At 33.7% G+C, this 254,444-nt stretch overlaps 14 protein-coding genes, 2 long non-coding RNA genes and 2 pseudogenes across 21 annotated transcripts; 11 read left to right on the top strand and 7 right to left on the bottom strand.

Moving 5' to 3' along the window:
* Window positions 1-5,818: 5,818 nt before the first annotated feature.
* On the bottom strand, window positions 5,819-7,798 carry LOC148615852 (uncharacterized). Its single transcript, XM_088581535.1, has 2 exons — window positions 7,630-7,798; window positions 5,819-7,004 (listed from the first exon to the last, which is right to left on the bottom strand). The coding sequence occupies exons 1-2, from the start codon at window positions 7,691-7,693 to the stop codon at window positions 6,034-6,036; spliced, it is 1,035 nt and encodes a 344-aa protein (XP_088437661.1). The 5' UTR covers window positions 7,694-7,798; the 3' UTR covers window positions 5,819-6,033.
* LOC148615851 (apolipoprotein D-like) lies at window positions 7,790-12,961 on the top strand. The gene is made up of 4 exons (XM_088581548.1): window positions 7,790-8,550; window positions 11,036-11,163; window positions 11,940-12,025; window positions 12,723-12,961. The coding sequence occupies exons 1-4, from the start codon at window positions 8,434-8,436 to the stop codon at window positions 12,959-12,961; spliced, it is 570 nt and encodes a 189-aa protein (XP_088437674.1). The 5' UTR covers window positions 7,790-8,433.
* Window positions 12,962-18,851: 5,890 nt separating this feature from the next.
* On the top strand, window positions 18,852-47,247 carry LOC148615850 (junctophilin-1-like). Of its 2 annotated transcripts, XM_088581502.1 has the most exons (6): window positions 18,852-20,048; window positions 30,909-30,944; window positions 33,672-34,473; window positions 43,883-44,001; window positions 44,938-45,926; window positions 46,254-47,247. In XM_088581502.1, the coding sequence occupies exons 1-6, from the start codon at window positions 19,664-19,666 to the stop codon at window positions 46,338-46,340; spliced, it is 2,418 nt and encodes an 805-aa protein (XP_088437628.1). In that variant the 5' UTR covers window positions 18,852-19,663; the 3' UTR covers window positions 46,341-47,247. The 2 variants fall into 2 exon arrangements, with proteins under 2 accessions (XP_088437628.1, XP_088437629.1); XM_088581503.1 differs by lacking the exon at window positions 30,909-30,944 and having other exon boundaries at window positions 18,855-20,048.
* Window positions 47,248-54,060: 6,813 nt separating this feature from the next.
* On the bottom strand, window positions 54,061-67,891 carry LOC148615848 (uncharacterized). Its single transcript, XM_088581544.1, has 3 exons — window positions 67,607-67,891; window positions 55,541-57,859; window positions 54,061-55,263 (listed from the first exon to the last, which is right to left on the bottom strand). Exon 2 carries the CDS (start codon window positions 56,395-56,397, stop codon window positions 55,546-55,548), a length of 852 nt encoding a protein of 283 aa, XP_088437670.1. The 5' UTR covers window positions 56,398-57,859; window positions 67,607-67,891; the 3' UTR covers window positions 54,061-55,263; window positions 55,541-55,545.
* LOC148615847 (uncharacterized) lies at window positions 62,247-68,633 on the bottom strand (annotated as a pseudogene).
* Window positions 62,955-65,292, bottom strand: LOC148615849 (uncharacterized; annotated as a pseudogene).
* A 1,101-nt stretch (window positions 68,634-69,734) lies between the features above and the next one.
* Window positions 69,735-76,178, top strand: LOC148615846 (cathepsin Z-like). The gene is made up of 7 exons (XM_088581542.1): window positions 69,735-69,892; window positions 71,233-71,351; window positions 71,901-72,125; window positions 72,599-72,749; window positions 73,385-73,460; window positions 74,549-74,635; window positions 75,162-76,178. Exons 1-7 carry the CDS (start codon window positions 69,777-69,779, stop codon window positions 75,282-75,284), a joined length of 897 nt encoding a protein of 298 aa, XP_088437668.1. The 5' UTR covers window positions 69,735-69,776; the 3' UTR covers window positions 75,285-76,178.
* Window positions 76,179-76,676: 498 nt separating this feature from the next.
* LOC148615845 (uncharacterized) lies at window positions 76,677-83,161 on the top strand. Of its 3 annotated transcripts, XM_088581552.1 has the most exons (5): window positions 76,677-78,696; window positions 79,072-79,174; window positions 79,512-79,627; window positions 79,973-80,065; window positions 81,461-83,161. In XM_088581552.1, the coding sequence occupies exons 1-4, from the start codon at window positions 78,654-78,656 to the stop codon at window positions 80,029-80,031; spliced, it is 321 nt and encodes a 106-aa protein (XP_088437678.1). In that variant the 5' UTR covers window positions 76,677-78,653; the 3' UTR covers window positions 80,032-80,065; window positions 81,461-83,161. The 3 variants fall into 3 exon arrangements, 2 of the variants coding, with proteins under 2 accessions (XP_088437678.1, XP_088437677.1); XM_088581551.1 differs by having other exon boundaries at window positions 76,681-78,696; window positions 79,973-83,161; XR_015921882.1 differs by lacking the exons at window positions 76,677-78,696; window positions 79,072-79,174 and adding an exon at window positions 79,231-79,313 and having other exon boundaries at window positions 79,973-83,161.
* LOC148615844 (uncharacterized) lies at window positions 80,690-108,583 on the bottom strand. Its single transcript, XM_088581487.1, has 14 exons — window positions 108,549-108,583; window positions 106,074-106,236; window positions 98,946-99,039; window positions 98,490-98,666; window positions 97,596-97,790; window positions 95,896-96,038; window positions 95,324-95,555; window positions 92,956-94,404; window positions 90,463-90,671; window positions 89,699-89,830; window positions 87,540-87,638; window positions 86,341-86,490; window positions 85,043-85,138; window positions 80,690-83,955 (listed from the first exon to the last, which is right to left on the bottom strand). The coding sequence occupies exons 2-14, from the start codon at window positions 106,140-106,142 to the stop codon at window positions 83,776-83,778; spliced, it is 3,225 nt and encodes a 1,074-aa protein (XP_088437613.1). The 5' UTR covers window positions 106,143-106,236; window positions 108,549-108,583; the 3' UTR covers window positions 80,690-83,775.
* Window positions 108,584-119,619: 11,036 nt separating this feature from the next.
* On the top strand, window positions 119,620-123,558 carry LOC148615843 (uncharacterized). The gene is made up of 3 exons (XR_015921883.1): window positions 119,620-119,759; window positions 120,592-120,912; window positions 123,100-123,558. It is a non-coding gene; the product is annotated as an uncharacterized LOC148615843 (long non-coding RNA).
* A 1,857-nt stretch (window positions 123,559-125,415) lies between these two features.
* LOC148615842 (uncharacterized) lies at window positions 125,416-159,693 on the top strand. The gene is made up of 11 exons (XM_088581705.1): window positions 125,416-125,532; window positions 127,965-128,044; window positions 130,802-130,873; window positions 131,163-131,388; window positions 143,815-143,909; window positions 146,466-146,540; window positions 146,854-146,944; window positions 154,660-154,761; window positions 155,658-155,782; window positions 158,947-159,046; window positions 159,445-159,693. The coding sequence occupies exons 1-11, from the start codon at window positions 125,451-125,453 to the stop codon at window positions 159,654-159,656; spliced, it is 1,260 nt and encodes a 419-aa protein (XP_088437831.1). The 5' UTR covers window positions 125,416-125,450; the 3' UTR covers window positions 159,657-159,693.
* A 375-nt stretch (window positions 159,694-160,068) lies between these two features.
* Window positions 160,069-162,836, bottom strand: LOC148615841 (phospholipase A2 SSD387-like). The gene is made up of 5 exons (XM_088581549.1): window positions 162,687-162,836; window positions 162,069-162,140; window positions 161,533-161,683; window positions 161,017-161,123; window positions 160,069-160,311 (listed from the first exon to the last, which is right to left on the bottom strand). The coding sequence occupies exons 2-5, from the start codon at window positions 162,136-162,138 to the stop codon at window positions 160,124-160,126; spliced, it is 516 nt and encodes a 171-aa protein (XP_088437675.1). The 5' UTR covers window positions 162,139-162,140; window positions 162,687-162,836; the 3' UTR covers window positions 160,069-160,123.
* A 1,116-nt stretch (window positions 162,837-163,952) lies between these two features.
* Window positions 163,953-174,385, top strand: LOC148615840 (polyadenylate-binding protein 2-like). Of its 2 annotated transcripts, none has more exons than XM_088581463.1 (8): window positions 163,953-164,007; window positions 167,827-167,996; window positions 168,645-168,765; window positions 170,022-170,083; window positions 170,502-170,608; window positions 171,018-171,105; window positions 172,142-172,275; window positions 173,610-174,385. In XM_088581463.1, the coding sequence occupies exons 2-8, from the start codon at window positions 167,829-167,831 to the stop codon at window positions 173,644-173,646; spliced, it is 717 nt and encodes a 238-aa protein (XP_088437589.1). In that variant the 5' UTR covers window positions 163,953-164,007; window positions 167,827-167,828; the 3' UTR covers window positions 173,647-174,385. The 2 variants fall into 2 exon arrangements, with proteins under 2 accessions (XP_088437589.1, XP_088437588.1); XM_088581462.1 differs by having other exon boundaries at window positions 163,994-164,250.
* A 2,371-nt stretch (window positions 174,386-176,756) lies between these two features.
* LOC148615839 (uncharacterized) lies at window positions 176,757-178,512 on the bottom strand. The gene has a single exon (XM_088581564.1). It carries the CDS (start codon window positions 178,393-178,395, stop codon window positions 177,847-177,849), a length of 549 nt encoding a protein of 182 aa, XP_088437690.1. The 5' UTR covers window positions 178,396-178,512; the 3' UTR covers window positions 176,757-177,846.
* A 6,688-nt stretch (window positions 178,513-185,200) lies between these two features.
* LOC148615838 (shiftless antiviral inhibitor of ribosomal frameshifting protein homolog) lies at window positions 185,201-203,114 on the top strand. The gene is made up of 7 exons (XM_088582494.1): window positions 185,201-185,289; window positions 189,168-189,279; window positions 189,852-189,898; window positions 195,048-195,179; window positions 199,351-199,454; window positions 199,749-199,909; window positions 202,889-203,114. The coding sequence occupies exons 1-7, from the start codon at window positions 185,263-185,265 to the stop codon at window positions 203,071-203,073; spliced, it is 768 nt and encodes a 255-aa protein (XP_088438620.1). The 5' UTR covers window positions 185,201-185,262; the 3' UTR covers window positions 203,074-203,114.
* Window positions 203,115-206,371: 3,257 nt separating this feature from the next.
* Window positions 206,372-223,275, top strand: LOC148615837 (monocarboxylate transporter 9-like). Of its 2 annotated transcripts, none has more exons than XM_088582492.1 (4): window positions 206,372-206,583; window positions 221,313-221,456; window positions 221,915-222,058; window positions 222,590-223,275. In XM_088582492.1, the coding sequence occupies exons 1-4, from the start codon at window positions 206,535-206,537 to the stop codon at window positions 223,258-223,260; spliced, it is 1,008 nt and encodes a 335-aa protein (XP_088438618.1). In that variant the 5' UTR covers window positions 206,372-206,534; the 3' UTR covers window positions 223,261-223,275. The 2 variants fall into 2 exon arrangements, with proteins under 2 accessions (XP_088438618.1, XP_088438619.1); XM_088582493.1 differs by lacking the exon at window positions 206,372-206,583 and adding an exon at window positions 220,545-221,068.
* A 10,586-nt stretch (window positions 223,276-233,861) lies between these two features.
* Window positions 233,862-235,532, top strand: LOC148615836 (uncharacterized). Its single transcript, XR_015922072.1, has 2 exons — window positions 233,862-234,088; window positions 234,421-235,532. It is a non-coding gene; the product is annotated as an uncharacterized LOC148615836 (long non-coding RNA).
* A 3,399-nt stretch (window positions 235,533-238,931) lies between these two features.
* On the top strand, window positions 238,932-250,630 carry LOC148615835 (large ribosomal subunit protein mL38-like). The gene is made up of 8 exons (XM_088582491.1): window positions 238,932-239,132; window positions 242,099-242,257; window positions 242,980-243,188; window positions 243,557-243,675; window positions 244,307-244,465; window positions 246,674-246,810; window positions 247,881-247,968; window positions 250,369-250,630. Exons 1-8 carry the CDS (start codon window positions 238,988-238,990, stop codon window positions 250,595-250,597), a joined length of 1,245 nt encoding a protein of 414 aa, XP_088438617.1. The 5' UTR covers window positions 238,932-238,987; the 3' UTR covers window positions 250,598-250,630.
* Window positions 250,631-254,444: the final 3,814 nt, after the last annotated feature.

Raw genomic sequence — 254,444 nt, 5'->3', positions numbered from 1 at the left:
TTGCTCAGTTTGTTAGTAGAAAATTACGCGTGCTTAAGAAGCTTAAATATGTGTTGAGTAAAAATAATCTGGCTCTTATATATTTGATGTTTATTTGACCTATAATGGAGTATGCGTGTGAGGTTTAGGATTGTTGTACAGAGCTAGAATCTGATATTTTAGAAAAATTACAGTTAGAAGCTGGCAAGATAGTAACAAATTTGCCTCTGTTTGCTAGCAGGGAATCCATCTACTTTGAAACCGGTTGGGAACGGTTAGTTGATAGGTGAAAACATTGACGCCTCAACCTTTTCTATTCTTTTCATACTGCCCTAGGATATCATATTGATTTAATACCCCCATTAGTATGTGAATTATATAACCTGCGTAACAATGATGACTACCGTTTTGCTAGTTTTAGTAAATCATTCTTTTTTAGCACAATCAGAGATTGGAACTTACTCAATTCTGACGTAAGACATTCCAGAAGTTTAGGCATTTTCAAAGAGCAAATCAAACAAGTTATTTCAAAACCTCCCATTTATTATAATTATGGGATGAGAAAGATAAATATAATTCATATGAGACTTAAAAATAACTGTAGTTCATTAAATGCTGATCTTCACCGAGTCAATATAATGAACGGTCCGTCTTGTAGCTGTTGCCACCCTGCTGAAGATTCTATTCATTTCTTTATGGAATGCGAAAATTACACAATTCGTAGACAACCCTTTTTTGCCCAGATTAATCAATATGACATTTCGATTGAATTGATATCAGGTGGTGATGAAAATTTAATGTAAATCAAAATGTTTTTTCTCATGTATTTATAAAAATACGAACCGGTTTACATGATAAAAAAAAAAAACAAAACTTCTCCCTCTCCAATCGCCTTGAAAATATTGTATGTCTATTATGGTCACGGAATGATCTGATTTTTGTTGTAGTTTATATATATATATATATAGGTCTGAAAAATTCCCAACGATGTTAGAACTGTCAAATTGGCGATGCAAATTTTTGGTTGTTCCCTCCGCGGGACTCGAACTCGTACTGCTGTGACATCTATAGCAACACCGTTTGCACAAAGTCCAGCGCCCTAAACCACTCGGCCAGCTAGGCTATATTAAAATATAGCTTTCGCTGGCCGGGTCATTCCTACTCGTAGGATTAATCTAGGGCTGTAACTTAGTACACGATGTATGGTGGTACGGGACAGTTCATTTAGATGTTAATATGTAGGATAGAGGATCAAATTAATGATGCATGTCACAACAAATCAATATTATACAACGTCTCAGAATGCATATATCGATACCCGCTAAATATGAATGAGTGATGTCAGGGGTTTTGAGGGAGCGAGGGTGAACTCAAAACCCTGACTTGGGAGGATATAACAGGAAAAATGCATTAAAGAATAGATGAATATGTATGAAAGTAGAAAAAAGTTTCTTTGTCTCGCTTTTTTATGCTTACGAAGATAGTTTCTTTTTATACGGTTCGGGCATTATTTAGCAGATTTCATTTTTTTTTCAATAAAGTACAAACAGCTTCACTATCAGATCCAAAAAAAAATTTGAAAAAAATTTTGAAAATTTTGAATAGGTACACTGGTATCAACAAATCAGATTCGTCCGATATTTAGTTGGCTGAATTTTACGAATTTTATAAGACAAAAAAATGCAGGGGATCCTGATAATATTGACAATGAAGAGATCGCTAACTTTGAAATATCTCAGAATGTTTTAGAAAAAAAACTTGACCAACATACAACAGAAACGGATTTCAGAAAAGTTGTAAAACACTTGCTTAACAATTAAGCCAGTGGATTTAACAAAATTTTAAATGAAAATATAAAATCCACATTAGAACACTGTATTGGTATGTATGTTAAGTTGTTTAATCTTGTTCTAGATTCTGGGTGTATTCTAGAAAACTGGACTGTTGGTATTATTAAACCAATTTTTAAAAACAAAGCCGAACCTAGCAGGCCAGAAAATTATCGACCAATTACGCTTATTATTTTTTTAGAAAAAGTTTTTACAGCTATTTCAAATTATAGATTATCAAACATTTCTGAGGAATTTCAAATTTTAAATGAGAACCAATCATGTTTTCGCAAAGGACATTTAACTTGTGATAACATGTTTATCCTTCATTGTTTAATTACTTTGTACTTTGCATCTGGTAGAAAACTCTTTTGTTGTTTTATTGATTTTAGTAGGGCATTTGACACCGTATGGAGAGCCGGCTTGTGGCAAAAATTACTTAAATCAGTTTTACGTGGAAAGTGTTTTACTGTAATAAAAAAATATATATGACAAAATTAAGCCATGTGTAGTTTATAACAATATATTTTCTGATTTTTTTTGCATGTGAAGTTGGTGACAGACAGGGTGAAAATTTATCTCCCCTCTTGTTTTCTTTTTGTCTTAATGATTTGGTTTTTTTTTTCGAAAATCAAGAAATTGATAGTCTTGATCTGGTAAATTAGCTAAGTATTGAGTACCTTGATTTTTACGTCAGATTATTTATTTTGTTATATGCAGATGATGCAGTATTATTATCTGACACTTGTGAAGGGTTACAAAATACTATAAATGCCTTTAGCAGTTATTGTGATGAATGGAAACTTAATGTAAATATTCAGAAAACTAAAATTGTTATATTTTCTAAACGAAAAGTAGGAACAAATTTCACTTTTAAATTCAAAAGTGAAAATGCTGTTTTTAGTTAGGAAAATATGAAATCTTCCACCTTCAAATGATCTACAATTGAAATTGTCTGATAGTCTTGTTCTACCGATACTGACATATTCTTGTGAAGTATGGGGTTTTGAAAATGTTTCGGATATTGAAAGGGTTCATTTGGGTTTTTGTAAAAAAAAGTGAAAATTAGAGGTAGCACACCTAATTACATGGTTTATGGCGAATTGGGCCGTTTTCCTCTAAGTGTTCATATCGATGTCAGAATGATCGGATTTTTGCTCAATAAGTTATCTAGTAAAGTATTTAGAATTTTGTTGAATCTGAAAAATAGTAAAAATGATTTTTTCTTTAGGTGGTTAAACCACATGGAAGACCTTTGCAATTCAACTGTTAAACACAGATGAACTCAACTTAAGTTCGGAATTTATAAAGATTAAACTGAAGAAAACATGGCAAGATCAATTTATTCAATCTTGGTACTCTGACATTAGGTGACTTTTACGGAATTTTTTAAACAGAATTTAAACTTGAGCCATATTTGTTAAGATTAAATTATTCTGCAAGGATTTGGCTGTGTAAACTAAGAACAAACAATATTAATATACCCATTGAAACTGGAAGGTGGGCTAATGTAATAAAGGAGACTAGATTTTGTAAATTATGTTTTGATGGTATTGGGGATGAATTTCACTATTTAATTTGATGTCGAGATACTAATGTTAAACTTTTGAGGGGAAAATATATTCATTTTTACTACCAACGATTTCCCTCAACACAAAATGAAAGGTTTGCTCTCCCTTGGTCATACTAAACTTTTATTAATATTTCTCACTTTGTAAAAAGGGTATGCAAATTGTTGTAATTTTAATATCTGTATGTTTATATATGTATACTTAGTCTAGTTAATTAATTTTATTCTTTGTTTATTTATGTAACAGAATTTTAATGATTGTATATATTATGTCTCATGTTGCATATTTATGTGTCTGATGACTTATGTAATAAAATATTCGTGTTCGTATTCCTACAAACCGACTCTGTGACGTCAACTCATCTATTGTAAACTGTCGTCATAACAAATCCCCCACTTGAGAAAGAAGGAATAATGAATAACCCTGAAATTAACCAAAGTGTTAGCATTTTATTAGACCACCAATACCTAGGAACACCAGGTGATGTTACACAAGGAAGTAATAGCAATGAACGTCCCGATGACCCTACCGAGGACAAAACAGATTCTTGCGAAGTACCGGATGAGAGCAGTTTGAATGCCAGTTCTATTCAATAGTGTTTCCAAAACATGTTAAACATGACCGCGCTTTCGGACTTAGATTCTAGAAAACTACCAGTCTCTACAGACCGTGGCGAGTGTAAAATTTTACGTCTTGAACTGAGATTTGGGAATTTTAGTTTGAATCCTGGGACTCAACTAAGAAATGCCCAGCCTACGGCAAAGACTCAACCGATGCTAAAATCTCAACCAACAGAAAAGTCTCAAACAACACCAAAACTGACAAGCGTATCTAGTACCAACTCCGTTCCAAAATATCAAAGTAGAACAAAAACTTTGAAAGACATTAAAGATGATAAAGAAAAAACGGAAAGGCAGAAAGTTGAAGGTAAGGTACAAGACGAAAGAAATGACAAAACGGCTGATATTGCTGAGAACTGTAAGAAGGAGTGGCAAAGATTCAATCGCGAATTTCAGGAGGAAGTGCGCTTTAATGCTTTGCTTCAATTCACAATGAATTTACTTACTAAACGTTGGGCAGAATACTTGTCCTTTACACAGGAGCAAATGTTCCAGTTCGAAATGGAGAATGCATGTAGGTCTGAATTGACTGACGAAGTAATTGAAGTGTTGGGGGACCATGATCTTCATGTTTGGCAAATACTGGACACTGTTGGTGAAAATTGAATAATTATCAGCTATGATGATTACAGGAGGAAATAAAGTGCAACTATTCAAGTACATACGGTAATTCACGATCTTCATTGCTTAAAACCAACACTTTCAGCAGTGACGGAGGGATTAAATACAATACAATATCCAGTTGATCATTGATATAGAAATAACTAAATTACATGCAATTCATACATGAAAAAAAAAATCGAAATTGTGTTTTGTAATAAATCATCACAAACGATTGTTGCTTTTCTTTTGTTTCATATACAGGGTAGATGGTGTTATGCCTCAAACACAGGATTGAGAAGATTGGGTTCAAGAAAAGTTTTAGACAATTTGTTTTCTTTAATATGATTCCATTTTTGGACATCATGTTTGTGGTTTTGTTTTGCGGTCTTTCAAAACCTTATCCCGCCTACTGTTTTAATCAGTAAAGAATTTCTTCTATAATACCACTTTGCTATGCCATTATGTCTAGGTCTCGAGAAATTCTGTTGTTTTGTTTTTTGTATAAAATGTTCATGCATTAATTTATTACAGTTTTTCATCTCTGGACTGTTCACTTTTATATCGGTGTAACCACAGTTGCCGTTTTGATTGATTTGCGTTTAGTAATAATTTTATGTGCAAAAAATATATAAATGCTGACCCTGAACATACCAACATGGAAATCAATAGGAATTTTATTTTGGAGTCAACTTTTTTTCACATCTATTATTAAAATGGTGGAAATTAATAATTGCATGATTTTTGGCCCCTGACCTTTTTTCATACACACCCATCGCAAGCCGGAGAAATGGTCGCGAACAGATCGATAACATATAAAAATTATTACAACTATGCCATGAACACAAAATTTGACAATTTTTACAGACAGTTTCAGCAAAACTGCAAACTGCAAAAAAATTACAGACAAATCAAAGATGTCTGTCATAATGATTACCATTTGCAAAAGTTTAAAGTAATGCGCCTTTTATTTCAATACAATATTTTTTCAGGACTTTTTCAAATTTGAAATCAAAGGTCCTTTTGAGGGAAATGAAAGGTCCATGAAGTGATATTAATTAATCTGCTCACGACTGACAGTGTGACGGGGTCTAAATCAAAATGTTCCCTCGTAGTCTAAATGGATATAACATTATAGTACTGAAGAGTGAACAGACCAAAGTGGAACTATCCATCACCTTCCTGCTTCCGTAAAAGGCAGGAACAAAGCAGAAATAAATTTAAAAATCATTTTTATCATGGTGCAGACGTTTGGCGAAGTGACAATGAATGAAACTTGCAATGTACAGTGTGAGACGAAACCCTTAAGTTAATATACCTTTACAGTGAAAAATTATTATAAATTACTATTTATGACATCAAATACATAGAGTTTATAATATCAGAGATACAGGTATACAATCTATCAAAAATGAAATAATTCAACATATTATTTTACAACAAGCGACAAACTTCAAGCATATGTTTGTGCAAATATCGTTTTTGTGCAAATGCACGACCACATTTTCCGCATGAAAAGTTTTTAGAGGTGACACTGTGAATCAGCATATGTGAACGAAGGTTTGATTTATCAGCAAAAGCTTTGTCACAACCTAATTCGGGACAAGGAAATGGACGTTCGCCTGTATGTGTCCGCATATGACCTTTTAACAGCCACGATCGGGTAAAAATCTTCCCGCAAATCCCACATCTATTACGTTGTTTTGAGTGCGATTGAACGTGAGCTTGGTACGCTGAATACAACGTGAAACCTCGGTTGCATTCTTCACATCTGAAAGGGAAATTGTTTTCAGAATTCACCTGGAAAACGACTGGGTTTCGTATTCCATAGCCTGACCCATTAGGTTGTTCTTCTCCATTAGCAAAAGAAACACCCAAGTATCTAGGTGCTAGGTTGACATTGTCTTTGTGCTGAATTTCAGTTGAATTCTGATTAAAGTCGTCTAACCGAATCCCACTTACACTACCACAAAGGGAGTCATTTTCCTCCTGTGAACTACAACTTTCTTCATCACAACTGTAAAACAATCGGTTGTCATGGACACTCTCAAACACTTCCCCTTCATCTGAATCTGATATATCATCTTCAAATGATTCGCTAGTAGACGAGTTCTCGGATCTGCTAAAGTAGCCATTTTCTCCCAGGAACTGGAACGCTTCCTTTGGGTTAACACCGGCAAGCTCTAAATCCGGAACCCGCAAAGCGATGATAAACCTCGTCACAAAAGACATATAGCTCAGTGATTTATATTTTATCACAGGGTATTTTTTTGTAGAGCCATGTTCTTTCTTGGGTCTTTCTGCTGGTGAATTAGTTTTTTTAATACACAACCCTAAGCCACGAGGAGTAGAAATCTTCCGGATTGACAATCCAGATCGTGTTGTCATCACATGAGGATCATGCTCTGCAAAAAAGGAAATAAAGTTAATGCCGTATAATAGAAATATCTTCTACAATTGAGTACGAGCATCGATACATGTAGCTTTACGGTACGATAATTCAACATTGCTAGCGACTGATGGAAATCTACTTTTCCATTCCGTGTAAAATACTTTGGTTGTGGACATATGGCTGTATGTAAATTCAAGTAACCAAACCAACATTATAATTAGGTTTTATTTGCTTTGGTTTTAGTACGAGAACGATACCTAAATTTTGATTTCACAGATTCGGTGAATGTTGAAGGTTACAGCAATTACCAATTTGGGTATTTCAATCAGAGAAACTAAGTAATATACTGCTAACTAATGTGCGAGCACTGTGTACTAAAGCAAATGGCAAGGGCACCTGCTTGTCGCATCGACTTGTGGAAATTTCAAAAACATTTACGAGTGAAAAAAAATGTTTATTTGTTACAATCATCGAATAAAATCTCTATCAGCGACGCAATAATAAAGATTTGTTAGAGGGCTGCTGTTTAGTGACGGGCATTGTTCAGAGGACAGTTGTTGTTCGTGGACCTTCTGACAGCGTCATTTGAAGTGGCAAGGCCGTTAGACTGGAAATCAATAAAATTCGTTAACTCCTACCAGAACTTGACTTGTATTTTCCTGTCCGGTAACCTCGGATGGCATTCAAGTAACATTTTGGCATCTTTAAAGCCAGATATTAGGTTGTGGTGATTGAATATACACCTCAGCAACCGGATGTCATATGTTGTTTACACTGGCGACGTCTGCAAAATCCACAACTTGGCGCGTGAGTGACGTCAGTTGCTAAGTAACGACGGGTAATATGACAATGTTCATCGCGCACCTTGCAGACATGAGTTAAGAAGCCTAAAAATAGGGGAAATGTTTTTACATGGAAGCTTTAATACTAAATGGTCTATTTTCAAAAGTTTTCCAATTGTTGCTTAAGAAATAACCGTTTTGGGTCTTTTTGGAGGGCGAGAAACTGGCTAGATACTTTTTTCTCTCGTTTTAACGGTCCAGCAATTATCCCTATAAACCTCGAACTCGTCCATAAATGTGCTTTCCAAATTTTACAGTTCTAACATCGTTGGAAAGTTTTTTTTCGACCTTGATATGCATTATTTATCTTTCCATCATTATGCTATGAAAAACAGCAGTACCGGGTATATACTTGGCGATTGGATGGGTCACATTCTGAGACGTACATTTTTCATACTCGATGTTTCTACTTTGATTTAAAATCGCGTGTACACAGAAACAGTTTGTTTTGTAACACTATCTTATGTAAATTACTAATGTTATGACTTCAGGGAAGTAACCAGCTAGTTGACGATAAGAACTAACTTCACGTGTTGTGCCAACGCACTAATTTTTCTCTATAAATAAAACCGCGTTTATCGTCATCGTAAATTGAACAAAATGTTACCCCTTACCTGTGCCGCTGTTCTTTCAGTATTCGGGTATTCATTTGCCCAGGTATTTGGATCCGGAAAATGTCCAAAAATAACGACACAACCAGACTTTGACATTGACAAGGTAAGCGGAGCTGTATAAAAACTTATTCGAAAAAATAACGCATTCAAAATTAATTTTTAAATAACCAGACAAATTGTTATTGTTAGTATATTCGATATTTTTTGTTCAAGTACACATTTACATAATTATAATCATACACTTCCGAGGAACATGAAACTGGACGGAAGTCTGAAAGCACAATTGTCATATGACATTCAATTCATAAAAATAAGCAAACAACTGAGAAATGAGAAAAAAGCTCAACTTAATCGTTGTACATATGCACTTGCAAACATGTATTCAATTCTTTTTATGATTATTTCTCCATCAATAAGTTTATTACTGATTGTCAGTGGTTTTAGACCAAAGCACTCATGTGAAACTGTTTTAAATTGTCTTAATTGATCGTTGTTTAAAACATATAGACCGAGGGAAGTTAACAGGTATTTTATTTGTAGATCTGAGTACAGCCTTTGACACAGTTAATCATGTTGTATTAAAGCTGTATTAGCTGTCATTTTCGTAAATTCTTGTTTCTGTTGAAATATACCTTAACTTTGAATTATTTCTACTAAATTGTACTTTTCCTGTATAATTTCATTCGATATCCACAAATAAAATGTGTTAAATACATGAAATATGTATCTATATATTTCTTGTCTTGCAAGACAAAAATTCGACCTAGATAAAACCGTATGCATGTGACTTCTCGTTACCTTAATCCACCCATGTGCTGTAAGGGTCTCTTTTTTAAAAACAAAACTGATTGCAAAGCGAAAGTGGTAATCAGTGGCAAGGAAGACCGTCGGATTCAAGCCGTAAAATACACAAGTTCGAATATAATGCAGGGATCCTTTTAAAAGTTATGTATCGTGATATAATGTGGCACAAATATGGTCAGTAACTGTCATTATTTATTTGAAAACAATAAAGAAATCGATGAAATGAAATGTAAACAAGACACGTGCTTAACTGTGTATCTGTTATTGTTATTTTTTTTACCAAGGTTAAATATTAACTCAGGTAAATGTCCTGTCGGCAATCTTCGGAAGTAATGGCGAAAAATAATTAGATCTGAGCTATCGATCTTCTTTTATTAAAAAACGTTGTTTTTACAATATTCTGAAGGTATTACCGACATTTATTGCTTCAATTGCATTATTACAAAACTTATTTCATTGTATCAGCAAAATTCGGTAGAATCGAAACTGAACAAATTTGGCAGCTAATGCAGCTTTGATAAATAAACTTAAAATGTTTGGTGTTTGTGAAAATAGTTTAAAATGGTTCAAATCTTATTTGTTATTTAGACAACAATGTGTTGGTTGGAATAGTTCTTTATGCAAACCAAGGGATATTGCTATAGGTGTACCTCAAGGATTTATCTTGGGGCCTTTATTTTTCATTCTATTTGTTAACGATTATCCTGATTGTTTGGTTCATTCTCATGCAACTATATATGCTGACGATACATTTCAAGATGTTGCCGATAAATTTATTGATGTTATTAAAAATAACTCAAAGAAGATTTTGTAAAGTCAATTAAATGGATGCAACGTAATAAACTTACAATGAACCTTAAAAAGACTCAATACATGTTTATTGGTACTCAACAGAAATTAGCAAAATGCCGCAAAATTTATATTAATATAGACAAAATTGTATTAGAAACTGTTGAGCATTCCAAACTTTTAGGTAATAATATTGATTGTTATTTATCTTGGTCTTATTATATTGATTTTTTTACCAGAATGATATCTAAGAAAATGGGTGTTTTAAAACGTTTAAAAAGCTTTATGTCACCTGAAGAGCTTTTAAAGTATAAAACTCTGTCATTTTCCCTCATTTTAATTATTGTTGCACTGTATGGTCTAATTCCAAAAATGTGGCAAATATAGATAAGATTTTTAAACTACAGAAAAAAGCTGCACGTATAATTTTGAATGTGCATAATATTATGACACTATCTTGTGTATTATTAAACAGATTGAGGTGGATGCCAATGCCTGATTATTTTATATACAGAAAAGCTATTTTAGTGTTCAAATCACTTCATCAGTTAACACCTGAATATCTTTATGTTTTTAAATATGTACATGAGGTGAGCTCTAGAAACACCAGACAGAGCGAAAGAAATTTATTATATATACCAAAAGCTCTAACAGAATATTTTAAAAATCCTTTATTATGTCAGGTAGCCTGTTCTGGAATAATTTACAATCGAGCATAAGAAACTGTTCTACAATTGAATGTTTTAAAAAGACATACTTAGATAATTACTTTAATATGTCAACCAATAACTAGACATTATGTAGTGAATTCCTATCATATACATGTAAAATTATCTATTTAAAATTGTTATTTCATTTAATGTGTATTTTATACTTTATGTTGTAAATTATGTATATAATGCAGGACCACACTGTATACTAGTCTTCGGACTAAATATGTAGTTCTGTTGAAATGAAGGACTTTATTATTATTAACACGATGTTCTCTTCTTTAGTATCTTGGGGACTGGTACGAAATTTATAAATTCAAAGCTGGGTTTGAGAATGACCAAGTGTGCAACAAAGCAAATTACAGATTCAAAGAAAATGGTCATATTAGAATCTTTAACTCTGGATTTGGTCCGTATGTATAGACAGTTGCTTTATTTTTATGTATATATATATATATATATGCTCATTTGTTGTATCAATTATTCATTTGTTGAAACAACTTATTAATTTGTTATAATTAATCAAATAAATTATCAGCATCCGTACGATGGAGATAATTCCATCGCGGAAATTAAGTAAAACGTCATTCATTTGAATTTTACCTGAACAGTCATATATAAAGCTTTTTTTATTTTGAAATGCTTGAGCATTAATTTATAAAACATAATGATGTACTACTGCAACTTTTCTGCTCATGTCTAATTAAATATATTTCAAATAAAAATTAGTATCCACAGTTTTAGTTCATTTATTTACTTAGAAGAAAACATAGTTTCACGGATTTGTTTGATATTTTCGCTAGGATATTCCAGTTTGCTAATGTTTTCGATGTTGATAAAGTTTGAACAAAAATACCAGAAATATAGTGCTTCAAAGAGTCAAAGAGTCTTGATATTCTTCCAGATGATTCTGTTGGAAATAATTAAGACACTTATATTGATAGTTCTGATAAGTGACCATAAGTGACTATATGAAACTTCTTTAGATATTTACTTGTGTAAAACTACCATCCTGATCATTCTGTCTCGTTTTATTGATATTTGGTTTATTGAATTGTTCATTATTACTGAATCATGAAATAAACAGATTACATTGCATTGTCCATACTGTCCGTACTGAGAGAGATACGGAAAATGTTATATTACAAAATGCTATTTTTGCGATGATGCATGATTTTGGTGTTTTAAGAGATGGTAAACAGACGTCGGCAGAGGGAGACGCATATATTCCAGATAAAAAAGATGCTGCGAGATTAAAACTTCGCTTTGCAAGTGGTTAGTTATATATTCTAATATGATGTGCTACAAAGGTCTTTGAAACTCAGTCATAGTAAAAAAGTTATATGCACATGACCAACATTCCGTGCAACACATAGGCTGCGTCTGTTCACAATTATGAAGAATCTAGTCTTATCAGAATCGAAATAAATCTCAGACACTCCATTTTATCATCGTTTTACCTCGGTTTGGCCATTTATGTCGTTATTTAATCTCTCGCTCTCGCTCGGGGTAAAACAATGCGACATAAATGGACATCCCCGCGGTAAACAATGATAAAATGGAGTTTCCGTAATTTATTTCATGAGTAAATAATACACAAAGGCGTATCCATGCAACCCGTCCGTTTTTTTTTTTTTTTTTGGGGGGGGGGGATGTTGATATTGACGTTCCGCACCCCTCTTTGGTAAATCAGCTCACCCCCCCCCCCCTCGGTCATCGGCAAAAGAAAATATATAGGTCTATGCATCTATGAACAAACACAGAACAATGAAACCAAAAACTGATTGACTGATTCATATTAATTACGTTTTTGTGAACAGTTTCTTATTAGAATTGGTAATTCTAACTGTAATGTACATACATTTCAAAAGACAGCATGCACAATCGATCTGGACCATTGCTTGCTATATATTACATTTTGATACTTGATACCTTTAATGGCTAACGTATAGTGCATGTTTATTTTTTTCAGCTGCACCCTATGGTGACTATTGGGTGCTAGATACCGATTATTTGACGTATACCCTGATTTACTCATGCACAGAGTTGATCTTCGGAGCAACTCATTTCGAGTTCGCATGGATTTTAGCTCGAGAAAAAACTATCAGCGAAGAGATTAAGAACAAACTGTATGATAAAATGAACAAGTTCAATATCAAAACTCAACATTTCATGAAATCAAATCAAACCTCTGTATATTGTACAAATTAAAATGTAACAAATTAAGTTATGTGTTTAAACCTTAGTATTTATGCTGACAGAAATTTATTTAAACAGTGTTAATCAATCAATCAATCAATCTCCATGCAGACACGATGTCTAAAAGTATTTTTTTATCTTTCTGGACCAAACTATAGAACGGCTGGGCTAACTTAAAGCATGTATAGTACCACTTGATTCAAACGTCTAGCCTATTGAGCTCATTTTCATAGACCAAGAAAAAAATCATTTTCGCGTAATAACGCGATATTTTCTTTATTGATTCTTTCGCGAATTGACCGGAAATATTCTACATATACAGATTCATGATTATAAGAACTATATACAAAAGGGATGGAGACCAGTAGTTTATTACTATTTGAGAAATGATAGCAGTTAGAAGACTCTCCTAAGAACTGGTCCTCTCACTACCAAAGCTATACTTGTCATCTACCGTATATATACTGGATTCCTAAACTTCACAAGAATCAATACACAAAACTTTGCATAGCTGGATCTGCAAAATGTACCACCAAACCTCTTTTAAATTTTTCAATTTCTGTACCCACAGCTGGCTATCAAAGAGGGTCTCCAGTCCTATACTACGACACCGGTTACTCCTGTAGTGTAATTTAATGTGGATCCTGAAAAATTTGAGAGATCTTCTGGAAATCCTCAATTCACGATTATTATCAGAATACACTAGCCTTAAAACCTATGATTTTCAACTCCTTATATCATACCTCTATTCCCCATACTTAGTTATATTCCCGACTCAAAAACACTATACATCCTTGTTACTAAAGCAAAAACGGTACACCTAGATACAAATATGTAAATCTTGGTAGAGATTTCTCATACTCTTTAAAAACAATTCTAAGTCATCTTCCAAATATAACGAGGAAGATGTTTTCGAAAAGCTTGAATTTCTTATCGATAAAATATTTGTTCAGTGTGGTAGACGCGTTTTTCAACAAACGATCGACATTCCAATGGGAACAAATTGTGCTCCTCTACTTGGTGACCTATTCCTTCACTCTTATGAGGCTTACATTGTAGCTGATCTGATCCAAAAGAGAAGCATCATTTAATCTAAGTTTCCGCTATATAGATGACGTATTATCGTTAAACAATCCTGTAGATTCGGGAATTTTATACATCGCATATACCCCCAAAGAACTTGAGAAAAGGATATTACAGACACTGTGAAGTAAGCTTCATATCTTGACTTACACTTAGAGATCGATGGTAAAGGAAAACTATTGACCAAACTATACGACAAACGCGATGACTTTTCATTCCGAATTGTCAACTTTCCTTTCAGCTGAGGTAACATCCCTTCAGCATCTGCGTAAGGAGTTTTCATATCACAACTAATACGTTATACCAGAGCTTGTCGTAACTACGCAGACTACTTGTATCGCGCTAGACTTCTTACAAATAGGCTGCTGGAATAAGTTATGTTGCTACAAGATTTTAAGTCATCACTACAGAAGTTTTATGGTCATTATCATGAACTCGTGGATCGTCACGATGAATACGCCCATCTGCACCATGACAACTAATTTGTTCAATGTGTCATTGTTTTCCTTTCCTTTTTCGTCTATCCTGGACTTAACCTCTTATGAACAACTCGGTGGGTGTTTTTAGATAAATAGAGGACGCTTATCCTACCGGCGCACCTAGTCCATGCTCCCAGTTTTTAGTGGAGTACAAGTTGCTCATTTACTTTTTTTTACTTTGTATGTATTGTTTTAATTATTTTGTGTTCTTTGTTTGTGTCTCTGCTTTCTATGTCTAGTCTTTATCCCTGGATTACATTCTTTTAATTTCCGCTAGAATCTTGGTTCCCTTTATTACTCTTTAATTAATTTCAACTACATTCCTCGTTGTCGTGATAGTGCTATGTAAACTTGTTCCTGAATTCAAAGTGAAAGTGTTTGGAATCGATAACTGGCAAGAGCCTTTCTAGCGGCCGCAATTTACTTGTATGAAAGTTTTATGTTGATCTCTGCATAATTACGATGTGGCCCATGAATCTTATACATAATCTATTACGTAACGCCAATCGCCTTACTTTCCAAATTCGTATACTTTATATTTCTAGTAGTTTTTGTTGCTTTCTTTGCGTCTTTTTTTCGTTAAAGCTGTAGATATTGTTTCAGCAATTACTTCATTTGAACTAGCAAAAATATATACTACTTGTATAATATTAGGAAAAAAAAATACGGATAAACAAGTTGTTTATAACTTTTTTTCTTCTAATTCCCCTTAAAATACTGTTGTATTAAAGTATGATACCACAATGCTTTCCCCTACACTTTTGATAATGCATCTGTCCGCTAATGAAGTTGGAAATTTTCATTTGAATACGACAAAACTGGGTGGAAATTTTCTTTCTTTTTCAATTCATAATACTGCACATATTTCCATTTCCATTTTTTCGTAAAAATATGCGCTCTAATACTATGCTTAAGCTAATTTATGAATGCAATAAATTCCTTATATTACAGAAAAGATTTTGCACCAGCTAGGGGTATCTATATTACTTCTAAAAAAACATTTACTAAGTTTTTTTATTTTTTTTTCACCGTTACAAAACTTTGATGCAATTGCAGGTTCTTAATTAAAAATGGTGTTGTTAACCCAGATTTTTACTGAAATATAATTTATAAAGCACATTCTTTCAAACAAAATTCGATGGGTTTATTGACCTTAATGTAATAGATTTATTGGTAAAGGATACAATTTAAAATTATTGTCTATCTGAGTTTTCCAGAGCTTTCTTACAGGTGTGTTCACTCTTATTGAAGACATTTTTGGTGATCTCTGAAAGTAGTATTTTGTATTTAGGCTATACGGCGGTGCATTTGTTACATTTCACCATATCCGTTCTTTTGTTCCTATTATACTAGCAATCTATCAAAGATTGACAAAAAGATATTTTTATTCTGATCAGTAGAAATAAAATAAAATGTGTAAAAAATCTTCAGTTTTTTTAAGATACTCTTTAATAATAGGTATATATGTCACGCGACGATTTTGTTGTACCTGAAGGTTATAGTTTTATTATTCGTTTACTGGACTAAAGACGAAGTTGCAGTTTTATCTATTTTTATCACTCTGGCTAGTAATATTTTTGACAGTCATTGACTCTGTTATTTAGAATTTAAGATAAGTGCTGTTTTTATAAATATATTTAGTATTCTTGTTCGTTTGACTATACATCAACTGCACGACATAAAACCAGTTTAAAATATTTTTGCGTCGTTTTTTTGAATGAGAAAAAAATAAGTAAAAGAGTGAAGTTAGAGAAACATAGCAGTCTAAACACTGATAAGTTTTCTTTATATCTGAAAAAAAAAAAGATTTTCTATAACCATAACATGTCCAGCAATGAAATTGTGTACCAATGCGATAAAAAGAAGGATAACTCATGACCATTAATTTTCCTTTAAAAATGTTCATTTAATGCCTCAAAAGCGAGATCGCTTCTAACGTTGTATCACTAGTTCGACTGCTTCTTTTATAGTGGGAGCAAGCCCCTGTGGTTGTAGATTACATTTTCCTTTATAGTAGGAGCAAGCCCCTGTGGTTGTAAGATTACATTTTCCTTTATAGTAGGAGCAAGCCCCTGTGGTTGTAGATTACATTTTCCTTTATAGTAGGAGCAAGCCCCTGTGGTTGTAAGATTACATTTTCCTTTATAGTTGGAGCAAGCCTATCTGGTTGTAGATTACATTTTCCTTTATAGTGGGAGCAAGCCCCTGTGGTTGTAGATTACATTTTCCTTTATAGTGGGAGCAGGCCCCTGTGGTTGTAAAATTACATTTTCCTTTATAGTGGGAGCAAGCCCCTGTGGCTGTAGATTAAATTTTCCTTTATTGTTTCGGCTTGATGTAATCTGTGTAATCTGTAACTCAAAAAAGAAAAAAAGTATTTAACCAATGTTATTCAAACTTTGCACAGTGTTCAATACACATTGTAGATGTGCACCTCCTGTTATAAAAAATGATTAATTCTTTCCTTCATTTTTTTTGCCATCTTGAACTTATTTTTGTCTATTTATGTTGTGGACTGTACCTACTTCGTGTGACCTATAATATTCAAGACTTGCACAGCATCTGTACACATTTGAGGATGTGTACCTTCTGTTATGGGCAATTATGGTTAATTGTTTCCTATATTTTAAGCATGCAGTATATACCAACATTAGTACAGTTACTTTAAGAAATTTATAACCTATACTGTAGTTTTTTTCTAACTTGCTTGAACCACAGATTCTGACAAAATGTGAAAACAATATTTGATATCAATAAAAGTTAAATACTGTCCCACTTTAAATAAATAATTCTTATCACAGAAATTAAAAAAAAAAAAGATCTAGCAGTCACCGCTATGAGGGGACACAAATGAGGACATTACAGCAAAGCAAAAAGAAAGCACAACAGGTATTTTCCGTGCTCAAGCCTGATTGGAGAGTCTCGATTTAAAAACTGGCACTAAGTTCAAAAATCTTTAATCTGTTCTCCTGTATGGATCAGAAACCTAAAATGAAACAGCAGTATCTGTCATTTATGGAAAAGGACCGAACAGCAACCAATTACCCAAATAATAAGATCTAGAAAATGGAAATGAGTTTAGCATAGAACGACAAAAGGGGCACCGAAAAAGGGGATGCCAAAACAAACCTGGTATTGGCGACTTGTGAATGAACTTAACAGAATTTATAAGATCTGGGAACGTGGAAAACTAACAAGCAATAGAAGGTAAACGATGGATACAAACTGTAGTCGCCTGATGTCCCCCATGGGACGAAGTGGACTAAGTCAACGTAAGTCAGTAACCGCAAATTCACCATTCGTTCCTTTAGTTTTCCTTCCACACTCTTGTTTACAGTTTCTAGAGTACGACACGATAGTTTATGATAATTGAAGCCGATATATATGTGTAAACAAAGTATATTGGAATAAGCAAACAGAACCACATGTCAGGTATTAGTAAAACCTGACTGGTCATCACGCTGTATAAACTTATTAACGCAAAATATGTATTTAATCATCTCTGAACATCGGGCGTTATACAAAAAAAAACTTGTCGGGAATAGCAAGCTTAAGTAATGACGAAAATTAAAATTTATCACTTTAGTTAACCAAGCAAAAGGGAAACCAACAGCTGCGCTCAAGTCCATCGCCTGAAACAAAACAAAAGACAACAAACCAGTAAAAGGTATATATGTCCGTGGTAGTCTATATAAAAAGAGGATGGGAACATTATTAAGAGGCAAACAAGATCTGTCTTCGTGTTACAGTAAAAAAGAAACAATAACAACAAGCAACAAGAAGCAACCATGAGCGCTTTTACTGATTTGACCGATTCTAACGTTCATCCAGTTGTAAGGGGTCAATTAATGTTACTTAAACAGTTTCAAGATGCCTATTGTTAGAAATCAATTTTAAACCTAATACTTCCTTTAAAATGACCACACTAAAAAACGAAAAAGAAAAAAAATCAGTTACACCACTTACGGAAAATCTAATTGCTTTTCTATCAGGTGTATTTTTAACTTTTATATTTTTTATCAACAGAAAAAATTAATTGTATGTATTCCCATAAAAAAAACTATTTTATTGTTTATATGTGCCACTGTTTCACGGACATAAACTCGGTTTTATTTCCCCATCTGTAGCTTTTACAAGGTTAATGTTATCAAATCAATTGAATTGTTTGTTTAAAGGGCACTAAGTTAGTACTACAGTTCTATCGGAAGCTGTTGATCATAATCTGATCATTTGATCTGGTTTAAATAATCGATTATCAATCGGTTAAACGCAGGCAGCTCTTTTTACTTGAGAATCGTGATCAATAGACTGACAACCTGCGAGTTGTCTAAATACCTGCGATCAATAAGTAACGATCGTTTGTGTGTACATTAATTATTTATTTGTCACTGTGTTCGTTCAGGAATAAGTTTCAAACGAAAATTGCCCGATCTCTGTATCTTATCTACGGGAACATGTGGTGCTCATTCTACTAAGCTGCTATCAAACGGGAGTGTTGGCCAATAGCATCGTCCGACCTTATTTGGAATCCAATCCCATGGAGTAAGATAGCTGTGTTATGTCCGACATTTTCGCATAATTTATTCACCCTGTCGATGAGAATTTCGTATCATCTTATTGTATCTTTCAATGATGAATATGTTATAATTCATTGTAATTTTCGATAATGCAATAATGAAGGTTTATCAAAATGGCTACGCCTGCGTGACGGCTATGATATGAAGGTGTAATGGCATAAGTAATCTGCTTACGATACAACGCCATCTTTTCTTGAAACAGATACTGAATCAAGTGAGTGTTTATAAAAAATCTTCATCTGACGTGTGTCTTATGTAACAATAATGTGAAATAATCAAAAATAATATCAGCTTCAAGGATATCATTGTAACACGGCATGCCGGAACGATCAATGACGGAACAAAATTGTTCAATACTTATTCTTCACCTGACTTTTTCTTAATTAACCTTAATTTACACCATTCCATTGATTTCTGTTTCTGACGAGTCTCGGTGGATTATGTCAGCCATTTTGGATAGAGAATGCCGGTGAATTATTTTCTTGGAGGATATATGTGGATAATGTTATTTGTTTCTGTGAAAATACATATCTAGCTTTGAGTTTGACACCTCCCTCCATGCGGTTAGCATCTAAATGACAACTGGAGGAGGTCGTTTCGATTTTGATGATGGGGGCACGTATAGTGGAGGATGGGAGGATGGTAAAGCTCATGGACATGGAGTATGTACAGGCCCCAAGGGCATGGGCGAATATTCTGGAGCATGGCAGTACGGTTTCGAAATATCGGGAGTTTATACGTGGCCAAGTGGAAATTCTTTCAAAGGCCAGTGGTTTCAGGGAAAACGACATGGATTAGGTATAGAAACAAAGGGCAGATGGGTGTACAAAGGAGAATGGACACAGGGATTTAAGGGTCGATACGGCGTCCGACTATCGACGTCGTCAGGTGCCCGCTATGAGGGAACATGGACCACTGGACTGCAAGATGGATATGGTTGCGAGACCTATGCAGACGGGGGTAAGCTTCTGCACATGTCCCTTTAGATGTTACCCTATTATGCATGTCCCTTTTCTGTTGCTAATCTTCTAACTATCAAAATACGTGTATGTAATATTCACACGTGTAAAATTCCAATACTAAAACTTTTGTGAGTTGTTTGTGGTTCATTCAATTCAAATGGAAATAAGGCATGATTTCAGGATGCTTTAACTATCTCTGAAATTGCTCCGAAGTAATTATGAAGAGTAGTAAACATGACTATTAATGACGGATTAGAGAGGATGGTGTCACCATTAGTGATTATTTCAATCAATGAACGAACCATTATTAACACAAAAAATCGTCAATAAGCAAATCAAATCAGTGCAATTTTCTGGAATTCACCTCTTTTATTTCGGTTAAAGTGTGCAAAATGGAACGTATTAACATCATTTTAAATGTAAATCGGTATTGGTTAAAAATCATTGTTGGTAAATTACCAACAAGCCTTAAAATAAAACAGATCAGCATAACCGTAACGATTGCAAAAACAAACAAAAAAATTACTCAGATATATTAGACTATAATCTGAGGTTATTGACATGAAGGTCATTTAAAAAAATACGTGAATTCCACCTCATTAGTATAAAATCTCAAGTACACTTGACGTTAAAAGTTAATAACTTTACTATGGTTGGAAAAACATGAAGGATATTTTCTTTAAATGGAAAAGCTTCTGAGGAATAGAGACATAGCGTCTGTCTGGCTGTAGTTAACATTGTAAGATGTGTGTGGATGGTTTACTTATAAATTGCAGAAACTTAATAAAATGGTTTGATGTGCTTTCAAACTGAACAAAAACCCATTGATTTCAAGGAAATAAGTCTGCACAGGTCCAATTGTCAATACTACTTTAATTTACTCGGGCTTCTATTTTACAACATGAAGTTAAACCTTTTCAAAACTTTGCCTTAATATCGTAATTAGAAATTTGAATTTCTTGAACTGCTTATATTACACGTATAAAACAGGACCACTAAGGCGAACCTACATGAAGGCTTTGATGTACAACATCGCGAAATATTGTAAAATATCACCGAGCTTTTCAAATATTCCTTTTTAAAGCATAACATAGGGATGTTATAGACAGATCAGTTAGAGTGTACAAAAGGAAACAGAACACTAGAGGTCTAAGTATTAATTGACGAATCGCAAATTGAAGTAACGCACGCCATTTGTAACAGATGAACTGGTTATGAATTGATTATAGTCCAGAGAGTCGGGTCGATGTCACAAATGTTACAGATTTGCCACAAGAATCATTATTATCAGATCAATCAAGCGAACCATTTTTTTTTTTGTCTATTATAAAAAGTACTTATTCAGTTCAGAAAGCCCAGATTAATTAACATATCAACTAAAACGTTGTTTAAAGACTTGGTTACACATACTTTGTACTTGATTCCATTTTTATGCTGTACATTTTTGAGGATGTAAAAACGCAATCTAGGTTTGTGACGATTGGCTTGATTTATTTCCGATGTGATTTTTCCCGGTGTACACCAATCACAATTATTTTAATTTAACCATTGCGTATGATGCCTAAGAACTTCCCAAGGCAAGTATTACCTTAAGTATGACCTCAAGTTTACGAAATTATAAAAGACAGTATGACAAAATAAGTCGGCTTGAATATATATGTAAACAACACATGTCGACAGCGAATGGAAGACTGATAATTTGATGATACTATCGATAGTGACCTGAATACTGCAAACTAATAAAACAAAATCAAAACAGCAACATCTTCTGTATGTGAAGGAACAAGGCAAATAATGAAAGGATAGTTAACTTTGGCAATAGATGTAGAGTGCGAACATGTTATGTAGTATTAGCGTCGGACGCAATAAGATTTGCGACTATAGTTGACTTTTGTTTATCACAAAACTTTCATATAATCACAGCTGTTTACTAGTACATGTATATACCAGGTAAATCTAAATGGTAACTTCGCTTTCTAAGGGAGTAAATAGCAGGTATAACGAACTAGTGGAGTTCTTATATACCACATAATAATTTTTTTTTCTGTTGTTTAAAGTTTAGGTTACATTTAACTTATTTAGCTTCAATTTCACAGAACGAAAATAGGTTATATGCGAACATAAATTTATTGCGTGGGGTGATTGTAATTCTAATTAACCGCCTGCTTGTGGTATGACCGAGGGAAGTTGGGGGAATGGGGGCTCTGTTGGACTACAGATCAAGTCTAATCTATACAGCGACAATTCTAATGTCGATGTTGAACACGTGAACTGTTCAAGTATAAATATTTCGTGTTCCATAGTGGAGAAATCCACAAAGTTAGTCGTATATTTCGCTTTTATTGTATTTGCGCTTTCTAAATGACGGTTCTATATTTACGTTTTTTATGCAAATATTTAACCAAGAGATAGGAAAATGTGCCAAGGTTAAAGTCTTATTGGATTATTCTGCCTCGCAATCAATACTTTGTTTGATATTCAACATTGATTTTAATGTATTATAACAACAATTAATGAGCAGCCTTTGTGTATATGAAAGAATGTTATTCAGTAACTAGACAAACTTGTAGATTCTTGCATGACACAATCTCAACATATATGAGAGCAATGACAATCACAGGCTACACAGTCAATTTTTTTCAATAGAAAAAAAAATGCAACTGTACCAGACAGAGCCATAACAATCACAATATATAAATACCACTTAAGATGTTTTTGAAGTTGTCTGGACCTCCTGATAATTGTATCAATGCAAAAATAACGGATATGGTGAACCGCAACAAACGCACCTATATTCAAAATAGTAAATACTTCTAGAGATCGGTCGAACATAGTAAGACATCAATATTGAACTTAACTTCGAAGGTGAAAGTGAAATCGTCCGATAGACCTTGGTGAGTGTGATTAACAGCACGGTTGAGGGATGGTGTCGTTAAGAGTAAGGGTATATCCGGTTTATACCGCTGTTCGTTCGTGTGATCAACTAATACTTTGGAATCGAAATTGAAGCATTTAAAACGATATTTATGAAGACTTATATTTGTAAATTATTTCATAATTATCTAATAACATTCCGTCTCTTTTAAACTTTCTATTATGAAGATGAGCGTATTCCTAAATCCCAATATAAAAAGGCACATACTAATTTTACAATGCACGGTCTATAAATGCAGTGATATATAGGTGCACGCAATGTACAATGTGTGCTTTCTTGTAACTATGGAAACCTACTTGGCGTTAGACAAACTATTTTTTGTTTCTCATTTGTTTTCAATTATTATCACAAGGATTAGTTATCTTACATAATGGATAATGTTTACCATAGTAACTGTTGCTTTAACAAACTGCAGAAATGTTCGTACTGAAAGGTCACGTTATCTCTCACCTTTAGACGCCCTGCAGATAGCGATTAACTCCATGCTGATACATCGAAATACGCTGTTCTGAAGATCCGGTGTTTTTTTTCTATTAATGAAATAAATTTACTGGTTTAAAAATATCAATCGGGCTGCATGGAAGTTGTCCTCGTGAGAATCATGCTAGTTTGAACAAAATAATTTAAAAATAGATCAAATATTTAAGTAGCTTGAGCCATGGACCTCAAAAATCTTCGAGGTGAATGTTGTATTAAAATTTGTTGAAGAAATGAGCACTGTCTCCCTTAAAAACTATTTTTCTACTGCTTGAAGAAAAGTAAGTGTGACAATTGTCGAATTTCTACGGAAGCCTTTTAAAGCCACTCAGTGTACTTTTTATAATTTGTTATAACAAATTTTTAGTTTGTTATAATAGATTATTAATTTTTGATAACAGATTATTTAATTTGATATAACAAATTAATCATTATATAAAGACAAGTGACATATGTTGTATCGCTTGAATCGCCACAAGACGAATAATGTAAGAAACTGTCGATGTGTGGTGACCAAAATTTTAACGCCATACTATAAAGTAACTACTCAAAGGTAATGTATGACTTAAATGTGAGTTGTACAAGAAAATCGAACTGTTACATTGTCCCTAAAGATGGGCACCATCATATCCCCATTTACCCACATGATTACTAGATAGTTAACGTACCGACCCGCAAACTTGACAATAGAATTTGCAACAAACTTGTTGAAGCCCCCCCCCCCCCTCTTTTCAGCGTACGGTTTTATACGATATCAATCCTGAAAATTAAATTCTAAACAAAAATATAATTTTATGACGAAAGTTTAGATTTTTATTGCCTATAATTGGTAGAAATTATAGATACATACGCATGTATTATTTAAGTCAGACTGTATTACCAAAATCTGCACTATTATGCACGTCTTAACTTACTTTATAAAAGTACTTTGTTATATCAAGTTAATAATTTGTAATATCAAATTATCAATTATTAATAAATATTAAAAGTCTATAAACTTTGTTCATAAAATGATATTTAAAAAAAAAATTATCGGCAATCGATATCTTATAAAACCGGACTCTAAGAGGTATTTAAATAAATGGGATCTTCCGACCTATAAATCGCCCGAGATTCTTAGGTTGACGGCTACATTAAGAAGTAGAAAAGGCGTAATTTTTTTTCAATGCGATCTTCTGACCATCCGTAAAATCATCCATGCATGTGCTACATGAAATGGAGCGTTTTACACATGTTTCAGGTTGATTTAAAACAAAGCATCTTTACTTCAGTTACTGTAATTATAAGGTACCCGTAGTTTTACCTTGTTACAACGATAAGGCTCATTTCATTTTTTTCAATGATGTCCTTCTATGATATTATTTTCATTTCATAATTTCTACTGCAATTAAACTCTCAAAAAGGAGAGATAGTGGAAAACAATGAATCTATACTATTCTCTTTTGGTCTCTCTATTAAAGATGATGATTGATCTATCGTCTATGTTCTGGATTCCTAAACTCCACAATAATCCATGCAAACAACGCTACATATATGGATCTGCAAAATGTTCCCCCAAACCTCTTTCAAAACTTTTAACTTCTATACTCACAACTGGCTATCAAAGAGGGTCTCCAGTTATACTTCGACACATGTTACTCCCGCAGTAGTATTAATTCAATAAGGATCCTGAAAAATTCGAAAGATCTTCTGGAAATCCTCAATTCAAGATTATTATCAGAATACAATAGTATTTAGCTCTATTATTTTTCAACTCTTGATACCTCTATTTCCCCATACTCAGTTGAAATTCCAACTCAAAAACATTATACATCCCTGTTACTAAAAAAAGACGTTATACACCTAGATACAAATATGTAGTTCTTGGTAGAGATTCCTTGTAAATTGTAAAAAATTATTCCAAATCATTTTCCAAATATACAGAAGAAGATGTTTACAAATGCTGGAATTTTTGATCGACAACATATTTGTTCAGTGTGGTGGACGCGGTTTTTTTTTTAAAAAACGGTCGGCATTCCAATTGGAACAAGTTGTGCTACTCTACTTTGCTAACCTATCCCTTCACTTTTATGAGGCTGACTTTATAGCTGATCTGATACAAAATAAGGAACATCGTTTAGCTAGACCCTTTTATTGTATTGTCCTTAAACAATCCTAGATTCAGGATTTTACACATCATCTACCCCAAAGAACTTGAGATAAAGGATATTACAGACATTGTGAAGTCAGCCTCATATCTTGATTTACTCTTAGAAATCGACGGTAAAAGAAAACTGTTGAGTTGACTAAACTATACAACAGACGCGATGACTTTTCATTCTGAATTGTCAACTTTCCTTTCAGCTGTGACAACATCCCTTCAGCACCTGCGTATGGAGCTTTCATATCACAACTCAAACGTTATGCCGTAGCCACCGTACTTTTTGTATCGCGCTAGACTTCTTACAATTAGGGTTCTGGAACAGGGTCATGTTGCTACAATATTAAAATCATTACTACTGGAGTTTTATGATCGTCATCATTAACTCGTGGATCGTCACGATGAATCCATCTGCAACATGAAAACTAATTTATTCAACGTGTCATAGTTTTCCTTTCGCCTTTCGTCTACCCCGGACTTGACTTTTTATGAGCAACTCGGCGGGTGTTTCTAGAAAAGCAGAGGACGCTTACCCTACCGGTGCACCTGGTCCATGCTCCCAGTTTTTAGTGGAGTCCGAGTTGCTCATTTGCTTTTGTTACTTTCTATGTATGATTTTAGTTACTTTATGTTCTTTGTTGTGTATGTCTGTTTTCCATGTCTGGTCTTTGTCCCTGGATTACATTCTTTTGATTACCGCTATAACCTTGGTTCCCTTGATTACTCTTTCAATGTGTCATTGTTTTCTTTTACTCTTTCGTCTACCCTGGACTTGATATTTTATGAGCAACTCGGTGGGTGTTTCTAGAAAGGAGAGGACGCTTACCCTGGAGCAACTGGTCCATGCTTCCGGTTTTTAGTGGAGTCCGAGTTGCTCATTTACGTTTGTTGCTTTGTATTCTTTGGATTTCCGATAGAATCTTGGTTCCCTTGTTTATTCTTTCTAATTATAATACTCGTTTCTCGTGGACCACTGGAGCTTTCCCCAACAACCAATATGCAGCCCCACAAGTTGAGGTGTTAATGTTATTTTCTATAATGGATGGGTATTTTATATAAAATGGATACATAAATGTATATATGGAGAAGTTAGTGTTGTTCTTAAATGAAATTCATTACATTCCCAAAAGAATAACAAAAAATATATTTATTGTTTTCTTTTCTAAATTCGAAGTTTCATTATACGATAATTATAAGACTGTACTCCTAAATACCTTGAACATATTTGACAAATTCTTTCCGTTATCTATTCATATCTTGCAGTTGGCTTAATATCAAGAATAAAGAATGGAGCAGTATTGTGTGCATCTGTTTCAGTAGAATATGGAGCATTGCATGCAATTAACCTCAACTCAACCTTGAAATCATGCGTTAAGTAAAATCATTAAAAATCGCCGTAGTTAGTATTTGTAATGGATATCAAGTATTGGCATTCTATGAAACACAGACGAACCACTGCTATTGATTCAATCATTTCAGAGCTATAGACATATTAATGAGAATAATCAACGTGAACAAAATATAAAAAAAACAAATGTATTTCTGTAGTATATGTTCTCTTTGCATGACAATATACAGAGACTAACAGAAATTACTGTTCAACAAGAAAACAATCATATGAAAGATTTTTGTCACTATGGTAACCAGTCTGATGCTAGAACTATTGATTTCATTTAACCTACATTTAGGTCTTTGCGACAATACTCACTTCTAACCACACCATATTTTCCTTCCTATTATTCTTGCAGCTTTCAGTGACAAAATGTTGGTAATTACATTAATAATAGAAGTAACTGATGCCATTGTCAACACAATGTATGATTAGATATGGTGGGTTTTATGCTCGCGTCATTAATCTACGATGGATCTTATATCGTTTGTGTATAGTGATCTTGAATGAATATTTATTTCTGTTCTGTGGTCTAAGGCTATTGGATATCACAACAAATAAATATTTAAATATGCGAAGTATATGTAGACCTTGTTTAAATGTTTAAGGGAGTTTGGAATTGATATGCTAAGAATTAAAACTAGATAGAAAGTGTCTTTAAGTAAGTTTCTTTAAACATGTTAAAAGAAGTAAATTTGTCGTTTGCTTTATAATTAAGACAGCTACGTTACTGGACCTCATTGTCGAACCATTTCCTAAATGTCACAATCGGGCCCAAAACTGACAAGTGTCGGGGTACTCCAGCAGTGCTAGAGGTTGTCTCTTGCAAGCTATTTCCTGACATGGTGCCATCCTAACGTTGGGGTATGGAGGAACGGAATTCCAACCTCTTACGTTGTAGGAGTAGTGTCACGGTGAAGTTTCACGAGAAAAAAAAATGGAAATAAAATTGCGATTTCTATCGGACAAGGAATTAAAATAGAATTTAGATTATATAAAATCGTTGATTATGTTTTTGTCAATATTTTACTTCAGGAACAAATTGAGAAAATGTTTTATGAAACCATGCCCCGTGAATAATGACGTCGAATTTCTAGACATTTCCTTGATAGAATGATATTCAGGAATGTGAACTATTCTTATTTCCGCTCATAACTGCTCTAATGTATTGCACATATAAGCATGTGTTACGGAACTTATATGTTTGCTTTAAACTAAACAGAAACTGTATACAGATTTACATCTGTGTTTATATGACTGAGCATATGTTTATAACGACTTAGAATCAAGACGAGCTATAGACGAAAGCAGGTGTTGTTGGTGATACAGACTGTTATACGAGGGGTGAAATGACCGGAAAATACTTTGAACATCTGTTTTGATTCACCAACTGATGACAAATCGTATAATTCATAGATGTGAGGAAATAACAAAAATAAAGATAGCCTTAAATTTTTATATCTATTGAAAATCGAACAACCTTAATCCGAAACGAAACAAAAAACATACAAAACTTAGTATTTACAGAAGAAAAGGGAACTAAAGAAATTTAAATTCTAATTTTCATATTTACTCAGCCTTTACCTTGAACTCCAATGAATTTTTTTTTATCATTATCGAAAACCTGTTAAACTGTTTGACACATTTTCGAACGATTGTGCATTGAATAACAGGATCAGTGTTCTTCGATAACTGTGTCCTAATTCATCTTCTCGGTGATAATGATTCAGACCTTTCGGGCGATAACTATAATTGAGTTTGGTCTGTAAGGTACCCGGTCTCGTGCAGGTCCGGGTGTTAAAAGAATAGACCTGAAGCAGCGCTAAGCTTGTCGTAAAAGGCGACTAAATAGTGTCCCGTCCCTTTTTCATTTCATCATTTCATGTTCATCGTCTGAATATAGTGAAATATTGCTGCTCGGACGTTAAACCCCAACAAACAAACAAACAAACAAACTGTAAGGTACCCGTAGTTTTACCCTGTTTTACAAATTAACCAATGATTTAATCAGCCATTATGAGTATTACACGTAGTTACAATATCATAATGCATACCGGATGAAATGGTTTTTGGTTATGTTGCATACTGGATTTAAGAAACCTAGATGCAATTAATTATGATTCACACAGACAAAATGTCAGTTCCTCAGAGAAACCACAACTTAACGTTTATCAGACAACACATGCAGACTCACAATCACGTTAAGTATGTAGCATTATCTTTACCAGAACATTTCTTTCGTTTTAATCATTCTCTTGTTAATTAGTCACCTAATGTGTGATATACGTGCTAGTTGAACTTGATAGAATTCGGCCATCATGGCACAAGTTGATAACGGTTTGATCGGACACAATTGAAGACGTCATAATCAAAAAGGTATAGAATAGTCATTAAGTCAGACATGATAAAAAAAAATCAAACCAAAGCAAGAAAGGTAAAACCATAGAATGAGACGGAAAGCTGTTTCCTCTTGTTTCTTCATTATATTGACTGCTGAAAAGTTTTATAAAGAATTTGATTTTTTGATATTAGGAATTGCGTGCATGGTAAATTTTCCGGACGCGATGTGCTAAACAATAAACAACATGATCATGTAATTTTCGGAAGAAAGGTTGATCCGGGGATATTTTTAAAGTGATCAATTCGCACAGAAATACATATTGCTGATAAAAATGTTCAAACTGTACCTCGAGTATAAAGAAACTGGACAACAGACCTGTACGTCTTCATGTACAGCTATGTCTCTTCTTTCTGGCTTAATCGGTTTGAGTTTGTCTATGCAAAAAAACAACTCAGTGTTTTACAGTAACAAGGCTGAACTTAAAACAATAAAATATTATTCATTATTCAGTATTCTAAACCTCAAATATATCCTTTTGCTATAAATGTTGATATACATGTATTATATATTGGTTACACTTGAACTCCCAAAAACATACCGAGCCATATTATACTAGTGGTTTAAATACCTAAAACAGACCTATATATGAAGATCCTCGGGGATAGGAAGCCTTTGACAATATCTGATATAACTACCTAATAAGCACTCAAAATCATGACAGGAATAATTACGCAGATAAAACTTATGACCCAGCTAAGTCAGTCTGCAGTAGCATTCACAAAGCTCTTATAACCAAGATTCATCTAATTGTGATGCGAGTTCTATGTATTTTTTCAAACACCCAAGAAAATGGTTTTCAGATGTTACTTATTGGCTTTATAAATTATTATTTTGTTCGCGCAGTTCATCATTATATGCGCTCATTTATGTATTTTGTTAGTACAACTAACAATGTGTATGCAAGGCACCAAAAAGCTGTACTTTTAATCATGATTTGACAATTCAATGCTTTTAACCTGATAAAAGGTAAGAATACATGCACTATGACGTCATGTAGTGCCAAATACATTCCAGAGACAAATGAATCTAAAACCAGTAGCATCTGGTATGATTTCTAGATTGGGGTAAATTTTAGATTGTCAGACTATTATGTTTACTACTGCCTGAAGCAAAAACCTTCATTGTCAATATATACATTTTAATTTGCATGATTTTAGACACTTACAGAAAATGAATGATTTGTAAGGAAAATGAACTTTTCCTCTACTGCAATACTGGTCATGTTCATTCCCCCTCAGAAGCAAAGCCTTATATAAAGCCTTGACTCGGCTATATTTTAGCCAGATTTATGTGAAATTGAACTTTAAATGTTTCGTAGTATTGTACTAGTATTTACTATCAAAAATTCGGATTGGAATTGAGTATTGCCAATCTTGAGTCGTATCTTGAAAGAATATTAAATTGGTGGAAAAGGAGGGGTAAATTAAATAAAATTTCATTGCGAGAATTGAAATAGATGAAGCATTTTGTAAATTATCAAAGTAACAAAAGATTCCTTATATTTCATGCTGGCAGGACTACACACAAATAATGGCAAAGTGTTTGTATCGGGTGAGTCAGGGACGAATGCTATTTTTATCCATATTTTTCTCCTTTCTACATGTCGTTTCACACCTTAATTTTAATTTAAAGAAAGTCAATTTTTATGTTGTTACATTGGTATTTCTTTTAAACATGTGTAAAAAATCGATGAAATTCTGGTATTTACTCTACTGAATAACTGCATTCCATTCTGAGCCAGATGTCTCGTTTTTTATCGACCAGTCAGTAAGCCCTAACAGAGAAGTCTTTTGCTTATCATGGTGGTTAAAGTGACCTTGCCATTTTACAGATTTATTTTGGTTTAGTTTCGAAGTTTCTCTAGAATTGTATTGTACTTAATTAGTACAGAATATATAAAGCACGGTTGTCGTAAGAGATTCCTTTTTGTCTAATGCTACAAATGTATGTGTTGTCTTCATCTGTTTTCATCCGTGTTGTGCTTTAAGAATTTACGGTACTCATTGTTGCATGTATTCAAATGCTTAAGGTATATTGCTTTAATGCTTTCACTTTTATAAATGTTGTCATCACATATGCATTTTCTGAAACCGTATGCAAATGATCGATTCGAAAGGGGTGGTTGATTAGAAGGATTCCTTCTTTTAAATTGCGAATTGCCCCTGAAAAGCTACAAAAGCTGACTTGAGTAAATATCAAAAGTTTTTCGTACGCACATCATTACTGGTCGAGTTAATGATACACAGAGACCACTAGCATATTTTTTCAGGTAAGATTAAAGAACTATAAAATAAAATTTCTCTCCTTAAAATGTTTGAAGTTGATTTTTAATTTAACATGTGTGATAATAAAGAGTCTTGTTTCTTTTTCTGTAGCTATTCGCTGCAGAATATTGTGTATATTCTCTCTACTTACTGAGTACATATAATTTCTTTTAACATTTTCACTATCGTACCAGATTATTAAAAGTCAATTAGATATATGTTATAAAGCCCTTATTCAGTTTCTGATACTCAAATGGCGTTACCCTTTTAAAGAAGAAAAAGTTAGTTTGAATTATTTATTCCGTAATTGGTGCTCCACATCACCTCTCTTTCCGACGCGTATAAGAAAGAAGTACAAACATTGGACATCGGCGAAAGTCGAATAATCAAGTTTCTTGGAAAATATTTTGAGTTTCGAAGTAAGGATTTCAAAAGGAATACACAAGGATGCCAGGAAAAAGTTGTACTCGGCACGTGTGTCAATCAGCATGACTTACCGATTGCGCACGATCTTGGCATGCTTCCCGTACATCTTGGCATGCCTGTATAATATGTTATTATATTTATCTGTCATTAGAGCGATGGAAAAACCTCTGTTTGCACTACGATCAAGACCGCAGATGGTTCTAGTTCAGTACCGGTGTTGGTTCAGCTTTTACATATTACACAAATGCAAAGAGATGTGCAATCTCGGGAGCATTGGTTTATTGAACTAATGAACCGATCTGCATAACCCATCAAGAATATATAGCAGAAATATCTAAACATTATTACTATGGTCGTGTTTTGTCCATAATTTTGGAGTTACGGGCTAATGTAATATTTCTCTAAGAAAATGCGATGTTGAAACTTGTCTAGAATTGGTTTCAAAGGAACCAACAATTTATCGAAAAGGTCTTCATTAAAAAAAGGAATTCATAATTCCATAATAGAAGAGTGTATAGTAGTGTAATTGGAGACGTTAAAATTGATGAATTAAAGTACCCTGCAGTTCCCTTAAAAAATCAGCAAATAACGAAAAATGCTGGAAGCCGAATATTTTTTTTCTATTTTTTTTAAACAGTCTTAAATCTCACATTCAGGTTTATAACGCCAGTGAGTGTATTTTAAGATTTTAGATGTGAAAGATTGAACAATTTCCGCAATTCTTTTCACTAATTATCTACTTTCCCAGCCTCTTTCATAGATTTGATGGGTTCAAACCACAAATAGATAAATTCACACTGAAGAAAGTTGACAAAAATATTGACTTATCATCATTTGCATGACTTTTAGATGAAATTGTAGTTCTAGCATATAATACAAATGTTCCTGGACTGCTGGAAAAAAATTAAATATGAAAGATGTTATGTTTGTCTATTTACTGTAAGTACCGGCTTTTCACTACTGTAAAGCAAAACCAAACTTTTGTCTCGCACATTATGTAAGAAGAATACTAATGACTGTGATAAATTTTCAAAAATGCCCATTCCTGTGTTTTGTATTGCTCTTAAATTGATTTAACATACCACAAAGCATGATACTGGTCGCTGCTCTTTGTGCAAAATTTGCTCATTGTATAATGATTGATTTCGACTCGTTAGAAGCTCTTGGGAATGCTTTTTCTACGCAGTATCAATTGTACGTGTTAGTACTAATGTTTCTCCTATTGTCTTACTTGTTGCAGTTGGGATTTCCGTTCATCATCTGATGTTTACATCTGAGTGACAATATAATTGAAGATTTTCAAAACCAATCAATACCATAACTATTTTTACTTTGTAGATAATTGATCGATTTTCAAGAATTAAGGCTAAATTATTCAAAACTTTTCGGCCTAATTCACAATTCATTCACAGTAATACATCAAAACACATCAAGTTTTTTTCCCTCGAATTCAGCACTTACATAACCAAGCATCACAAGCATGATTAAATTCATATAGCCTTCTTAAACAATCGTACTGAAAAATAGATTTGAAGTGTTTTACAATGAATCCTTGTACTAATGTCTGTCTTATTTTTCCATTATTCAGGAACATATCAGGGACAATGGTCGAGGGGAATGCGACACGGCTATGGCGTTCGACAGAGTGTTCCATATGGTATGGCCTCCCATTACCGCCCTAAAGCATTACGTTCGTCACTTACTTCTCTACGTAGTGAAAATGAGGATGAAATGGTCGTTAAAAGTCGCGATAAAAAACTCGATGAAAGTAGAGGAGGATTTGTACTCAAAGCCAAAAGTGATGAAACTCCTCCGACTCGACGAAAGTCTATATTTGACAAACAGGGACGCAGCAGCTTACGAAAAACACTCATGTCCGGACTAAAACTGAAAAAGCAAAAGAGCACAGGTGACATAAATGATTCACCAAAACGTCAGACTGGTTCAGTTCGTAGTACAATAAGTAGCATTAGTCATGTCAGTGCTGATTCGACACAATCTGGTATGACCAACACATCTATGTACACAGATAGTAATCTTTCATTTGTTAGTCAAGATGACATCACAGACGTTAACGTTACGGAAACGTACATGGGCGAATGGAAAAGTGATAAACGTTCAGGATTTGGGGTGAGTGAACGATCAGACGGATTGCGATACGAAGGAGAGTGGTATAATAATAAAAAATACGGATACGGAGTGACTACATTTAAAGATGGCACACGAGAGGAAGGAAAATATAAAAACAATGTGTTGATATCATCAGGAAAGAAAAATAAATTGTTTCTTATACGGACTTCAAAACTTCGAGAACGGGTAGACAATGCAGTAATATCAGCTCAAAGATTAGCACAAGTTGCACTACAAAAAGCAGACGTAGCTATTACAAGGTAGGTACTGTTCTACATGTAGCCATGAGTGAAAATTTTGTGAAAGATCCCTCTGAAGAAAGTGTATTAGAATTTCCGTTGGTAGAGTGTGGATGTCCATTCCTTTCTACAACACACAAATCGTGTTAACAAACATTTACCGTTTCTACACTACAGAAAATGTTAAACAATTCCGTTTATATTTTGGAAATAATTAGTAATACAAAGTAAAATATCAAAACATTAAAAATTACATTCTTAAAACGCCAAATATACCAATAGCATGCGGAACTAATGTCTTTTCACATGTTCACACAATATTGCTCTTTGTAACAGAAACAAGGATGCTCAGCGATATTTGTGCAGTACTCAATCAAGCTGCAAAACATATCAACCATGAAATCTCAAATGTATAAAATACATACCATTTCATAAATAAGTGATAGGAAGAACAAAATCCTGCATTAATCTCATTTACATATTATTCAAATAATAAATGCACTGAGCACAATGCATTTCTTACCCCACCCCATTGAACCCTCATCAACTTGCCGTTCAGAAATACATATAACTATTAGTAGCCAGTCCACTTTTAAGAATTTGTGGACTGATTTCTCTTATGTTCATCAGTAAAAATAAGAAACCGGCTCCAAGAGCTGTTCATCTGACAGAATGGGATTGTGATTGCTTCGAAGTCACGCCATACAAGACAATTAATTATCCGTCTCCATCCACAGCAATAAGCTGATATTATATAGCCTTGAGTTCCCTAATATAAATATAATATTGGTAACTAACGTTTCACAGAAATAGTCACCAGACCTTGCTGTAATATAGCACTCTGTGTACACCAGAACATGCTTTGCCATTAATTCTGTTGATGTATCGTTATCGCTTGTACGACCGGAGTAGATTTAAAAGACCTTGAAAATGACAATTTATCAATTCAAAATCGTAGGTCAATTTTTCTTTGGAAACATATACTGTGAAACATGACGGAAACTTACAACTAATCGGAAACGAACATCAAATACCCTGTAAAATGCTATTCAGCTTGTAAACTTTAAGTCAAGTTCCGATTTGGCTAGCTGGAGTTGTGACCGTAAACGGCCGTCTTTATCCCCAATGACAACAACTAATATAATAAATAATGAAGAATGTAGAATTAAGAACCGATGATGAAATACAGACATTTCTTTTGATAAAGGTTAGACATTAAATCGGTTGGACGCAGATTCGGTCGTAGATATAGATCGAAGACGAGAATATATAGACATGTTAATAGACAATACTATCCTTCGAATGGAGTTCATAATCAATGCACTAGCTTGTCGTAACTACGCAGACTTTTTGTACCGCGCTAGACTTCTTACAATTAGATTTCAGGAATAGGGTTATGTTGCTACAAGATTGAAGTCATTACTACAGAAGTTTTATTGTCGTGAACTCATGAACTCGTGGATCGTTACTGTGTATCCATTGTACCATAAGAACCGATTTGTTCAACGTGTCATAGTTCGTATACCCCGGACTTTACTTTTCATGAGCAACTCGGTGGATGTTTCCAGAAAAGAAGAGGACGCTTACCCTACCGATGCATCTGGTCCAAGCTCCAAATTATTAGTGGAGTCTAAGTTGCACATTTTCTTTTGTTTCTTTTTACGCATTATTTTTGCTATTTTATGTTCTTTGTTGTGTTTGTCTGTTTTTCATGTCTGGTCTTTGTCCATGGATTGCGTTATTTGGATTTCGGCTAGAATCTTGGTTCTCTTATTTACTCTTTCCTTAAATTCCTTAAATATTTTAATAATTTGCGCTTTTTATACTACCGCAAAAAATTTGTCATATTATGGTATTGTCATGCTGTTGTCGTCGTCCCCGTAGATAATATGTTTAATATAAGTGCGTGCATCTACATATAATCATACTACAGATAAGGTGTAATACCACGAAAGGAAACCTGCATTGATTTTGGGGTTTAATACTGCCCGGAAAATAGCTTGACTATAAGTGAATGGATCTCTTTTAAATTATAACACAAGGTGCCATACCACAAAAGGAGGACTGATTTTAAGCATAGTGACTGAAACCATGGAGAAATCAGGGACCGGAAAGGAGCCACTTCGATTCTGATAAAATTCTTATCATGAGTGAATCATGAATCATAGCTGCATCAGGCTTGAATTTTAATGGTATGTCCATACTTGTCCTAACTGTTTAATGTTCGATCTCTGCGGTCATATCCAGCTGCCTCTTTGAGCAATCATTATTTAATTATTGGAACTCGAATTTTTAGTTTTAATAATACGTACGGGGCGCCGAAAGGGACTTGTGAGACAAAATTCAATTCTGTATCACAAAATTCAATTTTGTGTCACAAGTGTCAATATTGTATGTAAATTAGTTTACCGAATCCTTTGGATATGCAAATGAATTCAAAATGTACAGCACCATGTACACGTGTATTGCAAACTTAAAGCATTCACTGCAATACAGTGCATGGTTATAATAAAGCACATAAGTGAAAGAAATATCGGATATCGTAATCGTATAACCCACTGTGTCACTTATTCTTGAATTTAAAGATAGATCATTTGAGCATTTGTAAACAAAAGGGAAACGAAAGTTAGACACGTACTATGTCGGTTTTTCATCTCGCCCGACCTGTTCCGCTCAACCGAATTTCTTGTGTCATACACCAATAGAATTGGAATGAAATAAGGAATCTATCTGTATTTGGCAAAAAATCGTGAGAGATAGTGGAACAAAATAATCTTTAGCCGACTTTGACAGATTAACAAATTTCACCGCACAACATATTTCTAATATGATTTTCTTGGCTAATCTGACGATTCATTTCTTTTTCCAACAAAATTTGGTACAAATACATTAATACAAATTATTTTATAAAATTTTAACACATTCGGTTGTGATTAATCAGGAAATGATCACGTGATTCACCAGGGAAAATCCTAATAAATCGAAAGTAGAAAAATCGCGTATTTTAAAACCTGTTTTATCAAACAAATCTCATAGAAAACGTATAACAGCAATTTTAGTCTTTGCAAAATAGTTTTACTGTAGACTGCAACTTTAAAGATTTTTTTTAAAAATTTCACTCAAAACGGCCTTAACCGTCCTGCGTTGCTCGAAATAATCGGAAACCTGCGGTTACTATATCCAATGAGAAACATTCTTACAAAATCGTGATGGGAGAAATCATTTGCATATTCAAAGGATTCTGTAAACTAATTTCACCCTCGCTCCTTCAAACCCCTGACTCATTCATATTTAGCGGGTATCGTCCAGCCAATTCCGATTGGTTGCTTCTCCGGATGTGAAGCACCAATGAAAATTGATTTAACATAAAATGTCTGTGGAAAGGTGAACAATAATACGAAGTAATGGACAATCCGATAAAGTAACTGAAAGTTGTATGATGTCACAAATGATGCAATATAAGCAAAAATGATAACTGTAGATTCTGTTTAGAGTCTTTACTGAAAAAAATGACGAAATGTGTAACAATTTTGTAAGTTATATCGAAGAGTTTCTGTTACGGGTGATTTGATTGGATTTTGGATCGGGGTTAAATTTAAGTAACTCACTAGATGGCGCTGGACGATACCCGCTAAATATGAATGAGTGATGTCAGGGGTTTGAGGGAGCGAAGGTGGACTCAAAACCCTGACTTGGGAGGATGCTTTGCACAAAAATTGACTTTTGACACAAAATTGACTTTTGTCTGACAAAACTGATTTTTGCGACACAAAATTGAATTTTGTGCTACAGAATTGACTTTTGTGACACAAAATTGAAAATGTGTAGTATGTTATAAATTTTGTTGATTTAAGTTCATTTTTGTTCAATAAAATTCACTTTTGTCTGTACAAAATTGAATTTTGAGTACAAAACCACAAGAGTCCCATTCGGCGCCCCGTAATACGACCACAACAACACTTTTCGTTCGTATAATGTCGCCGTTAACTTTGGTTCATTCATGATAACTTGAGTAAAACTTATTTGGTCTCTTTGAAATAAATTTTAACACATTGTTTCTAGGGAAATGGCGATTTTGGAGTTTATTCCACCTTTTGGAAATAAGGGAAAAAATGTGTGTTATATTTATAGGAAAAGTTTATTGTTGATTGTTTTTATACTGATATCAATTTGATCCTTTTCAAATTATGTTTTAATTTGTTTACAGGGTAGGCTTATTTTTAACCGTCTTGGAGTTAAAGGGGTACAAAAATCTTTTTTTTTTATTTCTGGTACGACTTTGATTTTTTTTTGTATTTGATTACTGATAAAATCCCTGCCTGCATTACTCACTCAGATTTCAAATATGTCTTATGGTTTTTTATACGACTACAAAAAATGCGGTCATATGTTGGTATGGTGCTTTCGACGTCGTCATCTGTGGCGTCGCCGGCGTCGTTGTCGAAGTCGAAGTCGTCCGTAGATACTTGGTTTGTTTTCGTGCCATGGCTTGAGTAATAGTCGGTTGATCTTTATAACATTTTATAAAAAGGTTACCAACCACAAAAGGAAGGTTAGTATTGAATTTGAAGGTTATAGCCTCCACCGCTTTAGAATTAGAGACCAAAAAGCATTTCATGGAATTCAACTATAACTCAAGTAAAAGCTTAGGAATGTCTATTATATTGTTCCACAATATTATATACAACAATGATTAGACTTGAATTGATTATGTGGGTAAGGACTTGAACTTTAGAAATTAGGAGCCAAATCTTGAAGAGGGAGCAGAAATATGCATTTTCCTGATGTCCAGACGACAAGTTGACTATTGTTTATTTTTGTTCCTATTTCCAATTGTTTTATTGGATACCTTTTGAAAATCCGTGCTTGCGTTTATCAGTTAGATTTCTTACTGTTATTATTTTACCAAATTATAAGGGGTCAAAGGGGACACATCCCTAAAAATCAACAAATTTATTTTTGGTCCAATTTGTGATATTTTTTTTATTGGATTGAAAATCCCTGCCTGCATTTTTCATTGAAATTACAGATATCTTTAAGGTTTTTGAGTTATAAGGTGTCAAAGGGCCACAACCCCCTAAAAACGACTTTTTGGGAGTCTGATTATGAAATTTTAATTAAAAGTAAAGTTTGTGCTATATTGTGTCCATGATGAATTGGAAGTTCTTATTCTTAAGTGTGTCAAAAACTAATATTGTGTCTACACTTGCACCAACTGTTTAGGGTCGTATTATGCTGCACTCCGAGAAGCTTTTATTCAGTTATAAGGCGCCAAAGGACCCACACACCAAACATGTAACAAAAGCCTTTTAATTGAATTTCAAATTTTGTGCTATATATATTTTGTCAAAACCAATTGTTATGCTGTAATGAACTGTAAGTTTCTATGTGGAGTCAAAAACTACTAGTATTGTGCCCACTCTTGGTCCATATGAACCGAGTTCGACATGCTGCAGTCGTATCTTGCTGCGCTCCACGAAGCTCTTTATTTTCGTTCATTTTTCTGGCAATGACCAGTCTCCTGTTTGCACAAATGTCAAGGGAGTTAATAAAAAGTTTATAGAATTGATTTGATACTAGAATTATGTATCCTTCATTTTTCAAGTACAAAATGGCGATACCAAATAGTTTCTTTCTATAATAGAAAAATGGCTTAATATTTAAATGCACATTTTAAAACAATATAAACGATATTCCTGATCAAAATTCCAGGTCTCTCCGAGAGCTTGGGTTGCTCACCTAGTTTGAGTTTTATGGACATTTTCATGCGTTGATTTTATATTTCTTTTAATGGAATCATGCTGTCTTCATCATCCATGTAGGTATACTTTATGTCCAGACAATAACTTGAGTATAAGAGTATAGATCTTAATGAAATTATACCACAAGGTGCCATACCACAAAAGAAAAGCATTTTCATGATGTCTGGACAATAACTTTAGTAAAAGTGAATGAATATCTTTGTAATTGTACCGTAAGGTGCCATACAGAATAGATTTGGATATTTGGGGTTGTGCTTATTGAGGAATAAGAGGACAAAAAGGGACCACTTTGATTCAGAACAAATTCTGTTCCTTTGTCAAATATTTAATCACAATCAAAATTAAAAACTGCATCAAGAATAAGTGTATTGTGTCCATACTTACCCCAACTTTTCAGGGTTAGACCTCATTGATTGTACTAATCTGCGCCCCGCGAAGCATTTTATTCTTCTTATTGAAATTATCGCACATTTGCTTTGTTATTCAACTGAAAGAGCTTATCTTTAAATCGTTTTTTTTTTCATAATTTAGTGTTACATACTCCATCCATTAAATACAACATCATTACATGTATTTGATAAACAAGGGGCGTAGCGGCTGGTGCTGCAGATATGGTAGGTGCCGAAAAAAAGACATACCTAAAGTTTGCAATAAAAATATACAATATTAATTCGAGTGCTATGGCTCTGTAAACTAATTTCGATAGAGGAAACATCACACTTTAGGCAAACGTACTCCACATGATAATAAAACGAAAAGCCATATAGATTATGGTGTAGATTTAATTGAAACCAACCTCACTTAGGTTTGCCAATCTAATAACATACACAAATCTTATGATGTATATAAAACACCTCAGATAAAATCTTGGACGCTCTTACATACGTCTCTAGTATCAGTTATTCTCATCACTAATTACTCATTATGTACTTATCATCTATGTATATATAGAAAGTATGATAACGAAAGAGCTTATTATCAGCGTGAATTGTGAATATGTATGCTGAGAACCCAAGGTCAGCATATTCTACCAGTAAAATTGTGTAGATAACAAAGGGGAAGTAGGATAAGTACCGTATGATCAGCATATCATTTTAGTTAGGATCATGTTATTATGTACGAAGAATGGTTTATAATTGTAGCTGGATCTGCCAATTGTACCACTGAAAATCTTTCCAAATAATTATCACTAAAATACTTGGAAATGTTCAAACGATTCTGTAGAGATGAGAGCTCTAATTCCCCTATCAAAAGTTCCATAAGAGAAGATTGCCTAACATGTTTTTTTTTACTATTATGAGTGTGATTTCATGACAGAACAAGTTCAAAAGAATACAAACCCAATATTGTGCAATTTTCTTTGGTCTTTTTCAATTATATAGGTGAGAAGTTGTCCTAAAATAATCATCTATTTGGTAATACAAAAAGTATTTTTATTGAATATTCATAAAACCTTTATTTGAGGGACACCGCACAACTCTGTCAGCTTTGTTTGATGACCAATTACCAAGTAATAGATATCGACGAATGAGGAATAATTTATATTCGTTTATATGTTAAATCATATGTTCTTTATTCTGGAGTCTCCATTAACAGGTCTATTTTTTTTTTATTTCACCATAAGAATTTTATCAAGATAAACAGGACAAAACAAATGCGACCCCTTTGGTATGTCTCCGGGGTAAGTCAGATTAGTTTACCTATTTAAACGACCGATAGATTTCCATAGGTCATGTCCTCACTTCTTCGAGTAAATCATCAACTTCTCGATTAACTCTATCACTCTATCAAACAGAGAAACTTAATAAGTAAAATAAATTGTAACCTGTTTTGTTTAATTGACTTTTGGGTCAAGAAAACACTTCAAGTTGATATGAACATTTGTCATCAAACAAAAATACAATTGTTAAGAAATTGATTGTTACAATGATATAAAACAAAAGTTAGTTCAGCGATTGTAACCATACATAAAGCATGTAGAGTCCGTGTTTTGTATTGAGCGATTGTAAGGTTTCTCCATTGTGGTAATACCGATTTCCCCAGTTTAAATCATTCCAATTCTAATGCTGGTAGTATTGTCATTATTAAATATGTTAATCATGAGCTAGCTTCAGTAACTGTGAGCGTTCTTTAATGGGATATCTCATTTTGTCTGTATGGTGTTTCTTTAGGACCACATGGAGAGAATTTATTGAGTGATATTTATGGTGTGTTTGTTGTTTAAGTTCATTTTGACCTTACATTTAAAGGGTGACGGTTAAGGACTTATGAAACTAGTTTAATCCAACTGCAGACATGCGCCTGTCCGCAGTCAGGAAATGTTGGTCATTAATGTGTCTTTGTCTTTTAGTCAATTTTGAAGAAGTGTCGTCGTTTTGTTACCGTTGATTTCATTACTTTTATGTATTTATGTTATACGCTGATAAATTTGTTGCGTTTATCATATCCGATCCTTTTCAATATGATCCGATATTTGACTTTTTATTCAAACGCAATTTAATTATAATCAAACCACAACTATTTCATACCTGTCTGTCGATTTCGAGTTTAAGCTCATTTTTATCCATCTCAACAAATATTCAGGTTAAGAAATTATACTTGGACAATTGTTTTTCTATTGTTGTAAAACAGCAGTTATAACCACCTTTTTTTTCGTCACAAAGTGTTCAAGTTAAAATCTTAATCGAATCTGAGGGGATTTTTACGCACCTATTTAGAAAGTCAATACTTATATCAATGCGATATCGATAAATATGACGTGCAAATGTAGGTTGGTATTGTCTGGTGATAAGCTTATTGGTATTTGTGAATTAGAACACTTAAATGTAAGTGTTTGTAGGAATCGGGCAAAATGGGAAAAATCAGAAACATGCATGTAAAAATCCCGCCGATCTGACAATATAATATCACTCAAGGATACATTCGCTATTTGAAAAGACCATTATCTGATCTCTGCATCGCTGGTATTAAGCAAAATTTTTCAATAGAATCTTAGACAAATGAGGTTTTTTACAGAGTTATCTGCCCTTGAAATGTTCATTTTCCCTGCATTTCAATGAAATTGTAACACAATGGTCCAGCATGATATGGAAAATCTTGCCTGTTTTCCTTGATTCTGATGGTGCAAATAGTCAAATTATTCTATCAAAATGATCGTTTTTTTTTTCATATCATGTTTCAGCCACTGCTTGATTTTTACAGAGACTGACACTTAAAACTTCAGATCCATGAACGTACAAAAGATTTTTTTGTGAAAATTGTCCTTTATTAACACATCTGTACATTAAAAAAACAACCGAGTACACTTTCCACATTGTATAATGAAAAACAGTTGGAAATCATGAGCAGTGACGAATACGAATTCTCTCGTTTTTTTCGAATTTTGTTAATGAATTTGAAAATTTGAAGGGTGTTACTGTGTATCATAGATTAAAATTACTGGTGGTGCGTCAAATCAAGAGTAACGTCCACCTTACATCTCTACTCTAATACAACATTCGTCAGAATTGAATACATATATTTGAAATTGCAATTAAAACATTAAAATTAACGCTTGTGAATATTAGATTAGATGCACTGAAATTTAAGATGTAGTCAATGACATGACAATGTTTGCTGCATTATAGAAGAAGCTTTGATTAAATATTTCATTTGTTTAAATTTTACAGAATGTCAAATGCACGTGGTAAAGCCGAGCAGGCTGAACAGGCAGCGATGAAAGCAGACCAGGATTCAGACATTGCCAGAATAAAGGCCAAAGAATATGCACCTGAATTTCATCAACCAGGTAATCAATAAAAACAACTAGACACTAAGACTAAATAATGCAACAACAGTCATTCGCTTTAAATAAATGTAACAATGAAGAGATATAATTCATTACTAAGAACTTAACAAAAATATGACACGATTAAAGCTGTTTCCCAGTATTGCATAAAAAAGGTTGAAAATGAGACTATAACCTGCTAGGTAAATGGACTGAGAATATCAATTAAGTATAAAAAATGCAGCTATTCCCGAAAACGTGCAACAATAACTAGGTGCCAAAAGAATGACGCGGAAAATAGTAATGAACTTTAATTTTTATTAAGCTCAATAAGTTCGCATTAATTTTAATCTTTGGTCGATTTATCTGCTGATAATTATGTAAAAAATGCCTTGATTTTGATTTTTGTTTTAATTTTTAACCATATTAATTGTGAAATAAAAGTTAAAAAATACCTTACCTATGTGGACGCGGCAAAAAAAAAAGAAACTAAACCAAAGTAGGTTTTCAAGACCTTTTACCATTTTCTAACATTTTGATGCATTAGTAGATATCCAAAACACGTATGAAGTTCATCTGAATTAATCGTTCACAGTTGAATATAATTTGGTGGAAACAATGTTCTGACTTAGCAATAAGGCACCATGAAAACTTATAAAATAAAATCAAAGTAAAACAATAACAAATACAGAAATCAGAAAAGACAATATAACTTAAATAAGAAACTTGGCATATCGTTGAATTTTCAACTTGGAATGTAAAAAGTCTCAGAAAACGCACCACAAAACGAAAACTTATCGGTACTTATAAATCATGACAACTTTAAAACCTGTAACTGGTACAAGATACTTCATTTTCTAATTCAATACTAGCAAAGTTGGATTGTAATAAGAAACGAACAATAGTTTTAGCGGCTCTTAGATAAACTGTATTTGCACTAAAACTTTTTTTTTCTAGGAACAGATATAATTAAAAAGAAAATGGAAGAGAACGGGGAAGGTGGAATGGATGAGTACGATTTTAGCCATCTAAAAGGAATGACAAATCACAATCCTGGACGTTCACAGTCTTTGTTCGTCAAGAAAGGTCCGATTGACGAGGATCATATGGAATCTACGTTAGTTGGGGGCATAATGTCCTCACCAGAAGATAGCCCTGTTCGCCATCCACATTCTGAACAAAATCATTTCAATCCACTAAGCCTTCTCTCGCCTAATCCATTATCCAGCACTAGTAAAGATAACGTTAGTTTACCCAATCATTCACCGAGAAATCGTAGTCCATCATTGAAAATTAGAAGATATAGCTTTCTTGCCGGATCCCGTCGTGGTCGGGGAATTAGTGAAATATTTAATTCCACTATTTTGAATGATCACTTTGATCAGTATTCTGCTCAAAGAGACGATGAATATGGTCGGGATTTATTAACAGGTGAAGATAAATTCCGAGCAAACCATATTGGAGATCCTTCTCCGGATTCAGGCGTTTCTGAATCCATGGACGAAGATGCTAAAAATAAGTCTCTACAAAGGAGACGAACTATGCCTTGTATCGTAAAAGAAGACGATGATGCCAAACAAACTGTTCGGGAAAATCCCACTGCAATCAGTAGTGAAAACATTGCCACTAAAAATCCAGAAACATATGTGATAGAAAATGGCATTCGCAAAAGGATAAAAGGTATTCAAAACAAGATAAATCCAAGTGCATCCCGAGGAAATCTTAAGAATGCGTTCCGAATTGAAAGTGAGAGACAGCTAAGAACTGGTCAACATGGTAGTCTTCCTGACATCCACACTGTTCAAACAACAGATAAAATCAAACCTATGTCTAGGGAAGAGGCTTACCAGCTCGGCTCTGCACGTCGTGAGGAACTTCGTCGTCTTCAAGAACTGGCTGAAAGACGAAGACAGGGTGATGTAGGAGTTATTCTAGGAGATCTTAAGGTACGTATTAGACATAGTGACCTTTTTTCTTTCATTTTAGATATTTTTATTCTTACTAAAACTATTAACCATGTCTAGCAAAAATAAAATGATTTTAATTGTTCCAGTATATCAAAATAAAAATAAAAATGTTTGTGTCTTAAATGGATTTTATTTTAGTACACAGTATAGTTTATTTTATCAACCGACATTATAGAAAGATACGTATAATCATGTTTACACACGTATTTTCTTCAAATAATCAAGCTTAAAAATGGCGAAAAAGAGATATAGTAACTGAATTTAACTACCGTTTTAAATCCATACATTATAACCGTTTTATTTCAGGATTTCGTGCAGCACCGCCAGTTGTTGGTCTTAGTCATCGCTATCAATTTAAGTTTAGCAACCATGTTTTTTAACATCATGTCTTGATGACCATATAACATAGCTACCATGGGAACCAACTTCTGCCATGATCTTGCGGACATGACGTGACAGCAGGAACTGTTTGAAGACGCGGATGTGACCAATGGATTCGTAAAGCTATGGCATCCCACTGGCGCATGTCGACGGCTGTTTTTGAAGATGGGACATAATGTCTTTGAGAGTTTTTGTTAATCATCTGAAAAAAAATGCCAATACCAGTCTACCTTTACACATTTTTTGGTTTGATGTCTGGTATTTATCCAGGTCAATCATTTTGTTCACATCTCCTTGTATCATTCCCCTTCAGATGGAGCCAAATATGGTATCTCCAGTGTTAAATCAATGATCATGTTTTTTTTTCATTCCTAGGGGATTCATTCAACTGTGGTGTAAATGATTGATGCGTGCTTGCGTCCGAGTTTGTACTTATTAATTAGTCTATTTATTTTAGAAAAAGTGCCAGTTTAATGTAATTTGTTTATCCACATTAATGTGGTTGTTTCGTGTTCACAATTTTGATTTTTTTTGTTTTAAGATATAGTGATATTTATAACATTTATTTATAAAATTGTTGAGAAGTCAGATATTTAAAAAAGTAGATATGAATGAAGTTATGAAAGATTTGACGGATATTTGATCAAAATCTATCAGTCATGTGACTTGTTAATTGGAAGGAACTTTAAGCAGTTTGTTTCATTTTTTGTTACGTTGAACGTTTGAACGTCATAAAATCACATGACCACTTACCATGACGTCATTAAAAAAAAGGGAACTGACCAACTTGTTAGAAGGATTCTGTGTGAAGTCCGTTAAAGTCTTTCAGCTCCGTTGACCTTTGACCTGCGGTTGTAGAGGAATGTTGTGTATAATACCATTATTTATGAAAATAAATACATTACCTATTTCCAAATCAGTATTTTGTTTGCTTTTGTTTTACAAAATATTACACAAATGTATAAATTGTCAAAGGGTATATACTGTATGAAACAACATTTTCATCTAAATGGAACTGTTGCTATGATTTTATTACAATCAAAGTGAAACAACAAAGATAATGTCAGAAAGTTACTGAACTTAAGATGATAAAAGACAACAAATATATTCTACTAGATTCGTATTTGTTAGTTTAAAACATGAACTGTGTGTAAACATTAAAATCTTGCGTGGAAGCCAACCCAAATCACACTTAAGCGTCAAAAGAGAAAAATAGAAAAAAATCGTCACATTTCTGTAACTAGATTTTCAAATGCACATTATTTGTATATATATATATATTTTTTTTTCAATATTGAAGCATATTAAAGAGAGTAATGGATGCGAGAAAAGGTCAGGGAAAGAAATGTTATTTATAGAACACAGAATCATCATTCAAGTCGAAGTCGGTTCTACATGAAAAAATACATGCAAGAAAAATCTATCGGGTCAATTTTGATTATATTGCACCAGAAATTGTCTCTTTCTATGAGAAGCGCATCGCAAGTTGTCACATTATGTAACGTAATATCAGCATAAAACCGACCACACTTATCGCCAAAACAGTTTGGTTCATCGTATGGTTGTACGAATGTACATAGAGTTACGATTCATACAGTTACCATGAATACGTCCTGGATATTAACGCGCGAAAGTCCAGACAGGATGCTTACCATCTGATATTGTGTAAACTCGTACAAAGAAATTAAATTCACAATATAAAGCAGCGGTTCCTTCAAACAAAAGAGATAGTTCTATGCTACTAGTGACTAGTATTTAATCTTCTTTGCGACGTCTATTTATACGCGAATTGTAAAATCTTCATGATCATTCAAGCAAAATATAACCTTTTCGGTTCTTCGGAATGAAAAATATCTCCCTGTAAACTCCATTTTTTAAAAAGTAATTGGTACTGACACCCGTAAAGATATCTTGAAATCGTTATAAAAATCTGTGTCTACCTTTGTGGGATGCTCTTCTCAGGAAAGGAATTATATAAACAAGAAAGTGCAATATCTGATCTACAAGTTATTACAAAATAAACAGACTGAGAATTAAAGTAACGCAAAATTAGCGGATTCAATAGTTAGTTATAAAAAGTGGGAAAATTTTCCAGTAATTTGAACAATCATTTAAAAAAAACCAGAACATCGATTTCCTTGGAAAAATATACACAGGAGAAAGTATTTTTTTAATATGAGCAACACATCGGATGTGTTTGGAAAAATACTTGGTCCATGCTTCGTCTGGTCCGGATTGATTTCGTTTATATGTTCTTAGTTTGGTGTCTGACGGAAAATGTTCTTTTTGATTACCGTTCGAATCCTGGTTTCTCTGAATTCCCCTAAAAAAAATTCATTTGATATAGAAACAAGGGAAACGAACCAGAGGTTATGCTGATGTTGAACTAAAATTTAAAACAGAAAATTGAACAACTGCACGAATTTCGACAAGAGTCAATGAGTATACAATTCCACGAAGGATAACTCTATTTCATCACAAGCACAGAAGATCTCAAAGGGAGCTAACACAATTACAATTATGAAACAACCACAGATACCAGTATAGCACAACTAATCAACAGAATGTATGTTTAATATAAGGAAAATGGATATAGTAAATAAGTAAAAGAAACAACAACCCCACTGAGATGAAAATGTCAGCTCAAGGCAACCCATGGGTCTTCAATGAACGACGAGGAAACCCTCACACCACTGGGCAGGCTGCGACTGGCCCCAAAACAACATTATACACAGGTTGAAACAGTTTAAACCTACTAAAAGTTATGCCCTCATAGTATGTCGCATCAATCACAATTCTTCCTATGCGGGGTTGAGAACCACGGTACATCATAAGTCATACAGTACAGATATTAAAATATATTACAATGCAGTACTTGTTTTCAAAGCTTGTTGTCCACACAATTTCTAGCACTCATACAATATTGAAGTTTTGAATTAAGCACTAAACCTTGGGCATCGGTATTAAAAGTTTCTGCTTACTTTTAGAACAAAAATGGCTTTAGTGTTAACCAGCAGGCCATCATCATCATCATGACAACACGGCTAATATAAAATTTAAATAATAGTATATGTAAACAATATTAAACAACAGAAAAATAACACGAAAATTCCTAGTAGGCCATTAGCTAGATATCGATTGTTTTTTTGTTTGTTTGTTGATGTTCAACGCCCGAGCAGCAATATTTCAGCTATATTCAGGCGATGAACATTAAGTGGATGATAAAATGAACATGAAATGATGATGAAACGAAAAATGGGATGGGACACAAGGATAATGGGGGTCGAGAAATGTTTGATTGCCACTTGAAATAGGGAGAGGTGGGTAGGGTCGGGCAATTTAGCCTCCTGTGGCGGAGCCCTATGGTTCCTACTCCGGGAGAATACCACAGGGGGGTTCTTTAACGTGCGAGGAACGTGGCATCTTTCCCAACACGGTGCACCACTATGGTTTGCGGTCAGGTTTTCCGTATAATAGCCTGACAACCCCAGCATGTAACACGCCAGGGGTACCCCATTCCACCACCTGGGGCACACAACCCAGTTGCTCTGTGGGCAGAGCGCTCTAGCCCCCGGCTAGGGTTCTGAGCACTATTAAGTCGCCTTTTACGACAAGTTTAGCGCTGCTGCAGGCCTATTCTTTTGACACCCGGACCTGCACGGGTCGCTATATACCGACCAATTCCATGTAGGCCATTGCCTAGATATCGACCAACTCCATGTAGGCCATTGGCTAGATATCGATCAACTGTAAGTAGGCCATTGGCTAGATATCCTCCAACTATATAGGGAGTTTTGTATCCTGAAGAAGTAAACTGATTCTCAGAAAAATATGTTGGGTATGATCGAACATATTTAAGAAAGCTATTCAAGATTATTTTGTTAACTCATCAACTTAAAACATTCTAATTTTTATCCATTTAAAAAATATATATTTATATAAATATTAGTTTTTTTCATCTTGGATGCGCCAGGAGAAATGGCAGTGAATTTGAAAATATGAAAAAAAATTGCTATAAATGTTTTTTTTTAAGTTGGATTAACGTAAATTTCATGATAAAAAAGGATGGATTTGATTAGCGCTATAAACTGTTATAAGTGATGTCAAGAAGGAAAAGGAAACATCCACAGCGTTTATGGAAATATCAATATATAAATCCACGTCAAGTTTATGTGACAAACGTCTATGTGTAAACAAATTAGACAGTAAAGAGGTACGTTTAAATACTACAGTTAGTAATAACAGTTCAAACCATCAAAACAACACTATGAGTAATTAAAATCAACATAATCTTCAATACACAAGTCCGCCAAACATTGGTTATCAGCCATTTCAACCATTCATGCAGCCTCCTCTTACACTTCTTAAACGTTCCACCCCAATACGTCAGGAATATAGAACTGTCATTGTCAACGATTGGCAGGCGTTGAAACTAAATTGAGTACTCTCGATAAAATTGAACCTCGACTAGACAAAATGGATGCAAGATTCAATAAATTGTATGGTGATTTTTTTCAGTTGTAAGGATGGAATATTTCATATTGAGCAAAATGCACAATTTCTTTCGGATATATATGATGAACATAGACAGCTAAAAGTTAAAATGAATTCAATCGCAAACATCATAGAATCCGAAAGGTCTGAAAACAAATATATGCGGGGAAAAATACTGACATTGAAGCCCATAATAGACTTATTGTTCTTCGAGATAGAAGAAAATACTGAAACCGGTGCAGATGGGTGTGAGACGGGAAACGTAGAAGAAACGGGGCAAAAGAAGGAAAGCGAAATTTGTGTAGAAGCTATATCAGATTTTGTGAAAAAGTTTTGAAGATTGATGATGCAACAACAACGATAAAGATCAAGCGTGTATATCGATTAGGAAAAGGAAATAAGGACGCACAGAAGCCGAGGCCGATAGTAGCAACATTTTGTGATTTTTCTGACAGGGAAAAGGTGCGCAGTGTATCTAATCGACTCAAAGGTAGTCAATTTTGAATTAGTCCACACTTTTCACAAAATGTTCTGAAAAAAAAAACGTAAAAAGCTCATTCCAATTATAATTAGAGCGCAAAAGTTAAAATAACGCCTACGTAGCGGGAGACAAATATATGTAAACGGGCAACTGTGGAAACCATAGGTATTTGAGGAGTTGTGATAAGAACATCCCGACAGATAGTGTTAATACCTTAAAATTATGTTCATAGAATATATCCAAAGGTTTAGTGAGGAAATTATCTGGTAGTAAATTCCTTGAGTTAGCTAATGATTATGATATTTTGTGTTTGAATGACTGTTGGATAAAATGCCCAGAAGATTTTGAATTGACCGGTTATGATAAGAAGTTTCTAGCTAAGGAAAAGTGTAACGGAGGAGGGATTGTTGTGTTTTACAAAAAATGGCTTACAAAATTTATAGAAATAACAAGATGTTGTGTTGATTGTATGATATGATTTAAAATAGATAAGATAAGAGTATTTTGTTGAATGGAAAAGATTTATATGTTTGCTCCAAATATATGCCTCTTGATAAAAACATTTTTTACAGGAAATATGCATATGATATTTTTGAAGAACTACTCACAATTGTGATAATGATATTGATAACTGTGTCAGTGACTTGAATAATATATTATATGATATTTTTGGAGAATATACGAAATCGGAGATAAAATTTTCTGAATTTTGCGATAAATGTGTTGGTAAAAGTAAACGTTCAACCACGAAGATTGATAAACCTTGGTTTTCTGAAGATTGTAAAGACTTATATAAACAAAAGGCGTTGAACTATAAAAAAAATGCCGTTCGAATGAGAATCGACTTATTTGAACCTATCGAAGTAGGTTATACGTATTTAGAAAACAAATTGAAGAGACAGTATGAGAATCAACGTGGAGATATGCTATCTTCTATAAGGACAAATTCTAAACGTTTTTTTTTTTCAGAAAAATTTAAAAAGAGAAAAACTTTTGTTAGAAGTGACATCTCGCTTGAACAATTTAAAGAACATTTTGAAAAACTTAACGAGAGTTGAAGGAATACAAGGAGAAGTCCATGTGACTGACGAAGCTATGTTTCATGAATTGGATTTACCATTTACAGAGGATGAGGAAGATTCATATATAGTGACAATGTTATGAACGAGTATATTTTGACAATTAACTATTTGATAAAGCCGGTACTTTGCAAATTGTTTAAGTTAATCTTTCAGTCTCGTGACTTTCCAGAAATTTGAGTGCAGAGTATAATAATTCCAGTATTTAAGAAAGGAAACATGAACAATCCTGGAAACTACAGAGGCATTCCGTTGGTGTCACATGTTGGTTAACTTATCACCACAATTTTGAATAAAAAATTAACAAAGTGGAGTGATAACCATATTATATTGACTGATGCACAATTTGGATTCAGACCGGGATATGGTACTACTGACGCCATCTACGCCCTTAATTATTTTATTTCAAGGTCCTTAAAAAGCAATGTAGCACATAGAAATAAATATCAAACAATACATATTTTGGATGGAACAGGTGGGTTAAATATTATCAGTCTCTGCTTATTATATTATATATTATATTATGTGTAATGCTAAAAACGTATGATCACGTATGTATATAAATATGTATTGTTTGATATTTATTTTGTATATGATATATTGCTTTTGAATAAAGAAATTAAATTGTGAACTCGTGGATCGTTATGATGTATCCATCTGCACCATGAAAACTGATTTATTCAACGGGTCATAGTTTTCTTTTCCTCGTTTGTCTACCCCGGACTTGACTTTGTAAGAACAACTCGGCGGCTGCTCATTTGCTTTTGTTACTTTGTATGTATGATTTTAGTTACTTTGTGTTCTGTGTTGTGTACGTCTGTTTTCCCTGTCTGTTTTTTGTCCCTGGATTACATTCTTTTGATTACCGCTATAACCTTGGTTCCCTTGATTACTCTTATAAAAGAAATCATCTTCCCTACATATAATTTGAGCATTAACATCAAATGCTAATTAAGATAATGCTATATATAGCCCTAAATGTTTACAATATGTCTAATATAGTTATTGACATTCTGTTAGTTGTAAAAGGAAACGTTTTGTCTTATCCTTTTGTCATGCTTTTTGACAATGAAATAAAAATTATAGTATGTAATAACAGGAAGTGTAACATAAGTCCTTAGTACTATATGACATTTTTATATAAATATTCATAATCCGTGACACAGCAAGTGAATATAACTTAATGTGATATGTTGAGTGATATTGCTATGTTCTCATATTTCCTTTTTTGTGGAGATATTTTTTCACTTTGAGCTGGTCCTTTTTTTAATATGTGGTCATACTTTTTCATTTTCACTGTGTGGTGTAAACTTTTTACTTCGTAGTGTTTTCTTACTTTGTGACCCGCGTGGGTCCGTGTGTCAAAGAATAGGCTCACAGCATGGTTATAAGCTTCTCGTAAAAAGCGGCTGAAAAGCGCTCAGAACCTTGGCTGGGGGTTATAGCGCTCTGCCCACAGAGCAACTGGGTTGTGTGTCCAAGGTGGTTGAATGGGATACCCCCGGTATCCTACATGCTTGAGTCCTCGGGCCATAATATTGAAAACCTGACCGCAGACCATAGTGGTGCACAGACGTTACGCACGCTATAGCGGCACATTCGGTAACGTCAGAATTCGTCGTTTGTCGACACTTTTCGTTTCTTGCTTGGCTTGCTTGCTTATTGAAACACGGGTATATAAATATTCAATAATTTTTTATTGGTAGCAATTGAAACATCTTGAACATTTCTTAGAAAAAACTAACAGAATAATTAATTTTATTGTTAGTACTACCGGTAAATTAAATTTGCACATGCATGTGCACCGCAGCGAGGAATGCAACCGCAACATATATGCATACTTTGTCTGTCTAGAGCGGGAACATTTCAACTTTCTCCTGCGATAAATTAAAATGTACATTTTGATATACATGTATGATTTTATGTTACATGTACCAATAGCAGAATTTGGACCTATCACAACTTAGTATTTCGATTGATAGAGCTTTCTAATCTTCAGAAAATCGGGCTTCCATGAACATCCATTAGATAGCCGCTCATTGATGAAGATTTTCATTTCATTGCTCATTGCGTTTTCCGAAATAAAAAATGTTTATGACTCCCTTTTCTACATACGTTTTATCTATTAGCATTCTGCTTTTCTATACCTTTTTAAAGTTCTGTCAACTTTATTTTGCGTTTCAGTCATTCCACTCCTATCGAATTCCTATAAACTATAAGAAATTATTCTATTTTTTTTTTTGGGTTTATTATTTCGTTTGTTAATAACACAAAATAAAGATACTTTTAGTCTTTTTGAATCCCATTGATTTCGATTTTTTGTCTCTTTCAGTTGCATGTTCTATACTTGTAATTGCAGAGACGAGTATGTGTCTGGTTCTTGTTATCTAAAGCAGAAATTATTTCCGTTTTATTTCCCAATTTCCCGATCGACAGAAAACGTTCCAAACGTTCAAAAAGTGAAAATTCGACAAATCGCTAGACATTTGTTGTGTTCGAATTTTCTCCATTTTTAACGGTTTAAATCATAAAAAATGAACTATGTGTATTCCTAAGTATATGTACAATTACAAAGTATCATTATATCATGGAAGAAATTGCCAATTGATTGTAAAATTAATTTTAATGCTTTGGAGCATGAACTTTTCTCAACGAATCCTGAAAAGACGTAACTTTTTTGTTTGTACTGAATTTTTTTCCGGATATTACCGTTGTTATCTCTATCAGTTCGGAGTCTGGCTTCACATCCTTTTGTTGTACAACGCCAAGAAATATACTCCGTTTTCAGCATCAACTATATATTTGTATCCATCATATTGCAAAGATGTTTTCCCTTTGTTGGTTTCATTTACCAAAAGCTGCCCATGGTATTTCCTATTAACTTTTATTGTACACCAATTAGATATACATACGGTACGTATAAATAATCAACGGCATTATATAAAGAAAGCAGAAAAAATCATGAAGCACACGACGTTTCATTAAGTCTAACGAGAATATGTCCATTCTGCATTTATTTGATGTAAAATTATGCGCTTTCGTAATGCACGTTAATTTGTAAATTCACATTATGTAATGCGCCAAAGATACCACATACTTAAAAATTAACTTAAAATTTGTTGTGTATTGTTTTATTTTCCAATATTCCATTGACTTACTTGACTTATTTCCGTCTCTCCTTGTGGAGAAACGGGCCGTTAACAAGTCCTCTCCATCTGTCTTCTTCGTTTGCCACCCTAGTTGCTTCGGTCCATGACTGAAATCCTAGGTCTTGTCTTTCTTTTTCGATGGTTCTTCTCCAGGTTTCCTTTGGTCTGCCTCTCTTTCTTTTACCATCTAGTGTCCATGAGATGGTTATCTTTGCGTGCCTGGTGTTATCCATCCGTAGTACATGTCCCAGCCATTTCCATCTTCTTCGCTTGATGGTAACATTTATCTTTTCCATGTCAGCTTTTCTTCTCACCTCATCGTTTGTTACCTTCTGTAGCCAGTAGGTCTTTAAGATTCTCCTAAGGCTTTTTTGGAGAAAGGTCACCAACTTTTCATCGTTTTTGGTCATTTTCAACGTTTCGCTTCCGTAATGAAGGACAGATAAGATGTTTGGCTTGAAAAGACGGAATTTAGGTCTTTTTGAGATTTGACTGTTGTTCCAAATTGGAGATAATTTGCTGTAGGTTGACCTTGCTAGGCCAATTCTTCGTCTGATATCTTCGTTGGCGCCTCCTGAGTTGGTTAAAATGATTCCTAGGTATGTGAAAGTATTGACATCTGTCACCGTTTCGTTGGTGCTAGTGATAGTCTGGTTTGTACTGGCATTAAACCGCATCACTTGTTTTTCCTGCATTGATCTTTGGCCAGTGGAGTGGGCAAATTTGCTTACGTTATCAAATTTTCTCTGTAGTTGTTCTTTTGTACTTGATAGTACAGCAATGTCATCTGCATGATCTAACTCGTCTAATTTGGTGGTAAAATTCCATCGCATTCCGGTGTTATTTTCTGATGTTGATTTCCTCATTACCCAATCTATAACTTAGAGGAACAGGAATCCGGACATGTTACAGCCTTGTTTGACTCAGATTTGATTTTAAACCGCTGAATGTTACTACAGCACATTCATTGTTATTGTACATGCATTTCACTAGTTTGCATGGAATGCCATAGTGTCTCATAATTGTCCAGAGTGTGTCTTGATGTACACTGTCGAACGCTTTCTCAAAACCAATAAAGCAAATGTATAAGTTGGAATTCTATTCAATAGTTTGTTCGACTTTGTTCCTCAGGATAAAGATTTGTTCTGTTGTCCCCCGTACTTCCCTAAATCCAGCTTGTTCTTCCCATAGATATTTGTTTACTTCCTCAGCTATTCTTTTTGATGATTATTTTTCCGACAATTTTAGAACTTGTTGGTATTAGTGTTATACCTCTCCATTTTCCACAGCAAGTGATGTTCCCTTTCTTTGGCAATTTGATTATTAAACCTTCCTTCCAGTCATTTGGTATTACTTCATCGTTCCATATTTTTGTCAGAAGCTTGTGGATTTGTTTTACAGATGTTTCGGTGTCTGCTCTTATCAATTCACTTGTGATGTCATATCCAGGTGCCTTCCCATTTTTTAGCTCTTTAATGACAGACCTAATTTCATCTGCTACTATATCAGCTGTAGTTGGTGGTTCTGGTCTATTGAGAACTTCACTGAAATGCTAACTCCGTCTTGACTTTACTTCACTTACTTTAGTTAGGTCCCATTTTTGTCTTTTATGTGTTCAATTTGTGTTGCCTTACTTTTGGCAAGTTTTTTGGTGATATCATAAACTGCCTTCATGTTTCCTTTACTCGCTGCTGTTTCAGCTTCAGTTGCAAGGTTTTCGAACCATTGTCTCTTGTCTTTCTTCATATTCTTTTTCCCTTCTTTGTCTTTATTGCTATATTGCTGTTGTAGCTTCTCTTTGACCCTCTCCGATCTTGTTCCATCTATCTTGTTTTTAAATGCCTTTCTTTCCTCCACAAGTTTCCAACTCTCTGCACTTATCCACTCCTGCTTTAATTTCTTTCTTGGACCGATGATCTTTTGTGCTGTTTCGTTGTAGATGCTCTTAAATTCTGCCCAGTGAATCTCTACATCATGTTCATCAGTTAGGGCACTGAATCAGTTTCTCAATTCTATGGTAAATCTTCCTTTAATTTCAGGTATCTTTAGCTTGCATGATTCGTGTCTTTTAGATGCTATTGGTTTTCCTTGAATTTTGTGCAGTTTCAGTCTGATCCATTCCTTCTTGTATATTCCTAGACTCCTCCGAGACTTTGTGATTTAGCCTGGGGCCGCAAGGTGCCCAGTTACCATCTGCCACCTCGTGGAGGATCCCATATCCGGGCCACATAGGTCTTACTGTATGATAGGCTATAATTGGAAGGGAGGACTGACAAATTGCTCACTTTTCACAGCAAGCTGCTATCCAATGAACATATTGTCTCTTGCCTTGAAAATAAGTATATAGGTTATAAGTAATAAAGCAGAATAATCAATGCATCAGAAATTTTTGTTCACATTGAGCCAAGATATAGTATATGACCACAAAGCACAAAGTGAAGAAATATTATCAGAGTGAAAAAATAAGACAACAAAGTGAAAAAAAAGTATTTCACCAAAGTGAATCTCCATTCAGAATGAAATATGACCACAAACTGAAAAAAATATCATAACAAATTGAAAAAAGTATCACAACAAAGTAAGAATGATCATAAAGTGAAGAGTGAAAAAGTATCACAACAAAGTCAGTATGAATGACCACAACGCGAGAATTATTTCCACAAAATGAAAAAAGTATCACCACAAAGTGAAACTCACTGAGTATCACCACAAGGTTAACAATAGTAATACCACAAAGTAAATATCCACTTCACGATAAAATATGGTCACAAAGTAAAAAAGTATCACCACAGAGTAAAAAGTCATTGGTATGATCACAAATAAACTAGAGGCTCTAACTAAAGAGCCTGAATTGCTCGCCTAGCTCAATAAGCAACATTCTTTTTTTGTAAAAGCGGCCATGTTATTTCTTGGATAAAAATTCCTAACACTTATACCTAAGGAACAATCATATCAATTATCATTAATTCTGTTCAGCAGTTTTTGAGGGGAATTTTTTTTTTTAAAAGTAATAACAAAAAAGATGTCGAATAGGGCAATAACTCCAACATGGACAAGCAGATTTACATGAAAATTTCACCACATATAGATCCCATCATGCTGAACACTTAATTTCACTCATGTCAAAATTTGACTAAACCTAACGGTTTTGGAAATATATGCGAACAACTTCTGTTTAACTCTATATTGTATTTTCGTAACGACAGTCATGCTTTTAGACGGATGAAAAAAAAAAACAAACTACATCAGTTCTATGCAGAACACCATAAGGAACATTCATACCAAATTTGGTTCTTATTGGTGTCGTAGTGTCAGAACAGAATTTTTTGAAAGAAATAAAATTAAAAACGTCGAAAAGGGGCAATAACTCCAACATGGCTTATTATAAATTCGATAATGTTACGATCAAAAACATTCATACCAAGTTTGGTTCTAATTGGTCATGTAGTGTCAGAAGAGGAGAGTTTTGAAAAAAAAATTAAAAATTTTGTTAACAACAGACGCCAAGTGAAGGCAATCTTTGTGCAAGGTGAGCAAAAAAATGTATGACCACAAAGCAGGGACATATAATAGTACATTTATATCTCTGCCACAGTGAAAAATTATTACAAAAAAATGTGAAAAAGAATGACCACGAAGTGAATCTCCAAAAATATGACCATAAAATTAAAAAGGAAGACAACAAAGGGAAAAATATGTAATAATATGTAAATAAGTAAAACATGTCTGTATCTGTATTTGTATGAGTACGTCAGATTCCGTGCTAGGCTACTTAGTGACGGGGTGGTCTGCGCGGTCTAGTCGCGCTGGCTGAGAACTGGTGTTCTGTCGTGGGGTACAACTAGTATTGAATGCTTTGGAGAAGGCTAGGACCGCAATTTAGACTTGATTCCCATTATCGTAGGCATATCATGGACTAAAGCAAGCTATGGGTTTCGCATGAATGAATATCCCGATCTATATTCGTGGTTAAGGGATGTTAAGACGTTATTGTGTTCTTGATGTTAAAGCACGTGTCAGCAGATGATATGTTCAAAGAGTTTACATGGTACTGATGTTTAAGATACCGGTCTATAGTTTTCTCCAGCGTACCTATCTCCTTTCTTAAATATGCTTGATATATTGGCATTTCTACAGTCTTCAGGTATTTATCCATTGTTTGGTGATAGTTGGTATTTGCCTAAGGCATTGATGGTGCTGTACTTAAGGTAAATACAGATGCAAATTGTTTTAATAGTTTTTTTTGTTTTTGTTTGTTTTGCTTTCTTCTTGCTGTCGTTTATAAGGTGACCACTTTATTGTCCTGTTTTCTTGACTTTACATTCATGAATTTCCAGAATGGTTTAGAATTGTTCTTGTTCATTCCATCGATTATTGTGTTGTTTATGAAGTTCCATTCTGCTTTACGGATTTCTCTTTTGTCGTTTTTTAAATAGTGTCGATAGTTACTATGATTTTGCTTCTTTTTGCCTGGATATAACGTTTTTGTTTTTTCTTAAGCATTTTCCCAATTTTGTGTTAGGCACCTACCATTTTTATATTGAAGGTGGGGTGGGATATTATTGAAAACAATATATTAATTTCACTTTGAAGAAAAATAAAAGAAATATATTTCTTTGGTTGCGAGAAAAAAAATAAATAAAGTTCCACAATGGTAAAAAAAGTAAATATTGTTGTATTCTTCTTTTTTCATTCAAAAAAAAAATACGCCGAAAAAGAAAAAAGTGAAAAGGAAAGGAATATATTATAAAATGTCATTCAACTTGTTAAATTATATGTATGCAATATATGTCTTCAATATAAGGAATGGATTTAACATTTTACGATTTACAATCTCAACATTCATGATGTTATAATGAGCAACGATCTAGAGATTTTGTTTTATATTAATCCAGAATTTTAAGGATTCAGTCACGTACTACAGTAATTAAGGCGACTGAAAATGTCTTCTTGGAAATGAAAGAAGAAGACTTTTCTTACTTCTGATATAAGAATTAATTCTTAATACTAATGAATTTGTTCAACTTAATTTTATCCTATGTATAGGATGTGCATGAGAAATATGCGACATACGAGTGTATGAACTTATTAACAAGTACAACATAATTATGCATCGAAAGTTCAGATCGGGAAAATGGCTTTACTGTCTTTAATGTGTCTTTTGGTCAGTTTCAAATGATATCTTACTTTGTTAATAAAGAACATGAACTACTCAGATTTACTTATACGTTCTCTTAGTCCTCTGTAAAATACTTACAGATTGAATAATTTACAAGGGCGGAAGGTTTGAATCAACCTACCAGATACAAAATCCTACATAATGGAAACTGAAAGTTTCAATACCTGCATAGAAAAAGTGCAAATCCAAATGGAACCTTTAAAGGTCTCATTAAGGGTGAAACCTTACGACACTTAAGACTTAATAGTAGTCCAATGTGCCTAACGCATTATCTCAATGTAGTTTTAACATTTGTAACAAAATATCCAAAATATTGCACACAGTCTCGCATTTGTTACGGAAACACTGGTCTCATATAATCAATGACCCTGAATACTCTCAACTATTTAAACGACCACCCATCGTAGCTTTTAAACGAGAAAATAAAGCAGACTGTGATCAAACATCTATCATGAATAATTAAGTGCCATTCTGTGTACCGAGGCTATGACAAGCCGTTGTAGAATTTTTTACCTATTTATTAATATCAATAATCATTCATTGTTATCAATAAATGAATTATTGATAGTAAGGATAAATTATTGATATCAATAAATTGTTATTCATTGATATCAATAACTATAACATATTTATTCACACTTTAATAAATAAATTGTATGATTTATCAACACATTAATAAATATTTATTAACGTGTTGATGAGGTGGTTTAATCGTGGTCAGAAAAGTGTTTGTAATTGCTTATTTTATTAGATATAGCCCAGCATGCATAATCTGGAATAAGATTTAATAACACGTAAACTTTTGTTTATTAACATGTTAATAATTCGGTCAATTTATTGATATCAATAAATGATTTAAAAACATGTTAATAAAAATTTATCAACATGTTACTAATTCATCTATTTATTGATATCAATAAATCACTTATGCACATGTTGATAAATATTTATTAATATGTTATTAAATATTTATTATTCAAGATACCCCGTGCAGGTCCGGGTGTCAAAAGAATAGGCCTGCAGCAGCGCTAAGCTTTCGTAAAAGGCGACTAAATAGTGCTCAGAAACCTAGCCGGGGGCTAGGCGCTCTGCCCACAGAGCAACTGGGATGTGTGCCCCAGGTGGTGGAATGGGGTACCCCTGGCATGTTACATGCTTAGGTTGTCAGGCTATAATACGGAAAACCTGACCGCAAACCATAGTGGCGCACCGTGTTGGGAAAGATGCCACGTTCCTCGCACGTTAAAGAACCCTGCTGTGGTATTCGATAGGAGTAGGAACCTTTGCGCTCCGCCACATGAGGCTAAATTGCCCGACCTTACCCATCCCCCCTTTTTCTAGTGGCAATCAAAATTTGTCGACCCTATTATCCTTGTGACCCATCCTTTTTTTATCATTTCATGTTCATTTTACCATCCATTTCATGTTCATTGTCTGAATATAGCTGAAATATTGCTGCTCGGACGTTAAACTCCAACAAACAAAATAAACAAAATTATTCAAGATGGCTGGTAAAACTTAAGATTGATTGGCAGTATTGGCCACAGCTTTATTATCATCATAATTGAAATCAAATTAGATAATATACACAGATAATAGATTTGTTCAACTTTAACTAACACGTATACAGATAACTATACTATTATATTGAAATAAATGTCAACTCTAGATAATTAACTCATTTTTTGGTTACCTCATCGCTATGGCAACCTACAGATGCTAACTAGATAAAGATAGATATATATGATCCTGGGATACAGCGATCTATGAACTTTACTGATGGATCCTGGGATACAGCGATCCATAAAATGTACTTTATCAATAAAACTAAAGATGAACTGTAACTATAAATTATCAAACGCAGCGAAGTTGCGATATTGATCCAGCATAGATCAAATCTAATGTTAAGTATGGTGGAAATCAACCGCCACTAAAGTGGGGGGGGGGGGTGAAGCTGCGAGTACACTGCGAACCAATTACTATCATGGGGAACGGGGAGTAAATCAATGCCTCTGCACATTAGTCCTTGTATCCGGGTATGTAGACATATTTAAAGAAATGAACGTTTCTAGAGCACATTGCATAGTATTAAGAAATATATCATCACCAAGATCCGTCAAATGAACACCGTCATCCTTTAGAAAAACATCCGAAGGTAATCTGGATATTTTATACAGCGCCCCCCGCTTTTATAACAAATGCCGAAATAGCGCTGTTAATACGATCTTTGCATTTCAACATGGACTTACAGCTATCCGAGTACCGCCAAGTTTTTCTAGGTAAAATCTGGGACCACACTATTATAGTGCTCGGTAAATAGGTTTGTATTTCACACCATCCGTTCTACTTCTGGCATGCACAAAAACATTTCGTACCAACAACGAACCTACTATCCATATTGAAAAACCTTTCCCTGAAAGTTCAACCATTTAGGCATTTACAATATTATAAAATTAACAGCGCAAGGTCAACTTAATCATTACCCGAATATTTAAATAAGTAGTACGGAAAATACAAATAAGGAATTCAAAACTGGGGGATTCTAATGTAACCATTGAAAGCATCTGATTTCCAACGTCCCTTTTCTTTAATTTGTTCCTCCGAATAACCAAGCATTGCTGCAAACGTTGCCCCTCTAATACGAAAGGAATGTGTTCCGTAAACTGATTGATCAATGCCAATATAGCAAAGAGCTTTTTTAGTACCCTCGAAAACTGATATCTTGTTACTGGTGAACCATCAAAGTGACAAAATAACAGCTCACTTAACGGGGAGCGATTCTTTAAATATTTTCTCAAAAGTTTAACAGGACAAACATGGTCATTTGCTTGTTTATTGACCACGATAGATACCCCTTTTTCAACTGATCACTCTTTGAAGAAGCTAGATATATACCGATATCAAGATCCGAAATATCAATATTCTCAAATTCTATAGCATGATTACCTTCACTGGGCCCTATCTTTTTTTGACGCAAGAGTCATCTCACCAACACGCAAAAATGCAAAAAAAAAATCCAAGACAAAATGCACTAGAAAATAAACATGCTTCATAATCTGATACCCACAAAGACGGCAAAATCTTTGTAACTTTTACCAACAGCTCATAGGTAATTGGGAATCTACTATCTGATGATTTTACTTTTGACTTCATCATCCCCATAAGCATCTTTCTCACAAAATATTGAGAAAAATCTTCAAAATTATTTATCTTATGATAAAAACTTATAGCCGAAAGGTAACATTTCACCGTAGATGGCGCCATGCTCATACAAGATAAATACGCAATGAACTGTATAATGTGGCTCAAAGGATATGGAAAATTTTGTTCTAAACCAAATTTATGCCTAAATTCACTAAATACACTCATTGCCTGATTATACGTTTGTACTGTGCTCGGAATAAGTGAACAGTTAATTAATCTATATTGTAACGGTTTAGACCTCTTTCAGTCCGAGTGGCTTATTTGTATTGATTAAAAAAAAAGGCCAAACCGAAACATTCATTTGCATGAATCCCTTTGATTTGGTATTTGGTTGATTCAATACAAAGTCAGGATAGGTTCATAACCTTTATATGAATAAATAATCTTCTTTTCAATACAACAATAACATGACAAAATCAGTAGCCTATTCCTCTAAAACCCAATTTGGTCCTAGTATCCTATCAGTACCTGATGTTGGTTTTGAAAATAATTTAAGCCTACAGAAGGTTTTATACAACTCATAGAAGGTTATCTGGTGAGTATACATCTACTAGAAGTTTATTTGGAACTTTGAATCAAATTCTCCCTACGGTATATAATTTCAACCAAGTTGACGGCTAACAGGGAAAACCCCAAAGGAGGATGACTCATCCAAGCATATGGCTAATTTGCGTATGTGAGTAGGTATCATACCATGCCTATCTCAGATTTTCTCTGGTGGATATCACTCATAGTGATACCAAGTCAAGATTGGTATGGTTCTGTTTTTGGCTTCGGAAGTGACTGCTCAAGCAGCTATTGAGATTCAGAATCTGCATGAAGCCGAAAGTAGGCCTCTTTTTATATGCTGATGACATCACCACTGACCAATCAGAATACTTCTTACAAACACGTGCAATGTCCCGGTAAAATGTAAACAGGAATGGCGCAAGTTATGTTTTCTCCAGAAAGGAAAATGCAATATTTGCTAATAAAAATAATACAAATCATACATATAACGATCTTAACATCTGGTAAGGATACTTTCCTAAGGAACCATAATCATAAATAGCGTCAACTAACCGTATCATTTCAACAGGACGTAAAATTAAGCTTTACGACTTGTAAATCTCAATGTAAACAGACCGAAATAGATCGATAAATATTATTAATCAAGTCAAAATTAAGGTAATATCACTTTCCATGACTAATATGACAATCGTAATCGTAATAAATGCATGAGGGGGTTACCAATTTGTAACAATATGTTTCAAGTTCGATAACAACGCTACAAACTCCTCCGGATTCTCTTCTGGAAGCAATCTGGCTTCTGGATCCAGTTCTCTGAATCTGTGCAATTGAAATCGAGAAATCGAATCTGCAATTAATTTTTTACACCATCGATATGTTTTGCATTGAATTGTATATTATGCTGTATTGTTAAAAGCACAAGGGGACGGATAAGCGCCATTACACGTTTGACTTGGTGGTTCTTTTATTAATAATATTAACAATGACAAATTATCAATACGGAATAAAATTTTCTTGTTTTCAAATTCAGACGCCCAAATACAAATAGCCAGTAAAATTGGCACTAATTCCAAAAACGTTATGTCCCTCATGACCGGCATCTCAGACCATGCTTCCGGCCACCTAAATTGTGCCCATTTCCCATTATAATAAGCACCGCAGCCCAATTCTGAGTTACCACAGCTGTCTGTATATAAATGTAATGTTTCATTTGTTATCCAGTAATTATCTGACAAATAACAGCTGCCATTGAAATGTTTCAGAAAGACAAGCCAAACTTTTACATTCTCTCTGAATCATTATTAATTCTGATTGAGTAATATGGCTTTTTATTCTTTACAGACCCAAGTACATCATAAAATCTGCGTAGAAAAGCTCTCGACGATGTAATTGCCCTGGAACAAAACGCCATGAGGCCAACGACTGACTCTAGATCTCTATACTTTATTCTATTTTTGATCAAAATCGGCTCAAGTAATGACTTAAGCTTCGTTAACTTGTCCATGGGTATTTTTACTACCATTTCAACAGGTCATTTCTAACCCCAAGAATTTCAATGTTGTCACGGGTCCAACTGATTTTTCTGAAGCAATAGGCACCCCCAACTCCGTACAAATTTCCGAAAATGTATCTAAAAGCATTTTACAAACCGGAGACTTATCAGGACCTGCAAACAAGAAATCGTCTAAATAATGAGAATCTATTCCACTGCGCTTTACTACCATCCAATGTAAAAAAAACCGAAAATTTAGTAAACAAACTACATGAAATTGCACATCCAATTGGGAGATTTTTGTCCACATAAAATTGATAATCAAAGTATATTCCTAATAAGTCAAAGTCAGACGGGTGAACTGGGAGCAAACGAAAAGCGGACTTCACGTCCTGGACTTCGAGAAATGCCCTTTTCCGAGTGAACTTATAATTTGTGTAACCTCATCAAACGATGCGTACTGAACGGAACAATCGTCCGGGAAACTATTTACCCCTCCCCCTTGTGGATATGACAAATGACATATTAATCTTAATCCATGCTCTTTCGGCACAAGACCAATTGGGGAAGTGCGCAGTGTAGAAATCGGCTTGTCAGAAAATGGTCCAGCCATCATACCGGCTTGCACCTCCTTGTTTAATTTACTCAATGTTTCGCTTTTATTACTAATGGCAGATAATAATTTGTTTGAAATAAATGAAATTCTTGGACCTGAATATTTTAAATGAAAACCACAAGAAAACCCTTCAATTAACTCATTTGCCACAGCACCGTCTGGGTACCCTTCAAGCATATTTTTCAAAAGAGGAATTTTAATAGGACTTTTGCCGAGCTGCCATAGTTCTGACATCTGGTCGCGGTCTGGCTTGAGTGTATTGTCCAATATTTCCTTGGGAAAATCAAATTCTTGTTTCAGGTTGCCGTTGGCGAAACCCAATTTGGGACCCTGGTGCGTATTGTTCTCTGAGGGTCCGAAACTGAAACTGAGGCACTGTACTATGATTAAAATAACCAAAACTAGGCCTTTGGATTGCAAATTATCTACTACAACTTATAATTAGATGCAATCCGTTGCATCTCAAACATGAATGGCTGTAAAAACAAGAAAATCCATCACATATGCCTTCATAATTATAACTAGCATTTCATTAACCCAATGTACTATTGCTACATGTCGGTACATTCATTGGACAAGTGGGTACAGTTTGAATAGGTTGCATGTAAATTACTCGAAGTTCAGTGTCCATCTTACTCCATGAACTTGATGGATCTAGAGATTTTTTCAGCCTGAACTGTTCATCATAGTGCTTCCAGCCCAACCCTTGATTTCTTTTTGCCCCAAGGCGTATTGTGTGCATGTACTTTAATAGCTCTAAAAATGGTGCATATGCACCGAGCAGTAAATATGCATAAACGTGATATAAGCATCTGTCCATGTTCCTATATTGGATTTTTTTACTGTTGTGATACGGTTGTAACATTAATTTCCCTTGTTCCCATGTTAATTTTTGTTTCCTATGGTTTGTATTTACTGAATTGTGAAGTAATACTGCCAAGTCAATAAATTCCCCTTTCACTATTTTTTCTTTTACTGAATGGGATACATTTATTCCCAAATTCTCAGACTCGGTGACACTCATTACTTTGTCGGGAATAAATAAATTATCATTTACTGCTGATGATACAGTACCTGTATGTGTAACACTGAAGGCAGCAGGAGATGCTGTGTACTGTATTCCGGTAGCTTGAGGGGGTGCTATGTGCTGTATTCCGGCAGCCTGCAGGGGTGCTGTCACTGCTGTGTACTGGATTCCGGTAGCCTGAGGTGCTGTGTACTGTATCCCGGCAGCCTGGGTTGTATTGTACTGTATTCCGGTAGTACTTGATGTCCCTGCTGCCAAACCTCCTAAGTCGTACTTTGTTCAAAATGCCCAGAAAGTGACATGTCAGGGATGCGGACTACATTGTTTTCAGTTGAACTGTAAGTGTGGCGAAAATGTCACTGTTGAGGTAGCTGTAAACACATTCAGCGTTCTAAGTTCTGAAATCTGAGCTGGCCCTGAAACCCTAAAGCATGTCCTGGCCACAGACGTTCCCTGTGATGTAACCGGGGTCCTGCTGACGCCCGTCCTGACTGAAGCCGTCCTTTTCCTAGTACTTCTTCTCAACATACTGGCTGAAACTCAATGATAATAATAATAATGTACAATTATATTTATGATAATTTTATCATTCTACACATAAAACAGTTTTACACCATGTAACAAAAAAAATGTAATATTCATACTGCTGAATGAAACTTGAAGCTGTGACCGTTTAATTGTACGTTATTTTTTTTTAGTGAACCATCGTGTGTGTTTGTGTGTGTGTGTCTGTGTATTTGAATTTCAGAGAATAAAAACATTTATATTATACCTCCATTTCAACCACGTGCAGACCATGCGATTTCCAAGCTCACAATACTTTGGTCTACTTTGCCTGTAGAATGCTGAATATCAAATCGAAATTATCAATACCCAATGAATTACTTTACCTATACTCTCATATAAACCAATTTAACATCAAATCTACTGCAAAGATGTTCGTTCTTTTCATTAAAACTTCTCTAACAATTTTTCCGTCTTTTCTGTCCCAAGTTGAACGCTGAAAGAACGCTCACGTCGAATTGACGTCACAATTCTATAGGCAATCTTATTACCATATGCATGATAATTAATCTGAAGCACAACTACGGACGGATGAAGTATTCCCCTTGAATAACCGAATTTATGTAGAATTACATAAATTCCATTAATATCAATAAATGGGGAATAAATTCCACAACGGCTTGCCATACGAGGTCGACCTATATAGTCTTGTAACTAGTCCCTGTGCCTGAATACCGGAAACTGGGTAATGTTCAATGCTAATTAACTAATCATTTCATGTAAACTTCCCGTTCTCATAAAAGCAAGAAACACACGTAGAACACACTTGTATGATTTTTAAGATGTACACTTTAATCTCGTATGAAGCTAGAGCTATGACGCTATGGTGGTAAATGCAGCACATATCTACAGCATTATGGAGTATAAATATATAATTATGCAAATCATACGCGAATATAAAGTACCGAAATTACGAGTGCAAGAAGTCGCTAACAATAGGAGAGTTCTTCGTGATGTCATCACTTACCTGTGATTTGGTTTTGGTTTGGCAAAAAACCCATTGAGTGGCATGGGGCATCAACTTTAAATCATCATAACTTTTTCATTTATTAAGATAATTGAAAAATTCTTTTGGTTCCCTAAACTGCCAATCAAACTCTTTTTATCCATGGCAATTTTTAAATCAATATTCAGCAGTTAGACAATATGAGCATAAAATTTTAATTATAATTTTATATGAAAATAGAGGTTTACATATAAATATCGTTTCAATTTATTCTTCAAGTAAAACAGTTATAAATTCACATTTAAAATATGAATTCTTTTACTTAAATGAAACATTTTACAGAACCAAAATTGGATGTAAAATAACAAAGCTATAATGTTTTGAAAATTGGTATTCTAATCATCAAATTGTTCATTGATTATTTAGTTGTTATTTGCCAACCAATTTGACACTTAATGATATGCAAATTAGTGAATATGACATCACTAATGAGATTGGCGAACTCTCCTATATTAGCAACCTAAAAATATCCCCACAGAGTAAAAAATTATGACAACAAAGTGTGAAAGTATGACCACAATGAGAAAAATTAACACAAATTAAGAACAAAGTGAAATGTTAATCAGTCAACACGAGGCAGCTATGGCGTTCCATAATATAATGTTACCTGTACGAATCGTCATCATGTGATTGTAACAAAGCCGAATATGTTGAACGTAGGTTGTCTCTGCTTACTATTTTCTGTTGCTGTTTTGGGACGAGAATTCAGGAAAAATGGAAACTGTTTTAATCCAAAATTTGGTGAAGGCATTAACTTTGTCAAGTAAGTGGTATACTGAAAATCGCTGTTCAACTTGTCCTGTTTGTATTTGCTGTTTGAGTGTTTCTGTCAATACTTGACACCTGCCGTTGATATATCAATATCCAAAAAAAAAAAAGAGAGGAGGATTGCGGGGTCAAAAGAAATTCGAACTACTGCCGTTGACAGAAGCAACTGCCTGTGGTAGACTCGTGTCATTTTCTTCGAATTGTGTTGACAAATCTCTTATCTTCTTTTCTTCATATTTCCTCCTGGCACGTTTTATTTATTTTTAGTTCTTAATGTGGCTAATTTTTATTTGTTTATTATTTAACTAAACCATGCCACAACTTTTATTATGTTATATACATATTTAAAAAAAATCCTTGCTTTTTAGGGTGAACGTAAAATGTATATCAGTTACTGAGTTAGCGATATAACCCAATTTATGAAATGCTTACAGATGTACGTTGTATTGTACTTCTAGCGAAACAGAAAGTGTCAACCTTCCTGGTGCACATGGTCCAAATAATTCTGCTGTCTTGGAAGGCTAACTTTTATTTTGCTTGGTTACCTTTACAAACGTTCTGATTATCTGGACTAACATAGTCAATCATCCTGTAATTACATTTACATGTACTCTGCTGTAGTGTGCATATAATGAAATATCTAAGGAGGCTAAATTCCCTGACCCTACCCATCTCTCCCTATTTCCAGTGGCAATCAAAATTTGTCGACCCCATTGTCCTTGTGTCCCATCCCTTTTTCATTTCGTCATCATTTCATGTTCATTTTATCACCAATTTCATGTTCGTCGTCTGAATATAGCCGAAATATTGCTGCTCGGACGTTAAACCCCAACAAACAATCATAGAAAATTTGCTGCAGTCATAACTTTTATACACTGGTAGAACTTACAAAATGAAGCATTCAATTCTTTTAAGTGTTTTGTAGAGGCCATTAGAAATTACCAACTTCTTATATGTATACTGTGAATTGTTATTTTATATTCTTTTGTTAAAGTGTTGTAAAAAATGCCTTTATTAAAGCTATATTATTGGGTCAAACTATATGGTTTTAATTACACTGTAAATTATTCAGTATGTGTTACAATAACCATAAAGGGTCTGTTTGTTTAGTCAGTGTGTCTTGAAAGAAGTAAATTAATGTATATGACTGTGTAGGGAATAAGCACATTAAGTCTTGCATACATGTATATGTACACATGTAGTACTTTCTAGTTGTGTGAAATTTAACTGCATACATGTATGTACATTGTATTTGGAACTACAAATTTAAGTCTTATGTTTCAATACTAGTGCATGTAAAATGTAGGTGTACATTTCTGTTTTCTGTTGTTGTAGGACATACAAAAGACCACATGAAACACTGGACTTGAAGGCCCTTCCACAGAACTGGGATTGGAGGAATGTCAATGGAACTAATTACTTAAGTACTACCAGAAATCAGCATATACCACAATGTGAGTTATATAAGTCAACTGTTTATTGGGTATGCACGAACCTCTTTGAAACATTTCATCAATAAATGGTACTCTGTACTTATAAATACTATGGTATAGATCTGTTATGGAAGAATGAAACATTTCATCATTTATCACTCATTTTGTACATCCTTAGTTCCTTATCATTCTTATTTCTAGTTGTTTTTGTTTTACAAATTGTCAAATCTGCTATAACATAAATGTACCTGTCTAGAGAAAAGTTTTAATATAGATATTCAATATAAAGATATTCCATTGGTATTGACTTAATTTTTTAAATCTCCTTTTCATATGTAGGTTTTTCAATTTTGTTATCCCGCTTTCCTTTTAATCTAGTGTCAATCTTTCAGTGGTATGCATTCTCTAATCTTGTGTAACATAAGAAACTTAAGTAGTAGACTAGGTACATGTAGAACACTTTTCTAGATAACTAAATATACATGTATTTCACACAAGTCTGACCCCTTTACACTGAACCTCTCTTTGGTTCTGTTGTTACCACAGAGATTAATTTTGTTTTGTTTTCAGATTGTGGATCATGTTGGGCAATGGGATCAACAAGTGCTATGGCTGACAGAATAAATATTATGCGTAAAGGGGCATGGCCATCAGCATATTTATCAGTACAGAATGTAATTGACTGTGGTGGTGCTGGAAGCTGTGAGGGTGGGGATGATACGGGGGTGTGGCAGTATGCTCATAAACATGGAATTCCTGATGAAACGTGCAATAACTACCAAGCAAAAGATCAAAGTAAGTATCACTGTTGAAAGACAAATGTATTACATAAATGTACTATGAATGTACATTGTACAAATGTACATGTATGATTGTTCATGTAGTACCAATTGCAATTTTCATTTTAAACATCAAATCTAGATTTTCCACAAAATGTGAAATTTTCATAGAATGTATAAGACGCTGTTGTAAAATCTATGAATTTAAAACTCCCAATAACAACTTATAAAAAACATGGAAAGTATATGTACATTGTGAAAGAAAATAGTTTAGCCATTTGATTTGTTTAAAAAATGTGATTTCTGTCATTTTTGTGCATTATTATTATTTTTACAATAAAAACAAAATGTTTTAAGTATGTCAATACCGGTAATATCCAACTGGATATAGTAATGCTTCCAATACTGTACTATAACATTAGACAGAATGTACTTGCACAAAGAATAAGATGCATATTATTTTAATTAGTTTTATGCTTACTCTTCCAGAATGTGAAGTGTTCAATCAGTGTGGTACATGCACTACCTTTGGACAATGTGAGCAACTTAAAAACTATACTTTATGGAAAGTTGGTGATTATGGAACAGTTAAAGGGAGAGACCAGATGATGGCAGAACTCTATAAAAATGGCCCTATAAGGTATGGTAAAGGAAAATCTTTGTGTAAAATACAGATTACTAGAAAATTTGCTGCTATTGCAACATATATTTTATATATTTTGGAAAAATAATTGGAAAACGTGTATGTCATATGCTTTCTTATACTTTGATCAGACTTTTGGACCACTGTGAAAAACATATGGTTAGGACTAACAACTTACTTAGTGAAAACAAGTAAATAAAAATCATATGATAATTATATGTCTTCCATTGGACATTTCATATGGAAAGTGCAAATTTTGTTATAACTGGAAGTCATATGTTCTATGTATTTATACACAAGTATGAGTCATCAACATCTGCTGCAATTTTCCTGTGAAATATAGACTTAAGATTGAAGACAATTTCTGTTTACTGCTTTAATACAGCTGAGAGAGTATCATACTAATATTTCAAATAGAAACATGTAAATAGATAAGTCAACAAGATTTTGCTAAAATCAGCAATGAAGTATCTTGATCAGAAACTAGGTACTAGGTAGTTTACTCCACACTAATGATAATTAACATGGAAAGGTATGAACAGACTTAAATTTAACCATGTAAAATGCATGTTAAAAGAAGGTTCAAACTTCTTATATAGTGAATATTATCCTTTGAACTTTGTTTTTTACAGCTGTGGTATTATGGCAACAGACAAATTAGAGGCCTATACTGGAGGCATTTATGAAGAAGAACATTTATTTCCAAGCGTATGTTATTGGAACAAAAATATGCAATATGCAACCATCCAATTTTTTTTATAACTTCTAAGTGCTGATAGATAATTTATGTCCAGTGCTTTCATTTTCAAAAAAACAAGGCATACTAAGGAATCATTTAATATCAGGCCTTGTTGGAGTGGTGAATCCCAAGAAATATTTAATATCAGGCCTTGTTGGAGTGGTGAATCCCAAGAGATATTTAATATCAGGCCTTGTTAGAGTGGTGAATCCCAAGAAATATTTAATATCAGGCCTTGTTGGAGTGGTGAATCCCAAGAGATATTTAATATCAGGCCTTGTTGGAGTGGTGAATCCCAAGAAATATTTAATATCAGGCCTTGTTGGAGTGGTGAATCCCAAGAGATATTTAATATCAGGCCTTGTTGGAGTGGTGAATCCCAAGAGATATTTAATATCAGGCCTTGTTAGAGTGGTGAATCCCAAGAGATATTTAATACCAGGCTTTGTCTGGAGTGGTGAATCCCAGTAATATTTAATGCCAGGCTTAGTCTGGAGTGGTGAATCCCAGGAAATATTTAATCTCAGCCCCTGTCTGAAGTGGTGAATCTCAGAAAATAATCTAAAATTTAATCTCAGGATATGTATGGTGTGGTGAATAAGGAAAACTTTTAATTTTAGGCTTTGTATGGCATGGTGATGTGTTTTAAAATTGTGTTGTTATAGTTTATCACCCATCTTTATGAACTGGTTTTACCATAAACATTGAGTTATCTACCTTGATAAAAGTTTGCATTTGTTTTATCATTGAAATCAGAAGTTTTTGCATGGGGTTTTTAAATGTTTACATATATGTATACTTGACCTCTGTCACTATTTTAGGTATATGGTTATATATATGAAAACATGTTTCTTTTCTGTGTTTTTTGTATCACTTCATTAGTTCAAAAACTCCAAGTGAGTAGTAAATATTGCATTGAAAAGGTGGGTAGTCAAAGGAGTCCACATGTCATAAATGTTCAAAGAATTTGGAAAACTATGGAATTGTTTCCATGAACAAGGTTCTTTATCATTTTTTTATGATAGTGTTTTGAATATATTTGTCATTTTATTTTCAGGTGAACCATATAGTATCAGTTGTAGGCTGGGGAGTGGACTCTGGTACAGAATACTGGATTGTTAGGAACTCCTGGGGAGAACCCTGGGTAAGTATTAAATAAGATGATTTCTCCAAAGAACCCCCTAACCCCATTCATACTATCCAATAGTATAGTTTACTTCAAGTAGTTTTCACAGTCAGTTGATATTTTGAGAGAAGCTTTATTCTAGGATTTGATTTCAGACTGAAACAACAACTTCCTGTTGATATTTTTGTTTATATTTTACCCACATAGTATCTGGGATGTGGATCATGCTTTATGTAGTTCACTTGAAAAATGAAATACTTCATTATCTGTGGACACAAGATAAGCTTTTTATATTTCATTTTACATTACAACTGTTTCCTTTGGTTTTTAGATATTTCCCCCCCCCCCCAAAAAAAAAAAATTAAGTATCATTTGCTACATGCTCTACAGAGGCCAGCTACCATCATAGCAGTATCCTATTTAGCTAACTAACTTTACTTTTTTTTACTTAAGGCACCTTTAACATTAGGTGATTTGCTCATGTAGGTCTCTTATTCCTAAGACAGATGATGGTCCTTTCATGTCTGGTTTCTCTCTGTTGTAGGGTGAACATGGATTTTTCCGTATAGTAACCAGTAAATATAAGAATGGAAGAGGAGACAGATACAATCTGGCTATCGAATCCAGATGTGCTTATGGAGATGTAATTGTACCACCAGGATATTAAGCCAGCGTCCAACTGTGTACTGTCTTTATATGCATACTGCTATCTTCCTGCTTCAAAATAATAATGATAATTCATACATGTATTAACACATTATTTAAAGTCATTAATGTTTAAAAAATTTATTCTTTTTTTAATGGGCACAAATGTATGATACAGTATTCAGCAGATAGCAGAAAGAATTAAAGCTGACTTGCCCGTACAAAAATTATGATCCTCTTTACTTTATGAAAAAAAAGACTGTAGGGCATACGCATGTTTTCCTTCCAGGAATTATGTAAATTTAAAAATATATACAATGTTGAAACGTAAGGGTTTCATATAATATATTCTGATTGTGTATTTCACTACGATGGGTAATTCAGAGGTCAAAGTTGTATCTTTAAAAGTTCAAAGTAACTTGTCAACTTTTTTTATGTTTGCTAAAGATGGGTTACTTTTAAGAACTTAACTACTATTGAGAGCTGAGAATCCTGTACTGAAAACACAGATCTAGAATTAAAATTGATAATCATTTACATGAATTCTTCTATATAAAAATATTTAAATTGTTTATTTTAAGCAGAGTGGTTTTTTTTTCACCGAACAAAAGTGTGTCGGTAGCCATGTGCCACATCGATTTGTTCATTGATGCTTTTATCATTTGCAATTTTGATAATTGTACAAGCAAATAACAACTTCATTAGTTGAAAATCAGAGGAAGTGAAATAAGTATAACATTTCTTATTGAATATGGAGCAATTATTTAAATCTGGACCTGATTGGTAGTATGATGCAGGATTTGTATGAATATATGAAGTGTTGTTAAATGATGTGAGTCACTTACAGAATAAAATACTTCATTCTTTACTTTTGTATTTTGTTACATATTATTTATTAATAAAGTTAGAAATAATAGGTTTTATTAACTTCATTCTTTACTGTTTGCCCTAGCTACAAAAATGTATTATAATGGTATGTGATATAATCTACTACGATATGATTAAGAATTCAATTTTCTTGCACTGGTTTTAGATCCAGTTGAATTTATATACTCACCAGAACCAAAGGCCTATTTTATCTTATAAATTCGTCTGATGGTGTGTCATGTGTTTGATGACATATGTATATTTCATGTTGTGTGTATATATATATATATATATATATATATATATAAACAAAACAAAATAAATAAAATTTTCAATCATCTGACAATCAAATAATATATGTGTTATAAAAATCAAAAATGTTCCACTCATCATTGAACTTTGTGATTTTGTTTGTTTTTAGCAGCAACAGATATTTCTAGAAAATAAAAATCTTTCAATATTTTTTCACAGCCCAGATTCTAAGTAGCTTTTTAAAATATCTCGTATTATAATATACCGTTTCAAGCATAGAAAAATTAAAATTGTAGCTTATCCTTTAAAAATCTTCGATACATCACTATCAAGAAAAATCTTATTAAACAACAGGCTTATACCATTTGATAAAAAACATGAGTCGATAAAACAAACCTTCAATAAAACTTTGTACAATTTCAAAATTCAAATGTTCTATTCTGTGCCATCACCACAAAATGTACAGACTGGGCTGTCTAAAATGTTAATCTTGCGTAGAAATATATTTGTTGCTATAGTTCTATAGTTAATTCTAAATTGTAACCACTGTAATATTGTATTTTTGTAGCTGAAAGGGGGAGTTAAAAAAAAAATCTTTCCTTAAGCAATATTCTTCATCGTAAAGAGGTAGTTTCCAAAATTCTACCACATTTCAAAAATCAATCTGCCCCTATTATCTCAAACAGCTACACTAAGACGATGAGTAGTAAAATTTCAACCATAAAAAGACATGACATAATCTAAATATTGAGGAATACTTAAAGTTCCCCCTGACAACTAATTTGTAAACTGTGTAAACTAATTTGCATACAAAATTGACTTTTGTGTTAAATGTTCACTTCTGTCTCTACAAAGATTAATTTTAATTACAAAATCACAGGATACTAACTAATTTAATCAACATTTTGCATACGATTTCAATTTTGTGTCACAAAATTCACTTTTGTTGTTTCATTTCCATATCAAGTAACGAAAGTAAATTTTCTATGCAAATAAGTTAATATTTGCATACCAATTTGACAAATGACTTTTGTCTACAAAAATGATTTTTTTCATTACAAAATTGAAGTGATCATGAAACAAATCTGTATAACATAGATTTGTACGACAAAAATGATTTTGTTCTGACAGAATTCAATTTTGTGTCAAGACGGTTTCACTTTGATTTTAGGCAAAATCTTTCTTTCATCGCAATCAAAATTGAGAGCTGTATTAAGCTTAGATGGGTCCATAATTGTACCATCTGTTCAAGGTTCGACCCCTGCTTCGTATCCAACTGTGGCATGCGGCGCATTACATTATATTATTGTTTTTACTTTCTTTTTGGCCGTGGCGGATTGTTTTTACATCTACTTTTCTTTATGTAAATAAATATTAACCGCCCACGCATGCAACAGCATTGTAATCAACGATTACCGATTTAAAGAACTTCCTGAGAATCGCAATCGATTTAATACCCTGTCTCGCAATCGATTTAATACCCTTTCCTTTAGTTTATAACGAATAATAATTTGCAAATGTCACGGCTTTTCCGTATTTGTTGGACAACCCTACTACTCTATATCTTTAGCATATCACTCTTTAAGCACACTGGTTCGGTATGACTACTTCTATGGCATTTCCAGAATTGTTTGGTTTTAGTGCTTCAGTACCCAAAAGGCCTATCACGTGGAGGATCCCATAGTCACCGAGTTCCTTAGTATGATGTTTATTATGCTTCTGAGAAGTTTTTTTTATACGCGTAGTTACTCAATTTCGTTTTTGCAATAGAAAAATGGTCTATCCGTACTACACACAGGCTTATTAAGTCAGACTAACATTGCTCATAATATATAGAGTGAAATGTGCTGGAAAATATCATTTTTATATAAAAGAAAGAAATATATTTTAAAAGTGGTTATTAAAAGATCGACGAGTTCGATGATTTACAATCAGAGTGAATTTAAATGATTAATGAGGAAGATTAGTCCGCGCGAGTAGGCCTCAAAGCCTTCGACTGCTCAACGGGATATATAGCTTATATTTCGGTAATATCATCTTTTGATACCCATCTCACCTTAAGCCGAATGTAATATAATAAAGTTTCATCAAGACAGTTTACTTTTGTCAATAATATGTTTATAATATAATAGTTTAATTTAAATTTTTATTACTTATTTGTAAAGAAGTTAAATAGCTGAGCGTCATTTATTGTGTGTCTTGGTACTAGACAAATATTTCATTGGAAGGAGAATGATAAAAGCTAACCTCTATCACTTACTGTAGCTAAGATATGATTCTGTTGTCGTGCTTGCTCCTTTCTCTGTCAAGAAAAGGTTTGTTTTATTTTATGTTTCTGTTACACATTATATAGTAAGTTGAGAACATTAAAAGCGTTTTGTAATCAAAATAAAAAAAATTTGTTTACAATTGTTAACAATATTTGTTACTACAAATGCAGTATAGAATTCGACCCATCAATTATTTTAAATTTAAGCGATTTATAGGATATGAAAAATAAACGTGAAGAAGCTATGCTGTATATTTTTGACATGCAAGAACGAACTGCACTCTCATAACATTTTTGATTTTTATAAAAACACGCTATCTGGTAATCATAGATACATTTCCATTTTCCGGAAGGAGGAGTAAGTAATAAAGGCTATGCGTTTTGATCTTTGGTCCAAAATGCTGTTTTAATAAAATTTCAGTTTTTGGTGCTACATGTCAGTTTTACGAAGGATCGACTTCAATCCTTCAGACCTGTAGTTCAGGATGTTGTGAAACAGCTTGCTGTACTGATGATTATAAAACGTAAGTACCAATTATATTCACATTAACCGCTGTTTTCGTTGTTGGTTATTTTTATTCTATTACATCATATCATGACCAATTCTGAAGTAGCATGTGGTAGAATTTATTGAAATGTCACCGTTTTAATTTACCATGACAAGTACATGTTTTTTTTTAGTATCTTTCTGAGTAATTAATTTTAGACTTTTTTGTCAATATGCTTTATATGTGCTTAGGTCAATGACCTCATCACAAGTCCATAAGCGAATAGTAATAGATTCTCTCACGTAACAAATGCATACAAACAATTAAACAGTTTATTAGTGTAATTGGAAAATTTTATGCCTTTTGTATACAGATTAGCTACGATCATTGGAGTTGTGTTCGGATGTCTCTTGTTCATCATAATTATAACGATCATAGTTGTTTGTCTGACCAGACATCGTTGGTCAAAGAAAGTAAGACCAGATAAAGGTAAGGTCATTAGTTCTCTACTTTAACATCACAAAAAACACACTTAACTACAGTCCTTAACTGTCGACGATTAATATACTTTAAAATAAATAAAAAATATTTGAAAATTGTTTTGATGGAATCAGCCAAAATTGAAATGGAAAACCTGAGCCTTAAGGAACATCCACGAAACACACAATGTTAGTTAGTGGGATAAACTTATGAATGGAAAGCACTGGTCCTCGATGAATGAATGTGTATATTTTATTTTGTTATTTCAATCCTAACTGCCGAATTCGTATTTTTATAGAAGAAAAGATTTGTGTTCAATTTTAATGTCACCTTAGATTTGCCGTGTCTTTTCAGAGAAAGAAAGGAAGAGAAATGGAATACGAATGCAGAGAGTCTCGAAAATAGACAAATAGTTTCAACAATATGTGAACAAATCGTCTAAGAAACGTATACGTATTCAATATTTAAAATGTGCAGGCATTTTTGTTTTGTTTTACAGACTGTGATATTAAGAATCATGTTTGGTCTCTTTTAATCATGATGGACTATAGTCGTTATTATATTGATATTTCATTGTTAAATATGTTGCATATGACCTGAGAAAAAAAGGCTATCATGTACACATTGTAGATTTCTGTTTTCACACTATGGCCTTGCAGTTTGGAAAGAATAGTTAAGCAAAAAGATGCCAGCTGAAAAATTAATTTCCTATTCCTGAATCTGATTGATTGTAGTCTAAATGGTTGAAAACAATAATGGGGTTAAATTGGTCTTTAATTATTCTTATAGCTTCATGTATTGAAATAGATCAGTGTATTCTTCACTAGTACTTTTTTGGTGAATACTTACTTACCTCATACTTCTAAGTCACATTTTAAATTAGTAATACTGATTTGGGACAATTGCCATTTGAAAATTTGCACTTTTTTATTGTTCTTCCAAAACCACTCTCTAATAGAGACCTCTGTCAGATCCTTTATACTTATGAGTTATTTTTCCCCTGTTCGTTGGCATTCCCGTTCTCATTTCCTAAACAATTTCAGAGTTCCAATGAAATCATCTATAGAAGAACTAGGTTTTTATCTATTTATTTTACCATTTGGTTTGTTCACAAGTACAATAGATTTACATAAGTTCCTATAACAAATAGTCACATGATTTAGAACACTAAAATGTAGATAAGTCACATGACAAGATTCATAATTAAAGGAGAAGATATTCAAAACAGGAAATAAAATGGTTATTGCAAATAATCTACAGGTAATAATGCCTGAATGTTAGAACTACAGGTAATATTTCCTGAATATTAAAACTACTGGTAATATTTCCTGAATGTTATTATGAAAACTGAAACAGATCAGAGGATAATAATTACTTTGTTAGCTGAGATATTCTTAATGTACCTCCTTTAAAGAAAATTCAAAGTTTATGATCAATAAACAGAAAAAATATATTAAAGGCATCATGTCTGACAAAGATTTAAAGAAAATGTTTTGATTTTCAACAGCATGTAATTCCTTAACTAATGACCTTCTTTAATGGAGAGTAATTGAAATTTTTCCTGAATAATCTATGAAGAAAGAACAGTCAAAATCTCCATCTCACCACAAAAAAAAAAAAAATAAAAAAAAAAAAATACTTCAGTAGAAAAATAAATCAAACAAAAACAAGAGTAAGAAAATTGAAGTAGGCATACCTACATTGAATATAACTTTGATATGGAATATTAAAAATATTTTGTCCTATAAAATAACAGAATTTGATAAGCAATATGATATTGAAAATGTTAAAGAGTTACACACACACACACAAAAATTTAACCTGTAAAATGTTTATTTTCAGGTGAAGCAAGAAGTTGACAAGAAACGGAGAGAAAAACTCTACTTTTTTATTTAAAAATAAAAAAATGCTATCTATTTAAATAAACAAAAAACAAAACAGAAAAATAATTAGAAGGGAAGGGAATTTAAAAAAAAAAATTCTTGACTTAAATAAAACTTAAATTGTAACTTTTTACAATGAAAACATGTAGGTACATATCTTGTGTTGGTAACTCTAAAACTTAATGCTTCTTCATAAACTGCTGATTATGCAAATGCATTTTGATACTTTTAATAGTGTCAGGTTCTAAGTAAGGCCCTGTACAAAGCATTATTACTTTTTACCAAAAAACATCCTTTAGATGCCAGATATTCATATATGATACATTTTTATCATACATAAGGGAGACAATGGACTTCAAGTTATAACAATAAGAAAAAGAGAATGGTATGATAAGGAACTCTAAAATCTAATGCTTCCAAATGTGCAACATCTAAAAGCAGGGTGATTTGTGACTATTTATATAACTGATGCAATATGATAAGGTGAACATTTACATGTATGCAAGCTTACTATATATACAATATAACCATGGCCCATACATTTATGAGAAATGGCCTAGAACTTTTAACTTTTACAAGATAGGTGACCTTTGGCCAAAAGTTAAAGTTCATACAACACAGTAGCATAGTTATTTACATACAAGATATATGTACAACAAGAAAACTTCACTGCTTTAAAATGATTTTGTGAAGAATATTGTCTTTTTGTAATGATTTCATGAGTAATGGGATGGGCCACAGATTGTCTGTCTATCTGAACAATACTCAACTTGTCCAATGTTTTACCATGTAATAAATACAAAAATAGCTTGCCATTTGATACAAAAGTATCCTTAGGAACACTTACATGTTTTCCAAGATAAAAATTCTATAGTATTTTGAAACCTATATACCTTAACCAAGGAAACAGAGAAAAATACCAGACAACAAAAATGTGCTCGACAAAAAAAAAAAAAAAAAAAAAAAAAAATCCAACAAGTCTTTAAAAATACAACCTAAGAAAATTTTGTTTTTTTTTTGTAAAATTATAAAGGAATGTTCTACTAAACAAATACAAAACAATAATACACTGTCATCATTACTACATGTAGTACATAAATAACAAAGAACAATAACAATATTGTTATCAGAACCAAGGAATTATCTTGTTTAAACCCCAAGTGGCTCTGTGACCTTCCCTTTCAACTTTCAAGATTTATATAATATAAACACACTTTTTAAGTGCGTTCAATAAAAATGTATAAATTGGTCAAAAGAAAATAAAAATCAATGGAATAACCCAACCCGTTAAATCTACAGCCCACCATGTTTCACTGCTAGTGTAATGTGATTTAGATCATTCTTCGGTCTAAGAAATAAACTCACAAGTCATAACAGTATTTTGTATATCCACTTTTATACATAAATCCCCTTTTATACTAAAAGCCATTAAATTGAAAGAAAGACTTTTAAAATGCCCTCATTACACCTTTAAGTTATATAGAAAAATTCAAAACATGGGTATAATGAAATTAAAACAATTCACAAATAAGAATAAGCCATTGTAAACAACAGAAGTAAGATGGATACTCAATTAAACCTCAGTAATAGACAGTTTTTATAATGTTATAACCTTAAACTAGTCACCGTATTTGGTAATAACTTGGATAAAAAAAAAGAACAGTGGTTACTTGTCAGAATAACCAAGCACTGCTAAAATGATTGTAGAAAAAAAAATCAATCAATCTGTCTTCGGTTCAGCTTTCAGAATCTGATATATGACAGGTATTATAAGGTCTTTCCTGGACTCTAATTCCTAACAAAAATACTTCAACTTAGATACTAAGTCAAGTAAAACAGTGCAACCTTGCTGAACAAAAAGACCTAACAACAATTGTCAGTAACACAGACATTATATAGAAAAGCTCAGGGAGTTAAATGATACATTCTACTTTAATCTTGTGCTATAATAGTACAGTATAACTTTATGAGAAGGAACAAAATCAATATTTATGCAGAACATGTAAATAAATAAGACATAAAAATCTACAAGATGAAATAGCACTTTGAAGCACTGATAGGATAGATGTAAGCATAGGATGGAGGTCATTAGTGAACACTCAGTGAAGGCAAGGCCTTTCATCATTGTAAGCTAGAATTTCTTAGAAATTACTGTATATTTATAATTAATATAAAAAAAAAGAATAAATAACTTCTAAATTAAAATCTAAAAACAACTGATGTCATCAACTTCACCGAGTGTTCCAGAATGAATATAATAATTGAAGCCGTATACTACGACGGCAATAATTCAAAATCATCGTTAACTTGTACCATAGGTACATGAAGATCATCCACTTCTGGTATAGTTTTCTTATCACAAAGTCCACATTCCTTAAGTTTCCACTCCCAGTCCATTTTCTGTACAGCATATAAAGACTCAGCCTCATTGTGATGCCTCAAAAGTAGAGCAGACTGAAATGTTTCAATAAATATTCATCAAATATAAAAATAAAATTCCTGACATAGAAAGCAGCTTGAAATGACTGAGTGTATCTCAAACACTTGGGTCAAGTATGACAACATGTTCAAGCTTGATACCAGTCTCAAGTTTGATTGTGATGACATGTTTGAATCAGGACAAGTATCTGACAAAGAATAGAATGTGATTTTAGAGTTTTTTTTCAATTGGAATAGATTTAGCATATAACAATTGAAATCAAACAATAATTTGGATCTTTCAGACCTACAGTTTGACAAATTTGAAAACAACCCCATATATTCAAAATTTAAATTCAACAAATCAAAGAACCCAATGAAATAAAATTTTATAATTAGACCCTTTAGACGTCTTAGTGGACCCTTTAGACATCTTTGTGGACCAATTTGAAAGTAGTACCATCATCAGTACCCTTGTTCAAACAATTAGGAATCATAAAAGTAGATAAATATCACAAATACCTATTAATCTATAAATCTCTCCATGGGGAAGCACCAAGTTACATATCAGAAAAGTTTAAATATGTTTCAGGAAAAACCTTATTCACTATGAAATGCTGAACAAGGAAACTTGATAATCCCAAAAATTAAAACTGAACTTTTCAGAGATTCATTCATATATTCTGGCACTGTCTTGTGGAATAAGTTACCCAAATATTTATGTAATCAAGCCACTGAAAACTCATTCAAAATCAATATAAAGATATACCTTAAGACTTCTGAATAAAGTATCATCAAAGAGAAAATTATTGCTGTTTACACTATTTTTAATGTTCTATATTGTATTATCTTGTCATATCAACTTTCGTCTTTTTTTTTAGTAGTTATAGTTTTGTGTATGAAGATTAGCTTGTAATCTAACTGTGTAACCCTCTTGAAATAAAGATTTTATTATTATCATTATCATTATTATATGGTAGTATTTATCAGATCAATGGACCACAATAATTTAGGACTTAAAATTATTCCCCATTGAAATTTGACAGCACATAAGCAATTCAATTAATGGTTGAAATGTACAAAGCATTGTGTATGACCAGAAAATAAAATGTTTGATTTATACCTTTATTTTCTCAAACTTATCTTCAACATCCTTAATCCAGGACAAAAACTGTCGTCCGTTATATCTCGATCGTGATGACTTCTCCTTTTCATCTCCCTGGAATCAACATACAAACATATATAAAAGCTAATTGAAGCAAGATGAACACAAGTCAAATATACAAGTTAACTGACTGCAGCTTACCACACACAGGCAGATACTTCATTGTTTGATGAATAGAAACAATCCTTGGCAATATTGCTAGCTGCCATTACGTATCAACTTCTTTTATACCCCATTCTTTGTAACTGTCCTGATATAGGTATTATTTCTACATTTATAAAAGATTCCAGATCTGTTTTAGTAACTTAATTCGATGTTGAAATGAGTACAAATTGTCATTATACTCCATTCACTCCAATATCAGTGTATTTCTAGTATAGAATGAAAATCACATTTTATTTTCAGTAGCCAAATATTATTACCCTTATGAATTTAATGAATGAATTAGGATATATGATTAAATGATGGATGAAGACCTTTAGATAACATACAAAAATACAATGGGTTGGACTATGACTATGATTTAAAAATATGCTAGTTCTTGGAAGAAACAGCCTAGAAAAGGCATTCAACCCTCTCTGACACATTATTCTGACTCATCATAACTTTTATCTTCTTTAAATTAAGCTGTCTTTTCCTGAGATCAACGCCAAATTCTCTACCTCTGATGACAAACCAACTACTACCATCACAATTGGAGATGTTGTGTAATTGACAATACATGTATTGATTGATTGTAATTTTTCACTCCTATGGCAAATATTTCATGCCCTTCAAAACCAAAAAATATCATCAATTGAAAAGACCCTGATTTGTAACAGTCTACATGATTTGCTGGATTCTTAATATGTTCAATCACAGACACTAAAGCCAGCAGTAGGGTGTTAACTCAATCTCCTATAGGCCACATGCTTGGTGGTAAAGCAGTGATGACCCATTCAAAATGTTGCCAAATCAGAGAAGGATCAACCTACAACCTCTAGCATCCAAAACAAGCTGTTAACTACAGGACCAACGAGGCAGTTGGCAGGTCTTGAAGCCTTGAACATATATACTGAAACCAACTTCCATGTATCAATGTAGCATCAGGTGCCATGGTTTAGACTATTTACAGGGGAGCAAAGTATTCTGCTATTTACTTTTTTTAAGGTTATATGCTGGTGCATTTTTTTGCTTTTTCTACTGACCACACCCATATTATCATCCTTGTATAGGTGAAAATCCTAGCTCTCTCTCTTTTTATACATGTGACATACCTGATCAAGGTGAAAATCATTACCATTACAGATCTCATCATACTTCATCAATGTACACACACTGAGGGGTAAATTCTGGTTACTGGATGCTCGTGCTGCACGTCCATGCTCTCGTATTTTTTCTTGTTCTAAGGATAATCTAAGTTTCTCCTGTAAAGAGGATTGTGCTATATGAAGTACTTAGATGTTGAATTTCTCATATTAAAAATATATGTAAGCTAATTGCACCTATGCAATTGGTCAAATTTTTTTGTAGTGACAGGGTTTATTTTCTTCATTTTTCTGACTACCATACATGATTGTGTATAATCCACACATTTTAACCCCAAATGCAATTGAGAAGACTGTTCAGTGCATACTTTCTGTCTTTGCTCTTGTGCAGATTTTTACCCCAAGGTATATTAACCCTTGTTGTGCTGAGCATTTCTGAACGAAAGTCTAGATTTCGGTATTTTGCAAACTTATGCAAATATGCAAATTAGTTGTATAATGGTACTGATGCTGATTGTTATATATATAAATTAAAGATGTGTGATCACAGGGTGGGGTGGATGGGGAGAGGAGGTGTTGGGAGGGTATGTTGGCCAACGTGGAAAAATGGGTCTGTCACTTGAAAATGGTCATTTTTGTCCATTTCTGGTCATTTTTTGTGGGGTTCAACAAGAGCAAAACAGGAACCAAAGCACATTCATCCTACAGCCTGTACACCGTGAAGGCTACTGAAGCCAAATAAAGTGTGTTACAGTCATGAGTGGGGGGGGGGGGGGTCAGGAGTCCTATGACAGGTCACTCATGTGATAAAATGGGGATTTTTTCCAATTATTGGCCTCTGTTTGGCTTTAAACAGTAGTCAATACAAGGGGTTGATATCACAATGGTGGTGACAGAAATCATGCTTATTTAGTTTCCAGGCGAAATAGAGTACTACATATTAATTCAGCGAAAACTTGTGACCTCTTCTTTCAGCTTTCAAGTCATTATTTTTTAACAAACTCTATATCAGATAGCCTCATTTTAAAGCACAGTCACGCTGCTTGCAGATGGACACAAATTGCACTTTCCTAAACTAAGATTAACATTGGCAGAACCAATAAAGCGGAACCAGGTCCAATCCTGAACAGGTTCAGGTGTAGTGCGACAAGGGTTAATCCAAATAAGCACAGAAAATTGTCACACGTTATGACAATGTTCATACTTACCTTTTCCGTAAGATGCTGAAGCCTTAATTTATACCGGGCTTTTTCCTGTTCTATAAATAGATCTCTCATCTTCTCTGTAACTGAATTTGGTGGAGATAACTGAAAGTTAACAAAAATGTTAGATTGACCAGTAAAACACATTTAACCCTTAAACAAGAGGCTCCCAGGAGCCTGAATTGCTCACCTGGTTCAATTTTGCCTTTCCAGGGCAATAAATTAAACAAGAAGTTGTCCAACAATTTTGACTCAAGAAAACTTTGATAGGACTTATCATAAGGATCGTTTCAGTAAATGAAAGTCTAAATCTATCATAGTTTTAAAGACATTGGCTGAAAACTGTTAAAAAAAACAAAACAAAACAAAACAAAACTCCTTTTCCCTGTGAAGGGCAATAAAAAGGCATATGACAAATTTTATGCCTGAAGACTTTTGTAGTCCTAAAAGTAAGAATCATTTCGGCTTTTGAAAAAATTTGGCTAAACCTAATGGTTTTGAAGATATATGCGAAAAACTACTGTCTGACCACTATGTTCTATTTTTAGTAACAGTGGCCATGTTTTTTCCACAGATCAAAAAACCCCACTTCCATTCTATGCAGGATACCCCAAGGAACACTTATACCCAGTTTTGTTACAATTGGTAATATAGTGTCAGAGGAGATTTTTGAAAGAAATAACATAAAAAATAGCAAAAAACTTTGAAAAAGGGCAATAACTCCAACTTGGCTTAGGTCTCACTAACCACTTCCGGGTCAAATGGCCACCCCCCTATGTAGTACCAAAAACACACTGAACCTAGACATATGCATTGTAAGTGCATTATTTGTGTGTATTATGATTAAAAGTAGTCAAAATGAAGCTGAGAGTGTACTTTAAAATCATATATGTAATTAACTACAAAAGTGCATGAATATTGTTTACATGTGTGAGTAATTTGCCTCCATGCTGTCAGTTAGCGGAACAGGTAAAAATGTGGATTTTCAGTATTATTTATTCAAGTAAATTTTGTGAAGAATTTCTACTATCATCGTACCATTAGCATAATGATTTTGGAAGTCTTATTTTCCAAGCTTTGCAACGGTATGCAACTTTAAGATGTCATTTGTCCTGGGAATTCACAATGAGACTTTGAAAATTACTTTTTTAACAAGTAAAGTAATAGAAACGTTAGAAGTGGTTAGTGAGACCTTAATAGATTAAAATGAAAATTTGACCACAGAAAGATCTCATCATGCTGAACATTTTTACGCCATGTCAGAATTGGCTACACCTAACTGTTTTGGAGATACATGCGAAAAACTACTGTCTGACCACTATGTTCCATTTTTAGTAATGACGGCCATGTTTTTCGACAGATCAAAAATGCCCACATCAGTTCTATGCAGAATACCCCAACGAACATTCATACCAAGTTTGGTTCCAATTGGTTAAGCAGTGTCAGAGGAGAGGATTTTTGAAAGAAGTAACATAAAAAATAGCAAAAAACGTTGAAAAAGGGCAAAAACTCCATCATGGCTTAATAGATTAAAATGAAAATTTGACCGCAGATAGAACTCATCATGCTGAATTTGGCTAAACCTAACCGTTTAGAAGATATATGCAAAAAACTACTGTCTGACCCCTATGTTCTATTTTTAGTAACAACGGCCATGTTTTTTTCCATGGATCAAATATCCCCTCATCAGTTCTGTGCAAGAAATCCCAAGGAACATTTATACCAAGTTCGGTTCCAAATGGTCAAGTAGTTTCAGAGGAGAACAGATTTGAAAAATTGTTAACAACGATGATGGACGATGGACGCCAAGTGATGGCAATAGCTCACATGGCCTTTGGCCAGGTAAGCTAAAAATGAAGGATATTTTATAATGTGTATTTTAAAAGATAAGTATATAACTTCATTTATTCTTTATTTCCAAATTAAATATCTCATCGTTTTTATATTATTTTCATATATTTTTTTCACTATGCTAGTATGCTAAGACAATATCAGTTTGTTTTGAAAATAGTTACCAAGGGAAGTTTAAATAAAACTTTGTTGATCAATACATTTCAACACTTGCACAACTAATCCTCATCACATCTGACTTAATGTGTGCATGCCTTTATTATCAAACTTTCTTCAAACTTATAATTAAATGCTGGAATTATAGAACAACATACCATAGGCACAGAGAGAGTACTGGCTGAGTTCCCTTGAAGGACATAACTACAATTTACTAACAGGTAGTCTTTAAATCCTTGTGGAGGTTTAGGTTGCACAACTGATAAACTCTTTTGCTGGAAAGATTGTTTCTGAAAATGATACATTTCACCAAAATCATTACTGATTCAATTCTATAATGTATAAATTACAACAAAAAGTATTAATGCAGTCTACAGATGTGAATTAACATATTATTTTCAAGGTACAGATTCGTGATCACTACCGAGATTGGGATATATAGCAATAACTAAGATATTGATGAAATATTTGTTAGCATAAAATTATTCAGGCACAGAAATTGATGCCCCTAACAGAAAGAATGCTAAGGTGGACAAATAAATGCAGTCCTACAATCTACTCCCGTGTATGCCAATTTATCATATTTATCTTGGGCAGAGTATTCATTTTGCAAAGAATTCATATTAAAGATAAATGGCTTATCAAACACATGTTAAGTTAACTTGTGTGCTACAGCAGTTTTTTTTTAAAACAAATTTGACAGTGCATAGCCTCCAAAGGTGATACATGTATGTAGTAGGCAAAATCTGAGGATCAAGGACTTAGAGCTTGGGTCCCTGAGGATCATGGTTGGCCAGGAGAAATGACAAAATCATGTTTCATTAAGTTCTATACATATACTTCTTCCTTGTCAGCACTTTTTACACACAACTCCCTTAATAGTGAAGTTAGGACAAAAAATAGCTTTTAGCTTGGGCAATACCTGTCTTCTGATGGCTAGGTATGTTTCATATGGATTTGGTGGTTTTTCATACGACACAGGCGGCAATGTAGGAGGAGCTGGTGGCTCCTGAGGTTCTTGTTTTGGACGATTACGTTTCCGAAGTTGAACTGATGACAATGTTTCATCCTCATCTTTTGTTGCCTTTGAGGAAACAGAAACATCATCTCGCATTGACTGCTCCATATTAGCTGTAAAATTTACAAATCACGAGTGAAGTTAATTCTTATATCAGGCATTAGGCTGAATGATAAATATGTTCTGTTGCATTGTCCCTTGATGCATCATGTTGATTTGATTCTGTACCTTAAGCACAATGATCAGTACACATCAGAGAAAATTAGGCCAAGAAAAAAAAATAAGTCTGTTTAAGGTTACACTTTAATGTACCTATCCTATTTTATTCTGCCTACCCAAGCACATTTCAGTGGTATTTTTTTTTTAATGAAATGCCATAAAACTATCATTTTTTTCTTTGAACACTATTTAAGTCAAGAATCCTCTTATACTTTCTACAAGGATATTTAAAAAAAATAAATTATTATACCTACATTTGTACTTACATGTATCTACCCTGTTTTTTCATCCCATGTAACCTTAAACAACAATTTTTTTTTCTTGACCTAACTGTCTCAGGGATGTACTGACCATTCTGCTTAAGGTAAAAAGCAGGAAGACTGAGTAAATATCATAAATATAATGTGTCTTAAAGGCACTTTGTCTATTGTTTCCCTCAGCAGTTGGAAACTTGGACAATACATGTTGAACTTGATATTTTCATATGACCCCAAGTCACCTAAGTAACCTGATGCCTTGTTTTATTCTATAAATTAATACTGATTACCAATGTTGTTAGATAAAATTTGTGAAATTGATATCTTTGGCCAATGAGGCTTTGATTTATGAATAAAACATCTTATGGTTATTAAAGTAATGAAAGTTACAGGAAATGATATGGAATTTGTTTCTCTTTTATAGAGTACCAGTACATGTATATTGATAACTTTTTTTTTACTTCAACTGAAAATCTGAAGAAATTGCTTTTTTCAATTGTATATACATATACATGTAGTGTTTTCTTTTAGATTAGCTTTTAATGTACCACTTTTTTCTTATCTACATGTACATGTATTAGGAAAAATACCAAAAATTTGTTTTTTGGCCTTATATTATCTTCTATCTTTGAGGTGGATAAAATATTTTGTTCATGCTTCTGATACATTTGTACTGAACATGTATTAAAGAAAAAATTAAAACATTGGCAACAATTAAAGTCCGTGAAAGGTCACAAGTTGGAAATATATTTGAGCTAAAATGAAAATCATATAAAAAAATCACAACCGAAGAAAAATTCCTCTCTAATACACATGTTTACCGTGATGTTTTTTTTTTTTTTTTAATTAACACCTACATACCATATTCAAAGCTTGTAAGAGTTTTAATGTTCTAATCTTTAAGCTGACAATGATGTACATTGTATTATTATAACTTAAAAGGTGAAGACACTTTACATATACATTAGTTTAGGCACAGAGTCTAGACACCCTACTACCCTGTACCAAAATTTGTTTCAAGCATGTTCTGTAACCAGGAGAACTATTTTAATAAAAAAAAAATAAAACATACAATAACAAACATCAAGATCAATGAAGTTATTGTAATAAGTGCAGCTTTCAAGGAACATTGATGCACATGAGCTGGTATGTACATGGAATAGGAAATTTAAGACTTCTTTATGGGCTAATACATTGTACATATCTGTACCATAAAATGCATGTAAATGGTTTAAGCATACATGAGTATACTCTTTAAATGATTAGATATAAATGTGATATTTTATGAGGTGATAATGTGGCATCTATTATAAAATTGTAAAAATAATTTTTGAAGGTCAAGACAGATATAATCACCAGTACCACAGCAAGTCCAATATACATGTAATGTTGATACTTCCTGTTAAGAACTACAAATTTAGCAATATTCTTTTATGAGTGTGTTGTAAAGTGATGGTTTGAAATTAATGAATGTTTATAAATTTGTGAAATAACCCGATAATAAATAATCAGTACAAAAATAAAGTCATGAAATCACTCATAAACCATGATACATGTACATGTATGCATATAAACTAAGTTTGCATAGCTAATTAAAACTTGCTTGATTTTCATTCCTTGTCCTGTCTTAGAAAGTTATCTTATCCCATTCTTTATTTATTTCACTTAAAGGATTGTTTTGTGTCAATCAATGTACATGATTATGGAAAAGAAACTACACATTTTATCCCTGAATAAATTTGTAGTTATAATTTACTGGTACATAATTCTACATGTACATGTACAATGCATTTAATGATGAGTTTTGACATTCTACAAATCAAACATGAAGCTTCATCATAGGAAAACAACCCAAAATACATGGGAAAAAAAACAAACTTGTCCACTGATATATGTAGGCTGTTTTTGCCATCATTCATACCTTGCTTTTCTTTCTCTCTTTCCTTTGTTTCTTTCTCTTTACTTTCTTTCTCCTTTGGTTTTTCCTGTAATTTTTGTTGTTCTTTTGTATGAGAACGTAAAGTTCGTGTCGACTTTTGACTTGTTCCTTCTTTCTTATCGTCATCTTTTGACTTTCCTATATCTTTCTCTTGTTCTGCAGAATCTCCACTTGTTTTAACAGATGATTCTGACATTTTATTATCTTCAGTTTGTTTTTTATCACTGTCTTTTGTTGTTGAGGCTGTGTTACTTCCCCTCGATGACGGCCGAGATGAGGCAGGGCTTGAGGGTCGAATTGTTTCCTGTGCAAGGAGAGAAGAGACCGGGGTAGCTGCAGCAGTTACTGTTGTTACAGGAGTTACCTCTCCTTTGTTTACTACATATGGCAGTGCTGCCTTAGAAACATGAATTTTTAATGATTCAGAATCACTTGAAGATGAGGATGAACTTTTCTGAGGGAGAATGATTTTTAATGGAGGAACTTTCGGTGAGCAAGATCTACTATCTTTCTCCTTGTCACTACGTGGAGAATTTCTTGAGTCTTTATCTAATCTTCCAGGGGAGGCTACTCTGTCTGAATCAGATTTACAAGAGAGATTGCCATCATCCTCAACACGTGGGGAAGAAGCAGAACGCAGGTCCCACTTCAAACCACTTGTCGTCACTAAAGATTCTGAGCCATTGTCACCTGAATTTGAACCTAGGTTAGAAGAGACAACATTACTAGACATATTCCGTGATAAGTTTGGGAAATTATTACTTGTACACGTCCTTTCTGATGATATTGATGTTACACTATTAACTGTAGAACCCGTCACTAAATGAGAAACTGATGAAGACACTGATCTATGATTTGATGAATTCTGACTGTGAAATTTATCATCATTTGTCCATGAATGAGATGGTTCTACACTTGGAATGTAATCCCTTTTATCACTATATTTCACTTCAGATTCACTTGTTTTGTCTTTTAAACTGGATTCTTGTTTTGGCGTTTCAGATGAATCCAATCCTTGACTGTCTGGCTCTAAATTATCAAATCTCTCAAAATTCTGAAATTCCATATTAGAATTAATCACAGATGATGTCTCATTACATTTTGAAAGTAAGTTTGAAGAGGATATATCACTTTCTCCTCCTGGTTTATTCCTCTGTTCAAGTTGAGGGTCATAAAGGTCACTATCAACACTTGACACATTGCTATCAGCAGGTGAAAATGCTCCTTTTTCACTCATTCCTAGCATTACACTATATGAAGTCACATCCTTCTGCTTGTCACTCACTTCATCCCCAGTTTCTCTATGAAATTTTAAAAACAATCTTGGAGATTCCTGTGTTTTAGGAATAAGCACTCTTCGGCTGCTTGGTCCCTGGGAACTACTGTAATTATATGTTCCATCCGCTTTCGCCAGTCTTGATGTAATACCATCTGCAGCAAAAAAAAATAAAAGTAATCTATAATCTTGAAAAATGTTTTCATTTTTGCTAACTTATGAAAATGACCTCAAAACAGGATTTAAAAATTGTTGTAAATTTCTTATTAAATACTGTACATTAAAGGAGGTTTACTTCGCCAGCATTTTCATCATTATCTTACAGTAAAAACTGTGAACAAACGAATCTTTAAAGTGCTAAGGAAAAAAATCAATATTTTGCTAATAGAAGATAAAATCATAATTATATCCATCTGCACCATGAAAACTGATTTGTTCAATGTGTCATAGTTTTTCTTTCCTCTTTCTTCTACCCGGACGACTTTTCATGAGCAACTTGGGAGTGTTTACAGAAAAGCAGAAGATGCTTACCCTACTATTGCACCTGGTCCATGCTCCCAGCTTTTAATGGAGCCCAAATTGTTCATTTACTTTTATGACTTTGTATGTATTATTTTTGTTATTTCACGTTCTTTGTTGTGTTTTCCTGTTTTCCATGTCTAGTCTTTGTCCCTGGATTATATTCTTTTGATTTCCGCTAGAAACTTGTTTCCTTGATTACTCATTGAAATCAGATTTGAAAAAGTGGAATTTCGCTTTAAAAGGAAGAAAATCATGTCTGGGTGTTATTTCTGAGATCATATTTATATGAAGGTAGATTTTCTTTCATAGCATATTCTGTACACATAAAATACTATATAAACAATACCTAACATCAACATTTTACAATATCTCTGAAATGAATAAGGAATAGCCATGACAAATATTGTTATAAAAGTGAAGTAGGCAATAAGAACTAAGAGTACAACATGTGCACAAAAAATACAAAACCAACATTATAGGCATTAAAAGCATGATACGAAATAGAACCAATAAGCAAAGAATAGTATTTTACAATTAACTATTTGTACTTACCTCTTTCCTCATTGTCAGAATTTCTAAAATCTTCCTCTTTGAGAGATGCATTACTTTCGGGAGAGGTAGGAGATCTTACATCATCAAGGCTAGAACTGTCACTGCTTGAAGTAATAATCTCCTTCCGTAATAATTTGACCATGTCTGTTGAGGCTGCTAGATCTAAAGGGGTCTTACCCTTACTGTTAGGTTGCTGAGGGTTAGCTCCATGCTTTAGTAGTAATTCTACAAGCTATAAAAGAGAGCAAAAAGTTATGTACCAGTTATATCTTGAAAATATCAGTAATTTGATAACCTACTAATGCAGTTGTTTAACCTATTTTGTATCAAACAAAATAATTTCACTACTATTAAATGTATGTATTTTTAGTAGTTCAAGAATCTTAACACCACAAAAAACACCAAATATTTTCTTGTCTGATAATATTATTCACCTAATAGAGATATAGCCATATGGAATCTACACAAACATAAAGTGTACTTATAGATATGTCAGCTTGTCTGTACTATGTTACCTGTACACTCACATATACCAGATTAATATAAGCCAAAATTATATACATGTAGCTTACTTTATTGTGAGCATTAATAACAGCATCATGAAGAGGGGTATCATTCTCCAGTCCCTGAACATTGACATTGGCACCGGCTTTCAGTAACTGTCTGGCAACTTGTACCCATCCTCTGTTACATGCTTCATGTAAAGGAGTCCAACCTGAAAAATACCCAGACCAGTATAGTGTGTATGGAAGTGTAATTAAAGCTGATTCAAAACATCAAAAATAAATGAAAATTCAGTTGTTTATTCAATAAGGTCTTGGAAAGGACAAACACATAGATGTAAAATAAAATTACATTTTAATTCAAGTTATCAACTTCATTACCATTACTGGATTACTGAAGAACATTTGACTAATTCTGAAACAAGATTGACTTGTAGAATTTGAAATCAGTTGACCAATATCTCACAATAACATGTAAATATGTAACAGTACAAATACAAATAATAATTGTAATTTTGCACAGCTTTAAGTTATATTCTAATAGCAATAGGGGGGGGTGGGTATAAAGAGAGGTGATATCAAATTATGTCTAGATAATCAATACAATATAGTGTAAAACAAGTGACAACTGAGAATTATGTTAAAATACTATAGATGCTCTCTTTAAAAAAAATTCTGTCTACAGAACAAATAAAATACTTTGCAGGGCACAGCTTGATACAATTGCAGAGTTCGAACACTGGTAAATTCGGATAATTATGGACAAAGGGATCCATTCACAACAGTTCAATTCACACCCCCAAAATCAATCCCATCCTTCCATTTTATAGTATGGCACCTTATGACAGTATTAAGAGATTTCTGGCCCATTGAAATTTTGCAAGGGCCCAATCTTTTTTTTCAAATGCCCAATTGAAATCCTGAATATTTCCATAGGCTTCTATATAAAATGGGCCCTTGGCCCATCGTAAGCGCCCATAATAGTCAAAAGCCAGGAAAACCTCTGTAATTGTTTGCATATGAAGTGCCTATGGATGGTAATGATCATGACATTGACGAAGAGGAAGCCACGATACCATTTTGTAACTGAAATTTTCTTGCGGTGGTATAATCAATAGATAAAAACTGCATGGACTAAAAATTCTAAATCATTTTAAATCATAGTTTTTCAATGGATACATTACCATCTTCAAAAATAAAAAAAAAACTTATAAGGCACAGCTTCAGAAAGATGTCTTAGTATCTACAAAAATTTAACCTACATGTTACTTTACCCATTACTAAGTTAATTATGGACAACAAAAATTCATCTTAAACATAGCAATTTAATAAAATGCTTTAGAGTGCAGCTTGATACCACTGCAGAGGTTGAATCCTGAACAGTTGGGGTAAGTACAGACACACCATTCAAGCTTGATAAAGCTCTGAGTTTAGATACAAATCATATAGTTAACACAGGATAAGAACTTGACTTGAATCAAAGTGGCTTAAACGGTTCAAGTCACAAACTCTTAATTCAATGCAAGCCTTTTTTTGAAAGTTTTTTGAAGTAGGGTGGGGGTAACTTTTGCACATTCACTATAGTGATCCAACACTGAAAAATCATATTAATCAAAGTTACTTGAGATTCCTGTCGTAATACAGGAGGAATTGTAGTCAGCTTTATGTTGGACAGGCTGAAACCTATTTCCCCTCAAAGTTTGTTTTCTCCTTGTATATCAAGAAAAAACATTCTAAACCCATCAAAACCATGGTTTTTTTTTTCACACCTGCAAAATCAGCAACATTAACATCTGCTCCTGCCTTGATTAACTTTTTAATCTGTTTAACATCTCCTTTGATTGCAGCAAGATGTAGAGGTGTTTCTCCTCTCTCATTTCTTTTATGAACTTTCTTGTCTATTGGTGTCCTTTTAGGTGCTAGGACATTTGGTTGAGGTGATGCTGGTTTATTGGTTGTTGAATCTACAAAACAAATTTAATTTGAATGATGATTAAGGTAAAACAAGGGTATTCCAGAACTAAATTTAGCCTGAACTACCGAAATATTGGAGTTAAATATACTCATTACTGTAAAAAAAGATCTCTATAAGAAAAATAAGATGACTTCAACCATCTTATGAGAGTTTTTAGCCTTACAGGAGGGATAAAACACATATCAAACAGCTTTATTACTACCTTACGTTTTCAGAATGCAATACTGGCATGAAAATTAAGCTGAAAAGCAGGATGCAGAAAATTTTGAATCTGTATGAACAATAATTGAATTTTATTTTTGTTTGGGCTCTGTTCTCTTACTTAGATGTTATGGTGATTGAAAATAGTACACCAAGGTGACACAAGGTGACCCTAACTAGTGCAGAGATAGGCAAAAACAACTTTTTCTTTTTTTTTTTTTTTTGGCATTGACGATTTCATTTTTGTTCAAAATGTGTTTTTTTTTTGTTCTGGGGAAAATTATGTGTACGCCTGGGCTTTCTTGCTATCTGACTAGTTGAAGACACCACAAATCTGTATATGCCAAACATTTGTTTTAAAATGTAACAGGTCTTTTATTTACAAATGGAAACTATAATCTCCTGGTAATCAAATGAAAACAATCTGTTATTTAAGTGGGTATGAATTGTAGTTACTAAGAAAAATATGAATTGTATAAAAGTTAACCTTGTGAATTTTCATCTGTCATTCGCATTAGAATTAACATCTGTTGTCTCTCTGACAGGGGACCAGTCCTTGGGGATGTTATTCCACTAGTTGGTGTCTTTGGTAAAGGAACATTTCCTTGAGGTGGGGATATCTCAGAAGTTAATGCCTTCTTTCTCTTTGGTGTCACTTTTTTATCTGAAAAAAAAAAAAAAAAAAAAAAAATTGTACTTTATCCTCTCAAGTACAAGTTACAATAGTAACATTTTTGAAAGAATACAACAAAACATGAAGTATTTTGAAGTTTTGGAATGTTTACTACATAACCTAATAATAGGTAAATCATCCATTAGAAACACCATAACCACTTCTTAATACCATGAAATAACTTCATACTTAGATAGTGAACTCTCCTGTACTAAAGTCACACACACACACACACACATATGTGGAGTAAAAACAGAGTAAGTAACATACCATCGTCATCATGAGGGGGTGACTCTGATGACAAGATCTTTCTCTTCAGTGACTTGTTTTCTGATTGCGGTGTCCGTACAAAAAGAGGCTTCTCCTTCAAAACAAAATTAGAAAATTTCATGAACATATTCTGCCTTAAATGATTATATCATTTTGATTCATCTCCATATTATTGTACAATTCAAATAATAAGTAAAGTGTAAATAGCAGAAGATACAAACTTCCTGGCATTTCTCACTTTATATCTAGAATTAGCACTTCTCAAATGTCAATATGATAAGTCATGAAATGACATATAAGGATTTCTGACCAACAATAAATCCTATTGATTACCAGTACCAACAATTACACCTTCCGAACCTAGTGGTAATTGTAAGACATGTTTTTACATGTAGTAGTTTTTATCTGTCTTTTTATTTGAACTTACAAGAAGTATGTTTTGGTGAGATACACATTAATATGGTTTTTTTTCAATTTTAGTGGTATAAGAGCAAGCATGGATCTGTCAGAACTTTTCTGACACTACATGTATCAACATATCCATGAGTGTTTTAGGATTTTTCAAAATTTAGGTTTCCACAGGAAAAATTTAAATGAAGGTTAACTTTCCCACACTCTTAGTTTACTTTTCAAACTTAACCAATTTTATAAAAATTCAAGCTTTCTACTTGGAAAATGGAAAGTTGAGCAGATTAAACAACTTTTCAAAACCAAAATTCAATGCAAAACCAGTTTCGAAGTTACACTCCTTGTGAATACACCTTAAGAAATCAGTAACCAGAGTCAGTTTCATGTTCTCTATGCCAAGTTTCATAATTCAAGTTATCATTCCCAATTTAAAAACAAGAGGCTCCCAGGAACCTGAATCACTCACCTGGTTAAATTTTGCCTTTCAAGGACAATAAATTTAACAAGATGTTGTCCAACAATTTTGACTCAAGACTTTGGTAGTACTTGTCATATGTATTATTTTAGCAATTGAAAATTTCTTTCTTCCTATCACAGTTTTCAATATATTGGCTGAAAACTGTAAAAAAACCATTTTTAACCCTTACAAGGAGTCGTCTGACAACTTTGATCCCTGAAGACTTTTGCAAGCCTTATAGTAAGGATCATTTCGGCCATTGAAAGAAGTTAGCTAAACTTAACAGTTTTGGAGATGTATGCAAAAACACTACTGTCTGACCCCTATGTTCTATTTTTAGTAACAGTGGCCATGTTTTTCAGCTGATCAAAAATCCCAACATCAGTTATATGAAGGATACCCCAAGGAACATTCATACCAATTTTGGTTCTAATTGGTTATGTAGTGTCACAGAAGTAAATTTTTGAAAGAAATAACATAAAAAATAGCAACAAAAAAAAAAAAAAAAATGTTGAAGAAGGGCAAGAACTCCAACATGGCTTAACAGATTAAAACAATAATCTATCCACAGACAGATCTCATCATGCTGAACACTTTTACTAGCAGTAAGAATTTGGCTAAACCTAAGGTTTTGGAGATATATGGGAAAAACTACTGTCTGACCCCTATGTTCTATTTTTAATAATGGTGGCCATGTTTTTCAAAATTCATGTGGATCAAAAATCCCCACATCAGTTCTATGCAGGATACCCCAAGGAACATTCATACGAAGTTTGGTTCCAAATGGTCAAGAAGTTTAAGAGGAGAAGAGTTTTGAAATATTGTTAACAACAATGATGAACACAGACAACGGCAGAGGCATACTGATGACTTTAGCTCACATGGCCTTTGGCCAGGCGACCTAAAAATTAGCGGGAAAATGGCTGCTCAGAACAATCTTTGGTCATCACCATTCAACTTTAAACACCTAGTTTCCTAAAGCAAGAATCTGAGCAACAGGTAAAAATGGTCATAAAATAGCAGCCATTTTGAAAATGGTCCCTAAAAAAAAAATTCAATACTGCCAGACAACTCAGAATATCATGTTTATCTTATGGGTTATAATTTTCATTATTCTTCTATGGTCTCACTAACGACTTCCGGGTCAAATGGCCACCCCCTATGTAGTACCAACTAGAGGCTCAAGAGAGTCTGAACCGCTCACCTGGTTAACCATTTGCTTATTTGAAAAATTTGAGGAATGAGACAGGCTAAGTTAAAATCAACTAAATTGTCAAATGCAGGAAATGCTTTTCATAGCATTTTCATGACCTGAACCAGAACTTTGCTAAAGGCAACAATTTTTGAATTTTTTTTCAAAAACCTGTCTTATGACCCCTAAGTTCCATTTTTAGTATAGGCAGCCATCTCTATTCATGGATTAAAAATCACAAGAGTCATTTTGAGCACAATACACTAAAGAATTATTATGCTTATTTTCATTCAATGATCTTAAATGGTTTTAGAGAAGAAGATTTTCAAAGTACATGTGAAAAAAAAAACAACAAAAAAACTGTTTCAGGGGTAGTGACTCCTACATTAGTCAATGAATGGTTTTGAAAATTTCGGCATAGGTCCTTCTCATGATGCTGAACAATTTTACCCATGCCAGCAATTTGCTAAAGGCAATGGTTTTTGAGTTATTTGCAAAAAACTGCAATGTGACCCCTATGTTCTATTTTTAGTAACAGCGGCCATGTTTTTTCATGGATCAAAAATCCCAATGGTCATTTTGTGCAGAACACCCTAAAGAAACAATCATGCCAAGTTGAAAACCTGTCAGTCCAGTAGTTTCAGAGGAGAAGATTTTTTAAAATTTGTCCACGACGACGACGGACGCCAAGTGATGGCATAAGCTCACTTGGCCTTTGGTCAGGTGAGCTAGAAACACACTGAACCTAGACCTTTGCATTGTAAGTGCATTATTTGTGTGTATTCTGATTAAAAGTAATCAAAATAAAGCTGAACATGTATACTTTAAAACCATACATGTAATTTACTACAAAAGTGTATGAATATTGTTTACATGTGTGAGTTATTTGCCTCCATGCTGTCAGTTAGTAGAAAAGGTAAAAAAGCGGATTTTCAGTATTATTCATTCAAGTAAATTTTGTGAAGAATTTCTAGAATCATCGTACCATTAGCATAATGATTCTGAAAGCCTTATTTTCCCAGCTTCGCGATGGTATGCAACTTTAAGGTGTCATTTGTCCTGGGAATTCACAGTGAAACTTTGAAAATTACTTTTTTAACATGTAATGAAAACGTGGAAGTGGTTAGTGAGACCTTTATTTTAGGGAAAAAATAGCAAAAAAAGCATTTTGACCCTCTTTGTTCTATTTTTAGTAACGATGGCCATGTTTTTTGACTGATGAAAAATTTTAAATGATCAGCTTGTGGAGGGAACCCTAAAAAATAATGCCAACTTTTATTCAATTTTGTTTCAATTGGTTTCAGAGAGTTGTACACATAAAAATGACAAAAAAAATTTGTTTCAGGGGCCATAAATCCTATTACAAGCAAAGGTCTGTCTTAAGATGGTGAACAATATTACACTTTTACCCCTTGTCAAAATTCGGTTAAACCAAACGGTTTTGGGGATATATGCAAAAAACTGCTGCCTGACACGTTCTATTTTTAGTGACAACAGCCATTTTTTAAACAGATAAAAAATCCAAACAATCATTTTGTGCAGGATACTCTAAGCAATGATCATTATAAGTTTCATCCAAAGCCATTCAGTAGTTTCAGAGGAGATGATGTTTGAAGTAGTTAACCATGATGACGATGGATGTCAAGTGATGGCAATAGCCCAATTTGATATATCTACATGTGCAAAAATATGATCATGTCCTACCTTCACTGATGCAAGTAGTTTCCAAAGGATTAAAAATCATTATGAGACTTATATTTCTATGATACAAGAAATTCGGCTACATGTTTAGGATGTTATAGTAGAAAATGATATGATTGAGTAATCATTATTTATCAACTTAACTAAGGTATGTTTCAAGGGTTACAAAGTATTTTGCCAAAAGCTATTTTAGACATGTTCATGTAAAACTTGATCTTGATCTTCATATGACAGTGAAAAATGACATATTTGAAAATTCATGTAGTCTTTGGAACATTTCATATGAAATATGCCTTTTGTACACACACACTTAAATTGGCATGATAACTTCAACCTAAAGAAAGGATAAAAGATTATTTTGCTCAACAGTGCATAATAGGTCAAAATAATATGCTTTGGCAGTATAAGATGGTGTGTAACATTTACATTGATAAACATTCTAACATGCTAGACTGATTAACACCTTTTCACAAACTTACATAAACTGCTACTGCTCCTTCAAAATGTTTGTGTACTATTGATAATCATGATTTATTGGCCTAACTATAAACTGCATTTTGGATTTTGCTGAAAATTGTTCTTAACCTGTATTTTATGGTACTTAACAACTGTGAAAAGTTTTTTAAAAAATAATTGATCTGTTCTCAAGTCATCATCTGGAAACTGTTGGTTGGGAGGGGGGACAGACTGACGGACACACATATAATCGAATACCTCACCACTTCATACCAGAGAATCATCAATTTTAGTTTTTGGCCAACTAACATATTGCTTCTAATAGAAAATATCTTGTAATTAGGTGTATATTGACATTTAAGTTTTAGAACTTAGGACAAAGGAACAGAATTTAACATGATTCATCATATCACAGTGGCAACAAAATATTGTTGTTCATTCACAAAATACTGAAATTTAATAAATAGTAATAAATATTTCAGTGTTAATTACAATAGAAAAGCCTGAGAAAATAACTGTATTACACAATAGAAATATAATCTAATCATTTTTGGAAAAGATAGAATTGCATTGTTGTCAAGAGTCAATACAAAGTGGTGGATGCTGATCATTATTTTAAAATGCACCTTATTTGTTGTTAAAACTGTTACATGTACAAAAAAAGAGATGAAAATAATACAAACTAACAGTAATTTCAGGATAAATGGCTTGATGGACACAAAGTCTGAAGTGAGATGTATACTGAACTAGTTCAATATAAAATAAATTTGTAAAAAAATACAAATGTTTATACATGTATATACACATTTATAATGATGTACAATGTGCTAGATTTCCACATCACCCCAGGCAAGTGTAATTTTGATGTGAGGAGTAGAGTATTATACCACACTTTCCCTTTGGCATATGGAAAGCTCAATTTTTAAAAGAATTTGTTAAGTTTGGGAAAGTTAATCTTCATTTAGAATTTCCCAATGGAAACCTAAATTTTTTGAAAAATCCAAGAACATAGATGCATGAAATATTTATTACTATATAGCTAGAGGCTTATGAAATGTTTTTTTTTACTTTAAAACTAAAGGCTCTAAGGAGCCTGAATCACTCACCTGGAGAATTGAAATAATTTTAAAGTAGTATCATAATGACATTTGGAATCAAAAAAATGATTCTTGCTTCCAGCTGAGCCAATTGAACAACACAAAAAATGGATCATTTGTAAAAAGCATTGATGTCAGCATCCGTATAAAATTTCAAAACATTGCCTTTTGTGGTTTTAGAGGAGCTGATCTTAAATAAAAAGAATTGCAGAGCGCAGCATGATATGATCGCAGCCAGTTGAATTCTGTTCACTTGGGGCAAATGTGGACACAATACTAGTTTCTGACACTTTAACAAAGGGACTACCAGTTCATTGGGAACACAACAACAGGTTTGGATACAATATCGAACAATATTTTGGAAATTCAATTTCCTGGTAAGAAAGAATTTCTGCTTTCAGATGAAATATTAAAAAAAACATGATGGTTTTAGCTCCTTTGACCCCAATGTTACTCAAAAACAGTGAGAAATATTCAAAACCTGATTGAAAACTGCAAGAATGGACTTCCAGAAGGAATCTTACAAAATTGTTGGACAACTCCTTGTTAAATTCATTTCCCTTGAAAGGCAAAATTCAACCACGTGAGCGATTCACGCTCCTAGGAGCCTCTTGTTAGTAATGACAGTCATGTTTGTCAACAGATCAAAAATATTCACCATAATCCATGGACAAATTTCATCCTGCTGAACACTTTTATCTACACCAGATTTTGTCAAAACCTAATGGTTTTAAAGATACATTTGTATTTGCAAAAAAAAAATTATTTTCCAACCCCTTCAATTTTTTTTTATAGAAAATTTCAGTGAATTTAAAGTTTTCCTCACTTTTTTTGTAATGCTTTTACCAATTGATTTTATCTATGTTCTATGACCTTCTGAACTAATTTTCAGGTGTGTTTCATAGTGTTATGTTTCTTTCCACAATGGCCAGATTTAAAAAGGGGAGGCTTATGATCAACTCATCTCATTTTTTGTTCCAGTCCAAAGTCAGGAATTTCTGGCCTCTGTATGTATCGTTCCATTTTCACTATCAGATTACCTTTAAGTTGCTGGAGTATATGGGGCCAACTATTTTGCTATACCTGTGTATAATGTTGTTGCCAAAGATAGAAGTCTGTTTTGAATTTAGTGTGAATTTCTTCTTTCATAATTTAGACATTGGTAGGCCTGATTGTTAGAGTCTGCTGAAAGGTGTTACTTTCTATTATGGTTTTCAATCTTTCAGTGAAAATTGCAAAATTTTCAAACTTGACATTTTTATTTAAGGAGTTGCCATAGGACAACCAGTGATATATTGGAAGAACTTATAGTAACAATTCTAATGTATTGGACAAAGGTCAAATAAGCTACAATAATCAGGTGAAGACCTAAAATGAATTTTTTGCATAGAATATTCTTTTTAAGAATTAGCATGCCATTATAAGACCCTGCACATTACATTTTATATATGTACATATTTTCATAATTACTAAAGGAATAGTTTAAATTTTTTGCCAAGTTATTGGATATCACCAATTTTAGGACAGTTTATACAAAATGGTTCATGAACAGCCCTAATTTGTCAAACAAATGGTTATGTAAGCATATTGTATTACAAAATTTAAAACATTTTGAATATTATTTCTTTTCCATTCCAGTCCAAATTATCATTTGATTCTTCATCAAAATGTTTTTCAATCTGACTAGGGACCAAGCCATGTGAGGGGAGGCCAGGGGTTTTATAAATCCTTATACATTTATAAAGCAATAAGAGGCACAGTCTAATAATAGCACAGTATCTTGTTTTTTGGTATATTAAAGTTAAATTGCATAATACCTTTCTTGGAGGCGATTTCTTGTCAGACATATCCAGAAGTGGTAACACTGAGTATTGTAGAGACGGCATGCAGATTTCTTATTTTGCTTGATTAAGTTTTTCTACATTTAAACTGCATTTGTTGTTGATGACTGAGTAACTTGGAAAATATGACACTGCACATCTGAAAAAAAAAGGACAAATGCAGAAAGATTTGCTGTTTAGAAGGTAGCTGCATATTTCAAAAATAAAATACACATTTTAAGATATTTTACAAACATTTTTCTTTGCCACTTCTAACATACTGCAATTTTTTAAATAAACTTTGGTAAAGTTTAATGAACAAGCATGAGACGACACACCAATTATAGTATTTTGTAACAAAAATAAGTGTGACTGTCAGCTGAACACACACATTTGGAAAGTCATTTCTCCTCTCATCAAATACTACCAATTCACCAGCAGTAACATCTTCTTCAAATACAACTACAACTGTACATGTAGTACAATCATGGCCATGAAAGACTGTTGATTGACAATAACAGAGAGTTTTTATCAGATTCACGATAGTGAAGCTAACTTAAAGAGCAATTAAACTATTACAACAAGTAATAAAGAAAATTAACAAATATACATGATTAAAATTGGAGTTATGTAAGATATACATAATCCTCTTTTCACTATAGAATGCTGTATCCAAATTCAAATAGTCATTAACATATAAGATGTGATATGAATGTGCAATTGCAGGCTCTGAAGGGATTTTACCAGGATTGTTTAAAGACAAAATGTCATACAATATATATAGTGGAAACTGAGAATTTAAAGGATTTGGCTAAACAATGTTTCTTCTTTAGGGTAAGATCAGCTACATGTATAAAGCTTCATAAGACTGAAGGAATATGTAAGCCAGTAGTGGATTAGAATTGGTATGGACAAATATGTTATTGAATTATTATTCCAGCATTTTGACATATTTAGAAGTCTCTGCCAAGTACTATGAAGATGTATCTAAATGTAGGTGTTTCATCTGTGTTAGAGTAAGAAGGATGTATAATGCTTTTGAGTCAGGATTTCAACTGATTGTTGGAATGGTAGTATAAAGAGTAATAAAATCATATGCATATAGGTCTTGTTTCTATTATATTCCAATAATAAAATAGTCAGAGTTTCCAGAAGACCTTTCAAATTTTTCAGAACCCACAATGAACTGATAAAACTACAAGTGTAATAATAAGACCAGAGGCCTTCTGTGTTTCTCCCTCCATAGGTAAAGAAGTTAACAGTTTCTAAATGGCAGTGATTTTCCTTCTGTTCCCTGGGTGAAAGCAATTAGGAAAAAGAGCATGAAAATGCAACTTGAAGTCCATGAAGTGACCTCTTGATGACAAATTTGATACAGTACAACATTTTTAGAACAGAAAGGAAATTTTGTATATCTTACAAATTTCCATTTAATTATGATCAAATCTTAAGATGTTTCCAGTCACAAGTAGGAATTTCACTGCTGATATTTGAGAAATTAGAAGTATAGGAATATGAAATACTTGGTATGGATCTGCATTGAAAAACACAGGATGTTTTAATTATTTGACCACTTTTGTGAATGAGAATGTTAGCCAAACTTATTACATTAATGCCTTTGTTGACAAAAGAAGTGGTAGAAACGAACATTTCTCCACATCTTACTCTTAAGACAACTGACTGAAAAAGTCGGTGATGACCAATATAAAAAATAATGGCCACAAGTCTACAATGTACATTTATAAACAAATGTAATAGCAACTACAAAAATAAAGCCTTAAAGGTGTCAAGACTTGCTTTGTAAAGACAGTGTAGTAAAAAGAGAGGTTACATATAAAGTAAAGTTCAGTGCGAATCTGATGAAATCCAAAAGATATTTGTATGAAAGAAAGAAGACCATATATAGAGACATCATTCATCTTTGGACATGTATGGTAGCAATGGCCATGACATAGTTTAGGAGTTTTTAATACACAAATGTAAGAGTTGTTGTGCTCATGCGAACACATGTATCATACAAATTTTATAAGGATGAGCCTGGCACCAACAGCAGCGACCATATACTGTACTTTTTGGGCATTAAAATGAGCATAACCCATCCTCTATACACTAAACATTTCAGCAGACAGGTTAATAGGTCATGAAGCTTCATAGTACAAAGGATTTCTGACATAAAGACTTAGACCACAATTTAAACATGGTCACATCAGCATCAAAATTACGAAAATCGTTTATCAGCCTTGTAAATTTTATTAGAAATGTACGATTAAGTGGAACAAAAGGGAGAAGCGTGGGATGGCTGTTCTAAATTTCGTGATTTTCTGGGGTCATTTTCTGGATTTACTTATTCAAAATCGTAAAACCATGGATGACCCTATCAATGAAATTTATCGTAGATTACGAAAATATAGGTTATTTTAGTGTGAGGTGAACCGTTTCCCCTATAATTAAGAATTTTTAGGGGATACTCACCTTTGGAGGTCGTGTGGCTTTGATTCTACGCGGGCAAAAGCTTCTTTGTGATTGGTTAATTTTGTCTCCGGCCGAAAGCCAACATATAACGCCAATTTTCATTGGTTTAATTTGATTATCACGCTATTGCGAGACTGAATAATGATGTATTGTTATGATTCTTTTTTAGTCACAAGTTTTTACCAAATATTTTTAGAGAGAAAAATGACCAAACACCTCATCTACTGTATATATTTGTAAAATAAATGATGGTCATGGAATTCCTAACGCAAACAAAATGGCTGCCAGATTTTAGGTCACAAAGTTCTTCCGTTCAATTCTGGTTTTCTTGTCAAATGTTCGCATAAAGAACTGGTAGAGTAACGACATTTGGTATAACAAATCATCTTGTATGACTCATTGACACTTGAGATTTAGTTGGACAGCCATATCATGTAAAAAAAGATGTGAAGTTGATTTGTTTACTAGGTTACTCCCCTTTGTTTACGTTTTGCCATTCGTTCCTAGTCCAATCGAAATTATTACTCAGTTGAGTTTTATCGTTTGGCTAAGTGATTTGTCCTCAATCGACTGAACTTTTCTCATATCATACTGTGAAATTTTGGTCAATTTTTACTATAATTAACCTTTTTGAATAAAAAGGCATCAGTCATTGCCAGTGCCCTACAAATCGGCACCAGAAGTTGAAGAAATAAGATTGTTAAATTGGCACCACCGTGGACACCGTCACGGTAGCTCGAAAGACCAAAATACGCGTTGTTAATCAAAATACACTTTGAATGGCACCTTAAAAAATAATTATAATGAATGTTGTTATGAACAAAAAAGTGACTTTTAATAATGTTTTATAGACAAACTAGACAATTTTATTTGCACAAACATATTTACAGTAAATGGTTATAGCATGAACAAAAACAGAACAATGTAATATACATTACATATAAACTAAATTTATGACCAGTGGTGTAAATCTGATCAAAACAGATTAATCTTTAGTTTTAACGTTATATATTAATATAATTTCTGTTAAATTAAATTGACCTTCAATTCCAACATTCACTCGTGAATTTGATAGTTATTTTTGGTATTTCTACAGAGCTACTGTTTAATATGTATGCTATGTCTCTTGGTGTGAGGTGAAGTTTTGATGAAATTAAATTACGGTTGTCCAATTTCATTCTGTATTGATTTCTTTGCGGTGTGTAGTGGGTGCACACCGAGAAGAAATGATATTCATCCTCTATGTTCCCACTATCACATGATTTACAAATACATTTTTTTCTTTCTGTGTTTTTGTACCGACCCCTTTCTATTTCTAGTGCATGTGCACTCAAACGAAATTTACTGATGATAGATCTTTCTATTTTAGATTTACCTAAATCAATATATGGAGGTCTTTTAGACGGAATAAATATTTTACAGAAAAAATGACAGTTTTTCACTCATAGCTATTAAGCCTACTAAATTTTGCTTAAACTGATCGTGTAGTCTGTTCGATTCTTTTGATATAAAATTAAAGGTTATTAAGTTGTAAGTTAAGAAGTCTAATTTATTTAGTATATTTTTTACATGGGGCATCCACAAGTTGTTGTTTTTAACTTCTCTGAACATTTCATAGACTAGTGTATCAGGGGAGTTCAGGATATGGTTTAAAAATTTAATTGTACTCAATTGAACTTTTAGATGTAGAGATGTTCTGTTCAGTTCTGCTAAGCATGCAATGTTTGTAGTTTTACTATTTACTCCAAGGATTTCTTTTATGAATTTCAAATGTAAGTGTTCATAAGGGTCAGAGTCATTGAAAGTTTTTCCAGCTCCCCAGACCTCACTTCCATAAAAAATAACAGGTATTACCAAAGTGTCAAATAACTTTTCAAGTAAATTACAAGGAACATCTATAGATATGACTTTTTTTATTTTAAACCAAGCCTTTCTTCCCTTCTCCATTAGGTTATTTTTGATAAATTCAAATTACCATTGTAGTTAAATATGATGCCCAGGTAGCATTAAGATTTTTTTTTTTGTTTTGTAATTTTTGAATTGCCAATTAATATTGGTTCAGTGTTTCCAATTTTAAGCTGATCAAGGATACCATTTATAAACAGATTAAAAAAGGGTTGGACTGAGCACATCACCTTGTTTAACTCCACAACTGGGGGGAAAATATTGACTTAAACCATTTGGGGATTTAGTTTGGCACTTTGTGTTTTGATACGTAGAATAAATGATATTAAAAATTTTATTCGGGACTTTATGTTTTGATAATATATAGAAGAGGCCCTCTCGCCAAACCGTATCAAACGCTTTTTAAAGTCTATAAGGCGACGAAGACTTTCTTTTTCTTTCTTTTGTAGTTATCTATTATTGATTTTAAGGTAAAAATATGATCAGTAGTTCGTGATTTCATTTTGAATCCAATTTGATTTTTATCAATCAGTTCATTGGATTCAATAAATTGATACAATCTTTCATGAATAATTTTATTTAAAAGTTTACCTAGATTAGAGGTAATTGATATCCCTCTATAGTTTGATGGGTCTAATTTATTTCCTTTTTTAAATATTAAAGAAATGTAGCTCTCGTTCCATATTTTAGGGAATGATCCTGTATTGAATATTAGGTTAAATAGTTTACATAGTGGTTTCAGTAAGACTTGAGTACTACACTTGATCATTTCATTTGAAATTAAACCAGCTCCTGCTGATTTGCCATTTTTTAGTGTCTTTATTGCTTTTAATATTTCATTTGAGTCTATTCTGTTGTTGAGAGTGTGTTCATTATTGAGATTATTTTCTGCAAGATTATTCTTAAGGTTTGAAATCATCATTTTATGAAAATTGTTATTTTTTGAATGACCAGAATTCATGTCCTTAAAAAAAATTTATAAATTCTTCTTCATAAAACTTTTCATCTTTATTGCCTTCTGATAACTTGTTTAGTTTATTTATAAGGTTCCAAAAAGATTTAGGATCTTTATTGAAGTTGTTCGATATCTTATCATAGATTTGTGCTTTGTATTTTTTCTCTTCTTCTTTACACCGCCTGCTATATTTAGAACGGAGAGAGTGAAAGGTTTTCCTGTACTCACTATTATTGGGATTTTTATTTACAAGTGAACAATATTTGTGTACAGTTACACGAAGGTCAAGGCAAGATTCTGTGAACCATGGTTTTGGGGAATTTCTTTTATTTTTATTTTTTGGGAAGCTTTTAATAAGTTTAGTAGAGTTTAAGGCAGTATCATATAAAATTGTATCTATGTTTTCAACGGATGTTTCACAGTCAGTGTGTAAAGTTTTCATGAAATCATTTAACTTTTGTTTTACATGAGGGCTTTGAATATTATTTGAGTATTTAACCAGTGTTTCTTCATTCCATATGAACTTGCCCGTAAGGGGTTCAAGGTTACCTTTTTGTCAAATTTTAAGTTATTAAAGCAAGTGAACAGTGAGCAACTAGTTGCGCAATGATCTGAAATAGTTGTAAAATCATGAACATTAAAAGTTCCAATATTATTGAAGAGGTCATGAGATGCTATTGAATAATCAACAACACTACATCCCTTATATGTAATACATGTGTAATTACCAAGTAAATCACCTGGTTTTCTTCCATTTAGTATTCTTATACCTCCTTCTCTACATAAATCTAACAAGAGTTTACCACATTCATTTGTTTTTTTATCTATATGAACAAACAACATTGTGCTTCCATCCGTTACAAAGTTGTTTTGTTATAGGATGGACTTCTTTAGATATCATAATCCAAGAATCCAGGTTGTTTTGCCATGGAACCTGTTCGCCAAACAGAGTTGTTTTGCTTACTTTCTTGTGCACCTCAGGTTGTTTCGGCCCCATGCAGGTGTCAAAAGAATAGGCCTGCAGCAGCACTAAGCTTGTTGTAAAAGGCAACTTAGTAGTGCTCAGAACCCTAGCCAGGGGCTAGGGCACTCTGCCCACAGAGCAACTGGGTCGTGTGCCCCAGGTGGTGGAATGGAAAGATGCCACGTTCCTCGCACATTAAAGAACCCTACTGTGGTATTCTCCCGGAGTAGGAACCATAGAGCTCCGCCACAGGAGGCTAAATTGCCCGACCCTACCCACCCACTGAAATATTGCTGCTCGCGCGTTAAACCCCAACAGTCAATCAATCAGGTTGTTTCGCCTATATACTACTTTTTTTTTTTTTTTTATGTCTACATTTCCATTGTCATATGCAATTCATTATTTACAATTGGAATGATATTTTAGTTACCAGATATACTCAATACGGAAAGTGAAATCAAAGACTCAAGTCTTCAAAATCTGGGAAAAGTAAACTTCCCTACCCCTTTGTTCCATCATTTACGTAAACTATTAAAAATCAAAAACTGAAGTCTTCAAAATCACTTATCGTCAAATATTCTATGGCCCTGTATTTGGTTTACTTTCAATAACCGAAATGGCATGAATGTGACATGCTAAAAAATCAGGTGACTTCTTCTAGAATCTTGGGTCCTTTCTCATGACTACTTTATCATAACCGTGATGACCTGAATGCTTTTCAATAAAAAACAACTGGTTACCAGGAAGTTTGGGTAATGTTTTCGTTCCACAAGTTGCTCTCAAATTTTAATTAGTTTAACAAATGTTAATTTTATTATAATTTTGAATTTTTAATTGTTGTTAAATAACCATTTTCTTTATGCATATGCATGGATAAAAAAATCAGTATTGAAATTCATATAGTAAACCATACTTCATACCAGTTATTTTTTTTCCTTTATTATATATTTTATATATACCCCCATATACAGAAATCTTCACTATTTAACACATATTTCATATCCACGTGAAACAACCCAAAGCGAATGGGAATGAAGGCAAAATGGATCATTACCATGATTCAACATGAAGACTATGACAGCAAAAGGGGAACCTTAAAGACAGATAACATATCTCCTTTTAATTTATATAAAGTTTTTAATTAAATAAATGAAAGCTTAAATATAAATTTAATTAAGAAGGATTTATCATATCAAAGCACTTATATTTCTCTTATGACCATTCTTTTTTTCTTCATTATTTACTCGATATAATTATGCCAATCATCTATACTTTGACTTATCAATGAAGTTATTTTTACTGAAACGTTATCTTAACCTCTTTATTTTTCGGTTTTTGATCTTTCGGGATCAAAAAACCTTGTGTCGCCGGTCCATCACTGGAACTATTTCTGGACTGCACAAAAGTATAGTCCAAATGTAATTCCTTTTTGTATCATTCATTACCTCTTTTATAACCAGTAAATATGGTTTCTTGCAATTATTCAACTCAATAATATTCTATTATTTCTGCAAATAAAATTAAGATCTGTTTCTGAAGATTTGAGGGACTCCTTTTTTTGCCTTGAAAGATATTTAGTAATAAATTTGCATTTAGGGAATTTAGTTTTTGCAGTAATGGGTCAGGGAGCATAATATGTATTAAGCATGATCCATTTAACACACTTATTAGACAAATTATCCACCCTATCATTAATATTTTTCCATTAATTATAAGGAAGTGATGAGCAGTGATTTGAACCAAGTAAAATTGGCTTGAAAATTCAAATTGATAAAAGTGTCTTTTTTGAAATCATGTGTTTATTAATGAAATTGTTTTCTTAGCTAAAATTGGTTTTATTTGAGTATAATTGAAGTGTAGGATGAATACTCTTTTAAATAATTTTTTAACGTAAATGCACATGAACTTTTGGACAGGTTTAAGAATTTTGGGAAAAGGTGAAATGGAACAAAATTTGTAAATGTGTGTGTGAAGTTGGATCAGTAGTATGGATTGACATTCAGTTTATACATATTAGGAAAAAAACAGTATTAATAATATGTTGCATGCAAATGTATGATCACAGTTTTGTTGTACCAGGGTTCTCACTGGTGAGTTCTGGGACTCATCATTTTTAGCTCACCTGGCCAAAGGCCATGTGAGCTATTGCCAACACTTGGCGTTCGTCTTCATCGTTAGCAATTTTTCAAAATTCTCCTCTGAAACTACGTGACCAATTGGAACCAAACTTGGTATGAATGTTCCTTGGGGTATCCTGCATAGAACTGATGTGGGGATTTTTTATCCATCGAAAAAAACATGGCCGCCGTTACTAAAAATAGAACATAGGGGTCAGACAGTAGTTTTTCGCATATATATCTCCGATCTGGTCAAATTTTCATGGTAATCTAGGTCTCACTAACCACTTTCGGGTCAAATGGCCACCCCCCTATGTAGTACCAAAAACACACTGAACCTAGACATATGCATTGTAAGTGCATTATTTGTGTGTATTATGATTAAAAGTAGTCAAAATGAAGCTGAGAATGTGTACTTTAAAATCATACATGTAATTAACTACAAAAGTGTATGAATATTGTTTACATGTGTGAGTAATTTGCCTCCATGCTGTCAGTTAGCAGAACAGGTAAAAATGTGGATTTTCAGTATTATTTATTCAAGTAAATTTTGTGAAGAATTTCTACTATCATCGTACCATTAGCATAATGATTTTGGAAGCCATATTTTCCAAGCTTCGCAACAGTATGCAACTTCAAGATGTCATTTGTCCTGGGAATTCACAGTGAGACTTTGAAAATTACTTTTTTAACATGTAAAGTAATGGAAACATTAGAAGTGGTTAGTGAGACCCTATTACGCCATGTTGGAGTTACTGCCCTTTTTCGACATTTTTTTGCTATTTTTAGTGTTATTTCTTTCAAAAATCTTCTCCTCTGACACTACTTGACCAGTTGGAACCAAACTTGTTATGAATATTCCTTGGTGGATCCTGCATAGAATTGAAGTGAGGTTTTTTGATCCGTCGAAAAACATTGCCACTGTAATAGAACATAGGGGTCAGACAGTATCTTTTGCATATATCTCCAAAACTGTTAGGTTTAGCCAAATTCTTTCAAATAGCTGAAATGATCCTTATTTTTAGGACAACAAAAGTCTTCGGGCATAAAATTTGTCAGACGCTTATAAGAGTTATTGCCCTTGACAGGGGAAAATGACAGGTTTTTTTTGTTTTTTTTTAGTTTTCAGCCAATGTCTTGAAAACTATGATAGATTTAGACTTTCATTTACTGAAATGATCCTTATGATAAGTCCTATCAAAGTTTTCTTGAGTCGAAATCGTTGGACAACTTCTTGTTTGATTTATTGCCCTTGAAAGGCAAAATTCAACCAGGTGAGCAAATCAGGCTCTTGGGAGCCTCTTGTTTGGGAAGGTTAATCCCAGATGAACTTCGTGAGTCCCACCCTTTTTCCTGGTTGAATTCAAGTTTGAATGCTACATTCATTTCTTCAGTGTCTACAGTACTACACATGTATTTATCATTTCCCATGTCACACAAAACCATGTCTTCTTGCAATTTTGCATGTCATAATTTTTAATGTGTTGTATAGTGTGTACTGGCTTCATGCCATAATTACTCATGATACTCATTTTGTGACAAGTGTAGAAAAAAAACTGAACCAACAATGCCAGGGGACATAACCCAAACAAGACAAATAAAAAAGCAACAAGACTGGCAAACAAATAGACAAGGAGAGAGACATACAATCAAAGAGCAATGATTGAACAAATATTTTAAAAATAATACAAGCAAGCACTATGAAATTAAAGTAAAAACTGATGAAAAGATGATAAATATACATATACATTTGTAACAAGATCATTTTAACTAGAATATTGAAAGCACATTATTGTCATATTTAAACTAGAATATTGAAAGCACAATTTGGTCACACATATAAGAATGTTCATACAGTATTCATTGTCACTTTACTTTCTTCTCTTCTTCTTTGAAGGGAGATGTCGACAGTGGGTCCTGGTTGATAGTGAATGCTGAACCGTCTTGTTGTACTCTTATTAACTTGGTGACAGTCTCTAGTAGTAGTCTGGACCTCAGCTTTGTCTTCATTCTGTTTTGGCAGGAAAACCCCCTCTCACTTGCTACACTGATTACAGGTGCAATCAAAAGTAACTGGTACAGGATTCTGAAGTCTGGTAATTCTTCTGAGTAGTGGTCTAAGATGTGGGTACCTATCTGCTGAAGGCTGAGTGTCTTCTGCTGTCTTATCAGTAATTTGAGGTCTAAATAATGGGTAAATGCTCTGTTTGTGTTGATGGTTAGGTGGCCTTGGAAGTGGATGAGTAACTGCTTAAGTCTGTCTTCACCATAATCAATGATAGAGTTGTCTGCTGGCATGTGTTTTGGGTTCAGTAGTAGGTTCAGTTCTTCCAAGGTAGTGAGGCAGCATCGATGCGGTCTTGTAGATTGCTGCAGGTGTTAATTGTGTACTGAGTACTTAAGATACTTCTTATACTCCAGTACATATAATTAAAAGTAAGACAAAATAATGCAACTTTCATTTCCTCAAATAATATGAAATTGGACATAAAACATTAGTTTTAACATTTTTTTTTGTTTGGATAAACCTTTAGCTAGTATCTCTTAAAACTGTTATAATATTTTAATAGAATCTGACTTGAATGGATGATAACTGAAAGCTGATGGATTTTTCCATGGTAAAATTTACAATTATTTTCTTTTAAAACCTAAAGTTGAATTGAAATTGCTGATAACTACTGTATACACATCTATCACCAATAGACTGACCCCCACGCTGTGGCAAGATTCATTCCTATGCATTATTCACATTTAAACGTTAAAGAAACAACTAACCCCCAATTTAAATGAATCGTAATTAATTATAATTCGTGTATAAACAAACATCTGCCACCTAGACTGACCCCAATGCCAATCGTGTAGTAAAACTGCAACATTTAAAACGTTTAAATAAAAAAATGTATCCTGCACATTTGACTTCACAAATTATTATTATTTTTTCATGTTGGAACCCCTCTAAATATTAAAATTTCAAATGATCTTTAATTCTCATTTCAGTTACGCAACCGATCATGCGAGGTTGGCGTGTCATATGTATATATATGCATTATTAAAATATGGATGAGCTCAAAGCCAATACTAAACAAGTACTATCTTTGAAAAAAAGATAGCCGTCGCGGTAACATTTCATTCTTTTTACTTATAATTATCCACATCTCATACAGGAAATAAAACGTGGAACATAATTTTCGATACATTTTTTTTAACGCCGCTACGTTATCAGTATTTGGCCAATCAGGAAACAGAATCGGGATCATGTGACTTGCGTTTCCATAGAAGAGAATCTTTAAGGTCAAATGGTAAAAAGCGAAACTATACCAACTGTGTCAGAAAAAAGTGACCATTGATACATGTACTTTAAAATTTAACAAAAGAATTTCAGGATTCAGATTTTGCAGAGCAACAGAAAGATTGATTGATTGTTGGGGTTTAACGCCAGAGCAGCATTAGTTCAGCTGTATTCAGGCAATGAACATGAAGTGGATGATAAAATGAACATGAAATGATGATGAAATGAAAAATGGGATGGGACACAAGGATAATAGGGTCGACAAATTTTGATTAACACTGGAAATATGGAGAGGTGGGTAGGGTCGGGCAATTTAGTCTCCTGTGGCGGAGCCCTATGGTTCCTACTCCGGGAGAATACCACAGTAAGGTTCTTTAACGTGCGAGGAACGTGGCATCTTTCCCAACAAGGTGCACCTCAATGGTTTGCGGTCAGGTTTTCCGTATTATAGCCCGACAACCCCAGCATGTAACACGCCAGGGGTACCCCATTCCACCACCCGGGGCACACAACCCAGTTGCTCTGTGGGCAGAGCACCCTAGCCCCCGGCTAGGGTTCTGAGCACTATTTAGTTGCCTTTTACGACAAGCTTAGCACTGCTGCAGGCCTATTCTTTTGACATCCAGACCTGCACGGGGCTCAACAGAAAGAAAATGTAACTTAAAAAGTATAATTATTATCGTAACTAAGAGTAAGTGGTTTTTTTGGGAGGGGTCAATCGTGTGAGATAAGGTGTCACTCCCAGAGATTAGTTGTTTCAGTTACTGTAGGTTATTATTACTGTTACCTTTTGCTGGATATCCCGGGTCTTTTCAGGCACACACTAATTTTTTTTTATGTTGTGTGTTAATTGACTAGTGTCATACAATAATAAATTAGGTAAGATTAAATTAACATCAGAATAGCAAACTTATTAAACTTACAGGTCTATATAAATGTGTATTTTTTAATTGTCAAAGGAACTGAATTTCTGAAGCTGGGGACCATCATGTAATTTTAGCTTATTTGGCAAAGAGGTATACTTAATAAAGATGGGAGTAAGTATGCAGAATCATTTTGACAGTTCTGCAGTTAAGGCTCCCATTAAAGTTGAATATAAACAAAAACTGAATAAAAGCCATTAACTTAGAAATTTATGCAAATCTGAAATAATGTGTAAAATGAACAGTCTTGTTTCTAAACTAGTAGTTCGTTATTTGTTATTGTAATCATTATTTTTCCCAAAATGTGTTAACATGTACACAAGTACTTAAATTTGATCAATTACTCTTCAAAATACCTTGTAAATCATGATTACTTTTTGATAACATTCTGGTTACCATTGAAATAAATTTGAAATTGTTTTTTTTACAAAATATTATGTAAAAAAAGTTATTTTCAGGTTCAAGTGTAAAAGCGTGCTTCTTGAAACATGTGTTAACAGTGTCCTGTTTTTTCTCAATTTCATAATGAATCAAAAAGTATGAATACATGCAAACAAAAAATATTTTGTTGAAAGTGTTAGTGAGAACTAAAACCCTATACTGATATATATATATATATATATATATATATATATATATTTGAAATACAAACAACATTCATTGTAATCAGATGTAATCATGATTGCTTTATCGATGTATTCATTAATTTAATCAATTATTAAAAGAAATGCTGTTATCATAAATTCAATTTAATTGTACATTTGGCAAAGTAATTGTATTTTAATCAATCACAATGAAAGATTTTTTTGTACCTTCCATATCCTCCTGTTACTGTTTCAGAAATAGCAGATATGGTAATTTGACTATGCATTACCTTTGTTTATATATTATGTGTGTTTATTGTTTTTTTCTAGAGATAATTTTTGCTGCATATAATTTAATCAAGTATCAAAGGCACGGTGCTTCAATAATGATTAGAGAACCACAAGGATGAAAAGTAAAGAAAGTTGCCTTAGTAAAAGACAAATTAGGAAAAGAAATTCAAAAGGCTCAGAAATGTATGAATGTGAACATTGTGATAAAACTTTTTTGACAAGGAAAGTTTTTAATAAGCATTTGAAAACGCACACCAAACCATATAGATGTGACATTTGTGACAAGTCATTTGGTTATAAGTATGTTTTAGATCGTCATATAGTAACTCACAATGAAGATAGAACTCACTTATGTGCTGAATGTGGCAAGTCATTCTTTGAGAAAGGAGCACTTATCAAGCATGGGCGAATGCATAGTGGTGATAAACCTTATAGTTGTGAAACATGCAATAAAACATTCAGTCAAAGAAGTAATTTGCTAACTCACATGAAAATACATACTGGTATTAAGCCATTCCGATGTGAAACTTGTGGTAAAATGTTTAATAAAAGTGGCAATTTGAAAGTTCATGCACAGATACATACAGGGGAAAAAAATTATGAATGCTCAGTGTGCTTAAGGCGATTCACTCAACGAGTACAGATGGTGAAGCATACTATGACTGTTCACAGTAAACTAAGCTTAAAAAAAACAGAAGAAATGTAGATGATTTGACTTGTAAACAATAGTCTGAATAGATGCATTGGTCACCATTTACAGCAAAAAGAAGTGCATATACAAACATATAGGTTTGTAAACGGGCTAACTGTGTTAAAATATCAGTGATAAAAGAAAAAAATAGGTTAAAAAAATATCGAATATAAATTCATTGTTTTTCTGATCCTAACCAAGCGTTTTTTAAATTTTGATTTTATTCAACAATATGATGCACTTACTATTATTGAAGTGGTGTTGTGTGATTGAGAGAAACTGAATTCCATTCACAACTTTATAAGGGATTATTTTCTTTTTCAGTCATGGGCGTGGTATTAACAGATCATATCAAAAAGGAAGATGGAAAATGTAAAAAATGATGAAATTGACATTAATGAAACATTTAGGGATAAAAACATTATTACATGGGAAATTAAAATTTATTATTACAGTTTACATCATATAATCCTTGAAATTGTACTGTGTATGCTACTATTTTCACAAGAATCAAAAACCTCTAGTGCTAACAACACCTTGTATTTAACTTGCATTATTGAAAATACTTGTGTGCTGACAAGTACATGTATATAATGTGACGCAGGTTCAGGCAGGTATGGCTCTTGTTTGCTGATCGAGTTAGGGGTGAGTTTCTGGTGAAATCGAGATGTTATTTTGAGTCATTATAGAGTTACAACTAAGATTCGAGTTGAAAATCGTGTTTGTATGAATGATGTTGATTGACATGATTTTTGGTATATAAGTTAACGATGATAAGTTACAGGTCAAGTTTAACATTCGTTCCACTCGTATCATTATACGGCCGCACATTGTGTGCGGGGAGGGATGGGGCGCTTGGATGGAAATATAAGAACAATCAGCGACCCTGCCTTTTTATTCATCCCCAATGCATCTTCTTCCTATTTCAAGATTGGCACCCTGTCTTCTTTTTTTTTAATTTTAATTTCACACATGCCCCCTCACAAAACCTGTCCCAGTTCACCCCAAGCTAACCAAACCATGCGTGATATAAACAGTGCGCAAGTTTTTTTTTAATGCAGTTTGTGAGAGAGGGAAGTAGTAAAAACGTTTTTAAGGCGATTAACAAACTTGAATTATTTTGTTCGCCTCTGTACGTTACTAATTCGTTCATCCATTTCCTTCGACGATTAGAAAGACACGTATTTCAAAATGATGAGCGCTAGCTAAATCATGATTTCAGACGTACAGTATACATTTAATATGTACAGGATATAGAAAATGAATGAATATCGGTCATCACCTCTCTGAAAATCGAATGATCTGTGTCTAATACATGGGACATACATCTACCCAACATGGCGAGTTACAGAAGTTCAAAAATGAAGTGATTACAGTACGAAGGATGTTTTTACACTATAAGAACAATATATATAAAAATATTTAAAAAAAAAAAATACCCACAGTGGTCTAATCCTTGATCATAGTGCCAACTACACAACTGTACATTTCTCTGACAAACCGAAGAGGACAAAAAGTCGTATTAAAACCTATGATTTTTTTCAACCCTCTATTCTTTTATTTCCCTTACTCAGTAAAAAACACGACTCAAAAAACATAGCACATCGTTGTTACTCAAGAAAAGACGATACACTACCGATACATTGTACTTCGTAGAGATTCCCCATACTTTGTTAATACGACTCCAAATCATTGAAATACACAGAGGACTTGTTTTCAAAATTCCGGATTATTTTATCGATAACATATTTGTCCAATGTGGTGGACGCGTTTCAATGGGAACAAATTATGTTCTTCTACTGGCTAACCTATTCATTCACTCTAATAAGTATGACTTTATACAGCTGATCTGATTCTAAGGAAAGAACAGCATTAAGCTAGATGGTTGATCCTTGTTTCTACTGTATAGATGATGAATTTCATACATCAATTCTATCCCAAAGAACTAGAGATAAAGGATATTAAAGACGCTGTGAAGTCAGTCTCATATATTGATATACATTTAGAGATCGGTGGAAAAGGAGAACTATTGACCAAACTTACGACAAACGCGATGACTTTTCATTCCGTATTGTCAACTTTCCTTTCATCTGTGGCACCATCCCTTCAGCACGTATGAAGGTTTCATATCACAATTCATATGTTTTGCCATAGCTTGCCGTAACTATACAGCATTTTTGTACATCGCCCGAATTCTTATATGAGCCTTTGAGTAGGGTTATGTGATACAATATTGAAGTCATCACTACAGAAGTTTTATGGTCATCTTGAACTCGTGGATCGATACGGTGTATCCATCTGCACCATGAGAACCGTTTTGTTCAACGTGTCATAATTTTCCCTCCCATTTTTCTGAATCCGGACTTTACTTTTTATGAATTCAGCGGGTGTTTCTAGACAAGCAAACGACGATTACCTTACCGGTGACCTGTTCCTTGCTCCCAGGTTTTAGTGGAGTCCGAGTTGCTCATTTACTTTTGATTCTTTGTACGTATTATTTTGGTTATTTTACGTATCTTGTTGTGTGTGTCTGTTTTCCCTATCTGGTCATTGTCTCCGGATTACGTTTTTTTTTTATCTCCCCTGGAATCTTGGTTCCCTTGATTACTCTTTTATACGATCGCAAAAAAAATGCGGTAGTATAATGGTATCATGCTGTCACATATTTTTAGGTCTTACTCCATATAGTTGTATATGAACTTTTTTGAACATGTTTATCCTTTGAGTTGCAGTGAGGAAAGTACACTGTAACAATCTACATTATTATTGTTGAATAATTATATAATTATCGTGTACTGTGTGCTGAGAAATTTAAGGGTTTTTTTTTGGCAGAGTGAAACGTGAAATGGAAAGGAGTAAAAATAACCATGAAATTGACAGTCAAACACTATTTAATGACTTGTTTCTTCGGACTGTTGATCACGTGGTGAAAATTTTTTACCGTCACCGGCCATCTCATGCATATGAATATCTCGCATGACCTTAGAAGAAAAGTTTCTGAAGCCGAAGGAGACGCCAAACGGGAAATAGTTTGATTAAATAAGGTGGGTTCTGACGCAGTTATTTCCAGAATGAAATGTAGAAAATTATAAGTATAAAAGGACAAATTTTACTGCGTTGGCTATCTCTTTTGGAAAGATAAGACTTGATTACAATGTGTTACTTGTAAACAGTACAAAAACCTAGTTTCAGTTGATGTATTCATATCATTGTTTATCATCTTAATGCATATACACATATTTACAAGTAACAACACATATTGAAAACTGTGGGACGTACTTGTTTTTGTCTAAGTTTATAATAGATAGTAAAAATGTTATGTACCAAAAGTTTTAAGTTTCTGTTTATTTAGAATATTTTGACATCATTGCATTTAATAGGGATGAGACTTACTAGTTATCTGAATCAGCCATTAAACACATATATGGGGTCCATTAGTACTGAAAGATACAAGTTGTTTGAATGACATGAAAATACAGATTGTTTTGAATACCCTTTTTGCGTCTCTCAGGACTGCTGCATTTTATTACTGTTAGTAACTCTCTTTAGTAGAGGTGAAAGAATCTTGGTTCTGGGTGAACCTCTATGTTGATGCTTTGGTCTGATTGGGAAAAAAAATGGAAGTGGAATAGCAAATTGACATGTATATTTTTAAATGTGTATCGTCAAATCGGTGTGTGTGAAAAGTAAGAAAAGGTTGTGGGTCATTTTCCCCCATTCGTCTTGTCAACTCAAGAAGACATGGCTGCTCAGCTAATGAACGGTCTTTGAAAAAAAATTTCTTCCAAAAGAAAGAATGGTAAAAATATTACTTTTCCTAGTTTAAAATATTACAATCCTTTTTTTATGATTAGAAATGTGATTGTGCAGTAGGAAACTATGAAGGCTTCATTGACTCAGTACTTCTTACTAGATTAATTCTGCTTCATTCCATGGGGGACATAAGGCGACTACAGTTTCTTTCCATCTTTTCCTGTCCATTGCTGTTAGTTCTGCTACTTTTCAGGTCTTATCAATTTTATTCAGTTCATTTGTGAGTTCTCTACGTCAGGTGTCTTTTTTCCTCCCCTATTTCGGTGTCCCTGTGGGTTCCAGTCCCGAACTTGTTTGGTGATGTTTGTTGTCTTTCTTTCTTAGTTTGTGTCCAATCCATTTCCATTTTCTAGATCTTATAAGATATAGCGTTGTTCCGAACTTCTCTTTTACGCATTTGGATGTATATTTATTGACAGGAATTGGGGGTTTTCGACAAGTTTTTGAACGAAAGTCTATGAACTTGACATAAAAGTTAACATTAATATAAAGAATGATAAATATATTTGAATGTAGACCGCACTCGTTTATATGCCCGGTAACGCTACAACGACGGTGCAATAAGGGTCAAGAGATTAGAATATTTATTGACGTACACGTAGTGCCTTATCTCTTGGTCAGGTTGGTCATTATGACGGACATTTCTTTATGTGAGTAGAATCTTAATCGGAACTGAACAATGCTCTCAGTTTTTCATCACATTTACAACAAAAACTACAGTGCTTGCATTTTTTTAACAATCATATTTCGCATTTTTCTCGACATTAACTCTTACATGTAATAGTAGATACATTTTTGCAGATATGGGTCGTATGTTGATGGTAACGGTTTTCTGTAATTCATTCGGATTATAATGAAATTATGAACACATAAACAAAATGGTACATAAAATTGCCAAAATTGTACTAAAGTGTTATTTTGTAAAACATTTTTTTACAGTCGTACACTAAAAACCTACGTGCATGGATGGGATAATGAAATATTCGTTAAATTTTGTCAATTTTATGTATATAACCCCTATAATCCCAGTGTACAATCGAAATCATGAAGCGGATGCGATTGGCTTTTTAAACTCTTTTCAAGTTCAAAACATCAAAGACTACGAACTCCAATATTGACTTCCTTTCATGTAAACTGAGTACTAAATCATTAGGCATGTGTGGAGTTTGTCCAATAATGATTAGGACTATAAAACCATCTTCGGATGTGGTTATGAGGAAATGGTAATAATGTGTCTGTGTCATCTGCGAAACTTTTTAAATTTTTAAATTAACATTTATACTTACACTTAATCTAGCTTTCTCTCCAACTATTGACCAGAAAGTACTTGGGTTAAGTTTTATTTGGGCTCACATGTATTACAGAATACCATGAGTAAAAGTAATCTTGATACACTTTCAGATATCTTAGTTCTTTTCAAGATGTTTCTCGTTACCACCACAGAAGTTTACGGTAGGTTTGCAACTGGATTTATATTTATTTATCACCTGTAATTGATGGTTGATTTGTATTCTAGATATGTAAATGACAATAAAATTTTAAAAGCTATCCCTATGTGTATAAATCCATTCAATAACCCAGTATCTAATAAATGATATGCCCCCAATTTCCTTCTATTTCACGACATTTATGCCTCGTGCCTCCCTATCGCTTCTGATTTAACGATCATGAGGCACTTTAATGCCTTTCCTCACTACATGAGAAATATTATCGTCCTTGCGGACAAAGCTTCAAATAACATTGTATGTCTTTGTAAAGCCCATTACCTCAATTGCCTTATTAAGGAGTTGGGCATTGATAGTAACATCCCAGGTAATGCCACATACAAACATGCTACTTTTGACAAAGATGAAATCCTTAACAACCATAAGTTCTTCATGTCTTCGCTCAACATCGAAACAAAATGTGAGAACTTACCTTGCTTGTATTGGATACCCAAGCTTCATCAGAAGCCATACAAAGAAAGGTATATAGGTGGATCTTCATCTTGCTCCACGAAGAAGATATCAATTTACCTTACAAAGATATTGTCCGCAGTGAAGGATGGACAACAAGCTAGTTGTTATACCACCTATTCTCGTCAGTGGCATTAATGACATGTGGATACTTAAAATTTCTAAAGATTTACTTTAAAGCCTAAAATCCGGCAGCTTTTTGGAAACTAGTTCTCTCCAAACTTATGACTTCTGAACTATTTACACTACGTTGCCACATGATAAATTTGAATCTCGTTTGAAAGGACTTAATTGTAAATCTTTTGCTGATTCGAAAAATTATGTTGTTCTTGTTTACAAATCCATATATTTTTTCTAAAGTATCGCAGAATTGTAAAGTGTGCCACACAGAAAACAGGTATTTGACATGCTTGATTTTCTCATTGATAACATATATGTCACATTTGAAAGAGTTATTTTCCAACAATTTGGCATTCCAATGGGCAATAACTGTGCTCCTCTCCTAGCCGATTTTTGTTTATATTCATACGAGAATGAATTTCTTTGGAATCTCGTAAAGGACAAAATATAAAAGATGCTTAATCCTTTAACTTTACATACAGATATATTGATGATGTATTGTCCATTAACAACCCATCATTGCCTTGAACATATCCACCAGAGCTCCAGATTAAGGAGGCTACAGAAACAGCTTGTTCTGTACCTTTTTTTGGACATACATCGCGAATTTGACAACAGTGGTCATCTCAGCACGAAGATTTATGATAAAAGAGACGACTTCAATTTTAATATCATAAATTTTTCTTACCTCTGCAGCAATATACCTTCATCTTCTGCGTATGGTGTTTATATTTCACAATTGTTTTGTTACGCTAGAGCAAATACTAACTAGTAGTACTCTGTTTTCCTTGAACGCCATAAATATCTGCGTAACAGACTCCTGAATCAGGGGTATGAGGAAATGCACCTCAAAAGGTCTCTTAACAAATTCTTTTTCAGACATTAGTCCTTTGTCGAAAAATACTCAGTTTCTACTAAAAAGAATTAGTAATGATTATTTTTTTTTGTAAATTGTTCTTTGTGTTGATGTGACCGCTGTTTTACCGATTATGACGCAATAGCATGCACATGCTTTTTTTTTTATAAAAAAATCACTACCAGTATATTCATGCCGCAATGGTAGAGGGAGGTTTAGCGCACTGTAAAACCTAGATCTAACCTACCATTTTGTTTGAAGTATCTGTACCAAGTCAGGACCATTGCGGTGCTAGCTGCCCCGGTTGTGTAATATCTATTTTGCCAGATTTGTTTTGGACTTGACTTGAGTATGGCTCGGATTAGTGTTCGGTTATTTTGTTGTTACCCTTATTTCCGGATGTTTTTCACGTTTTCTTTGATATACGGTTCTACGTATCTCTGTAATTCCTCATTTGAGAATCATTTGTCCATATCTTCTGTACGTTCATGACCAAACCAAGTGCTTTCTATCATCTGACGCAATTCATTATTTATGCTCGGTTTAATACGTGGTTACCTGGTTTTCTACAAAATTCAAGTATTTTAAGTATGACCACAGGTACTTAGTAGTAGTAAACTTTAGGTATGATATTTTACAGAGAATATTTAGGAAGCGACAATATACCTGGTATAAAAAAATCACTGACCCAGCTGTTTTGTTGGATATTCATTCACTCGGACACGATCTTTTATGTAAATAGTATATACTGATAATGGTAATTTTCAGCTGTTTGAAGAATAGTCCACTTTCTTTTGCTATATTTATTCATGGTATATTGGTATTTTCCGTCGCGCGAAACTTTGTCAGAAAGGCTGTTTTACTCTTTAAAAATAAAGTGTGTGTGTGTGTGTTTTATAAACTATATCATGACTTCGAGTTCGAGGTTTATATATATTCATTTTACGTTTTAGGAGCCCCAATATGTTTGCAATGCATTGGAGTATCCCAACCTACAATGTGCACAAACGTTGTTCAATGCGGGGCTAGTGAGGTACTATAGTAAACTTCATCACGAATAAGTTGAATTTTGTTGAGGATAACCAATTACGTATGTCGCCAATAATGGTTTTACTCTACTTTCATGAGTCATATGTAATGTGGAGATTTTATTGTTTTTGGGAATTATGGAGAAAATTCGATTTTTTTGTCAAAATTATTACACAGTTCTTTGACAGATATCACTTGGGCTTGATTTACAGTTCTCATTTTAAAGCTGGTTTATTTATTTAATTATGTAAATCATTCCTATCAATCAACTGTGTTCTTTGATCAAAGAGGCCTCTAGGGGGAATCTAATTGTTGTTATCTACATTTCAAATGGTAACTGAACTTCTTTTATCAATAGTCACTTTTGTTAAGAAATCTAATATGAATTATTTCGACTTCTTAAAATATATAAATAAAGAGGGGGCTCAACTGAATGCAATAATTTTTTTAAAGACAATCTTTTTAAGAATTATTTGTTACTGCTCATTAGATTATGGGATATAAACGACTTTTTTGTTTGTTAAATAAAATCGTTAAGCGGCGTAAACCAACCCAAAGTTTATCCTATAAGGTAACCAGCAATTGAAAACAAAAATAAAACCACAATTACTATTGTTTTTATAATGTGAAATCAACATTTTTTTTAACGGGGATCAAAACTGTCAACTGCCAATCGAGGTGTTATCCTGGTTTGCCCACTTTTAATTACTTGTATAAATAAACATAAGGGGTTATGTTGTTTTAATAATTAAAGTCTGTTTCTGAATTGTAGTATATATTTACCTGTATTTTACCTGTAAAATCTTGTAAAAAATCCTATAATTTACTATTGAATGAAGTGAAATATAAACATTTTAATAATAAATCTTTTGCAGACTCTTTAGAAATATGCTCAATTTTAATTTGTAAAATTTATACAATTTTGATGAAATACCTTAAAAATCCTAAAGTAAGTTATGATTTTGATGAAATATTTTTGAATATGTTCTTGTTTTATTATGATCTATATAGTAGTGCTTCATATATTTTGTTTTTAACATATGTATCTTTAATTTTGTTTCCATAATATAAATATGCATCATATGTGCTATTATATGTCTGATATGCAATATATTAGTAAAGATTACTTTCAATGTTGTTGCAGTCAAAATCAATTGTTAAAATTAATTGTAATTGACTTCAAATGAATTAAATATTAAAGTATATAAAGATGTGTTATTCATCTTTTTTTTTTTTATATTTATACATTAAAAATAAACTATACAGTTAAACAAAAAATCCTCTATATACATATACAAAGAAACATACATATAGAACACCTTTCTATTTAGAACACACTATAATATTTTATGGTGAGTAAACCCTTTGTCTTTTTTGTTTATTTAACTAATTGGTAATTGGTATAATTAAATGTGGGCAAACCAGGATTAAACCCCAATCGATTGCGCCAATGTACTAGTAATTCAGTGTATTGGGATTCCCCATTGAAGTAGTTCCGTGGTTGATGGGCGTGGCTAAAATACCAAGTTATAGGTGATGCGAAGAAGAATTTTACAAAAAATCAAAGTATTTGAAAATGAATGGATTTGAAAAATGACATAGTACTTAAAAAACGTTCACTATGACAAAATCTTTCTGTATTCCAATTTTGAACAATTTTTTAAAATTCTTTTCAGAATTATATTGCTCTCTGAAGTTTCTTATAAGATTGTTCGCAGTTTTCAGCTTGCATCTCCCAATCAGTTTAAAAAAAAAATAAAATGTTCCTAAGAGTTTATCACTTCGGTAATTTTGTTATAACCTTTTTTAATATTGAAAAGTCCGATAAGCATCAACAAATTATGCGGTGCCGAAATCACCTTCCAAATGAAATGATATGTCAATACTTATGCACGTACTTGCTCTAGTTGTTCAAGCTCCGATATTTGTATAACGGAGCATCGTGTGTAGCTAAACATTCTCATTGACGCATTATTATTTTTTTAATTATGTGATTTCTGAGATCATATACAAGATACATGTTAGCCATAGAGTCAGGGGTTAATTATATGTATAACTTATATAAAAAATGTTCTCGTTATGTGCATGTCGAACGGGGGAGCCCGTTAGTATAATTTGTAGATTTTTTTTTTAAAACTGGTTTTAAAACACCAGTTAACTTGTTATAACAATTTAGCTTACCTGCTTTTTTTACACGAATAGATTTTGTTTTTGTTTTCTGATTGACCTAAAATACATTCAGCTCATGGTAAGCAGGGGCGTAGCTGCCTATACGCAAATACGCAGTTGCGTACTTTCGGAAAAAGTAACAAAAATAAAACACACACATTTTAAAGATGAAATAAAGGTTATTTATCACATATGCATACCATGAACGTAGTATAGGCTCTGAAAAACTGGCTCCAAAATCGTTAAAATTCAGGAGTTTCCCTCTGGGCTTTGCCTTGCCGGACTCACTGGGGGCCTTGATCGACCCCCCAAAAAGACCCTTCGCCGTAATTTTGCGTACAACTAAAACAGGCCTAGCTACGCCCCTGGTAAGCAATGACAGTAATTAAAATTAGCTGAAAAATATATATTTTAAATGTCTGCTTGCATGGTTAACATACCAATAGCGATCATGCGGAATTTATCGGCGTTTGGTTTTAACTTTTTAAAGTAATAAATTGTGTAATATCAACTAGGGTAACTTAGTTAACTTATAATAACACTGCCATATTACTTCGTATACAACTGCTAATTTTTTTTTGTCCCGTTGTAGATTTGCAGTATAAGATCCTATAGGACAGATGATGGCCACTTGTTGTATGACCTAGATTGTGCACAACCACAGGTATATCAATTTTGTGCTGAAATAGCTTAATTAGTATTCAACTCATAAATTCATTTTTTAATAATATTTATTAAAAGATGTTTCAGAAGTAATTAATATAAACCACGAAATATAAACCTTACCATGCCATCGTCATTTTTTTGTTTTGTTTTTGTGTTTTGTTCATTATTTTCAGACAGCCACAAAATATTTCATGGGACAGTAAGAGATTTTGGATAATTCATTCAATTTACGTTACTACATTTGATATTATTTAATAAAAATAAGAAAATTTTGGTTTTTGTAATAGACGATGGAATGCACTGCTGTTCACCCGTCCATATTTGGAAGGAGAGAAATGAAGACTAGGCACTTGAACATGACATCATCAATCGGCCAGACCAGATCGGTGATGGGACAAGATGTTTGTAGACAATGTTGTAATACTAACATTTGCAATGCGGGGTCAATGTGTGGTTCACCAAGTATGTATCTATGTTTGACGATTGAATGGTGGGGTCGTTGTTTTACTGGAAGTAGTTAAGTATTAATACAATTTCTTTTAAGCGATATATACAAGGAATATGAATACTAAATATAAAAAAAACGACACCCACTCTTTGTCACCAAATAATAAATCAAGCGGACAGCAAACCAAAATGGAAAGCGTCAAACAAAGCCCGCCAGTCAATCAAAAGAGTTATAGACCTCCAAGGATAAACACTAATATACATATTCATATATACTTGCATGTAAATATAATTATTGAACACTTATTGAAAGAAGGAGACAAAAAAAGATTCTAAAGAATAAAACTGAAGCTTGTGAAGAATGAACTACTAATTCTAAAAGCATGTGATACTCGGGAACAATCAAGAGATAAAGTACTTTCCTGTAAGAGTTGACTGTCGCAATCATGCTCCAAGAGATGATCTGCTTTCTTAAAAGCCCGAGCTCTCCTAAAAGATCTTCATTCGATAAGAGCAAAATAAATTTCAAAGGATGAATTACTCCTTTACAGAAATACAAGAAAATAAATCTAGAACAAGAAAGTATAACAACAATTATGATATTAATAATGTATTAAGTACACAAAAAAAACTTCTACATGCATGTTAATCTAAAATTACCTGTACAATACATTTTGTCAAATGGGAACGTATGGGCTCCCCGTGCTTCAAAAACCTTTTATAAGATTATGTAAGCCCAATATCAAATTTGCAACACAACTTACGTAATTTAAGTTAATATCTATACAGGTATCCCTGGAAAATACAAATCTACTGGTCTGGAAAGAACTGAAGAAAACAAAGTGCTATGTCCGTTATACTGGCGCCACTATTAGAAAAAAAATGAAAGATTCTCCACTTCATCTTTGTACTTAGGCATACAGCCGAAATTAGTACGTCATGGGATTATGAAATCAAAATTTAACAGAATCAGCGAAATTCTTTCGCTACAAAAATTTTGTCTTCTAAAGTAAAGTCTAAATGAACACGATATGCATCGCTCGCAAAGTATCTATGTACTTTATTGAGATTGAAAACTTAATGTCGCACCAGTCGTCGCAATTGCGCCCTTTGCGAGAAATCAAAATTTTAAATGCACGCTGAAGTATTGAGTAAGAAATTGGTAGTAAAACACGATGAGACAAATATACAAAAGTGGGAGCATCTTCGGGAGCTCGCATCGATCAACACATATTTTCAAAAGCAGACACTGGGCATAAATCTGAACATCTGTGTCTCACCATCGGAATTTCGAGTAAACGTTGACCAAACTGTTAAAAAACAAATTAGAAAAAATATAGTTTTCGATCACTTAAATATGACTATGATTAAGTTTACGGAAAAAAAAACAAAGCAAAAAAAAAAAAAAAGAAGAAAAAAATAGAAACAAGCACCAAATGGCAACATCGAGTTGACTCTCAAAATCTAGATATTGGTTGAATCTATGTAAAAGGATGAGCACGTGGCGGTAAATGTACTACTAGCAAAGACTGATAAATTGACTTTTTTTGTGTCTCTTTTTAAACAAAACAACTGCAACTCTGCAAAGGCAAATAAATAAAAAAATGTAATATTATAATATTTACAGAAATAAAGTAGTGATACAACTACCTACAAACTGAAGTAATAACAACAATGTAAATGTATAAAAATGTCATACACCAAGATAAGCATGCAGATTTGAATGAATTACCAATCATGCTTGAACTGAAGTACGAGTCTGAAAAATTGTACTCTAACAATTTGATCCTTAACTAGCATATAAAACAAAACTGCATGATTTGATCCTTATTGTCATCTAGATAAAGTGTCTGCAATTCTATAATTATTATTAGTGTACGTCACTTATCTCAAAATCATTAAAAGCGGCGAAGAATCAAATTTCTCATAAGCAACTCTGCAAAACTTTGTCTCTTGGTCTTCTTGTATTCAAGACTTGACTTCTGGTCACGTCGTTACAGGAGATTTAACCATTATCGAAAACGAATCTCTGCGTAATATCCTTTCTAAAGGTCCCAAGTACCGTGAACCACGCTCCATAAATTGGAATTATAACTTTTAAAGTTCTTATGGATGCCGTCGAGGACTATGCAAGAAAATGGATAAAACGAGAACAAGAAGATATTGATTCTCTGTCAGAGTAGTTAAAGGCCGTGAGGTCTTTAATTTTGAAACGAATGAAAGTTTTAAGTAGGTCAATGAGTGCCAAGGCTACATCAGTTTTCAAAGACCCCGATGTAGCAAAAACATTGTCTACTATACATGACAAATATGTTGTCGTACCAGCAGACAAAGCCCAAACAACATTGTTTTTGTCTGCAAAACGTTTTACATTCAATGTTTACTATCAGAGGTAGACGTAGAAAATAATAGCAGTGATAAGACGTATGCTGCTACCACTCTCTCCAAAGAAGAGATTGTTGAAAACCATAGATCTGTACTATCCTCTTTTGGTCTTTCTACCATGGACGATGATTGTGATTTACCGTCTATGTACTGGATTTCTAAACTCCACAAGAATCCATACAAACAACGTTTCATAGCTGGATCTGCAAAATGTACCACCAAACCTCTTCCAAAACTTTTAACTTCTATACTCACAACTGTCAAAGAGGGTCTGCAGTCCTACCACAACACTTGTTACTCCCGTAGTGGTATTAATTCAACGTGGATCCTGAAAAATTCGAAAGATCTTTTGGAGACAATCAATTCAAGACTATTATCTGAATATAATAGCATTAAAACCGATGATTTTTCAACACTGTATACTTCTATTCCCCATACTCATTTAAAATCCCGACTTAAAAACATTATACATCGTTGTTTTTCCAAACGAAGATGGTACACCTAGATACAAATATATAGTTCTTGGTAGAGATTCCTCATACTTTGTAAGAAATAATTCCCAATCATCTTCCAAATATACAGAGGAAGATATTTACAAAATGCTGGAATTTTTAATCGACAACATATTTGTCCAGTGTGGTGGACGTGTTTTTCAACAAATGGTCGGCATTCCAATGGGAACAAATTGTGCTCCTTTACTTGCTGACCTATTCCTTCACTTTTATGAGGCTGACTTTATAGCTGATCTGATCAGAAAGAAAGAATATCGTTTGGCTAGATCCTTCAATCTCAGTTTCCGCTATATAGATGACGTATGATCTTTAAACAATCCTAATTTCGGGGATTTGATACATCGCATCTACCCAAAAGAACTTGAGATAAAGGATACTACAGACACTGTGAAGTCATCCCCATATCTTGACCTACACTTAGAAATCGATGGTAAAGGAAAACTATTGACCAAACTTTACGACAAACGTGATGACTTTTCATTCAGAATTGTCAACTTTCCTTTCATCTGTGGCAACATCCCTTCAGCACCTGCGTATGGAATGTTTTATCACAACTCATACGTTATACCAGAGCTTGCCGAAACTACGCAGACTTTTTGTATCGCGCTAGAACTCCAACAAATAGGCTTCTGGAACAGGGTTATGTTGCTACAAGATTGAAGTCATCACTACAGAAGTTTTATGGTCGTCATCATGAACTCGTGGATCGTTATGGTGTATCCATCTGCACTATGAAAACTGATTTATATAAGGGGTTATAGTTTTCCTTTCCTCGTTTGTCTACCCCGGACTTGACTTTTTATGAGCAACTCGGCGGGTGTTTCTAGAAAAGCAGATGACGCTTACCCTACCGGTGCACCTGGTCCATGCTCCAAGTTTTTAGTGGAGTCCGAGTTGCTCATTTGCTTTTGTTACTTTGTATGTATGATTTTAGTTACGTAATGTTCTTTGTTGTGTATATCTGTTTTCCATGTCTGGTGTTTATCCCTGGATTAAATTCTTTTGAATACCGCTGTAACCTTGGTTCCCGTGATTACTCTTTGAACCGACACTTGATTGTCACAAAGTGCTTTTAACCATTTGCGTTTCAAATCTGCACCCCGAAGTTTAAGATAGATGAAGATAGCTAAAAGTTCTAAGGCGTTAATATTCAATGACTGCTTTTAAATAAACTCGGGGAAATAGTTTATGAAAAAAAACTTTCCTTTAAACCCACATCCGCTCACACAGGCATCTGACGACAATATGATATCTGGCTTAGACCACTCTTCCAAACCCATCACTGAAACACCGTTATGGAACGGTAAGAAAATGAATAATCATATTATATTTTTCTCGACTTCCAATGAAATTTTGATACAAGACTTTTTTTCAAATACCTCCCTAAGACAATTCAAAATTCTCGACATAATGTTTTTCTGGTCGCATACAACCCTCAAGAAAGTTCAATTTACCTACTTAAGATTGCATATCTCGAACTTGAGCTTTTTTCTACAGAATCAACTGAATTTCCTCCCTGACTGCTCAATCAAGAATGACTTGACGCTCTATTGAATCTTTCTTTGGAACCAAGTTCAAAGGATATACTATTATTACAATATCATGATGAAAAAGATTCCTATGAAACGGACCCAGAACCGCGCCTTTTTGTATCTCCTTCAACAAATATTTTCCTCGGGAAATTCTACTGCTCCTTTGTGGTTTTGATAACAAAGGTCATGAGAAAAATTCTCGTCAAAATCATATATTCTGAATAAAAATCAACCGTGTCTGGATTCAACTTACTATATTCGTATTTAAAGGAATACAAAACCAACCTCCACTTTTGGAAGGCCTTAACTGCCTTAACAAACGTTTGACTCTTTAAACTCTTAGCCCCCTTTGATCTGGATTAATATATTGGCACCTCAATGCAAGTTGAATCAACTGACTGACCACTGTTTTTGCCTCAGCTTAATCTTTCCTAACCATGCAACGTTAAATACTTGCAAACCTTTCCAGCTATATATATTCGGGTAATACACAATCTTTTTAACAATTGCAACCTGCCTTTACGCTCACACTCTGTAATGCCGTTGCTAGTAATAATTTATAATGCCCGGTGAAGGTCTGGGTGTCAAAAGAATAGGCCCGCAGCAGAGCTAAGCTCGTCGTAAAAGGCGACTAAATAGTGCTCAGAACCCTGGCCAGGAGTTAGGGCGCTAAGCCCACAGAGCAACTGGGTTGTATGCCCCAGGCGGTGGAATGGGGTACCCCTGGCATGTTACATGCTGGGGTCGTCAGGCCATAATACGGAAAACCTGACCGCAAACCATAGTGGTGCAACGTGTTGGGAAAGATGCTACGTTCGTCGCACGTTAAAGAACACTTCTGTGGTATTTTCCCGGAGTAGGAACCATAGGGCTCCGCCACAAGAAGCTAAATTGCCCGACCCTACTTACCTCTTCCTATTTCCAGTGGCAATCCAAATTTGACGACCCCTATTTGATACATAGCAGACACAGAATGGTAAGAAAATACCAATTGAAGTTCCGACCATCGCAGCTCCGCTACAAAACTGAATCAATTTAGAAGCCGCCAAATTACCGTATTTGACTAGTTAGCCCATCCAGTACAATATATGACAATTTGAGATAACTACGTTAACCGGTTCCGTTTATTATTGGGACATTGTCGAAGACAAAATAATTCGTCGGTCATGTCCAACCGTCGTGAAATCAATGTTAGGGTATTTGCTATCCGGACTAAAGAATAGATTAACAGGGCAATTAAGATGAGCTTGTATGCACAACGTTCTATTACACCACAAAACAGAGGAAATTTTGACATGCTTTTGGAAAGTAGTCGATCGGAGTAGAAACAGGTGAGCTACCAAGGTCAAACAAGGAGTTTTTCGAAACTTATGAGTCATAGAACATAAAACTGAAGGACAACCTATACGTAGTAAAACTTCCTTGGAAAGAAGATTTTCCTGAACTACCCACCAAATACAATGCTATTAAGCGTTGGACAGAAAACATGATAAACAAATTAAGCAAGGAATCTGACATGTTACGAGTCTATGGCGAGATCATCAAAGAACAAGAGAAAAGAGGATTTGTTGAAAAAGTTACATTATATACCGCACCATGCAGAAAAAAGGGACACTCAAACCACTCCTGCACGAATTTGGTTGGTATTAGAAACGAAAAGTCAGATAAACCAAGTTTGAATGACTGTCTAATGTTTGTCTTACCATTCACTAACAAGATTTGTAGGAAATGAGTATGCAACAACTGATATCAAGAAGGCTTTACTGTACAGATAGAGTTAGACGAAAAGACCGAAATGTAATGCGCTTCTTTTGGCTTAGCAACCAAGATGATCCAGCTAGTGAATTAATGAACTATTGCTTTAGAGCACTATTGTTCGGAACTACTTGTTTCCACTTCATTTTAAGTGCAACACTGATGAAACATCTGAGAACTAACCCATCTTACAAGACGGAGATGCTGAAACATGGCTTATATGTTGACAATGTTTTATCAAGTTTTCAAAGCGATGAAAAACTCTGTGTTATTCTGCAAATAATCAAGAAATTTATTATCTTAGAGAAGATTTAATTTGAGATATTGAAAGAGTAATCAAGGGAACCAAGGTTATAGCGGTAATCAAAAGAATGTAATACAGGGACAAAGACCCGACATGGAAAACAGATATACACAACAAAGAACATAAAGTAACTAAAATAATACATACAAAGTAACAAAAGTAAATGAGCAACTCGGACTCCACTAAAAACTGGGAGCATGGACCATGTGCACCGGTAGGGTAAGCGTCATCTGCTTTTCTAGAAACACCCGCCGAGTTGCTCATAAAAAGTCAAGTCCGGGGTAGACAAACGAGGAAAGGAAAACTATGACCCCTTGAATAAATCAGTTTTCATGGTGCAGATGGATCAACCATAACGATCCACGAGTTCATGAAGACGACCATTGAACTTCTGTAGTGATGACTTCAATCTTGTAGCAACATAACCCTGTTCCAGAAGCCTATTTGTTAGAGTTCTAGTGCGATACAAAAACTTTCGGCAGGCTCTGGTATAACGTATGAGTTGTGATATGAGCACTCCATACGCAGGTGCTGAAGGGATGTTGCCACAGATGAAAGGAAAGTTGACAATTCTGAATGAAAAGTCATCACGTTTGTCGTAAAGTTTGGTCAGTAGTTTTCCTTTACCATCGATTTCTAAGTGTAGGTATGATATGAGGCTGCCTTCACAGTGTCTGTAGTATCGTTTACCTCAAGTTCTTTTGGGTAGATGCGATGTATCAAATCCCCGAAATTAGGATTGTTTAAAGATCATACGTCATCTATATAGCGGAAACTAAGATTGAAGGATCTAGCCAAACGATATTCTTTCTTTCTGATCAGATCAGCTATAAAGTCAGCCTCATAAGAGTGAAGGAATAGGTCAGCAAGTAAAGGAGCACAATTTGTTCTCATTGGAATGCCGACCGTTTGTTGAAAAACACACCCACCACACTGGACAAATATGTTGTCGATTAAAAATTCTAGCATTTTGTAAACATCTTCCTCTGTATATTTGGAAGATGATTGGGAATTATTTCTTACAAAGTATGAGGAATCTCTACCAAGAACTATATATTTGTATCTAGGTGTACCATCTTCTTTTGGTACAATAACGATGTATAATGTTTTTAAGTCGGGATTTTAAATGAGTATGGGAAATAGAAGTATACAGTGTTGAAAAATCATCGGTTTTAATGCTATTATATTCAGATAGTAGTCTTGAACTAATTGTTTCCAAAAGATCTTTCGAATTTTTCAGGATCCACATTGAATTAATACCACTACGGGAGTAACAAGTGTTGTGGTAGGACTGCAGACCCTCTTTGACAGTTGTGAGTATAGAAGTTAAAAGTTTTGAAAGAGGTTTGGTGGTACATTTAGCAGATCCAGCTATGAAACGTTGTTTGTATGAATTCTTGTGGAGTTTAGGAATCCAGTACATAGAAGGTAACATATAGAATGCCAAATTACACGAACGTGTCGAATCGGAGAATACATTTGACAAGAGTAAACGTCAAGAAGGACATATTATCATAATATCATTTCAAGATAAATGCGACATATACGGGAAATACTGCATCAATCTTCTTGATTATTTGATCCGTTAGGAGTCCAAGAGTGTTAATATTTTGATGCAGGAAGTATGGGGCAGAAAGTATGACTGGGGTAAACCATTACCTCAAGTTCTACAAAAAAAATGGATAAGTTTAGGTCAGGATTTGAAACAATCATGAACAGGAAAGTACGATGCAGGCACGACACAAATTCACATATTCACTGGTGCCAGTAAATGTGCGTATTAAACAAGTCGGGACGGGAACCAGTCAATACTGGTTATGGCTATAACAGAGTAGCTCCATTGAAATAAATATCTCTTCGGAGATCAGAACGTATGGGAGCCATACTTTGAGCCAAACTCGCAAGACACCTATTTGAAACTATTGGAGACATGGACATGTATTTTTGTTGTGATAACCAGATTGTTTTAAGTTGGATTGATTCTACAAACCGCTATAGATGTTCATCTGTAACCGAGTAAAGGACGTCAATAACCAAAAATGGAGTTATTGCCCTACAGAAGACAATCCAGCCGATCTTCTTACAAGAATAACAGCCGACAAAACAAATTTTGGATACATGGACCGAAACGGATCACAAACAAAAATACATGCTTACGTGGAATGGACTAAGTAGCTAATACTTCATTCGTGGATAATTAGGATACCGAGACCAAATAATCACACTCACTTGTCGTTCCAACACAGACGACGTAGGCACATACCGTATTATTCAATTGGATCGTTTTACTTTTTAGTTTGAAAAGACTGCTTTGGGTCACTGCATATGTTTATAGATTCATTATACTCAGCGTCACATAAATAAGATACTGTTCAAATTTGAATAAAAATATTTTCCACGACTTTATTGACACCTACCGTCGTTTAAATTGTCTTAAATGACTTGCTCATTCTTTTAGCCAAACGGCTTCTCCCCAAACATTGAATTGTTAAATTCCGGAGAGATTATAAATCTCGGTCCCAATATTTACATTGTCAATAGTCGGCCATGTTTACAGTGATCGGGTTGCTAGGAGATGTTGTTTACGTTTAAATGGTTTGTCCAAAAACCGAAGAACCCAGAATGCATTTCGGAGCTAATTCAAATATCTCGGATCTATTCTACGGGACCATCGTACAACACCGAGAAGTTGATCAAGCAGACGATTGTCACCGGAGTTCGACGGGAACTTACGATTTTTTTTTTGAATTTGTAAACAAATCGTCCCGTAGAAAACCAATATGGCGGATATTAGTATAGGATTTTCCCGTAAGAATTTCTTACGCACGATTTCAGCCAATAAACAACTCATTGGAACTATCACGTCATGCATATATGCGAACTATCCTCAGATTCAATAAAAGAGAGACAACTCTAGCGGTAAGTCCCGACAGTTTAAATAAATAGAGCTTCAAATCAAAAATGTGCTGTATGTGACGTCGAGTATAGTATGTGCATATTGTATGGAGAACAATCAAAACCAAATATATTCATACCTGACAGCAGAATGAACTCCGTCGATCATCAGAAATATGAATCAAATACTCAGAGAACAACATCGGATTTTAAGTCATCTATTGAGACACAACTGATATTATTCAAGGACGAGGATGGCAATTTCAAATGAAAAGGAAGAATCGGCAACCTATCTTTAAGTGATGACACTAAGTTTCCATACTTACTCTCAACAAAACACAAATTTACAAATCTAGTCGTTTTGAATGCTCACGTTAATTAGCTACATTCAATAGTATCTCAAACAGTGACTCAAATTCGCCAAAACTACTGGATACCAAGAATACTAAGAGCACTGTTGCAATAATGTGTTGGATGCCGAAAGGAAGCAGGAAAGGCTTACCTCAAACATTACTTTCTTCTTTTCCGACCATCCAATACCATTCAGCGTTTTGCGTGACCACTCTATGTAAGAGACAATAATACAAATGAAGGTGTATATCTGTTTGTTCACATGTGCCTCTCTTGAAATCATTACAAATTTTCTTCCAGATTTTGAAGGTTTGCTAGTCGTTCATCTTTGCCGAGAATCATGATTTTGGACATTGTACCGAATTTTGTAGCAGCAAACAAGGAAATAAAGCAGCCAGTCAATTCACGATCTTTAAAACAAATATTAAACGATTAGGGAACATAATGTCCGTCAATCCGTGTAAAGCACCATAGAACGGAAGGTTCCTGAAACGTATGATAGGACTCACCAAAACAACACTAAAGAAAGTATGAGGATCTAACCGTATACAACTAAAACACTTTAAACTATCATCACGGAGATTGAAGCTATAATAAACGACCAACCTATCATGTACATTTGGACCGATACAAATGATCCAATATCGCTTAAACCTTCCAACGTTCTTTGTGACCGGAGAATCACTCGTTTGCCGTATGTGACAGATAGACAAGAAAATATAGGTAGTAGTACAGTATCTAACTGTGCGTTATTGCAATTACGTGCACAGAGACAACAAGAACTCATGAGACGATTTCTAGTTCGTTGGAAGCATGAATATTCAACAACTTTAAGAGAATATCACCGAGTTGGACAAAACAAGCATTCAATCGATGTTGGACAGGCAAAGATGAACTAACACGGTCAGTGATGGTTCCAACAAAAATGTATTAAGTAGTCATTCAGTGAGTAAGTTGTATCCGCTAGAAGTTTCTGATGATTCAATATCAGTCAAGACGAAGGACTCGAAAAGCAAAAACAAAGATCCGTGAATGATCACTTTCAAAGTGAAATTCAAGGTTACACTATACAAATGGGATTTAGGTGCACTGTTTCGGTCTAATTTTGTAAAACTTAAAAATGAAAGATGAAACTTGGTGGAAATATTGATTGTGGGTAATAGAGCAATCGTACATAAATAGATGCAATACTTGTGAAAGTAAAGAGGTGTCAAATGCATGCTTTAAGCTATCCGGAAATATTCAGGTCCTCACCGGATTGGATTATCTTTCCTGCACCAACTGGCTTTTTTTTTCAAAAAAAAGCAAGAAACATTAAGAATTAAAATCATGAACAATTAAGCAGAAAAAGGTACACTTTTTAATTGTTTTTTTTACAATAATACCATGCCAACTTACATTTTAGGCAGTTTTTAAGTGCCTGATATTTTAGAAAACCTGTTTTTTGACAATTAATTTTGGGAAGGCACCCAATATTTGTTATAAAAACTGCTGTATATTTTTATTTTGTTACCATTGCTACAGACTTTCATAACAAAATAGAAAAGAATGTCTTTTTTTATGAATCTCCATAATGTAAGGTTTTGAAAAATATATACTTCTTACAAGGAAAAATGTTGGATTTGCTTGATTCCTTGGTTCCCTTGATTACTCTTTCAGTGTCTCAATATAGCTTTATTTCCACAAATTGTCATAAAGTTATCTTCAGTGACCTATCTATATAGTGGAACCCAATTCCCTCTAATGAGACAATTTAAAAGTGAAAACTAATTGTTTAAATCATTTATTTACACTTCTACTTTTATAGTTTTAAATTTTCACTTCTCGGTACCCCAGTGTCAAGGAATAATATGAACTTTATTATAAACGTGACTTGACGTTGTTTTGCAGTCTAGGAATACAAGTTGAACCAAACAAAATGTTTTTCATTATACCACAGCTAAGTACTACCTAATTGAAACTTCAAATTTTATACTTGGAATATTATTTTGACCTTAAACCAAATCTCTTCAAAATCGTAGCATTTCGAAGTTTTGGCGGGAGAATCAGTCGCCATGGCAACCGGGATTTTCAAATGGTCGAAATTAAAATACGGCATATAATTTTCATCTCAAAACAAAGGTCATACAATGCATCGTTGTACCACATTACAAGATCCTAACCATCGAGGTTTCCAAGATATTGCGATGTCCTATATCTTGACCCTTGTTTTTCCTTATTAGGCAGCCATTTAAAAATGAGTGCCTTTTCCAGAGTTTACTTAAGTTTTGTAAGAATCCTCCGTGTGGTTTCTAAGAATTCGTCTTGAAAGGTTTATTGATGGTAAGACGAATCACGAAATAATAATAATAAACAGAAAAAGAGCGAAAAGTCACCTGGTGGGCGACTTCATGATAATGATAAAAACAATAAAAAATAATAAACGGATTAAAAACAACCAATCACTACCATGTGGTCGGTGAGTAAAAAGTAGGGTGCCAAGCATCGGATGCAGTGCGTTCACGTGGTTGCATTTTTATCAGAATCTCTTATAATTTTGGATATGTTAGGTTAAATAATAGCAGTATCGAAATGGTCAAAAAAGCAATGGTAACAATAAATCAGGGTAAAAATCGAAACATTTTGATAGGTCATTTAGGAATCCCAAGTGGTTTCAGCAAGAAATGAAATAAGAAGAAATATAATGACGGGCTCAATAGCTAACATTGGGTTTTGGGTCAGCTGAACTAGTAAGTTAACATTCAAAATTTCATTGTAGGATTTAATCACCTTGGACAACGAGTTTGTTTTTCCTGCTCTGCAATGTCCAGTCCTGAGCAGTGTAATACAATAACGCTCTGTGATAAGGACGAGGTATTTATATGCTTACTTGGATATTTTACTGAGTTATTTCATGGCCTGAAACATCTACTATCATTTGATACAATCCATCCGTATCAAGTCAGTAATCTTTTTGAACCAGGTTTGAAAGTTTCCTTGATTCAATGATGATGACTGTAGGGTACATACGATCGCTACTTAGTAGTTCCAAAGCTTCTTTGCACGGACATTATACACTATACAAAATATTATAGGAATTCGCACCAGAACAAACATCCTTTTTGGGTACTTCCTGCCAGCATCTGTTAAACTTGGGAACAATATTCTGTAGATAATTAGGAATTCGAACTCCAATAAAATTTGCACGTTTGAACATTTCTCTTATTTGTAAATTTTTCATGAGAATGGGTTTAACAGACGCAAAGTTTATTCAAAGCACGTGTCAAAGAGTTCTTTGTTCTTGAAGTATCTATTGACGCATCGTACTTTCAAATTCATCGTGAATGATTCTCTCAGTAAGGTCCTTTCTGATGGTCGTAAGAACCACACTCCATAAACTGGAACTATAACTTTAAAGTTCTTATGGATGCCGTGGAGGACTATGAGAGAAAATGGATAAAACGAGAACAAGAAGACACTGATTCACTTTCAGAGTGGATAAAGAATGTGAGGTCTTTAATTTTGAAACGTATGAAAATTTTAAGTAGGTCAATGAGTGTCAGTGCTACATCAGTTTTCAAAGACCTTGATCAAGTAAAATCATTGTTTATTATACATGACAAATATGTTGTTGTAAAAGCAGACAAAGCTCAAATCAACATTGTTTTTGTCTGCAAAACACATAACATTCAATGTTTGTTATCATTGTACACGTAGAAAATACTCGCAGTAACAAGACATATACTGCTACCACACAAAAACCATAAATCTACACTATCCTCTTTCGGTCTCTCTTCCAAAGACGATGATTGTGATCTACCGTCTATGTACTGGATTCCTAAACTCCACAAGAATCCATACAAACATAGCTGGATCTGCATAATTTGCCACCAAACCGCTTTCAAAACTTTTAACTGCTGTAAAAGATGGTCTCCAATCCTCCCACGACACTTGTAACTACCGTAGTTTTGAAAAGTCAATGTGGATCCTGAAAAAATTTCGAAAGATCTTCTGGAAACCGTCAATGCAAGATTATAATCAGAAAACAATAGCATTAAAACCTATGATTTTTTTTAACTCTTTATACTTCTATTCCCCATATTCAGTTAAAATCCCGAATCAAAAACATTATGCATCGTTGTTGCTCCAAATAAGACGGTACACCTAGATACAGATATATAGTACTTGGTAGAGATTTTTCATACTTTGTAAAAAACGATTCCAAATTATCTTCCAAATACTTAGTACACCAAATATGTTTTTAAAATGCTGGAATTTTTTATCGACAACATATTTGTTCATATCACAACCGGTGTGGTGGTCGAATTTTTAACAAACGGCCGGAATTCTAATGGAAAGAAATATATTCCTTCACTCTTATGAAGCTGACTTTTTAGCTGATCCAATTCAAATGAAGGAATATCTTTTAGCCAGATACTTTGATCTCAGTTTCCGCTATGTAGATGACGTACTATCATTAACCATTCCTAATTTCAGGGATTTTATTCATCACATCTTCCCCAAAGAACTTGAGATAAAATATACTACAGTCTCTGTGAAGTCAGCATCATATCTTGACCTACACTTAGAGATCGGTGGTAACGGAAAACTATTGATTAAACTATATGATAAACACGATGACTTTTCATTCCGTATTGTCAACTTTTCTTTCAGCATCCTTTCAGCATCTGCGTATGGAGTTTTCATATTACAACTTGCTGTAACTAAGCAAACTTTTTGTACCTCGCCAGATTTCTTACAATTATGCTTCTGGAACAGGGATTTGTTGCTACAAGATTGAGTACGAATGGAGTGTTATTTTTATAAATGCAAAATACCAAATTATGTAAAAATTGAGGGTTTTGATATGCTGTACACGTGTTTCAAGGAGTAATCTCTCATCAGCAGTATCGCTACAGAAGTCTTAAGTCGTCATCATGAACTCGTGGCTAGTTACGGTGTATCCATCTGCACCATAAGACCCGACTAGTTCAACGTGTCATAGTTTTCTTTTTCTCTTTCGTCTACCCTGGATTTCACTTTTTATGAGCAAGCAAAGTGTTTCTAGAAAAGCATAGGGCGCTAACCCTACTTGTACACCTGGTCCATGATTCCAGTGTTTAGTTTAGTCCGAGTTGCCCATTTTCTTTTGTTGCTTTGTACGCATTATTTTGGTTATTTTATGGTCTTTGCTGTGTGTGTCTTCCATTTCTGATCTTTGTCTTTGGATTACGTACTTTTTGATTTCTTGGTTCCCTTGATTACCCTTTTTAAGATAAAATCGATACATCATGGTAATCTGGAAAATAAAATGTGGAGTATCATTTGATTTGAAGAGACAAACTTTATACAATGAAGGTATCAAAAAAGTCAATAATGCTTTAGCCTTTGTGGCCAGTATTTTCAATCGCAAACACATTTTACTTGCAGGAATGTTTTGTTCAGGAGACAACAATAGGACTTGGTACAATAGGATGGACTTCTAGCTGTCACCGAAGAGATATGGTATAGACATTACTACCTTCTGTTAGTAAACTTTAGGTGTAATCAATATGATTCTGGAAACCTCAAGAAACAACAGCCATAAAAATCACACAAAAATAAAGTCAAAAACAAAAACTACTATTTTTTTCGCGCTTGGCATAATTCTGAAAAGGTTTTTTTCCATTCCATTCAGCAACTTTTCGTCTTAACTATATTATTAATCAACCCAATTTTTTTTAATTGTCGAGCTAATATCAAGATCAAAACATCTATCTATTAATCAATACATGTATATAGTTCTAACATTTTTTCCATTGATTGCATTTTATTTCAGTGTCGAATGTTACAATCCCTTAATTTGAACACTAGTCCATGTAAAATATCTTGCTGTGATTCTGACCTTTGCAACATGCGATGTGGCCGTAGTGAGTATTATGTTTGTGAACTTGTTTAAGTAATCTGAAAATTTCATGCATATGGTACTTGGTTTGCGTGGACTGAGAAACCCCCATGCCTCCCCATTCATTAACCCTAATATGGTTTTAGCTGCCCTTATACCCTCATTCACGAGCCAATTGTTCGCTACAAAATAAACTGTAGCATTTAAATATTTTAGGCACTATTTAGAGCTTCTTGAAGCAAAAATCCAAAATTTATGGTTTTTTTTGTTTTTGTTTTTTTGTTTGTTTAATCTTTTAACTTCTACTTGTTACAAAAGAAAGTAAATTGATATAAATCCATCCTCAAATTTCTCAGCTTTCAAATGGTACCACAGTGGCGGATCCGGAGAGATGCAGGGGGTTGGAACCCCCTTTTTTTAAAATTTGTCATTTTCATGTGTAAAATTGACAAATACTGACACATTATGGAACAAAGTGTCTGTATCCGGTCCTCTACGAAGAAATTTGAGGTAAAACATAAGGGTTTTGAGTTCAATACAAAATAAGAACCCCTGCGCCCGATGTCAAATCCCCTTGAGTACTTGTACTTTATATCATCTTTTGTCCTATTACAATAAATGGGGTTCTTTTGAGGACTTGTGAGGATTTTCATAGTCAGAATTTAATTTGAGTTAGGCACAGCCTACAACCGAGCGTCACACGTATACAGTATTCTTGCGTTTGTCATTAAAAAGGGGGTTATAGATGAAAGGAACTAGATGGGATAGCTAAAACAGTTGTCCATATAAGGTGTAATAATTAAGCATATCGTATCAAGATAAACTTAAAATAATTACTTTTATTTTTTTTTAATTTCATATCTTAATTTTACATCAATTCAAAGGCTACTCTGAATTTGAATGCACTTGCCTGAAACTATTCTGTGGATCTGTCTGATACCTATTCCAGTTTGGCTAAACGTCTATTGTCAGCCTTGCATGAGGTGCTCGGTATAAAAATATTGCTAAAAAAAGATTTCGTTTTTCCATGAAAAGTCGCATAAACAGAATCACTCAAGTTACTGCTCGATCAAAACACGTCTCAAATTTGGTACCCTTCGATAGATTAATTAATTTACTACATAGTGATACCTACAAAAATATTTTCTTCTACGAATTAACCCGGAAATTGAACATATTACCCATATCCCCATGAACAGGTCTCGATATGTAACTTAATGCCTTTTATCAACATATACTAACAAATTAAAACAATTTGTGAATTTATTATGTCCAACATTTCCGTTCAATTCAGACCTGTTGTTAATAATTTTGGGTTGCAATTATTATATAAACATAAAAGGGGAATTTTCATGAGTTCAGATTTTCTTCTGTTTCATCCATTATTGTATATTTTTCAAAATACCGTAGTTCAAAACTTTTTTTATCGTACAGTACATTTATATAGTATCTTAGCTTTCAAATGATCCCAAGTGATAAATATTTGATCTATTTCGAGTCCAATTTAGTTGCCACCCCATACGCCCAAAAAATACCTCAACATAAAACAATGCTTATATTTAGCATATAAACGATGTAAAAACAGACATGTTGGGCACTTCTGTATTCGTTGTATTAATGTATCTCCTCATTCCATTCGCTTAATTCAGAGTTTCAAGGCAACAATAATGATCTAAGTTTAAAAATAGAATTTTCGGAATTTTATACTTTCTTCCATTTCACCTGTAATTTGCATTTTTATCAGATATTTTACTCAAAACAAGCTTTTATACAATAAAATATTTTTATAGAAATCGTAGCTTTCTACTCAGTAATGAATAATTGAACTTATTCAAGGTCATTTATGCGGAAGAACAACACCCCTGCCCCGTTAAAATTTGCCTCAGTCTGAACGAAAATAATCTAGGGCTGTAACTTAGTACACGATGTATGGTAGTACGGGACAGTTCATCTAGGTGTTATTATGTAGGATAGAGGATCAAATTAATGATGCATGTCACAACAAATCAATATTATACAACGTCTTAGAATGTGACGTGTACTAAGTTATAGGCCTAGATTCATCCTACGAGGAGGAATCATCCGGCCAGCGAAAGCTTTATTTTAATATAGCCTAGCTGGCCGAGTGATCTAGGGCGCTGGATTTAGTGGAGGCGGTGTTGCCATAGATGTCACAGCGGCACGAGTTTGAGTCCCGCGGAGGGAACGACAAAAATTTGCTTCGCAAATTTGACAGTTCTAATATCGTTGGGAATTTTTCAGACCCTTCTATATATATATATATATGTACTACTGAAAAAATTGCTAAGTTCAACATGCTGAAATGTAAGCAAAAAGTAATCAAAATGGGAGGTACACATCTTCAATATGTATATAATCACTGTACAAAGTTGAAGTTATGTTGTTTCAATACTTTTTGAGTTACAGATTACACAAAGTAGGTACAAAATGGGTTAGTTCAGCATAAAATAATCAAATTTCTGCGTAATTGAAGTGCATAATTATCTTCATTGTGTATATAATCATTTTGAATGGGTTCTAAACTAAATTTGAAAATTCAATGAAAAGAATCTTTTCTATAAGAATTGCAAAACAAGTTTGATATTCCTCTTCAGGCAGTCAATTTCTTTTTTTTTCTTTCGTGCAGTCTTTTTTGTCCAACTCGAGCATCTTCACAGATGAAATATGCGAATACTTGATAAATATTTCGCATCACAACATCAAACTTGTTCTTGGATGCCTGGAACAATTTGGGTTTTTATATTACATTCATGTTATCTCTGTATGTTGTTTTATTTTAATTTGTTCTAATTCTGACATCCCGGTCTAAGTGGATGCTGTCATCCCAATTTTATTTTGATGCTGGCATTCCAGTACTGGCTAGATCTTCATGCTGGCATCCCAATCTAATTTAGATGCTTATATCTTGGGTGTTTATTATTGATATTTCGTTCAATTAATGCTTTGTTGTAACCTGCATAAAGGAACACTGTTTACCTGGAAAGGATTGAAAAAACTTGTTTGGGAAGTAGATGAAAACAAATTCAATAACTTCATTTCAATATTCCAACTAACGAGGTTGAAATTAAGAGCCAAAATTTGTGTCTGGTTATAATGTTTTTTTCTACTATGCATCAGAATTAAGATCAATTAAGGTTATATTTAATATGGAAGGAGAGTTTATTGTTATCATTTTATTATGTTATTATCAATTATTAAATGCTTCACAATACCCACTTGATATTACAACATAAAGTGAAAAAAAATTGCTATGTTCAACATGTAAAAATTGTAGGAAGAAATTATTCAATTTCTCCATAATTGAGGTGCTGATTGTCAGTATGTATAAAATCACTGTGAAAAGTTTGGATATTAGTTCAGTACTTAATTACAAATTACACAAAGTAGATACCCCTGAACGTGACGGACGCACGGAGTTGAGCGGCTACTAGACCTGCTGTCACCGTTGGTGACGCAGATAAAAACTGCAAATAAAACAAATGTACCACCTTGTAAATTTATGATGAAGATATCTACAGCTTATTTTCCAGGACAGATGCTAAAATCTCAGCTATAATAAAATAATGAAAAGGGCAATTTTCAGGATTTCAATATTTTAACCATTTTGTCACTGATTTGTGATTTATTTTCTGATATTATTGTTTAAACATGATTTTATGTACTAAGATTCATATTGATAGTCTCTTAGGTTCAAGTTAGCACATTTGATGAAGGATTGACATACATATGTCATCTAGGCTGAGAAATGTTACTATGAAAGTGTATTTTGTTGATTCAATCTATCAAAAAAGCTCATGTCAAATAAATAATTCTTACAATTGTAAGACATCTACGTTATTGTTTTAAAAGGTCACTGGACATGCATTTTGGAACTTCTAAAACTTGGTTATAAAAAAGAAAGATATAAAAAGTTAAGGAACTAAAAATTCTAAAAAAAATCCTAATTAAAAATGTTATTCTTTTTTTCAATTAAAAGACTAATCTCATGGTTATAAAAACATTTTTATTACTAAAATTTTTAAAACTAAAATTTTTCTATCAAATTAAATAGCTAAAAGCTGGGTTTTTTATTAATTGAATGAAAAAAATATTTACAATTCCCTTAATAATCCAATAAAATACAACTTAATGGTAAAACGAGGGATAATCTGTACCTCCGAAATTTCCACTTTTTTAAAACTTTTATGTCGTACTGTGGATATCTAAGCAGAAAAATTAAGCATTTATGCTAGAATATATGAATGATACATAAATATCTATTATGAATGGCAAAATGACATTGTGTACGGTTTAATTATGATATAAACGATCATTTTCGTTCACACGGAGACATTTTTAGAGGAGTAGGGGTACCGTTTCTTACTTCTAAATGACCTTGAATAAATTTCAATTATTTACCATTTTAGCTCATTAGTTAGTTCAGATAGCATAAAATGTTTTTGAATGTACAAAAGCTTGTTTGAAGTACGGTTTAAAGAAAAAAATGCCAATTAAAGGTGAAATGGAAGAAAATCTGAAATTCCGAAAATTTTCCTTTTTAAAAAGATAAGGTCATAACTGTCCCCTAAATATGAGGATCAAGAGCTTAAAAGCGGCAGACATGTTGGATACATCGATATTTAAAATGATAGTGCCCAACATGTTTTTTTTACATTTTCGTATACTAATTATAGCTTTGGTTCAGGAATATGGGGTGGATTTTTTCACCTTAATGGACATGAAATAGTTCAAATATTTATTTCTTGAGCTGATTTGAAAACTAAGATACTGTATAAATTTCAGATATAATGAGCTACGGTATATTGAAAAATTGACAATAACGAGTGAAATAAAAGAAAATCTGAATTTCTTTAAATTCCTTTTTTTACGATATTATAATAATTGTTACCCTTAAACAAAACAAGTACCAGAATTAATCAGATATATTAAATACATCGTTATTTCAATTATGAAATATGAGTTTTACAGCATCGGTTTGTACAAATGAATAAACACTATAGTCATCACTTATGCGGTTATTAAACTAAGTACTAATCTCATGCGAATGACTCGCAGAATGCTGGCAGTGGGTTTGAAATAAACAAATTGATTAAGCCGTTGTCAGATGACATATCTATATTCAATCAGCGAATTTGTATTTGAAATCTCAGTTGCACCTTTAGACTTGAATACACTATACTGGTGTGAAAACCACAAATCTAAAGGAAAGGAGTGGCGGATCCGGGGAGAGGATGGGACAATGTACCTGTTGATAAGTTATTTGACCACACATGTCGAACCATAATGTATGCATTATTTATCAATAATAGGCTTTGCTTGCTTCATGGTGTTATGGTTATTGTATAAATACGATAAAAGTTGCTTTTGTTTGTTTGTGTGTATGTGTGTGTATTCGTAAAGAAACTGTCATGTTACATACGATAATGCTATAAGATAACGTTACGCGCAACGTCGTTAAAATTAACAGTACAATTTCTGCCTGTTACATATTTATTTTGAGGTTACGTTCAGTGGTACCAACAACTGCACGACATCACGGTCAGCAACTTCTTTGGTATCATTTGAAAGCGATATCTATATTCATTTAGTTTTTTAAATGTGATGTCCAAGGATGACTTACAGACGTTGGAGCAATTGAGTCACGAAAATAATTGCTTTTAGATCCAGTAGAGTACAAATATAGGTTTATACTGAAAAAAGAATCGGAGACTACTTGCGGTGATAATTGATTCGTTGATGGAAGGTATTAAGGGAACCAAGGTTATAGCGGTAATCAAAAGAATGTAATCCAAGAACAAAGACCAGACATGGAAAACAGACATACACAACAAAGAACATAAAGTAACTAAAATCATACATACAAAGTAACAAAAGCAAATGAGCAACTCGGACTCCACTAAAAACTCAGAGCATGGACCAGGTGCACCGGTAGGGTAAGTGTCCTCTGTTTTTCTAGAAACACCCGTCGAGTTGCTCATAAAAAGTCCGGGGTAGACGAAAAAGGAAAGGAAAACTATGACACGTTGAACAAATCAGTTTTCAAGGCATACATCACGCAGCGGCAGACGTTCGTTTCTTCTCTTTCTTACCGCTGCAGAAAGGCCTTTCGAAATTCTCTAGCGTTATTCAAATCGTACGTCGTTTGACAATCGGATTACGCTGTGTAAATGCATTTACTTATTACCGACTTTGCAAGATTCTTGCATTTTCTGAGAGGGCTGACTGCAGCGTCAAGAGTGATTTTTCAACGTCAGACGCTGTTTTATGAGTTTGGTTTTAATGTACCTGAAAATCAAGAAGTTGGTGACTTGGGGAGGGTGCATGACGGACCCTCCCTTTCCATGGAATGTTTATATATACTTTGGATTAACAATACCTGCCGCGTTCCTTCAAAGAATTAGAAAAGTTTAACTGCAAAAAAACGCTGCATTTTTTATCTTTTTATAGTGAAAAAGAGGGTTAATAAACTTAATTTTAGAGAAGATTTAAGATACACACTAAAAGAGCTCCTTTGTTTTAATTTCAGCACCAATCAACTGTGAGTATAGAATTGAATGTAACTGTAAAATTATATTGACTTACAAACTACGAAACATGACTGAATTGCTCCTAGCACTTTTTAAATTCCTAAAATAAATCAATACCCTGCACACATGGTATATTTAAGAAATAAATCATGGAAACTCCATTTTATCATTGTTTTACCACGGGTTGGCCATTTATGTCGCATTAAATAACGACATAAATGGCCAGCCCGTGTGGTAAAACAATGATGTAATGAAGTTTCCGTGATTTATTTCGATTCTAATATGACTAGTTTCTTCATATTTTCGAGTAGACGCAGCCTATGTGTTGCACGAAATGTTGGTCATGTGTTCATCAAATGTTTACCATGGCTGTGATCGAAAGAGCTTTGGAGCACGTCATATTAGAATTGTACACCTCTGCCACATTCTGCTTTTATTAAAGTTCACCCTTTTATACAAATTAGTACAGAACACAAGAAACAGCTTCGCATAATTGTAATGAGTGGTGCTCATGCCCTTTTGATTTTCACAACCTGTATAGCATAGTCTATAAACTGGCGGACTGATGCATAGTTAATCAGGAAGCGGTTATAGGTCTGCGGAGGAGATGGAAAATAAATGGCCGGGAAATAATTTCAGTAGGCTAGGTCGGATGTTGGTATTTTCCAGGGGTCAAATAATCCTAATAATTCCTGAATATTGGGTTATATATAACATGAGGCAGATTTATCCTGAAAGAGGACGTAGTTGAATATTTTGATATTTAAATAATCATGCCTTTACATCTGGAACTGTAAAAAGGAATGTAGCTCCAAGTTGCTCCTCAATAGAATGAATTAAACAGCGATCCGGCTAATCTTGTGATAGAAGGGCAGAGGACACATAAGCGCGCTATTTTAAAACCGAAATTATTAAGGCACAGTTCGTGTTTTACCTCTTTAATTTTAATCAAATTATGAATAGGTACCACATTAATTTGAATTGTATTTAAATAAGCAACTCAGTGTCAGGGGGACGACCATTTGATATTGAATAGGGTATTTGGAAAATTGCTTCGGGTCAAAAGAGTAAAGGTTAAAATACTGATTTTACTCATAGATACATCGAACATGTGTTTTGTGTTCCTTTTGAAGGGCACAGAGAGAGGACTGATAAAATGATGCCAAATCAGACATTTCACAATACATTTCAGACTGTTCTCAGAATCCATGTTTACATGGTAGATGTTTTAATAGCGTTAATGGGTACGTGTGCCAGTGTTACCATGGATACACGGGAGTAAGATGTGAATCATGTGGGTATAGGTTTTCAAAGATATGTTATTTACTAAGCATTTAAACGAAATTGATGAAAGGAAATAAAATATCACAACGAGTACATAAAGTAAACAACAATAATGTACAAAACAAAAAGAAAGTTTTCTTATTTAAAAAACCAAAACTTCAAGAGTGAAAGACGAAATGCCATCTTGATTTAAAAATATTAGAAATTATATTTATTCAGAAATCTCCTTAAAATATAAATATTTTTAAGATTTTTTAAATTCAGTGGCTTTTTGTGGTGATATTATTAACTTTTATAGTGTTTTGAAGTATACCCAATACCAATATTATAGATTACCAGTATATACATATTTCTCTGTCACATTAATTATGATTCTATGTAAGTGTCAAACATGCTCTGTTAAAGGATCCTTTGGTTGGAGTAAGATATATTCAATAATATAAAACTGCACATACTATGTTTATCCTTCATGTTTTCATCGGATATCTTCATTTCTGATCATGATCAGAAAGCTTGCATTTCTTACTATAAACACTAAATGAAAACGATGAAAACGTGAAAGATAAACATAAATTGGTATTTTACTTCATTTATTTTGGAACCTTTCACAGCTTGCTTTATGGTATGGATTTTGCCCATCATTAAAGACCGTGTGGTGACCTGTAGAAGTTTAGTTGTTCGTTGTTTGGCTTTTGGTTGATGACTGTCTCATTGGCAATCCTACCTGTGACATCCCCTACTGTATATGCTTGGTTTTATGTTATAGAACTAAGGCGAGGTCGGATAGGCGAACGAACTGCTTATCATATTTTATTATATATGAAAAATATCTTAACCTTTTTTTCAAACAATTATGATTTGTGTACTTTTTTTAAAAACCGTGTCTCCACCTTTGTATTCTTGCAGTAGTTGTTGTTTATACCCCTAAGCCAGCGACTCCTTCTGTAACTGGATGCTATCGTAATTGGATACCATTTCATGGTCACTGTTACTTCTTCAGTTCATTTACGCGCGACTGGGATGGCGCCAATGTATGCACTGGTATTCACAAAATATCGCAGATTGCCTACATATTTTTATTTTTGATCTTTTGTTTGAATTGCTATAGTAAACAGAAATTAATATTCGGTTTGTCATATAACCCCTGTTCTTACTACGGGGCGCGGAATGGGGCTCTTGTGGTTTTGTACTCAAAATTCAATTTTGTACAGACAAAAGTGAATTTTGTTCAACAAAAATTAGTTCAGATTAACAAAATTTATAACATACTACAAATTTTCAATTTTGTGTCACAAAAGTCAATTCTGTGGCACAAAATTCAATTTTGTGTCACAAAAATCAATTTTGTGAGACAAAACTCAATTTTGTCACAAAATTCAATTTTGTGAGACAAAATTGAATTTTGTCACAAGAGTCAATTTTGTATGCAAATTAGTTTATAGAATCCTTTGAATATACAAATGAATTCTCTCTTCACGATTTTGTAAGAAGGTTGCTCATTGGATAGAGTAACCGCAGGTTCCAGATTACTTCGAGCAACGCAGGATGGTTAAGGCCGTATTAAGTGAAATTTAAAAAAAATCTTTTTTTAAGTTGCATTCTACAGAAAAACTGCTTTGAAATAAATAAAATTACTATTATACGTTTTCTATGAAATTTGTTTTATAAAACAGGTTTTAAGATACGCGATTTTTCTACTTTCTATTTATTGGGATTTCTCCTGGTAAATCACGTGATTATTTCTTGACATCTTTCAACTCAGCTATAAAATGCTTTGCCCGACCTGTTAATCGCAACCAAATTTGTTAAAATTTTACAAGATAATTTGTATTAATGTATTTGTCCCAAATTTTGCTGGAAAAAGAAGTGAAATGTCAGACTAGCCAAGAAAATCATATTAGAGAGTAATCAAGGGAACCAAGGTTATAGCGGTAATCAAAAGAATGCAATCCAGGGACAAAGACGAGACATGGAAAACAGGCAGACACAACAAAGAACATAAATAACTAAAATCTTACATACAAAGTAACAAAAGTAAATGAGCAACTCGGACTCCACTAAAAACTGGGAGCATGGACCAGGTGCACCGGTTGGGTAAGGGTCCTCTGTTTTTCTAGAAACACCCACCGAGTTGCTCATAAAAAGTCAAGTCCGGGGTAGACAAACGAGGAAAGGAAAACTATTACCCGTTGAATAAATCAGTTTGCATGGTGCAGATGCATACACCATAACGATCCACGAGTTCATGATGACGACCATAGACCATAGTGATGACTTCAATCTTGTAGCAACATAACCCTGTTCCAGAAGCCTATTTGTTAGAGTTCTAGCGCGATACAAAAAGTCTGCGTACTTTCGGCAAGTTCTGGCATAACGTATGAGTTGTGATATGAACACTCCATACGCAGGTGCTGAAGGGATGTTGCCACAGATGAAAGGAAAGTTGACAATTCTGAATGAAAAGTCATCACGTTTGTCGTAAAGTTTGGTCAATAGTTTTCATTTACCATCGATTTCTAAGTGTAGGTCAAGATATGAGGCTGACCTTACAGTGTCTGTAGTATCCTTTATCTCAAGTTCTTTTGGGTAGATACGATGTATCAAATCCCCGCAATTAGGATTGTTTAAAGATGATACGTCATCTATATAGCGGAAACTAAGATTAAAGAAATGTGTTGTGCGGTGAAATTTGTTAATCTGTCAAAGTCGGCGAAAGATTTTTTTTGTTCCACTATCCCTCACGATTTTTTTGCTAGATACAGGTACATTCCTTATTTCATTACGATTCTATTGGTGTATGACACAAGAAATTCGGTTGAGCGGAACAGGTCGGGCGAGGTGAAAGCCGACATGGAACGTGTCTTAACTTTCGTTTCCCTTTTGTTTACAACCTCAAATGATCTATCTTTAGATTAAAGATTAAGTGACACAGTGGGTTATACGATTACGATGTCCGATATTTCTTTCACTTATGTGCTTTATTATAACCGTGCACATTCGTACCTTATCCACTGTATTGCAGTGAATGCTTTAAGTTTGTAATACACGTGTACATGATGCTGCACATTTTGAATTCATTTGCATATCCAAATGATTCTGTAAACTAATTTGCATACAAAATTGACTTTTGTGACACAATATTGAATTTTGTCTCACAAAAATAAATTTTGTGACACAGATTTGAATTTTGTCTCACAAAATTGGATTTTATCTCACAAAATTGAATTTTGTGACACAAAATAGACTTTTGTCTCACAAAATTGATTTTTCTGACACAAAATTGAATTCCATCATAACAAAGTCATATTTGTCGTACAAAACTATGTTGCACAGACTTGTTTATGATCACTTCATTTTGTACTGACGAAACTCCTTTTTTTAGACAAAATTGAATTTTGTGACACAAAATTGAAAATTTGTAGTATGTTATAAATTTTATTAAACTGAATCCATTTTTGTTGAAGAAAATTCACTTTTGTCTGTACAAAATTGAATTTTGAGTACAAACCCACAAGAGTCTCATTCTTCTTGGGAGATAAGAATTATATGGAATGCACTGTAGATTTAAAAAATAAGGGAGATAACTCTGTAAATGACACTCAAATACAAAAGAATCTATTGGATTTTCAATGTTCATTATCTTCTAAGAGCAGACAGATTGGAATGAATAATTACACATTTTATAATATAGACCCATAAAACAACTTAATTACAAAAGTAAAATATGTAGCCATTTTTGGGGTGTATCACATTTTTTTTCAGATTTTGCATGATTCTTATAAAGACAGCGACTTAAAAGGGATTGATTACTTGATGTCAGGGCTAATTGGTTTTGGAGCGCATTACGTGTGCACAGCTATCCTATTTGAATTTTGACTTTTGATCAGTTTAAACATAAATACCAATATGGGCTGCACAACTCTTTAAACATTAGATTACAATGAGTTAATGGAAATTCTTAATATGATTTTTTACCATGACTGCAGCGGTTACCGTTGAGAGTGTCAATCAAAAGATTCTACAGTTTACAAAGCTTAACATATGTTGCGATTTATACAATCAGAACTGCTTCTTAATTCTGTTCTTAACTTTGTACGCGGGAGGGAGGGTCTCAATATGAGACAATTAAAGATTTTTTTTAGAAACTCTAGCCAGATATACAAGATTCCCTAACAAATGGCACTTCAATATTTAGTTATGGTGTCGACAGAACGGTGCATCGTTAGTTATTATTGAGAGTTACATGGAAACCCGATTTCTGGCTCAAAAATGCGAGAGAGATCACACTTCGCATGGTTTGTGTATTATAACTATTATTTTAAATTTTGATTAACCTTATTTATAGCGGTGATCATTGCTGAATGATACACGATTTTTGTGAAAAAATGAATTAACTACAAACATTATGTTTTCGTCTAGTACCCATGTTTTGTATGATAACAAATGACTTTTTTTCTTTTATGTTGATGTACTTCTAGTCATAGGCGATCCGATTCTGCTGATTAAATCTATTTATTTTCTATATATAAATCTTTATATTCATGTACAATTTGAAGCTTAAAATACATCACCATGCAGGCACTTATTTCTATCAATGTTCGGTTACTATCAAGTATCACTATATTCATATCAGTTTGATATAGTAACCCGGTGAAAGAAACAAGTCATGTGTATAATGCTAATTGTGTTTCAGGTTACTGGGTAGGTGCTACAGACCGTTACAAAGAAGGACACTTTACGTGGCTAAATGGATTGTCTGTAACACATTATATCGACAACTGGGATGATGGCGAACCAAATAGTAGATACCACGATGAGGACTGTATGGAGCTATATCAAAAAGTCGGTTGGAAATGGAACGATGAAACATGTAGTACCCATCACCTGTTTATTTGCGAAAAGTAAAATACTTGCATAAATAAAACGCAGAAGTTCCTTTCTTTAATTCCGCTAATCGACAGTAGACATCTATTGAAATGTTGACCACTGTGGTCAGATACGCCCTATCACTTTATACAGACACTGACATGATCATATGTTACAATGGCCAATAGTTTTTCATAACAAAACAAAGTTCGTTTCTTAAATAAATAAAAAGAAGAAATTTATCAATTTATCGAATATCAGATCTGACAAAATATTTGGTAATCAATAATGCTCACATTATATTAGGTAAAATTATTTATAGTGTGTGTTCATACAGTTGCAACGTCATACTAAAGTATTACATCATAAAAATAAATAACAGTTAGTGTATATATAATAATATGCAGAAAAAAAGTCCCGACTTTTCCGTTTACAAAAGTCTTGTTTACGATTTCTTCCATTCTATGAGTTCGGAATTTGTATTTATGTTTAACCAATTACGAAGTTTAAGCGAAAGGTGACAGATGAAGGAAGCTGAGTACTGGCTCCAAGATGTGGGATAGATGATAAGCAATACTGTGAACAGTTCTTGTCAAACTTGGCTGGTAAAACTGTATGTTTTCTGCGAAACATTCTGATATGGCCTTGTCACATTCACACAGATGTCTGTCACAGAAATCTTCTCCTGGATCCACTATAAAAGGATAACGTTCATCGTGCACATGTGATTTTTTTAAAACTCCACGAGTACAAAAGACCATCCTGCATGCTTTAAGATTATAGTTCTTTACGCTGGCAAGACAAAGTTGCAATTTTTCAAAACAGAATTCTGTGATTTCCGCAGTTTTTATAATTGAAAAAGACTAAACCTCAGGCACTCATACAACCTAGGGTGGGTTACGTTTACAAAATTTCAAAACGCCATGATTTCAACCCATGTGTTTGACATAACATAATTGACATTAAAATACGTCTAATATATGATAAACAAAATATGAAATCGTATTTTTTTTATTCAACAATCCCTCAAACCGTATTACCAAAATAAATAAATGGGATTGCACTACCATACAACGTCTATTCCTCCTGACTCGAATTGAACCTAGCTTTAGAAACAATCCTAGAAAATAATTAGTCCCTTGTTTATCCCATGTTGATCAGGGGCGGATCCAGGATTTTAGGTCAGGCATAGAATTAAAATAGAATTCACAGAGCGAAGCGAGTCAAGAAAATTTTTTGAGGTAGAATTTGTAAAAAGTGAATTTTTCTGGGTCCGCCCATAAGAATCCGCGCCTATGGATGAAACAATTTTTACAAAACTGTAGGCTTGGCCCAAGATCGGGCATTTCCTATCATTAATTTTGTGTGTGTGTGTGTTTATTTAGAAGTCAGTACTTACAACACGTTAAACCTACTGGTGTCATGGCCCATGAATATTTTGGGACGAAAATTCCACAGTGTGCAAACTTTTGTTCAGCATAGCAATCATCGTGCTGCTTACAGCACCTTAATTGTTTTAATAAAAAAAGAAACTGTTTTATTGTATAATAATATTGGTATAGATATGAAAAAGATAACTACGCCATTCCTATGGATTATGTTAAGAATCCTATCGACACGTTTTGTTTTCGGAGCCATTTATAGTCAAGCAAGGTCATGTTCCTCTTTTTCCCGGATTGGCACAAGTTAACTGTACGGTAATTTATTGAAAATATATACAACAATGAAATTTAAGACTGATATAAGCAGAAAATGATGTAAACTGTCATACATCAACTCTATAAATAAATGTATTCACGCGCGCACGCGTCGTTTTCTATTCAATATGATCTCAAAACTTGTATCAGAATATATGATCGTTAAATACATAATGTGTGATTTTTTTTACATCGTGGCACTTTGGTCCATTACTTACAGGTCTATTTGATCTAATACAGCTCCATGTCCTCCAAGACCACAGTAGTTTCCGTATCCATAAAAATCTACGGGATCCCGTCTTGTTGCTACCCTTACCATTTCATGAAACTCTAATACGTTCCGTTTTACTCTGCGACATTCTACTACATCTTTATGATAAAACATTATTTCAGTTCTAGTATCATCAAAATCGTAGGCATAATTGAGTAATGTAATTAAATATTATTTTTTCTGGATACTTTAAAAAAAAAAAAGGTGCTTCATGACCCTCTTTATGAATTAAATTCATTTTTAAAGATTTCATGATGACAAGCAAATCGTGTTTATTTTAACTAAACTGAAAAATGCGCAATATGTATTTGCAATTAAATGGCGTCTTGCACGTTTTTTTTTACTTTGAAAAAAAATTGTGTTTTTTACATTTTGTTTTATAGTACATTTCCATTAAATATTAGCACTTCAACTTTTGCTTAATTAAACTGCACTATAACAAGACGAATGAATTTTTTTTTCACAATGAAGGATCGATCTTACCTACTAGACTTGCTAGCACCGATGTTAAAGCAATGATGGTGAAAGAGAAATTCACAGGACTACGGCTCATTCCTGCAATAAAACTAGTAAGTTTCAGTGAGAAAGTTCACTTTGTACACGACGGTGACTGTCAAATATAAACAAGAAATTTATCTTTGGCAGTTTAACGGCACTAGACACTTAAACATTAAATGTAATGGAAAAGAAGAAATAAATCTCAAAATTTTTGCCCATGGTGTCAATAGTGTAAATAGAAGAAAAGTACTATACCTCTTTTAATTAGAGTTTAATGTTGTTTACATTTCTTACACAAGTACCGTATGTGGCAGATAGGACACATGTAATATTACGATGTGACGTTTTGACCAGGACGTGATTATTTCCCAAGGGTGAAATTGACCTTGTTCTAATTCCAAAGTTTGACAAGTAAGATAAAAACAAACGAAAAAACGTTGTTTAAATAGAAAAAAAAAACATATTTGAATATGAATTAAGCAGTAAAAATACACAAAAAATCTAAATAATATCACTTATTAAAGTAATCACTTTAAAAGGTCAATATCATGTGAACTATATGTACTACGGTTTTCTAGATATTGGCTAAAAACTCATCTTCACCTTCCAAGGACCATTACTTTCATAAGGACTTGTCTCTATCCAAAGGAAAATCGAAGGAACCAGGATACTAAAGAAAAAAAACATAATGTAGTGATAACGACAAGCAGACAAGGACAATAAACACGCAACAAGGGATATGAAATAGCCGAAATGATACCTACACGGAATCAAAAGTAAAGAACAACCTGGACTCAACGAAACCGGATGTATGGCCCAGGTAGGTGCACCGGTAGGGTAAGCGTCCATTTTTTTAGAAATACGGTGTATAAATCGGTTCTCATGGTACAAATGGATGCACAATAATGATCAATGAGTTCATGGTGGCGACCGTAAATTATTTGTAGTGATGAACCACATTGGACAAATATGATGTCGATAAAAAAATTTCAGCATTTTGACGTCTTCTACGATCTATTGAAAAAAATATTAGAAATTGTTTTTAGTGTTTGAAGAATCTATGTCAAGTACTACGTATTTGTACCTATGGGTAACAACGATGTATAATGCTTTTGAGACGGGCTTTCAAATGAGCATCTTTTAACCTTTTCATCAAGGTTCGTTTAATTAAATGAAAGTTTCTATTTTTCTTATATGTTTTTCAAAATTTAACTGAAACTGCCAAAAAAACCGGCATTTTTGCCTTTTAATTTAAAAGTGCCTGTGTAATATCGACCCAAGATTTTTGTAGACTTAACGAAAAAATAAGTTCAAAATTGTTTTTTTTTAACATTTAACTAGCATGATTCAGTTCTTGAATTGGTCGAAATGTCTCTGGGTTTCATGCTAATTAATTTATGGAACCTTTAACTCGATAGCAGCCTTTTTGTAGTTTTATAAACTTTTTTCTTAATACCTAGTGCTGTAATTAACTATGTAGTTTTGTGTGACGCGTCTATTTCTGTGTTTGTAAATGCTTGCATTTATGGGTTTTATGTAATATTTTATGCGTGTGTATTCGGTTAAAAGCCTGTTAGCGTTATCTAGTGCTTGTTTTAATAGACTATAAAAATCATGATATACCGAATCAAAAATAAGTTTTCTTATTAAATCATATCATATCATTAAGTGTAAATAAGAAAGTAAGTAGTTTTTATTTAAAGTCGGGTTAATGAGTACATATAACAAATAACATAAGCGGACGGACTACGGACGCCAAGTTATGGCATAAGCTCACTAAAGACACTACCCTTCGTGTCTGGCGACATAATAAAGTAATTTGTATCCGGAAGGCTAGGTTTAAAGTACGTCGTACATACTTTATATTTCAAATCTAAAATGGTTCTTAGTTGTATCCATACCTCTTACACGTAGAGGTAAAAAAGTACGTAGACTAAAAATTTCGATTTGTAAACAAATAAGCCTCAAAGAACAAATCTATCACCATCCTGTAGTACAGAAAGATATAACTAAGTGCATATGAAGTTGATGTTAAGATTGAAACATTAGTAGTTTAATTTTGCGGATGAATTAACCATTTCTCCGTAGATACTGACTAAATTTCCACTTCCTAACCGTTCGCGTCTCCCAGAAAACCCGAATTAGATACGTGACACAGATAAGTCTGGTAAGACCTCGAACTTGGAATTTATTGTAGTTATGGCGAAATGTTTTTTTTTAAATTAAATGAACGCACACGCACCATGATGGTCCTTTTGTGATTAGACTTAAGTACTCATTACTAAGAAATCTGGTTGATGGTCAGTGATATTTTGTTAGCTTTTTTAAATAATATCACAACCTTTTTATTGGGAAAATATGGAACATTTTTGGTTTGTTAATTTGGGATACAGGTAGAAAACCTTGAAATTGTTGTTAAAATCATTAATTGTAAAAATGATAACAAGAATGCTGCAAGCAAGAAACAAGAAAAACACAAGTTGTGAACTATTCATGGATGTCAATAGAAGCCATAATTTCTTAGTATGCATAAGTCAAATATAAACCTTATTGGTTTAAGTTTACATAGTGTAAAGACTTGGGAGGCAAAGTTAATATAGTCCCTGTAAATTAAGTTGGGTGGGGGGTATAGTCCAAAATTACTCTGACCCTTTAACTCTCCTTTTTTTTGTTTGGATATTGATTCATGTATGTCGGGTTGAGGTAAGAACATTGTGCCCAGGGTAGGAAACACGTAGAAAATATCTACCAGGCCACAGGGCCGGCTACATCAAAAAGTAACCTGTCGTGATTAAAATTTACCAGCTCTGAAAATTTATGCAATAAAATGCTGTTCAATTTTCCTTTTCAGATTCTAATGTATTTTGATGTTTAAAATGTTGGCATGACAAAAAAGAATAATTTGATAAACCTGAAGATGTTCAGTAACATGTATGACTTACGATTTGTCACTTGATGAAAACACACTGCAAGAAGTGCATATGTAATTGAGACACTACTGGTGACTTTAAAGAGCATTTCATTTTTAGAGGGTTGATTTTTGGTCTACAATGTACATATAATTCGGTATGCAATCTGAAAAGTTCTGCTTTAAGTAAATTAAAATTAAATTTTGGTTTCATTTATTGTTACTTTACTTTTAAACAAATTGAAAAACTCAGTCACTGTCAATAATTATCCTCAAACTCATCTCCAGACAGCTGAATGGCATAGTTGACAATACAACTTTCCATGTGAGTCGTCGCAAATTAACCATTCGAAACTCCGTTTTAAAGCTTGGAACAATTGAATGTTTTGGCTTAGATTGATCGTACAATTTATTATTTTCCTTGGAATCAAGATCTCTTTTTTATGGGGGAGGAAAGTCCAAATATTGTCATAAAGACACAACTTTTACAAATACATTTTTCCCTTGCCGTCAATATTTTTGTTTGATAAGCGTGATTGCTATTGGTTGATTTAATGAAAATCAGCCAGTGGGATTTAATTTGACATGTACAAGGGTTTACCACGCTCCACATAGAGATCGAGTCAAAATATGAGATAATGTAGCTTTACTTGATCGGTTTGATTCTTAAGTTCCATTATGAATGAGGTTATACCAAGAACTAGTTACGAACATAGAAAAGAGTAATCCCAATAACCTGTTAAAATAGCATGACTATCGGGCTGTTAAAATTTCATATTTATCCGCCCAATCGTAAAACAGGCTGTCTCGGGCAGTTGGGCGGCTATAATTTCCATCTCTGATGTGCTATACAAAAAGTTGAAGATTCTGGGGTACCGAGAAGTACCGCCCTTCAAGCACATATTTAAGTAGAACCATGAAAAACAAACTATATTGTGTATAAATGAATATTTCTACTCATGTATAGTATGTGTTGCTATTTTCAAGGTAACTTTGGTGTGTGATATTATTGTTAAATTGCACGCACAGGTGAGCTTTGAGATGAGTTGTAAACAAATTTAAACATGATTTTTATTAAATGAATACATTAGTTTATTATTGACATTTCTCATGAACCAAGGGCATCAGTGGTAATATATTTTTTTTGTGAAACTGGCAAATGCCCTGTTTTAGTCAAAATTTATTTTACTTCGATAGTGGACTAATTCTGGGAAATCCAACAATTTTTTATGTAAAGGTTCCACCCAGTGATTTGGCAAGTACATGTAGAAAGCTTGAATTTTTGAAAGGATGTGTTAAGTTTGGAAACTTTAAGTGTGGGAAAGTTAATCCTGATTTAGAGTTTTCTTATGGAAACCTAAATTTGGAAAAATCCTATAGAATACTGGGTGGTTATTGGCAATTTTGTTTTTTTGTTTTGTTTTTTTTTTATTCAATGGATGGATCAGTTCAAAATAAGGTGTGTGGCTCAAGGTGTGGCTTCATTTTGATGGGCATACAATATAAGTGCCTTTGGGTGCTGTCTGATATCAAGGGCCATTCCCATTTTTTATACGCTGATCATTTAAGATGGGACATATTATGGTACATGTATACATGTACCTGTGTCTGTCTGTCCATCCATTCGCCTCACACAAAAACTCAAAAATGCTGCCACAAATTTTTGAATCTCTCGTGTATTGTTTCCGTGATCATTGTGAGCTCCCTTTCAATAAAAATAATCATTAAATTAATTATAAATTACTTGAACCTCCACATGACAAGGATTAGAAAAATAGGTACTTTTTTATGACAAAACATCTGAAATTTCTGTGCTGACTGCCTCAAAACATCTTTATTTCGAAAAAATTGCAAATTTTTCATTTTTGAGTTGTGTGATTTTCTGCTCTCTGTTCATGAGTTTTTGATCCTTGAGGATGTCGCTGATCCATCAATTGAACTTCCCTACTACCGGTATTTCTGAACACTAGACAAGAATAATGTCCAAATGTAATTTCTTTTATATCATTTAGTACATGTACCTCTTTTATAACCAGTAAATATGTTTCTTGCATTTATTCAGCTCAATAGTATTGTATTATTTCTGCAAATAAAATTAAGCTCCAGTCTTTTTATCAACTAAAGATTTGAGGGGCTCTTTTTGGCCTTGAAAGATACATGTATTTAGTATTAAATTTGCATTCAAGGAATTTAGTTGTTGCAGTAATATGTCAAGAAGTGTGGAATTTGGTAAGAATGTTCCATTTAATACACTTATCAGTCAAATTCTCCTTCCTATCATTAATATTTTACTATTTATAAACAGGAAGTGAAGAGCAGTGATTTTAACCAAGTACATGTAAAATTGTCAGGAAAATTCAAACAGATAAAAGTGTTTAGTTTTTGGTAATATTCTCTTCATCAAGGAAATAATTTTCTTCAGCTGAAATTGGTTTTATTTGAGAATAAATACAGTGTAGGATAAATACTCTGTTAATATATTTTTAATCTAAATATACACTAATTTATGGACAGGTTTAAAAAGTAAGGGAAAAGGGGGAATTGGAACAAAATTTGTAAATGTGTGTGAGGTTGGATCAGTAGTATTGATTGACATTCAGTTCATACATATTAGGGGAAAAAAGCAGTTCTTGATAATATGTAAAATGCAAATGTATGATCACAGTTTTATTTTACATCAGGTAATCTTTGAAATTTTGTTCATGCTACAATTTCACAAGAAGCAAAAACCTCCAGTGCTAATAGCACTTTGATTATGCATTTTAAGTTGCAGAGGAACTGCACATATATGAAAAAGATTCATGTATAACTATTTTTTTAACTTTCCTTGTCTAGAAATGGCAGACAATCAAGAAAATGGTGATGTTAATGATGTTACAGAAGATGCTCTTCTTCAAGGAGATCCTGAAGAGGTTGGATTGACTGATCTGGATGCTGATAACCAGTTTGAAGGTGGAGATGGTGATGCTACCACAACTCAAGAGGAGAATGCAGTTGAAGATCCTGTATGTTTTGTACATTTTGAATTGAAAGATCTAAAAAAAACTATTTTTTTGAATTAATTATTATGATTTCACATGATCTGCAGCTGCTTTTTTGTTGTGAAAAACAACTCTAGGATAATATTTAGACATTTCTTTTTTTTTGTTTGAATTTTTATCCAACAATTGTTGGAGCAGTTACATTTGGTATTTTTATATTGAGATTTATTTATAGGTTTGAAACAAAACATTTGCACCAGATAATAAATTCAACATTTGCACTTGTTTTAGTAAAACATGTTTACATATATCATGTTGCCATTTTGACACCTCTGGTTACTGTCTTCCTAAAAGACCAAATGAAAGTGAATATTATTAATTATTCTCAAATATTTTATATATACAATAAGCTAGCATATAAATCAAACTTGTACCTTCATTGAATCCCTACAATAGAGCTGGCCTCTTTATTAACCACATAATCTGTAAAATTGTAGTGACATTGACATACTTCAAGTCATTTGTATGTACAATTTTTAAGGCTAAAATAATTCTTATAATGAAGTGCCAGATTTAAAATGCAATAATTAGTTACCATACATACATTTTGCACATGTATGCAGGTATACATGTAAAATGAATGTACTCAGTATGGTTTGTTTATAATTTAAGGAGCTAGAAGCTATAAAGGCTAGAGTAAAAGAAATGGAAGAGGAGGCGGAAAAATTAAAACAAATGCAGAAATCTGTTGATGAAGAAATGCAGATGACTTCTCCCACATTAAGTCAACCAGGTTAGACAAAAGCTCTTCAGCTTTTAATTCACATATGTTAGTGTATGACTTATCAATGATGGGGATATTTTTATTGCACAAATGGCACAGGGGCTCGCTGCCACTGCCCATTAAACCCAAATTGTTAAGTTATGTCAAGGTCACAGTAGTTTCACTTTGAATCTAAGCAATTGTAGAAATATAGTCTCTCTATATTGATTTAAGTTAGAAGTATTTGATCATGATACTTGTGTTTATTCATTAGATTCATCATTTGTCAAGTAGTTTTTAAGGGTAATAAGTAGCAAGATGTTTGATTTTATTTGAACAAAAATTGAGTTGAAGTGAGGTACTTCCAAATCTTAATCACCCTTTTCATATTGATATACTAGTTGAGCTGCATATTAGATAGTGAGAGCAGGAGTAGGAAATAGTCTATGAAGGGCTCAATAGTTGGAGAACATTTCTGTTATATGTTTAGTACATCATACTTACATAAAACCAAAGGAAAAATTCAGATAACTTACAAATGATGAACATGAAGTGCTCTAAGTAGCAACATAAAAAGATAAAAAGATATGGTTATCAATGTACATCACATGTAGTCTGTTCTACTTATCTGCTCAATTATAAATATATTTGTACAGTATAGTAAAAAGAATTTTTTGGTTTTATCTGTTCATATTAGTTACTTGTTACTGTGGAATAAAACATATTTGAATTTTTAGCTCACCTGGCGTCCGTTGTCATGTAAATTTGTTAAGCTATGTTCAAGTTTTTGCCCATGTATGACATTTCGTTTGGCTATTTTTAATGGTATTACTTTAAAAAAATCTTCCCCTCTGACACCTCTAGACCAATTAGAATTGAACTTGGTATGAATGTTCTTTTTGGTATTCGGCATAGAACTGAAGTGCAAATTTTTATCAGTCAAAAAACATGGCTGCCTTTACCAAATATAGAACACAAGTGCTAAGCATGATGAGATCTGTGATTAAATTTTCTTGTAAATCCGTTAAGTCATGTTGGAGTTATTGCCAATTTTTGAAGCCCTTTTTGCTATTTTTAATGTTTTTACTTTCATAAGTTTTCTCCTCAGAAACTACTGGACATAATTGTATGAAAATTGATATGATTGTTGCTAATGTATTAGCGTTAAGAATTTTTATCCAAGAGAAAACATGGCCACTTAAACAAAAATAGAATGTTGTTTATCAAGCGAGGTGAGTGATTCAGGCTCTTTAGAGCCTCTAGTTATTCATTTTGTTATGTTTTAGGTAGTTTTCCAACTATAGAAGAGAAAATAGAATCTGATGCTAGATCTGTTTATGTGGGAAATGTAAGGAACCTTAATATCAATTAGTTATTTGATGTTATATACCTAATAACAGTATTACACTTATTATATAATAAAGTCATTACCCATTTTCTTAACATAATAAATCGCATGGCAAAAAAAGCTGCAAAAAAACACCTGAGTTAAACCATTATAAAAACAGAGAAGGTTGTTCTGATTCCTATAATCCTATTCACATCATCTCTTGTAGAAAACTAAGTGGTTAAAAAATGTTTCAACTTATGTCAACTGAAAAACTTGTAAACCTGTGATTCTTTGATAATATTACATCATTACAGTTCTCTTTTGTCCTGTACACACCTGGTGCAAGACAGGAATTTGTATATGAAATAACTTTGGCCTGTGGATGAAGGGGTCAATGTATGCTAAATGTGTGTGTGTTTTTTTTTTCACTTTAAAGGTAGACTATGGAGCAACTGCAGAGGAAATAGAACAACATTTCCATGGCTGTGGATCAGTCAATAGAGTAACCATATTATGTGATAAATTTACTGGCCATCCCAAAGGGTAATTGTAATCATATGTAAATATGTTATTGATAGCATCTTGAAAAAATGACTAAAGATTAATCACATAGAATTCACAAATTGGCAAGTAACCACCATTATGTTCCATTATATACACTTTTGATGTTTTTTATTACACGTCATAGTCTTACACAGATGGCACTGGACTTCAACTGGACTTCTTACAAGTCTTGTGCAGATGGTACCAGACTATGAAGCCATAGCATGTATTTTAACATTTTTGAAATATTTTGTTTTATAATGTTACAGATGTTGTCTTTTCACACATTGATATTTTGTATCTGTACACTGCCTTAATGATAGAGAATGGTCCTTAATGTGTATGATGTATTATAGTTCAAAAATTTCTTTAAAAACTAATTTATTTGACAATATTTCATTATGAACAGGTTTGCATATGTTGAATTTTCTGACAAAGACTCTGTAACCACAGCTCAAGCACTCGATGACTCTTTATTTAGAGGAAGACAAATCAAAGTAAGTAGATTGGGCTAGAAAAAAATAAATTACAACATTACGTGTTATTCTAATGTTAAATATGTTTGATATATCTTGTATACCTTAAATGATTCTATAAGTTTTATAATTGTGTTTACAATTATAATGCAATTAGGACTTGATTGATGAGATGACCAAGGTAAAAAACTTGGGTCTTATCATTCCACGCGAGTAGCACAGGTTTCAAAATATATGCATGTACCTAACACACCTAAAAACTAATTCAGGCTTAAAGATCTCTTAAGTCTGAATAAGTTTTAGGCGTGTAAGACTGTTTGTTTTTACCTTCGTCATTAACTGTGAAAACAGATCTAGCAGCCGCTCAACTCCTTCCATTTATCTATCATACTTTACCCACTTTATGTAATCTTTAACTTTAAAAGTATCAAATATTGTTCTTACTTTGCAAGGTGCTAATGTGAATATAAAAAATATGCACCAAGTATTATTTGTGTACTCTGTAAATTGTTCTAGATACTTGTGTAAATTTAGTTATTGCATCTTCAAGTTCATCAGGTACTTTGGTAATCAGAGGTCTGAATTGAAAGCAAAATATAAGAAAATATGTCAAAATTAGTTTTCTGAATATTCTGGAATGATGAGTCAACTGTACATATTTCTATGCATATTGAATATGTCTTATGCAGTGTTTTTCCTGCCTGGATTTTACTGACTTAAATTGTGATGAGCAGGACATGCTTGCCCTTCTGCAAGTCTTCCCTACCTGATGTCACTCCTGGATTTTTGTGGGACTTAATAATGCTAGTGCTTTAATTTGTTGCTGAGATGTCTATTTTTTCCTTATCTCTAGTTTTTATATGTATTTGTACTTGATTCTGCTTTCAATATTGTGTATGTACATGTTGTAGATCATCTTGGGTATCTGTTTTCAAGTACAGATCATGAACTTGGATTTGATGTATCTAAATTGTTTCCTTATTTACACTTCAGTATCTTTTTGCCGATATTTTTAAAGTTACAGAATCAAATACCGGAATATTGTTTTTTTTTTCAGGTTTCAGTCAAAAGAACCAACCGACCTGGTATCAGTTCAACAAACAGACGACCTCGTGGTAGAGGTTATGGAGGTTTCCGTGGATCACCTGGAGGATATTACACACCCTCACGCCCTAGAGGTGGTAGATTTGGGTAGGCATTTTTCCTTCATGTGGTAATAATTTCTTTGTTTCACACTGTAAATCTTACATTGCCACAAACAAAACAAATTTATATGAAATATATCATTTCCATGCTGAAAAAAATCATAGTTGCAGCATACTGAGATGTAAAAATATATAACTGTATGTAAATAATTAGGGGAATAATCAATAATTTAAGCAGTGGAATATGTCCATGTAAGTAAAATACCTGGTAGGTAGGTTTATATTAGAAAATTTCATTGTTCCAGAGATAGTTAATGATACTGTGTTATGACGAACCCACTCCAGTGCGATCTATTTTCCAAGGATCATCTTTTAACGGTTTTGTAGGCTTGTGTTATGACGGATGGAATTATGGTGTACATGTACCTTTGTCCACATGTTGTATAAGACCTCAAAAATCTATCAGGGTTTTAAGTATTATTTTGGTACATATTTTCATAGGAGGAAGCACCTGTTGATGTTTTTTATTGTTTTCAAAATTTTTGTTTCAGAGTTATGTGGCTTTAAGCACTAGCACTGTAAAAAATTTCAAACGGTTAAAGTGTGGTTAAGCACATTGTAAATTGTTGTAATTTATGGTGTCTTGATCCATGGAAATTGCTATTTAAAAATCAAAATGCAATTGGCAGTATTTATAAACAGCTTTTTATTATACATAACATTAATTAAGTCCATAAAAAGATATGTTTGTTTCCTGTTTCCAACCAACCTGGAATAATCCGATTGAAATTCATGGGCAAAAAATTATAGTACCCAGTTTGTTCTATAATTCTGGAAATAACTCAAGTGGTTTCAAGAGCTGATACAGGTTAGATTCATCTAAAAAATGGCTGCTCCTCAGTAGGTGTAGCATAAATATAACAAATGGATTTATTACCTAGAATAAATCTTAGTATGTTTGAATTAACTTGCTTAATATAACATTGATAAAAATTCATTAAGAAATATCGTGACCAAAGGACATAGATTTGTTTGCCTTTTGTAACAAGCATTTTTGGCCTAACTGTAAAACATTAATGTATACATGTCAATCATACATATGTCTCCAACTTTCGTTGTGACACCTGCCATAATCAGTACAGTTGAGTAGTTACCATACCTTTATTTTACAATTACCAAAACTTTTTTTGTCCTTCTAAAAATAAATCACTGAATTAAATTACTTGTACTGAAAGTGAGGTTTTCAATACTGGGGATGATTAAGATTTTGTAGATAGAATCGAAGTATCAAGAAGGCAAGGTTTCAATGTAATATCCTCAAAGTTTGAAGTTAATGATTATTATGTTGAATAACATATCATTATTTTTCTTCTTTTTCAGTCGATTTCGAAGAGCAAACTACTACTCCCCATATTGAAGACAAATTTTACAGCCATTGATAAAATAATGGTCATTTTACCAATCCAGGAGAAGCTTAATCATTTTATCAATAAAAGTGCACCATTATCATTTTAAAAAAATAAAAATATCATTTGTATGAGTTTCAAAAAAAGTTTGGGGACTTTACAATTTTAAAAACAGCACTTTTTATACTTATATTTTAGCCAATGAATTAGAATAGTCAATTGAAGAAATTTTCATAATTTTGACATTGTGAGGAACAATTTTGGCAATGATTTTTCTCTGAACAAGTTCATAATTTTGATGGCAAGGTGAAATCCCATTTTTTATACAAAAAGATGATTTTCCTTTTAGAAAATCCTGGCTATCTTATTTTAATTTGCCAACAGGTTCTTTTTCAGGTTTCCTGTGAACTGGCCTGACCTTCAATACCGACATTTGTTGGAATTGTTGCTTTCTAAAATCAAGGCATCTTCAGTTTTTTTTATGTGCAATAGTATTTATCTCTAAAAAAAAAGCCTTGCTTTTGGAAAGGCATTGGGTTGAAGGAAATTTTTAAAAAATGGAAAAAGAAGTAAACAAATTGGGAAGGGAAAACAATTTAAGAAGAGAAAATGTGGATAAGAAAAGAATAAGTCTAAAAAAGAAAAAAAAATAAGTTAAAAAATGAGTTAGGGTGGTTAATTGGGAAAAAAAATGATATGAAAAAAAGAAATGTTAAGAGATGAATGTGAAAATAAAGAATAGAGTTGAAATGTGCATTATTTATTATATCCCTGCCTTTATTGAATTTTCTATGCCTTAAGGCTATTATGATAGATCCATAGATTTTAAAAAGGGGGTCCAGGTAGTTCAGAACAAGAAAGTGGTGGTTTCAGGGCTATTTTACCCTGTTTATGTGTTGTTATTTTTTTTAAATTGCTCTCAGATCTAGTACTAGTATAGTACTTGTATTATAAAGTGGAATGAAAACCGTGTTCATTGAAATAAGTTGTTGATAAAAATAATTGTTAACCTCAGCAATATTATTCGCCAATAGTCAACACTAGTAGGTTTTCAGAAAGACGACTGAAAAAAGAGGAAAACATTTCAAGTTTGGCCTTTCAATGAAGATATCTTGAGAGTTAAGGGGTAATAAAACCAGTGTAGAATTTTGTAGGACTTTGCCCTTAAGGTCTTGTCACCAATTGAGTGTACTCCAGCAGTGCAAGAGATTGTCTGACAAGCTATTTTATGACTTGGTGCCATCCTAACCGTTGGGGTATGGAGGAACGGAATTCCATCCTAAGTTGTAGGAGTACAATTTAGTGTATACCACGGTAAACTATAGTGTTGTCTAATATTACACCGCCGTCGTCATCAGCTGTTGACATATGGCTTTAGTATAAGTGTATTTATACCAGAAACAGGGAATTGCTCTGGGTGTTAAACTCTGACCGTTTGGGAATAGGACCAGAATCATTTCCTGCTTTCCCTTTCCGCTCATTAACAATATTAAAAGCATATAGTATCCATGAAATAGTACGACAAAGATTCATACCACAAAAGTAAGATTGACTGATTGGTCATGGTTAAACCATCTCATTAAAATCAGTTCTCACTATATATATGCTACACTACAGCGTATAGTGCGAGATCTGATTTTTTTAAAATTGGGTTGATGATTTAGCGTCCGATTGCAGATGTTATTGACTAATCGAACAAAACCTGCTTTATACAAGTATGACACGCTGAACAGGTTCTGTAATTGTGCTAGATCACAGAAGCAATAGCCCGCAAGTAGGCATGCAACCCCATTAGGACTCAAACCAAACAGTTGACAGTCTATCCCCTTAAATACCGCGTGCTTGGCAGAGAGGCAGTGACAACCAATTATATCGTTCTTGGTGCGACTCGGTCGGGGATCGAACCTACACTTTAAACGAAAGTGCTACGACCTCCCTCACTCGGCCCAAGTTTGACAATGGGATCATTCTCGATCACTGAACTGTTTGGGAAACATTTTAGAAAAAATGCGGTTATAAATGATGTGCTGTTGTGGATTTCGTCAAAATCTTTTAAAGTCTAATTGTACCACAAAGTGCCATATCACTAAAGGGATTGATTTTGGGGGATAAAACCGTTCAGTATTGAGGGACAAAAACAAGGTTTCATATGTTCGCACAAAAGAAAGGCTGGGATTAATACATGAACCATTCAGGAATAAGGGTTTTTATGTCCTAATTCGCTCTGCTCAGACGAACATATAATGTTTATCAATAAAATAACAACCTCTCATATGTAGGTGCCACTTGCAAGCATCTTTTAAAACTTGGATCATGAATATAAATGTCCTTTGGATCTTGAAATTCTAACACATCAGATATACACGGCATACATACAGAATTACTGTGAAAAATCAATGTCCAAAAGGGAGATGACTCCCATTTAGGAACAACTAAAGTTCCTGACGCTCCACACGCTAAACAATGTTTTATCACTCTTTACCAAATTTAATAGTGGAACAAGCCAATTATTTTCGTCTGCTCAATTGAATGCAAACGCACCACACCAGAAGTGTCTGGAGTGTGAAATTTGGAATTAATTTTTTTAATTACAAAATTTTGAGAATTGGCAAAACGATCAAAAGAATGAGGTCCAAATAACCTATCGACAAATTCGAACAAATCTTGGGACACTCCCCAGTCATCGTAATAAAAAAAAATACTGATAGCGTCGCATTTTGCATTCAATTCTCTGGGTATCCACTGTACATCAATGCTAATACCATTTTCTACGCACACAGAAAAAATTAGCATAACTAACTCATGTAGATGACTTTTTGTGCTACCATTCTGAATGATAAGTTCACAATTTATTTTTACTATCTGTATACCATTTAATTGACTTTCCCGAAAGCTGTTTCTTAAAAGTTTCTAGACAATTGTACAGCTTTAAGCTCTCTCCATGTTGAGCTATTACCTTTTTCAGTATCTGTCCACATTTTATGAAATACACTATTATCAAGCTGACAAGAAAATGCACCACAAGCATAATCGCTTGCATCTGAATACACAATAATAGAAGGAATTTTATATTAAGAAAAAAACATTACGATTTAATCTATGTACATTTTGTTTCCAAAAGTTTATTTCTGAAATTACATCTTGATCTGACAAACAAAATTTACTGTCTTACGAATAACGTGACTCTATAGTTAAGTATAAATGCTTAGTCATTAATCTAGAAATATTTCCAAAAACTGGTGAAAGTGAAATTATTCTGCCTGTAACCTTAGCTAAACTTCTAGCACTAACATGAGGTAAGTTAGAAAAAACTAAATTAATGCTAAGAATTAAATCGTCAACTCTCTCGTCTGGTACTTTAATAGAATGACATTCAGAATTCCGCAACAACCCTAACCATACTAAAGATTTACAAGGAGTCCAAACGCACTTTTCATCATTTACTACAAATCCTGCTTTATTTAAAGTGTCTAATACAAAACTGGCGTCAGCGCTACAACTACTAAAATCAGAGTTTGTACCCCAACCATCATCTAGATATAACACCATGCGAATACCGTTTTTGCGCCAATACTTTACTAATGGCCTCAAAGTTTTTGTTAAAACATGAGGTGCTGAAGTCAACCCAAAAGGCAAAACAGAAAAAACGTAGAATTTTTTATCCCAACAAAAGCCTAAATAGGTTTTAAATTTATCATTTATATCCACATGGTGATATCCAGATTTTAGGTCATATTTGTACAAATAAGAATCTTTGTCAAAATACTGAAGCGCTATCCTCCAGTCTTCGAACTTAATCTTATTTTTCATAACATGTTTATTAACTTCTCTCAGATCTAAAATAAGTCTCTTTTTTTAAAGGATTAACTACAGCAGGTTTGATTTTAACTTCTTCAATACAATCATTTTTTAACAGTTCCAAAACAGCTTCTGTTACAAAATCAGAACTGTCAAAAGCAGACTTATTATTATTTTTAAACATAGAGCAAGGAGTAGAGACAAATGGAATAAAATACCCATTTTCAATAACATCTAAAACAAAAGAATTGCAGTCTATTTCTCTCCGAAACTGAATGTGTTGTTTAAGTCTACCTTTAACACTAGATAATTTTGTTGTCCTTTCATATTAAAAAAATTCATATTCATCATTTTTAAAAATATCAAAATGTGATAAATACTTATCATTTATATCATTGCTGTCATTTTGTTGCCTACTTGGTGATGACCTTTGGACAGTTACGTCTCCAGTGTCCCTGCTCATTGCACCCAAAACAGAAGTCCGTCGGGCGTGGTCCTGTAGAAATTTTGTTGTAGGGACGAAAATTACTCCAAGAATTAGTAGCAGTGCCAGAACTAGAAGGATTGGGAAAAATAGCTGAAGGTGCTGCTCTTCTAGTGTTTTGTCTTCTTTGACTGTTTTCCTGTTTCCGTAGTTTCCTCTTGCGAACGGCTCTAGTCTCAGCTTGTCTAATACGTTTTTCGTCTTCCGTATCCGACGCCAAATCATCTGACATATATTCTTTGACAGTGTCCCAGCCGCCTGGAGATTTTTCTGCCAACTTGATACAATTATTACGTTTGTGGATTTTATTGCGGACATTACGGCAAAAATCTTTGATTTTAGCGTGATCCTTAGCTTCGGCCGCACGCACAATTGTAGTAATGTCGTCATCCAGATCAGCATTCAACTCAAATTGTTTCTCGTTCTCCGAAAATTTGAACTGGTAAGACTTCTCTGTCTTGAGCTTTTTAGCCAGCATCTCAGATTCTGATACGCATCATCTTTTAACTCACATTTAAACGATCCTAGTCGATCCTCAAAATAATCCCTGAAAAGATCCAAGGCAGCAAACGCGCTGGAATCTGCCAAGATTTGTCCTTAGAACTGTTCTTATCTGGAGATTTTGGACGAGGTGATTTATTAACTTCACTAACGTCGTCAGGTTCAGAATCTCCCATACTACAGCGAAAATAGCGTAATATACAAAGTATTCCACTGAACACTTGAGTTGCAATGGCTCGAATGAAACCTCGCACCTTACAATAACTTTCCAATTCAAACAGACACGAAAACGTCATGCGTGTTTTAACTAATCAAAACATCTTATCACCTATTTATAGCACACACGTGTCAATGTTTACCATCAACCAATATTCGATTCAATATACACCATTAAAAAATATATAGAAACGGGCATGACTGTTCATGATGGGTGTACATATAATGTCCAGGCAATGAGTGGCGCATGCCAAATTATCCATAAGAGACCACAAACAAGTGTTGTCTAAACAATGAATATTAGTTGTATAACATATATATATCGTAGCTGGCCGAGTGGTCTAGGGCGCTGGACTTTGTGCAGGCGGTGTTGCCATATGTGTCACAGCGGTACGCGTTCGAGTCCCGCGGAGGGAACGACCAAAAATTTGCATCGCAAATTTGACAATTCTAACATCGTTGGGAATTTTTCAGACCTTTCGATACGTTCACATATCTTCCCTGTATCAATTTGATCCGATGGAGCAGTGTAGCGAATAGAGTCGTCACGTTGTGAGACGTATGTATATATTAACTCGCTGTTGAAATTTCCGGACGAAGGGAAACATCTCTGGTAAGGTCACGATGGCTTTCGATACAGTAAAATCGATGCTTTTTGACGACATAATCACAGGTACTTGGGGTCGGGATTTTTTTTTTTTTTGTAAAAAAGAAAATAAAATACGAAATTTTGCACAGCAAATATTCCACTTATACTATCCATATGAAATTTTCTGATATATGGGGGTCGACTGGTATATAGCTACGTCCTAGCTAACAAAACAAAAAAATATCCCGACCCCAAATACCTGTGGCCATGCCCTGCCACAAGTGCTGGGGTGATATCAAGCTTTGCCCTGCGCAGCATTTTATTCTTGTAGGTAAAAGTGTATATTGCACCACAGGGTTCCATATCACAAAAGTTCAGTTAAATGCGTATGAATATAATTATCATACCACAAAATAGTGGCGCCCCGTGCAGGTTCGAGTGTCAAAAGAATAGGCCTGCAGCAGCGCTAAGCTTGTCGTAAAAGGCGACTAATTAGTGCTCAGAAACCTTGCCGGGGGCTAGGCGCTCTGCCTACAGAGCAACTGAGTTGTGTGCCCCAGGTGGTGGAATGGGGTACCCCTAGCGCGTTACATGCTGGGGTTGTCAGGCTATAATACGGAAAACCTGACCGCAAACCATAGTGGTGCATCGTGTTGGGAAAGATGCCACGTTCCTCACACGTTAAAGATTCGATAGGAGTAGGAACCTTTGCGCTCCGCCACAGGAAGATAAATTGCCCGACCTTACCCATCCCTCCCTTTTTCTAGTGGCAATCAAAATTTATCGACCCTATTGTCCTTGTGTCTCATCTCATTTTTCATTTCATCATTTCACGTTCATCGTCTGAATATAGCTGAAATATTGCTGCTCGGACGTTAAACACCAACAATCAATCAATCAAAATAGTGGCGGATCCGGAAATTGACCTTATTTTTGGAGAAAAACAATTGGGGCAAAGAAAAGCCTGGACTCGCCACAGCAAAAGGACTTCAAGATTACTTCCGTGAATGATAAGTCGAATTTAAAAGGAGAATCACGCCTCTCAAACATGTATAAATACAAAAAAACAAGAATCAAGTGAAAATGCCTGACTAATTCAAGAAACAAATGATTCTGGAAATAGTAGTAATATTTGTTTGAATAGATAACCCCGGTTGCAGAAATACATAAGACTTCAAAAATATCTGCAAAAGTCGAAATACATGATAACGATTAACTCTAGCCAGCGTTCCTGGACACGCGTGGGGGTGTTGCGTTATTTTCCATAACCACCGGTTTCTTTGAAAATGGTTGTCATAGTTATATGTAAACACCATGACATCAGTTCAATAATATAACTAAAATATGTGTGCAATGTGATATCATTTTCCTATAATTCTAGTAAATACTGCAAAAATTTTAATAGGAAAATACAAAATGTACACGGCTCTTAAAAGGCCACTGTTAGACCTAACATCAAAGTTTACCCACGGTCGCTCCCCACCCATCACTTTTCTATTTAGCATTTAGTTAAGCAAATATAATGATCATGGTTGACTAAGTGCATGTACTATATAGATATTGCGAAATGCACCGTCTACGGGAAGTTTAAAGGCAGCAAATCTGTTAAGGTTTATTGACTTTTGATAGAATTTTGACAGGATTGAAATGTCAAACCTATCATAAGTGCAGTCCTTTTTCTTTTAATAATGTAGGAATCAACAAAATGTTCCGGTGTTTACATCAAATGATTTTTTTCTTATTGTCATGTCATCCAGTACCAACTTTAATTCACAAAAGTATAAAATATATATATTATATAAATCTCAGTGGGTGCATTGAATCATAGTGCTATTGAACATTTTTTGTTCAGTAGCTTTACGTTCCCGTTTTTTGATTTTATTTTGTCTAAACAAGTGTCGATTCAGACTAGTATTGCCCGAAGAGCAGATTTGAACATACATACGTTTTGTCTTGAATATGTTTACATTGTATAGAAAACTCCTCCATTTATAGTTATCAATAATTGAATTATACACATGTTGATAAATATCCATTAACATATGTTACTAAATATCTACTGATATCAAAAAATGTGGAATGAACTCCACAATGCTTACCATAACCATAAGACAAGTCATATACATATTACAATGCTTCTTTCTTGAAGGTGAACTTGCATGTATTAAACTTGCTCATTTCACTTTATGTAGGTTAGCCTTGTAAAATTTGTTGCTCTAATTCTAGACTCTTTTTTTTTTAGATGAGTAGAATCTGAGTTGCATGGATGGCCCTATTTTTAAAATGGTTGGGGCCATGACTCCAAATTAAATATTAGCCTTCCTTTAGTAGTTATGATTTCATTAAAATGATTTCCTTAAATTTCATAAAAAAATTTTCATGACAATTGATCAACCATAATTAAAATTAAAGTCATCGTACGAAAACCAACTGAATATGGACGACGACGACACGGACATCGCTGTCAGCACCAAACCAATATACATGTACGATCGCAATTTTTTTACGGTGACACTATTTCCTGGTTTGGACATGCTCCATTTCCAATTCCCTAAAAAGCCTGTCAATTCCTTAGGATCAAATTAGTAGTGTCTGATTTGCTAAGAATTTACATCTATGAGGTCTTTGTTTTACATTCGTCCTAGTTTAAACACTTCTTTAGCAAAGAAGATAAAACTGCACAATGGAAAAATTTCTCAGTTACAGTCATGTACTCAACAGAAAACATTCGAAATTCTTTTGAAACAAATATAAATTTACCGGTATACGAAGGACTTTAAGGCTAAATCCATCGAAACTGGCTCACAGCTAACACTTCAAAATCTATATTTCAACTAAATCTTGTATAAAACAATTTCATCAACTTCTAAATAGTTATATACATTTTTAGGCTGAAAAATGTTTCCTTGGACAAAAACTGTATACCACAGTACTTGTTTTGCAGCTGTAAACAAAGGCACTGCCAGTATTATTTTGGTTTCAGAACCAACATAACCTGTATGTACATTCAGAACTTCACAAGACAGTCAACAGTTAACTTTTCTTAAGAATCTCTAATTAATTAAATCCTGTAAATCTTCTTCACAATTTAACAAAACTTATTTATTTTTATGTGTACTATATTTAAGTATGAAGGAGACTAAATTATATTTTTATATACATGTACAAATTTTACATTATTGGCATGAAGTCATAAACAGAAAATGGTTAAATTAAAATTAAATATAAAGAGTTGTCAGTACATACAGACATGAATATATATAGCAAAACTAAAAATCGTTGGAGCTCCTTGGGTATGTACTTACATGTATACTGTATTTTTACGTGTACATAACCTCTATATGTATTATGTAGAGTCCATGAAACTTCACGCTACAGTAAAGGACAACCAATGGAACTACCCCGATTTGACAGAACCTCAATGCCATGTGATTTGCAACAAAACGTCAAAAAGTTCATATGCATGATAGACGCGTACGTGTATGGAACATAAACTCATAAAAGTTATGTAAAAGGAAGGTCCTATTTAACATTGGACCCCAAGTTTTTTCTCCAGCAAAATGTGAAGAAATATGGATCACATTCAACTTAATCAAATGCAATTTTGAGAAGAAAATAAAGCCAAATGTTTTTTTCTGTCCTAGATGGAAACAAAGAGTTCGAAATACTGGTTGTTTATATTTATAATTGATTGTAAACACATATGCCGGGAGTGTGCTCTTGGCCGTGGATAATCCCTTTTTAGGATTCGGCGCTTGAGATATTTTTTGTTTGTTTTGACCAACACCGTCAAAACATAAAAAATATCTCCAGCGTCAAATCCCAAAAGGGCTTAGGCCGTGGACTAAGTCTATTACACGTTTAGTCTTTGCAGATTTGGTTTTCATTGTATCCTGATTTGGTGTCACTACGACTTATTTTGTTTCAAAATTTAAATAAAAATGAAAATAAATCCCTTCCTCCCGACTCTACAAAATTTTAGAATGGTGATCGGAAACATATAAACGTCATTTTTTGCACTGGAAAGTTGATTTTATCTCAAATAATATTTCGCCGAGTCAAAAGATTCGGCAAATGCTGTAGGCTGTACAGTGTGCAGATCACAAATTGGATCACTAGGTCACAGTTCGACATCAAATCACGTGTGATGCTTCTAATGAATTTAATAAATGAACGTGGTCACATGACAACTAATTTCCCTGAATACACCACGACCCACATTCACGGGTATGACTATGCCGGGAACTGTGTAAACGCTTTGATGCTTTACACCGTCCGTGAGAGACCCTAAATGATAGCAAATGACTAAGAAACCCCTCAGTCCGTCGTGTATATGAGTGCAAACCGGGTCTAATAGTATTGAGTATATATGTACGAAAACGACAATTAAACCAAGTATAGGAACTGACAGTCAGTTGATGGTCAGTGTCACTCATATCGTACAATTGATTGACTAACACTGTGTTACGAAAGAGTTTGGGAGATTTTAGTGGTTTATATCTGAAAAGACAGTTAAATTATCTGCTCGAAGCCACGATATACTAGCTTAATAACACACGAAATGAAGTATGTAACGGATATACGGAAAGTGCTATCATTTTCAACTTTATTGTTATAGTTGTTAAATTTATTGCCATTGAAAGACAGAATTTAAACAGGTGAGCTATTCAGGCTCCTGGGAGCCTCATGTTTAAATATTTATTTGGGTTGAAATATGATACTTCATTGGAAGCTCTGAAGTGTCATTACAAGAAAATAAATTACAAAGTGTGATCGAGTCAAGAAATAAAGCCCACGGATTATGCTTTGCGAAATGCATCTGGATACAACTGAAAATATTGACCCTAAATAGCTTTGACATTTTATGGGCCCCGTTTCGTGATTTGATAAATCTTAGGATCCAGCGTAGGTTCAGTTTCTAAATAAACTTGAAGAACTCACCAACATTTGTCACAGTACAAGGAAATTATGAAAATTAACATGCGAATAGATTGATTGGTTGTTGGGGTTTAACGCCCCACCAGCAATATCTCAGCTATATTCAGGCGACGCATGCGAATAGAAACAGTTTACAATTTAAGCATAACTTTGTTATTACTACAATTATGAATACTTTCATTGAACCAATGATGGACGGACCCTCATGGGTCAATTTTAATGAGGCATTGGTGACAAAGGAACATACACCTAAGACTCATAAATACAGACTACAGTTATATTCTTGCTTAAATAAGTAATAGCTGTGTAAATAAGTGAGTAGCTAGAAACACATTTTAACGAAGAGGGTCACAGTTAGAAATATTTATGTTAAATTCTCACGATAAATTGAGATTTGTCGTATTGCAAATAACAGCAAGGGGCGGCACTCAATGGAATGTGGAATACATATACGTAGTCAACATTCTACGCCGTGTCGATTGCAGAAGGACTTGGTATATCTAACGAGATTATTTATTTCCATCTAGACCTTCGTTGGTCGGGTCATTCCTCCTCGTAGAATTAATCTTTGGTTGTAACTTAGTACACGATGTATGGTAGTACGGGACAGTTTATGTAGGGTAGAGGATCAAATTAACGATACATGTCACAACAAATCAATATTATACAACGCCTCAGAATGTGACTTAGCAAACTTGACAGTTCTAACATCGTTGGGAATTTTTCAGACTTTCTATGCTTACGTTATCTTCCCTAGCTGTATCAATTTGTTCCGATGGAGCAGTGTAGCGAAAAGAGTCGTCACATTCTGAGACGTTGTATATATATAGCTGACCGAGTGGTCTAGGGCGCTGGACTTTGTGCAGGTGGTGTTGCCACAGATGTCACAGCGGTGCGAGTTGGAGTCCCGTGGAGGGAACGACCAAAATTTGCGTTGTAAATTTGACCGTTCTAACATCGTTGGGAATTTTTCAGACCCTTATATATGTAATTTATATATCTGCTACGCATTAAAAAATATATTGGCTGTACAGTTAAGTGACCCTTCCCTTTTTTTCACTTGCCTTGTTTATCAAGGAAGTAATATTTTCTAATCAATTCATGGCGAATGTTACCGTTATTCGTGAGGTATGTCTTTTAAAAATTCTTAAATATTTTTAAGACCAGTGGTCAATGTTTAGTTTATCAACGTTTAATCATTTGTCCATTCTTTTGACCACACTGCAGATCCCAGAAAATATATATTGAGTTTATTTATATAAGATCTGGGACAGATCAAGTGTTTCTTGAAATTCCTGATGTTGCTATTAAATCCGTTAAAAACTTGGTCACTTCTAATAAGTATTTTTTTTTGCGTTTTACATAGAAACGGCATTTGAATGTTATTTCTTTCGTTGAACTTCTCTAGGTCCTGTAGAGTGCCCCGGTGTTAAGGAGGGGGTTTTCAATGCAAACAACTAGTTAAATGTTTTAGATTGTGTGACGCAAGATAGGAATCGATATACTATTGTGTGTTTGTATATATATATATCGGCTCTTTCCTTTTGAAATATTTTTTATTATATAAGTATAAAGGGTCTTACTAAAAGGTGGCAAACGGAACGGAAATAATGCAAGACGAATAGTTTATGGTACTCAGCTTAAAGAAGTCGTTAATTTAGTGAATGTTTAAAGAACAGTTAATGAATATTCGTGTCTGATTGAAATTAACTCGTAATGTGCAAAATTGTATAAAAAATTCAACTTTTTCGTTTAATTAGTTATTAGGGATATATCCGTTTGTCCGGAGTTCGTAGACAATATGGTTTCCAGACAATAACTTGAGTTTACCATGCCACGCCAGTAACGAAAGACTGGTGTTGATTTTTAAGGTTGTCACTTGAACCGTTTAGATGTTATGGGGCCAAAAGGGACAAGATACAAGAATTTTCATGTTATCCGAACAATAACTTGGCTAAAAGTGAATGAATCTGTGAAATTGTATCACGAAGGAAGGTTGGGATTGATTTTCATGGATTTTAGGGTTTTATAACTGGATCCATTTATAAATAAAGGTCCAAAAGGACCCACTTTGATTCTGGTCAAAGTCTTATCTTGTGTCCAATATTTAATCGGAATCAAAATTCGTAGCTGTATCAAGCTTGAATGGCGTGTCCATACTTGCCCAACCTTCGCGGCCGCATCATGCTGCGCCCAGTGAAGCATTTTATTGATTTTAGTGAATTCATTCTGACCTCATGATTTTCATACCTTTTCGGAAGTTTCTGAAATTCCTATCAGTAGATCTATCGGTCTTCTGACTGCCAGAAATTCTTACATGCATGGTATACGCACTCTACACCATGCAGAGATTGATGTAGGGACTATTTTCATTCATGAATTATCTTTTAAATTATCATTTGGCATAAACTGCAATTTACCCATCATCTAAGATCATCTCTGCAAAGTTATAGATGAGAAAATTTGGTTCAGTAGCTACAAAAGAATTTACAAAAAGTTTGAAGAAAGTATCCAATTCGACTTAACAAGGCAATAACTCGTATGAGGGTCATTTAGTGGAACTTGATGAGCTGAATTTTTTGTGCAATATTAACTTTTCTTGTTTTGATATTATTCAACAAATTCTGGAAAACTTCAAAATCATTTATTTCGACCTTTAAAAAGGGTGCGCAGTCCCAGAGTTGTTAACTTTAATCGCGAGACCTTATAGCACTGTGTGTTCGAGTCCAGGATATTAAAAGAATTCTAGAGGAGTAGATTTTTACCAGATGCTCTCAAGAGCCTAAATCAACATCCTGGAAAGCAATGAAAGTCATATTTCTAAAGTATTTTATCTGAGAGACCAATCCGTGTCGTTGTGATGTAGATTATAGTAACCACAGTCATATTTATCGACGGATCAAAAACTGTGTACAATTCCCTACAGAAAATATATATACAACGTTTGGTAGGAATCTTTTCAACTGTTTCAGAGAAGAAAATTAACTTTTTATAAGTAATAACCTAAAAATAGCAACAACAAAATGAAGTAAAAAGGCAATAATTCCAACAATGGTCAAAAGGTCAAATATTTATAGTATATCGATGGTAGATTACATTATGCTGAACAATTTTACCACAGTCAACATTTGTCTTAACCTATCGGTTTATGAGTGTTGTTTGATTCCATGGCCATTTTAGTAACGACAGTGTTAGCCATGTTTGCAAATTGAATTAAGCTAACGAATTCAAAGTAAATATGATTCTGGTTTTTTGCAACACTAGAAAACATAACCATTAATTTGGGTACAACTTTTCGTATTATATGTCCCTGTCAATAACCATAAGATGTGATTATATATCGGGCGGTGGCGGTGTTGAAACATGCCTTTTTCCGGTTAATTGTAGCGCGTACAAATAAATGTTCTATCATAAGCATACAAGCCATATTTAATTTATCCCTTTTCGGTTCCGTTATCCGATTCCGTTCCGTTTTCTTCCAGAAGGCGCGTAGCTAGGTGGAAACCTCAGCTTCTACATCATTTTGCAAAAACAATGAAGTAAAATAAAGAGAGATATAGAAGAAAAGAAGACGATGTGGTAATTTTTATTAGTGGGAACGATCACGTACGTGGTTTCTATGTTGTTTCTTAATTTACTGTGTCCTCGTTGAGTAAAGACACGGGTATATAATGTCTTCCAAGTTGAACTCTGAATCCCATTTTCATGAAGGTAACATATAGACGTCTTTTAAATTATTTGAATTCGTCGAAGTTTTAAAGATGGATCGAGTTAGTCTGAAAAAAAAATTGATATGCAATGTATACCAGTTGTCGATGACCAGTTGTGGACCAGTTGTTGTTTCAAAAAGGGCTTTCACAATTATTTAATGATGAATAGAGATGTAGGTTTTCAGGGCAATGAGTCAACTAATATAATGATTTGACCCCTAAGCGGTCAAATCTCAACGTTATCCATTTGCTTGTACTATCATACAAAAAACACAGATTCAAGGTTATAAGAGTTATAAGAGTTAAAAAATCATATAAAAACAATCAGACCCTATAGAAGAACACATATAGACTCACTTACCTATTCAAAAGTTAATTAATCTTTAGACATGTATGGGTTTTCCATAACAATTTACCAAATTGATGATGATAGCAATGATGACTTCAAAACTTCATTGTTTATTCTTAATTTTAAGTGTATCAGACTCAATCCAAAATAGTTGAAGGAATATGTTGCTTATATAGTTTTTTTTTTAATTTCAAAAGCTTAAAAATCAGGTTAACTATGAAAGCCGAGTCGAGATGTAATTATTTGCGGGACCAGTGTAAGAAATAAAGACTAATCAAGAGAACCAAGATTCTAGCGGAATCAAAAGAATGTAATCCAGGGACAGACAGAAAACATGGAAAACGTCACACAACAAAGAACATAAAATAACCGAAATAATACGTACAAACCAACAAAAGTAAATGCGCAACTCAGACTCCACTAAAAACTGGGAGCATGGACCAGGTGCACCGGTAGAGTAAAGGTCCTCTGCTTTTCTACAAAACACCCGTCGAGTTGCTCGATCATGAAAAGTCAAGTCCGGGGTAGTCAAAAGAGGGAAGGAAAACTATGACCCGCTGAACAAATCGGTGCTTATGGTGCAGATGAATAAACCGTAACGATCCACGAGTTCATGATGATGACCATAAAACTTCTGTAGTGATGATTTTAATCGTGTAGCAACATAACCATGTTCCAGAAGCCTAATTGTAAGAAGTCTATAGCGAGGTACAAAAAGTCTGCGTAGTTTCGACAAGCTCTGTCATAACGTATGAGTTGTGATATGAAAAGTTCATATGCAGGTGCTGAAGAGATTGGCATTGTAAAACAATGCAAAAAAAACATATCAAATTTGGGAGGACAATTTCTTCATTTGAGTTTTATCCTGATCACTGCTTGTATTATACAATTAAAATAGAAACATTTTTATATATATAATATCCAACACTAGATTATCTCGTCTTCAGGTTCAACAACTTAGGGAGCTTTTCCGTGGAAGGTTTTCTTATGAAGAGGCAAAACGGTTATTTGAATACCACGGAAATGACCTCCATCAAACAATTCAATTTTGTTTTAATGGTAAGTTTTGCCTTTTTTTTTTACCGAAATATCAGTTGAACCTGTGACAGGTCGCCGGGATAGTTATGGGAGTTCCAGAGGTTGGAAGTCCCCTTTATCTTGAAAAATTGTGTTACTTCTGTGTAAAATTTGTGGGAAAAGGGCAAATGTTAATCTTCTACCTGTTATATATTTCTGGATCAGAACCACTCTTTTAATAATATTCTAGACCCCCCTCCCGTGTATACTGTTCCCAATGGCATAAGTACGGGTACGTATAAGCCAAAGTATGATTAAAATTACTTACAATATCGATATACTCTAAAACTCTAAAACTCTGAAGTTTTCTTTGTTGCATGTCTCAACTCTTTTATATTTGCAATATTCCAACACATAAAACATACACGGAAGTTACTTGGAATACTGGATCTTTGAAATTTTTCTTGATTTGACTTAATCGTGGACGACATATCATGAACACATACACTTAGAAATACTAATAGAAAGAACAAAATATTTCAACACAGCAAAAAAAAATTTCCATTTTTGTCCAATTTGAGATAACATTAAATCATTTAGGTAATACGTTTTAGCCGACCCAGTGGATGTCAGAAATACAGCAAGAAAGGACGATGATGGGGTATGTAATTTGACTCAGTCATGATATCTATATTTTATAAATTTTGTATTTATCTACTTACATATTATCTGATACAAGCTAGTTGGAATACAACATATTCTCGTAGAGGCATTAGCCATATGGATATTTTCAAAAACTAAATATCCCGCAGCTTTCCGGAAATTAGTTCTCTTCAAACTTTTCACTACGTTGCCACATGTAAGTCTTTCGCTCATTCGAAAAATTATGTTGTTCTTGGTTACAAATCCAAATATTTTTTTAAACATCACAGATGGGTAAAGTATGCTACACAGAAAAGCAGGTTTGCGGCCTGCTTGATTTCCTCATTGATAACATATTTGTCACATTTGGAGGAACTATTTTTTCAACAAGTTTGCATTCTAATGGGCACTAACTCATCTCCTAGCCGACTTTTTTTTATATTCATATTAGACTCAGTGGCGGATCCTGAGTTATGCAAGGGGGGGGGGGTGGCACCCCCTTTTTATTGAAAAAAAAAATGCATTTCCATGTGTAAAGTTAAAAGAATTGGCAAATAATGTCCTAGCACCCCTTTTTTCTGAGGAACCCCGGCTGACATCTGTCTGGATCCGGTCCTAAGAATGGATTTCTTCAGAATCGCGTAAAGAAGAAAAAATAAATAAGCTGCTTAATCCTTTAATTTCACATACAGATATATTGATGCTGTATTATCCATTAACAACCCTTCTTTTGGTAAATGGTTACCTTCAATATGTCCACAAAAGCTCGATATAAAGGAAAAACAGGTTGTTCTGCATCTTTTTTTTTACCTACATCTAGAATTTGACAACAGTGGTCATCTCAGCACTTAGATTTATGATAAAAGAGACGACTTTAATTTCAAAGTTATATTTTTTCCTTTAATATCTGTACAACAATATACCTTCATCTCCTGCATATGGTGTTTATATTTCTCAATGGATTCGATACGCTAGAGCGCGTACTAACTACTCTGATTTATTGGAACGCCATAAATATCTGCGTAACAGATTCCTGCAGCCCTTTTCACAAAAAATCGTAAGAGTAAAATTAGACCGCTGAATCATGGGTACGATGAAATGCGTCTAAAACGGTCCACATTATTTTTCAGATATCAGTTCTTGGTTGAAAAATACTCAGTTTCTTCAGTAAAACAATGAGTAATGATTGCTGTTTGTAAATTATTCTTTATGCTGATGTGACTGCTGATTTACCAATTATGACAAAATAGTATGGAACGAAATGACAGAACGTATATACCAAACGACATAATGTAAAGATGTGCCTACATAACGTAAATACAAAATGACCATATGTAATTATAAAACCACAGCAAGTAAAATAAAATTGACAACACGTAAACAAATGTGTATCTCATCAGACAGTTTAGGCGTTCCATAAAATAGCATTCAAATGCTTTTTAATCACCGCCGCATTGGAAGAGGGAAATTTTGCGCGCCATTCCGTTATATCTTTGTAAGCACTCTAATGTCTTTTGACAGAGTTAGTAATTGTCAAGTTGTCTTGATCTTTGAAATTTTGCTTGATTTGTCTTGATTGTTACTTATGTCTGGATTTGGTGGATTTATAAACTTTATATGTAAGATATGCTAAGATATATCATGAACAATTTAGAATTAGACTTTTTGATGACAGTATATCATCAAGGTATATAAGAGTATTATTGCATTCATACAACATATCATGTTTTGATGGATCTTTAAAGAGTTTAGCAATGAACTGTGGTTCATAGCAGTATAGAAACAAATAGGCTATAAGAGAAGCGCAATTCCCATCGGAATACCAACAACCTGTCTGTATAGAGTATTACCGAAACGACTAAAAAAATGGATGTATTGTCCATTAAAAAAACTCAAAGCATTATCCAAGTATGTCTAATTGATGTATTTATCCCGTCTCCAATCACTGAAAAATACGTTTAGTTATTACAAGAAAGGTGTGAAGAACCAGATACGTTGATAAGTTTTATAATAAAACTAGATGTATCTAGGATTATATGAAAAAAATACAGCTGAATTAAAGCGATCAAAAGACATGGCTAGTGTTCCCTTTGTCAGACCTTATTGTTGAAATCATATTCTAAGACGTTGGCGTTTTTCTGGAACTTGGTGCCTAGAAACTAAGAGCTTTTACCAATAGACAGAGAAACCTGTCTATTGTGACCTTCCACGGTTGAGCAATATCATGATCACATAAGACAGGAGATCTTTATATTCAGGTTATTTTTACACAGAATACAGTACACAGGAAATTTGTATTATCATAGTCTTTTAAAATCATTGCTGAAAACAGGTGCCTGTTAATACAGGTTTGACAACAGGTCCCTGTAGTTTTACTGTACATAGGTGTCTATGCGACTTGAGCTATTGCTTATCGACTGAGAAATGCATGCAGATGTAGCTAAGGTACACATCTAAGGACAGGATTGATTACAACGATGGTTGTTCAAGTTATGAATGTTTTGACAGATAGTTTCGAAATTGAGTTCGCTAAATTGAATTCGACTTAAAAAAATAGAAACTGAAAAATGTCTTCGAACTTGTAGTTTGTAGATCAATTATGTAGGACATCGGAGAGTTCTGTGTTCATTCATGTATGTGTTCTATGTTAACCGACAACAAACCTGCATATTATGCAAACTGGCGCATTATGACGTGTAACGATGTCACGTGAATTTTTGTATGATATTTTAACAGAAGTGGGAATATAAAGATTATCACTTTTATTAACCTAAAATACAATTATTATTATTGTCTCTTGTATGCATATACATTGGATAGGCGCATAAATGCAGAGTGTTCTTACCAAGATATATTTACTTTTAAGAAATGAAAAGCTTAATATTAAAATTACACGTGGTGCTTGAAAATGGTTTCTACGAATTACAACTGTATCACCGGACTAAATCAAGAACCCATCAGATAAAAACTAGACCGCATCGTATAAAAACTAAAACATTTATATTTGAATTTGATGTTTTTTAGAATACACAGTAATAAAAGAACGTCCGTCACCAAGTTTTCTTTTATGAGATGTTTTCATAAGAATCACTAGATTTTTTTTAAATGGAAATGGGTAAGAACATCAAGCAAATAGGTTAAATGTAAGGAATATTTCACAAAAAATATTTAAAGATGTAAATGTGTAGAATAAAATCGATATGAACTCCGCAGAGATCGACGGACCTTGAATACTTAATTGGACAGCCTGTAGGGGGAAAATGCCTACATTGGGTTAAACTACATTTAAAAAGACTAAAATGTTCCATGAAACAATCAGCTTCATTCAATTACCTCTCCTGTTCCATCATTTATTGATGATTTGTACTGTCATCAGTTCCATCTTCTCAAAATAATCCGAATATGTCCGCTCCACGACCCAAAAGAGTCCTTTTTATCCGAAAGAATCCTTTATGGCTATGCACCATGGTATTGCCGGTAAGTTTTAAAGATAACCGACGGGCATGCGATCGAGTCATGTACCGTTGTGTGTTGCGGGGATATATGAAAAGGATTTTATTAACTAAATGTTTATTATCAGAGGTAGACGTAGAAAATAATAGCAGTGATAAGACATATACTGTTACCACACCCTCGAAAGAAGAGATTGTGGAAAACCATAAATCTGTGCTATCCTCTTTTGGTCTCTCTACCAAGGACGATGATTGTGATTTACCGTCTATGTACTGGATTCCTAAACTCCACAAGAATCCATACAAACAACGTTACATAACTGGATCCGCAAAATGTACCACCAAACGTCTTTCAAAATTTTTAACTTCTATACTCACAGCTGTCAAAGAGGGTCTGCAGTCCTACCACAACACTTGTTACTGCCGTAGTGGTATTAATTCAATGTGGATGCTGAAAAATTCGAAAGTTCTTTTGGAGACAACCAGTTCAAGACTATTATCAAAATATAATAGCATTAAAACCTATGAGTTTTCAACACTATATACTTCTATTCCCCATACTCAGTTAAAATCCCGACTCAAAAACATTATACGTCGTTGTTTTTCCAAAAAAAGATAGTACACCTAGATACAAATATATAGTTCTTGGTAGAGATTCCTCATACTTTGTGAAAAATAATTCCAAATCATCTTCCAAACATACAGAAGATGATATTTACAAAATGCTTGAATTTTTAATCGACAACATATTTGTCCAGTGTGGTGGACACCCTTTTCAACAAACGGTCGGCATTCCAGTGGGAACAAATTGTGTTTCTCTACTTGCTGACCTATTCCTTCACTCATGTGAGGCTGACTTTATAGCTGATCTGATCCGAAAGAAGGAATATCGCTTAGCTAGATCCTTTAATCTCAGTTTCCGCTATATGGATGACATACGTATTTTCTTTAAACAATCCTAATTTCGGGGATTTGATACATCGCATCTACCCCCAAAGAACTTGAGATAAAGGATACTACAGACATTGTGAGGTCAGCCTCATATCTAGAATCGATTGTAAAGGAGAACTATTGACCAAACTTTACGACAAACGTAATGACTTTTCATTCAGCACTGTTAACTTTCCTTTTATCTGTGGCAACATCCCTTCAGCATCTGCGTATGGAGTGTTCATATCACAACTCATACATTATGCCAGAGCTTGCCGAAACTACGCAGACTTTTTATATCGCGCTAGACTTCTAACAAATAGGCTTTGGAATCAGAGTTATGTTGCTACTAGATTGAAGTAATCACTACAGAAGTTTTATGGTCGTCATCATGAACTCGTGGATCGCTACGGTGTATCCATCTGCGCCATGAAAACTGATTTGTTCAACGTGTCATAGTTTTCCTTTCCTCTTTCGTCTACCCCGGATATTACTTTTTATGAACAACTCGACTAGTGTTTCTAGAAAAGCAGGGGACCCTTACCCTACCGGTGCACCGGGTCCATGCTCCCAGTTTTTAGTGGAGTCCGAGTTGCTCATTTGCTTTTGTTACTTTGTATGTATGATTTTAGTTACTTCATGTTCTTTGTTTGGTATGTCTGTTTTCCATGACTGGTCTTTGTTCCTGCATTACATTCTTTTGATTACCGCTATAACCTTGGTTTCCTTAATTACTCTTTCTGGTCATATCGACCAAATGGGATTTGTATCAGTTGTCTTTTTTAGTTTGAAATCGTACGGAATAATAGGAGATGGAAGGAATTAGCCCTACAAAATACCGTCCCATATGAAGATCGTCAATACGCATGTCAGCCATGTGATAATGTTTGGTGGAGAAAAGTTCCAACTAGAAAAAAAGTAAGTACATTTAGTACGTGGGCTGAGACAACATCCCCCGTGCACCCCCCACTCATCAACCAAAATATGATTGGCAGCTACCTTTATACCTCTTTTGGTAAAAATAAACTGAAGCATTTTTGTATTTTTTTGGCTACTTTTTATACCTCGTTGAGGCAAAACTCCATTTTTTTACGTTTTTTGATTATTCGAACTTATACTTTCTACAAAAAGAAGTAAATTGACGTATGCAGGTACCAACATATAGTACAATCATGAATGTCTCAGCTATACAATGGTATCAAGAAAATTGCGGTAACACTTATGGTTTGGAGTAAAAAGATAAAAATGTACCCCTACCGCACCGAAAAATCGCTTAATTTGACATATTTTTCAATGGCAAAACCCTTACAGTATCTATGCCTCAGTAAGAAATGGCTTATTTTATATTTTCTATTTAGTGTTATCACAATCAATACTTCTGGGGTTCTTTTGATAACTTATGGCGATTATCGTAGTCAGAATTTATAAAAAAAAAAAAATGCAAAATATTGGATTTTCGATTTTCCCGTAAAAAGTCACTTAATTTCGACTCTACGAGTTATTGCTGAACTAAAACGTCTCAAATGTGGTATCATTCGATAGATAATCTCATTTTCTACATGAATAAACCACGAAATACCAATTTTCAAGGAAGAATTTTCAAAAACGTTAAAATTATTACTCCTACCCATAACAAACCGGCCTCAGTATCAAACAGTTCTCATTCAAAGCACAAGTTGTAAAACTCACATTTTAGGCATTCATAATTAAGATAATGTTGTACCTAAAATATCTGATCAATTGAGGAGCTTAGAATTTCTTTTTGGTGTTTTTTTCCAATTATCCTACTTCAAATAAGCGTTTGTTATCAGATACAGTTATATAGAGTAGAAGCTTTCTAATGAGCCAGAGTTATAAAAATTTGAACTTTTTCAAGTCCAATCAGGTGAAAAAGTGCCATCCCTACCCATGAAAAAAAAAACCTCAACATGAACCAAAATGATAAGTTTTAGCTTATAAATGTGCACAATAGTAATGTTGGGTATTTCGGTTTTAATAATCGATGTGTCCAACATATCTGCTAATTTCATCCTCGTTTATTTGTAGTTTCAAGTTAACAATTATGAGCTTTTCATAAAAAGGGAAATTTTTGGAATTTCATATTTTCTTCCATTTAACCTGTAATATGCATTTTTTTCAAGTACACTACTTCAAACCAACTTTTGTATATTCAAACACATTTATGTAGCATCTTCGATATCTCATGAGCCAAGGGAATGCATAATTAAACGTATTTCAGGCCATTTTGGCAAAAGAACGGGAAAGGGATGGGAAAGAGGAGGAAAGGGTAGGAGATAGGAGAGACGGGACGAGAGAAAGGAGACATGGACCCCCTGTCCTCACCTCACCTATCCTCTTCATCCCCAGTGGGACATAAGGCGATAACAAGATCCCGCCATTTGTCTCTGTCCGGGGCCAGGTGTTGAGCCTCGCCAAGGCTGTAACCAAGTTCTTCTAGCTCTGCTAGCACTCTTCTCCTCCAGGTGGTGCAAGGTCTGCCCGGTTTCCTCTTCCCATGTGGTGTCCATCGTAGGGCAATTTTTGGCAGGCGGTCATTTTGCATTCTGAACACGTGACCTAGCCATCTGAAGCGTCTCTTTTTTAGGTCTGTTGCAATGGAATGGCATTTACACATTCTTAACAGGTCCTCGTTTGTTATCTTCTCTGGCCAAAATATACCCTGGATTCTTCTTTGGCATTTGTTTTGGAAAACTTCCAATTTCTGCAAGTCCCTCTGAATGATGCGCCAACATTCTGACCCATACAACAGCACTGGCTTGACATTACTGTTGTATATCCGTATTTTTGTTCTCTTGCTGTATGCCTTTGAATTCCATACAGGTTTTAATCTGGCGAAGGCAGTTCGAGCTTTCGATAATCTTGCCTGGATGTCTTTCTTTGTGCCGTTGTCAGAGCTTATTATGCTGCCTAAATATGTGAAGTCTTCAACTGTTTCTACTGGCTTTTTGTTAATAGTGATTGGGTTGGTAAGTGTCTTGTTGTTGGCCATCACTTTGGTCTTGGTGGTGTTTATATTTAGGCCAGCTTCTTCTGCATAGTTATTCAAAGAATTTGCTTTCTCTTGCAAGTGTTGTCTTGATGTTGATATTCCTGCAAGGTCATCTGCAAAATCCAGATCGTCGAGTTTGCTAAACATTGTCCATTGTATCCGATGACTTGTTCTTGTGGTTTTCCGTTGGGTCCAGTCTATGGTCATTAGGAACAGTATAGGTGACAATATACTGCCTTGTCTTACAACGGATCTTACATTGAATGGTTGAGAGATGGCATTTCCCAGGATGACACTGCATTCAAAGTTGGTGTAGACAAGTTTAATCAAGTTGGTAATCTTTGATGGAATTCCATATGTTCCTAGAATTTTCCACACGGTCTCTCTGTGGACGCTATCAAATGCCTTCCGAAAATCGATAAAGTTGATGAAAAGAGGCATATTCCATTCGATACATTGCTCTATGATGTTACGGAGCGTTAATATTTGGTCTATGCATCCACGTCCTTTCCTAAAGCCAGCTTGTTCTTCTCTTAGCTTCTTGTCTACTGCATCATCTATTCTGGCAAGAACGATCTTACAAAATACTTTACTTGGAACTGACAGTAATGTTACACCTCTCCAGTTGTCACAATTCAGCAAATCTCTCTTTTTCGCGATTTTGACAATAAGACCTTTCGACCAGTCAGGTGGTATGTGTTCATTTTTCTAGTTGTTTGTAATAGGTTGTGAAGTATTCTGATTGAGGTGTTGATATCAGCTTTTAGTAATTCTGCACTGATGGTGTCAATTCCAGCGGCTTTGTTGTTCTTCAGCGATTTAATGGATTTTTGCACATGGTGGCAGCTTCTTCTGCCTCTCTGGCCATAGAATCTACAAATTCACGCCTGTCTTTCCTAGCACTCCTTTTGACTTCTTTATCCTTGGTCTTGTATGAAGTCTTGAGTTGTTCTAGTATCCTTGATGATTTGGAATTAAGGATTTTCTGTTTGAGGTCTTCACGGTCTTCAATTTTCTTCCATGTTTCCTCAGATAGCCATTCCTTATTTTTCTTAGTTTGGTATCCTAAAGTATCTTTAGCTGTTTCAAGATACATATCTTTTATGATCTCATACTGGTTTTGTATATTATCATTCTCAAAATTTTCAAGAACACTGAATCGGTTACGTAGAGCAAGATTGAATGATCTTTTGACTGTTGGGATGTTCAGTCTTGATATATCTAACCTTTTCCTGATATTTTCTTGTTCCGGTGTTTTCCTAAGTTTATGTTGTATTACTGCTAGTATCAGATAATGGTCACTGTTAACATCTGCACCCCTGAAGGATCTTACATCCCCTTCATATAAAATATGTGGAATGATATGTAATAAATCACGCAAAAGTGTTGTCACAAGGTTTTTGTGGAAAAGCATAATAAAATCGCCACTTGAAAGTCAAACTAACATGTTAAGTTGTCCTTAAAATGGAAAGAGAGGCAACGGGAAAAACACAGTTAAAAATGAATTAAAGAAAATAAGAAAATACAAATAAACATGATCAAGTATTAGGTAGACACTTAAACGTGAAGTATTATAGATGTACAATTATCAAAATAAAACCATTGTTTTGAAGGTTTTGGCTTATATCATAAGAACCTTAACTTACTGGAATATGTTCTAACACCATTTATTCTATTAAATGAGTAATTCGGGCTCTGTGGGGCCTCTAGTTTAAAGATGGCGATTCTTAAGGTCACATTTCAATTATTTTCATTTCCAAGTTTAGTTTGTCTAGATTAAATTGAAGTTCGCTTTCTCTTCAAAATAGTACAGCGAATAAAAATGACACTTCAATTATTGATAAAAAAAATAAAAGAATCAAAGAGTGGCTTTAATTTTGATTTTGAAAATCGAGAGGTTAACTAAGATGTTATGGGTTTCCAGAATTTTCGAAGTACAATAGCTAGGTACATGTACAAAGTAAGACCTACAACATCTTTGTTTAGTTTATAGTTTATAACAATTTAATTTGCTCAACTACAACAAATGGAATAGGACACAAGTTAGTCAAACTTATGCAGTCATCTTTTCTTTAACAGGTTTCAAGATGTAGACGATGTAGACGGAGATATGAAGCTATTCCACGGAACAGGGAGTGGGGGTGGGCTGAGTTTACATGCAGTAGGTGTTTGCATGTTTTCAGGTTGGTAGTATACTATATTTACTTCCGAGTTAATTGAATTTATTTCAATACCTTTATAGGAAATGAGTGATGGTTATTTTTATATTACATGAATTATTGCCATTTTCAAGGATTTTAAACATTTTCGGGATAACAGTTCATTTTCGTCAAATCAACATTTTTAAAAATTTTTTTTGCATTTTTTATCTAATGTCTATTCCCAAAAAGTATAAAATTCTAAAATTAAGTTATTGTTAAAAAATGAAAATAAATTAAGTCTGCTACAGTTCCAGTCTATTTATTTTAATATTACAGAGGTTTTGGTCAGATGGAGAACACATGGAGCCCATGCTTTAGATGTTTTGTACCCAATATACCTACAAAAGTTTTTCCAAGGAAAAGGATGCGTCGAGAAACACTTGGAAGACAGAGAGACAATCATTCATGTCAAGCACAAAACTGCTTCAATAAAGCTGGTATATATTTGATACATGTACAAACTTTGGGGCATGTACAATTTACCTGGTCTCTTCATCCGTTTGTCCACACCTTTTGTTAAAAACTTTTAAAGGAATGTTAAGCATAAGAAAATGCGCATCTTCCATAATTGGTATGACCGCAAAAGGGGGCGGTCGTGAAATTAAAACATAGAAGTTTTTACATGTTCACATATCGTGAGTGCCTATTTTCAGTTTCATTTACTTAATTGAACTGAATGCTTAAACCTTTTTAGAAAGAATTTGATGGTCATACATTGTTAAACTGAGATTCTTTCTAGCTGAAGTAGTTTTAAGAGCTTAAAATTATGGTAACATTCATTACACTTTTGCAAAATGGCCGTTTTCAGTTTGCAATATAAATGCATGCACCAATCCTTTTAAGGACCTTCTTACGGAAGCCCATTAGTACCAGGTGTTCACTTATTTTCAAGTCGTTATAACGACTTAGTATATCGTTTAAACGACTCTGCTAACTCGTTTAAACGACTTAGTATCTTATTTAAACGACATTGCTAACTCGTTTAAACGACTTAGCATCTCGTTTAAACGACTTAGTATCTCTTTTTAACAACATAGTTAACCCGTTTAAACGACTTAGTATCTCGTTATTATGACATAGCTTATTTGTTTAAACGACTTAGTATCTCGTTTTAACAACATAGTTAACCCGTTTAAACGACTTAGCATCTCGCTCGTTTAAACGACTTAGTATCTCGTTATTATGACATAGTTTATTTGTTTAAACGACTTAGTATCTCGTTTAAACGACTTAATAACTCGTTATAACGACATAACTTGCGTTGTTAGCTATGTCGTTAAAACGAGATACAAAGTCGTTTAAACGAGATGCTAAGTCGTTTAAACGAGATACTAAGTCGTTATAACGACTTAAATATAAGTGAACTCCTGGCACTAATGGGCTTTCGTACCTTCTTAAAATTAAATAGTTTCAAAAAAAATGTTAAATAAATGTTGTAAAGTGATTGTAAATACTAGTATCATTATTTATTTATTTAGTTTTTTTTTTTTGGTTTACAGTGACTGTTTTTATAAGATGCCCTAAAATATAAACTTGAAAATGTACCAGTACAGAAAATTTAACAATGATTTATTAAAGGCCTCAGTGAGTTGTATTTACTTGACATTTAGAAGTTAAGCTCATCGTAATTGACATCTATTCGAACTCTAAAGGCAGTGTCCAAAAGATCACACAGGTGTTCTGTGGTAGTAAAGTAGGACACATTGGTATAATGTAGGGCAGATTTCTACCTAGATCCAAGATTTGTATTGAAATTGGAACTGGTTCTTTTCAACTTGCTGTAAACAGATTTTACCACTGGCAATGGCTATATATAGATAATGCATATGACCTATGTAGTTAATTATAACGAGTCGTTGTTTTTGAATCGGAAACTTTGTAATAGATTCTTTTAGGGTAAGTTGATGAGCATGTTCAAAATACACTTCCGCGAGGTAGGGCTAGGGCAGAACAAAAGAATTGTCCTCGCGGAAGTGTATATTGAGCATGCTCTATGCATGCTCATATAGAACATGCTCATGGACTAACCTATCGTTAGCACAAAAGGGTTTATATTATATAAATTCAATGCTTACCGATCATGTCATCAGGAAACTAGATTAGGAACCAAATTAAACAACTGGTAATGAATATTTATAGAAATCGGGGCCGTGCTAATGTATGTGACCTATATCGTCTTGTAACGAGCCAATGTGCCTGAATCGGAAACTGGGTGATGTTCTGCTCACGTACTCTTCCCGTTCTCATACAATCAAGAAACACACGTAGAACACACATATTGAAGAGGTACATTTTATCTCGGTTGAAGCTAGAACTATGACGCTATGCGGCATAACGTGGAATGTTTCATAATTTAATACATTTTGATCTCGTATGAAGGACTATGGACACCACACCGATCAGCAGCTTAATGTATACATGCCAACCTTTTTGGAACCAAAAGTGGTAGAGGGATCTTGGGGGGGGGGGGGTCTTCGCCCCATTGAGTCCAGCGTACTATCTGAAATGACAGCGAGTCCAGCGTAAATTACAACTCTGATTCCGAGTCCAATTTAAGAAGTCTCTTGCGTCCAGTTCTCGCATGCGAGAGTACTGCATACGCTTTAAAAAAGGACTGAATCCCGCGTACGAAAAGGATGGTTATATCCTCATGCATGCTAGATATGAAAGTTGGTAATTCAAAATGTTTTCCATACTCTACTCTACTGCATCCTGGTTTAGTGACGTAGTTATATGGTTTAGTTGAAAAGACCAAACTCCTGTTATGTTTATTGAAAATATAACAAAAATGCCTAATATCAAAAATCTAATATTAGGCATTTGCGTGTGTGTGTTTGTGTGTGTGTGTGTGTGTGTGTTTTATGTTTTCAATGAATGGGCTCAGAAACAGGCAAAAAATACGATTTATTTTTATCAAATAAAAGCATCGGGCGGACAAATTGTTTTCTCGAGAAAAAAGGAGGTGGTCGAAACAGTTCGTGTGCAAAGAAGTTAAATACTTTCTGATATATTTTCAAGTGCGACTTTTTAGATTTTCAAACAATTTTCTACACAGAAGCTGTGTATCACAATCACAAGTGAAAGAACATTAAAAAGTGTGTTATTTGGTCAGATTAACATTTCAACCGACATGACAGACTTTACCTGGCAAGGCATATCTACAATTTCAAGTTTGAGAATGCAATAAAGCAATGATACAAATGACTTGACAAGACGGCCTTTCGTATATTCAACCAAAAACTAAAGATTTCAATTTTTTGTATTAATTAAATGGGTTTTGTCTTGAATTTTTTATTTAAATATGTATGAACCCGATATTTTCATTTAACAGAGAATCAACACAATAACATGTGTGCATTGAAGAAACTATTTTTGATGATTTTTTTATAAAGGTATATGATATGTACATCTTTTAGCTGGACAAACACGTGGCATATGTGTCCATCCTAGATCCCTAGCACGTGGGGGAAGAGCAGTGTTACCAAGTCTGCACCACAACTGTACTGGGTCGACAGTATCGACATTCATGGCGCAAGATGATCTCGTCTCACAGATCTCTGACTTCGATCCCGTACTCTCAGATGTCGATGAAATGAATTAATGTCGTCAATTTACTGATTTGAATAAAATGTGCTCAATCCATGCCATTGTCAGTTTTCTTTTGTTTCAAACGAAAAGGAAAAATTGTCTACTATAAATAAAAGCAAAACTATTGTCACAAAAGAAGGGATTTGTTCAGCGTTACAGTATGGTCATTCTTTTTGTTCATTATTGCACTATTAGCGTTCTAGTTCGCTGATAGGGGGTAAGAAGACTGGCTGCCAACAATGTTTCCTCTACCACAAGAGCGTGCATTTTAATTCTGTACAGTCGTGTTCTTAAGTGGCATAATAAGGGCCTGTGTAGACGCATCACAGACAGATTCGTCTGGCTTTTGTGAGCATTTTAAAGCAGATAAATTCATTGTAACAGGCGATTTTTTTAAATCTTTCTTTGAAGGCGGTTATCAATGAGGGGAAGCTTAGCTTAGTTGGATTCGGAAGGGAGTCATATCAGTTATTGACATGCTTCTCTAGGTGAAACGGGAACGAACAAGCAGTTTTGATTTCTGACAATTCATAAAAGTGAGCCCATTGGAGAAATTTTGCTACCCAGTTTAGTGCAAGTGGACCAGATTCAGAACCGTCGAATTTTTCCAACACAATATTTGAAGTCATATTATATATATATTATAAATCACTTAGCGTAGTTACAAGTGTACAGTCAGAGTTTTACTCAGTATTGTTTATGATAGGTTCACTAATGTGAACACTGGGTGCACTCCTTTGATTGTCCTTTTCGTTATCACATTCCTCCTATCGTCGAGTAGTTGCAGGTGTTATGAAGGGATTGTACGTGTGTTGGTAATGTTAACCCCTTCGAGGTACCCGGAATCTTTTACGTGGGCCTAAAAGTATATAAAATGCGCCAGGTAGGAATGTCAGAAGGTCACAATTAAGACTTTCTTACGAAACAATACATAAACAATCTGATCCGACCTTATGACTGCTGTCGCAAAGGTTAGCAACAAAAACCCGCAAAGAAATCTAATATAAACAATTAATTCTAAGACTGCTGTTGTAAAGGTTAATAGGATAACCCTTAAAGAAAGTGTAAGCTAACTATGTACATCAATCAAAAATATTGATGCGGGATAATGTAAAATGTCATCTTTTATTGAAATAGTGTTAATATGTCCCAATTCCATGTTGAAATATATTTCGGAATCAATGTCACAAGTTGCATTATAACATAGGTACCAACAATTTATTGTTTTCGCCCCATGTTTTATGTTTACTTACAGCTGTTAGTTCATGCTAGAATTTCAGCGATTGAAATGTTAACACAGTTCATAAATGGACTAATCCCGCTTTTCCCGTTATTTTAAAATTAATAATTTACATCTCAATGCATATACATGTGTTCTGAAAATGTATTCAGAGGAAAAGGGGGGTAGATTTGTAAGTTTAAGATGCTGGTATGTTCACAGAAGTTTTGGAGGTAATGAGCATTTTTGAGTTGCATGTGCGATAGCCGAATTTTATCCCAATTTATCAATTCAAATAAGTTTGATAATGATAGCTAATGAGTAAACTAATAAAAAATTATTTAATTATTTTGTAGATGTTATAAATCTAAGAAATCTGCGATTGGATTTAAATTTCATTAGAGCTCCGTTAGGGACAAAGAAAAGTGCGATGTTTTGCTCACATTTTGATACGTTGTGTGGATAACGTAGTTTATGTATGTGTCCATCTTTATCTATTGCACTAAACACATATAATATGCAATCTTATTATACTTTGTGCAAATATATAGCATAGATTTCAAACAGGATGAACTTTAATCTTTAGACACGCAAAAAAAACCACACAAGTTTGGAACACCAATAGTAGAAAAACAACGAATATATTTTGATATCGTACATTTGTACATAACTAGCAAAATAAGTGTATTTCTTTTTCGAAAATTAGACTGGATATTTTAGATTATATTGTAGCATGACACAGCAGTTCGTCAATCGGCTAAGATCGATAAGCTTCTTGTGTATCTGCAATAGTATGAACTGTAGCGAAGATGCGATACGCTCTAAGATCGGTTGACTTAATTCGCAAAAGTTTCTCACTCAAAACAACTGGCATTCCCTGAATCAGAGACTAGGCGTTTCTCATTTACAGAAAGTTCAATGACAACTGATCATTTCATCATCTTTTAATGTAAACTTCCCACTCTCATACAAGTAAAAAACACGTAGAACACATGTGTATGGTATCTAAGAGGTACATTTTGATCTCGTATTGAGCTAGAAATGACAGTTCTATGGCACCCATCTTCAACATAATATGACTATGCAAATGATATACGTATGTACAGTACTGAAAGAATAATCAAGGGAACCAAGGTTATAGCGATTATCAAAAGAATGTAATACAGGGACAAAGACCAGACATGGAAAACAGACATACACAACAAAGAACATGAAGTAACTTAAATCATACATACAAATTAACAAAAGCAAATGAGGACTCCACTAAAAACTGGGAGCATGGACCAGGTGCAGCGGTAGAGTAAGCGTCCTCTGCTTTTCTAAAAACACCCGCCGAGTTGCTCATAAAAAGTCAAGTCGGGGGTAGACAAACGAGAAAAGGACACGTAGAATAAATCAGTTTTCATGGCGCAGATGGATACACCATAACGATCCACGAGTTCATGATGACGACCATAAAACTTCTGTAGTGATGACTTCAACCTTGTAGCAACATAACCCTGTTCCAGAAGCCTACTTGTTAGAATTCTAGCGCGAAACAAGAAGTCTGCGTAGTTTAGGCAAGCTCTGGTATAACGCATTAGTTTTGATATGAACACTGCATACGCAGGTACTGAAGGAATGTTGCCGCAGATGGAAGGAAAGTTGACAATTCTGTATGAAAAGTCATCACGTTTGTCATAAAGTTTGGTCAGTAGGTCTCCTTTACCATCGATTTCTAAGTGTGTATCAAGATAATAGGCTGAAATTACGAGCTAACAATATCAGCGACTTAAAAGGAACGGATATGGAGAAACGCAACGATCATAACAAGAATTCAAATACATTCAGTGATCACTAAAACTGCATACCCTATCCGCTGCTATGGAAATAGGCGGTACGAACCCACCAGAACTGAAATTGAAGTTTTAGCAGCCCTGCAGTGACACCGTAACAATGACGACGTTGACTACAAACCGATCTTCGTGTCTTGAATCATTTCTGTAGGTTTTTTGTTTATTTATTTTTGAAGGCGCAGTCGTCAAACAGAGAATAAAATAAAATGCACTAGTTTGAATGACTTACTTTTTTAAAATATAAAAACGAATTGAAGAAAGACAACTCTAATTCAAGACTAGATGATACAATTATTTATGGTTATTTAGTGTTCCGTACTTAAACTAAAATGTCATAATATAGTAGTATCAATCAGATGAGCGGTATGTGATTGTTTGATCAGCGACTTAATATGCAAACTAGATTTTGTATTGCAAACTATGACTAAGAAGAACATTGATCAAGGTTTTGCTTGGGTGATTCTGATCGGTACGTATAAATAGAAACATTAATATCATGTGTAATGTGATTTAAAATGTCTGGTATAAATATTCTGATATTTCCCTTATGATATTGTTTAAAAATAGTTACACACGTGGAATCGTTTTAAAACGTATTTTAATTATGGGGAGATAAGGCTCTAACTCAGTGGAGGAAAAGTTCTTTTTCCTCGCTTATTTACGTGAATTATTTTAGTCGATATGTTCGTAGTGCACTTTTAACTAAAAATAGATCATAGTGCATATCAACGGAAGTGTAAGGCTTGCTACAGGTCCTCTTTATATTAAAGAATATATGAAAAATTTATTGATTGCATGTATCCCTCTGACAGCAAATCTAATTATTACGGTAGAGAGGCCTCTTTCACAGAAATTAGTAGTGGTGTTATCAGAGAGGTTAATTACATTGATTTTCTGCGTCATATATATAGCAAGTCTACGGAAGTGTATAAATTATCTGTCTACGTACAACGCCTAAACACTTATGCATATTTGCATACAGTCGTATCATTTGGCAGAGTTTTAATTCTTAGTTGCATATACTAGAACTTTAAAATGTGAGCTCCCCCCACGCTCCCCTACCCAGAAATTGTATTCCAAATAAGTGATTTAAGGCATTCAGATAAGTGAAAACCCAAATTAGGAGGGCCACAATGGCATCATATAGTAAAGAATTCGATGAAAATTTCTTCAAATTCCTTATCAGCGATTTCAGGGGAGTTGCAAGAAGATTGTTTTCGCTTTGTCGTCAAATGACAAAATCCATCATTTGCACCAAGAAACCCCAAAATAAATATCATTAAGATGGATAAAACAAAGTAGGAGGTGCACAATGGCATTATATATAATAAAGAATCTGTAAAAGTTCCATCTTTATGTATAATTATTGTGAGGTTTGGAACATGTCCGCTTCAAAAATGCGAATAATATTACAAAGTGATTGGCTTTCGAAAGTCTAAGTTAACTAAAGTTTGGATATTAATGTAGTGTGACTGCTGATTCATGTTTTTTTTTGTTTTTGTTTTTTGTTTTTTTGTTTTTTGTTTTGTTTTGTTTTGTTTTTTGTTTTGTTTTTTTATCTTAATTATCTTTGAAATAGCTTGGATCAGTATGTGATCGCGGTCTACTTCAGCTATCCATGTGCGACGTGCCTGTCTTTGTCTGAAATGATAATCGTTTAATTGACACTTTTTCCAGTGATAAACTTCGGAATGGACCTGTGATTCTTTCTTTGGCTGACATTTGAACATTTGGAATAAGGACTAACATATTGGATTAAAATAGATTATAATCTTAGGATGGATAACACCAAAAGTTTCAGAATGTCAATTCTGCGATATTGACTGTCTTAAAATGTTAATGCATGCGCAGATTTATTTTTACAGATTTTTTTCAGAGACATTTAAATCACATATTAATGTTTCTGAACTTTTAGATAGTTTACTGTCACAGATATATTTAACAGTTGCATTAGAAAGGAGATAACCGTACTGTATTTGAAGATTTGTCGTCGTTAATCTAGATTTGACGGTGGCAAATATTCCAATACAGTACGGTTATCTCTACATGGATGATGGTTTTAGAAAAAAATAAAGCCCAAAGGTAGAAAAAAAAAGAACATTTGCCATTTCTTTTTTTTACGATAGAAAACAGCATACATCGAAGTTTAGCTTAATGTTTAGTTTAAACATTCATTTTCTAAAGAATACAAGCAAGGGGATACAATTCAAGTTATTGGGGTCCCCATACAAACAGTATTTACAAAGAATGCATAATGAATAAAACTTCGTAGAATAACGTTTTACTTCCCAAACTTTCCCAACCTACATATATATTTTTATTTCTCAATAAACATCTTTACAGTGCTATAGAGACAGTTAATATTACAATGTAGTACTAATGGCAAAATATATGATATGTAATACAACATAATTAGGAAAATCAGTACAACAGGTTATGAAATCATTACTGATGTACATCAAAACGTTTCATTATTAAACATATTTATTACCATTGGGAATTCAACTTTTTTTAATTATAGCATTAATTAATTTATATAATTTACTAAGATCCGAGACGTTCTTAGTTTGCGTTAGATCTCTCATAAGAAGAATATTTGGACGCGATCTAAATCTAAATTTCAAATTATTCCTTCTATCAATATCAAATGCGAAGCAAACAAAAAGATAATGAAATTCATCACCAATTCATGAGAGTTACATGAAAAGCATTTCCAGTCATTTCGATTGATATTTCACCATCTGCCAGATTCAATCGGCAAGTTATGATTTGTAGTTCTAAATCTACAAAGTCCGATCGCCTTTTTATGATCTAAAACTCTCAAATAGTGTTCGAACTCAAACTTTTCTGTGAAAATTCTATAATTTAGTGCGTCGGTGAATTCTGAACTTGGGAATTCCATGACTGGTTAAATTGATCAGTCAGTTTTCGTTTGACAGTGTTATAAAGCCAGGTATTACAAAATTTTGTGTATCCCAAACGTATGACAATCCACAGTTATCAAACATGGATTTAATAAAGTTAATCCAAATCATATTTTGTCCATCAAAAAATTTTTGTAAGCAAAGTTTGTGCAAATAACAGGTAGTTTCTCTTGTTTTCCCCAATACTTATTTGGACCAGTAATTGACTGTTCTCAATTTGATGCAAATATCAAGAGAATATCTCCCAAGCTCCCTGTAGACCATGTAGTCTGGTGTGGTACTCTTCAAATGTAATAACATTTTACAGAATTTTAAGTGTACCCGCTCAATTATGCGGTTATCCCCTGGTCCCCAAATTTCACAGCCAAATAAAAATATTGGCTGAACTACCTTGTCAAAGAGTTGCAGTTGACATTCAATAGATAAATTATGCAATCTTTCTTTCTTTATGATCTCATACATTGCACTTGTAGCTTCCTTGGCATTTACTAGTTTTGCTTCGTAGGAAACTACCTGATTTTGTCAAAGTTACTCCTTAATAATTAAATTCATTTACTATTTCCAATACGGATTCATTATACGTAAAACTCAAATTATTCGGTAATCTTCCTTTGCTAAAAAATAACAATTTTGGTTTTATCTATATTCACTTTTAAGTTTCTTCAGTTCACAGTAATCATATAGTGCAACTAACTGGTTTTGTAAATCTTCCTTTGACTCTGCCAAAAGGACAGTTTCATCAGCATATAATACAGTAAACAGTTTTAAAAAGTGATTCAGTTCTATTTCTAAATCATCAGTAATATAGGTCAAACCCTCTATATTCTTGCTATTGAAAAAAGCATCAAGATCATTTAAATACAATGAAAAAAAGCAAGGGCGATGGGTTTTCACCCTATCGAACACCAACATTACATGGAAAAAAATCAGAAAAATCTGTGCCATTACAGATTCATGACTTATCATTACTGTACATATTTACAATAACATTGAGCATCTTTCCGTTTGTTGTGCTTGCCATTAGCTTTCGCCACAAGCAAGGACGCCAGACTGTGTCAAAAGCCTTAGCAAAATCATTGAACGCACAAAACAAATTCTTCTTCTTTAATGTCAAAAGATCAAATAATGTATGTTAAATATAGATGCTATCAGGTGTGCAATAACCTTTTTTAAATCCGAATTGATTTTCATTTAGAAAAAAGTATGTCTCAACAAAATCTCTAAGACGAGTATTTAACACAGCTGTAAAAAGTTTTCCAAGGTAGCTTAGAATAGTAATAAGCCTGTAGTTCTTTGGATCCCTCTTTTCTCCCTTGTTCTTATAGAACGGTAAAATGTTTCCCCTGAAATGTAAATGTAAATTTATAGCTCTATTTCTATTTAACTCTCGTTTATAACTACGTTCAGCACTCGTCTTTCCTTCCTTATTCGCCTGAATATAGCCGAAATATTGCTGCTCGGGCGTTAAACCCCAACAATCAATCAATCTTTCTTTCCTTATTAATATAATTTTTGTTGTTTCTATAGCGTCCTTTTGCTATTCTAAATGCCTTACGTTTTTGCCAACAATCTTTGTTAAACCAAGGTTTGTTCTCTCTTTTACTACATGTATTTTTATCCTTCTTAACTGTATATGTACCAAAAACACTCTCTGCAGATTCAATTACAATTGTATTGAAAGAATCTACAGTGACTATGTTATCTACATTGTCTTGATTTATAACTACATCTTCATTTATGGTATTCAAAAGTTGCAGTAAATTTTCAACTTTATCTAAATTTATATTTTCTATAAAACATTTTTTCTTATTTTCATTCCACTTTTCAATATTTTTTCTATCATCATTACAGTCTTCACTTGTGCTGTTTGCTACGTTTCGTCCATTTTTACAATTCAATTTAAGAGCAACAGGTGTATGCACATCTGAATACAACTCAGAAAATTTCAATACATTTAGGGTAACAACAAAATTTAACAATGCATATGTACAAATAAAATAGTCAACACTTGCTTGTCTGCAAGTAAAATCACCACATTTATCTCCATTTACTCTTCCGTTTAATATAAAACAATTATTGTTTCTACAAAAATCTAATAATCTATTTCCGTAATAATTTTTTGATTTATCTCTGCTATTACGCTTATATAACATGTCAAGCTCTGGTAATGTACTACAATAATCAGTAATGGCAAAATCTACAGGACAATTGTTATTTACATTTAATTCATTAAAATCTAGATCATTACCAGTTCTACAGTTAAAATCACCATTTAGTAATATATAGTTGTGATTGTTTGATAATTCTACAAATTCTTGCTGAAGTTCGTTTATAGCATCATCTACTCTGTATACTGATTTCTCTGGTGGTATGTATATATTACCGAAGAGTATGTCTTCCTCAGTTTTGAATAAAGTTTTAGAAATTTTGACCCAGTATACTAGCTTACTTGCAGAGTCGATAGTGTTAAAAATTTGTTCTAAATTAGTTTTTAACCCAAAAGCTATACATGTACCTCCAGATTTAATGTTTCCATTATACTCTCTATTTTTCAATTTGAAAGTGTATCCTGGAATGTCATGTCTAAATCATCTGTTCTAGTCTCAGTAAGACAGATAAAATCATAATTTTGTAACAGTTATGTAAATTCAGGATAATGCATTTTATTCAGTACACTACAACAATTTAATGTAAGTATATTTATATGTTCATTTTGTAAAATACAGTTAAAATTGTTCGTCTCGTTTATATCGTCATATCTGTTCTCCGCATTTGGATCTCAAGGGGACTTCTACAAGGGTGTTGTGTTCATGTGTCGTCGTTTCATGGTATTACCGGAGCGGCGGTTAGGTGTCACATGCCCTGATGATCCATTTGGCGTTTCAGCTCTACCAACCTCATCGTCGTCCTGTTCATCTTCCTGATAGACTAAACCATCTACATACAAAATATCACTCACTACTTTAACTTGATGGCCTGCATCGCGTTTTGCCTTCATGATGGGATATAGGCTCATTCGATTTCTTCTGGAAACTGTTGTTTGATGCCAAAGGGCTTCCCCTTTAAGCGATGTGCATTTGACAGAACATATTGTAGATCATGATACAGAAAACCGGAACGACATGACTATTTCTTTTTATAAATCAACATGAATGTGATAATTTCTAATTGACATACATTTTGATGATACACGTATTTCGCTTCAATTATTTCAAATCCATTCACAATCCACGTCCTCCTCAATTTAAGGATAATTGAAAAAAAGCAAATTAATCAAATATTGTTAAAAAAACCACGGATATAAAGATTAATTATTTGTTGATTGTTTCTAAATTATTATTAATTTTACGTAAAAATTGTATTTATAGCAAGTCATTTGGAACTTAATTTATGCAATATTTCTTCTAAGAGGGAGATTTTGGGGGAGAAATTTGTGGAAGATGGAGACTTGTGTCTTCCATGTGGGAGACTTTCTCAAAGAGGGGTATTGGCCAAAAAAAGAGAGAGGCTTAACAAATACTAGTATGTGAAAGTAATTCGAAATCCGATGATACTGATGCAAAGTCAGACGATAATACCGAGAAGAGTGCGATGATTATGTGAATGCCGCATTCGATAATACCTGTGTAAAATGTGAAAGCTCCGACAATAATGACAAAGTAAAGTCGTATACAGTTCAGAAATGTCGATTTATCTTTAACGGTAAAAACGAAAACTTTGTATTCAATATGCCTGCGGATGCAGTAAAGACTTCAAGTTATGTTGTTCACACGTCAAATCTTCGAAACAGAAAGGATGCGAGAATTCATCTTAGCGGTGCTAAAAATAATCGTGTTCAGAGTAATTTCGTTTCTGTAAAAGTGTCTGATGACGTTGTCTGTGACTGTCCTGGAGTTCTCATTACAGAGAGCTTCGTGCTCTCTGTAATGAGAACTTCAGTATATTGGTTGACGAGAATTTACTTAACCACCTATAACACGAAAGGGTTTAAATGTCAGTTGTATGAAAATCCAACACGATCCGTTATCTGGCAATACATAGTTAATGGAGATCCTCCCACTTTTGTTACGTAAAGAAACCAGTAGCACACCATGTGTTAGAAGAAACAAACGAGTGCTAACTGACACCATACTGCCTGATGCGGTATTTGAACAGGCAGATGTATCCTACATGTTCTACAAATCTACAACATTAAACAGACAATTATATAAGACCAAAGACTCCCAACAAAGACAATATGTATGAAATGATCAAATAATTAACTACTAACCCTCTCACCAGGATCGACCAAAGCGCACCATAATTAAAATGTGTACTGGCATCTAATCTTCAACTCTTATATAAATGAAATTCTACTCGACAAATCCCTCTGAATGTACAAGACCCGTGCAGGTCCGGATGTCAAAAGAATAGGCCTGCAGCAGCGCTAAGCTTGTCGTAAAAGGCGACTAAATAGTGCTCAGAACCTTAGCCGGGGGCTAGGGCGCTCTGCCCGCAGAGCAACTGGGTTGTGTGCCCCAGGTGGTGGAACGGGGTACCCCTGGTGTGTTACATGCTGGGGTTGTCAGGCTATAATACGGAAAACCTGACCGCAAACCATAGTGGTGCACCGTGTTGGAAAAGATGCCACGTTTCTCATACGTTAAAAAACCCTACTGTGGTATTCATCCGGAGTAGGAACCATAGGGCTCCGCCACAGGAAGCTAAATTGCCCGATCCTACCCACCTCTCTCTATTTCCAGTGGCAATCAAAATTTGTCGACCCCATTGTCCTTGTGTCACATCCTATTTTTCATTTTATCATCATTTCATGTTCATTTTATCATCCACTTCATGTTCATCGCCTGAATATAGCTGAAATACTGCTGCTCGGGCGTTAAACCCCAACAAACAAACTGAATGTACAAAACTGAGTATTGATCCAACTTTTAATATAGGTAATATCGTTGTCATTCCATAGGTTTATAATTAAAACTTGAAACTTATCCAAAGGAGAACAAACGAGCCCCCGATTATGTTGGAACCAGTTCCTATTCATCTGATCAAAACTGGAAGCTCCTACGATTTCTTTGCCTCATCTTTAGTATCACTTAAAGATGTCAGATACCCTTTTATTGGAACAGACGTTGAAGTTTCCATTTTTGACAGTTTTAGTAGAATCGACATGTGCGCCAAAGCACTGAAAGGAAAACAGTCCAAATTCTCAACAGTTTTTTAAGTGACATTTTCGGCAACAATTTCGGTTTAGTTGATTTTTTAATAGAACATGCATTTGAAGAGAAATTCTCTGGATTTACATCCATTTGTAATTAAGGGAAATTGAGGCCTGAAACACCAGAGACGCACAATTTTTCGATTGGTTTGTTAAGTACAAGAAAAAAATTATTAAGACCATGATGCGTCTCACTCAATGCATGATTGACATCATAACGGGATTAGATTATGCACACTTTACCACAAATGCAAATGAAAGTTTAAACAGTGAACTAAAACGCAATACTGATTACAAAGAAAGTGAACTACCAGATTTTATTCAGAAATTACAAGAAATTGTGTATGAGCAGAAGGGGACATCTTTAGAGGCTGCCAGAAAAATATGGTAGAGCACCACCAGAGAAAACATAGACATTTTTATATAAAAAAATATAAAGTATGGAATGGAAATGTGTGAAATTTATTTAATTTACAAACACAAACTATATACTATAGTAAATGTCAAATAAGGAACAACCAGGATTGCGGAGAACTACATAAAAATCTAACATTATTACCAAAATTTAAAGAGTTTTGGGAATATTGTTCCATCCATACAATTGCAGCCAGCGTACTGAGAGTCACACGAACGAAGAAACCAAAACTGTATGACAACTACCAAAAAGGCCAACTACTTCAAACATCAGACACGACCAAATACCTTATCTCCAACCTCTCTTGAAACTACCACATTGACCGAACAGTAAAGAAAGGAAATAGTATGTTAGGATTTTTCAAAAGAAATTTGAAAATCAGCAGCCAAGAAACCGAATCAGCAGCATACTTTACACTAGTAAGACCCAACTTTGAATGCTGCGCCTCGATATGGAACCATATAATGTACATACCAGCAAGAAGCTTGAAATGGTACGACTTAGGACCGAAATGTATGCCACCAAGCGTTATCGAAACACCAGTAGCTTCACCGACATGCTAAACTACCTTGAATGGGAGACACTATAGTCCAGAACAACACAGATCCAACTTGTATTTTTTTTTCAATTAAGAGAGTCAACGACCTAGTGGACATTCCATCCTTCGAATACCTGTTACCATCCACCTGCAGGACAAGCTCACTACGCTCAAAGAAATTTCAACAGTACAATACCCGAACTGATGTCACGAAGAAAAACTTCCCAGGACCATCCGAACCTTGAACCACTTACCAGCAACTATTGCTGAGACCTCCGACTTGGTATCTTTGAAGCGGGGGGGGGGTATTCTCTTTTTAGTCCGTTTAGTCTGTTTGGGTCCGTATTGTAAGTAAGTCCTAGTGAAGATTAGAGCGGACCGCTACGGTAGCTGGATTGGTTAAATCAGAAGGACAGAAAACGCAATACGGAATTTCGTTTCTTTCCTTTACTCTATCTTTTCTTCCAGATGCTTATTCTATTCTTATCAGTTCATAACTTTATTTCAACTACCGACCCCCGCGCTTAGTTTTTCTGGAACATGATGGTCTGCGAAGATATTGTTTCGTACCCAGTAGTGTTAAGATTTTTCTTTAACCGAATCGGCTTTTCACCGAGCGGTCTATGGTTCGTTCTTCAGTGGCAGGTAAGCAGATTATTGAGATAGGAGAAGTGTGGCAGGACCTGCGTTGTAGTAGCTTTAAATAGCCAGTTAAAGGATTAATTCTTTCGTGGAATTGGTTTGTCATCGCTGAATTTTCACCGAGCGGTTTAGGGTTCGATCCTCGGTGAGGGAGACGTAGAATTTTGTGAGCCATGCCTTATAATTTCATACAACTACTTACTAGTTCTAACTGATTGGACATTGACACCTATTTAAATGTGATTGATCAGCACATTTTCACTCGGTGATTTTACTTTACGTGATTGGCTACGTTTAATAAAGGGGAATATCAAGACTGCACATTGAGAAAAAATAATAAAAACGAAACATTCTTCTTGTCGTTCGCCATTACACTTGAATGCCAGTCTCCTCAACAAATCTGGCCGTCGTCTGTAGGTTTTCCACAGGTCCATACAGTTTCTCTGTAATGGGGGTTGGCTTCCAAATCTTCTCTCTCTGTGCCTGGTGTAACTTGCACGTCTGCAGAAAATGTCCTATATTCTGTTCTGCTTCTCCACAGGGACACATAGATGATGGTATGAAGATTGAAGTCATCACTACAAAAGTTTATGGTCGTCATCATGAACTCGTGGATCGTTATGGTATATCCATATGCACCATGAAAACTTATTTATTCAACATTTCATAGTTTTCCTTACCTCGTTTGTCTACCCCGGACTTGACTTTTTATGAGCAACTCGGTGGGTGTTTCTAGAAAAGCAGAGGACGCTTACCCTACCGGTGCACCTGGTCTATGCTCCCAGCTTTTAGTGGAGTCCGAGTTGCTCATTTGCTTTTGTTACTTCGTATGTATGATTTTAGTTACTTTATGTTCTTTGTTGTGTATGTCTGTTTTTTTCATGTCTGGTCTTTGTCCCTGGATTGCATTCTTTTGATTACCGCTATAACCTTGGTTCCCTTGATTACTCCTTCAAAACTCTGTACAGATGTTGGTTGAGTCTGTTGTGTCCTGTCCTGAGCCTGAAGATTGCAGTGTGCTCAGATCTTTTTAGTTGATGGTGGCTATCTTGCTTCTGAGGGGTATTGTGCAGACTTGATGATGGTCTTCATCTCTGTGAAGCAGACAGGATTTTCCATCTTGTTGTTGAGCTCCTTCCTTTGCTAGCTTATCTGCTTTTTTCATTTCCGTTGATTCCACAATGTGAAGGTATCCACTGTATGGCAGTTTTAAGGCTTTTGATGGAATAAATAGCTCTTTCAAGTTGTGATAGTTTGTTGTTGGTCAGTGCTTGTATTACGGAGAGGGCATCTGTAGGAATACTACTGCATATTTTCTTCATTTTCCTTGATGTAATTTGCCGCATGGATGAGTGCTTCTTCCCTAGCTTTGTCGTTGGAGCAATGTAATCCTGTTGGTATTGCCATTGACTGTTGTTCTCCATTTGGGTGTTCTATGTAGAAACCGGCCCCTCCTTTTATTGTCGCATTTCTGGCTGAACCGTCTGTGTAAATTCTTGCCCACAATTCTGATGGATACTCTTCTTCCAGCATACTCATTGTTACGGTCTTTCTGACGATGTTTGATTGTTCATCTTTGGCACTGAGTAACGGAACTGTTGTCTGAATGGTTACATTGTCCTCCTTCTCTGCACATAGGTTGTCATTCATTTTAAAGTCTATAGAGTTGATATGCTTAGGTATATGTTCTTGGTGGGTTTTTTTGCAATGCTCTTGTTTCTAGAGTCATTCATTGGGTGGTTTGGTAAGCATTGATATTTGGTGGCCTGTACCATAGCTTTACATTATCTTCTTTTACTTAATGGTTGTATGTTTGTAATTTCCTCCATACTAGCAATAGGTGTTGATTTCATGGCTCCTGTGATGATGCGGAGTGCTGATTCTGGACTTTATCTAGAGTCTGATGGTGAGACAGCTGCTGTCATCCAAGCACTAAAGCCATATTCTAGATGTGGGCATATATTTCCTTCGTAAACAAATTTCAAAACTTTCTCATTAGCACCCCAGTTTGTACCAGCAAGTTTTCTCATGATGTTTAGTTTTCGTCTGGCTTTGGCTTCAGCTGTCATTATATGCTGTTTTCATGTATGTCTTTTATTGAAGGTTACACCAAGGTATGTTTGCTGATCTTCCATTGTGATATGGGTGTCATCCATTGTTAGTTCGATAGATTGGGTTTAAGGTGAGAGTGTAAAGAGGGTTGCAGTTGTTTTCTCTCTATTGATGGTAACACACCACTCATTGGCCCATCTGACTACCATATCTAATGTTGTTTGTATCCTGCAGTAGTTGCATACTCTTCAGAGCAGCAGAGGACAAGATCAGCTGCGTAGAGTGCTGATTGTACACCATTTGGTAGCTCTGGAACTAGGTCATTCATATAGAGTATGAAGAGAGTAGGGAAAATACTCCTCCCTGTGGTACACCCTGTTTCAGAAGTATTTATCGGTCATGTTTCCCATCTACGAGTACTCTTGCCCTTCTATTGTACATATATGAGTTGGTCCATTTGTACATTCTTCCACTTACTCCAAATCTACGAAGTTTCACAAGAAGGCCATCTTTCCAAACTTTGTCAAATGCTCTCTGAAGATCTATGGAGACAGCTGGCGTTACTTTCTTTGATTGAAATGCATCCTCGACTACTTGAGATAGATGTGTTGTCTGATCTTCTGTGTTCTTGTACTGTCTAAAACAAGCTTGTTCATGACCAAGAATGTTCTCCGATTCCAAGTATGTCTGTAGGCGCTTGTTGATTATACGCTTCATTAATTTGCAACAACTGCTTGTTAGGCAAATTGGGCGGTGTTCTTTCCCTCTTCAGTTTTGGCATCATTATGGCTTCTTTCCAACATTTAGGGACTTGACCTTGTATCCAGCTCAGGTTGAGAATCTCTAGCAAAGTTGTTAATGTTAATGTGCCAAGATGTTGAAGTATTTCATTGGTCATGTTATCTGGACCTGGTGCCTTTTTCTTTTTCATTTTTCTGATGGCTGCCTTCATCTCAAATATGGTGATATCTCACTGCATACGTTCATATGTTGGCACCTTTGATCTTTCTCTTAATGCAGTTCTTACTTCTTTTTTTTTCCGTGATGGTGGTATATCAGTGTTGCTTTCTTTCTCATAGCCTTTAGCAAATTCATTTGCGGCCGCTTTTTCTATGGTTGTTTCTCCTTCAACCTCTAGCGTGATCTTTTCACCATTGCTTCCTCATCATTCAGCATTTTTGTCAAGTTCCAAAGCTTTTTTGTATCTTTTTCCGTATCCATAGATGATATTTTCTCCTCTCCACCCTTTCCTTTGACATTCCATCTTTGTTCTTAGATGTTTGGCCTTACACCTTTGGTGTTTGATGTTATTTTCCTGACTGGGATTTAGTTCTGCATCATCCCTTGCCCTTTTGAGTGCCTCGTGTGTTGCCTGTATCTCACTGGACCAGTATGGCTTGTAGTCCTGTCTTACACCACTTGGTATACTTTCCTTTGCTGCCTTTAATACAATAGTGTTGAATGCTTTCACCACATTGTTAATATTCTTTCCCTCTATCGCTATGTCCCTTGTAAGTTCATCTGTTCTAGCTTGAAATACTCCAATTTGCCTTCTTGTAATTCCATCTTGGTAGCTGAGCATACTCAGATGTAGATGGTGTTGTTTCTGCAATGGATATCATGACAGGTCAATGATCACTGCCTCCTAGCTGGTCACATACCTTTCTACTGATCTTTTGGTGTATATCGTCAGTACAGAAAGCTAGATCTGGTGTGGTGGTTGTATGCCATCGAAGAGAATAAAAAGTAGGCGCGTCAGTGGCGTCGTTGACAAGGATAAGGTGGTTTTCATCCTGCCAGTCTTCTGTGGTCTCCCCTCTTTTGTCCATGGTATTATATGCCCAACTTTGTGATTGACTGTTGAAATCTCCTACTATGAGGAATGAATTGTCTGGTATTTGTATGGTGTCTAGTGACAGTTTCTTATCATTGGAACAGTAGAAGTTAACGATGTTATACGAGCTTTTCCCAATGGTTGCTTCGATTTCAATGTATTCTGCTTCCTCCATAATTTTTTTTGTCTCTAAGGCATTAATGTTGTTTCTTACAAGAGTCATTACACCATGAAAAAAAAACACGAAATGAAACGAGATAATAAAAAAAAAGGAAACGAAATTTAAATTGAAATTTTGAATCATCTGTGGATGTGTAGCTCTAATAGGACGAATAGAGTCGTCACATTCTGAGAAGTTTGTTTTATATTGATTTGTTGTGACATGCATCATTGATTTGATCCTCTATCCTACATAATAACACCTAGATGAACTGTCCCGTACTTTCATATGTCGTGTACTAAGTTACAGCCCTAGATTAATCCTACGAGGAAGAATGACCCGGCAAGCGAAAGCTATATTTTTATATAGCCTAGCTGGCCGAGTGGTCTAGGGCGCTGGACTTTGTGCAGGCTGTGTTGCCATAGATGTCACAGCGGTACGAGTTCGAGTCCCGCGGAGGGAACGACCAAAATTTGACAGTTCTAACATCGTTGGGAATTTTTCAGATTCTTCTATATATACTAAATTAAGAAAATATTTGATGCACGAGATATCTTTGATTAATATGCGAAGATATTCAGTATATACGGGATGTTAGAAAGACAATATACATATCTATACTCGGCGTCACATAAATAACATACTGTTAAAATTTGAATAAAAATATTTTCGACGACTTTATTGACACCAACCGTCGTTTAAATTGTCTTAAATGACTTGCTCATTCGTTTAGCCAAACAGCTTCTCAAAAACAAGTCGCTTATTAGCTTAAATCATGCGTAACAAATCCTTACGGGAAAATCCCATACTAATATCCGCCATGTTGGTTTTTACGGGACGATTTGTTTACAAACGAAGTTCGTAAGTTCCCGTCGAACTCCGGTGACAATCGTCTGCTTGATCAACTTCTCGGTATTGTACGTTGTTCGCGTAAAATAAATCCGAGATATCCGAAATAACGCCGAAGTGCATTCTGGGTTCTTCGGTTTTTGGACAAACCATTTAAACGTAAACAACATCTCCTAGCAACCCGATCACTGTAAACATGGCCGACTTTTTACAATGTAAATATTGGCACCTAGAATTAAAATCTGACCGGAATTTAACGATTCAATGTTTAGGGAGAAGCCGTTTGGCTAAACGAATGAGCAAGTCATTTAAGACAATTTAAACGACGGTAGGTGTCAATAAAGTCGTAGAAAATATTTTTATTCAAATTTTAACAGTATGTTATTTATGTGACACCGACTATAATAAGAAAATTAGGTAATGTTATATTTTATGCACTAAGCAACACATTTAAAATTGTATAATAGATCATTATAAATGTATAAAAGAGGTATATTGTTCAAAGATTTTTGCCTACCGTATAACTGTATAATTTCCGTTTCTGGTATCCTCAGTGCGCTGTTATATTTCAGCTTCTTTCTTGAATTGGATGTTGATATCCGGAACAATAAGGACATTTGGAATACTCTATGCGGAACTGTTGGACACATTCAATGAAGGAGCTGGAAATACAGCTTTTGTTGGGAGTCTGACGTTCTTTATCATGGCAATAACAGGTGACATTACCTACCTAATCAGAAGGTCTCATACGACGTACCTTTACGGAAATTTTGTTAGTATCTAAAGGTATAAGTAGTAACCAATTGGCGTTGGTTGATGAGCCCTGCACTCGGGATACTTGACCGAAGACATCGGTCAGAGTATGCACTAATAATGGCTGCATGGGCTGGATTATTAAAAATTATTACATCAAAGGTACGGCGATCGTAGAAATGTTAACAAAATTAACTTGAATAAATTAATGATTCTGAAATTTCCCGTTTATCCGACTGCAAGGAGACAAGTTACTCACACACGCAACTCACATAGGCAAACAATGTTCAAACACATTTCTAGTAATTTATAATAATAAGTTTTATTTGCCATTATTTGATGAACATAGTTATACAACAATAAGCTGTGAGAGAGTACATATTTGATTACGTTTAAAAATTAAATTTATACTGTTTTGCAGGTCCAGTAGCTGGATTCGTCAGTGTTCATTATTCGTTCAGATTGTGCACTGTTGCAGGGGGATTCTTTGCCTGTCTAGGAATGGTTTTAAGTTCTTTTGCACGGAGTGTGCAAGATTTATTCTTTACATACAGCTGTCTAATAGGTATTTTGAAAATGAAGGGAAAAGCTGTCACACATGTTACTAGCACTTCGAAATGAATTGCTTTCTATATTACAGTTCAAAAGGAGACAGTTCATCTTCGACAAATCTTTGATAGATAATATTAAAACTTTTTTTGTTTACAGAAATTAATAAGGGATAAAAGTTTAGCTGGTTAACTTACAAATTCATTAAGTATAACTATGGGCAGTTGGGATTTTATTAAACAGTCTTCTTAACAAAATATATCTCCAACTGAATATATTTAGGAAGACAGAAGACAGTTGCCTTGCAATGTGAATTATATGTGAGTTTGATTCCACTGAATGTGTCCAAATGTTTTATAACTCTTTGAAGATTTTTTGCAAGTGCGTATGTGCTATGGAATACATAATGAAAGTTGTTTATTTTTAATATTTTATAAATCGTTTATATGATCGTAGATAGATCATTTGGAGAAGAAAAACAGAAATTGTATTATTTCAACCTCAACTAAAAAATTTACTAGTGATAGTTTCTTATTATCCACTACAGGTATTGGCATTGGTTTATCATCTGCATGTACAATGACAATTATAAACTTTTACTTCGAGAAGAGACGAGGATTTGCTGTTAGTCTAATGACCGCTTCAATGGGACTGGCTAGTTTAACATACCCTATATTATATAGGACATTGATTGATATATATGGTATAAACGGTGCTATGCTTATTCTTGGTGGAATATTGCTAAACATATGTGTTGGGGGTAGTTTTTATCGTCAACCTAAGTGTTTTACACATAAACACAAAGAAATCAGTATTGATAAAGAACAGAATGGTATCATCAACTCGAATCAAGCTTCTAAATCAGTCCATTTTTCTACAATTGGAGAGAAAGTTAAAGACACCTTTAAGCTGTATACTTCGTTCTTAAAGAACAAATATTTTATCATCACATCATTGGCGCTTTCATTTTCACTGCTAGGATATTCATCGAATTTTGTCATGCTTCCACCTCACATAGAAAGTCAAGGATATAGTAAATCTGACGTTGTTGTAGTCATATCGGTGATCGGTGGCACAGAATTATTCATCAGATTATTCTCTGGACACTTGTTAGACCGTAAGCTATTTACTGTTCAAACAATGTTCATAGCCACTATGTTAAATTCATCACATTTATGTTATTGTTGTATTGGCTTGAAAGGTTTCCTATACTTTTGATGTTGTCATTGCATCCGTAAGGTATTGCAGTACCTAGTCTGCGTATCCAGTACTCCTCTCTTTCCCTACGATAGTTTTTACTTAGAACGGAACTGTTCGTAGGATGGTAATTTTTTTTCTAAAATACGAACTTTCATAGAGAGGATTGAATGATCTTGTCGATTAAAATGTTGATAAACTGTCGGGAATTTGGTGGTATTAATTCCCGAGTGATGGCCACAAATTCCTTTGTTTAATCGTTCTTGTGTTTCACCGACATATACTAAACCACATAAGTTGCAATCTAATCCATATATTAAGTTTGTTGATTTGTAACTTAAGTCATCGTCTTCTTCTATGAAAGGTTTGGTTCAAATTCATATATTGTTTTCTGGAAGTAAGGATTATCTGTATCCATTTTCATAATTTTCACTATTAACATTTTTGATTTATGGACCTTTTTTACCGCGAAACAAAAGATGGTTACTTTGTGGGAAAATAGGCTTTGTTGTCAATTTGACAGGCTCTTGCAATTATACCCCCACTCTAATAGTAATCCATTGCAATCACCTTGTCCATCCATCCGTGAAACATTTCTATAACTGATTCTTCAGCTTCTGTTGGAGGAAATGCTTAGATATTTGGTATATTGAGTTTGCGCGATGACTCTTACCATGCCTCCCCTTTTTAGATCCGACATTTATCTCGTTCCTGTTTACCGTTCGACTCGGTAATTGATAAGGTAATTTTGTAAGATATTACTCAGATTCTTTGGGAGGGAATGCGTAGGTATTTGGTAGATTGCTTTATGACTTGTGATATGGGTAAAGATTTGTCGCTAATTTACCTCCGGTTTACCGCATGACTTAGTACTGCATAATGGAAATTTTCGTAACAGATTTCTCAGCTTCCATAGAAGGAAATACTTAAATATTTAGTATACTGGTAATTATTGCTTTTGCATGATGACTTCTAATGTTCCCCCCCTTCCAGGTTTGTCGCTCAACTTCCGGTTTATAGTAGATGGTTGTGTAACGGGCGGCCGTTCAAGTCATTGGGTAACTGTGTGGTTTCAGTTACTATTAATGATTCAAAAGAAATAGTGCACTGCTCGAACCCAAGAACCATACAAGATTTTATATCAGAAAGGAGAAAGACAGTATCATATTACAGAGTGTAAGGTACCATATGAAGGAAAAGTATAAATGTAGAGGGTAATAACGAGGGGAAATCCGCGGAAATATGAGAATAAAGGATAAAGACCAACTCTTTCTTTAGAAAGTTTGTGTGAACTAAAAAGTATAAAAAAAAAAAACACCACAAACCCAACAAAAATTGTGGATGAACTCACGTGCTCTGGAAAAAAACAAGATTCTCATGCTTTGCAGCATATGAAAATCTACTTTCAATAAAAAAAAAGATTTCTATCGAGTTTAAATTATTCAGATTACACTTGTATATTCTTCCTTTTTTAAACGACTGCAATCTTTTTTGGTGGTATAATATAATTTTTTGATATTTAAAAAAAAAACTTTCAAAGAATTTAAAGCACTTTTATTATTCTTTAGAAATCACTTAATTTTTTTGAATTCCACAGGGTAAAACTAAAGTAATAGCAAAAAATGTCCCGTCCTGTTTTAAGACTAACCAGTTAAATTTCCGTTCTGGACAGCAGTGTGGCATTTTGTCTTCCAATCCCGAGCGCCAACCATCGTCATAAAGATCGTTAGTATATAATGCAACTAAGCATAATTTGACATTTCACGAATCGACCATGGACATGTCTTCAGAGTACGAACTACTAATTGTGACATGTCTATCTCGCGTGGTTCATTACACTGTCAAATGAAGAATGACAAATGACGAATCGTTCGCCATTTCAAAGAAAGTTTAAAATGATGAGTTACAAAGTAAGAATATTTTGATGATTTACCAGTCTCGGAAAACGCATTACGAAGTGAGAAGTGAAGAATTTCAAAGTTAGAAAAGTTGTATTTCAAAGTTGCAAATGCAGATTTTCAATGTACAAAATGGAAAGTTACACACTTACATGTTACAAATTGACAATTTACGAATTTCAAATTGACAATATACAAATCAAGAAGTTACAAATTAACAACTTACGGATTTCAAATTGACAATTTACTAATCAAGAAGTTACAAATTAACAATTTACGGATTAAGAATTTTGACCCCGTCGGCATTCCATAAGAATAAGCGTGTCGTCTAATTTTCAGAACACAGTCGATAAACTTCCCTACCTTATCCTGGAGAACATTTGATTCTCTACCTAAAAGAAACTTTAGTTTGAGAATACTCGGGCACTTATTTTCGGTAATAGTGTAGTCTAATATTACTTTAAGTGGCTAGGACATACCCAGTGCTCAAGAATGGTGTTGTGGCTGTTTTTAAGGCAGGGGTGGCAGGGGTGGTATGTTAGAACACAAGGGGTTCTTTTACATGTTTTCTTTGCCTTGTATTGTAACAGACTACTTCTTGGGATATTGTGATTTTTTTGGAACCCTTCTTTGATGGTCTTGTATTTATGGCAAAGAAAACATGTAAAAGAACCCCTTGTGTTCTAACATACCACCCCTGCCTTAAAAACAGCCACAACACCATTCGTGAGCACTGGGCCTCTGTCGAGAGAAATTCAACATTATCCAAAGTCTTTCCCGAACCATCTATGATTGCTTTCCGACAGCCAGACAGTTTGCGTAGTCTACTTGTGAGGGCTGAAATATCTAAGCCCAACTTGACTCCAGGCGAGAGTCGCTCCTGTGGTGACAAAAGGTGTAAATGTTGCAACCAAATGCACCACTCGTTATCATTCACCAGCACAGTCACGGGGAAACGCTACAAAATATTTTGCAACGTGCACTGCAAGAGTGCTAATGTAATATATTTGCTCCACTGTCCCATCTGTGGCCTTCAATATGTTGGTGAATCTAAACAGCCTTTTCACAAGCGCTTGAACGGACACAGGAGCGACCTAACAAAAAAGCCTTTACTCCCAGTGAGTCAACACTTCAGATTACCTAACCACTGCCTCGATGATTTCAACAAAATGAAAATCTTCATCGTGGAACAAAACACGATCTGGAGCAATCTACAGAGAGTGAAGCGGAGGGATTTTGGATAAAAGAACTCCGTGTTTTACATCCACACGGAATTAACAAAAAAACATGAAGTTCTTCCTATTTTGTATAGTTTCTTATAACAGTGTTCGTAAATAATTTTAGTTTTATTGTTCAGTATTCAAGATCAACACACAACGTGTGTCTAATATACAATGTTCAAGATCTTTGTAACTGACGATAAAATTTTGTACGTCACAGGTATTCACCTGATTAGGTAGTGAGTTGTGTTCACAGACCATTTACTTTCATACACTACACACTCAGTTTATTTAAGGCACTGAAGAAGGTCTTATATATTTTTTTTAAATCCAATAATGTCAATGCCACGTTAAAATCAAAAACCTGTATTAGATCGCTCTGCTTTGAACTCTCTGCCATACTTTGATTTGTTGGTTAATCTTCTGACAAAAATTGTAAACAAAAACAACTGAAGAAACTTCGCGCTTTAAAGTGAATCTTCCGTGCGCTTACTTACTAGGTATTTGTTGTGAGAATTACAAACACTTTTCTGACAATAAATAAAGCACCTAAGTAGCGCCCTCTTTATCAACACGTTCATAATTCAGCTATTTATTGATATCAATAAATGATTTAATAACATGTTAATAAATATTTATTAACATCTTGATAAATTGAACAATTTATTGATATCAATTATTAATTATCAACATGTTGATAAATCATTTATTGACATTAATATATAAATGCCAATTTATGGATATCAAAAATTAATCCTAAATATCAATACTTCATTTACTAATATCAATAAATGAATTATTGATATCAATAAATAATTTATTGGTATCAATAAATGGAAATAAATTCCACAACGGCTTTACATACAATCTTGACAAGACGAACTTTTTTCGTAGTGAAAAATCTTCATTTATCGACATAATTAGGCTTAGAACTTTAATATACATGTATATATTTTATGAAAAATAATGTAGATAAAATAAAAAATATGAGGTGTTGTTCTATATAGAATCTTAATCAGTCTCACAATAGTAGTTTTATGAGCAGAAATATTGTCAGGTCGAACTACATATAAATGTTCTTTGTTATCTGCCTAAATTGGATTGACAATCTCTAATCACTATGGTATAACAAAACATTATCAGAGAGATTTAATGCTGTTTTGAAACAAGAGAATGAATGACAGGAACTGCCTGTTAACATGCTTGTTCTCGGTTTCCACTTTTTACAAAACTATGAAAACTATGAGATTCTTATAGGCTTGTCTGGCACAGGTAACTATCATCTAAAAACGAGTTCTCTAGAACAGTTATTTCGAGTGACGAATTAGTTATTCCTAAAAGACTCTTTGACCCTCTGACATTATAGAATACATAAAAAAGCGCCTCAAATCTACGAATGGTCTTCCTTAAATCAAGCGGAGCATGAGTTGGGGGATGAAAAGGGCATGTAAGACTGAGAGAAATTTATCAAACACATCGCACGTACGGGAAAAAAAGTTGTCTCTCCTCCCAGAATCATCAATTCCCTTCAGGAATAAGTAGTCAACATGCACTTGTAAGGTATGTAATAGGCAATAACCTAATCACTCATGTACCCATTCAGGGTGCCTTTATTGTTCAAGGTAGAAGTAGTAAGTATTGTGTCGCAACAGTTCCCAAAGAATCATGTCAACGTCCACCTACAACATGTTTCCATATCCTAACAGAAAAACTCCGCATAGGGCTTGAACCTGTTGAAAAAAAAAGAACCGTTGTCAATCTTCACCTACTAGCAAAAACATTAGAAAGAGAACAAGCAAATCTACTCCAGTATCAAAAGTTACAATTTAATTTACAGACAATACAGGAAGATGACACTCCGAATGAAACAGGTACATGTATAGATGTCAGTCCAGAATTACCACATGCTTAACTTAACCTGCATATGAAAAGAGGAAACTCGATTACAACGATATACATATCCAGGCAGACATTTGAACACAAAGTATACCTTGGGCAGGAACGTTAAGACATGGATTCAATTTTTACAAAACAGTTTCCACAGAAATCGGGTTTCTAAGACACTTGGCTGGCACTAGTGTTTGACAATGAAAAACAAAAGTGGTCAACGCACAGAAAATTTGAAAAAGTGTCAAGCAAATCAGCACAAATGCACCATACAGGCAAGCACCATTGGGTAACATCAGTCCAAACAGATAAAAAGAAAAACAGGTTTATGTTTTAGATAGTTTATTTGATAAGTTGACAGTTTCTCAGGAAATCCAGTTATCAAAGATTCACTCATACATGTAACAAAATACGCGGCTTCTTGTCAAAATTCCAGATATTCATATACAATCTAATTCAGCTGATTGTGGTTTATATGCGATTACAAACACGGTTGAATTCTGTGTAAGTGGTTTTACTGGGGTCTTCATATTCAGTACGAAGAAAGATATATGAGAGACCATTTGATTTCATGTTTGGAAAAGGGAGAATTCAGGATGTTTCATAAATCACTAATGGGATCAAGGAGGTAAGGTGAAATCAAAAACCGCAACTGTAAAAATGAATTGAGATTGTGGTGAGGCCGATGGTATTGAGGACATGGTAGGTTGTGACTATAAAAATTGAATTAAAAGCCGTAGTGTTTGGAAACACAAATCATGTACAAATGCTATGCAAAGTTTATTACTCAAACACCATAATACTATAGTACAGAGAACAAATTCAATACAATTTACATAGATACATAAAATTCATAAGAAGTTGATTAGTGTACATGTATTGGAAGGAATAATATTGAGTCACAGTCATAAAGAATTTCTACACACATAAATTTAGAGAACTACCCTGGAGACAACATCTTTGTAATTTGTCGCACAAGTTTACATGAATTGTTGAGAACAGAAGGTGATGAGCTATTCAACAAAGCTTTAGATTTAATAATATTTAACATTTTTTTTTTCTGCGAGAAGGATTTTTTCTGTCACTATCAAAAGATGTGCACTTAAACATATAATGAAACTCATCCCCAATATCTCCCGAATTACATAAATGACATTTTCTATTTTCTCTACTTATATTTTGCCAACGCCTACTTTCAATGGGAAGGCTATTATTTAAGGTTCTAAATCTACAAAGAGTAAGAATTTTTTTTTTGTCATCTCAAATTCTGGAATGATTTTCAATTTCTAAATCTTCTTTGTACAATTTATAATTCAGAGATTCAGGTGAGTTTTTCACTTTTGAGTTCCACGACTGTTGAAATTGGTCTAAAAGGCTTTGCTTATTGTCAAAAATATCCAAGATTCATTTTGTTCGTGTTGTTCGTGCCAAACAAAGGACAAACCACACTCATCCAGTATTGATTTAACCGTTTTTACCCAAAATATTCTATCGCTATATTTTGTAAGAGCAAAGTCAAATAATAAATTCCAGTAACTAATTTAAGCCAAAATTTAATGACCCACAGTTTAATTCTTATTTCCAGTGGATATCTGCATAATTCCCCGTAAACCATAAAATCTGGGATTGACTTTTTGACATGCATTAGGGTCTTGCACAATTTTAGATGCACCCTCTCTATAACAGTATTATGTTCAATGCCCCAAACTTCACAACCTTATAAGAGAATAGGTCGTATAACTCGGTGAAATAAATCTAACTGGCATTCCAGGAATAAGTTGAGTAATCTGCATTTACGTAGAACATCGTACATGGATAAATGAAGATTTTTCACCCCGAAAAGATTTTGGATTTATCTCTAAATTGATTTCAAATATCTATATATCAAAATGAAGTACAAATTAACAGCTTTAAGATTCCGATAAATATTTTTGACAGACTTCAGTAAATTTTAAATATTTTATGTTTTGTTACCATATCCCCATAAAAAGATGCACAAATCACGTAAGAGAAAGAGTCCGTCTTGTCAAGATATTTCCCCTTTAACTTTCTTAAAATTAAATATTTTTATATCAAAATATACCGTTTAATATAGGCTTAACGAATGTAAAACTTTTTTGACAAACATTTATCACTTAGAGAAAAAATAACATTGTTTGTTCCCACATCCAAATTGAAAATTTCCTGTTACAAAAAGTTCGTCCTGAGAAATTCTGAACTGATTTCTGAACATGTTTCAATAGCAAATACACCGTATATCAAAATATACCAAAATGTTTAAGCTTTAAGAATATGTTAAGGATTTGTGACAGACATGAATTAAAATCCAGATATTTTATGTTTTCTTACCGTAACTCATAAAAAAACGACACATGTATCACAGAACAAGTCCGTCCTGTCAAGATTTTTCTATTTTAACTGTCTCAAAATGAATTAATTTTTATATCAAAATGTACCTATTAGTATAAGCTTTAAGAATAAGTAAACAACATTTGTCAAACATGACACATTTTATGAATAATGAACTTTATTCATCAACATGTCCCTTTATTCATCGCAATTTTCTTGTCAGCAAAAGTTCGTTTTGTCAAGATTTTCGCTTTATTATTCGACATTTTCAAAAAAAACTTTAAATGATTTAAAAGTACTTTTTAGAAATCCTTTTAATTTTGTAATGCCATTAAATTATTAAAGTTATAGCCAAAAATATACCGGAAAATGCCCGTCCTGTTTTTATACCAACCCCTCGATCTTCCAGTGAAAAAAACACTCATGAGTAACATGTTTATTCTTCATTTGTCAAATGTTAATGCGTACATTGTAACCGTGTCGATCATGTCGATTTTAAAAGAAACATGTTTTAATTTATATATAATCTGTATAAATCACTGATTTAAGTCTTTCAACAAAGAAAGATATTGGAAAACTACGACTTTCAGGGTAGGAAGAAGTATTTTACTAATTAATTATTGTAGAAATGTGAAAGAAAGATGTTACAGAAAAAGAAACGACATTAAGCAAAGAAAGACAATGCTACAAAGTTACAGTGCTAAAAATGAATTGACATTTAAACAATCTTCGATTAACAAAGAAAGAAAATACAGAGAACAAATGAGCAAGTTAATGGTATCACCCTGACGTCGTTTAACTTAAGTTTTAACATTTTGTTCCTAGTTGTTTACCCTTTCCCTTTTGAAATAAGGGGCTAAAAGGGGAAAGTAGGTGTTATCATTAAACTTGATAGGAAAGGCTTATTATTGACCGGGTTTAATTATTCAGCTGTCAATCTGTTCCTTTTGAAATCCGTTCTTTTTTATCCGTTTCCGATTTTTTTATTGGATTTCTTGTGAAAATTCCTGCCTGTGTTTTTTTTAATCAGATATCTCTTACGGTTTTTAAGTGATAAGGGGTGAAAGATGCCACACCCCAAAAAATCTTTTTTAATTTTTAAATTTTGGCTTTATTGTGTCCAAACCAGTTGTTGTATCCATAATGAACTATAAGTCACTATGCTTAAGGGTGTTAAAACTAATATTGCGTCCACACTTACCCCAACTGCTCAGTGTTCGACCACTGCGGTCGTAACATGCTGCGCTCCGCGGAGTTCATTATTCGCAGTAGATATGATATTTCATTTCCATCCCTATTACAGTGTTTAATTAAAATGACACCCCTCCCCCTAGATGTTTCAGCAAATATTAGACATTAAAAAGTGATGAATATGATTGAATTGATATTTATGCTTTGTTTCATAAAAAAATATGGCGTATCCTGTTTCGTTTTCGTATTTTAGAATAATGACAAAGATACAAATATAAATTATTTACATTATAAGACTTTGATGTATCCCAATTATTAGAAGGAGCACAAAAACAACGGAAACAATCTCATGAATTATCAAACCATTTCAACTATAAAGATAAAAATAATCACACAGAAAATTATTTTAAGATATGCTAGAGCCAAAATGCAAACATACACATTTCGAGATCTAGTAAAGATCGCAAGCAAACTTGAAAAGTAGATATATAGTAATTTTACAATGCAAATAAAATCTTGGTAAGAAACCCCGAGACTATTTTATAGAATGTCCATGTAGAAATCAGGCAGACCCTAATATATAGGCAGCATGTGGTTAATTTTATCTCACTCTTATATATATATATTTTTTTAATTTTATTTTTTTTATTCCAATATAATGTTAACTCATTATGATGTCAGAAAGACGTTCATTTTTCTGTATCAAAAGTGGATTTCTCAGAAAATTTGTTGAATGTTTCTAACAAATTAACTAAATTATGAACAGATCGAAGAATTATTTCCCTATATTTTAAAGCTTCCAGTACTTTCTGTGTATTTTATTTCATTCTTACCATTTCAGTAAATTGCAAACCAGAATACATTTCATAGCAAACATGAGTTTGTGATCTCTAATGGTCGAAATCAGAAAATGTTTTTTAAAACAAAATTTGAAATGTACCACCCAAACCATGGGTTCTTCATTGACGCCCTCTTAAATATAAGGAATGCTTACAAAACCCATATTTGGGAACTAATTGGAAGCTATGACAATAATATATAAAATAACATGAGGATATTAAAAAAAATAATGTGTTAAAAAGGCAAAAGCGGTTTGAAAAATTATTATTCAGATCAGAACCATCGAAAGAGTAATCAATAGAACCAAGATTCGAGCAGAAATTAAATATATATAAAATCCCAAGAAAAAAAAACAGACATGAAGAAAAACAAGTACTATCTTACTATCTTTAAAAAAAAAAGATATATGTACTTCTTAGTTTCTACATTTCTTTCAAGAAAATAACACATGGCACGCAATTCAAATTTTCGATACAGTTTTTTCGAACGCAATTTGAAATTTTTCCAACGCCACCAAGTTATCAGTGTTTGGCCAATCGGGAAACAGAATTGCGATCAGGTGACTAGCGTTTCCATAGAAGAGCGTCCTTAATGTCAAAGGTAAAAAGCGAAACTATACCGACTGCGTCGACAAAAAAACAACAAACAGAAGCAACAATGAACATATAATAACCAATATAGCACGTACAAAAAAGCAAATGGGCAACTCCATCGAAATCAAAAAGCGGATAGTAATCAAACTAAATTTGTTATCCTATTACTTCAGTATTTAACAATTCCAATCTAATTAGCATTCTTCTCTTTCGTGCATTATGATTGGTTGTTCATTCACTTCGATGTCATGTCACGTTGGCGGTTTATTGCCGCAAATTAATGTCAATTTGCTGTTAGATATTTTGGGATTGAAATTATAAGGATTTAAACACCGATTTTCCAAAAGTTATGGCAGTGTAAAACCGAACAATTTAATCACAAGCCTGACAAAAAAGTCATCCGGTATTAATTCGTTTTGTGAGTGAGAGGTCACATTTATACAACGATACAAGAAGAAAACACGGAATATTTATCGTTTTAATGCCCAAAATGTCTGTATTATGTCATTAATGTCCAACCCTCGTACTCTTATTGTTAGTATAATGTTGCAGGAAGCAGAACAAAGGTTAAAACGGGTTTGTTCAAGGAAGTTGACTTTAGATATCTATTTGTAAAAATTAATTATCATATGTATGGTCATGAATCTTCGAAAAAGACACAGTTTTTTTATCTTTATTTACAGATGATAGATATATATTAACATTAGATAAATAAGATAATATCGTTACAAGAAATTATCTATCTAGAAACCAAGTGAGTAAAAAATATAATGCAATAGTGTAAAAAATAGGCATTCAAAGGAATTAGCGTGTAACAATTCAAACTTTCAAGAACTTAAACGAAACGAATGGTGGAACAGATTCATTGTGGGTAAGATTTGAGCTATGCGCGACATTTTAAGGCTTTGCAATTTCGTTCAGTTCGACGGAAAATCATAACACATGTATTCCATGGTAAAATGGCCACAGTTCATAGCCACACTTCTTTCTAAGTAACTTTAATGTTTAAGATGTGCACTTACCTTATCGCCAATAGTCCGCCTGTTATGGATAGCCCATGTACTACACAGACTAGTATCGATAAATTGAGCTCGTGGTTGTGCATAACCACCTTATAACGCTGTTTCAAATTAATATTATTGAAAGAGTAATCAAGGTCTAATAATAAGCAATTTTAATGAATTTGTTATGTCTTACTTGCAGGTATAATGCAAACAGAATCTATTTCGTGCCATCCGTGCTCTCAAAAAGGACAATCGATAGCAGTAGAATTTTTATGTTCTGATTGTAACCAGGGACTCTGCGCATCATGTTTGGAAGAACATAAAACGAAACCTGAAAACGCGCTACACAGGATTACCGAAGCCGGGTCTTCGCGTGGTTGTCAATTTGCGGCCACACAGGTAAACACTCAATCAAGTGTTTTAAAATTTAATGCTCATGACAATCTTCCAGTACCGAAATTCACTCACAAGGGTAACTTCAATATAGTTGAATCAAAAATTTATATATCAAGTATGGTAGTAACAAATGACAATAGAGTTCTTATTTGCAATGTTTATGCCAATCACCTGCTTGTGTACAACGAAATAGGTACCCTTGTCGAAAAATGCCATTTAAAAGGTGCACCATGGGATATTTCGATGATAAACTATGGAGACAAAGCAGTGATTACTTTGGAATCGCGACAGGCATTGCAATTTATTAGTACATCACCTTCAGTTGTGGCTGGCAAAATTCTTCCGTTGAAGTGGAAATGCTATGGCGTTACTGTTATCAGTAGCTACGTATATCTTGGAGGACGTGGAGAAATCCATATTTTGGACAACGCCGGTCAACATTTATCAAGTGTAGATGCAGGACACAAAGGTTATATTTGGTACATTCAGAGAGGACCCAATGATAATCTTTTTTATACTTCGTTTGATTTCGACGAAGTGGCTTGCTATGACCTAAAGACTAAAAAAGAATATTTCAAATACAGAAACAAAACATTAAAAGGACCAGAGGCTATAGCTTTCGACAAGAGTGGCTATTTATTTGTGGCATGTAGGGATATAGGAAACATTCAAAGATTAACCCCAGGCGGCGAAGACGAAAGAATTGTCCTTAAGGTTGACAAACCTTATGGACTAGCATTCAATAGGTCCTGTTCAAAATTGTATGTTTCTAATCGTGATGGAGCAGCAGTGAGCATTTTTGACGTCCAGTATGAGTGAAAGTAAACAAACTTAAAGGACACTCAGCAGATGAATTCTAAAACTTGTCAATAAATAGCAAATAAAACAATTAATATTAAAAGAAATAATACCCTATTTTAGACTTTTTATCTTACAGTTAATTTTTATTGAAAATTAACACTAAATATACGACTCATCCGGCGTATGCGTTTAGTAATTTTGTAATCATTAATTCAAGTCAAGTAATTTTGAATAGCCCTACTTTAATGTTTCCAAAAAAGAGAACACATTAACTAAAGGTCACATAAATTTATCAATTATAATGGAAAGAAACAAAATCTATTGAATTGTGATTTGCAAATAAATATCATTAACATTGACCACTAATATAGTGCCTATCTGCATATATTACTCATACATTTGTCCTACAAGGTACTTACGACATAAAAGCAAAAAAAAAATAGACTCATTGTTATACTTATTTATAAAGTTGATATCTAGAAATGAAAATAGACTTTAAAGTTTATAAATCTTCTGATATATTTTACATAAACTTAGATAAACCATATCAAACATTTCAAATCAATTATCTATTATATATCATTTAGATTTCCTAGTCCAGTGTAGTGCCCTTCCCCTTATTCTATAGGAAATCGGGTTTTTTTTAAACGTAAAAAACATACATATATAGTATTCTACACATTTCGTATGAAGGAGTAAATAAAAAGTCACATAAGTAAAACAAAATCAGTTGGGTTGTACAAACGATAGCAACTTGCATTTTATACTATGGATTTTAAAAGTAGTTTCGATCACAAACAAATATTTTTAAAGAGTGGGATGCCTTTATTGTGAATAAACATCCTCCTTATGGGTAGAACCGCACTGAAGAAAGAGCGTAGGCCAACGGTCAATCATACAACAACAAAATAATTCGTCACTTTCGCATATGACGCAATAGCACGAAAATGCTATTTAATCACCACTGGAATATTCACGCCGCAATTGAAGATGGAAGTTTGGCGGCTGTAAAACCTAGATTTAATCCATATTATCAAATTGTAAGTATTGTACATATTATGCATAATATCTCCATAGTACCGATGTGATATGGTGATGAGAAATAAAGATCTATAAATGCCTGTTCCAAGTCAGGACCACTATGGTACTAGCTGCTCAGGTGGCGTAATATATATTTTTCCAGATTTATTTATTGGACTTGACTTGATTATGGATCTAATTAGTGTTTGGTAATTCTGTTGTTACCCTTATTTTCATTACTCTGGCGATATAGAATATGGACCTATACCAAAGGTAGAAGCTGTGAGAAGTCCCTCGACAAAACAACGCTGGGAACACCAAAAGGAAAACGAATGATGAACAGATAGTGCAACATAAAAAAAGTACACACATAAAACGGAAAGCTAAACCAACAAAAAAAACGGGATGAATTCAGGTGGTGGTCCGGAAAGGTGAGCAGTTAATTTCTCTTGCAAAACATCGGATGAAGATCAATGCCTTGATCTATGAGCAACTTTCACTTTTGTGAAAGAACAATCAGTGTAATGGCATAAATTACTAACATGTAAAACGTATATGCTTTGAGAAACAAAGACTACATAAACTTGAATACCACAACTTGAGAAACAATAGTTCACAATATGAAAATCAAAGTTGTCGTTTTTGTCTTAAGGTAAAGAGTTACATACTACATGTCTACGACAACAACAAAAAAACAATGGTAATAGACGTTCAAACCGAGGTTGTAATTATATGAGTAACCGTGTGTGTGTGTTTTTTTCAACACCAGACGGTGATGCTTACGTATACCCTACTGATGAACATTTATTTATTTATTTATTTATTTATTTTCTGTGTGCATTTTTTCAGTAAATTTGTGGGATTGTTTTCTGTTGCGTTGTCTGTTTTCTTTGTCTAGTCTTAGTCCTCGTAATACATTTTACCTCCTTCAAATCATGAACTTCTTGCTTTTAACCTAGAAAAAATTTTTCTAACAGAAATTTGAATCTAAAAGGTCAAACGTCTAGTACAGCATCCAGACATGGTGTCAACTACTTTGGCTGTCAGCATCGTATTTAAGTTTGTTAACTTCAAAAATGTTTAGACCTGTTGCAAATTCGTTAATCCCAACCCGGCTTTTAAATCTGAGTAGTATAAGAATATCGACACCTGCAACGTGCCGATTTAAAGCATGAATTCTTATTAAACCAGATCGGATTCCCCTTCCCTTTTTTTCGTAGCTATTGTGGTTATAAAAGTTTACTCCCTAATAAGTATTGTCCATTGGATGTTATTTCTCCTGTCGCTTGTTGTTTTAGTCATAATCCAGTCTACGGGTAGGAGTAATAGGAGTAATAGGAAAGGGGATAACATGCATCACTGTCTTAACACTGTCATGATGTCAAAAGGGTCTGTTAGCTGACCTATACGCAAAATCCGACGCTGCATTTTTGTATAAGTATTCATTTATGGTCGTGATGAAATTTTCAGGAATTCCATCATGCCCCATAAGATTCCATAACACAGCTCTATCTTGGCTATCAAAAACCTTTTGTTTGGAACCTGTGAACACTGCATATAATGATGAATTGAATACAAGGGATTGATCAAAGATTATACGTAGGGTGGCTATTTGGTCTGCAAATGATCGATTGTGACGGAATCCTGCCTGGTTGTCTGCCAGTTTTTGGTACCGACGAAGCATTATTTCCCTGTGATTGTCACAAATGCTGAGATCACCTTTCTTCGGTAGCTTTACAAGGTATCCTTCCTTTCAGCTTCTAAACTTGTGGTACATCTTCATCGCTCCAGATTTTGCCAAATCAGTCGTATGACATATGTGCTGATGTTTCAAGATCTGCGTTAAGTACTTCAGTCAGTATTCTCTGGACCAGGGGACTTGTTGATATAAATAGCTTTGCTGATTTCTGCCTTACTTGGTTGGTTACTGGATTGTAGCTAGATGTATATCTGCGTCATGTGTTGCATAGTGGGTGTTTGTTAAAAATTTCTTTGAAATGTTTAAATCATCTCAACATTTGCACTTCTTTAATTTTTATGGTTTTTCCATTTTTACTCATCACTGGTCTACTAGACTTCTTGAACTTATTACAGGGTTTTGATGTTGCCAGTTCTGCCTGGATGTTTCCTCTGCTTCAGGTGTCATTTTGGAGATAAACTCCCTCTTGTCTCTATTAGTGATATTTTTTACCTCCTTAACCGCCTCAGAATATTGTTTTTGTGCTATTGTGCTCTTGTCTTGTTAATATAAAGGATCTTCAGTTGTTTCCTCAAATCAATGCTATTATGTGTCTCATTTGATATCCGTTCTTGGTATTTTCTGTTTCAACTCCCAATTGATGCCTCGAATGATGATTTCAGCATCTGTTTTATCTCTTTCGAGTAACCTTCAACGACATCAGTTTGTAGAGTGGTGAATCGGTTTATTGAATGTATTTAGGTACGTTATTTCTTCTCTTCACTTTTGGTTACAGACTATATTTTAGTGCACAAATCTAACGCACCTTAACAAAGGGAGAGTACTCTATACGACAAACTATAAAAAAATCATGGCTCGCATTTCAAGATCAGTCACTAAATTGTTATGTAATGTTTCAGCTACTACTGCGTGTCGACCGTTTGTTCGAACAAAAATGTACTGGCCAAGAAAGATAGAACCTGAAGAGGAGAAAACGCATGCACAGCGCATTGCCGGTAAGGGTATTTCTGATATTTGAACTTGAAGTTGAAGCAGTTCTCGCCAAATTATCTGATCACCAAAATATATATGAGAGCGAAATCAGCAATCTGTTAGACATTTTTCCTTAAACTTTTGACATGAACTTATTTCCCCAGAGAGGACGAAAAATCGGTTGGCGAGAATTACTTGCCGGCAAGAACTGCTTCTTGACCAGTAGACTACAATGTACCCTGACCAGTGGTTGTTCAAATTAGAAATAAAAATTGGTCTAAAATATTACTGACACCTACTGATATTTAAAATGTGTTAAATAACTCGCTCATTCATATCACAAAGCGGCTTCTCCTTAAACTGTGAATTGTCCAAATCTGATGTCATTTTAAATCCAGGTCATAATGTTAACATGTCAAATCAGGCATGATTTCGTTACCAAGACGATTTTGGGTTGTTGGTAGTTTGACGAAAACAAATATTTACCGCCTTATTTTGTGTCAAAAATTCTTCTGAAAATTAATGTTCCTATTAAATAATTGTTTATTTTCAAATTCGTGAGAAAGTACAATTATGACAATATAGAAATTAAAAAACAAAATTATCAACATTTTGTCAACAGGCAGTACTTAGCAACAAAAATGGTGCAATTATAATGGAATTTCTTGTAAGGAATTATAAAATTCTTTTTGATTATGCATATTAATAATTAGTACTGATGTTTGTTTTTTTTTTAAATGAGAAATGCATAACAAATAAAAAGAAAGACAACTCTGCTTGAATGAAAGAACGGCTAAAGAAAAACATGATTAAATCGAATATTGGCTTGGAACTGATGTAGAGTATATTGCTACTGCTAGTTTACAAATACTTTGATTTGTGTTGTTCCCAAATGAAAGGGTAATTGTTTTCATATGTTAGTGTTTTCCATTTTATCATGTTCCAATGTAAAAGTTCAGTAAGGAAAATGATTGAGATTGTGCAGTTGGGCCCTGTGGTAGACGATAATTTCTACTATAAACATTGATACCTTTGCTTAGGCTTGGGGAAAGGTTACTCTTTGACCAATAGGTAAATTGGAATAACTCTGAAAAATAGTTCTTTGAAGGAGAAAGTCCTCATACATCACATAATGCTGCAGATCTTCGCTGTGTTTTCCACCATAGCATCATAGTTCTAGCTTTATATGAGATAAAAATGTACCTCTTTAGTATCATACACATGTGTTCCATGTATGTTTCTAGCATGTACGAGAACGGGAAGTTTACATGAAATGTTCGGTTAGCATTGAACATTACCCAGTTTCTGATTCAGGTACAGGAGATCGTTACAAGACTATATAGGTCATTATACATTAGAACGGCTCAGATATTTATGAATATTCATTGCCAATTGCTTAATCTTGCTCCTAATCTGTTTCCCTGATCAATATCATGGTTAGGAAAGAGTATGCAATCATATCAAGGGAACCAAGGTTTTAGCGGAAGTCACTTGATTTTGATTTTGATATCACAATCGTGCCATTTCAGATGTTGAAAGTAAACCATATCAGTGACAGAGAATATTTGACGATTAGCAACTTAGAAGACTTCAGTCTTTGATTTTTTATTGCTGCTTACTTTACATTTACTCAAGTCAATTTCTTCTGGTGAACCTTAATAATTTAGGATGTTAAAAAGTCACTCTTGGAGGTAAAGGTATGGGAACATTAGGCTATGAAAATGCCCAATAATATCAACTTTGTTCTAATAACATAAAAATTGTTCATAACATAGTAAAATATATAAATATTAGGAAAAAAATTGTTTTGCAGCATTTTGATATTTATTTGGGCATATTTACATTCAGAAGACTAATGTCCATACCCAATTAATAACTTTATATTTTTACATATGATAAACTATGTAATAATGAAGAAGAAGGAAGAAGAATTTTTATTTTTCAATTAAAGGCCCTCAAGGGCCTTTAATGGCATGAATATTTATAAAAAATTATAATTGTATGACATAAACATAAACAACAGCATACTCACCCACATGTTTAAGTAATGTATATGATGTGCTTATTACATGTAAGTACAATAAATAGTGTTTTGTATTTGCTCAGTATGGTCAACATGAACTCTCTAGGCTGTTCCATATTTTCTCTGGAATATTATATGCAATATTTATATGATATATTTGGACAACAAATAAATATGCTCCCTCTGTCTCAAGTAAAACAACCATTGTACAGGTACATGTAGCTCTTTCACAGGAGACACTCGGGAACAGTGATGTAAGGATGCTAGTCTATGATCTGAAGAAAAAATAGATCTATGAAATTAACATACATTTGGAGTATCCTTCCCATTGTCTAAAGCAAAAAAACAAGCATACATTTTTGTATTTGGTAACTTTAGTACAATTAACACCAGGGAATAAGGAAATGCATTTTGAATTATATGGAGCACAGTTCACTCAGAATGAATGTATTCACTATATATTAAGTTGTTTTATGGGTGTTGACACCATTTCCTTGCCAAAAATATGGCTGGAAAGTAACCAAACAGTACAACATTGACATAATATCTGAATTTAAGTAAAATGCACATAGTTTTTTTTGTCCTTGCAAGAATTATCAGAAGTCTTTATGCTTCCTAATTTGTTATGGATTCAAGTCTCCAAATTCACAATTAAATCTTTCAACATGTTATGATAAATTTCCAGTTGTATTTTAGGCCAGTGAAACCCTTTATGGCCCTTTCTCCTATGATCCTTTAACATTGTTTTGAAAAAAAAATGGGTCTCTTAACTTTTTCTCTCATTTTTAATGTTTAGGGTTATGCTTATTTCTTATTAAAATGGGATGCAAAAAGTAAGGCAATGAATTCAAATGCGTTTACTGTGATGTCTACCACTAGTATTGATATGGTTTATAAAACAGAATGATAAAAAAAAAACAAATATTTGATTTGTCATTTGACCATAACTGTGCTTTTATTTTGTAGAGTTAAGCCAGAAGGATCCAGTTTTGGATAAGGAGATTAATATAGGATTTCCTTTACCCAAACCAAGTCGATCAGAGAGAAAAAGAAATCGGAGGGATCAAATAGAAAGTGTAACCACTAAATTTACACAGTTAGAAAAGTCAGCCAGGGAAAGAACTTGTAATTAGTTATTTCCTTTTCTCATGCTAGTAAAAGATTTGAGTATTTGAATTGCAGATGTCTGTCAATCTGATAAAGGGGTAAATTCATTTTTACTAGTTTTGGTCCTATTCTTTACTGAAAATTTGAGCTTGAGCTTGTTGTACAGACAATATAAACATTTTGATATATTTTAATATACATTATAAAGAAATATAGTTAAAGGAAGAGATTGTTTGCTTATACATATACATAAAGCACAATTTAAGTAGCTGTCTTTGTAAGAATCGTGCAAAATCTGAAAAATGTGCTACACCCCAAAAAGGCTACATATTTTTATTTTGTAATTAAGTTGTTTTATGGGTCTATACTATGAAATGTGTAATTATTCATTCAAATCTGCCTGCTCTTAGGAAATAATCAACATTAAAAATCCAGTAGATTTTATTGTAATTCAGCGTTATTTACCGAGTTATCTCCCTTAATTTTGAAATCTACTGTGCATTCTATATAATTTTTATCTCCTAAGAGCACAGGTTATATGAAAAACCACATGTTAATTTCTGTTTACTATAACATTTCAAACAAAATATCAGAAATAAAAATATGTAGGCTTTTTACCCATGAATCACATTTTTCATGATCCTTAGCTGGAGTGCTACTTAATGTCTGCCAAAAGTTATTTTTGAGGTGTAAATATTAAAAACTGCAATCATGCTTAACTTGAAAAAACTATTTTGCAGTTAAAATACCACTTACTGAAGTGCATGACAAATATACTGAGGAAATGCAGCCGCTGCACTGGAAATCATTAGCAGAACATTATGGAATATATAGAGATTTATTTGACAATGCTGTTTTCTATCCTGTTGTGAACATGGACATAGATTTTGATTTCGATGAAGAATTTGTTTCCAAAGTGTACATGGGAAATAAACTGAAACCATGTGAGGTTTGTACAGTTAATTATCTAAAGGGTACTTGGGAAATAAGCTGAAACCATTTGAGGTTTGTACAGTTAATTCTAAATAGACTGTACTCTAAACCAACATATTTTTATTTTGAATAATTTAAGAAGAATAGACAATTATCAAAAAATGTGCAGAATCACATCTTTTTTGTCGTCAAAACTTATCTTGTTTTGAATAAAGATGCTGCTAATATGTACTGTGTTATACTCATATATAGTAGAAAAATATCCATTTAAAAGCAGCAGATTGCACTGAATAGAGAAAAAATGAGATGAGAACATCAAAAGTGTGTAATTTCTACAAAAATTTTCTTGAACCTGTATTATAACAGTCTTGTAATTTTTTACAGGTTAAGTCCAAACCAGATGTACATTACACAGCTGAGACTGACAGTCTATGGACCATTGCTATGACTGGACCTGATAGTCATTTACAAGATAACAACATGGAATATGTTCATTGGCTGGTGTTAGTACATATATTTTTTAACAAGATACTGGTATATATTTTGTGCATGAAACATATAACATTAGTATAATCTTTTTATGGCACGAGTTAACAATTTAATAAAATTTCATGCTTTCCATACAAAATTTTCATTTGTTTTAAGTTTTTTTATATTTCAAGCGGGAGTCAGTGATCGTGTTGTCTATTCGTTCGTCCCTCTGTTCGTCCATCCTTTTGTCCGAACTGTTCCTCCATTTGACCATTTCCGGTTCTAATCTGCAAGTCATCTGAACCTCTGAATAGAATTTGTTCAGACATTCACACAGATTCTTTTTTACTTGATGCCATTGGTCACCTTCTTGTTTTTCCATCTGAATGACTTATGTGGTTTCATGATGAAGACTTTGTCATTGTTCAACAAAGGGGAAACCATCTTCTAATCCTCAACTCCTCTGGAATTGCTGAATGAAATTAGATGAACTTTGATATTCTCTGTTACATAATGTCATTGACCTATTTTGTTTTTATGTCTGCATGCCTTAAGTCACATATGGGTTTTTCCTATATTTCTGGGGTGCAAAGCAGGGTGCTCACAGTTTTTTGTAGTTTGTAATTAATGTTAAATTGATGTTATCAATTTTGATTTATTCAGAGGAAATATACCTGGGTGTGATATAGAGAAAGGGGAAGAACTCTGCAATTACTTACCACCAATCCCAGTTCATGGCACAGGATATCACAGGCTTGTTTTTGTCTTATACAAACAGTCAAGACATATTGAATTTGGTGGAATAAAAAAGCCAGCAAACAGGTAGGTATTGAAAATTTATTAGAGCAATGCATTAAACTGTAAACCGTGAAATTTTTGTATTGTTTTAAACAACTGCAAAATATTGTGGTCATATTATGTTATGATATTGTTGCCTTGGTCATAGGTGTCATCATTTTTGTTTATTTTTCTGATTCCATAGATAATTTAAGTTGTTATGAAATAATGTCATGAAATTTTGATATGTTACTTGCTGACAATTTTTTTATTTAATAAGGTTTCAATGGCCCCTACCATTCTACTAAGAAGGGGCCAAAGAGATAAAGTAGGTATTTATTTAAAATTGATATACAAGGTTTATTTTTCATTCAATTTTGACATTTACTTTTATACCACAAAAAAAAAAATTTTCAGATGCACAATGGTATGACCCTGTTGGCGTCGTCAGCGTTGGTGTTCAATAAGTTTTATTTATTTATAACCACTCAAGTAAAACTTATTCGATCTTTTTGAAATTTCAATACATTGTTCCTAGGGCTGTATAGTTTTTTAGTCACATGGGGTCAAAGGGGCCACACCCCAAAACATTTTTTTTTTATTTTGGTGAGGCCCCCCCATTTCAATTTTTTTTTTATTGGATTCCTTATGAAGTCCCTGCCTGCAGTTTTTAATCAGATTTTAGATATCTCTTAAGCATTATGAGTTATAAGGGGTCAAAGGGGGCAACACAAAAAAATTGACTTTTTATCCGGCCACAAAAAAATGTTTGTATAATGCTATGGCACAGTCGTCATCTGGGGACCCTTTGTTTCTGTGTGAAAATTTTAATTTTGGTTGACCAATTGTTCAGCAATTTTGATGTGATTTTACTAACCACTAAAGGAAGGTTCCTATTTTATTTAAACCTTGTGCCCTACCGTGTTAGAAAAAGGGTAGAAAATTTCAAAAGAGGCCATAAATAATAAAAAACTTCACCGAGAGCAGTATCATATAACCGCAGTGGTCGAACCCTGAATTGTTAGTTTTTGATAAACTTGACCACTGAAGTCGTATCATGCTGTTCTTTGTTCAGCTCTTTGTTTTAATTTGTTTTTAATAAGATTCTGTTTAAAGCATATTTACCAGATATAAAATAGCAACAAGCATTTTCAGTGTGTAGGCATCCAAAGTGGGGCCACAACCTAAAATTCATCTTATTTATTTTATCTTGTTAAATTCAGAAATTTTTATCATTGGATTTCTCGTGGAAATCCCTACCTGAAATTTTTAATCAGTATTGAAATATTTCTTACTGTTTTTGAGTAACAAGTGGTCTAAGTGACCTAAAACATAATTTTTTGAATGGCTGTATTTTGAAAATTATACATCTGGTTTTACTGATTTAATCTCACATGGCCCTTTGGGCCATGTTAGCTATTGCCATCACTTGGCATCCATTATCCTCGGTTTCCATTGTCAGCATCCAACTTCATTATCTTTAAAAATGTTCAAAACTCTTCTCTAGAACTAATGGACAGAATTCAATGAAAATTGATTTGTTTGTTCCATAGGTATGAGCATTAGGATTTTTTATTGACAGAAAAAAAAACACCGCTGCTTTTACAAAAAAATAGAATGTTTATCTAGCCAGAGGAGCAATTCAGGCTCTTTAGAGCCTCTAGTTTTTTTGTACATTGTTCCTCTTTACCAGGACTTTAACTTAAGATGCAAGCTAGCAAATTTAATAAGTACAAAGTGATCCTTGAAAGCACATTGAAAGACCCTGAAAGCAGAACTTTGTACTTAATAAATTTAATTTAAAAAAAATTGTGCAATTTGTATCCAAACCAGGTGTTGTGTTCATAATGAACTGTAAATTCCTATGTTTTAGTGTGTCAGAAACTAACAATGTGTCCACGTTTGTCTCAAGTGAACAGAGGTCAACTGTCTGGGTATTATCATGCTACACCCTGCCAAGCATTTTATTTTCTCAGTTTGAAAAATCTGTTTACTCACACCTAGTCTGATCTTTGTGGTTGTTAATTTATTAAAATCAACTTTTTTTTTAATTGTGATGACCACTCTGGTGGAAGAAATTTATATATTTAGAACCCCATTCGAATAATCCAGTACAATGTGCAAAGATAAAGGCAGAGTAGTTCTGATTGTATCCTGTATTTAAGGTGTGTTTGTGCATATATTTTTTCCATTTAGGTTACCATGAGATAGGCTCTGCAAAACATTTTAAATGTTATTATTTGTTTTTTACAGTAAATCTCTCACAGACAGAAGCTTTAGCTCGTTAGAATTTTACAGAAATCTTCAGGATGATATGACACCTGCAGGTTTACAAATGTTCCAGTGTGACTGGGATGAGAGTGTGAGACACACCTTCTGGAATACATTGGGTATGTATCATTTAAGTTCAAAGTATTCTTTTATGCCAATCACGGGCCCACACAGGGGCAATGTTACAAATAAAATTCATGATTTATTACACAAGCAAATATCACATTGCACGAGCTTGTGAGTGCAATAATTATACTCTGCAAGGGGTAATATTTACCAACATTCATATATAAATGCAATAACCCTTTTATTATATAATGTAATGAATATTTCAAACATCATTATGTACTTAATATAGGTACAATGGATTTGATATATAACTAGTTCTTTTATCACCAAAAACTTCACATTTAAACTAGTTCAATAAACATCTCCCTTTCAATTTTTTTCCCATAGCCATACATTCTAAAGTTACTTTGAATCAACGTTATTTTCATCTATTTGATATCTTTCTTGCAGTTACCGGTACAACATCAAATGAAATGCATTTTGAATGATCAGTATCAATAATTTTTTGTTGACACTTGAAACAATGCAATATTATCTGAGTCAGTTTTGAAATGCTTCTGTTCTTTTCCCAGTTTGATTACTGGTATATAACTCGCATGTAAATGCAAAGTTATTTTCTCAGAATATCTATTGAAATTAACAACCAAATATTGATTACTATATGATAAAAGTTCTTATACATGTACAATCCCTACAATTATATAAAAGAACATTGTATTAAGTGAATGTATGAAATTTTATAGGAATGTTGGTTATCATATGCAGAAGGCATGAAGTTATGTAGTTACTGTAGAAGGACTTCAAAGGGAGATAATTTAATGTATGGATTACTATTTAACTCTATTTGAAGCAGAGATATTCTTTGTTAGCTTGTTCACAGTACTTCTAGTTAAGACTAAGAACATTTAAAAAAGCACTTAAAATGTAGAAGGGTTTCAGGACTTTTTACACCCTGCGCTGCGTTGTGGAAAGTTGTACGATTTTAACTAAAATCCCATCATGCATTTTTTAGTATTGAGGGGTATTACTGTGTGTGCATTTTTATGATGCAAAACACTACACACTAAATACGCATATAAAAATGCACTCTCAAGTGAATATTTGTCATCCTAATTTTTAGGAATGAAGGAGCCAAGATTTGAATTTAAACACCCACCACCTTATCATCCTAAGCAGAAATGGTTCCCTCAAAAAGTACCATTCAACTTGTAAGTACATAACTTATCATAGAGTTTATTATATATGTAAGGGTGGCTATTTGCTTTATCAATCTGTTTTTCATGATGAAATCCACTGTAGAAAAAAGCCCTTTTACTGTTATTTTTTTTGCATGATTTATGATAATGTGTGTGTACATAATATGTTGTGAAATTTCCTTTATCAATACTGGCATGTATAGACAGAGAAGCTGATTGTTATCTTTAAATACTTGAGCCATAACAGTGTCTGCAGTAACCATTCAACTCTGCTTGCCTGTCATGACTTACTTGACTTTGTCCTTCATGGAACATAGGGCTGAAACAGTCGTTCGCCATCTAACTCTGTTTTGAGCGATTTGTTTGGCTCCTCTCAAGGTGGTTCCAATGTTATGTAGTTATTTCTAACTTGTTCTTATCCAGCTTTGTGTATGTCTGACTTGTCTCCTGCATCCCTGTGGTTTCCAGTGTTAAGCCTGTTTTGTTATGTTGTTCACAGGTTTTCTTAAAGTATGTCCAATCCACTGCCAAGATCATTTTTTAATTTGTTCATTTACTGGGTCTTGCATTGTTCTAATATAGAGGTTCTTGTTACTAATTGTTTGAGGCCACCATATTCTACATATATGACAAAGACATTTTTTGACAAACTCCTGGATCTTGTGTTGGAATCCTTTTGTTATTTTTCAGGTTTCTGATCCATAGAGTAGAGCAGATTTTACATTTGTTTTGAATATTCTGATTTTTGTATTTTTTTACAGTACGTTGGATTTCCATGCAGGCTTTAGTATGGCCTGTCTTCCTTTGCTTATCCTAGAACTTATGTCTTCTTCCGTCCCACCTGTTTTGTTTACAATACTTCCCAAATATGTACATTTGTCTACTGCCTCGATGTCTTCACCTTCAATTGATACTGCTCACATTTCCTTGTCATAACATTCATTATTTTGGTCTTTTTGATTTTAACTTTCAGTCTGATCTTTCTGCCCTTTTCATATAGTTTATTGGTTTTGTCTCTCAGTTCTTTTATGTGGTATGATAGCAATTTTTATTGCTAGGTCATCAGCAAAGTCTAGATCCTCAAGGTTGTTCACCATTGTCGTATGTATCAAAGGCCGGTCTTGTAATCCAGTCAATAACTATCAAAAAGTGCCTGTTATGATTAGGTGTAACCATTCAACTTGGTTTGCCGTCATGATTAGGTGTAACCATTCAACTTGGTTTGCCGTCATGGTTAGGTGTAGTTATTTAACTCAGTCTGCCATCATGATTAGGTGTACCTATTTTTTGGTATTCAAGAAGTAGTTTACCATTATTATTCAAAATGTGCACAGTATTAAGTATATACATATTAAACATTTGCACCTCCTATTATGACAAATTTCCACATTTTAGCATGTTGAACATAGCCATTTTGGTCCCTATTCAATATATGATATCGTGTGAATGGTACCTGGTTTAATTGTTAACTCAATAAGTATGTAACCAATATTACTTTTACTGAAAAATGTTTATTATATGTACAGTGTATATTAAAACTGTGCACCTCCTATTGTTGAAATAAGTGACCAGTATTAGATATTTTAAGTCATTTTTTAAGCAGTACATATTATCTTTGGTACATTACTGCAATTTGTTACTCCCACTAAAGTTACTAAAATTTTCATAATAGAAACTACAGAGTTTATAATGAATGTATAGAAGATAAATGCTGGCAAGTATATAACTGTGATGGAGGTCCAGGCCTCAACACCACAAAACTTAAACAAAAAAAAAAAAATAGAATATTCTTAACTTCTATGGCAACTCCAATCAAAGTTTTTGAAACTGATGATGTCACAAACAGTTAAGTTTTTTCTCAGACTTAAGTAATTTTTCAAATTTGGTGGTGCTGGGGCCAGTAATTCTAATATTTGTATACTTTATTCAAAAGAATGCCTAAAAATTTTGATGCAAACACTATCATAATTTTTGTCCACTGAGACACGTCGCGAGGAGACATGGAAATGCCAGACATCCGTCTGTCCGGGTTTTCCACATTTTTCTTTTGAATTGCTTTTACCAATTGATATCTTTGGTATGTAGCCTTATTGTGAAGAGTTACAGATTAAGTTCAACTTTGGTTATGGTTGAATGATTTTTACAGAAGTTACAGCCCTTGGACTTAGAAAATTTCATTGAATTTAAAGTTTTCTGCCCTTTTTTTGTAATGCCTTTACCAATTGATTTTATTTTTTTGTATGTAGTCTTACTATGAGATGTTTTAGATTAAGTTTGACTTTGGTTATGGTTGAATGATTTTTTTATAGAAGTTATGGCCCTTGGAGTTAGAAAATTCTTCTTATGTAGGGGACATTGGAACGCTGTTCTTTATTAATATGATCATGATAGAAATATATTTAAATATTTCAGGTATTTAGACAGATACAGAGATATAAAGGACATTAATGAAGAAGTGTTAAGAGACAAACTGAAAAATGTGAAACCATTTGAACCACCAGTGAATGAGGAATATCCATTATTGAACTTGTTACAGAAAGACTTACCTAATGGTGTTGAACCCTCCTGGTTAAAGACTAAACTTAAACATAAGTACATGAAAAACATGCATTGGAATGATGAAGATGATAAATATACATAGTCACAAAAGTAAATTAAAGACATTTAAAATTTGTTTTTGTTTATAACTTTTAAATGTCCATCTATGGAAAGTGGTATTGGAATAATGTTCAGGGAATTTAATCATTTTGATAGCTTGTTTCACATGATAGAAGGTAGCTTCACTTTCTTTTTGTTTGTTTCAGAGTACTGAAACTTTAATTGTCAATGTATGTGGTATTCTCTTGAAGAATCGGGCAGTGGGTGAATCATGATGAAAAAAAAACCACACAATTCTTCCATGAAATCTTATTCAAAATGTTATCTTAAATGCACGAACGGCATTCATTTTTTTTAAAGTGTCAGTAATTTGAGGTGTAACCTATATGAAATGTATTGTAATTTCATTGTCAAAAAGTTGTAACTTACTTTTCCCCTATCATTCTATTATTACTTTGAACTCGCTTTTCTGCATCATCTGACACTTTTAAGATAAATGAACTGTCAATTGTCTTCAATTGATCATGAGCTATGTGCACATTTTGTAAAATGTGTGCAGTTTTTTTTTTCTGAGCATGATTCATTATTTTTCAATTTTGCCTGATCTTACCGATTCCAGCACTTAACACCCATAACTGTGGAAAGTTAACAAACACAATGGTCACCCATAACACCCATAACTGTGGAAAGTTTAATGATATGCTTTAGCATTGTAAGTTATTATTTTTTCTAAAAAAATTACTAAAAATTCCACTTTATGAGCAAGGTCAACATGGGTCTAATTGTTTATTCACATTTTTCTGATTTAAATTATTCACATGAATTGCTTTCAGTCCATACAGGTGTTGAGACCATACAGTTAAAGTTGGTACCTATGTATATTTTTGTAACAAACACAATGGTCATCCCTTTTCTTAATGGTCTTAACTATCATCTGATCTTGGAAATCAATGTCTTGATTTTCATTTCCCTCAAATTTCACAAAATATAAACCATTTCGTAATCAAAAAATGATAATTTTGTATATAGTACAGGGACAAATGGGTAAATTTTGAAAAGTTAATGGACTGAAATACTACACAGCTGAATGTGTTATCATTTTGAAGGTATTTAAAAGACGTTTTGATTAAGGTCTGTTGTAGAATTTTTCTATGGTGCAATTTCCAAAATTCAAGGTTGAAGGTCAATATCAAAGGCTCATTAAAGTTACAAAATTTGTGCATTTTTGTCATTTTCTTCGAAAGTGTTCAACTTTTTTTTACGAAACTTGAACATAGCTTTGCTAAGGCATTTCTGCGAAGTGCAAAATAGTTGAAAATTACATTTCATTGTCAAAATATGCCTTCTGCTGGGAGACCAAAGAAAGAAATTTTAAAGACAAATGAAAAACTATCAACATTTTGGTTATAATTTTTTTGTTATATAAACAGTTGTATATCAAGATGTCTTGTGGAAAGCTTGAATGAAATCTCCCAAATAACAAAGCAACAAGTTTGTGTCAAAATTAACTATCTTTTAACGTCTATATCCAAATTAATAAATTTGTTTATGTCTTACAATTGATGATAATTTGTTTTTATGTTAAACATATTGACATGGGTAAGCAATATATACTTAGTTATTTTATACATTGTAAATTTTGTGTCTATAATGGATTTATACTGCTGTTTTGACTGTCTATGAAACGATACTTACTATGATAACGATGTCACCATTAAGCACATTTGCACATGATATGACAGGTTTAACTTCTGCAGACAAATTTAATGGTGAAAATCAAAGTATAAAGAGATGTTATGATAAATTTTGTAAATGGGAAGATACGATTTAAAAACAAATTTGATTTAAAAGTAGCCATTATCTTTCCACAATGACCTTGTTTTGAATAATACATTTCCTCACTATGACATATAAATATGTTTGGGCTGCTCATTTCCTGCAGAAGTTTAATACATATTAACAAGGAGTTAAATATAGATATAATAATAATAATGTTATATATAAATCCTTGATATTAAATAAAAACTTACCTGTATGAATGTTAATATTCTCTGTAAGAGGTGTTTTAAGCCACATATTCTTTGTAAACTTATGTGTATCAAAAGAACTAATATAATGTGTTTTGGTATGACACTCGATGTCAAATTGATCATTCTATGCTATATGCAGCTAAGAATGATAACAGAGTAATATTTAGAATGGAACATACCAATTTTCAATAAGTATACTTAGTATTGAAATCTTTGTTAGGTACACTGACCTCTTTGATAAATATTACTGTCGAAAGATACTCTTGGTAAAAATACTTTTGATTTCATCGCTACTTTTATGAAATTACTTCCCAAAGAATAGTATCACAAGGCGTTTCATGACAGTCAGACATCACTATATTTTTTACTTGCACGTTTACGTTGAAACTACAAGAATAGCATATTAACCAACTCAATAGTGAAACAACATGCGCTTACGATCACTGCAAGAAAAGACCAGAAATATTTTTTGATTACTTGTGAAACTTTGTTAGTGAGGGCATTACAATAAGTGTTATAAACGATTTATTTTGCAAATTACAAATAATTTCAGCAAAGGCAATGGAACGGAAAACATTTAGAAGACTACTTTTAGAAGTTTACTCCGTTCAGGTTGATAAGATAATATATGTGTTATGCTATATTCATGATATGGTTCAGAGCTTGAAAGTTTGTTGTGACAAGTAAAACGTAAAATAGAGAAGTTCCATCTAAGGATAGTTGAAAACAATTAAAAGAATGTTGGCGCTATCAGTATAACAAGAAGCTTTTAATGAAAAGCATGGCACACACACATTAACTTAAGCAGTAATACTACACCTAACTATTGCTCAGAATTGACTAACAATCCAGGTCTGCATTACTTACCACCAATCAATATAGTACTCTGCAGGATGATCAAATCATGGAGGGTTGAAGTATACACTTAAGCTTGTAACGTTAGGCAAAGCCATGCACATAGGCAGAGTGGGGCGACAGCAGTTTATTGCCATCATTTGTCTAACTGGACAAGGGGTAGGTGTTTAAGTATGTAAATCCAAGAGATAAAGCTTTAATGGTAACTATGTGCTATTATATTTATCGTTAGTTTTGCATTAGCTTAAGATCTGCATTGTGACCGATGAAATTGACCAAAAAATTCTGATGATTCTCCCTTTGTTATGAACAATGGAGTAAGGTATTTTGTAAAATTAACGGATCTTATTAACATGTAATTTAAGAATAATTTCAAATAAAGTGAATACACATCTAAATAATTGCTTAATTGAAACCATGTGCATCCTTACATGTTAAATTGTAATCCAAGTCGCTGTAAATGTCCAGTTTCTGGTATAGGAAGTAACTGCAGTTCGATGATATCTTTTGCATTTGTAGTGACCCATGTTGTATAGAAAGAGGGGGGGAATAAGTGAAAAGTCTGTCTAATAGAAAAAAGGGGAGGGGCATCCAGAGGTTCATATAGAGACCTGTTCTCACGTACCTGTGGTCTACTCCTACAATGTAAGAGGTTGGAATTCCGTTCCTCCATAACCTAACGTTAGGATGGCACCAAGTCAGAAAATAGCTTGCTAGACAACCTCTAGCTTTGCTGAAAGTGGATATTGTCCTGGGCCGACAAAAACGATTGTCAATGCATAGATCAGTGATCGACACAAAATATGAAACTGTAAGGACTAATGAATCTGTAAATAAATGTAATCGCATTGGCGTATATAAATTCCAATCTGTTTTTTTGGGTTTTTTTTTTAAATTATGCCAAAACTGACAAAAATAAACAAAACCATGTTTTTGACAAAACATTAATCTGATGGTAAAATTTTGTTATTACATATGTCGCTTTGTTTTTTTTTTTTTTTTTTT

Source organism: Perna viridis, chromosome 5, assembly GCF_037379345.1.
Source record: "Perna viridis isolate PV_CMFRI_1.1 ecotype Kerala chromosome 5, ASM3737934v1, whole genome shotgun sequence".
Classification (NCBI taxonomy): Eukaryota; Metazoa; Mollusca; class Bivalvia; order Mytilida; family Mytilidae; genus Perna; species Perna viridis.
Note: the sequence above shows the minus strand (reverse complement) of the source record. Positions and strands in the feature narration are given on the sequence as shown.

Bases quoted from the DNA above. Each gene is read 5' to 3' on its own strand.
- LOC148615846 (XM_088581542.1), top strand. From the start codon at position 69,777: ATGTTGAACGTAGGTTGTCTCTGCTTACTATTTTCTGTTGCTGTTTTG. The intron at 72,126-72,598 runs GTAAGTATCACT...TTACTCTTCCAG, and splicing joins CTACCAAGCAAAAGATCAAA to AATGTGAAGTGTTCAATCAG. The intron at 73,461-74,548 runs GTATGTTATTGG...TTTTATTTTCAG, and splicing joins AAGAACATTTATTTCCAAGC to GTGAACCATATAGTATCAGT.
- LOC148615841 (XM_088581549.1), bottom strand. From the start codon at position 162,138: ATGAGCCGTAGTCCTGTGAATTTCTCTTTCACCATCATTGCTTTAACA. The intron at 161,684-162,068 runs GTAAGATCGATC...TTTATCATAAAG, and splicing joins GGTGCTAGCAAGTCTAGTAG to ATGTAGTAGAATGTCGCAGA. The intron at 161,124-161,532 runs GTAAGTAATGGA...AAAACAATTAAG, and splicing joins GTATTAGATCAAATAGACCT to GTGCTGTAAGCAGCACGATG.
- LOC148615835 (XM_088582491.1), top strand. From the start codon at position 238,988: ATGGCTCGCATTTCAAGATCAGTCACTAAATTGTTATGTAATGTTTCA. The intron at 239,133-242,098 runs GTAAGGGTATTT...TTTATTTTGTAG, and splicing joins GCATGCACAGCGCATTGCCG to AGTTAAGCCAGAAGGATCCA. The intron at 246,811-247,880 runs GTATGTATCATT...CCTAATTTTTAG, and splicing joins CACCTTCTGGAATACATTGG to GAATGAAGGAGCCAAGATTT.
- LOC148615850 (XM_088581502.1), top strand. From the start codon at position 19,664: ATGACAACTGGAGGAGGTCGTTTCGATTTTGATGATGGGGGCACGTAT. The intron at 30,945-33,671 runs GTGAGTCAGGGA...TCCATTATTCAG, and splicing joins TGGCAAAGTGTTTGTATCGG to GAACATATCAGGGACAATGG. The intron at 45,927-46,253 runs GTACGTATTAGA...GTTTTATTTCAG, and splicing joins TTATTCTAGGAGATCTTAAG to GATTTCGTGCAGCACCGCCA.
- LOC148615842 (XM_088581705.1), top strand. From the start codon at position 125,451: ATGAGTAAAAGTAATCTTGATACACTTTCAGATATCTTAGTTCTTTTC. The intron at 143,910-146,465 runs GTATTTATATGC...TTTTACTTGCAG, and splicing joins CGCTCTGTGATAAGGACGAG to GAATGTTTTGTTCAGGAGAC. The intron at 146,945-154,659 runs GTGAGTATTATG...AATACATTTCAG, and splicing joins CAACATGCGATGTGGCCGTA to ACTGTTCTCAGAATCCATGT.
- LOC148615844 (XM_088581487.1), bottom strand. From the start codon at position 106,142: ATGCCGTCTCTACAATACTCAGTGTTACCACTTCTGGATATGTCTGAC. The intron at 96,039-97,595 runs GTGTGAAAAAAA...GGTATTTTTCAG, and splicing joins TAATGTTGCTGATTTTGCAG to GTTGGACTCCTTTACATGAA. The intron at 95,556-95,895 runs GTAAGCTACATG...TCTCTTTTATAG, and splicing joins TTATTAATGCTCACAATAAA to CTTGTAGAATTACTACTAAA.
- LOC148615852 (XM_088581535.1), bottom strand. From the start codon at position 7,693: ATGCCAAAATGTTACTTGAATGCCATCCGAGGTTACCGGACAGGAAAA. The intron at 7,005-7,629 runs GTAGGAGTTAAC...CCTTTTTTGCAG, and splicing joins AAAATACAAGTCAAGTTCTG to AGCATGATCCTCATGTGATG.
- LOC148615839 (XM_088581564.1), bottom strand. From the start codon at position 178,395: ATGCTGGCTAAAAAGCTCAAGACAGAGAAGTCTTACCAGTTCAAATTT.
- LOC148615848 (XM_088581544.1), bottom strand. From the start codon at position 56,397: ATGAGGAAATCAACATCAGAAAATAACACCGGAATGCGATGGAATTTT.
- LOC148615845 (XM_088581552.1), top strand. From the start codon at position 78,654: ATGATTCTGTTGTCGTGCTTGCTCCTTTCTCTGTCAAGAAAAG. The intron at 78,697-79,071 runs GTTTGTTTTATT...ATAAAATTTCAG, and splicing joins CCTTTCTCTGTCAAGAAAAG to TTTTTGGTGCTACATGTCAG. The intron at 79,175-79,511 runs GTAAGTACCAAT...TTTTGTATACAG, and splicing joins TGTACTGATGATTATAAAAC to ATTAGCTACGATCATTGGAG.
- LOC148615838 (XM_088582494.1), top strand. From the start codon at position 185,263: ATGGCGAATGTTACCGTTATTCGTGAG. The intron at 189,899-195,047 runs GTATGTAATTTG...TGTCTTTTTTAG, and splicing joins CAAGAAAGGACGATGATGGG to TTTGAAATCGTACGGAATAA. The intron at 199,910-202,888 runs GTATATATTTGA...TACATCTTTTAG, and splicing joins AAACTGCTTCAATAAAGCTG to CTGGACAAACACGTGGCATA.
- LOC148615840 (XM_088581463.1), top strand. From the start codon at position 167,829: ATGGCAGACAATCAAGAAAATGGTGATGTTAATGATGTTACAGAAGAT. The intron at 167,997-168,644 runs GTATGTTTTGTA...TTATAATTTAAG, and splicing joins AGAATGCAGTTGAAGATCCT to GAGCTAGAAGCTATAAAGGC. The intron at 172,276-173,609 runs GTAGGCATTTTT...CTTCTTTTTCAG, and splicing joins CCTAGAGGTGGTAGATTTGG to TCGATTTCGAAGAGCAAACT.
- LOC148615837 (XM_088582492.1), top strand. From the start codon at position 206,535: ATGACTAAGAAGAACATTGATCAAGGTTTTGCTTGGGTGATTCTGATC. The intron at 206,584-221,312 runs GTACGTATAAAT...GTTATATTTCAG, and splicing joins TGCTTGGGTGATTCTGATCG to CTTCTTTCTTGAATTGGATG. The intron at 222,059-222,589 runs GTATTTTGAAAA...TATCCACTACAG, and splicing joins TACATACAGCTGTCTAATAG to GTATTGGCATTGGTTTATCA.
- LOC148615851 (XM_088581548.1), top strand. From the start codon at position 8,434: ATGTTACCCCTTACCTGTGCCGCTGTTCTTTCAGTATTCGGGTATTCA. The intron at 8,551-11,035 runs GTAAGCGGAGCT...TCTCTTCTTTAG, and splicing joins CAGACTTTGACATTGACAAG to TATCTTGGGGACTGGTACGA. The intron at 12,026-12,722 runs GTTAGTTATATA...TATTTTTTTCAG, and splicing joins AAAACTTCGCTTTGCAAGTG to CTGCACCCTATGGTGACTAT.